The following is a 285796-nucleotide window of genomic DNA, read 5'->3' as shown; positions in this document are numbered from 1 at the left end:
CAGCTTTGAGAAAGCCCGTTGAGGGGTAGCCATATCAGTCTCGTTTTAAGTTACCACCAATAAAAACCCAACATTTCTTTTCTCCTTCAAATTAAAAGCTTTTAAATGACTAAATAAGGGGAGACTTGTGATTAATTTACTGAAAATTAAATGTGTTCCTCATCGAATTAGCGGAGTTTCATTAGCAGCACTAAAAACCAGTTGACACAACAACATATGGAGATATTTGGAGCTCTTTGTTCAATGGATCAGTTAGAAATAATGAAGGGAGTACAAGCAGAAACAGCCACAGTGATGATGGTGTTTGATGAAGAGCTGCAGACGACCAGCACAAATCCAACAGGTAAACAACTTATTTTATTTTGCCTGCTGTGTAATGGAAAAACACTCACAGCATGCCAGCTCAACTCGAGTCATGGCTCAATGTGACTGCCCCCAAAACAATAGAAAACAGCCATAATATTAGCAGAGCGGAGCAGTGAACTTGCATGCTGTGCATGGAGCAGATGATCATATAAAGAAATCTGGCGCAAACTGATGTTGGCTCAGTTTGAAAGTAGAAAAAACTGTTGGGAACTCAGCGTTCAGAGCAGTCTGAAGCCAGTGCTTTTTGCTCACAGGGACAAGCACGTTTAACATGAACATCCGGCATTGTAACCTTATATACAAAAAGAAAGTACAGTACAAAAAGAAAAAGAGAAGGGATGGCAGCATAAACAGAAAAGTCAACCTCAGGTTTCTATTGTGATTAACTGTTTCTCTATTCAGTGATGTCACAGAAATATCTTGTATTGTAAAACCCCATAAGCTGGCAGAGTTTGTGAGGTCAACTCATGTCATTAACAATTTATCAGCAGCAGTATCCAGCGCCTTGGGCTCAGCTTATCCACACCTGGAAACATGGAGCAAACAAACAAAGCCACATTTTTAAGATTAGTTGGCAGGTGTTTTGTGTGTGTGTGTGTGTGTGTGTGTGTGTGTGTGTGTGTGTGTGTGTGTGTGTGTGTGTGTGTGTGTGTGAAAGAGAGAGAGAGAGAGAGAGAGAAAAGAGGCAACTCAATGTGGCAGATGGTTTGGATTTATGAGAGTGCCATTAATTCAGTGCCAAAAGAGTTTAGACAATCTCAGAAACGGCATTTCACATTAAATGCAGCACATTTGCTTTATTTTTATCTGACACTAATAGATATGATTTGCTAAATTTCCCCCATCTAGGTGAAGCCGATGAAAAAAACACCAATAATACATATTAGTACTTCACTAAGGTTTAATCACTATAATGGTTTTGTGTTTAGAAAGTAATGAATAGGCCTATGTGTTTTTTGGAAGCTTCTGTCACACAACACTGAAGAATTAAGTAAATCAGCAGTGCCTTCTGGCTAAAAAAAAAGGAAAGACAAACAGGCACGCATGAGATAGCAAGAGAAATGCTGTCCAACAAAGTTATTAATGAGACATTTGTGCAAGAACAATCATTTGAAACATAATAATTTATATGAAGAGCATTTTTTCATAATGTTCTTAACACTAAATGCAATGCCAGGACATTTCTGGGAGCAGTGCCAGGTAGAGGTGAGCCACAAATCTTGGGAATGTGTCTGGGAAAAATGGATGTGGATCCTCTACTGTAAATGGATCACAGTGAACATGCAGTGGCTCTGGCTCACTTCACTGCTACTGCTTATTCAAGTGTGCCCTCCAATGGAGGAAAACAGGTCATGTTGACAAAATAGACTCCTTGGCTAGATGTTAAAATGATACTTGGTTCTTTTCGCCACCTCAGCTGGCAGTCTAAAAAAATATTATTTTTCACTGATACTTTTCTCTGCCCTCAGTTGCTTAAATCAGTGAGCTGAGTGCATATCCTAGAGCCACTTAAGAATTAAACCATTAAGTTTAATTTAATATCACAAAAATATACAGTGGAGGAAACCACAGTGCATAGGTCAAATATCAAAGATGTCAAGGTAAAAACTCAGCTCGCCAAGGAAATTGCAAGCCAAAACGTTTGCAAATTGAAATGAGCAACCAGTACTTCTCATTCTCTTAAAGCATTATTTTTATAATCCAAAAACAATCGGAACAAGTGCATACTTCTTCGGTAGCATATGTTCATTAGTGACGCATTAAAATGCGGTTTTTGGAAAGGTCGCTGAATGATTGCGAGGTTCTAATCCAAATGCTAATTCAGTAACTGATTAGAAAACCTCTGTAATGTGATGATAATGATATGTAGATGAGTTCTCGTCAGGGCTGTCTATCCATTAATAATATGATATTTGAGTGTACTGTATGTGTGTGTGTGTGTGCGTGGGTCTGTCATAGGCTACTTTCGGGGACAAATTTCAGACTAAAGACCAGTTGATTGGGGACTAAAGCCCTGTCCCCAATTGATAAAACACTGATTTTTTGGTCAGTGGTTAAGGTTAGGGTTAGGTTAAGGATAAGGTTAGGGTAAGGGTCAGGGTTAGGGTTAGGCAAGTAGTGGTTATGGTTAGGATTAGGGTAAGTCTCCAGGAAATGAATGTAAGTCTATGTAATGTCCCCAAAAGTGACCTAGGATGACGTATGTGCATGCATATGTACAGAATGTGTGTATGTTAGTGTGCATTCATTTCATCAGCATATTTAGCATATTAATGTTCAATCAATCTACCACTGCACTAATGCAAAGTTTGATTAAGACATGCTATATTCACTAATTAACAGACAGAAGCAACTGCACTTGATTATATCACAACCAGTTCACATGACCAGGTTCTCTCCTTTTAGGAAAGTTTTGACATTAAGATATGTAGCCAGAAAAACTTGTATGCAAGCATGTAAAAATGTGTAGGTTAAGAGTGAGTTGTAGTGCAGGTTTAACTGTACAGATAAAATTACTGGTGATGGTAATGATGTCATTTTCAAGAAATAAAGAAGACATCATTACCATAAATCGGTGCGAGTGAGTGGCAGCACTAGAATTGGTGGAATGTCTCAGCTCTGCCACCACACAGCTAGAAAGATTTGGGGTCAAGTCTCAGCTCTGGTCCTTCCTGCGTGGTGTTTGAAGTTGGGTATGGTTGCTGTAGTTTCCATTCACCCAGTGTGAATGGAAACCAAAATATTCTGGTCAGCTGGATTGTCAAAGAGCTCAGGGAGGGTACTGCTTGCTGGGATGTCAGCCAAAGCTCAACAACACAATCTTATATATTTTAATTTGTTTGCTTGCTGTACAGACCAGCACTTTGCTGAATGATATATGTGTTCATATTGTAAAGGTATTAAACTAAATGTTTGAATGTGCATTTAAGTAACAAAATGTCATGAAAGATTTGTGTGCTTTTTTCTGTTGGACAAGTGACAGGTGAGCAATACGACACAATTTGTATTCACTGGATCAATTTAGCAGACTTATATTCTTGACATTGAACTGAGCAGTAAAATGCTTCATCCACACAACCCCACTCCATCAGCATGATGCCTCAAATTGTCAGGCACACACTAAGTCATTCATGGAAATATCCAACAGAACTACAGTTTACCTCCTCCTGTGATCTACTGTAAGTCAGTTGAGTATAGATCTCAGAACATGAGTAATTATATTTCACAACTACAAACTCATTCTTCAATGCCATCAAATCCCTAAACTCCACTGACACTGAGTGGAAAGTTGCCTTGCATCATCTCAAAAGCACCAACACCACATAAAGACAGAACTTTCTTGTAGATTCTGAGTGGTTTTACTTTTCCTGTCTAGGACCCAAACGAAAAATGTTATTTCTTTCATCCTGGGATCCAAGCCCATTAAAGAGTGATGAAACAGAATGTAACTGTGCATCTCTACTCAGTGCAAAATTTCAAAAAACCTACAAATATAGGAGGAGATAGGATCCATCAGCAGTAGTTCCCAAACTTTTTAAAGTCCTGTACCCCTTCAAACATTCAACCTCCTGCTGCATACCCCCTCTGCCACCACAGATGGCCAACTCTCTCTTTACATTTAAATATTTGTTTCAAACAAATATTTTAAAAATTATTTGTTTTCGTGAAGGAAAAAAAATAAAACATGTCAAATACCAGCGCGCAGATCAGTTACATCACTATCTTAGTCTCTGTCCTCTGCTCTGCTGTTGCATCTGTCAGCAGGTGTCAATGAGGGGAGTCACATCCACCTGCTACATGACGCACATTTCCTAACTTGGACATCACTCTCAGAGTTGGGGGTGTTCCCCAGAGATGAAGCTGAGCTACTGACACACACGAAGTGTCCCAAGGGACTCTACATAACCTGTTGTTCCCCTTCTCCTTTCCACAAAGTTAGGTTGTAAAAAACAGGCAGTAAATGAAAAGTGCAAAGCAAGAATCGCCTTTGAAGTTCTTCCCTAAACGTTACACAGTGTGCTGTCTCTGTGTTATGGGTGTATAAATAGGTAGAGGTCTGTCTGCAATGAGGTGACGAGTAAAGTTTTAGCTCAGTAGTCAGCGCAGTCATCTATGATCTGGGAGACTCCAGTTAGAGACCCAGTGTGGGGACCTCCTTCATAAGGTATTTTATTCATGAACACTTATTGTAACACTTCAGTTTTCTAAAATTAAAAGCGTAATAAAAACAAAAACAAAAACAGGATTTTTAAGGCTCTTTCAACTTTTATTTGAATACAAATACAAATACAAATAATTTTGCTGCCTCAACAAATACAGACACATATACAAATACTGGGCTCCCTGCACATCCCTAATGAAGATATGACAGTGTTATTAACAATTTTGCTCTTTCAGCCACATGTAAAGCCCTCTCATATTTCAAATAAGTGACATACACGTCAGCTCAAGCATAATATGAATGACTTAACTCAGTAAGGGCTGAGAAACCATTGTCACATAGATATGTTGTTGCAAAGGGCATTAGAGTGTTGGAACATTAACTTTTTTATTAATATAAACCTTGTTTGGGCACCACCTCCTACAACTAACCTTTAATGTTCGAGGAAACATTAAAGCTTGAATTTAATTCTCAATTTGGTCAGTTAATTAGTCTCATAACCATAAGGTCTTCTCCGAGCAGTGACCTCCGTTTACTGTGCTCAAAGAAACAACAACTTCTTAGGATAAATGAAGACATTTATTAATAGCTAAACATCTTGAGGATGCATGATAAAGCATAGGATAATAAATTTAAAAAGAATAATAATGACTATAAATGATAATAAAATAAAATAATAAAGAAACTTGTTTAGAAATAGCAGCTCGAAGTGTGTGACTTGAGGCTAACGTATTACAATGGGGAATGCTAAGGAAAAGCTAATTCCACTTCTCTAAAGAAATTATCTTTTAATTTTAACGCTATTTGACCTCAACCCTGGATCACAAAGCCATGTTATGCCCCACTGTTGACAAGTTTTGTAGCTGCAGAGATGTCGTCTTACTAGGTCTTGATAGATGGAGTCAGCTGCAAGTTGCAGCTTCATGCGGTGTTGTCCAGCTTTGACCATTTTGAGTCTTTGCGGTGTAGTGGTGTTGAACCACTCTCTAGGAGAGGAGTCAAGCCGTTTCTGGCTGCTCTGAAAAGAGTCTTTTTGGTTAGACTCCTATTTGGCCAACTGCTGTAAGCAAGCAGACCGATATCCAGTTTCAAGCGTCACTTTCCTCTTCAGAGCTGCATTACGTGTCTGAGCTGAGGATTCAGGTGTTGGCTGTGCATCTTGTAATCTTAGTTGAATGCTGAATAAAGTTTAATCTGACTACACTCAAATCTTTAGTGGCGTAAACTTGGAAACACAGGACTTAATGTTACAAATAAACAAAAAAAAACTGAACTTGTTTCAATAAAAGATTAAAATATGCATATAATTGGTCAAATAACAAAGAAAATAGACATCTTAATAAGAATTGTCTTGGCTCTTGAGTTTCTGGAATTTGGATAAATGGGTGAAGTTTTGGGTGTGTTTTAAATGTTTCATGACGAATTGTTGATGAATATTCAATTTCTTTGTTTCAGGGGAACTCTTAAGGTGTGGTTGACTTCAACTTGAGATGGCAAATAACTTTTCTCACACTGGAGAATTAAGTTTTGAGTTTTAAACACAAAATTCACACTGAGTCTCTGGATCTGAATATTTCATATCACCTTGTGTTATATATTGTAAGAACTATTCTGAAAACAGTTCAGCATTATACATTCATTTTATAATAAGTCAATCCTTCTATCAACATGCCAATCATTAAAATTCATAGTAACACTTCTCATAATGTCTAGACATCCAACCTTCATTGAATCAACTTTCTCAAACCATCTACACTGAAATAAAAGTTTAATAGTATAGTGAAATGAAATAAAGTTAAAGCAACATTTATGTGATCAGATTTAACTTTCACAAACACAATTTCGAATATAAATTCAACATAACTCTTACTTCACAATATAAAACATTCAATGACCTATAATTTCATAATAAAGAAAACATTCAACCAGAAATTCTTCAGATATTATATTTCTATATTTCTATTACTTCAGAAACTTCAACACAACTACTTATCTAGAAGGAATCAGGAGAGAGGAGACAGAAATTAGGAAGAATTGCAGGATATAATGGTGTTGAAAGAAAGGAACAAACAAACAAAAGTCAAAGCACAAGATTGAAACCTGCTATAAAAGGACTTACAGATCTTTTCAAAAGTAACTAAACTAAACTGAAATAAACTAAACTAAATCTCTGTGTAAATATTTAAATACTTGAAGATGTGCTGACTAGAAGTAGAAGTAGCATAAAAGTACAGTAGATATCAGAGAAAAATCCAATGGCAAATAATCACAATTCATTTTCTTTTTTTCCTTTTTTTGTTGGGAAAAATGAATATTAAAGAGTCCTACAAAGTTGAGTCTTTATTCAGTGACATCTCCATCTTAGAACTTTAATTAAAAATCCAACATCCAACAAGATATTTCAGCCAAAACAGGTTCTGAAACACCGCAAATGGTGTCCAAGGATTAATAAATATTTTTCTACTGTTGTGCTTGGAGCCGTTAAATATAAGTCTCAGAATGTATTTTAATTTAATGTATGTACTGTATTATATAGTATGTCTTACTTTTACAGAAACAAAGATCTAAGTTAATATAAATAATGAAATGGCAGCCACAACTTGTGCGGTTTCTTTTAAGATAAGAGTTTGTAGCTGTGTAGTTTTGTCTAACTGTCTCTTGCACTACTTTTGAACTCTGCCTCTCCATTATTTTTAGCCAAATTTTATAGTCCTTAAAGATTCTCCCCTTTCCATCCCAGTTGTTGTATATCTTGTTTTTTTGTTTTTTTTTATTTCTTTGTAATTATAGAAGAGCTACATGTTATGCTCTGGATTAGAGATTGTCACCATATCAAAAGCATATTCTCGTTTAGAAACAATATATGCTAAATGTCTTTAAATGAGCAGCCTTTTCACCACTCAGGGGTTTTTGTTTTTGACAGTAAATTGATTTATATGCCATTCAGTCAAACATTATAAACTGAGTCCTTCAGACAAAAATACCTAAAGCCTTGGGCTAATCCTGCCATTCATTTACCCTTACAATAAAAAACCTCAGTCCTCACAGTTTATGATCAATTTATGATCTATACTGTGACCATTATGGTTCTCAGCTCTCAGTGCGCTTCATCCTGCCTGCAGGACATACACACACAACAGAGAGCGAATCACAGTCCCCCTGTCTGATTTCATTGGATGGGGGACAATGAGATAATATGATGCGGTTTGTTGTAATAGTCCATGTTAAATTCTGTTTGAATATGGTTATTATTCAACAGGTTATGCTATGAATTATGTTGGTGTATGGTGTTTTAAAATCTTGTTCCATGTGCCTCTTTGTAACTTTGAACACCTGCCCCTCTGAAGGTCTCTGCACAGCCCTGCATTTGTGTGTTGTCCTTGATAACACAGACAGACCAGAGCTCCAATTTTTTAGTCATAGCCTCAGTTTTGTTCTGCACATTGAATGTGGTTGTTGAGAGGCCCTGTAATCCGAGATTCAATAGACCAATTACCACTCATTGTCATGTAAGTACCCCGACAAGTGAAAAGGTTGATCGGTAAAGAAAGGGCGTCTTTCAGCTCAAAAATCTTGTCAAAACTTTACTTTGGCAGACACTGCACTTTGGTATGGATTAACAGCGTTAAGTGGTCGCTGCCCATTTAGTTGCATAGTGCAGATAATATGTGAGAGTTCAGGGTCTTTGCTTGAACAAAGTTAATCATTTTCACTGTAATGTCCAAAACATCCTTCAGTCTATCAGGTATTCTCTTGGCAGCAAGCGCCTCTCTATGGATGCTGCAGTGTACCCACCTGGTGTCGGGGGCAACTGCTTGCATCTCAGTGACCACCCCACCATGTTTCCCTATCACTCCCCTGTTGAGTTGACTCTGCAGGATAACAGCATTCTTTGACAAAAGCGTCATGTGCAGTATAACAGAGCCAAACACAAGAGGCTACACAATCCGCGTGCTGCTTCTCTTAACAGTTCCAACCTCATTTGGCAGAAGTTAGTAAGCAGCTTCTCTGCAAATGTCGTCTCATTCAGCACAGCCAATGCAGATTTACTGGCACCTAGAAAAACTCAACTTTTACACCACAGGATCACTCATGGAAGATCCTACTCTGCATGTAAAAATTATGCACCACTAGAGGGCCACAAACGCCACATCTAGTTTCTGCAGAAGTCTGCATTCTTTACTTAAAAGCGTGTTACAGTGTGTCATTGAACTACAGTGCAGATTGGCCAGAGAAACATTTCACTGCTTAGATTTCCTTATTTACTCAAGTAATGATATTAAATATTATTTATTATATATACCGATACAAAGAGCATAATATGAAGGACCCGTCATGTCTTCACAGTTCCATATAGCAATGCTGCACTGACATCTAGTGGAGATTTCTTGGAACAGTCAATTCACTCCAGCTACTGCTCTTTCTAATAATAGCTGTCTTATTCAAAGCACAGGTGTGAAAATGTATTGTTTCAAGCATGACACAGTCTACAAATCCATGAACTCATTACAGACCATCATGTTACAAATAAGCAAATGAGCACTCCTGCAGTTAATACCAATACGGTGAAGTTTACAATGTTAAATTTTGACATTTTCTGACACAACAGTTTGCAGATTTGTTCGGGACACAATCTATAATCCAAATGTTAACAAATGCTCACCCCTACTGCTGAAAATCAAAAGACAAATCGCAATCAATTCTTTGTATCACTCTCATATTGACAAGTCTTTTAATACATGGAGTAACACTGGACAACAGCTAAATCTAAATCTGCAATGGTCTGTAAGCAGTTTGTTTATATCAGTAATGGAATAAAACAGTCCTGTATTTTCAAAATATGTGAACAAACCATACATTTATATGATAAAATAATTACAGTTTGGACTTCAAGAAAATACCCTGCTCAGTTTTGTTGTTATATGTTCCCACTGTTCTTCTTTCATTGTTTTGACTGACTTTTGAGTCTCTTCACCTTGCTGCTTTAGACTGATGAACCAGCGATCCAGGTGGAGGTCCTGTGACGTCACTGTTCCTTCACACGTAGCCTTATGTTGATTTAAAAACTCACTATGATCGTCAGACTTCTATTAACTGCTAAATATGAATAACAATAGTTGTTGCCTGAACATTAGTTGCAGTTGTGCAACATGAAACGTACTACACCACACATGTGTGTACATTCCAGTTAAAAGCAAATATATCTCATAATACAATATTTAATTATCACACATTATTACTATTTTTTGTGATTTTATCCCCCTTGAGAGACAGCATGCACATGTTTCTCAATATATATTTAGCTAAAGCAGCCATCAGATCATGAAGACACAGTAGGGATCTTTGCTGGAATCACAAATTGTTTATTTCTCATGTCAACTACTCAACAAGATTGATACATTTAGGTAACACAATGCAGCACAGTTCCAGTATAATCCAGTCTGAAAGAGAGAAGAGACAGCATTATTGAATAATACGCACACATCATTAAGGAAAATCTGATCTGTTAGCTTACACCCTCTGGAGAAACAAAAATAAATGTTTCCACATCACTTCCTTGCATGATCTGCGAAGCCTTCATGTGGTCATGTCCTGCATTTAAAATGTTTACCATTTCCCTTTGTTCAAGTGTAGATTCATGCATATCTAAATCTTCTAGCAGCTCTAGATCAAGTGATCTTTGCCCCAATACAAACTGTATTGCACATCAACTACATGAAGAAATGCTGTGAAATACTGATTGCTTAATGCTTCCTATAATTGCTGGTTATATTTGTAATAACAAGTTGTGTATCTTGTAAACACCAGATCTTTCAATTGTAGTTAGGCTATGCCTTTATTTTAAATATATACAGTATACCAGTGAGGTCCAAAAGTCTGAGACCACATTGAAAATCTCACGAAAACATGGAAATAATCAGAAAGTTTGAGGATTCAGAAAGTTAAGATAGGTAAAATGAAGAAGAAATATTCTGAAAGCTTCTGCACTATTTATCAGTCAGCAATCAAATTAAGCAAATCTGTGGCACTGACCAACTTAACTCCTTTGCACAAAAGCTCAGATATCCTTGAACTGCATCTCTTCCACTGAAGCATGCGTTCAGATGACACTCAGGTGGATTTGATCTACTCATCAGAGGCTTGTTCAAGTAACTCAACTTGCAGCCAGTGTTCATATGTTATAAATATGGCTGTGCCAGCCGATCATTGCTTACTAAGAAGCATTGTTATATTGGGAAACATGGCATCAGAATTAAGTGAAAGCATCAGAAGTCAAATTGTTGGCATCAAATCATGGTTTGACTAAAGGTTTCTAAGGGGGCAGTGCATGGAACTCTAAAACACTGGATCAATTGTATCCAAAGCAGGCAGACCAGAAGTGACCACACCATCAGAAGATCAATACATCAAGCTTAGTTCCCTGTGAGATAGAAAAGCAACTTCATCACAAATACAGAATTTGCTAAATAAAAAACGCAAGACTCCAATCAGCAAAAGGACGAGTAGCAGTTTCTAAACCACTTCTCAGGAGGGGACACAAGGCCAAACGCTTGGCATAGGCTAAGAAATACCAGCATTTCACAGTGGATGACTGGAAAAAAGTCCTATTTACCGATGAATCCAAGTTTGAGATTCATGGCGGTAACAGAAAGGTGGATCGGGGTGGAGACGAACCGGAGAGAGAACGATACTGCAGTGTATCAAACCCACAGTGAAACATGGTGGTGGGAATGAAGTCTGGGGGTGTTTTGCCTACTCTGGAGTTGGACACTGAATTGACTGCACCCTGACCAAGGAAAAGTACCACTCCATTCTTCAGAGACATGCTGTACCCTCTGGTTGCATCAGAAGGATTCATACTACAGCAGGATAATGACCCCAAACTCACCTCAAAGATTTGAAAGAACTACTTGAAGACCAAAGGAGACCTTCGAAGCTCTTTGGAGCATTGTCAAATCATGCTGGGATAACATGGGTCATCAGGTTTTGCTAAAACTTGTGGAATCCATGCCAGCTTGAGTGCATGCTGTCATTAAAGCAAAAGGGGGGCATATCAAATACTGAGATATTCTGAAATTCATATATCTTTTCAAAGATTCAATTTTTCACTCACATTGTTAAGCTGATATTATCATGTGTAATGAAAAAAAATAGTATTACATTTGAAACAAATTCAAAATAGAAGTATCTTGACTAGTGTTCTCAGACTTTTGGATGTATATTATTATATATAATTTTATATATATACAGGGATCCTCATTTTTTTCAGTCCTGCACCCAAATGACAAATCTTACCCTGCCACACAGGTTTGTGAACACACTACATCCACTTTTACTTTTGTCATGCAGCTATTCAGACAGATGTGAGCTCTGATTTTTGGCTCTGACCCACACTGGGTCCCACATTTCCAGCCCACAGTTAGCCAAAGGGGGCTTGACATGTTTCCTAGCACAGGAAACCAGTTGAAGTTGACCTGGGTGTCATTTCTGCCCCTTCTCATGCAGATATCTCTGGAGGAACTACTTCCATCAGTAGCTGGAGATGCATGGTGATGGGCCCTAATGAAGGTCAAAGGTCATAGTAGCATCAGTATTATTGGAGTCAGTTCACCATGAGCACAACATGTCTATTCATTTGTTTTCTTCTTTTTGACCACATTAATTCTCAATTTATTGTCCAGTAATGATTATATGAACCAATAGATACATTTCAGTGTTTTTTTGTTATTATCTCAATTATTATTTGCACAAGTAGGTTCCTAAAGAGAATTAACTCTTAAGAGTAAACTTACTCATGAGTTTGCGTGCCCAGTTGACTTTCAGGTGGATGAAAGGGTAGTAGAGGAGGAGTCCACTGAAGATGAAGATGGTACAGTAGAGGTACTCCAGTTCTGGCTTATCAATGATGGGGGCCAGCACCAAGTAGCAGGACACCACGACCATTAGGCCTGCTATAACTATTGGCACCTTTGGGTAATCACACAGGATTCACTGTTTAGTTTTTACTCATGTTGTTGCTGCGTGGTCATGTGTCGTCTGAAAACTGTGCAAAGCCTCACCTTCACTGGTCTGTGGAGCTCCTTCCTGGTGAAACGCATCACTATAAGAGCCAGGGCAGTCAGACCGTAAAACACCCACTGAGCAAAGCTGAAGTAGTTAATGAGGGTGTTGATGTCTGCTGGGATAATGTAGCAAATAGCCAACATACCCTAAACATAAAATAATAAGAGAAACCAAACAGTAACTGGTTAAAAGGAGAAAATACTGTATCTTGTTAATGTGAAAGGAAACAACACAGTAGTTGTTTTGTCAAATGACAAAAATAAAGACCTTTTTGCCATTTTATGTTCATGCATTGTGAAAATTGAGATTTTATGGGTCACAAATCCTTCTTAACACACAGTGAATGCCCATGCAATGGTTTTTGAACATTAAATAAGTCAGATGGTCATGATGAATAACCGGATCAAACTGAAACATACATAAGTTGACTCATAAAATATGCAGGACTTACATTGAATATGAGAGCAGGAGACGGGGTGTAGCGCTTCAGACTAATATAGGATAAGATTTTCACCATGTGACCCTCTCTGCCAGATACATAGGCCAGTCTGTGAGAATAGAAAGATAAAAAAATATATAAATTTTGTGTTGGTGAGTATTACTGTTGAACTGTACTTTTGCTGTTGTGATTTTTTTCTATTTGTATGTCTTTTCTCTTTTCTCTCAAGGTCTTTCCAAGCACATCTGTGTTCTTACATTTCAAACTTTGTTTGTGTTTTCCCACTCACATGCACACAAATAGGCACACCACATTAGCTTCCAAATTTGTATAAAGTGACAGTTGTCTCTCTCTACCTGCCAGCAGTGAAGCAGCTTCCATTGGCAGAGCCAAATGTAGACAAGACAACAAAAAATGGGACAATCCAAGACACAGGGTAAAGGACTCTGTCTCCAAAAGTCTAAAAGGACACAGACACATCCTTCAGAAAAGACAAGGGAGCAGAGTAAATGAATACTGAGCTGTTTCAGGTTCAATCTAAAATTCTCTGGGATAAACAATACATTTACACATACTGTATACACATGTGAAATGATGAACTGTCTCCTGTTAGGCAGCGCTCATTATTTTATATTCACTTTTAACCACACAGAGGAAGTCATTACAAACTAACTACAAACCTCCATGACTATTAGCTCTCTATTTCTCAATAACCATGGCAACCTTCTATGCTTCCTACCACGGCAACAGCTGGAGACAACAGCAGTTCAGTGGTGCTCATAACAGTGAAGTAAGCGACGTTGACCAACACATAGCAAACAGACACCAAAGGGATCCCAATGAGAATGGCCAGTGGCAAGTTCCTGTGGCAAATTGACAGAAAAAAATCAATTATATATGTAAGAAACACACTGTGGACTGTACACATGTAAACAGGAATATGTGCTTCATATATCTGAAACAAATTGTGTGTGAGCAGCAAGCCTTCTTGTTTGTTCAGTATATCTGTATGAACTCAAGCTCACTTTATAAGCCTACATTATTTAACACACTGTTCTGACTTAATATACTATTGCATAATTGCAATAAATACAATTTTTGACAGGGCTGAATTGTATTGGAACCTCTTACCTGAATGGGTCTTTCAGCTCCTCTGTGATGAAATTCAGTTGATTCCTGAGAAAACAATAAAATGAATGTCTGCTATAAAGATAGCAGTCTGCCATAAAATAATACAAACAACTCAGATCTAATCAAAGGTGTTTGTCCTCTAAAATCACTCTCCTCCGCAGAGCAGCTCACTGAAATTTGCAAGTATTTTCTCAGCCAGCCTGCAGTGCTAACCTTATGTAAAGGAATCACTGTTACCCCCCTCAGCATCCTAAGTGTCTATGGTGGTTTATAAGGTACTTCACACTGACTTTGTCCTCTAATTGACCCTATTGATACACAGGCTTAAAGGACAAGTGTGTAAGATTTAGTGGCATCTAGTGGAACAGACTTGGCAGAAATGGAATATAATATTGTAATTGTATAAGTAATTGTATAAATAATATTGTATAAGTATGTTTTAATTATTGTATAATCTGATGAAAATAAGAATCGTTGTGTTTTTGTTACCTAAGATTGAGCCCTTTATATCTACTGAGGGAGTGGGTCCTCTTCCACAGTGGCCGCTATGTTGCACCACCATGTTTCTACAGTAGCCCAGAACAGACACTGTAGGTTCGCCTACATGCTTGGAAGGGGAGAGTGAGGGGAGGTGTATTCATTTGGTTGAAATCTGCAACCTCAATGCTAGATGCCACTAAATCTTACACACTGTTCCTTTAAAGCCTGATACCCTGCTGTGATCCCAACATGACATAAAAATGAAAGTGCATCAGTCCATGACCTTGCCTTACCCCTCCAGAGAAAGCCTGGATTTATCTTACACAATACAAAGATAGGAACCTCAGTCAGGCTTGGCCAAACACTCCTGCACCATGAGCAGATTTAGGGAGGTCAAACCAAAAATTACCAACTAGTCCCAGTCACAGAATACACAAGCATGATTGCTGAAACTCCAATTACAACAGTGAAGACATACACATAGGAAGAGGATTAATCAGAAGATAATATATCCCAGAATGGTCAGTAGCTGCTACACTCCCACAATCAAGCTCATAAGCGAAAAGGTGGTGGTAACCTTCACCTGCAAGTCTGAGAGAATTCAGCTCTTCACAGGAATATAGGAAGAGAGTTTTTCAGTTCATGGAAAACCTGGTTAACTGTTGCTATAACTACACTGTGTGGAACATGGATTTGTCATATGGAGTTGATAAAAAGTTGCATGTCTGAGGGTTGAATTCACACATTTTGAGAAAGGGTATGGGGTTAGAGAGTAGCTGAAAGGCTGAGTGCTGCTGTTGTATTGTTGTGACCCTACTGGAGAGCAAAAGTGGTGCCACCACCACATGAAAAAGCATTGGTTTTTCAGTCCCCAATAAAAATGGATGGTGAGAAGGGTCACAGTACTCCTCACATAATGTAAGTAAAGCAGGAACTCGGTTGAGAAAGCATACTTCAATGCATTGCTTTAGACAGAGCAAAGTGAAGAGAAGTACAACTGTTACCATCCATCATAAGCCCAAAGCCCGTTGTAAAACGCAAGTCCAATTGTTCCAACAGAGGATGAGGTGCCATCAAAGGCATTTGACAAAGTCTTGGATTTTCCTGGACACAAAGTTATTATTATTGTTAAATGCAATATTTGAAAAGGCAGAGTTGTGTTTCAAAGCCACTGATAGAACATGAAAGCTCACCTTGTGCCAATATAACAATGCCGGCTCCCACTATGACAAGAATGATGAAAAGTTTGGCTGCAGTGAAGAAGTTCTGCACGTAGTTGGCCAGTTTGACGCTCAAACAGTTGACGGTGACAATCAATACTGAGAAGACAAAAAAATAACAATATGCAGTATCTCGAAATTCCAATTTTGACATTTGAAATTAAAAACCTCTCAAAGTACAATATATATCTATTTATAATACTTTGACTTTGACTTTCCCCGTTGACTTAGACATGAACAATTTACGAACAATTCATCATTGTTTTTCCTTTTTCTGTTGTAATATTTTGCAGAATTAGTTAATCTAGCATAACCAACCCAAGCCACAAGTGACTTCTTTATATAATGTTTTACTCAGGAGGCCTTTTTCATCCTAACTCTTGTAATTTTCTTTTTTATATGTTTTTAATGCTGCAGCACTTTGAGATTCACTGCAAATGAAAAGTGCAGTACAAATTAAATGCATTATTATTATTATTATTATTATTATTATTATTATTATTATTATTATTATTATTATTATTATTATTATTGTTGTTGTTGTTGTTGTTGTTGTTATTATCATTATTATTATCATTATTATTATTATTAAATGCCACTTATATTAAATACTTTCAGCAATTCAACAATAAACCGGTAAGCAGGTGATTCAGAAGCAGAGTTACTGATGATTAACAGAAGTTTATTGAGTTTCTCTCCACACAGAGATAGAAAGGAAAGAACTCAGTGGTCAGTATAGTTTTAATGTCTTCTTATCAGTAACATCTACAATGACTATCACTGTATATGTAATTCACTGCTCTTAGCCATTAACTCACAAGCATTACAGTGTAACTCACATATAGCTGCTGCTGACAGACACTTGGTAACAACAAGAGGAGGAGCGCAGCCCGGGTAGAAAGGAGTGGAGGCATATTCTGCAAAGCTCAGTGTGATGATGGCGAAGGCGGAGGGCTTCAACACCATGACAGTGGTCCATGAGTAGAGGTAGGCTATGAGGGAGCCAAAAGCCTCCATTAAATACGAATACTCCCCCCCAGATTTGGTGATCATGGTGCCAAGCTCAGCATAGCACAGGGCTCCTGTACAAAAACACACACATACACAGAGAGAAAAGGAGGAGAAAAGAGGTGTAAAGCAAACTAAAAGAAGACCTTAATAATATGTGACTTTAATAATATGTGAAAAGGTCCCAGGAAAGTTCAGAGCTTTTACGTACCAACAAACTCTGCCAAACACCCTCACAGTCAAAGTCATTATTTAAATCTTAAATCCGTGTTAATAACATTATCCCCAAGCAAAATGTTACACACACAAGCTAAACCATTCAGCTATATGCTTATTCACTGAGTGTAGCCTAATTATTTTGTTTTTCTTAAAATCAGTGGGTAATGCAGCCTCAATGGTAGAGAATGGAACATAAGTATAAGGATAAGAATATAAGGAATATATATTATGACTCCTGGTGAGAATTTATGATGAAATATAAGCTATAACAAATTTCTAGTCTCTAATTATTTCTTATGGACTTTGGAAACAAAAGTGTTAATAATTAAACTGGATATTGTAGGAGAGACATTTTTTTACTTCTACAATCCAGTGTCTTCTTTGGGAATTTATTGTTCAGGACTGATCATTAGCTTGGCAAGGTGTATGAACAGTTATAGTTAGTACACTCTGTTCCTCACTAGCTTCCTCTCTTAACAATCTCTGCCCTCTAACATCCAAACCGACCTCAGTGACTATCAGGGTCTCCTAAAATCATTCTCCTCCAGTTTACAAATTATCAGAACAAAATCTATGGCACCACAGACACATGGAAAATGTTCTCTGCTTTTAACTCACTCCTCAATTCACCTCCTCCTCTGCCCTCCACTCTGCTCACTGCAGACATGTTCGCCTCCTTTTTTACTGATAAGGATTTGGCCATCAGTAACCAGTTCTCTGAGCCTGACCAAGCTGGCAGCTGCCAACTAACAGGGCCACACTCTCCTCCTTCTCCCCTCTGACCGAGGAAGAAGTAGCCAAACTTCTGCTGGACTCTAATCCCACTACCTGTCCACTGGACCGAATACCGTCCAACCTTCTACAGACCATTTAACCTCGCAGTCACACGCATCATCAACTCCTCACTTACAACATTTTTCCTTGCTACATTTAAGCAAGCTCAAATAACCCCGCTACTCAAAAAACCTACACTCAACCCAGCCCAGGTTGAAAACTACTGCCCTTTCTATCAGAAATACTTGAGTGCACAATCTTTAACCGTGTCCCTGAATTCCTTCCTGAGAACAACCTGTGTGACCTGAATCAGTCCAGCTTTAAGCAGGGGCGAGACTGTACTCCTGTCGGTTATGGAATTACTACACTCAGCTGGAGCAATCCTCAGCCCTTTTGCTGCTCAATCTGTCAGCTGCCTTTGACACGGTTAACCACCAAACCCTCCTTTCCACACTCATTGAGCTTGGTATCTCAGGATCTGCCCTCTGCTGGTTCATGTCCTATATCTTACGGAGACATTTTATCCACAGGGGTTCCTCCAGGGTCAGTGCTTGGTCCCCTTCTTTTCTCAATATACACCACCTTGCTTTGCAATCATCCACTCCCATGGTTTCTCATACCATTGCTATGCTGACGATACCCAGCTCTTCCCGTCGTTCCCGTCGGAAGACCACACAGTCTCGGCTCAGATCTCATCATGCCTTGCCGATATATCAGCATGGATGAAAGAACGCCACCTTCAGCTCAACCTCTCCAAGACCGAGCTCCTTGTCGTCCCAGCCAGTCCCTCTATACAATAAAACATCAGCATCACACTCAAATCAACCCAATTCATGCCCACAAAGTCCGCCCAAAACTTGGGCATCATGATCGATGACCAGCTAGTCTTTAAGGTTCAAGTGGCTTCAATCACTTGTCGTGTCAATTTGCCCTGTACAACATCAGCAAGATCAGACCCTACCTGTTTCAGCATGCAGCACAACTCCTGGTACAAGCTCTCGTAATATCACACAGTGACTACTGCAACGCCTTACTGGCAGGCCTCCCCGAATGTATGTTCAGCAGCCTCTCCACTGGCTCCCAGTTGCTGCCCGCATCAAATTCAAAACCCTGACATTCGCTTACAAAACAGCAACTAAAATGGCTCCCACCTACCTGCATTCCCTCATTTAGGTCTACACTCCCTCCCACTCCCTACCTACACCACAACAGGGCCCTAAGTTGCTAGCTAGACTCTTCCCCGGTGGTGGAACGAGTCATCAAACTCTATTCGATCCGCAGAGTCCCTCTCGATCTTTAAGAAAAGACTCAAGGCCCAGCTCTTTCGCAAACATCTCTGCCCTTAATGAATGGAAGGTAGAGAAAAAATAAAACAAAAAAACACCAAAAAAACAAACAAAAAAATCTGCTTCCACACAATTTATGCACTCTATGCATTGCCTCTGTTCACTGCCTGTTGACATCTACAGTATGTCAAATCGCACTCAAACTTAGCTTTATGGCACTTACTCGTGTTGCTCTCTCCTGACTTGCTTGTGTTGTATCAGCTCACAGATGTACGTCACTTTGGATAAAAGTGTCTGCTAAATGAAAAATTGTAATTGTAGTACAAGGACAAACTAGTTCATAATTTTCAATTACACAGAACTTTTTAGGGTGTTAGCAATTATTGCACCGCTGCTTGCAAACCAACCCTATAAATAAACATTTACCACCTTTAAACTAAAGGAAACATGTATCACATCCTGAGAAATTTAACACCCAGAATTTTTAACGAAGCCCCTAAAGAGCAGCTTGACTGTGTGAAAGACTGTGAGATTTTTCCATCAAAGAAAAGAACTCTTTCAGAGGTATGCCTGATACATCTGTTGTTAAAAACAAAAACACACTGACTCAAACAGCTATTGAATTTTCCAAGCATTTCATTTTGTTGTCGGTTTATTGTGTCAGTTTCTCTGTGTGTAGAGTGACATCATTTTGTTCAGTGTAGCACGTCTGGTCAAAGCATTACAAGGACGATGTATGTTCTCACAGACATTTTGAGTTGGTTTCTGATGTTCTCCCCTCAGAGCTGGTGGCCATACATATACATGAGGATTTATTGAAATAAGGTTAGAATTAGAATTGAGTTGTACTTGTTATACAGTATAGTATTTGTTATATATCTTGTGAGTATATACTTTTATAGTAATTTATCCCATGCGAAGATGCCAAGCCGCTGCAAAAATATGACAAAAACAATGCCTTACAGAGTAATATCCTATATATTCTTAGAAGATGTACAACTTTCTGTCTATGTGTGTCTGTGTTTCAGTCAATCCACAGACCTTGTTCAAGTACACTTTTATCCACCAGCAATCCGCTTAAAAAGGTGTCTGGAAGTGATGTGGTTGATGACGTGTCCCCGTCTCATGTGTTTGACCCCAGGGTGGTTCAGATATGCTGCTGCTTGTTAAGGTAGGACACAGCAGCAGAGAGGCAATCATATTTTTGTTTTTTTTGTTTTTTCGATAGAGTGTCTGCATTTAATCAGTTTCTCCAGGGTCAGTGCTTCAGTTGTGACCTTTGTATGACCATTCTGTTTGTAGCACAAAAACATGCTGGAAGTCAAGAGCTGCCAGATCCTTTCCACAGACACAGTGACAGAGAGTACTGAAGGTCCTCATTGCTCTCTTGGATTTTTTTTATAAGAGCACAAGGCGCTTGTGACAAACTTTGCCTCTCTAGACTCTCTGAAGGGCATTCTCTGATTGAATCCTGCCACCTCTGACGCAGCTGGAGACTCTTGAGGACACACTGATTTGAATCATGTTTTAAATATTTGGTCCTTTGTGTCTTGTAGTGTGTGAAAATCACTGATTGATTCTCAGGCAACACCCAAAATAGCTAATAAGAGCCAAGCGCTACAACCACAAACTGTAATAAACCTGCTATAATGACCAGCTTACTAGGTTTAATTGATTCATAATGTTACAGTGATATATGCAAAGATTTGCATGTCACTTTTTCATGAATGTTTACTACAAATCACACTCAACAGGTCCTCTTGGACAAGACTTTTTTTCTCCATCTTTTAGTTTTTCCTCTCTGCACAGTGTACACAACACAAAAAGCTGGCAGGGACACAAGCCTGAATAGCAGTTCTGTTTGCCATTGCAACCTATTCATGTGTAATGTAATGGCGGTTCTTGTAACAGATTGGCCTCAACCAGCGAAAATACTCATTATGTGTGAGCTCTACCTCAGTTTCAAATTGGAGAGTTGAGCTCCCAGCTTAATATTATCGACAGTTTGTGATGAATTGTCTCTAATATCTATTCAGGCTTACAAAAGACAAGGCAGGGATGCCAGTTATAAATCTCAAACCTGCAGCCACCCTCCTTCCTATCCAACACAAGGTGTGTTTTATGTTCATCATCCACACCTCTCAATATGATTCAACCCAATAAAACATTACCTCAAAAATGACAAAATTGCTTGTGTTATTTCACAAGACTTGGTGTTATTATTGTGTCTATCATGTTCACTATGTGTTGCATTAAAATACTCTGTGAATCCCTGAGGCAGTCTCTATGCAAAATAAAAGAGACAGACATCTCTGATGCTGATTGAGGTGACGTATTAGTTTTTGGTTGCCCTTCTCACCCAGAGTGGCTAACACGCCACAGGCGGCCCAGATGAGGAGGCAGGGTCCCACAGCTCCAGAGTACAGCAGAACAGCCTTGGGAGAAATGAAGATGCCTGAGCCAATCATAGTCCCCACAATCAGACAGACGCCGCTCAGCAGACCAACCTGTACTCACACACACACAAAAAAAACAAAAAACAAAAGGTGTTACTTCAAAGATCAAATTTCTTGAATGTTAACTTATTGAATGGAACTTATGCTGTTGGATGTCACTAAAGTTCATTGACTTTATTAGCTGAAGGCCAAACCAAAGCTAAAAGACAAATTAATATTTGACTTATGAATAACTTATAAATGTCTCAGGTTTGTTTCTTATTATTCTTAGTAGTCACAGTTTAGTCATAGTTATAATTTATCCATTGAAACACTTTCATTCCCCCCCAATTCAACTTAGGGCTTAGGAGGCTTAGGGGACCTGGACAGCACCACTGAGGGGATCATTGTGGAGTTAATATGTAGAGACAGTTGTTGTGGTACTGCCTGGTACTCAATCTCGGCCCCCAGTACTTTAAAAAAGTATGGATGGTGTGATCCTACAGTGTGAACATCTAATGAGACTCTTTCTCAGGAACCCACACACATACAAAGGAAAGGAAAAGAGATACACACAAACACACTCACATCTTTTTGAAGCACAGTGGCTTTCACAGGCTGCTTGTCTTCAGCCTGAGAGTTCACGCTGTGGCCAGTGGAGCCATTCTGCGACTCCTTCCTCCTCCTAACGCTGCCTTCATCCATTTCAGTCTGCTGGTGCACCAGAAAACACACGCATGCATTTTACACCATTTACGGTGACTTTTACAAGACATGTGGCATTGGTTTATAGGTTTATTGGTTTATTGGTTTATTGATTTATGTTTGTTAATCATTGTTGCCCTTATCAAAGGTCATGTAAAAGTATATAAAGTATAAAGTATATATAAGTTTACAAGCAAACACTGTGATCTTCTGCCAAGTCCAGCAGTACAATTTCCTCACATCTAGTTAAACATTGAGGCTCATACAAGGAAAACAACTTCTTGAAAATCCACCCAAAACATTTTTTTTTACAATGTTAATCTTGTGATTTTACTGATCATATTAAAAGATGCTAATACGGATCTACTGCACAGATTTTTGTCTTCATTTTTTCTTTAGGCTTCTAGATGATGACTGTTAGTAGTTCTGAGCCACAAACATATCAAGGGGTATCTTACAGCACTGTCAGCGGGGCCGCTCAAGAAAATGTTAACAGAACATGAGAATTTGGAGATTTGACGATCATGGTTTAGACTTTAAGAGAGATTTAATTTACAAGATAGCAAGGCTAAACTACTTAATTTTGGATTAGGTCACAGTATAATTTATATTCCAAGAAGTCATACACCTTATAAAAAACATTGTTCAATCTGTGTGTAAATTTCAAATATTTTGTATTTTGGGGAGCTATTTTGTCAATTGTAAAAAAAAAAAAAAGAAAAGAAAAAAGTTCAGTCAGTCTGATGCACTTTTTGTGCAGTAAGTGTTCAAATTAGTCAATAGTGAGTGTTCTGTTTACTAGTAGCATATTTTGAGGACAGGAGTAGTTGAAAATAGATTTGTAAGAACAGAATAATTTTTATCATACCTACAGTAAATGGAATAATCTATTCTTTCATGACATTCTGCATTCATTTTATCCAATAAATTACTTGGTTGCACTTCCAAAACATGCACATGCATCTGCAAGATGAGACCACACAGTACTGTCTAACCTTTGAATATTGTGTTAATGTGTAACAAACATAAAATCAGTCTGACTTGTTCACATTCCAACAAAACTTTCACTTACTTACAACCCGCACTGAAACCACCTCAGTAATGCTCCATGTAGTTGTTTTCAAACCCAAGTGCACTGATGTGAACCCACAAATGATACTGAGCCCAGTTAAGCGAAGGAAAGCAGGAATGTCTGATGCAAAGGAAAACCTGGGGCTCCCTGTGACTGAGCGCACTCCTGCTGTGGGAGGTTCCTAGATCTGATTGGACATGCCGGATGGCTCTGGAGGAAAAGGGAGGTCGGCAGTGAGAGTGAATGAAATCCACTCATCAAAAACATTTTCAATTGGAAATTATTGCTTCTTGTTTTTTTTCTTTTAGTTTTTTTGCCATTTTTTAAATATACATTTCAACAAAATACTGATTGTCTGAGAGGGAAACAGTAATGGAGAGTAAGAATAGATTAATAATATGATTGTGGCATTGTAGCAGGTGTAATACCAAGTTTCAATAAGAAAAACATGATAATGGCATTACAGATTTGATTAACAACAGTGTTTTGTGACAGATCGATTAATCTGTTTCTAAAGTAAGATGCTACAAGGGGTCACTGATCCATACTTCATACTGTTTTTTGCTAGTTTTTATTACATTGTCGATACTTTCAAGGCCGTTCAGTTTTCAACAGAAACTCTGAAAGACTTCCGCCTCTTTAAGCTTGCTTAGCCTGACTTCCTTCACAATGCCTCTTTGATAAGGATATAGGACACCACTGCATGTCTGTGTGTGTGTGTGTGTGTGTGTGTGTGTGTGTGTGTGTGTGTTACATTCCCTTTCTAATCTGCACCTCATTCTCCTCTCCTCTCTTCAAAATTGCCTCCGTGTTAGAGAAGTTGCATTCTTTTCTTTTTGTGTGTATATTAAAGTTCATCTTTAACTTCTGAGCAGACCTTCACGTCAACTTATGGCAAAAGCAGAGAGTCAGTATTGTTGGTTGAGTCATAATATATAATATCAGAAATTCAAATGACATTGAAATTGTAAACTACTGCTTGGAAGATGCCTGTTCAATAAAGCTATTTCATCATATATAATTACTAGATTTTATTATACACATATCTCCACTTAAACATAAGTCATCTGTCTCGAAAAGTCAAACCCCCGCTATGTTGACTCAGACTCCCCCTTACTTATCTATGTAAGCTCCAGCTTAAGTTGCAGACTAGTCTAGCCTCTAGAATAGGGGGGGTGGGCTAAATATGAGAAGAATTTGCTTATATGACTGACCAAAAAAAAAAGAAAAGTATAGACATTGATTCAAGTTAGTGGATTGTTTTCTATAGCACCTGCATGAATTTTGAGCATGAACTGTGACATATCTGCAAGGCATGTTCAATGTCAGATTGGATTTCTTAACATTTTAAACCAAAGCTGCTGCTGCTGCTGGATAAGGAATGGGATTGATACCTATTGAAAGAAACCATATGTGTATATACAGTATGTATGACAGTAAATAATACCGTAAAACATAGGTTAATTAGAGGCCAGCTCTTGCTGAAACACACAGAACATGGTCTTGTGATGTCTGTAATACTGTCAAGTTTGAACAGATGCCGCAGACACAGTTGCCGCAGACAGACAGCCTTGCTCGCTCATGGTAATCTACTAACACAAGAACACATTGGCATATGAACTCAGTAACCCTGACAAAAAGAATTTATGACTAATAACAGACTGCAAGTTTCAGACACGGTCACTGGGGCTTAGGATCTGAGGACTGAGGGCATTTCTGCACAGCAACAAATTCAGTCTTGTTAAGCCTGTGTACTTAGAGGGCTGCATATTAGATTTTTCTTGAAAAAAATGTCTTCATTCCTACATTTTTGTCATTAACTGTATAAATTCAAGTGGTCTAATATTCTGCTGTCTGGTGATAGCCATGGACATTTTACCAAATGTCTAATGTCAAATTTTACCCCACTTTATTTTGTTAACACCATGACATTTTGCCCACCATAACAGTAAACAATATATTGCCAGGCGGTCTACAATACATCACAAATATCTGTATAACTGAATAAATACACTTAAAAATGGGAGGATAAACACATAAAACCAAGTAAACTATTTATTTTCTGCATTATAAAATTCAGTTTCACAGATTTTACATAGATGAGATGTTTATACTATTATAAGCTACAGTCTGCTCCTTTTAACACACACACAGTAATGTGAGCATTTCCTAAATTTGAATTTATAATTCAAGCACAGAAGCACTGTTTGGGGTGGATTGTGCAAAGTGACCCAATTCAAATGATTCAAATGCATGATAACATAAAAGTTAAATTTTGCAGGAATATTCAGGATGGTAGAAATTGCTCAGTGATAAAGAATTTTAAAAATCAGGAACTGTGTCCTCAAATTTAGCCTATTTGTATTATCGAGACAATATAAGTCAAAGAATTTTACACCTTTGTAATTTAGGCAACAGGCAATGAATAGGAAGGTTTTTTCCACAATATTACACTCACACCAATGTACTGACACCAATGCCTCTAGACCCAGTAGGTAAACATCAAAAGTAGTGTGAAGAAAAAATAAATGATACTATGATACAAAGAAGCATAATTAGGCCGTTCTTTGATTAACCATAATAGCAAATGTAACACAGTTCAAGTTTTCACTGTGATTCAAAATTGTGCAATGTTACAATGTTGAAAAATTGGTGGGTTGTATGTTCTTTGGTATTTGATTACAATAGATTTTGCTAAAATAAAAATATATTTTTAAAACACCAGGTGATATTGACCAAGGTCAGTTGCTTATGTTTCCTCAATAGTTTTTCTGGGTTTCCTGATTAGTTTAGTATGTTGTACAAAATATAATGATTTGGATTCTGAGAAGAAATATCAAAGTGCATTGCAGTGATAGACCATGGATGTATAAGAAGAGCTCTTACTATACATCCATGTGATAGACAGGGAAGAAATACAGAAATTGTGTTAAGGGCCACTTGTTTTCTGTGTAGCTGTCAGTCATCCCGCCTGTAGGTGGCGGCAGCAGCTCAGCTCAGATGACACTCACGTCCTTCATCACTTCCACCAAAACAAATGTTGGGAAGTAGCTGTACCCCCAACTTGCAGAAGCTCTGTGACGAATTAAATGAGTGAAAGTTAAGGAAACAGGCTCGTAGTTTGAGGATGAACACCACTCTGAAGCACTGGAAGGAGGCGGCCACTCTCATCTTAGCCGCCGGCCAGAGGCTCGGTGCGGACGGTTTGTCGTCAAGGACACCGGCGGCCAGCAGCCTCGGACGGTCACACCTGCCGCACAAGTCCCGCTTTGATTACGACGTTTTACTGCTGAAACGAAGCAGTAAAAGCGGATTCATGCCCAATGCTTATGTGTTTCCCGGCGGCATGGTGGACTCTTCGGACTTTTCGAGTGAATGGCTGGACATTTTCAAATCTTTCAGGAACTCTGTTAATTTTGGTTTGAGAAGAGTCAAACAGTCTGCGGAGACCAGACCTCCGATCTTCGCCACTGATCGGCTGAAACTGGGCTCCCCGATCCCGGGAGAGGTCGCCTTCCGGATCTGCGCCCTGAGGGAGACGTTTGAGGAGTCTGGTGTGCTCCTGGTTGTGTCCAAAACAGAGGAGGAGAGTTTGTTGAAAAGCACAGAGGACAGATGTGCCTCTGATCAAACACTTCATTACAAGGTAAACGAGCTGTGCAGTAGTGAACTTACCAAGTGGAGGGCTCTGGTGAACCAAAACCCCTCCAACTTCATCAGGATGTGCAGAGAGCTGGAGGTGCTGCCCAACATCTGGGCTTTACATGAGTGGGGCAACTGGCTGACTCCCAGCGGCCGATACGGTGTGCCGAGGTTTGACACAGCTTTCTTCATCTGCTGCCTGCAGGAGATCCCCCACACACTGCAGGATCAGAAGGAAATAGTGCGCTTTCAGGTGATCCATGAAGTCACTCTATTCATAGAGCATACGTAAAACTGTTGACCAAAGTGCCTTACAGAAACTTAAATAAATAGGTTAGTGAACAGATGAATAACATGTATGCAGGCTGGTTATTTTAATAATAGTAGTAATCTTCAAACAGATGTGAAAGTGGCAGATGTTGGCTGAATTGAATGAGTCCTTGCTGATTAGAAAGACACACGTCTTTGAAATCAAAACTGATCATATCTAGGGCAGCAACTAACTAGTTAATCCGTTGATTATTTTCTTGATTGCTCGACTAGTTGTTTGCTCCATAAAATGTCCGAAAATTGTGAAATATATTTCCCAAAGCCCACGGTGACATCCTCAATCGTTTTGTCTTGTCACAACCATCAGGCCATAACTCAAAGATATTGGTTTTACTGTCATATAAGACTCAATAAACCAGAAAATATTCACATTTGAGAAGCTGGAATCAGAGAATTTGGGCATTTTTTCTTAAAAAATGACTCAAAACAATTAATCAGTTATCAGTTATAGTTGGCGATTCATTTTCTGTCGATTTATTAATCGACTAATCGTTGCAGCTCTAGCAGTTCCCAAAATACTCAATCTTGGTTCATGATTATTAAATTATGACTTATTGCTCATCGCTGCCAAACCATCCTGTTTGAATTATGAGTGGAGACAATGAACAGCTGACTAAAAGGGCAGCAGTACATAACTGTGTACTTAGAGTAAGTGTAAGAAATACATCACCAACAAGTCTCAAAGAGCGCAGTGTAAAACTCTTTCAGCTGTCAAGTGTAAAAGTATAATTCCAGCTGTAGTGGCAGTGTGAAGGTGAATTGTTACATAATCAATAAAGCAATCAAAGATTTCTTAAGCCTTGCATTAGGGTCACTTTGGCTGGCATCTTCCCCATAACAACAGCTAATGGAAAAGAAACACACCAGTACAGCTGTTAACCTCTACCTCTGTGTGTGTGTGTGTGTGTGTGTGTGTGTGTGTGTGTGTGTGTGTGTGTGTTTCAGTGGTCCACACCCTCAGAAGTCCTGCAAAGCTACCAGGCACGAGAGTTGTGGATCGCTCCTCCGCAGTTCTACGAGCTCAGCCGCATGTGCCGTTTCCCTCTGCTGAACGACCTCCACAAGTTTGCCGGCCAGCGAGCCACAGAAGGCTGCGAGCAGTTGCTGCCTGTTGTTTTCCTAAAAGATGAACACTACATATCTGTGCTGCCAGGTGCTGATTGTCTGTCTCATTCAATCCACCAGTGAAGATTGTATACTGCTCAGTGCTGTTTTATAATATGAATGTGAAGTGGTGTTCTGAATATTAACGCTACCCTCGCTATTCTCTGCAGGCGACAAACTTTACCCGTTGAACAGTTCAGGAGAGGCTGGCGTAGACACCATAACAGACCTTCAGCTGGAGGATCCTCTAGATGATTCTGCGCTGCACCGCATCTGTATCATGGATCCATATACTACAACTCTACAGATCACCATCACACCCAAGTACAACCACCTGCTGCCTGTTGTCGAGCCGGCCTCACCACTTGACTCAAAAAGTGAGCTTTGACGTGCTCCACCTGCTGCACGACACCCTCAACTTGCACACATAAAGAAAAAAAACTCTTAAAACAAGACAAGTTTATTTTATTATTATTATTATCATTAAACATGAATATTTACAGCACTGTCTAAAGCAGTTTGATTGTATCAGAGAGGCCTTTTTCATAGCAGATATTTGACCTGCCATAGTAGGAAAAGCACAGGTGTTACTAATAACATTAATGATGGCTGCATTCATTTGTGAGCCAGTTCCAGGCTTCTGGTGTTGTGCATGCTCACTTACTCAAAGACATATATACATAGATGCTGCATTGACTGCTTCAGCCCATTGCTGCTATACGTCACTGTTGCCGCCATATTGGACCGGGCAAGACTGCCTGTTAACAAGTACAACTAAACGAGGGAGCTGTGTTTTCTCTGGATAAAAAAAAGCACTATAACGTTTACATTTCTCAACCGATTTCAATAAGTTGTTCCTATATTCAAGGGTTTATGATCTATGTGGAGTACAAACAGAGGTTTTTGTCTCCAGGTACTTAGAATCCAGATAGTTAAGCTACAATTGCTGCTAGACGCTCAAGAGAGGAGTGTGTATCAACGTTAGGCAAAGTTACAGTACATGAACTGACTTACTTATGAGGTGGAAAATCATTCATTGTCATAAGGAATTGTAAAAACTCACGTGTGTCAAGCTTATTTTCCTTGGTTAATATGTGTGGAGACCTGTGTAATATAATTTAATGTACATGCAGAAAGTTTTTGACATAGTGGAAATGGCTTTTTCTGTCTATGTTCCCATCAGTTTATTTTTTCTTGTGCTCAAGGTCAGAACAGCTCGTTCACTATGAAATACTGAAAGAAGTTTGAAATAGTGGATCTTTAAGTATAATAATCGACCATCATTGGAAAAAAAACGGAACAATTCCTCAATTAATATTGAGCCATTCATGTGTCATCCCATTGAAACACTCGAGTGTCCAGGGCCATCAGATCTTAACAGTGTTCTTACCTTTTTTTATGTAATAAATCTGTTTTTTGACAAATCTGAAATTATTACTAATGGCTTTAATTTACACAGGACTTACAGTTTTTACAGACTCACCTTTTTTATCAGCAGCTGACGTATGTTAAGAGGGTCGTCAGACACGGAGTGGTTCTGTGAGAATACGTTTAAGTGTAAGATTTGGGGTTTTGTTTCATCAGTGGTGCTCATTCATTTTGACATAGTTCTGAAATTAAACAGGAGTCATCACGTCATTTCTCGACATGACATGATCTCAACAGAAACCCTGTTGATCTCAACAAATGCATCTGACTTTGTTTGTATTGTTTATTGTGTCAAAGTTTGGAAGAAAATATAAGTTCAACATGGACGTAATGAAATAGTTTCCTTCAAGAACCTCCTGCTCTTATAGTCTTTGAATTTTAGTTTGCTCGGCAATGTAAAGAAAATGATTTATGTAACCATTTTATTTTTGACCAAATTTAGTTTGTAACCATAGAAACATTCTAACTACCAAATATATCAAAGGGATTTATAGACAACACTTGCTGCTAATAGGTGGTGTGCATGCGTGCGTGCGAGTGTGTGTGTATGTGTGTGTGTGTGTGTGTGTGTGTGTGTGTGTGTGTGTGTGTGTGTGTGTGTGTGTTATGATCCTTCTCAGTAGGATTGCACATGTCAGTGTTGGAGGCACTGCGGGGCTTCAACCTTCTCTCCTTTGGGTGTCTTCCCTGCTCACAGCAGTGTCCTTCATGGCAAATTAATAACTCATAAGAAATCATCTCTGTCAAACGGGTTGTACCCTGTGTCTGCCATTTATAAATGAATTTATTATAAAATCAATCAATTAATCCATTATTAATTTGATCTTTTTACCAATGCTGCTTTTAGCTGATTTCTTCTACAATGTGATGGTTTGTGATTTGTGATGGTAAAAGCACAGTGAAATAGACAGAATAATGAGTCTAATGGGTGCTTGACAAATTTTCACATCTATCATCACAATACATGTTCTCATATAAGGCAATTTATATAAAATAACTGATTGGATTTGTTTTTAAATTTCTCCTATTAATCCAAACATGTAATGTGATCACAGTAACCACACACTGCATCACTTTATAGCATAAAGTAATCATAACCAGGTCTTTATTGTATAATATCTGGGCTTCTATACACTTCAAGTGTTAAAGCAGTTTGATATGTTCCTATAAATTTCATGTTCTTATAAAATAGCCCATCACAAGAAATAAAAAAGCTAAACTAAATGTAGAATATATATTTAAGGAACACGATTTCTGTTCATAATTCGTCATCTTTTGGCATCAGCTCTCACAGAAACAGTGCACTTCACATGTGACAGTCCAGTGGGCTTCTTAGATGCACAAAATCAGCAGGAAGAGGCTGAATCAGGAAAGAGTTTTAGAGAATTGACTAAACGGTGACAAAAAAAAACCATATAAATATATACTGTGTGTATAAAGTATATAGAGAGAGACTGTCCCTCTATCAACGGTTACGGTGCTGCCTTTTTTAAAGGTACCTTAATGTCGCTCTGACCTGATTGAAGCATTTTGTTCTAAAATGATGATGAGGCACACTATAACAGGTCAGCACCCCTTCAATCTAAAATCCATCTTTTTTGACACATTTCATCTGTCAGCATGAGGAAGGATGCTGCTTGTCCCTCTGTTCAGCGCTGCCCTCCCTCCTCTGTCCTCACACATCGTCTGCTTTAGAGTGCTCTGTGTGTGTGTGTGTGCGTGTGTGTGTGTGTGTGTGTGTGTGTAGGATGGTGGTGGCAGAAGGGGGATGAGTTGAAATAACACAGCTCAACCGTCTGTGCTGTTTGTGGTGGAGAGTCCGTTGCGGGTTTCTATGGCAACCCACAGCCTTGGAAACCCACCATCTTCGTCCAGATGAGGGGATGATGCAGTGGTCTGTGTCCGCCAAGTGTGTAGCTCGCCTCTCTGCGAACCAGTCTGCTTAGTTTATTTGTTTCCAAGCAACAGAGTGAGACAAATAAAATGTTGCCATCATAAGTTAAAAGAAAACGCATCCAAGTAGAGAAAGTCGATTTACTCACCTGTAAAAGGTCTGTGAAGGTCAATTTTTGTACCTAATGAAGCATATATTGTAAAACTTTGATGCTGTGGCTATTTTGAGGAACTGCTTGCATAACAGATTGCAACAAAATCATTTCAGCGTGCCTGAAACAGTCTCAAAGTTGCATGAAAGTAGACTTTGGCGTTCCTCTTCCTCTGGAAATAGGAGGGACAAATTTTAAAGTGCAGTGTTTTAGGAGGCTTTATCTCGTCCACTATTTAAATCCCTTCCCTCTCTTCACCATGTTTAATTAATCACCTTTGTATTTTTGGATCTCTGGATGACAATGTAAGTCTGTCAGGAATTTCAAGTCGTCCGTGATTCACTGTTAGCAGAACGTACAGTAGTGCCTTAAATGACAGTTAAGATAAACACGATGTCAGAAAATCTACTGTGAATAAAGTGTGAGCGTAGCACGCCACTGATTTTCATGCATCAAAGTCCTGCCAAAAAGAATGCTCTCGGCTCTTCAATTAATGTCTCTCTCTCTATCTATATCTATATATGTATATATCTGTCACACACACACTCTTGTCAGTTTTTTTTTATATGAGAAACATGAAATGAATGCAATCCATTACTCCTATGGGACTAACTAAGACTGAATGTCCCCTAAATGCAAGGGATCTGTTTACCCTTTACAATTATTGAAGAACCTCCTCAAGAATGGGGGAGGTGATCACTCCAGTCAATTAAAAACTCATTTAATGTGCAACTGTTTAGCTGCAAGCAATTACAGCAGACTTTTCATTAGAATTCACATCAGAGCAGTTATTCAACAAACATATTTGTATAAAAAGATGATGACAGTAAGGAATGGCTGATGTCTGCCTTCAGCTGTACTGTGGATCAAATATAAAGGGGAGCATATGGATCCTCACAGATACTGTCGAGCAAAATCTCAGCATTGATAATTAAACACCTCTCTTTATTGTTATCAGTTATTGACAACTCACTGGTTCATCATCCTTTACACCCTGTATACTGTGAACTGCAAGAGATGTGTTTAAAATAAAAACAGGTTTTGCGGAGGAAATGAAATTTGGAACTTTGTTTAACTTTGAATGACCATAATTATTTTGGGTCAGTATTTGAATATTTTGAATTTGAATTATTTCCTTAAAATTGACATTTGAAAAAAGAAATGTGGGAGTGAAACACAAAATAAAGTGAAGCTGAAACAAAATTAACTTTTCTGAATTTGCATCTTGATTTTTAATTAAACCTTTCCAAAACCTTGAATAAAGAAAGGCAAACACATGATCAGCCATAGAACAGAAGCATATCAATTATCAGCCATCAGCTCTGGAGGCTTTTTCCATCTGTCTTCACTTCACCTGTGTGCCAATCCAGGAATACCCTTAAAGACTCTTACAACTAAAACCATTAGGGAGGGAGAATCTGTGTAAGTCGCCTCGCCATTTTAAATTGAACAACAGCGTGATCACGTCTAAGATAATAATCCTCTTCTTAAAATACCTCCGTGTACGTCTGATATATGTATCTCAAGCTTTGCAGTGATTACAAACTGGGCTTGACTTTTGGCTCATTTAAAACCATTAGGCTTATCTCAAAAGCAGGGATAAATATATCCCAAAGCCTTACTCCTAATAGAACTGTGACAGTCAATTTATGCTGATTTTGCATTGTGTGTTGCTTTTAAAGCACCTGCAGGAGCAACTTCTTCAAACTACAAGCGCTCAGTGTGTGTTCAAAAAACTTTTATTATAATAAATATACTCAATTGTATGTACATTATCTGACACAGCAGTAGGCAGTTTATACAAACCCCTCTATTCACATGTTGCAACATTCAACACTGTTTGCAAGAAAAACCCTGAAAAGGAGCACGAGGAGGGTGCATTATTAAAAGACTGTGGACGTCTCTTAGGTCCCAAGGCTCTCATGAAGTACACTGTGATTTGATGCAATCAAGATGCAGGCCTATTACAATCTGGCTGTACAGATTTTATCATGTGTTAAAGCTGTGCTAACGGGAGTGTAAGAACAGTGCAGATTTAATCACATCCAAGCTGCGTGATGTGAAGAGCAAACCTTTATGGGTATATACTGGTTCTGTTGTTTTCCAACAAACATGACCCTACTTCTCTGACTACAGGGCCCCATAGTCGTTTGAACACATCTGACTTTGCTGGTTTAAATTCATAAATTTAAAGCATCAATCAGCAGAACATCAAGGGGAATACTTAACAGTAGGCTACATTTACGCTTGAGCTTTTCCACTAATCCACTTGGATTACGTGTAGTTTATATCATCCTGATGGCCAGACACTGTCACGTAATTTTATGACTTTTTTTTTTCCTCTTTCCAAAAATACACGACTCCTTGGCCCCTTAAAATAGGCCTACTTAACCTCAAATTGTACCCGGCGTCCATTCTCACCGAATGACAGCTATGTTGTTCTACATTTTTATCTAGTGCAACTCCTCAACTCCACCGAATACATTCACAAATCCGAGAAAGATTAATAACTTCGTGTGTCCACATTTATTCAGCCCCTTCAAGCCCACAAAAAGCTCTTTCTCTCTGTTGTGGAGCTGCTGGATCTTACCCACGGTGGCGCTCCCGTGGGCAGCCGGGCAGGGTGTCCGTCAGGGTGGACTGGTGGTTAGTCACTTCAGGACATATTGATTACCAAGTATCCTAGCACCACAGCGACCATAATAATGACACAGAATACAAACATAGCGCAGATGGAAGCAAGACTTGCATTCCTGTTGCCTCCACCTCCTTCTTCTTCTTTGGGCTCCTCTTCGCAGATAGAGATGACACCCACGGAGGAATTCCCCACGCTCATATTGGACTTGAGCTCCGCGCCTGCCTCCTGCTTCGCCTCGACGGCCCACGGCGCCACCTGCACCTTCATCTCCATCTCTTCCATCATCTGGCTCACTTGGGAGATCTCGGTCTGCAGGTCCCTGAGGTCCGCGGTGTCGATGTTGCTGTCCGCCTCATACTTCATGTTTTGCACGCTCATGGCCCTGGCCGCCACGGTGGTGGTGCTGCCGGTCATCCCAGTCTGGATCAGGTGCCTCGTCGGCACCTTGAGGGGGAAATCCTGCCCTATCTCCAGGGACCTTTTCATGTCCACCTCCAGGAGGTCCATGCTGCTGGAGAAAAGAACCCATAGGCGCTCGTACTCGGCCCGGTCCTCTTTACTGATGGTCTTGTCTTTGAGCAGAGAGGTCAGTTTAGTCCTGTTGGCCACAGCCAGCTCCTGGGCCTTTTTGCGGGTCCTCTTCAGCTCCTCTCGCAGGTTCTGCGAGTCCGAGGTGCTTCCAAGAGCGATCACCAGATGCCTGTAGCAGGCGGTTACTTTGTTCAGAGCATCCAGCATTGTTTTGCACTCCTCTTTCCCCATGACTGATTAAAAAAAATCTCCCCGCCAAACAAAAATATGAAATAATAAACAAAAGAGGTTTGAAGAGAAATGGCGAGCTGTTAGTGACGGCGGTTTAGCCACTGTCGTTAGTTTAGTTTCCACGGGAGCACACCCCCAGCTCTACAAATCCCCTCAGAGCACTAGTCAGAGCAAATTCCTCTCTATCCATGCTCCTTCCTGTCTACAAGCAAGCACAGAGAGCGGCTTAGAAATTAATGCGTCCATAAATGGCTTTAGGCTACCTTTGCGCGTCCTCACTCGAGATCAAACAGCGCCGGAGGACCTCTTTTGCAGGACGGATGCGAATGGATGTGAAACAATCCAATCTTCCTTTTTTATGAGATTGCAAATGTCTGTCCAGATTCAGCTACAGGTGTCACCACATCCGCCTATGACTGCTGCTTGTGTCAATCTCGTCATCAGCTTAAAATAAGTCCGTTAATGTTCACAGATGACGCGCTGCTGGGAGATGGAGATCTTCATTTACAAAGAAAAATGAGCTTCAGAGCGTCCATAACATGGGGAGGGGAAACAAGCCATCGTTTTTTAGTTTGTTTATCTGTACGGGGAGCTGTCCACTTCAGCACCCAATCGATGATGTTTAAATACCAGTAAGCGCCTTCTGTGGTCACATGTGAGCACGAAACAGAGCCATTCAGGCGGAGAGGCAGGCAGGGAAATACAACAGCTTCACTCCCATTGGTTTGGTCATGTAGTGGTCTAGTTTGAATGCAGCCCGTCATTGGCTGATCTGACCCTCCCGTGGGCAGGTCTGTGTTGCCCATCAGAGTGGATGTCAAATCACAAAGCCCGAAACTATCTGCCACTATCTGCTATTTGTCATCAGGATCCCCGCATACTGTATGTTGTCAGCAACATTTCCAAACACAAGTGAAGCCATGGCTGACCAGATCTTACTTGTTTGATGTGATCAGGAGATACAGGCTAGATTTATGAATGAAGTTATTGAGCTTTATTTATGTTAATCTTTGCATTCAACAACATTCCTGTTAACACCCATATATGTGATCATTTTATACCTGCTTATTAAAAACAAATAAATGTACAGTGCTGAAGAAAATGAGCAATCAGTGTCATGTGCATTAGTGACAACCCACATATTTGTCTCTTTCTAGTTTGCATAGTTGCATGCCTTGCAGTCCATCAGACACACACCTGCTTGCACACAGTTTAGGTTTCATGGAGGATGCCAGTTGTTGCACACAGTATTTGTTGGATAATGTGTTGTTTACCCAGTTGGCTCCTGCTGTGTTGAGAGATGAGAGGCAGATAGGGCTGTGAGGTGTTTGCCTGGTTTGCTCTTTTTGCATTATTGAAGCGGGTGGCGCCTAATGATTCAGTGACTGCAGAGCAAAGCTAATGGACTTGATGTGCATGAGGATGCCAAAGGAACCAAGGGCAAAGCTCATTGTTTGCTTTATATAAGATGACATCTGATTATTTCTCATGATTTATTTCTTCTACTCCTTTTTTCTCCCAGATTGTAATTTAAAAAAAAAAAAAAAAAAAAACTTTGTATTTGCTCATATCAGCTTTTCTGTTGATGCACATTATTGAGACTTCATGCATTGTCACTTATATACTAATATCCGTAACTCCCTATTCATTCAGTTTAATCTAATTCTATGTCCCTCTGCTCTGTTTGTACTGTAAACTGTGCTGTTAGATATGTTTTAACTTGCCGGTGATGTCTGACTAATAACAAATATCTTGGCTGAGTCAGATGTTTTGTTAAGATCTTGGCAAATGCATCTTCTTTCCTTTGAATTTGTTTCCATGGCAACATCTCACCTCTTGGCAAGCACTCTCCAGTTATTTTTTTTTACATGGTATTCAATTACTGACATCACAGAAAATTGTCAACAGTCGTTCTCTCATGATGTATTTAGAAATACATGTCAAAAGAAAGATTTATATACTTTTATTTTTTAATGATCTATTCTACATTTTTTAATTGAACGGTATATGAGTTTTGCTTTGTTTTTTTGTATAAATATTGAATATTTATAAAAGTATTTTCATTTTTACAAAGATACATTGCAGTTTTTCCAGATGCCATGTCCAATGTGCAACACACAAAATCTTTGAATTGCACTCTACACAGATAAAGCAAAAGTGGATGATTTTCCAGCTCACAAAATATCAGCATCTTATATCAAACCTAAGTTAACAAGTACAGAAACACAGTTAGAGTCAGTGAGACAAACAACACGCATGGTCTCCACGCAACTCCAAACTTGGAAAATTACATAAATCCGTTCAGTCTATTCTTTACCACATTTACACGGAACCACTGACAGAAAAAAGGGAGAATTGCAGGATTACATAGTAAAATTGGCTCTGCTGTCTCTCTGTCTGCGTTCCTATAATAAGACTTCCAATAAGCCGGTCTGTTAGATTCAAGTGTTAGGATGAGTCAGACATGCTGTGGCCTGATTGCTCTCAGAGTGAACACATCATGGAAGACTCAGTTTGATTTCCTGTGCAGAGGCTCTTGGTGGATTGCTGTTACACAGAGAAGAATAACAAGGCTGGAAAGAGTTTAAGATGTTCTTATTCTCTTAACATCGATGTATGCATTACACTGACTCACGAAAAGACAAATAAATCCTGAAAAAAGCAAGATTTCTGAATTTGCTGCGAACACTTTATTGTTAGTAAATGGCACATTTTTCACATATTTAAAGTCTTTTTGTGTTGTTTTGGTTTTTGTCTGTATATTTTTGAGCAGTATTTCCCTGATTTAGATAAAAGTGTCAAAGATGAACCATCCATTGTTTGGTTTTTGGTCAGATTTTGACCAAGAAGCAAAATACGGCAGGACCGAGAGCAACATTAATTGTATATTCAAGACAAAACCATAACGATGGTCAGATATTTGTTGTCATAATAATGCCGGTTAGTAGTACACCAGCAACAACTACTGCTTATCCTCAGTGGCTAAACATCAAACGCTTGAATATGCAAGATTTTTGTAAGACATGATTTCGACATCATGTGACTTTAATTGCAAATAAAAGCAGAAAATACAATATTTTGATGGTATTTGAACTGCAGTTTAATGTCAGTTATGAGAGAGGTATACTTAATTGAGTGTGACCATCCAGACTGTTGGGTTGACATGGCAGATTTTTGTGGCTGCTGTATGACATCAGCTTGTTGCATAAACCCATCTCTTCCTGTGCTGTGACATTTGAAAATGGGGCCAGAATTGTTTGTGTTCGCCGCAGACCCCTGAACACGTGTTGCATTTTAAAGTGATGTCTGCTAAAGAAGGAAGTGCATTTTGTGTTTACAAACAGAGCCCCAGCTCACTGAATTAAGCTGGACGTTAACCTTCAACACTACGGATGTAAACTGTATTTAGATTATTATTTTTTCATAAAAGGTGTGTATGATGCCACTCGCACGTAAAATGATGGCATCTTATAAAATCCTAAACTCCTCCTATATATGGCGGAGACATGATGTGACAATACCAAAAGCCTAGAAATAAAATAAAACATGATCAAAACACCCACAGCTTCAAGAGGTTAAGATGAAAAGGAAACAAAAGAAGAGGAGAATAACTTGGTATAGGGAGGTCAACAACTGATGCTATAAAATGATCTACAAACTGTAATCCAGATTAGCAGGTTCCTAAAGGTCCTGGGATTAGCAGTATAATGCCCACTAATGTATCTTTTAATGGAGGCTGTCGTCTCTCACTCACGCATTTTCATCATATGGAATTGATGATTTAGGCAGGAGATAGAGCCTGCTGGCACTCACTACACTTTGTGTGAGATAATGGTCAAAAACATGAAGATGTTTTGCCTCAAAGTGCAATAATGCCCTGAGCAAACACATTAGAAAACTCTCGAATAACCTCTGTCATCTGTCTTAATAATCCCAGGAAAAAGCTCATGCACTGCCCTTTCCTCTAAAATGCGAGTATGTTCTCTAGATAAGGCCTCACCCTAAGTTTAGTCTAATGCAGTCATCATGATGTGCTGTTCTTGCTACAGTAAATTCCTATGCCTGTGCTGCATATACTGTATGTTATTTAATAAAAGGTATAAGAGAAGCCTGGCAGCCACTGTTACAGCACATACTAGATACATTCAACAACTGCACAACAGTGATTCCTACATTTGTTCTGATGTTGCATTATGATATCATGCAGATCTTTTTTTAAATGTGTTTTCATCCCTTTCAGACAGCTTTGGTTTTGTATTCATTCCTGTAAAACATAAAAATCAACTTGCAGAGATTTGACACTTGCTTGAGATTGGTAATCCATCATATTAAACACCTGGCCAGGGTTTTCTTATTGTTACTCAACAACGTTACACTGATGGATTGCCCAACTTTCAAGTCATTAGTAGTATATTAATACTGTTTACTTTTTGAAAATGGTAGAAATGGCGATCTGAAGTAAACGGACTAAAACATCTAGATTTATAGCCAGAGAACAGCACTCAAGGACCAAATCCAGTACTAGGGGCAGTGCCTTGGAGAAGGCCAGTGTCAGGAGTGTTCCTAAACCAACACAACATGGATGACTCTCAGTGTGAAAAAAACTGCAGCACCTAGAGGAGACCTGCACATACTCAAAGGAAAACAAAGAAACTCCTCAACTCCTCAATCAGTGGGGTTTGAATTCAGGACCTTTTTGCTGTGAGGGAGTAGTAACTGCTTATCCACTCTGTGGTCAGTATCATCTGTTAAAATCCCCTCCTTTGACTCCTCCAAGTCTGACATCTTACTTAATAGTGCCCACATTTGAGTGAAAGTGTCCAGAACAGGATTAGCGCAGCATGTAGCACTAATCTTACATGATCACGGAAAGCTGACTTGATGTCTTGTTACTAATGTAGAAAAAAATCCCTAAAAGCCAACCATTACTTGGGTGGGCCTCAGATTTAAATTTGGAAGTGTGTTGCAGCTTGTTTTAAGTGGTTTGGGATGGTCGAGTTGGCAGAGAGGCAGGCGGGATAAAGAGCCCAGAGATGGAGGCTGTTTGTGGTAGTATGAGGAAGATTCAGTCAGTCAGAAACAGAGGCATGAAGGGGGGGTGGAGGGGCGAGTGAGTGAGAACCAGAGAAAGAGAGGAAGTCTGTCTGTTGAATTATTGATGGACCTCATCCACTATGTGGACACGGCGCAGCATGAGGCAGCAGGGTGAACCGTGAGTCACGCCTCAACTCCACGAAGGTCCGGATTGAGGAGGATCTCCACTCAACCTTGACACACACACACACACACACACACACATAAATGCTCCTCCCTATGAAAAGGAAAGCTAAGCTTACCTTAAAAGCCCTCATATAAACTTTGTATTGATCGTGGCAAATGTGATGTAGCACTTAGGAAAAGTGGGATGCATAAGTGTGTGTGTGTGTGTGTGTGTGTGTGTGTGTGTGTGTGTGTGTGTGTGTGTGTGTGTGTGTGTGTGTGTGTGTGCGTGTGTGTGTGTGTGTGTGTGAGGGTGGGGTAGACTGAACTCCTGAAAGCCAGTCTTTTGCTTCAGACCCTTGCTTACACATATTGCGTGCAACTTAAAACTGTCCAGTGCTGCAGTGATGTTTGTAATAACAGGAATTTTTTTAAAATTCTGTTAAATTTAACTTTTTCAGTCTGGGAAGTGGCAAGAACTGGCCACCATTGTAGAATATTGTTCCCATCAAAAAATTGAGCCTAAATTTCTTCAACCAGAAGTCATACTGAATGGTGTGTTTGTAAAGCATATACATCTTTTTTTTTTAAGTAGAATATCATAAGTCTCTCTAGTGTGCTAAAGAATAGTGTATGCTTTCCATGCTATACTGAGATGAGCCAAAAGAATCCATGGCATCTGCTCGGTCAAGGCTTAGTACTAATCCTATCACACTAAGGTAAACTCCGGAGAAGATGCATGACATTTGCCCTCATGCTGCAAATTTGAAACAGCCTCATAATATTTATTTTATGCCCCTTTTCTGTCATCCACCATTCCTTTTACTCTCCTCTTCATAGTGTCTAATAAAAACATGTTAAAAACAGATACATTCTGCCCAGTTTGTCATTCATTGGTGGGTATGAAGGAGGTACTTGTTTGTCCGTTGGCTCCTCTCACCAAGGCCTTAATGTAATCCATTGTACCTTACCCTCTCTGTAGAAAATAGAACAGTGCAGTGAAAGGAGGAAACAATGGATGGATTAAAAAGATGTCCTTCACCAGGCTCTCAAGAGACATTCAACTCTGCCACAATAGACTTTAGGAGCTTTCTATAGTTAATAAGAGAGATACATTAGTGACCTTTAACGTTCTTTAAGCTGTCATTGGTTACTTTTTTCTCAAGCTCACTGTACTTCAGCCGTCATTTTTTGCTGTGTGCACAGTGCATCCAAACATGCAAGAGAGCTGATGGTCTGGAGGGAAAAAAGGTCTTGGTCTTCCTCTGTTTTACTCCTGCAGTTTTAGCCAACAGATTGCCTTTCTCAGAAAATCCCCTCTAAAAGGCTTCTAGGTTGGATTTGTGTGGGGCGAGGCGAAGGTGGATGCAGCAGAGATAAGCCTGTGCAAGGTTAGAGGCCATCATAGACTGGGTTTGTGTCATTCTTCATGCCGCTGTAGACAACAATGTCCATGGTCAAGACTCTAATACTTCTGCTCTGATTTTCTATCAGTCTGCCATCTCCCAGTCTCTTGCTTGTGTGTCTGAGGGAGAGTTTGCATGCACATGTTTTTCTTGGATGTTTTCAGTGTAGACAGATGGTATTGTATGATCAGGTCAGTTGTGTGGAATATGCATTAGCAGAATTAGACCATAAAATGCACAGGGTCACATGATGTTTGAACTCAATGCCTTTGGCGATTGCATACCATACAGACTTATAAATACTATATAAATATACCTTTTTAAATAAAGAAATGAAGAAGAAAAAGAGCCATTCTCACTTTCAGTTTCTTTCAGGGTAATAATTTTGATCAAAATGACCATGTAGTCACCTAGAGAGGCACCAAATCTCATTTAGTAATTGTGATAGGGACCTGTTTAAACCAACACGTCTTCATAATTAAACAAGTTACAGTTTTTAAAAAACTGTTCCAACTCATGGTTTGAAGCGTGGCACTTTGCCATATAACTGTCTAGGCAGCCACCCAACCCACTACCTCCACACTCCACAACATAACTATAGGTCGTTTTTTGTGCCTGAATTTACAACCTATACTGTAGTTTTTCTTGGTAGGACAGGCTGGTTTAAACATAGATTAGCTAAATCAGTTTCTATCCTCCAATATGATATATAGGCCTACTGATCATCCTACAAACTGCATACCCATCATGCATTGCACCTTACTGCAACTGCTACTACTACCCTTTCCTTCCTCACCTTCCTCCTCCTTCTCTCTCTCTCTCTCTCTCACTTTTTACCACACACACTGACGCCAGGTAGCAGCGTATAATTCAAAACATCAAGGCAATTTCTCTTGAGGTTCCTCACTCTTTAAGAATTAATGAAGACGTTGCTGCTTTCTCTCGTTTACTTTTTAACAAGACATTTCCCTCAGGTTGTAAGTCTCAACGGGCCTTCACATGCTCTTACTTTTCTCATTGCAGCTCAGGTCGGGTTATATGTCTTTGTGTATAATATAATAAGGCTTTTGAGGAGGGTGATGTGCATACAAGGCAAGTATGAGGACTTTCTTAAGAAAAAACTGGTGTTTAAAGTGAAAATACTTTCCAGATTTTCCAGAGAAATGTCTTTTATTGCGCCATACTGTTCAGTTTCATAACTTTACGTTAATATTATTTTAACTGCTTGTATATCTCCAAAACACAACACAGAGTGCTATAAAATCTTTATTATTTGCAATTAAACTAAATGACTCTCTCTAAATATCCAAAATTCATCTGTTACACAATACCAACAGTAGAATATTATGCATCATACCCTAATGGTTTGCTGGGGTGTTAATATGTGAGATAATGCTAATACATTCTTTAAACACTCATAACATCTTCATTTGTCATTCTGGTTGACTGCCCAGCTGTGGCATTGTTCCTTTGCCAAATTCTAATAAGACAGGCTCCACTGACAGAAAGATTAATTTGACAGTGACGCTGATATTGGTCTGGGGTTGTGCTATCCTGTCATGTATGTTCCTTTTCACTCATCTTCTGCTTGTGTTTGCTTTCTCTCTCATTCTCTAAATGTATTTTTCTCTGTCCTCTCATCCTCTCTGGTGTAAGCTGAACTCCACATCTTCCTTTCTCCTTTTATTCCTCCAGGAACACACACACAAACATATGAACACATAGAGGGGACCAGCCACAGTCCCATCACACACTCGTTCCAAACCACTCTGCTCTCCACTCTGCTTTGCTTCACTTCATTTCACTCCACAAGCCAGCATGTCAACAAAGGGTGGGGGGGGGGGGGGGGGGGGGGGGGGGGGGGGGGTGCTGTGCCAAAATAATAATGCCCATGGGAACCCAAGGCTCCCAGCGGGAGATTTTATTTGTTACATGAGCACTTAGCATTCATTATTTAATCGGATACAAGACTCCTGATTACATTAAGAGTTAAAATTAAATACCCTGCTTGTCTCAGTTGCTATTCACGGTCTGTCTATTCTGGCGTAAGCAGGAGATGTTTTGAGGGATGTTTATCTGTGCAGGTGAGGGTGGAGGATGGAGCAGACAGCTTACATTTAGCCTGTGGCTGCTCGTTTGGCAGTCAGTCAGATGCTCATATAGCCATAATGGAAAGAGAGAGAGAGAGAGAGAGAGAGAGAGAGAGAGAGAGAGAGAGAGAGAGAGAGAGAGAGAGAGAGAGAGAAGCAGTTCTGGAAATGGAAAGGGCTTCAGTCCCCTGATTCAGCCTTTAAGCTGCTTTAGAGGATTGCTGGGTATTTTTTCTCTCCCTCTCTCTAAAACAGACAGCTGATATTGGCTCTGAACCAGAACAGGAGAGGGCAGAAGCCATGAGCTTTCACTGTGCATCTGCAGAAACAGGGCATGGAAGGGCCAAGCTGCTTTGTCTTGGCTTTATAATCCACTCTTGGGAGACACGTGACATCAGATACTGTTGCCAGGAAAGTCCTGCTGCTCCCTGCTGGGGAAGTGCTGCTACAAGTGGCCATCTGTCCCCAGTTGACCACTAGAGACCTGGGTCATGTCTAGCTAAATATTTCACTTAGTTAGAGCATCTGTTTTTCTTTAGCTGACAACCCTAAAAATACATTTTGTGACATCACTGACTGGACCAGAAGTGTAGCATGCATGAAAGCTTTAACCTAGAGCAGGACAGTAACGATTTAACGTTGTACTCATACATGGATTTAGGTGAAGTTCAAGGATATGCCATCACATTTCAAATATTTCTGTAAGCGTTGTAACTGTAGCAATGTTCAGATTAAGTGAGTCTGGGCTTCAGAGAGAGACTGAGTCAGATCAGGCGAGCAAGAGCACTGTCAATATTCATCCATTTTCTATACCTGCTTATCTTGTTCAAGGTTGTGGTGCTAGAGTGGTTCAAGTGCAGACTGATTTGAAAAGTAAAATAAGACAGAAATGCAGAACTGATATTCAGTGTGAAGGTTTACAGAATTCAGTTTTTAGGAGTTTGACCATCGATTTTCATATTATATGGAAATAAATGTTTAATGTTGAATGGTATGAAAAGCACATCCAGAAATTCGATGTGAAGTACAATTGAAAATGCTTGTATGGTTCTTTAATGCAGGCAATGAGCTACTAAGCTGAAATAAACAATAATTTTTACTTGTACCTGTAAGACTCCATAGAACAGAGTAGAACATACACATATGCATACAATACATACATACACATACATACATGCAGTAGGTGATTTGTTCATTTTTAACAGGGGTAATGGCCCAATGGGAGGGTTAGAGTTAGGACTGCAGGATTATCATATAGGCCTAGCCTAATTCTTGATATTATAATTGCGATTATAATTTTTTGAACAGCTATTAGGCTAAATGCATATTTTGTCTAGGTCTATTATTTTACTTGATGTGAATATTACGCATATTAATAATGCTTATTTTTCAAAACACACTGTAGTTTTGACAGTATAAACTTTACCTCGAATTATGTAACTGTAGCAGCTGAGCATGGTGCGGTCAGTGCAGATTAATTTCCTCAGTCACATTACCTGCTCCACCCCTAGGTTACACCAAACATCTATTGTAAAAACTATATCTGTAGTCATGTCTCCCCTAAAATATTTTGTTACAGAGGTGGCTTGGTCTGAGGGTGTATTTTCAGCAGCACAGAGGCTACTGAATGATCATAGAAATATTATAGGAATATTATAGGCAGCAGTGTGTCTCTATGATCCTCTCACTCTTCTGCAACTACACGTTGTTACTTGTTGCTTTGGTCATGAAGGTGACACTACTCTATAGAGAATATAGGCTACAATATAGTATAGAATTGAGTATTTACAGTATATAGTTTAGAGAATATTATACATCCAAGACAAAACTGACAGAAGGGTGGGACTGAGAAGAAAAGGCATAATTACAAATCTGTTTGGTACTTCAGCACCACGGACAGAGCCATGGATTTATCAATACACAACACAGTTAGGCTACTGATATTTCAGAGTCATGGTTGGGGCCATAGATTGTAACTTGCACAAACCTCAATCAGATAGAGGATCAATGGGTCAGGCAGACTATACTGACATATTAAACAACCCTCTGCCCCTGCACCATCTCTGCTACTAGGGCATGGAGAGGAGCAATGGATTTTTCCTTATTTTTTTTTTACTATTTTCTACATTGTAGAACAATATTGAAGACATCAACACTATGAAATAATACATATGGAATGATATAGTAAACAAAAAAGTGTTAAACTCACCAAAATATGTTTCATATTTTAGATTCCTCAAAGTAGCTACTGTTTGCCTTGATGACAGCTTTGCACACTATTGGCAGTATCTTAATCAGCTTCATGAGGTAGTCACTTGGTTTTCAATGAACAGGTGTGTCTTGTCAAAAGTTAATTGGTGGAATTGATTACCGTTTTAATGTGTTTGTGTGCCCAGGTAGTGTTGGTATGCAGCAAATAGCCATATTCGACTACTGTAGTAATCCATATTATGGCAAGAACGGCTCGACTAAATAAAGAGAAACGACAGTCCATCATTACTTTAAGACATGAAGAACTTTAAAAGTTCCTTCATGTGCAGTTGCAAAAACATCAAACGCTATGATGAAACTGGCTCCTAAACCGGAGTCAAATTCCTTATATGTGTAAACATACTTGGCCAATAAGGATTATTCTGATTATAAAACGGTTTTTCAAAATTTTCTGTGGGATTGTGACAGTATTTAGCCAACAGCACCCTCGAGTGGAGAACTAAATTATAGCAATTTTATCATAATCCACAGGGTGGCGCTGTTGAACCATGGGCTGTATGTGTCGAGCCTTTCTCCGGACACTCGCGAATGGGAACGGAAAAACCCGAGGCGAAGCCCGGAAGCTCCGACGCTACTGGTCTGGTCACTGCTGTCAGTCAGCCCGTTGTTGGAGCGATGTGTTGCGTTGGAGCTGGAGTAAAGCTCAAATGAAACATCAAAAAGCATTAAGAAGGAGTTCCTAACAAATGAAATAAGCAGTATTAAGGTATGTAATTGAACTGTCACTCGAGAGGCTCTGCTTTTTGCACTCGTCGCTCGCATATACAGTGTTAGCATGCTAGCGATTAGCTTCTGCTAGTGGCTAGTTAACAAAGCGAGATTTAACCAGCCAGTCCGATAGGTAGCATGAGAAGTGCACAGCTAGCACGTTTCGGTATGTGTGTGTGTTGATAGTGTTCAGTTTCAGTCACGACCTTTGCAGTTATCATTGTAGCAAGGAGGAAAACCCAGGTTAGTGCCCTTAGATTTACTGGTGCTCAGCGACGGCTTTACTAAATGGCCAGTTACGCATATGGCGGTTCATAAATGAGAAGGTGGTGATTTATAGGCTAGTCGATGTGAAGAGGAGCTGCAATCTCAGTCACACCTCGCCAACAAATCTGTCGGAGATGCTTCAGTTTGTGGTTTATCTGTCCATAACAAAGCATGAGCTGGCTGGGTTCAAGGTTGACCAAAGTTGTCTCCTCCAACTATTGAAAAATGGTGACATAGCAAGTAACAGTTGCATCTGAGGCGAACACAAACAAACACACGCGTGTTTCTGTGGGTATTAGTAGGCGCATTTAGCTTCAGAGAGGGGGACGATAATCATAATAGTATTCAAGAACAACCTGGTGGTGCTCGATAGTGTTTGTCTATATTTATTTTACTATGTTTACAAAACTACCTGCTGCTAAAAGACTTATAGTTTACATTATTGTCTTGCACTACTGTCTTGTCTTATAGGCTATATTGTTTTTGCACTACAGTCTTCGTCTCTTGCACTATGTTATGCACAGATTGCTCAGTTTATGACCTTACGTTTTATGTCGTGTATTTTATGTCTTGCACTGTCTACCTGTTTAACTGTTGCACCACAGGCTCCTGGGAAACTGTATTTCATCCCAGATGTACACTTGTATATGGATGGGTTGACAATAAAGAGAGTCTGAGTCTGAGTACATCTTACTGATTGTGGCATGTCAGTAAAGTATTACCACTTTAATTTGGTGGTTTGGACAGAGACCTTGGAAACGTTTAGGTGGTCAGACACACTACTGATTGATTTACCTTCCCAGAGTCGGTTCACTAGAGAAATATCCGTGCTTACACCACAGACTATTAGCAGATAAGACTTGCAGTGTCACCACATTTCTATGAATAGCTATCATGACGGGTGTGTTTCCTGTCAGTAAAAAAAAAGGAACAAAAATCACGCACACCACACAGTCTCATTCAACCAAGCAAGGAAGCTATGAAGGCGTGAACCGGTAGCTGAGAGTTTGTATGTTAATAAGAAGTTTTAATGGCAAGTTTTAACACATTTTTGTGCGTCTTTTTTCAGGTGTAAGCCTTCATGTCAGTCTACATATGTACTCCATCCTGAATGCTGGTCCAGGAGGTAAACACCACAGCATGTCATTGTGAAGAGGGAACATATTAGGTAGGTTGCCCTGCATTTTCCCTCAATTTGCATGTCTTTTGTTTAACAGAGTTTTCAAGAGTCAAATGTGTAACAACAGCAAACATAGCAAAGCAGCTAATCTCATGTCATCTGTTTGACTCTTGTGTAAAAGCCTGAAGAGTAGCATTCCTCACTTTGGCTTTCGCTGATGAAAATGAGGTTTTCTAGGGAGTTGCTCCAACAATCACAACCACGTGTGGTTTTATTTTTGGTTCTTAATGTTTTCGGAACAAATCACGTTAGTTTGGCCTTTGAGCTGTTTAGCAATTTGGAAATGTGACAGTGAAACATAAAATCACTCAGTAAATCGAAACCCATTTCTCAGACATTTTTGGCTTTAGCTGTTGTTGCTTCTAAATTTCTTTGATAGTAGACACAAGCCCTTGCTCTGACTTTGTGTGCGATGACTCTGCAATGGATTGACCCTGCAAAGTGATCTGAGCAGGATGACACTGAGGTGAGGGTTGGTTGTGTATGCCAGAAGAGAGATGAGGAGAAGGAGAGGGGGACAGAGAGGTATTGGTGGATCTTGTGTTGTGCCCTCTGACTGGGAAGGGCAGACAGCTGAACAAGCAGCCGGTGTGGCTTTAATGGACCTCCCTTTCATTGAACACAGGAAAAATCAATACACCCTAAACTGGCCAAGAGCGTTTTCTGTCCTCTTAAAGACTATGCTAATTGTTTAACAGCAAAATGACATGGTATTCAACACTAGTGACATGTTGTAAACAAAACTGTTGAGTGCACTAAAGTGAAGAGGCGCCCATGGGCAGGTATTCATAAAATTTCTACAAAAAACATTGCAGACCTGTGTGACTTGTATTGCTATAATTTTAGTCTTTAGTTGTCCAGTTTTTGACTGGACATGATCAGGGGAGAGGGTTGTGTACTGGGACTGAAGTTGTCCAAAAGATGTCGGCTGGTATTTCTAGCATTTTCCAGCATTTCTCCTCAGCTTGTTTGAGCTTTCATGTATGTACCATGACTTATTCCCCACACAGCACTGTTTGATTGTGACAGATTTAGCCACTTGTCTCCAATAATTTCCAGTTGTTACTGTGACATGCTGCTCAGAGTAGTAACAGTAAGTCAGTCACTCACCATCATCTTCTGAACTGACTTTTTCAAATCCTGATTCATCTCTAAATTTTCTTTTCTCGTCAATGTATTTACTGGATGATACTCTAAACAGCAGCTTCAGTCTTTTTGTTGTGCTTTCAACTCAGTTCTTTCCTCCAGTCTCAGTCTGGGTTTTTTTTTGTTGATGCAATTAATCAATTTCTTTGCAACTCGATGCCACTTTGCTGACATCATTCAGTGACGCATGCTGTCATACCATTAATTGAAACTGTGGCTGTTGTTTATTTTGTCCACATCATGGTTTACACACAGTTCACTTGCTGACAAACCTGTGTTTCTGGTGTTGTAATGGTTTTCAGTGGGACATATTTGTTGGCTGCCGTATCTAGAATAAAGAAACTAAGGATTGGGATGGAAAAAATTTGGCTTTATTTAGCCAATACCTATTCATTAAAATATGCCTGGATCAGCCCAGACCCCATTCAGCTCGGGCAATGAAGAACAACCCAGCTGCTGTTATTTTTGTTATTTAGGCCTAGAGGAAAATGTTCGTTTTACAAAATATCCATATTTATGTGGACAAAGCCTAAAGGCTCTTGTGTACCCACTCAGGTGTTTTCAATTACTCTGACTGACTAGACATCTTGTCAGGTGGAAGCTGGGTGGAGCCTGTGTGAATTAAGTCATGTCACCAAAATCTATGCACTAATAAGAATGATTGTAGTGTAGTTGTCCTGGTAGCTCAATTTTAATTTACTGGGAGTAAATTCAACTTGTCAAAATGTTTTTGAAAAAAAAATAAATCAATTTTTGACAGTGGTTTTCAATCCCTGACAAAGATCACCAAACATTTCTCTATTAAATTTAGTCTTTGCACCTGTAGACATTTTTTAGATATGCATGCTCCACACTCTGTTTGTCTAGTGTAAGTTGTCCCGCAGTAACAGGTGAGGGAGATGTCAGTCAAGAGTAGTTTGTGCACAGTCTTGAGAAGAGGGCCTAATCAGACTACATAAGTCCACCTGTGTAGGTGGACAATCTGTGTCTAGGGGGGGGTTAACGTATAATTAGGAAGTAAAAAAACAAAATTGTCTCAGTCTTTACCGAAACATTGGGTTTCCAAAATGTGAACTTCATAAACCAGCACTCCAACATAGAGACAGAGCGCAATTAACTCCCACCCACACCGGAGGGGAAAACAATTCATCGCTCTTCATTGACTTTGTATTGAGTGAAGGTGCCTCCTTGTCACTTCTGTTTGCTAGCAAACAACAGAAAAATGCCTAAAAGCTGCTGTGTGGTGGGATGCATTACCAAGAGGGTAAAGAACCCAGAACTAAGTTTTTATAAGCTGCCGAACCGAAAAACTGAGGCTTTAAGAAAAACATGGATAACGTTACAGGGCTGTGTGCTGAGCAGTGGAAGAGACAGACCCAACCTGAGCTGCACGGACAGCCTGCAGCTCAAAAACCTCCGTAAAATTGACACATATACCTGGACACGCTGCTAGTCACAGAAAACATGCATGAAAGTAAAAACAGAACAGCTGTTTAATTGAAAGTTATGCAGTGTTTATAGGTGTTTAAATCATAGAATAGATAACCTGCATTCAGCTGAAATGCTAACTGTAAAAAGAACCTGAATGGGAAATGATTGCATGGCTGTGCGTGTCATTTTCTCAACTCTGTTTACAAACTGTAGTCACTATAACAGCTGTGAAGTGTTATGCCAGCCTGTTATGTGGTGCGGTTTGCTATACAGTTGTGCTATCTCTACTGTAGACGTGATGTCAGCTTTGCATTCATGTATTGCATCTTAGCCTATACAATATAACTGGTTTCAGCATATGCTATAAACTACCTTTCCCTCTCTGGTAGACATATGGTGCTAAAATAATCCTCTGACATGCTGAAATCTCATGTTTTTAGCTAGCCACAGGCATTTTGTTAGTGTCTCAGCCCTTGGTTGCATCTTCTGGCGCCGGTTGTTTTCCCCTCTGGTGGGTGTGGTTTTCAGAGTATGACACGTTGCGCTCTGTCTCTATATCAAGTAGTCTGTCTCTAAAAGAGCATGATTTTGCAGAACAAGTAATTTATCTGCTTCCCCTCAAAAACTGTTTTAATAGGTCATGTTGGCCTTGTGGTTAAGATGGTTTGATTTTGTTGAATGTCATACCTCTAATTCTCTCCCCATGTTAACTGCTTTCTTCTGAACTGTCACCTGTCTAATGAAGGCAGAAAAAAATGCCAATAAACTGATGTTTTTAAAAACTGTTAATAGCTTTGCAGGATTAGATGTCATCTGTTTCAAAGAGTGGCTCTGTTATATCTGAATAAAGATTTAGAAATACTCCACTCATTGCACCCACATAAACTCACATCAGCCCCTGCAGGGGATAAATGTCAGTGCAGTCTGTCATACTGTCTGTACAATTATACTTGACATGCCATTGAGACAGGGCCCTTAGTTAGTTTGGCTGGAACAATGACTCAACCACGACCTTGAACATGAAATATTGGCAACAAACAATATTAAAGTAGCAGTATTTGTTTTGTGTTTTTATATTAGCTTTTAGAAAGAGGCTGTCTGTGTTATTGTAGGTATTTTGTTGAAATTATTTCTGAAATTTGCATTTCTGTGTGAAATATTTACATTTAAATGCAAAGCTTTGCACCTTTGTCTTAGAGTGTTTGGGCAGCATAGCCTCATAGAAGCCATTTTTAAGTAAGTAAAAGTTACTAAAAACGATATATTCTGGGAAAACTTACAGTGACATGCCACCTACCACAACAAGCCTATAACCGTCCAGTCATAAATGTTCAGATTAGATGTAATGTTTGATCCAAACTGGGCCTTAAAGCCAGTTGTTTGCACAGACTTGCTGCATTACCAGCCTCTTATTAGCTTGTTTGTCTTACTGATGTATTGAAAAGGGTTGTGATAGCATGGGTCCTATGTCTGTGGAGTTTATGGCTCTCGATTTTCTGACAGCCTGGAAGACATCTCTGCTGGTTTGGGGTTTCAGCTCAGCAGGGCAAAAGCCTGCCATCCTTGTGGGCATTCCCATTTTGCAAGCAATCGCAATGACACCCACTGACAGGCAAAGTTTTTGGATGCAAGCAGAAACAAACAGCAGTGTGGCGTTTGGAAGACAGCCTGGTTGGCTGGTCAGCTAAAGACTGACAGCTTTGCTTTGTGCCACTAATCTCATTCTCAGTGGAAATGTCTAATTTGATTTAAACGCTTAGCAAAAGGAAGCAATCATTTGTTTCAAAGCAGTACATCAGAGTCTTCTGAAAAACACCATATCAATAAATGCAGTAAGTGTCTAACAACTTAGTAGTTCACCAGCTTAGTAGTTTTAGTAAGGATTGAACTACATATGGCTGGTAAGCTGTAGAAGCATGTTAAACAGGATTCTTCAATAACAGGTTGTTGTTTCAGCACTGACTCCAGCTTTCATTTCAGAAATGAAGAACATGTATATTCTAGATCTGTACCCGACTCAGGACTTTGTCAGTTGAATCAGATTTGGCTTCAGGAGATTTGACTGTTTGTTCCTTTTTTTCAAATAGACTATCTGGCAATCAGAAAATCCATTGACATGAGTTTCAGTGATGATTTTGACCACATTAACATAGTCAAATGCAACAGAGTCATGACGACATATTTTTTATCATTTAAAATTCAATAAAAGACAGCTGCATATGATGCAAGATTCGAGTTGTGACTGCTCGACTCAGTCGACTGAGGGATCCCTGACAGATGATTTGACTCATTGACTTTCATGGGGCAGCCCCAGTATATTCATCATTCATTTTCAAAGAAGACAGTGTCATGACAGCCAGTCACAGCTGGGGACACACCCCTAATGTGCCTAGTAAGTTTCTAATGGGTTCTAATGTCCTCTTTTTTTATAATTATGTTTATTTCATTTCATGCTTCCCACCACCATCTAATGTCTTTCCTGTATGAGACAATGACAGACTTGAGGAGTGTGAGGGGAATCGTTCTGCTGTGTCAATGCGTGCTTTATTTAGCAAAAACCTTTTTCAGTTAAATATATATTTTTCATCTTAAATAGATTCACATCTACTAAACTTATATCATCAGTAGCCACCTGATGCAGATGCAGCTGAAATTGTTCTGGGTGGTTTGCCAGCTTATTTGGGTTGGGCAGCATGTAACCTCCACAGTGATCAGGGAAATATTGATCTGAGAAGACAATCATCTGGGTCTGTTCTAAGTGCTTAAAGAGCAAATACACATTTTCACACTAAATCCATGGTCTATCCAATAAATTAGCCTGTTTCATTGTATTAAAGTGGTATCTGACTAAAGTCGGTCATTAAAGGAAAGATCGTTTTTTGTGTAATATGGAAGCAAAGAATTTTAAAACTTTCCATTTCAGTTGTATCGTGAGCTCCATGAGTATTTCTGCATAAACGGATGTACTTTTTGGATCAGACTTCTTCTAATCTAACATTAAATTGTTCTCTGAGTTTTCTTTTTTCACCAAAGAAGCCTAAAGTGTGTTTTTGCACTGCCTTGTTTTATCGGTTTACTTTGTCTCAGTGAGTCACAGTGAACACTGTGAGCTGAAAGTAACTGGGTCTACAGATTATTATTAGCCTGTATTCCTCACACACATTTACCTCTGCTGCAGGATCAGTTTCCTAAAGGGAGCAGGGCAGTCATTGATTTATCTTGAAGCTGCCAACATAGTCTCTTGAGTTGGTCCTGAATGAGCTCTTGTGACCTTGACATAAATATAGAAGAAGAAACCGTCAATGACTCATGTCTCTTGTAATAACAGCCCTGAGCTTGAAGAGTTGAGTCCAAGGTTGAGTCACCCTTTTCTTTACAGTCACAGTAGAGCTGTAAGGATGATGGTAGTTGATCAGTCGGTCAGCTGACCACCACTTTGGTTTGAACAAGATGTCTTAACAGCCAATCCCATTCACGAGTCATGAAGTGTCAGATACTGCTTAAGTCTAGATAACTTCTCTACTCTTATTCATCAATGCAGCTCATGAACATGAAATCTTTTTAGGCATAATTTTTTTGAGGCATTATATCTGCACACATGTATGCTTTTTTAAATGCCATCTTTAAAACACGTAGCTGTCATGTGATCAACATATTCATACTGGAGGAAGTACAAACCCTCATCTACCCACCACACATACACACAACTGAACGGTTTTGAAATCTAAAGAAAATTTGAAAAATGTATTGTGGGAAGACAGAGACTGTATTAATATGTTTATTTTTTAAATTATTTCTTCTTCTCATAGGGCAGGATGCAGTCTTCAAACCACCGACTGCGAGATATGGAGCAGCACCACCCACTGCTGTCGGCAGGTGCAGATGTCGAGACGGGGAGCCTGGCAGCCGGAGTGATGGTTGGGGGTCCCCACACGGGCCACACAGCAGGGAACCGCACACTGTGGTTCATCCAGGACAGCTGTGGTATGGTGTGTGCAACCATGACCTGGTTCCTGGTCCTGTATGCTGAATTCGTAGTGAATTTTGTCATGCTGCTGCCTGCCAAGAACTTCTGGTACTCGCTGCTGAACGGGGCCACCTTCAACTCCCTGGCTGTGCTGGCATTGGCCTCACATCTGCGCACCATGTTGACTGACCCGGTAAGAATGCATAGGAAAGAAATGGAACATTGGGGACGAGGAGGAAAGCAAGGTTTTGAAGAGGAGAAGAGGATGTGAAAACATTGTGTGCATTTACAAAACAACTACCATAATTACAATTTTTAAAAAATAATGGTCATGTGGAGCACCTCAAAAAAACAGAATAAATCTTGCACTAACAGTATTAGCAGAATGTGATCATTTGTTTAAGGAGGTGTCCTATTAAAATTACTTTAAATTCATTGAACTAGTGCTCAGGATTAGGATAGGGTTGTGGTCAGGAATTATGTAGCAGGAGAGTCTGCCAGTACTTGCTACAGCACGAGCAAGAACTGCTGTCATGTCCAAACTCCTACCAGACGCTGTCACTCACTCACTGATTTGGACAGTGAGCTGGGTGACAGAGTGTGAAGAGATGCTGGTTGGTAAAGCAGTATAGAGCAGCCTATTAAATTGTATGGGGCTAGATGTCTCCTGACACAACAGTTTAATCTGCTAATATAAGAGCAGTATTTGGTGGTTTTTTTTACCAAATAATCCAAGTTAATAAACGACCCAGGAACAAACAGGGGACTTGTTGTTTTCCACCTTACCTGAAAACTGTGAAATCTCTCAGAGTATTCAAGAAACAATATGTACTGTTTTGAAAAGAAATTATTTAAAAGTTTAGTTAAACAGTTGAAATACTGTAAAATACTATTTTTCTCCTAAAAGTCCAATTATCTTGATACAGATCGTTTCATTGACAGCTGCTTTTTAATTCTCCTGTATGACATGAAGTCTTGTGATATTTACAAATGGTAAATAAATGGGATGCCTTTTCCTACTGGAATGTGTGATGGCACAGGCAAAAGGAAATGCCAAAGGTGTTATTCTTCAGTTGTTGTTTTTTTGATACTTTGTGACTAATCTTGGTGAATTCAACCAATTCGTGCTTGGGGGGGTTGTGGGTCAAATACTGTTAGTGCTGCTGCCGCATCATCGATTCATGCTTACTCAGAGGAGCTAGATGTCTGATGACAGCTCCACTGGTTCTTTCCAGACCAATAGCTTAGCCTTTACACAGAAGGTTGTGCAGTAGTGTGTCAAACTCTGGTTTCATCTAAGCTTTAAAGGTCTTAAGTTTATTTGTGCATTTGGCTTTAAGTGGCAGTTACACCTGACTGTGATTCACACAGGTAACGGCTCTGTTGTAGTTTCTCTGACCAAAGAGATTCCTTTAGTTGGTATCATGCCCTGCATCCTGTCAGAATGATAATAAAACCAGAAGGGTCAGTGTTTCCTGCATATTCAGTCAAAATCAAACATCTATCCAAGTAGAGGACCTCTTTTTCATAAGCCTAGAAATATAAAATCAACAGTTAAATTGCTGCATACACAGAGAGACACAGCTTGATTTCTCAAGGCCTGTAGCATATTGCACTCGTTTGGACCTTTTGTAACTGACAGGATTTTGTCTTTGTCTGTCTGCCCACCTCCTTAGGGTGCAGTTCCCAAGGGCAACGCAACCAAGGAGTACATGGAGAGCTTGCAGCTGAAACCTGGAGAGGTCATCTACAAGTGCCCAAAGTGCTGCAGCATCAAGCCTGAGAGAGCACACCACTGCAGGTCAGTCTAGCTTTCGTAAACAAGTTAACACAAAACTGATGTTCTTTCACCTCATCTTATAGTGTTCAAATTGGGCTTTGGAAAACAACTTTATACACACACTTTGTGTTACAGCAGCAGTAAAATTGATATTAACAGAGTCATTGTGTCATGCAATAACATAATTTCTCTCTCCTGTCTGCAGTATTTGTAAAAGATGCATCCGGAAGATGGATCACCATTGTCCCTGGGTCAATAACTGTGTGGGAGAAAAGAATCAGAGATTCTTTGTACTTTTCACTGTAAGTACACAGACGTACTCATGGAGTGGTCAGTTTTCTTTTGAATTTAATAACCGTGTTTGGCTCTGGTAGGTTTTAGGGATGCACATTTTACACACAGTAATTAATTTGATCAGTTAATGCCAATTATAATAATTAAGTATATTTTCATTATAGCACAACAATAAAAATCCAAGTGGCTAGTACATGTCTTCTCTAATGTCCGTGAACATTTTCACCAACAATCAAAACACATTACCATAGAAACTTTCAAGTGGCTCTATCCTTGACTTTAATTTTAGAAGTACTTGAAGACATACATAAATCACATTTATTTATCTGCGGAAAGTGAAATTAGACAAAACCAATCCCTTGTAGAAAATTGTTCCACTTACTCATATTTCATGGTGAAATAACCAGCTCAGCAGTGATGTTGTGCATGACAGACATAGGCCTACATGAGATGTACTCTCATAGCCAGATGTGACTCTCTTGACAACATCAGCACTTTTTTATAGCTTCGTATGCTGACTAGAACTTTGGATGACAGAAACATAAAGCTGTCATGTGGCTGAGCAGTACAAAGTCACCTATGTGATGAGATTCTTAGTTGGCTCTCCTCACAGATTACCATAAACATAGGCTATAAATGTAAAGTAAAAAAATAGAAGGTTTTAAAGTTAAACAACAGACCAGAAATTAAAGAGGCTACATGAGCACATTATTTACAAACCAACCTGGTGGACAAGAGAGGAATGACTCCTCTTTTTTGCCATTTCTTTGTCACTTTTTCTAATTATCTCTTCCCCCTGTTTTTGTTTTGTTTTTTTCTGCACAGATGTACATAGCCTTGATTTCTGCCCATGCTCTGGGCCTCAGTGGTATGCACTTCTTCACCTGTATTAAAGTCCAGTGGAACGGTAAGGCCTCTCTGTCTTACAGGATTGACTTTAATGTGTTTGAGTCAAAAAGACAAACACAGAATGTCAAAGAGATGTAGTTTATGTGTTAAAGATAAAGCTATTTATGCAAGAGATGTAAACTGCGTAGAGACATAAAGAGAGACAGACAGAGTGGGAAAAAAAGAAAGAGATTGTTACTCTGTTGTAAGAACAGCTGCTCTGTACAGGTTGTTGTAGCTGTGCAGCACAAATCATCACAGAACTGCCATTGATCTTTTCCCGCTCCCTTGTGGGTTTCTCGGTAGGACTGAACCAGGAAAGATATAAGATGAAGATAATATTTCATTCTTGGAACACCAGCTTCTATTGCCCTCTACTGGAATATAGTTTAAAATTGTTTCCCATGATCTAAGCTACTGTGACAGGTGCCTCTTTTTTTGGCCCATTTTGCAGCATTTTACCCAGAAGTCTATTGTGGTCTTTTAAGTCCTTTAAGGGAAGCTGTATAAGCCTTTGGAATCTGACATTTCTGTTGTCATGTGCAAAATAAAAACTCTACCTTTCTTTCTCTCTGCTGGCGACCAGAGTGCAGTGAATTCTCTCCAGGGGTGTCTGTGCTGCTGCTGATCTTCCTCTGTCTCGAAGCCATCCTCTTCCTCACTTTCACTGCTGTAATGTTTGGTACGCAGATCCACTCCATCTGCAACGACGAGACGGTTGGTATCCACTGTACTTTACACTCTGTTTATGTGGCAGGGCGGGTCACTGTAAGATGTGTGAGTTTAGGGGAAAAAGGTGACAAGGGAACCTTAGTCGTGATAAATGTCCTGTCTTAATATAATTGTGTGCCTTAGCACGCTTATTAGCTGAAGTTATCAGATTACTTAATAAGGAATGTTTAATTTACAGACGAGTTTGAATGTCTTGCAGGAGATTGAACGTCTTAAAAACGAGAAGCCAACATGGGAGCGTCGCATGAGATGGGATGGAATGAAAGCTGTGTTCGGAGGTCCGCCCTCTCTGCTCTGGTGCAATCCATTCACCGGCCTGCGTCTGCGGCGTCTGATGCTGTTGACCCACGGTCGTCGTGGCGGGTCTGAGTTTTCTGTCTGAGAGAAGGGCAGACAGATGCAGCTCACCAACACTTGGTCATCCCTAAAGCAAGATCTCTTATATGTCCTCCTTGGATGGGGCTAAGATGGACATCTGCTCCCTGGGGCTGTCCTTCATGTGTGGGTGACTGGGAGACAGGCTGCTTCAGTGGGACTCCAGTGCATCACAACCACCACTGAAAGTTTGTATTGTCACTCTCACATGCTGATGTAGACCCAACACCTTAGGTCTGCACAAGTATGTTAAACAGCTGGGATATGGTTTAAACATGAGCAGCTTTTCGGTTTGTTTGTGTGTTTTTAGGTAACGCATGCAGTATGTAACTCAAGTGAGTCTTTTATTCCTTGTGAGACCGTCCAAGGTGCTGTTCGAACTCAACTCATGCACCCTCAGTACACAACTTCAGCAGTTTGTTTTCTTTGCTGCGCTGATGAGATTCAAGGTTAGTATTTGATTTTTTGGGGGGGGGGGGGGGGGATGGAAGGACCAGCAGCATATCTTTGATCATCACTGGACCCAGACAAGTGGATCTAAATGGGTAAAAGCTTGAAACTGTTGTACTAAACCCAGACAAGGAAATCACAGTCAAGGACACACACTACTTATACGGCACTTGAGAAAGCCTGTATATGGAGCACAGTGGACATCAGAAATGGATCTGTGCTGCCTTGATTTGCATGTATTACAGCTCAATCAGTCAGCATCTCAGCCAGGAAATGAGGCTTTCACTATCTTTAAATGAACCAACAGGCGACTGTGAACACAAGCCTCATTCTTATTCAGCAGGACTGATTGGCTTTTCCTATCCGTTCATCTCTTTTGTCATGTTTTTCCTTCCATGGGCTGAAATCTTTGATTCTTTTGGTTACTCAGACCAGTAGAAATACATTTTTCCTTTTTATTAAATAACTGCTGAAATGTCTGGGTTAACTTTCATCACAGTGACCAATCCTCAACAGTTTGTGATAATGACTCACTGGAGATGACTACTGTTTATTCTGAATCTTTTATTTTGACAAAAACATTTTTGTATTAGCGGTACTTAAATGTCCATTTCACCACTCCTACATGCTGCTCTACAGCTCATTCTCCACAAACCTACAGTGATCCTCAGACCGCTGATATGCCTCCCAGTGTTTCCATAATGAAGCGATTGGTCGAGCAAGACTGAATGTCATTAAGTTTGGATTGTTATACCCATACATCAGCTGTTCTTTATGTGAAAAAACTGGGGGCTACTTCTGTGTGTAGTTAGAAACCATATGCAAGAACAGTTGAATACGACTTCATAGCATTTAAACCTGAAAAGCAAAACCTTACAAACGCCCCGAGACCGAGCCAAGTTTCAGACACGGTGGCTTTGCCTGCTCCTTGTCCATCGTGTGGTGCGATGTTCTTGAAAAGGAGAACTTAAAACACTAGCACAACCTCCTTTGGCAAGCTCTGAGCCTGTTCTGATCTACAGAGCCAAGCTTCATTGTGCAGTCAGCCTGTAGAATTAAAAAGGAGCTGCTTTGCTAAAAGAGGCTGTAGGACAAGGCTCATTATACAAGCTTTAATAATGAACAAAGTCTTGGGGAGCTCAGCAGATGCTTGTGGAGGCCTTTCCTGCTTCACTCCAGAAATGTCAGGCCGGTAACAGCTAGTGGCAGGACAGTAGCAAAAATGTTTCCAGTGTTACTAGATCATGTATCTATGCCTTTTGTAAAATCATTCAGTCAAATGAATTTATCGGCTTGAAAGATTTAGTCTTTATTGCCATATTTATGAAAGTGTTTTCTCAATTTGTGACAACTTGTCTCCAGTTTTTACTCTGCATAATAAACGGGCGTTTGCACTGGATGAATGTGGCTTTTTGAATCTAGAGTTCAGGATTTAAAGTCAGATTCTGACTAATCAGCTAGTGTTGTCTAATCTAGATTCTCAAAGTCTCATTTTGATCGCGTGTTGGACAATATACTGCTATTTGTTCTCATCTGTGGTTGTCAGGAGAAGGAACTTTTTCTCCACTGTTTACACTAAATGATATGATGCTATGGCTAAAATGTTTTAAAGAAACATGCTGTCATTAGAATGTAAAACGTATCTATGTTGGGACTAAGGGACACAGCACTGAAAGCTAACTGATATCAGGGGAATTTATTAATGCTGGCCTCTCATTTCTCCTTTTATTCTGCTGGACTGCATCAACTCAGCAATTGTTTTCTGATTAAATGCTGGGAGATCACTTTTATCAGTCTAACAGTGACATACTTTCTCTATTTTCATTACTGTTTATTCAGCTAGTCCCTAATCCTAATACGCTCAATGTCCTTTTTATTTTATGTGGTGCAAAATGAAAATGAATAAAGTTAAGCCAATACACATGGCATGTCTATAAATACTGTATCAATGTATAAATGAAAGACTAAAGAATATATAAGACTTTTGAGAATACAACAGGAACATCCATGCTGTTTAAATTTTGCAGATGCAAAAAATATCTTGCTAATCAAGCAACAGCTGTCATTACAAATAGTTGCGAGTGTTAACAGCAAAAATGCATTCAGAGCCCCTGAGAGGCCTGAAGTCCAATAAACACAATGTAATTAGAATAGAAGTACATATCTGAGGCAGGACTAATGCACTGCTAAACTTTTATTTCTGTCTGTAGAAAGTAGCAGAACGTCAGAGCTAATTATTGATTGACAAATTTTACTACGTTGACTGGGTATAAATACTTGATGTTGACTGGTACTGCTTGGTTGTTGTGTACCAGTATTCTGCAATAGGAGTAGTCCCGTTTCATGACCAAACTCAGATGCTGTAATCAGGAAACACAGGATATGTCGTTTCACAATCGTGTTCAGTAACAGAATCAGTGAATGATGATTTTTAAAGGATAACACTGGTAAAACATGGTATTTTGAGCCTTTCTCCACCTTCTGCTTTATCATTTCGGGAAAAGAAAAACGCCATCACTATTGGGAGTGGATTGTGTGACGATGTGCAAAATTGTGTAAACCAATACAATTTTATTCTGTCAAAGGGGATTTGCACAGAAAATCTAGTGTAAAGAACAATTTATGATGTAAAGTAACGATTATTAACAGGATGAATGTTTGATCATAGGATTACCATTGACATTGTCATGAACAGTTGAGAAATGTTTTGTTTCCTGCTCTCCTGAGAGAATGTTTATCAAGAACAAAAGTCCTCCAGCTTTATAAACAAAGTATAAAGGTTACTATTAACAAAATATAAATGGAATGTTTTATTTGAGTTTTTTTTTAATTAATGTGTCATAATCTTATAATGTCATATCTTTAATGTCATTCTTTTACATAATAAACTTGATTAAATTAAAACTATGAACTGTGATTGTTTGTCCATCATATAGTCACTGTTCTTTATTTGTGGGTTTTGTCGTTTGTTTCTGGATAACATAGAACACGTTGTGGCTTTTACATTAACATGTTGTAGATCTGCTAGAAGCAAAAAAGAAATTAGGACAGATATTAGGGACAGTTGATAAAGTATATACCATCTTTTCACTTTCCCTGAAGTTGAGATGTAACAAGATGGAGTAGAGATTAATTGCCTGTAGAGAGTAGTGTTGCTGCAGCACCAAAGAGAAGTACAAGACAAGTGTAAGATTTTGTGACACATATGTAACCCCCTGAGCAAATTAGTGATAAAATGCTGAATTATTTTAAGTGTACATTTATGGCCATTGGAATTCCCTCCAAATACCTCCACAGTTAAACAACAGACACACACAGGTCATGCTATGGACATTTTGAATACTACAAAACAGTACAATTAATGTAACCTAACTGTAGAAATGAGTAACAAACACAAGAATATAAAACTGAAAACATAAACTGGGTGTCTGACTGTATTACTGCAATCAGGTCGCGCTGAAATGAGTATGGTGAATGAAACGTTATCAAATAAACAATACATTTTAAGAAAAAGGCGAGAGTGTGTTGTTGACTCACTTCAAAACAGTAGATGGGATAATGATGTTTTCTGCTGGTGTGAAACTTGAGAGTCTGTGTGACTGTATGTGTCCTGATCTTAGTCTTGAAGGCAGCATTTACTGTCTTCAAGGCCCACATTTTATCTCTATGAGCACGATTAACGGGAATCCTAAGACTGCTATCATCACTTTGATCCTAACCTAACGTTATTCGTGTATAAACTTCGCTTTTCATCGGTTGCTAGTGTTGTGTCGTCATACAACCGGGGTGAAGCGCTGCCTGAAGGGCTACACTCGGGGAATAAAACCTGCTATGTTCCCGCCTTCGCTGAGAGAAAACAATTAACTGCCTCCTACATCCGGCTTCCGTAGACGCGCCGTGAATATGGCAGCAAAGGAAACTATAAACAGCCATCAAACTGATGTGGAATCAATAGTCAATCGGTGGCTTGTTGATTATTATGTGTTTCTGTCGACAGAGTTTTTTAAAAACGAGCAGTACTCAGACTTCTGTGGCATTAGAGATGTTCTTGAAAGTAAGTAAGAAACCACCTCGAAGTGTTCGCTTCTTGGCTGCCAAGCTAACTTTGATCAATTAACTTAGCTAACAAACTCCAGCTCATTGTGTCCGACCGACTTCGGTCTAATCGTAGTGCAGGTAGTATGAACACCTAGATTAAGTGTCAGACTGGAAAACTGAACATTAAACCACAGACGTAGCTAGATAATTAGCGGATTATCTCACTACAGTGAGGTGCTACGGTGGATGTGCTGCAGCCATTCGTGTTAATTTACTCGCGATTTTATTAATGTGTGTTGGTATGCAATACTTTTAGTGATGTAAACTCGGCATATTAAAATGTCATAGTAATGTTAACCTGTGCTGCCTCCCCGTCAAGAAACATAACTATAGTTAGTTATCAGCTGGTCATGTTGATTCCTGAAACATTAGCTAGATGTAGCGGTGAGTTTTGGCTTTTTCAAAACACGTTGTCATATAAACATTGTATAAACGGACAAACAGTGTTATTTGACTATAGATACCCAGCATACTTATCCTATACAATCATACTATAAGTTTGCTACAACAGCTGTGGAAGTTGGCTTGACAGTAAAATCCTGAACACAATCTATAGTTATGTCATAAGTACATTTTCTCCAGTTTACCTTTGGTGAACAAATGAAGACAACACAGTGTATAGTAAGCATGGCTGTGAATTATGTACTAGCTTTTGGAAGATGTGTTTTTTCAGGGGAAATAAGCAGCTAATTCATCCTCTTGTTGCAGGTGTGTTGGTCCGTCCTTTGGAGTCTACTGACAGCATGCAAACAAAGATACGAGTATTGCAGTTACTCTCCCGGATAAATGAGGGCGAAAGACTCGGTGAGATCAACGTTAATGTGTTTATTCTTGGCACATCTCAGTAACTTTATCAACAATGTTGGAGATTTAATTTATCTGCATCTATGTGTACAATTCTCTTGCTTTGCATGGTAGAATACATTAACATAAGCTCCATGACAAAGGAAATATTTACTTGTCTACCGGTAAATAAAAAACCTTACAGACTTCACTATACCAAGCATTGCTCTGCCTACAGATGTGTCATTTGAGTCCGATGAGTCGATAACTCCTCTGGAATCGGCCTTAATGTTGCTGGAAAACATGAGCCAGGAATATGTTCCCAGCTCAAATATTCCACAGCAGGATTTTGAGAATGTATGCACTTCAACGAAAGAGATGGTACGAGTTTGTAAATGTTATTTCATTTAAATTTTTGTTATTATTTTTTAACATTTATGTTTTCCACTGGTTCAACCATGACAGCTGCATACACAAAGACATGATGCCAATGTTGCACCCACTGTGTGTGTGTGTGTGTGTGTGTGTGTGTGTGTGTGTGTGTGTGTGTGTGTGTGTGTGTGTGTGTGTGTGTGTGTGTGTGTGTGTGCACGTGTGTGTCCGCACCTCTTGTCCTGCCAAGAGTGAATACAACGGCTTACTACACCTTAGAGCCTAGTAAAGAAGCTAGAGGGTTTGTTTTAAGATATTTGCTTTCTCAACCTTTAATCAGATTTAATTTTACAAATTGTTTTTTCTCTGTCTTTAGATTGTGGGGATTTTTATCAAGAACAACAGATATGACAAAGCAAAAGAGGTGCTCAACAAACATTTTCCAAAACCAATGGTTGGCAAGGTGAGTTCAGTAACTTGAACAGCATGTTCACTAAATCATTTCCTGTAATCAGCATTTTTCTTTCCTGTTTGCTGCATTCAGATTAAACCGTTTTTTTCTGTTTGTTTTTTTTTGGTTTGTTTTTTTTAAACTGAGTTTTAAATATATGCTTTTAAATATATGAGTTTTAATATAATATGTTCAATGGTCATACAGTACATTATTATAGAAAAGTTTCAGTTTTTATACATCAGGCATATTTGTCTGAATTTAAAAACATCGGCGACGTTGTCGGCAAATTGCGATTTAAAAAATCAGCTTTTTGTACAGAAACAAAACCAGCTTCCCTTTGATTTTGCAGGAAGAGGATTGTTGAATCAACCTTCCTATCAGTTTTGGATTACGGGGATGTAATTTACAGACACGTTGCTGCCTCCACACTTAGGCCCTTAGACTCTGTTTACCAGTCAGCCGGTAGGTTTATTGCCAGTGATAAAACTCAACATTGTATCATTTATGATAAAGCTAGTTGGTCTTTTCCAGCTGAGAGTCCCAATAACCATTGGTCTATGTTTATCTATTCAGCCCTTGTTGTAAAATTACCATCATACATCACATCTATGTTTCACTGGAACTCCGGTCCACCTTTTGGAAGGACTGTTTTTAGTGTTAGTGCAGCAGACTAATGGAATATCTGGCAATGTCACCTAAAACTGAATACACTTATACCTTTTGGACACTTTAGAAACGCATTTGTTTGTTGGTTTTGTGTGTCAGTATTTCCCATGGTGTAATCTCATCATCATTGTAAATGCGGGCCACCCTCAACGATTCCTCCGAGAATCTTAAATAAAGGTTGAATTAAAGGATTTTCGCTACTAATTGAAAGATTATCTTGCGTGAACGCCATATTTCTACTGTTAACCTCTCACAACAAATCAAGTGATTGACATGGTGATAACTGTCTAGAGCTGTAAAAGCCCATCTCATTGTATCCTAAAGTTCAGTGAAGTGTTTTTGGTCTCCAATAAGCCTTCAAATGTCACTCAAACTAGACTTCTAATGTTATATTTTGCCTCACCAGTACCTGAAGCAACACGTCTCCATGAACGCAACCTCCCACCCCCACCCCTTTGCATTTTTTTTAATGGAAGGATGTTTTTGGTCTGAACGCCCACAAAGGTTTAGGTTGAGCATCCTCGGCCTGATGATGGGCCTGCTGCCCTGCCTGGATGTAATCTGCAGAAATCTTTCGTCACCATGTCAGCTGTGGTGGTCAGTGTAGCTGATGTTGAGGTCTGTGGAGTGCTTCTGAAGGGAGACATTAGTGGAAGAACATGAGAGGGGAGCCGGGGGATGGGTGGGCCTCAGCCTCCTCGTTAAACCTCTTGAAGAACCAGTTTGCTCATTGGCTCTATTCTGGTCACCATCAATCACCTGATTGTTGATAACGGTTTCCATACGGTTCCATGCTGTCTGTGTGTTGTTCTGTTGGAGTTTCCTCTCCAGCTTCTCCCTGTAGTCGTCCTTCCCCCAACAATCATTTTGAATTTGAATCAACAAGAATCTGTATGACAGAAAAAATGCTCAGAGGTCTGTGTGTAGTGCAGTATGTGTTTATGTAAATGTCACTCAATACCAGGGAAGTAATGTTACACTAATTGAACCCTGAAGATGCACTAATGCTCGGTCATCCTAATCAATATCACATTAAAGGATGTTCAGGTTGTGTGTGGACAGGTTTATAAAAATATTTAGATTGTGTTCAATGTTTAATTCACAGAGCTGTGAGTTTGATGAGTTAATGTTACAAACCCCTCTACAGTATACTGCATCCTCTCTATATGGTTTAATAGCAGGTGAACTTTTTTATTTTGTATGGTGTCTTTTTGTCTTCACAGATGTAAGTGTTGGATGTAAAATACGCTTGTTAGCTTGTTTTGTTGATGTTTTGTACTAAACAAGTGTTTCCTATCCGAGAGTGAAAAAGACAGTAAAGACAGACAGCCAGTAACTAAAATAACATTAAATCCAGTCATGTTTTTATCAGATGGGGTAGATCGTCTTTAGATTGGTTTTCTCTCTCTCAGTAACATGTTTTACACTATACGATGTACAATGTCAGGCATAATTTGCTTTATTAAATCAAATCATTTTCAGTGCGACTTGTATGTGTAAACATTGTGAAGTCAAGGCTGAAAAGATGCATCTTTCAGTCCTGTTAATGCATTTAGCAGTTTTGACCTAATTTTTATGTTTTGTTGTGTGTATGCCATGTGTTTCACATTACTGATCTTCTGTGTTCTGTGCAGAAAGCGATATTCATGGGTCTCATCAGCCAGAAGAGTAAAACACATGATGTCATCGATCAAATGGACTTCAGACGTTTTAAGGAGGAGATCTATGCCTTTTGCCAAAGACTTTGCCCGTTCACTGTTCCTTTTCTCCACAAGGTATGCATGCTGTGTTCAGCACAGTACAAAATGCTCATTGTACTAAAAAATAAATGACTGAATATTTAAAGTTTGGGTGAAAATCGAAATGAACCACTGCACACTGAAATGACTTTACTGTGACTTTATTAGGAGCGAACAACACATTTGGCCTGTAGCTTCTTCAGGTTTGCTCAGCACGCATGTGTCCTAATAAAGTCACTTCGGTGTGTGATGGATAATTTTTATTTTCATCTAATATGTTCCTGTGACCGACCAGCACCTAACTGAAAATACTGGCTGTTCATGGGGAGTTCTGTTCATTAAAAGTTTGGGTTTTAATGGCACTTTGAAGCTGATGAGTCAACAGCACCAAGTTTGTGAACACAACAAAAGGTTTTTAGAAGCTCATTAAATTTTTAACCAATCATCAACCTTCCTAAGACTTTGAAAATGTTTCTATACGAGTTTAATGAGAAAGTGGTGATCTTTTTTGCATTTTTTTGTAATGAGATTGGATGAAAGTTTGACTTCAACATCTACTATCACAGTTACTGTACAATTATGCATTCAACCAAAATGTATGTAAGAACTAGAGATACGTGCAAGAGACAAAACTGAAACATGGTGAAAAAATAAACTGACATCATCAGCGATCCATCTAAAGGTCTTTTCAGACCAAACATGAATAATTTGTGTGAATAAATTAAATGAAAAAATTCAAACTCATCTATTTCGTTGAGCGTTTCCGCACCAAATCCAAAACTTTCTATTTCGCAGTGCAGATTTTTTTTTTTTTTCCCACAGCTGGCTCAGTTTCTGCAAATTTCAGATGCTGATTTTAAAAACAAGCCGACCAATAAAATAATGACTTTTGCTCACCAACATCATAATTCCCATCCAGTGATGATTCGACCTGCGTTCAGCATCTCTGTCCACAGAAGCAGCCGGACAAACTGCCTTCACCAGTCTGACTGACAGCAGAAACTTACCGAACCAAAACAGTTTGCATGTCGGCTCCACGGGAAGAAATCGACAGTGATTGCATTTATTGATTCATTGATTTTTCTTTCCCCGCCCACCGTAGTGAGTGAGGGAATATCAGCCTGCAGTGAAACAGGCAGCTCACAGACAGACTAGAAGCTCATCAATCAATACTATTGATAAGTTCAAAACACATACACAGCAGGACATTTGCGTGAAACAGCCGTCTGTCCAGATTACACTTCCCTAAATGCAAACCTTTAATTTTCGGTGGAATGCATGGAGCGCGATCATTCATGTCGCTCTGTCGTCAACGAATGCTTTCATTTCGTTTTTTTTTGTTTCATCAAGGCCTTAATAATTTAAACAGCCTGAGGGATAATAGCCTCTGACAACCAGTTAATAGATGAAATGTAGTTTATTTGTTGTTGAAGTACAAGTCTTTATATACATTTTTGTCTTTTTGGTTTATTTATGTGTACCAGGCTGCAAAACAGCTTATTGATAAAAGACGTACGGAGGAAGACAACGAGGCTCCTGAACCCGATGAGCGAGACGAACCTCGCCCGTCCTCTGGTCCACAAATAAACACAGTCCAGTTGGTAACATGGTAGGTGCTCTCTCTCCCTCCCAGTTCAGATCATTTTAAACAAGCTTAATTATCATTGCTGTTAAAATACATACTCGCCAAAGCTGTTCATTCAGATTTCTGTGTAGTCTTGTGACACATGATACATAAGATGCTCTTGCTTGAATATCCTGTTCAGTCTCTTTTTCTTGTCTCTAATGTATCTTCCAGTAAACATATAATAATCCAGAGGTCCAGGCTGGAGGCGGTCTACAAGGCTTTGGCTGCAGGTTTAGATGAGAGAACATTTGCTCAGCTGGAGGAAGAGGTTGAAAGCGAGGAGCAGGTCAAAACAAAAAAAGAGCTTCCCCATCGCATCTCACCTACTACCAGGAAGGTCGCTATCCTGGACTCGGAGCAGGATGGGTTATTTCAGAGAAACTCAGGCAGCCCCATGGAGGGGTCCCCAGCAGACCAACAACCACAAACAGATGCTGTTCCTCCAACGCGGGCGGAGTCACTCTCAAAGTCACCCGTAACGCTGAGGAACAAGAGGCCTTACACGGTGGCACGACTGGTGGTCGAGCCAGACAGTCAGGGGAGCTCGCAGTGCACAACTTCTCAGGAACTGGAGGCTGAAGTCACAACAGAAGAACCAGCACAGATACTGGACATATGCAACAAAAAAGACCTGCAGAGCCCAGTAACGGACAGTGAGGTTACTATATCCCCCCAGAAACGCCCCAGACAAGCCACCAATACTTGCAGCAGGTAAATACGTTTGGTTTTTTTTAAACATACTTTTTTGCCTTGGTCCTAGAATACCTACATGAAGTTAAGGATGCTCTGATCAATCATATGGCGATCAGAATACCTTTACAGATATAGAGATATAGGCCTGTTGCTGTTTAGCCTCACAGTCAGTCAAGATGATGGTTTTGACTCAAGATGCAGTCAGTATCTTTGAGCTGCTGTTACTGGTGAGCTGTAGGCCTGTCTGAGAGTTTCAGAAGTGTAGCAGAGTATAACTGCATGTTCTTTCTCATTAAAATAATACTGGTTCAGAAATAAATATCTAATAGGAAAGAGGAATTCATTTTTGTAGTAGCAAGTTCAATTTGTGAAAAAAGGGTCAACAGAAGCAAAAGCAGTGAGTTTTACAGAGTTTTGTGGCCGGTCTTTTAGAAATTCTACTGATATTATATTTATTTTCTGTGCTTTTCCCAAAAGGGCTAATCATAGCATCTTTTGAAAAATATTAAAGGTGCACCAAATTTTGCAAACCACTCTCGGTACCAAGTTTTTCACTGTGAAAAAGTTTCAATTCAACTGTACTCTTTTTTTTTTTTTTTTTTTTTTCTACTTCTGTGACCTTGGTGTTATTTTCACTCTGACTACAAAATCCTTTCTGTACTGTGGAGAGACGGCTGAGACACAGTCCCTCATGTTCTCTTCTCCAAGCACTTCTCTTAATAAACCTTTTACTTTAATGAATGAACAGACTAGGGGACTGCATTGGGACTGGGGTCCTGCAGGTCCCAACGCAAATCTCGCAGCAGCGGGCGGTTTTTAACTTTGCTGTGGGGGGAGCAGGCGATCAAAAAGTAAACTGCACAGGGAAGCGAAACAAAATAAAACAACCGCAGCCAACAACACGTTCTAAAACAATAAGTACAATAAATGTAATTTTGCCCTAGAATAGGTGTACTTATTGCACTAGAATAACTGTAATTATTGCATTAGTTTGAATGTAATTATGACTAGAACGTCATTTTGCTACGTTATTAATGCCAGGTATGCATCTCTTTATTAATACGTGTTTTCCTTGCGGGACGGGAGAAGACACAAAATCAGTGGAACTCTATTGCGCAGGTGTGAATGGTCAGAATGTGTGCGGGTGCGGGCAGGAGTGGACACACATTGCAGGAGCAGGCGATAATGGTCAGAGATCCAGCAGCAGAGTGGGATTTAGAAAACAGTCCTGTGCAGGGCTCTCCAACAGACCAGACCTCTATTGGACTATTTTAATATGAGTTTAAGAGCAGTATTCAAGAACTAAATTTAAGTTATGTTATATGTTGGCCCCCTTTTCTTGACCGTATTGATCAGAAAGAATCTTCAAACTACAGACAACTTTCCTCACAGCGGCAGATTATTTATTCAAAGTGTGTCATTAAACACACTGGTCATGATATCTGAAAATAGATGAATTTGTTTGCTGATTCCAAGTACAAATATCAATATTCTGCTGGTACACATAATATCGCTGCATCTCTAGGGAGAAAAAAATATACTTGCCTTATTTCACACTGAGTAGGCTGCTTGTGATCCTGTAATTCTCAGTGAGCATAAAGCAACGACACTGCTTGTTTTGTCATGCAGAGCTTCAACTAGTTTGGAAGAGTTGTCAGCAGACAGTGAGGAGGAACGCCCTAGCTCTGTGGCCAGTGGCGGAGTATGTGCACAGAAACTCTATAACCACACCAACAGTTCACAGAGTGGGTAAGTGCAAATCACATTTGCCTCTCTGTAACTGTAAGACTATCCTCAGTAACAGTTCTATGTCTATGTGTGATTGCTTCACTGAGGTTTAACAAATCACCTCACATACAATGTCGCAATGACAAGTCATGTTAGTGACACCACAGGGCTGTAAGGATGGAGGTGTCAGTCTCAAAACAACTGGCCTCAGATGGGTCTTTTTATTTTGTCTTTTAAACCACAGAAACCTTTCCAGAAACTCAGGAAGGTTCACTTTTAGTAGGGCTGTAGTCTGCTGGTCGACTGGTCGATTAGTTGGTCTCGTCCGACTAAATTCTCATTGGTCGAATAATCTCTGTGTTATTTTCATAAGGAGAAAAGTGCTACATCAACAGCCTAACCTGAAGACACAAAACAGAGAAATACAGAACAGAGAAATGTGTGGCTGCCGAGTTTACTGTGCACTCTGTCCCATTAATTGATTAGTTGAAGATTATGTAAGATTTTAGTCGACCAAGATTTTCCTTGGTTGACTACAGCCCTAACTTTTAGTTCTCTATATGCAAAAAATTATGCACACCTGTAGTAGTACTGATGGCCCAAGAACAGTAGGTTTGGTTGTAATACTGAGTGTTGCAGACTAGTCAAATACAAATCATAAGACTTCAATAGGAACAATATAAGCAAGACATTATACTTGCTGTTCTGTTTTCAAAAAATGTCATCTGAACTGAAGGTTTGTAAGGTAAACTGTTCTACATTTTATGGTAAACACAGCAGATGCAAGCTTGGATCAGGGAACATGAAGTAGACATCAGTTAGGAGGCCTGACAGACCTTAAACTACTAAATGGATACAGCACGTCTATACTGAGAGATGTAGTGCCAGATTGGTAACACCAGGGTTTCCCATACATTCATTTATTTGCGGCGGCCTGCCAGTCTCGCGCTCCCTCTCTCTGATATACTCCAAAACAGATGCAGGCACACTTGCACTGACTCATTCTCCCCCCCCCCCCCTGCACACAAACAGCCTCTACTGAACTTTTACCCTGCAGTCACATGACGCCATCTACACTTGAGAGGCGTGGTCGCACTTTCTCCTCTTAAAAACAAAGACGCTTAAAGATCAAATGTGTGTCTACGTTGCTTTGTAAAGCGCTGACCTTAGAATGTAAAAACAAGGGACTTCATGGTGCATTCGGGTGCACCTTGTAAATGGCCACGAAGATTGTTTAAAATGAGAGTGTCTTTTTTTTTCCCTTTTACTGCAGCATTTTTAATAATTAGATGCTAAAATCATAACAACAATATCCCACTAAAAGGAAGGTTTAACACGATCGCTCAATGCATCGGTATTGTTTTGATAGTAAGTTGTGGATGGCTTTTGATTCCGCATTTATGAGATCTGGGAGGAAATGTCCTTTTGTCTTTGTGTCTTATTTTGCAACTGTGACATTTAGTGACATTTCCAGACCTCAGCTACTGAATTTGACAGACAAAAAGCAGAGCATGACTTCAGTCACAACAGATCTCTTCTTTTCTGTATAATGCTTGACTTGACTGAGTTCTCCTCATGCAGAACCACTTGGTCAAAACAACTGTCATCAGACAGCGAGGAAGATGAACAGCACCGTTTCAAAACCCCACAGCGGAAACGTCGTATAAAACTGGCCAGTGATTCTCCCAGCAAGCAAGTCCAAATACTGACACATTCATTTGATGCTGGTGTGTTAATTTAAGATAGAAGGACTGATGACATCTGACTAACTTTGTTTGTTTTATGCAGGGAACCAGGCAATACAGATGAGATCTGTATCACAGATTCTTCATTGGACAGCTCGCCCAATCAGATTCCTAATCACCCCGTCCCTCGAACGAGCTCCACCCCTCAAAAGGACCCTGTTCAAGACCCAGGTCCCTCGAGTTCAAAATGGTTAGTAATTATGCCAGCAGCTTCATCTGACAGTGGATTGACTCAGCTGTTGTGAATGACTCCTGGCAAAACGTTCAATAAATTAATTCAACAAAAAAATCCACCAGTTCACTAAACTTGGGTCTAGGAGATAATTAATTTATGTTATCTATCATTTCAATTAGTGCACTTTTTCTAAGGCTTGAGGTTGATAAACGTATTTAAGTTTCCTCCCTTTCCCTTAAAAGTTTCTTTTTTATGATTTTAACTAGAAAAAAATTAACTGAGAAAAAGATTCAGTTTGTGGTATTTTAATATTAAAACGTTTCATACTGCCCTCACTACAAACCTCAGCAGTTAAATAACTCTAAAGTTATTATTCTTTTGTTTATTTCTTTGCACAGCTGTTTATCAGTTGCCATTATGGATAAGGGTGCCAAGCATTAACAAAAACTCTGCTCTTGATGACAGGAAACAGCTGTTTAAAAACGCAAAGGAGAGTAAGGATACGTGGAATGAAGAAGAGCTGCTCTTCAGAAAGAATAGCGGTAATATTCATCAAATATCTGCTTCTAATTAAGTCTGAATTAATCTTGTTGTGTAAATGTTGTTTATGCTGTATTTTGTTTTTTCTTTAAAGGATCACTCAACGAGAGCACCATGTCAAATTCAAGCCAGAGGAAGGTGAGCATTCACCTCAGTTCAGAAATCTGACTTGAGCATTTGGACAACTTCAGCATTGTGTGAAAAAACGCAGTCCCTCATTCATTTGGATGACACCATTCTGTCACTGCAGCGGGGGCGCCAACATAGATGGCAAAAAAACTGAAGGTTGTCCAGCAAAAAAGTTTAACATGGCTTAACTTTTGCCGGACCGCAAGGCAGTGTTTTTTTTTTCTTTGTCTCGGGCACCAGACATGGCGCTATGATGGCCAATCAGATATGCTGTGGAAATTCATAACTTCCTAGAGCAGTAAAATTGTCTTATGGCATTATAACAGAATAACATTTGATATGCCTTCAACCTCATGGATGTTACTCAAACTGCACCTCCTGAATCAAATAAATACCACTAACAGCCTGTTACGGCCACTTAGATGCCAAATAGCACAACATTCACATGGTTCAACAACAACTGTTGAACAAACATTGATGTAAAAAGGATGAAATAGATTTGGTCGTTTCCTACATTAAATTAAATCACCACACAAGCAGACTTCTAAGTTTAGTCAGTTGCAATACCGTAAAACATTGATTGCTCTGCAAATGAAAAAGATTTCTCTGTTTTGGACTCGTCACAGCAGCAAAAAGCTGAGTAACCTCATGTTCTTGTGTTGCAGAAGTGGACTGAAAGTGAGACACAGAGGCTGAAAGATGGAGTTAGAAAATTCGGAGAGGGAGCCTGGAGTAAAATAAGGTCGCACTACTCCTTCACAGGTCGAACAAATGTTAACCTGAAGGACAGGTGGAGAACCATGAAAAGGTTAAACATGGTCTGAGTGATCAAGTTTGAGTTTATAACTCAATGTTCAAAATGTAAATATGTTCAGTAAATAAAAATCTTCAGTCTTCAATAAATGTGCAGTTAGATTGTTTAAGTTTGTCGCTTTGTTTTGTTTTTATGGTATCTGATGCGTGATTTTCACTGCAGTATGTAACAGAAGACTAAAATAAATACAAAGACATTATGGATTTATTTGAAATAATGACATTTACAAAAGTAATAAGATTGAACACAAGACCCAGGGGAAGGGGAGTATCATGGTAGTGCCTGCCTCAGGAGGCTCTGTTACAAGGGAATCCTGTGGATAACAGATTAGCAGTATCCCAAGAAGAATGAATAAAGAGGTCCTTATTTCAGTCCCTGGACTATGCAGGGAAATGTGGGCCAGTTGTAATGTCTGCTGTCAAGGTGGCCTTCAGCCGAGTGCTTCACTGTTGAAGCAAACAGCAGCTGCACTTAAGTGAATGTTACTGGGTATGAAAAGGGCATCTTGATCTATGTTAATGTGTCTTCATTCCTAATGAACTCTCCTACATCGGCCTGGTGGAACACAACAATGGCCATGGGGTCCACTCGCCGGCACTCTTGGGTCGTCTTGGCTGCGACTCCAAAACCCTGAGAAATAAGACATAACTGGTTCATTACTCCCGTCTGTGAACAAGAACAGATATCTCAGTCCGTTTAGCACATGATCTGAAGTTAAACTGATGTCACCCAAGCAAATAGGGTGTTCTAAACATTTGACAAGACTGTAGAGTAGGTGTGGATAAATTTAATCCAGCATTTAAAAACACCTCGGAAGGAGGGATATTTTTATGAAAAGCACTTTGCCATCCAATATGCACATTACATTCTCAGCACCAGTAGCCTCAGTGGGAATAATAAACTCTTGTTATGACTGTTAATACGCTGAGCGCATGAGGAGTTCAGCATCATAGATGATGACTTACCAGAGGCACGTCAGCCATGGAGTAGACCACAACTCCCTGGTACTGCATCGTGTTCTCAGTGATTCTGCCGAGCCCAGATTTTAGCACATGGTTCCCGTAAAGGAAAGACTGCTCTGCTCCAGGTTTCACCCACACCTTGAACTGAAGACATGATGGAAAGCTTTAAGTTATTAATACATGCACAAGTACAATTAACTGTATTTCAACCTAGTCTAACTGACATATTTCAGGACAAGATCTCAGAACAGAGAATGCTAAAGTAGTGATTTTGGTGTATGTTCAGTGTTTAATACATTCATGACTCAGACAGATGATGTAAAAAAGTATCTTCATGCAGCTCTTGGTGGCTTTTAAAATATAATGGACCTAATTGTTCAAACATCTTTTTTTTAATGGAATACAATTTACTCCCATAAAACTAAGTGAACTTTTGAGAGCGGATCAAGTCTTTCCCTCTTAAAATAATTCACCAGTCAGACATCATGTTGGCAAAGAGCCAGAGTCATTGTAAACTGTGAACTCCTGCCCCTACTCATCGCTGGTGTGTGTGTGTGTCACTTTGTCTATGACTTAGAAAATTAAAGTGTGAATAAAAATAGTGAGACGGAAAAATAAGCGGTAGATGCATTCCCATTTCTGTGCTGTTTTCCTATTATCATAAACACAAAATATGATTATCAGAAAAAAACATGTTCCATATGTGACATAACAGCCATTGGTATCTAGTTGGCATTAATGGTCAAGTCAATGGCATGTTGCACATTTAACACAGTAATGACAACTGCGTACATGGACCGGTAAACTTCTAGTATAATGTTGTTGTAAGATACCATAGGATTTACACAGTGCCTGTAGATAAAAAAGTATGTATGTGCCAGTAAGTACCAGTGGGCAGTGGGATCTGCTAGTGGACTGACATACCGTTTTTAAGCAGGATATGCCACTAAGCATCGGCATGTGCCACTGAACCATAAAATTATAGAATCTTTATTAGCCAAGACTGCAGTATACAAAGAATGTGTCTTGGCGTTTGCTCCCACAAACACAACATAGAAGAATAAAAATATAACAAGAGTAAAGTAATAATACTAATGAAATAATAAGATAAACAACGTAGTGCTAAAATTAAGTCAAACATTTTAAATTTAAAATCTATTTACCAAATGGAATAACAACAATTCGAAATGGGATATAAAACTTGAAATATTGACTGTACAAAGGAAATATGGACTACATGACAGACCAAAAAATGGTGACAAGTGCAATAAATAATTAAATTATGTAACAGTGGAGGTTGAATGCAATGTACAATGTTAAGTCCAGTTTGATTAAATATATAAAAGTGACCAGTGCAGGGATTAAAAGAGGGATGTGAGATGTAAAGTCCAGTTTGATAACAAAAAGGCCAGAATGGATATCTCACTTCACTAGATGTTTTTATTGCCTATAACCTTTATCTCATGGTTGCATCTCTGTCCATCGGTTGGAGCAAGTGAGAGAGGCAGACATGCAAATGATGCAAGCAAATACACAAATAACAGAAATTAGATGCAGCCACAGTCACCTTTGCATATGGAGCCAGGAAATCCAGAGCTGTGATGTGCAGGCGAAACTTCTTGGTCTTTGTAAACTTCCCAAAACAAGTTCCCACTGACACGAGTTTGTCCCGAGAAATGTTTGTGGCCAGCTTGAGAATTTTCTCACTGCGGACAGAAAACGATGATACATGAATTACTCCTTTTTAAAAGTACTGATAGATACCAAAACATCTTTATGTCTACTTGTGCTGGGTTACCTCATGTAGTACACACGGTCATCGTGAAGCCTGAAGCAGTAGGTGCCATCGGGTCGGTCCACTAGAAGTTTTATGTTTTCTCCGATGCTGTAGTGGGAGAAAATACGGTGAATTAGTGTAATGTGGGTCACCTAACCTCAAATGCAATCTCTTTTTCTATTAAATGCTAATGATTAGGACTGCTGTCACATTAAACCTAGAGTGTCATGTAATTGAAATCACATGACTTCACATGTGATGCCATAGATTCGAGCAGGGCAGTCTTCCAACATGAAGTACTTGCTATGAAGTCCAGTCAAAAGACAGTGAAAAGGATTTTGAGTAATTTGATGTTAAAGGACCAGCGTGTAGAATTTAGTGGCATCTAGCAGTGAGGTTGCAGATTGCAACCAACTGAATACCCTCCCCCTCCCCCTCCCCTTCTAAGCATGTAGGAGAACCTATGGTGGCCATGAAACTCGCAAAAAACATGAAAGGTCTTCTCTAGTGTTTGGTTTGTCCGTTCTGGGCTACTGTAGAAACATGGTGGAACAATATGGTAGGCTCCGTAGAAGAGGACTTGCTCCCTATGTAGATATAGGACTCATTCTAAAGTAATGAAAACACAACAATTCTTATTTTTAGGTGATTATACACTAATTAAACATACTTATGAATATTATATTCTGTTTCTACCAACTGATCCCCCTAAATCTTACACACTGGTCCTTTAAGGATATAACTTTGTCATAAATGAAGCAATGTTGCCAAGTTTTATCTATTATAAGTGAATTATGTTCCACTTCTTTATCATAGGTTTTGTGCAATAACTTATCCTTAGTAGTGCCTCAAGCACAGTGAAGGTGGTGCTATAAGGTAGGAGACACTGTAGTTTTTAGTTTTTAGTTTAGGTAGTATGTCCTATGATTGTTAAGATTTTCTCCATTTGTTCATGATGTGCTCTATGTTTCAACTAAGTTACCTTGGGCGTGTACCTTGTGCAATATCTTATCTCTTTTAGCTGAATGTAATCAGCTGGTGTCAGAGTGCACCACTGCATTGTTTGGTTGGTTTTGAATTACATCATGCTGGTCATATTTCTTATTATGTGATTGCAGCTGTGTGCAGCACTTTTTGCTTTGTGCACTACTGCATTGCCTTGTTGTGTTATACTGTATATGTCCTGTTGTGTATTATGTGATTGCAGCGGTGTGCAGCACTTTGTTTTGCACTAGTGCACCACTGCATTGTCTCATCAATGAGATATGATATTGTCTTTGTATTGTATTGTACTGTCATGTATTGCTTGATTGCAGTTCTGCGTAACACTTTTTGCCCAAGATAAATTTCCTTCCTTCGGGACATTAAAGTTTATCTCATCTCATCTCAAGTGTGATCATATTGTGCTAAAGATATAGTCATGCCTCAAAATATACTATAATATGGTGAAACATGATTCTTTTTTTTTTTTTTATTTCAGTCAATTTTTCATTGTCCCACTTTAGAAAATGCGGTTTGAAATGTAGGACAATCATTTGTTGTTAAATTGGTGGAATATGCAATTAAGTACATTAAATGTGCAATACCAGTAGTAATTCAGGGCTCTTAGTCTTGTAATGCTTAATTTAAACTTTTTTAGGTAGGTTCCAAAATATATTATTACTGAAACATATTATAATACATTACTATAATATCTGTTACAGCAAAAAATGTAATTACTGAAATAACCAAATGTGGGCATACACTTTGGCTTCGAGTGTTACTGAACAGAGAAGTTTTTATTGTATGAATTAAGGTGATTTAAACCCTTCAGCCTGATCTGTCCCACGTTGGGAAATGCACATAATCTGAGACACTTTGGCACAGGGAACACTTTTATACTTGCCATTTCTTGTCCGAGAATGATATTTGCTTTCTCTTTTCTGTTATGGTTAGAGAGCACATGGGGATCTCAGAATGGTATTGGGTGCGGATATAATGTATTGGCTTCAAAATATATACCTGAAGTGCCAATTGCAAAAATTATCCCACACTACTCTACTTACATGCATCACACACACAGGCTAACAAGCATGCTAACCATTTCTGCTACATTTTAAACAACAATATGCTGAACGGTTCACTTACTACTTCGACAGCTTCTCAAACATCGTTGTCGTCTCTTCGTCTGTTAGTGGCCTCATCTTGATAATGTTTTTATTTTAACTATTTTAAATTAATGGACAAATGTGTGTCCTGTGAGAAACGTGGGTCAACACGGAAGCCGTCACACTTCTTAACGGAAGTTGTTTGACGTCATCGACGAGCGTAGTTCCTGGGCTACTTTTTTTTTTTTTGGCATTCTTCAGCTTTCAGTCGATCTCCGGCAAAACCGGCCGACATCTGGTAAGTTAATGCTCTTAAAATTAACATTAATCCCCAACAGACCCACTCTGTGGTTGACAAGTAGTACTGCGAACATTATTTTATCTCACATCTCGTTTTTTGTTGAACATTGAGGTCACACTTTCGAAAACGGGCTAAGTTAGCCTGGTTAGCTCATATTGGTTAGCTAGCTGTCAGCGGAAAAAACAAGTAGGTCTCTAACCGAGGCTAACTCGGTTAGCAGCCGATGATGCTAACGACCCCGCTCTGCTCAAGCAACTCAATTTAAATCAATCCTTAAACACAGTATGTCATCAGTCGTTAGATGGGTTTATTCCCGCAGTTGTGAGTTTAGGTCGGACTCTCCGTGTGAAGAGACGGTCTTTGCCGCAGCGCTGCGAAGTTACATAACGTACATTTGTTTGTAAATACCGATTACGTTCGTGTAATCCGAGACCAGAGTCAGAGTAACTAAACCTTTAAGGATTTCAACAGTCAATAAGATCAACATCAAGCACCTCTGCCACCTGAGTGTGTGATTCACCTGTAGTGAACAGTTCAATGTCAGCTGCAGTGTCAGAGCTGCACACTAGGAAATCTACTCTGTCAGCGACCTCTTTGCGTTTGGCAGATCACTCGATCCTCCTGTCACCTCCTGTCTGACAGCCATAATTGGCATGAAAATGCCTGATACTGTCTTTTTGATACTGCCAAGCAAATGTGCACACAGCAAAACCATTATATTCATTATATTCAGACGTGACACAGCTCGAAAATAGCTGATCCTGCTGCTCTTTGATTAAAAAATGGAATTAATCATATAAATTTAACTTCACCACCTTTGTAGCACTACTGGACTGAGGTTTGGAGTGGCCCTTCACATTTCTCCTGTTGTACTTATTGTCTGTCTGTGTCCTTCTGCCTCCTAATACACTGATACATCATCTTTAACATGAGACATAATGGGCTACAATGACCCTGTGCTCCTAAAAATAGTTGTTGCTCATCTATAATATAGGATATGGAGCAGCCATGTAACATATCATGTTAAATGGTTACAGCGTAGGCAATTTGTAAAATACTGCTCCAAATTTTCTGTTCTGCTTTCTTGGATGTCCTGATTGTGAAATAAGCCTCTAGATTATTTCAGTTCCAGCAGGGATTTTATGGATATCTTATCAAGGCTGCGGCACCTATTAACAGCGTGTTAAAAACTAACTTTTTATTGACTGCGGAAGTCAAAGGTTATAATCATAAACGCAAGAGATTACACACAAAAGTAAAAGTGAAACATATTGATTACTTAGACAATCAGTGTTGTTTATAGTGGCTGACTTGCTCAGAAACCCACACGGAAGCATACGCTACAAAGAACACACAGGTGTTTGCGTTAGTACAGCATATCTCTTAAGATTTCAGTCGCTCACCTTTTATAACTTTAAACTTTGTATGAGGAAGTCAGAGTTCTTGAAACTTACATACTGTAAACCTATTTTTAACAGCACTTTAAAGTAACATGACCAGACCTAGAAAACTTTCCCAAATCAGTCACATGATGATATAGGCATTTACGCTAATACGAAAATGGAAATAGGAAAGAGCAGTAAGTTTCACTAGTAGAGCACTATGCCTGCCTCGTGAGGTGTCCGTTTGACCACAAATATTTGTGAGTTTTGTCAGAAGACGAGCCTGCTTAAGTGAAGGCGGTGGCGCTTTAGGCACAAAACTGGCGACTAAATCAACAGGATACTGCTGTTCACCTCAAAAATATTTCTGCTTGGTGGTATTCAACTTTTATTCAGGAAACAAGTCGTTAATCCAAATCTATGATTGCTTTGACAGGAAAAACAAAGTGTAGACATGAGTTTTATTCATGACGGTAATAGCTGATTTGACAGAACACGTCAGGGTTTAATTGAAAATTTGTCTTTCACGTGTTGACAGGAGTGCGCTGCCCTGTGTTGGGAAAGCAGTTCGTGTGCCAACGGTTTACCCTCCCAGAGAAACCAGCGGTGTGTGTCTGTCATCAGCTTCCGCTGTGTGTTTGTGGCTCTGGTAACACTGAACAGGAAGACAGACGGAGAGAGACGTCTGAACTGAGAGAGGAAACTGCTGCGGCTTCTTCGTTGGCCTCAGAATGACTGAGTTCTGGGTTTGTTTCAGCTGCTGCATTGCAGAGCAGCCTCAGCCTGTGAGTATCAAATTAACCTCCAAAGACTAATTGATTTACTCAGTCTGTAACGTAGCTGCCATGTTTAAAGTGGAAAATGGTACGAAAGGTGTTTTTTTTTCTGTTTTTTTGTTTTTTTTAAGTTGGTGTAAAGGTTTATGAACAACAAATACTTTAGTGTTACACAGTGTCCTGACCCAGTTATCTCGCATTTTACTTAAACTGTGAAAATCATAAGCAGCCATTATTCTGAAAGTTTGTTTAAAAACATTGTGGTTATGTTATGTCTGATGATTACTTCCTGTTTTAATTAAAATATTAAAGAAGACAGCGGCAGGGACTCCACCAAACCACATCCCACTGTCTGACACAACACATACACTCAATACGGATCATTTTTGTGATGAAGAACAACCAGTTGTGGCTGTTAGCAGTGGCCACATCTGTATCCCAACAGATAAGATAAATAATTGTCATGATTGTCGACCGCTGTCTCAGATTTAGCTCCACAGCACAGGTCCACTGCTTATGACACAAAGTTTCAGAGGTTAAACAGGAGTGGGATGAGGTGGCTTTGTTGACTCAGTCCTTACTGACTAGTCATATTACTTTCAAATATTTAAGGACGATAAAAGCCACAATCTTATTTCTATATTATTTTTTGAAATACAAGCTTATGTTTGACGCTTTCATTCTCAGAAACGGCGGCGACGGATCGATCGCTCCATGATCGGGGAGCCAACAAACTTTGTTCACACCACACATGTAGGCTCAGGGGACATGGGTCTGGGACTGGCATCAGTAGGTTTTGGTTTTCTTTTTCAGAATATTAACAATATAGTGGTTATAAGCCATCAGTCAGTTAACACGTACTACTTCACCTTCACAGGTGGACCTCGTTCAGGCCCAGATGAAATCCAAAGGGGGCTACGCGCACGGAGGGTCTGAAGGCTCTCAGTTGTAACAAGGTGAGAGATGCTTTTTTTTTTATCCCTTTGTGGAACTGATATCCAGCCGCAGAGTTTTCACTACCCCCACAGCCCAGCACCAGCTCAGCTCAGACATGTTTTATGAAAATAGTCATTTTGTTTATGAGGGCCTCGATATTTAAGGAAAACTTGATTTTTACATGTAAAACCGGGACCTAATAATGCAAAAATATTCTGGATCAATTAACAGAGCAGTGCAGCATTGTTGGTAAACACTGATAAGCAGCCTGCCGTATATGAAAGCTTCATTTCCCCCCCAAAAAAGTTGTTCGTCTGTGTCACATGCTGACATCACACACTTAATCACTGAGAAATAACACATATATTGAAATGTGCCCTTTCCGGTTAACACCTATGACTAAACGTCGACTCCACCCATACTGTGTCGTAACAGATGATGGCGTGTCACGCTCACACACCGCAGCAAGCTTGTCTGGTGTGGCTTTAAAAGGAACTGGTGAAACGCTGCACAGCACGTATTTGTTTACAGTGATGTTTTTACGTAGTGGGAAATCATCCCTCCGTGAAGGGATGACTGCCCCATTTTTCCACTTGATTAGCCTTGTTACGCTGATAACGGCTTCTGTTTTCCTCGTGACAGTGACTCAGCTATCAGTTTGCTTGTTTTTTTTTCATATGTAAGTTTGTTTGTCAGCTGCAGCCTGAACGAGGCAGTGAGTTAAACCATCCTGACATGTCTTTCTACTGGCTTCAGGCGACTGGTTAACTGTTAATGTTGCACCTTGGTTTGTTTATAAACTCCCGCTGGATGTTGCCACTTTCACAGTATTTTTCTTTTTGTGCCTGAACAGATTCAGTCCATCAATTTCAGATATGATTGGAAAAAGTGACAGAAAAATTAGCCAGAGTCAAAACTCTAAAGGCTTTTCAGTCAGTCTTTCAAAAAGTGAATTCCTCCTTAAACTTTGCTCAGTTAGACGTGGATTTGATGTGAAATTTGTGCGACTCTGGTTTTGCTCATGTGACCAAAACCAGCAGAATTTCAGATCCTAACATGTGTTCCACTTTTTTTTTTCCCCTCACAGCCCTTCAGTCTTGTGGAAACTACTGTTGTTGATATGAGGAAGCATTTTCAAAAAAGCAGTTCTGTCCAAAATGGACACAGGACCAAAAGATGAAAACTACTGCTTTTCCATAATGTTGTATATATTTTTATTTTCCATTCCCTTTTTTTTTATGAAAGCACTGCTATCCATTTGCTGCCATACTGTTGCACTGTAAAGAGTAACTGTTAAGAGTAGAGAAAGAGGGTTTAGGAAGCTCATAATCTCAGTCAGACGTATGCTTGTGTGTATGCATGAGGAAAATATTTTCAGAAATATTTGCTGTCGTAGCCCATTTGGATGCCTGTATTTATTATCTGATTTGTAAACGGACCTCACGGTGGCTGGGCCACGCTGGAGATTTGGAACATTATGTTTCCTTCTTTTATTCTCAGAGGTTTATCAAAGGACAGGTAGAAGAAGCAAGGCAAAAAAAAGCAAAATGTTCATTGTTTTATTCTGAGAAATACTCATAGTTCTCTGAGTTGCTTTCAGGGTTGAAGATTGCTGTTGTAATAAACTTGAAATGAGTAGAGTACACTGGACCATACATTGTACACTCACACTTGCTTAGGAATTTCGCATTGATTTCGACTGTTTGTTTTGGTTTTTTTTATATTCATTTAGATTGAACCATATAGAATTTTAATAAACTATGAACCTCCTAATCTGCCTTTCGACGTCATGTTCGTTATTTTTCTTCATAGTGTGATTTTTAGCAGGTGCCACTGCAAATGCTAAGCTTGGTAGTTTCAAGAAGATTCATATTTTTATATGATTTTTTTTTTCTCTCTTTTTTTAAATCCAGTAAACCAGCTAGAGACCAAGAAATAAAATTGGAAGCAACCAAATCAACACTGCAAATAAATGTGGGTCAGGTTGAGTTGGGGGGGGGGGTTATCTTCACAGTTAGATCCAACTTAACACTGTAGTATGTTTTTTGTGTTACATAATGAGTCATGAGTTTTTATGGCTATTTCTCAACATAAAATCATTTGCAGGGTTCGTTTTTTTTGGGGGGGGGGGGGTAATACACTTACAGTTTAAGCAGAGATGATTTGGTTCTTGTCCCTGTCGGGCCTCTTAAAGCTGAAAAAATGCTACTAAATAGAATTCAAACTAATCTGACCCACCTTTTTTTGTAGCAGTGTTAATATGATCAATATATATATTATCAAAAACAAACACAATGGACATTAAACCCAGCTATTCCTCATTTTCCTGTTTTTGTTTAAAAGTTTATCCACCTCACAGCAGATTTTATATTTTATATCCATGTTTCCTCTCTTAGGGAAAAAGCAAATAAATGCAGTTCTTTCTTATTGCCTGTTTATGTTGTTATCAGTCTCGTCAGACTCGAGCTCATGTTATCCTTGTTATTGACTGGTGCTGAAATTACAACAGAAACCTTGACTGGCTGGGTCATTTTCGTCCCTCAGTATTGTCATACGTTGTCCAAATTTCTCAACCAGGCTCCATGGAAGAAGGCCTTAAACAAATCTTTGCAGGCAGCGACAGAGCAGCAGCAGTATGAATGTTACATATACTGTATGACCTCACTTACTTGAGGGGTAATCTGTGTTGACCATGTACACGCTGCTCATCACCACTAACAGTGATTACTGATGAAGCAGGCCTGGTTCTGTTAATGCATGTGATTGTGTGTCCTCCATGTACATCCCGTGGTTGAGTACATCTACAACAGAATGTGTTTGTATAACAAAGTCAACAAAAAAAAAAAAGTATGTAGATTGGTGTTAAGAGCTATTTACGTAACCTACCTGATAGAGAATACCTAATGGATATGTGATATCTGACCATTTGTAAACAGGTAACAGAGGAGAGAGATTTAATCAGATCTTTTAAAACTGAAAAACGTACCCATTGGGACAAATGTGCAGGCGTTAAGGTTTGATTCAGCAGACGGGAGATTTACACCCTCTTTGTGGTGACAGGTACTTCCTGTAATGCTGTATAAGAGGAAAATTGACCAGCATTGCATTGATTGTGTTGTCACTCCTCCAGCATCACACAAGGTGACCCTCGAAACTTTCAAACCTTCACTGACAGATTTGATCATTCATCAGGCTACATTCTTGTAACTCATTTATTCCTGTTCAAAATGTTTTTTGTAGTAATTTCTGTGTGAAAAGTGATCCTCCATATGATTGTTTTTTCTCCCTCTGGGGCTAAATGCTGTAATGTCAAGACCTACTGGGGTTGCAGTATATTATGTGACCAGCAGGCCGTGCTAGTGGAGTGATTGAATGTGATAAAAAAAAAAAAAATGTTTCCTTATCACTAGATTCTGTGATAGGACTTACTGTATGATGGTGTAAATACATAACAAAAAAAAGTAATGGATCCATGGTTTATATGTCTTCAGGTTCATACATATTTTTGGTTATTTTTTGTATAACATTGTTTGAAAAGGCAGAGTTGGAGCAGTGGTTGTTGTTGTTGTTTTTTGTTTTTTGTCATTTTGTTTCTGAGAATCTGCCTGACATGTAGTTCCCACTTTTGGGGAAATTCATCTGTCTTTTATCTGCATTTTTTCAGAATAAGCAATGAAAAATAAATGTCATCTGTTGATGTTTGACCGACTGTGTCTTCTGTATTTTCACTGCCTAAACCCCACATTTATAACACTAAAAGTGCATAAAACACTTCTTTTAAACAACAATACTGGTCTTCATACAAGTTAATCAAAATCTCAGGTTTTTAAACAGGTTACCGTGTTAACAGATGTTTAGTCATAGTTTAGCCAGAAAAGCACAGGTGTGACTAAGGCTGCATTGCATTTAGGTGTGCCAGTATCAAAGTCTTGATACAATGCATGCCGATATACTGGAATAGGACTGTGACGCTTCAAAGGAAAATAATTATGTGCACCTGTACTTCTGTTGCTGAGGCGTATCGAAATGTGTGCCAAAATAACCAGAGTAAAAACGTATTTCTAGGTTTAGAACTCCTTAAGTCTTACTTGCTTGTAAAAACATGTTCCATACACTGACACACACATAAACTGAGCAATGATGGTTCTGCGCTGCTGAAAATTGCTTTCTGAAAATTGTTAAAGCAGAATAAAAGCATAAGCTTTTAAAAGTCAATACAGGTTGAAGGCAAACAGCACATGTGGTTCTTTTTATTCATATCATAAAAAACAGCAGCCTGGAGGGGAGGATTGACAGTCGGTGTGTCGATAACATCAGATGACTCTCAGATGTGTTGGTTGTTATTGAAATGATACACACAGCAACCATTCAAAGCCTTGAACTGAGCTCTGAACTGAGAGTCTTCAGCGCTCCATGTTCCTGCTCTATAAGCTTTGTACAGATTGTAGATATTAGTGAAATTAATCTGAGAGCAAACAGTCCGAAAATGAAGACAAAACTGGCAGCTTCTAAAACACAGTAATTATTGTTTGGGGCTGTAATACTTGCAAAATGGAGACAAACAGAAAACAAGATGCATATACACACAGGGTGTGAAGATTTAAGCAACTTTTACACATTATAAATGCAGGATGATTTTAAAAATACAAAAAAAACATTGAAAAGTATTGTCACACAACAAACTGCCTCACAAAAAGAAAATATACACATTTGGTAAAACCAAAAAAAAAGAAAAAACAAAGGTATAAGAATCAAACACATACAGAGAAAAACATATATTGTAACTTAAGTTTACTGTATAATATGATGGCAAAGCAAACATGACAAACACAAACTTACAAAGTGTAAAAGCTACATGAGCTGCTCTTCATTTACAGTGTGCTGGTTAAACTTGAAGAAACAGCAGAGCAATAACTCATCCCACACTGAAGCGAAATGAGATCTGTTTACTCTGTCAGCTGTGGTGTGAGCTTGGTGTCGTTTCAGTGAGTGTGAAGCGCTGAACCATAACGAACTGAAGTGATGATGGCGGAGCTACAGCTTGGCTTGGAACAAGATCTTCATCTCAGCCGGCTCAGCAAAGAGGATGACCGACAGACTGACTGACTGACTGACTGAGTAATATTCTCTGTCCTCTCCCGCTCTCTTCGATATATCTGTCTTTCAGAGGTCAGCTCAGCAGATAGACGCCAAGAGACAACAACAGATGAAACTTAGCAAGAAAAAACAGCTTTTAATCAAGTATGTGCTCTATGCAAACAGGAGGATGAGATGTTATTTTCTAGTAGGTTTGCACATTTGGGTGCTGTTGGCTGCACAACTAGACTACGGCATCAGTGTTTGCTGATGTGTGGACCAATCAGAGAGTTCCTTGATGTAGTTTGGGCCAAAAAGATCAGTGTAGTTGTCTGCATGGAGGGAGTAAAGGTTATCATCACCAGGACCTGAGGAACACAAAACAACATGAAAACACACACAGAGACAAAAACACTCAATCATGTGATTATTCACTCACATGCACATGAATATTAGAGCTCCCCTTCAGCTACACAGTCATTAACGACTTATTATTCTTTTTTTTAAGTCTTTTCACAATAGGAATCCTAAATCTGTAGAGGATCATTCTGCACAACTGCTTTCACCTGCCGTCAGACAATAATACCTTACTGCTGAGTCAGTCAACAACAAATTCTAGGACTAAAAAGATTTTTAAAAAATGTGTCAACAGTCCTCATACACACAATCACATAAACATATATAGTGTCCTACAGTGCCAGTGGTCCCACAGTGTGTGTGTTCTCCATCCTCTCTGCTCCCCAGTCTGATTCCACAGGTCAGCATTGCTTAAGTGATCCATCAGCTACAAGAAGACAAAATACAGTCAGACACCTAGAGCTCCACCTTGTTGTTTCGCCTTCATATTTTCAATTTGAGTGGAAAATATGTCTAAAATACTTTAGCTGTAGGCACCTCATATGTTATGAAAGTTGAAAAGAATCTGCCCAGTGTCGCTGTTGGTTGAAATGCAGTGAGTTTTGGATTATTGAGCCCTCAAACCACGCCAATATTCTGTGTGACTCACCCAAAAAAGATTTCCACTAAAACAATTAGTCAGAGATAGCCAGAATGACTGTTAGACTGTCCCACCCAATGAAAAGAAAACCATGATTCATTACATTTAATAATAACACAATAAGTTGTAATACCTTAAAAACAGCCTCGTTCTGTTCCTGGTCCTCTGGTTTGGCTTCCCACATCCCTACACAAAGACAACAACTATCATCCTCACCAGGTTTTTTTTTCATTATCAACACCCTGAACGACAACAAACTGCTTCTTCTTACCATGTGTTTGAGTGCTGCGTAACACGTCTTCCGCAGGGGTCTCCACCTTCGGCGGTGTGTCTGAAACGGGTCTCGTTGTGGGTTGCCATGTGTGCACAGTGCAGGGATCATCAGGTATGCAGGCTCCTAAACTGACCTGTCTCTCTCGGGGCCTGCTGAACAACCTAAGCCCTGATGAGAGAGAAGGTGAGTCAGAATATGTTTGATCTTTGAAGTGAAAAGTACACTTTATATGCGGGTCATACCTCTCCTGCGCCTGTGTGTTTGTGTGCTGGGCAGCATCCTGTAGACTCTGTAGGCATTGCTGCCTCGCTTCCTGCTGTGCTCCCGCAGCTCACAGATGTCAGGCAGAGAATTCAAGGCACAGCGGAAATTTGCCTTCCACGTTTTGGGATCTGGCTTGTCTTTGCCTGGTTGGTATCGTCCTGAAGTGAACAAGCACAGAGACAATTATAGTAAACTGATTATCTTTGGGTTGTGGACTGTAATCTGGGACAAAACAAGACATTTTGAGGTTGCATCTTGGGTTTTGGGAAACAATGATCAACATTTTCACCATTTTCTGACATTTTTAAGACCAAATGACTAATCGATTAACCACTGTTAGCCTGGGGTGTTTGGGCAGTTACTCACTTTGCCTGATCGGTAATCTACCTACCTGAAAAAGCAAAAGAGCCAGAACCAGAAATGAGTGTGATGACAATGTGATTTGGATAATTGCCAGCCTCACTCATAAAATCACTGGAGCTTAAAAAAGATCCACTATGGATCATTTACAGCAGACAAGGGCTAACAAGAAGTAAAGGTGCACAAATAGCAGCAGTTATATTACATAAACTTCAACCTGTTCTACATACAGGCAGGTTATTAATGACTTAGAGCCTCTGTAAGTCACAGAGCATCTAAATATTTCAGTCATTTATTTTTGAATGGCTCAATTATATATTACATGTATTGTATATTATTATTACTTATGTAATGTTTAGTTTAATGAAAACTCTTGAATGTTTAGTTGAATTTTTCAACCTGTTGATTCTACACAGTGTCCTTTTATTTTTTTACACACACAGCTGATGTTCTTTCTGCGGGTCTTGTGAAGAGAAGTCCTGTTGTACTTTGACAGCAACACGATCACCCTGCACTTTGACAGCAACTGAAGCTTTCCCATGATGTGATGCAGCTATTATACAATCACAAAGCATGACTTTCCCAAGACTGGAGGGTGATGGGTTTCAAGATGCAGAACATGCAGAAATTTGATTACAGATACCAAAACATCTGGTTATGAGGTGATTAACTCAGAGAAATGAACACATTTATTTATTAAATTCTGTAAATTACATTTCATATTTTGTGGATTTTATGCAAAAGACGCCCAGGTGTGAAATGTTTTACTAAAACCAAACTGACCAGAATAGATTTTTTTGTCATGTTTTCCTAATTTTATTCCTTTGACTTTCAGTTTGCATTGCAGGAAGTTGCATTGATTAGATTGAGATTCTTAAATTTTTACAGATAACTGTCTCGGGTAACTACTCATTCCAAGATTATTTATATGTTTAATTGCTTCACACTGGTGTTATTTAAGGTTTTGCAGAAATTCTTATTACTTAACTGGAAACTGGGTTTTATTTTAGCTTTATTTTCCCATTGAGATCTGGTTCATAAGAGAGACCTTGCTGATGTAGCAGCCATACAAAATCACAACATATTAAAATGCAACATATAGAACATGATATACAAAAAGTTCACATTAAAACAGAAGAACAGCTACTGTATTCAAACTCAGTGGCCTCTCAAGAAGAACAACTACATGTCTCCATCATATTCTTTATGATGGCCTTCAATTCATCGATGGACATAACTGTTTCTAATTTTATATCATGGCAGGAATGTGGTAGATCTCGAAAGACATGGACTGAACAATGCAACTGCACTGGAAAGAGGAAACAGGTCTGCAGGTGAAGCTCATTAGGAAGGTTGAAATAATTTGCTGATAATGATCAAATGCTATCTGCCACTAAATGCTGTACAACTGCAGTACAGACCAAATTTCAATGTAACATATCATTCTGTGCTTATTTTCCTTCCTTTTCCTTTTACACTTTGATGAAGTCACAAATTTTTAGAGATGACAGAGATGGGACTTTGCGATTAAGCAAGAAGTCTTGTACATATAACTCTTCACAATTAATTTGTTCATTTATTTTAATGACATGAAGCTTACATGTAGGGCTGTGCGATAACTCAGTCTTATCATTAACAATAGTGTTGTGATGATATGATCATATCATTTCAGTCAAATTAATGATTCCATGGAAATTGCAATTTCATAGTGAAAAAACTGAAGTTTCTGTTCACACTTACATGAACTTTTCACAGTGCAGTTTGATGAATTGAACATTAATTAATACATTTGTTATGTTGTGATATATATCTACATTGTAAAAAATGTTCTCATTAATATTATGGTATTGATTCCAACCATATTGACCCTGGCAGTGTATTCTGTTAGTTTTCTTCTGTGGTTTCACTCATAAAACCATCCACAGGCAAGTGTAAAAGCAATGAGGTAGCACATGATATCAGGCTGAATGCCTCAGATAAACAGATAAAGAGCAGTCTATAGATAGACATAAAAATATATATAAAATATAGTCTGGATGGATCAGAGGACCAGTGTGAGGCTCCTACCAGTGTGCATGGCCCAACTCCTGAACAGTGTAGCATCTCGGTCAATACTCCAGCCATGACGAGCTGCGTGTTTCCACGGGATTTGGAAAATTCTTGCTGACTGTAGAATAATAAAACACAAGAGAACAGGTTACAATGTTGCCCAGAGTGTTTTGTGATTCTTCTTTATTGTGTTTATACTGCACACGGCAGTTTAGTCTACCATAAAACCATTTTTGCTCTCAGGCGTGCATGCGTGTGTATCTTTGCGTGTAGAGATGTGTTTGAGGTGGAAGGGGGTCTACCTGGTCCAGCCAGCTGACTCCTGGATACTTCCCAGAGTGAATCTGCTCCTCCAGCCACGGCCTCAGCCTCAGCCGGCCTGGTTGTTGCATGCTGCGGTCCAAGCCTCAGGTATGCAGAAAGATGTTCTTTATGGATGTGTCACCAGGTACACAAGAGTTTCAGCAATAACAGAACATTTCTCAGGAGCTCAGATTAAATCAAAGGTTACTCAGGGACACCCGTCCTCCTCCATGGCATTCTTCCAATCAAAAACCTCACAGTTATGACAATCCCTTTCCTCCTCCAATTACATTCCTCACTGCTTAAGTGGCTCCTCCAATTACAGGAAATAGCCGGCTGTACTGTATGTTGTGTGTAGTATGATGGAGTGAAGAGTTGTGAAGAACCATGTACAGATTTTTATGCTTTTCTTGTAATTCTACATGCAGAGTTATGGACAAAATTGCAGATTCTTCAAATATACAGTATACTGTATATATTATTATTAGAGTGTTTTTGGTTATAAAATATTTTGGTTATCATGTGGATTATTTTAAGACCACTAGGTGGAAGCAGAGTCAATATCTGTCAGATGAGCTGTTTCATATGTTGCAATGGTGACTTTAACTTTTGAAGTTTATACAAACAAACAAAAAAATTACTAGTGACTTTAATCAAGCAGGAACAGCATTTTAGTTAATTAGTTTACTAGTATACAGTGCACACTTACATTGTTAGATTAACATTTGTACAGTATATTTGTGCACAACTCACTACATGTTATGACTTGTCAGTGCTACGACCGTTGTATAATACTGATGTCAGTGTCAGCAGCACAAATATTTTTCATCTTTATTGAGGTCATTCTCATGTAAAAACTACACGTATTATTTATATATCAAAGTGAAACATTTCTTACCGTTTTATATTATTATAGATTATATTTAATTGTTATATTCATTATAAATTAAATAACTATAAAATGTATATATACATTTTATTAATATCAAAGTGATATAACCACAATATTATCATATATTGTAATATTAATATAGTTTTAAAAGTTAATGGAATGTCTTGAATTGATCCATTTAAACAGAAAATATGTCAAATTAAGGAGCCAAGACATTTTGGCAGTCTTTATCATGCATCGCTCACAAGTTACTTCCTCGGAGGCTATACAGTGTGGGCATGACTTAAAGGGTCAATTTATCCAAATCACCAAAGAAGCATTTTGTCAAAAAACATAGATAAATTGTATATCTAATCATGCAAATAGTTTTGTTTTTACAGTATCTGCAGATAGATATCTCAGTGTTTGAAACAATTCTCTTTCCAGCAAACACAACTCACTCCAGTGTTCTCAATGTGAACAACTTTTATTGGAACAGAAGAAATATCCCTTAATAGTACTTTTTTCTTTCTCTCATTCCCTTAATATTTATACTCTTACAGTAAAACAAGTTCCTCTTTAATAACAGGTATTAGCTGTGATGAACTGTTTGAACTTGACATCTGTGTCTGTGGAAATAGCTCAGCAGTTCCAGAGAAGAGCAATGAGGAAGTAATTTCATAACCCTGAACAGTGTCGGCTCTGCCTCACAGCTTATTGTTGTGGCTTGTTTCAGGAACAGTATTCAGTCAATCGATGGCTAAATAATGTACCAGAAATTGTCGTTTGGTTCACTTAAATATCACTGAAATCATAAAAACCATGTTCTTCACAGCATTCATACATTTAAGGAATGCATTTCCATGAGCTATGTTACTTTAAATTTGAAAAACAAATTACCTTAGTTGAATATCACATGTGAGATACATACAGATACATGAGCTGACAGCAGTTGTTTTGTTTAGGTGTGTGTTGCAAGCAAACATTCAAAACATGATTAAAATAGTGCATTCAGGTTCTTACATTTTTTTTTGTTACATGTTTTTATGTACAAACTTCATGGATGTTTTACTTCCTACATTTACATGCAGCCATGTCGTCTAACAACTGTACACAACATTTTCACAAAACAGACATGTTAAGTGCTCTCAAGATGCAAAGTGCAAAATGTGTTCGCTTTGGTGCAACAACAAAAATATCTACAACAGACTTTTAAAACATATCATGTTACATTTGACACCTCAAGGTCTATTTAGTGGCTGTTGTGGAGCTTTCCATCATGTCACATGATCTTCAGATGACGCCCAGTTGTCATAGAAATGTAGAATGTATGAAATTTTAGAATTTTCCTACATTTCCATGACAACTGGGCAAACTCCATCTACTGATGAAGGTCATGTGAAATGATCAAAAAGATACAGAAAAGCTACTAAATGGCCCCTGAGGTGAGACGGTGTTGTTGCTGTTTCCAAGTTCAAGAATAAACTCTGAAACTCGCAACACGTTCAACATTTGAATGCTTATCATATCATGTCATCCTCCTCCTCTCTCTCTCAAATTTTAAATTTCTCAACCACGTTCATACAAAAAAGTATAAATGCATAAAAAACAGCACTACACACTTTGATAGCCACTGTCTGTGATTATTGGTCTTGACTGGACAGCAGAGATCAAAGAGATAAAAGGTTTTTGGAGCTCAGAGAGACACTGACCATCCTGGACATCATTGGTGACATCTGGAAACACCGAGCTTAAGAAGCTTTTCGAGATCTCTGTGGGTGATTTCTCTGGATATTTATCCAAATCTTCCTCTTCCTCACCACTTCTCTGCTCTGAAAACAAAATATCAGGCTGCTTCACAAGAGTTTCAAATGCCTGATAGTCGTCATCCACTGGAGGAAAGCTTGCAGGCACACATTTGTAGCAGGGATTTTCGTCACATACAGTGACCCCATCGGGCTTCGTCGCACCAATGAGCACCTCGTCAAAGTTCTCGACTCTGGACGCGCGATCACAAGACATGGTTGTGTTGGTGCCGCTAGAGACGGAGGACAAACTGGAGTCTTCTGCATAGGAAAATCTCCCAGAATCGACATTGCACTGATACGACATGTCTGTTGGCATAAGAGATGAAACCACTGCTGGTAAAATGATATTTTGTTGTGCAGGAACAAGACAAGCTGGTGCTTGCTTGTCAAGACAGGTCATCATGTCACCCTCACTGGGATGGTATGTAGAGTCACAAAACATTTCAGCCTGCGTTTGATTCTCAGAATTGTCCATCACTGTCTGACATGCACAGCCGGGAATGAGGATGGAATAGGTTTTATTGTCAAATCCAGATGATCCAGAACTCAAGTCATCAGCTTTAACACCGCAAGTATGGTAGGGAGTGGAGAACAAACCACTGCCTTTGTTTGATTCTGTAAGTGGATTGGTGGTGACAGATGATATCGGGCTGATGTTAGCGAAGGCTTTACAGAGAGCATCCTGAACACCGGCTATAATGTCAGCAGGTTCTGTGTTAGCATAACTGAGCGAAGAGGAGCCGGTACTGATCCCACTGCTTGGCTGAGGGCTCCCACTGCTGTCCGTCAGCGACCCCTTCGACCTGAGTACAGAGAAATGGGTTACTTAAAATGCAAATGCAATCACGTAGAAGCTAATCCTTGGGGAAATGTGTTGTGTTGTTGATGTACTCTTGTAGCCATGCTAACCATGGTTTGCTGTCATCTGGAACATAAGGCTCGACAGAGATAGAAGAGATGATGGATGGCATGGGCTTCAACACCTGCAACAAGGAGGACAGAAATGATCTGTTGTTATATGTTATTTCCCAAAAGATTTTCCATAAACTATTTAACAGTGAGGTTTAAAGGACAGGTTCAAAATGTTTCAAGTCTGTCTTAAAACAACAGTCAGGGGCCCAAATGAAAAGTGAAAGGAGTTTTCCTCGCTGTAATAATTCCTCCTGTTCATACTGACTATTGAAAGATCCCTTTCAAATGTGCTTTCAATGTAAGTGATGGAGGCCAAAATCCACAGTGTGTAAAAATGCATTTAAAAGTTTATCTGAAGCTTGTATGAGGAGTCAGCAGTCTGAGTGAGTCATATTAAGTGGATCAAATTCCTTCTTTGTGTTTCCTCAGACAGTGTTTCCCTGTTGAGCTGCGGAGGAAGTATAGTAACAAAAAGAGGAACTAAAAAGACTGTATCGTTGAAAGATGTCTGCTTGATTTGACTCATTTGGACGGAAGCTTCGTATTAGCTTCAGATAAACTTTTAAATACATTTTTGCACAGAAGGAGGCTTGTGGATTTTGTCCCCCATCACTTACGTTTTAAGTGCATTATGAAGGGATCTTCTAATGTCCAGCATGAGGAAATGATTACAACAAGAAAAACCTATTTCAATGTTCATTTGGGTATCTGACTATTGTTTTAAGATAGACTTGAAAAATCATGAACCCGTCCTTACATGTTTATTTGGAAGGGAGTTCAATAAATTGTGTGCACTTTTATAGTAGCAAGTTTTTAAAATTTTGACTCACCTCTTGCTCGCTTGGATGCACAAGAAGAACTTTGATTTGACGATCAGAAACTGGGTCCCACCACTTAGCTTTAAGCCTAAAACCAAATGCACAAATAAATCGTCAAGATGACACACGACATGTAAACACAACACAGCAGCAGTTACAGCTTGTCTTTTTACAAAGAAACCAGACAAAGACAAAGATCTATTTTTATGACTTACTTTACATAACAGCGATATATAGCACTGCTGATGATGACTGCAACAATACTGAGGCTTATGATGACAGCAAGTAGCAGGACTTTGTGGGAGGCAGCTGTGAAGTAACATGTATGAAATACATTTAAAAAAAAAAATCACTTCTTTTGTACAGTTAACATACAGTAGAGAGAGAAATTAGAGATAAGTGCACGGTGTTTAAATCTGGAGCCTGTTGACATGTTGTATCAACAGCTGTTGGCATTATAATGTCTTTAAAAAATGCCTGGAGATTAAACATTTCCTTTTAATTGAATAAACACGCCTCATTACAGAAGTTCAGTAAATGAATAATGTGTAACCAGTGACACATTTCTCGGATGAATTATATGCAAATAAGGGTCAGATCTCTACATTTCAATGTCATGCTAAACAAGGAAAACTAGAATTACAAAGTTAACATCAGGGGACATTTTTAAAAACATCATTTGTCACAATGTGTGAACTGTGTGAATGCCCACGTCAGTGACTCAGGGACGTGACAGTGTGAAGTGACATTAATACCACAGCAGATAACAGATGTAGTTACTGAGTAACAGTCTGGTGAAACTTCCTCATTCTGGAGTAAAAGCTGTCATGGTTCACCAAATAGCATCAAAATGACACATGTTTTGTTATTTTGGAGAAGATTTTAAAAATTGGCTACAACATGACAACAGAGTTTACAGGAGTAGAAAAATACAAAAAAAAAAACGTTGAGATTTGGTAACATATATAATGATAAAGCCGAATGTGGATTATATATTTAATGTACTTCTGTACAAAAGCTGAAGGATGAAAATATGATTAAACTCTGTCTTTTATATGTTTGTGAAGAACAGCAGCTTGATGTACAGTATGTTGAGCACGACTACAGTCAAGGAATATAAATATACAGTGTACTGCTTGAAAAGTCACAAAAAGACTGTAAAGAAAACACTCACGAGTTCTGAATTCATGCTCTTCACTACTGTCACTGAACAGGCCACTTATGCTTGTGTAGCTTTTCACGCTGACCAGGTATGTTGTACTTGGCTCCAAGTGTTTACCAAGTATTTCATAGTAATTTGGTCCATTAACTACGGCTGTTGTGATATTTTCAGATACCTGGTGAAGAGAAACGAAATAAAATGAGAATTTTTCAAAACGTAGTTTCTTTTACTTTTTTCCACAACCAACCCATTGTTAAATAATAATCACTGAGTGGCAAAGTAGAAGTCTACATTTTAAACTGGTAAACAGCAACCTGACAGTAGTTGGATGCAAATAAGTTTTAAAACCTTCAACACACACAGTACATCAATATAAATGCATCAATGCATCTAAATTCACATTACTACAGCACATGCATTTTAGCTGCATGGCCACTCATTTTTATTTGAAGTGTTTGAAAAGCAGACTGAAACACTAAAACATCTGTAAAGTCACCGTTTTATGACACTTCTCCTACCTCTTTTGTGTCTCCCTTCTTATGGTAAGTCACTTGAGCACTCAAATCTCTTCTGAGACTGTTACTGTTAGTGTTTGCCATCCACTTAACTTCAAAATTCCCGTTGGATTCCTTCACTGAGATGAGTGTTGGTGCTTTGGGCTTTACTGTAGAACAGAAACAGGAAAAGTTCATGCAGTCTGTTTCTGGCAGCTGCAGATTTATGGACTTAAACAGTAACTCAATGCAGAGAATGAAATTCCCTGCAAGGAAAATGTAACTTAAAGTACTCTTGCTTCTGTCATTTCCCTGTTTTGAGAGAAATATTACATTTTACAAATGTTTATATGAAGAATGGCTTTTGTGGGTTGGACAGTTTTAAAATAGTCAACTCACCACTAGCTGTGATGCTGATTAATTTGGACTCCACACTTTGGCCCCCTTTGAAAACTGTTGCTGTATGAGTCTCCCCTGGTATAAGTATCATTTTGACAGAGCAACAACACCGTCCAGTGTCACACTGCTTGATAATGCAGCGCTGCTCCCTGTTGAATACAACATCGTATACAACATGGTGTGACTATAGGCTACGTCTCAGGCTGATTCAGTTGTTTGAAATACATTTCAAATCGATAGTGACACGGATCATTACTGTATCTGATCTGGGGAAAGGAAAAAGGAAAAAGGAGAAACCAGTAACTCACCCTCGTCCATTGAGAGTCAGATTGTATTCAGTGCAGTTTTGTGCGTCAAAGTGGCAAGACATCAAATCCTCGAAGTCGTTGGTACAATCAAGATTCAGGCCTGTTTCATTATCAAGCCCTGTACGAAACAGATATGATGCGACAAGACTGATCGTGAGAATGAGTTGTTGTATAAAAAGACTATTTAAAACTGTCTACGTGTCCATGTTATACGTACCAGAGAGAGCTACAGAGGCAATGTTTCCTAAAAGAAACAGGATCAAAGACATCCTATCGCGAACTCGCCTGAAACCAAACAGAAAATCAATTATTTTCTTTTCTTTAATCCAGAAAATTCCATAATTTAAGTAACACAACTAGTTCCAACAACATGATCACCTGTTAAACTCCATGCTGAAATGATTCCTCGAAAACAGCACTCCAACTCAATTGTGACCCATTTGTTGAGGCGGTGCGTGCAGTTTGCTTCGTGAGTCTTCCTGATATGGAAAGCTGTTACTGGAAGCGTCATATTTTTTTCCTAGGATGGCGAAGTCATGACCCGCCCTTCTATAACTCTAAATCTACTCCTAATCTAACCAATCCAACCAACGAAGGCAACTAATAGTAACCAATCAGAGACAGACTAGGGCGGGTCATGACTTCGCCACCCTAAAAAAATATTTAGTTTACTGGAAATGTTGCGCCACAAATTCAAGGGAAGTGCGTCCTACTCCTGTTTCATCAATCAACAGAGAGATGATTTTTACAGATTCTCTCAACGTCATTTCCATTGAGACGAACAGGCTGTGATAGACTAGTTCTTGTTATCTAAACAGCATTTGTTGTGTTTCTGTGCTGCTCCAGGGATTCATACTTTCATACATTAGTGGGACATGTTTGTCTCTGCTGGTTTACAACACAGACATTATCTGTACCGGAAGCTACCGGGTGTAGCTAATGAAACGTGTCTCCATGGATACAAATATTTGGGGTGGTTAGAAAATAAAGAGAGAAAGTTTGGTTTTAGGTTGGGTTCATCATGATTGCTATTGTCTATCTATTAGTTTTGATTGATTATCTATTTATTTATTTGTCTTTTTGATATATTATATGTATTTTAACAACCGTCACCTCTGTACTTATGTCAATATGTGTTGGTGTCTCACATGTCACATACTCAGGTGCATTATATGGGACGTGCTGTGAAAAAATAGAAATAGAAATAGAAAGCCTTTAATGTCATTGTATTGTAGATTCTGTACACCAAAATTACTGCTTAAAATTGCTACTCCTGGTTGGTGAATTAAATAAATATGTATAAAAAAAAGTGTATCAGTGAAAATAGGTGTAGGCCTAGTATACACCGGAGTAATATGAAATATTGCACATAAATAGATATGATTATTGCACAGTGAGAAGTCACGAGAATGATATTTAACCACGCCTAAATATTTGTTAGGTATTCATGGGCAGTAAATAGTAACATTTTCGTAACATTAAATATAAATTTATCTGAACATATATAATTGATAAATATATCAGTGAACAGAACTCTCTATGCACAGCCAGGTCGGTCACAGGAACATCTTAGGCGAAGATGAAAACGAACCACCGCACTCTGAAATGACTTTACTGTGACTTTACAACGACTTTTAACAACGCGTTTCGCCTGCAGCTCTTTCAAGTTCACTCTGTTCGCTCCTAATAAAGTCACAGTAAAGTCATTTCAGTGTGCGCTGATAAATATAGCAGTCATGTCATGATATCAAGTTAACAGCTGAGTTCATTTGTGTAATGTGTATTGTATGATTTATACTGGCTTTAAAACTTTAAATTATTTTTTAGCAATTTACACAAAACATAGATGATTCATTAATAATTTATGAATTCTATGCATTATATTTAAAAGTCCATGTTTAATATTCTGTGTATAATAAGTAGACTGACTACATGAAGTGACTGTGGCAGCAGTATCCATTTCAGACCATGAGGTGGAGGCAGAGTTACAGTAAAATGTGACAGATTAACTGCTCCACACGTTGTCATGTTGCCATTATTACTTTTGGAGTTTAAGTATTATATTTATTATCATTATATTGTTTGCAAACTTGTGTTCCTCCATTTAATAGTGTTCACAGTAACAAATGCAGAAGAGGTGCATTTCACAAAACAGCTCAGTGTTGCAAGAGCTCCTCTGCTTACATGCGGAAGATGTATGTGTCACGTACATATTTTGCACTTTGACTTTTAATATGCAGGCCTGTCTGATAAAGTCACTGTGCACTCTGTACACTGCTGAATTTAACTGCATGTTCAAGAAAAGACAGTTGATATACTGGTGTGATCTCACTGTAAAATCTTTGTTTGTCACAGTAAACATTTTACATCTGATGTTTATTTCATATGTGAAAACATGTTTTTATGCTTTATTTCAGTTGCAAGTTTTCCCAAATATGTAAATTGACCAGCTGGTCAAATCCTCACACATCAAACACTCTCCTGGCCCTCAAATTACTTTAAACTTTTCTGTTAGTAATTTTCCTTTTGCTTACACTTTTGAATGATCTACCCTCCCCGCCCGGATACCCAGTTTCAACATAAACTATGTCAAATTAAAGAGCAGTACTTTTTTAAAAATGCAGTCTTTCACAACTTGCTACCTCTGAGGCTGTGGGTTGTAAACATGTTGTGTTGGTGGGAAACAAAAGCTGCATTGTTGGTGGAACAGTACTGAGGACAAAATCCAATAATGTTTTAACTTGTTACAGTTTTTCTCAAATTTCTTGAAATTATGCTCCATTTCTAAAACCTCTAAACATGCATAAATGCAACAAATGCATAACTGCAAACTTGACAAACTTCAAACTTCCATGTCAAAACCAAACTCTCCACTTGAAACCGTGTAATCTTACATCTAAACCAAACTTTGCCTTCAGACATCATGCAAACACCATCAAATACACAAACACTACAAAACAACCATAATACACTGGTGAGATCCCAATTATAGTGTGTAAGCAATCGAGAAAAATTGTAAAAACAAAATGTATGATAGTTTTTGGTTTAAGGGTTGACTCACTCAAATAAAAACTAAATTCACTTACTACTTGTGCCAGGCAGATAGTTTAGCTTTTATCTGCTGAGATGCCCTCAGCTGCCACAATCAAATGAACATCTTTTGTTTGACTTTTTTCCAGAATATCACAGTTTCATCATATTCACAGTAAAATCAGGAAGTCATTTTCATAACAACACCAACTTTGTAGCTTGTCTCAGACACACTGAGTCAATTCTGATTTCAGTTCCTCCAAAAAGCTCTTCCTTCATAATACACTTTCAATGGAAGTGATGGGGGACAAAATCCACAGCCCTCCCTCTGTACAAACATATTTAAAAGTTTACTTGAAGCTAACATGAGGCTTCAGCCATCCAAATAAGTCAAATTAAGTCAATATATTTCAAAATTACTGTCTTTTTAGTGCCAAATTACTTCTTTTTTGTTATGATCCTTCCACTGCAGTTGAACAGGAAAACACTGTTCATTGAGACACAAAGAGGGAATTCTTTTACTAAAAAGACTAACTGTGGCAGATATCCACTTAATTTCAATTGTAATTTTACATTATAAGCACATCTGGAGAGGATCTTCTATTGATCAGTAGGAACAGGAGGAATGATTACAGTGAACAAAATCTGTTTGGGAACCTGACTATTGTTTTAAGACAGACTTAAAAAACTGTGAACATATCCTTTTACAGTTTTTCACAATTGCTAAGATACATTTCTTGAAACCTTCCACCCTTTTCATAAACACTGTAAACACAAAACCCAATTTTCAAACTACGTTCACTAAACCTCTGACTCATCTTGCAAAAATCAAACAATCACCTCAAAACATTTTATCTGTGCTCAAAATCAACAATGTTTTCAGATCATACACACAGCCAGTCAACATAAAAATACTACTGAGCATTCATGACACACTACATCAAAAATGGAAAACACAGTGTTCAGAGCACGTAGCTCCAGAAAAAATGTCATTTTGCATTTTCCAAAAGAAATATTCACAACTCAGTAACACAGTTTAGATATTGAACACTGTAAGTACTGCAAAAATACAGTATTGGATGTCTGTGGATTCAGCACTTGCATACGGTAAAAATACAGTACTGCAAAAGGACAAAGACAAAATGTAAATGAAAAGCACATTATGGTACACTGCAAATGTCACTGCACAATAAAATTTTTAATTTATCATACTCTGGGGGCACCTATTGAGGGCACTTTATCATACTGTGGGGGCACCTATTGAGGGCACTTTATCATACTGTGGGGGAATGTTAGAGGGCACTTTATCATACTGTGGGGGCACCTATTGAGGGCACTTTATCATACTGTGGGGGAATGTTAGAGGGCACTTTATCGTAGTGTGGGGGCACCTTAGAGGGCACCTTATCATACTGTGGGGGAATGTTAGAGGGCACTTTATCATACTGTGGGGGCACCTATTGAGGGCACTTTATCATACTGTGGGGGCACCTTATCATACTGTGGGGGCACCTTAGAGGGCACTTTATCATACAGTGGGGGAATGTTAGAGGGCACTTTATCATACTGTGGGGGCACCTATTGAGGGCACTTCGTCATACTGTGGGGGCACCTTAGAGGGCACTTTACCATACTGTGGGGGCACTTTAGAGGGCACTTCATCATACTGTGGGGGCACCTTTGAGGGCACCTTATCATACTGTGGGGGCACCTTAGAGGGCACTTTACAATACTGTGGGTGCACTTTAGAGGGCACCTTATCATACTGTGGGGGCACCTTAGAGGGCACCTTATCATACTGTGGGGGCACCTTAGAGGGCACTTTACCATACTGTGGGGGCACTTTAGAGGGCACTTCGTCATACTGTGGGGGCACCTTAGAGGGCACCTTATCATACTGTGGGGGCACCTTAGAGGGCACTTTACCATACTGTGGGGGCACTTTAGAGGGCACTTCGTCATACTGTGGGGGCACCTTAGAGGGCACCTTATCATACTGTGGGGGCACCTTAGAGGGCACTTTACCATACTGTGGGGGCACTTTAGAGGGCACTTCGTCATACTGTGGGGGCACCTTAGAGGGCATCTTATCATACTGTGGGGGCACCTTAGAGGGCACTTTACCATACTGTGGGGGCACTTTAGAGGGCACTTCGTCATACTGTGGGGGCACCTATTGAGGGCACTTTATCATACTGTGGGGGAACGTTAGAGGGCACTTTATCATACTGTGGGGGCACCTTAGAGGGCACCTTATCATACTGTGGGGGAATGTTAGAGGGCACTTTATCATACTGTGGGGGCACCTATTGAGGGCACTTTATCATACTGTGGGGGCACTTTAGAGGGCACTCTATCATACTGTGGGGGCACCTTAGAGGGCAATTTATTATACTGGGGGTACCTTAGAGGGCAGGAGTAATAAACAGGAGGCTCTCCCTGCTCATGATCCTGCTGCTCACACTCAAACAAGACATCCCAATGACCACCCAGAAATATAAGAAAATGTTGGATGTTAAATGGCCCCAAGGTGGCAAGATGGTGGAGAACCCCACAATGACTTATGGCAGCACAAAGTGTCATCTTGCCACCACGCTGGTGAGGGACTTTGACAATGGCCCGTTGGCCAATGCTGTAGTGATGTATTGAAAAATCTGTATGCACTAAATTTTCAGGGACTAAAAATAAAAAATTTCCTGCTCTCTTCTCTGAATCTCCTGATGGTGGCCGCAAACAATCTGCTGAGATTGGGTCGTGCGTTTCGACCTGCTTCCCTTATTGTCCTTCCATGAACAAGAACATGGTCTATCACAGCTGCTCGAATTTGATCTGCAATTACTGTTTTCAGTCTTCCTCCTCCTCTTCCACCTAGTCACCTTCCACCTCTTACATGCACTCTTCCTCCTCTGCCTCTCAGATTATTTCCATCCATTGTTGGTATCAATTCTCAACTCACCCATGCCACCTGTGCACATGAACTGGCTTATATTGGTTTCATGACATGTGTTGTGGCCATTTGTTCAAAAGGCAAAAAAGGACAAATCAAGAGTTTCTTCAAAAATATCAAAAATTCAAGAAAAATCAAAAAAGGTTAGTTAGGCTTACTCAGACAGTCAAAGAATTCATTTTCCAGGCCAAAAGCTGCGTTCAGAGGGTGTATTTTCAGCTTTCAACAGCAAACAAACATGTTAAAAAATCATGCTACCTCTCTGCTTTGTCCTGCTGGTAAAAAAAAACATTTCCCCTTCCCAGTGCATTTCCTGCCTCTGACACCTGGCTACCTATATCACCTACTGTCTGATGCCCCTCGTGTTTACCCACAAAACAAAATAAATAAAAATAAACAACATAAACAAAAATAATAATAATCTAATCAACTAATGAAATAGCTCCTTCAACAAGACAGCAACAAGTGTGAACAATTTAGAATCATTGTGTGTGCTATGGCAATTGTGCTGTAATTTTGTTTAACTTCTTCTACCTGTGGTCACCATTATGCATCAGAAGTGTATCACTGTGCAAAATGTGTTTTAGTGAGTGAGAATGTGTTTAGAGTTTTGCAAAAAAGAGTAAATGGGATCTGCAAATTGTGTCTTACAGGTGAAAATTATTCAAGGTTTTGCCAAAAGAGTGATTGATTCAATAAATGGGTTCGGGCCACTGAACGGTTGGTTCAGAGAATGGACTTAAGTGTTTTAGCAGGTCAGGAAAACTGTAACTCATAGATCACTGAAATGATTTTGTTCTAATGCTACAGGCCTAATGGTCTAATGTTAGAAGCCTGATATGTTTAAAGGATTATAATGTTTCATGACCTTGAATAAAAATAATGTGACAAAAAAGGTGAATTCAGTTTCTATCAAAGGACATTTTGATGATTTTCTATTTCATACAGAAATATTATGCACTTTTCACATCAAAGGTAGCCTTGAAAACCCCTGCTTTAAAGGATTTTTTATTTTATTTTATTTTAGCCATTTATACAAGATAATCATGTCAATGATTCATTAATCATTTAAGAATTCATTTTCAGATCAACAGATGGAAGCAGAGTTACAGTAAAATGTGACAGATTAACTGCTCCACATGTTGTCATGTGAAGCAGTTAATTTTAAAAAAGGAAGAAAATTAAATATAATAAATAATAATAAAAAAAAAACATTATGTACTTTTCACATCAAAAGTAGCCAAGAAGTCAAAACATTGTACACAGTTATACAAATAACCGTTCATAAGGTGCAAAGCAGATTACTGAGAGTAGAAAAATGTATAAAACAGCCTTGAAAACAGTCATGTTACAGATTTGCGTGTTAAAGCAGAAATCCCTGATCAAAAAGATACAGAAAAGCTACTAAATGGCCCCTGAGGTGAGACGGTGTTGTTGCTGTTTCCAAGTTCAAGAGTAAACTCTGAAACTCGCAACACGTTCAACATTTGAATGCTTATCATATCATGTCATCCTCCTCCTCTCTCTCTCAAATTTTAAATTTCTCAACCACGTTCTTACAAAAAAGTATAAATGCATAAAAAACAGCACTACACACTTTGATAGCCTCTGTCTGTGATTATTGGTCTTGACTGGACAGCAGAGATCAAAGAGATAAAAGGTTTTTGGAGCTCAGAGAGACACTGACCATCCTGGACATCATTGGTGACATCTGGAAACACCGAGCTTAAGAAGCTTTTCGAGATCTCTGTGGGTGATTTCTCTGGACATTTATCCAAATCTTCCTCTTCCTCACCACTTCTCTGCTCTGAAAACAAAATATCAGGCTGCTTCACAAGAGTTTCAAATGCCTGATAGTCGTCATCCACTGGAGGAAAGCTTGCAGGCACACATTTGTAGCAGGGATTTTCGTCACATACAGTGACCCCATCGGGCTTCATCGCACCAATGAGCACCTCGTCAAAGTTCTCGACTCTGGACGCGCGATCACAAGACATGGTTGTGTTGGTGCCTCTAGAGATGGAGGACAAACTGGAGTCTTCTGCATAGGAAAATCTCCCAGAATCATCAGAGAGACATTGACCATCCTGGACTGGTACTTGCTTGTCAGGACTGCACTGATACGACATGTCTGTTGGCATAAGAGATGAAACCACTGCTGGTAAAATGATATTTTGTTGTACAGGATCCGGACAAACTGGTGCTTGCTTGTCAGGACAGGTCATCATGTCACCTTCACTGGGATGGTACACAGAGTCACAAAACATCTCAGAATTATTCATCATTATCTGACAGCTGGGAATGCGTATCGAATAGGTCATGTTGTCAAAGTCAGTGGATTGAGGAGAATTCTTTAAGTCATCAGCTGTGACACAAGGATTGTAGGTAGCGGAGAGCAAACCACTGTCTTTGTTTGATTCTGTGAGCAGAGAGGCAGTCACTGACGATCTTGGACCAATGTGGGTGAAGGCTTTACTGAGGGCACCCTGAACGCCGGCCTTGATGTCAGCAGGTTCTATAATGGCAGAAGAGAAGCCGGTACTCATCCCACTGCTGCTTTCTGTCAGTGATGCCATCAACCTGAATAAAGAGAATCAAAAACATCATTTAAAATCACAACACCTTGAAGAAAAAATCCTTCTAGACATGTCTTGAGTTGATGATGCACCAGTGCAGCTGTACTAACCGTGGTTCACTGTTATTTACAACAGCAGTGTCAATGGAGACAGAAGAGAAGTTGGTTTGTAATTGCTTTAAAACCTGCAACAAGAAGGATCTAAAGAATTAAAATCTTCAGATCTTAAACATTTTAGTTAAATAGACCAATTTAAAAGTATTGCATTAAGAGTTTAAGTGGAGAATTTTATATCTAAGTAATCATTGTTGGGAAAAAAGACAACTTTGGTTTTAAATTGACATCTACAAGTTTCAAGGATTTTCTGAATGTTAATGTGGAAAGATGTTAAATAAACAGATAAACAATAATAGAAGCTGTGTGTTTTTCATGTTACAACATCTTTGCTTTTCTTTGACCAACATCAAAAGGTGTCTTACCTTTTGTTCGCCTGGATGTATGTCTAAAAGTTCTGGATTTGGACATTTGGAAAGTGTATCCCGCCACTTTGCTTTTAATCTAAAACCAAATGCACAAATAAATCAACAAAACGGCAAACAGACAGGACATATACAAACATTACAGAGGAATTACAGCTTTATAATATTGTACTTACATGGAAACAAGGAACAGACAAAATTACTTACATTTCAAAACAGCCTAGTGCAACACTGGTGATGATGACTGCAGCAAAACTGAGGCAGATGATGACAGCCGAGAGCAGGGCGTGACGGGACGCAGCTGTGAAGTGACAAGATTGGTGTGCAGCTTCAAATCTTGAACCAGATTTGGGTTATTTTAACAGCATCCACAATGTCAGTTTATGTTACTTTCCAAACTCTGTAAGTATGTTGCAGCTGTAGACATTATCACTTCTGTCAAGGTCAAATCCATGATTGTGTATATAGTATATGTTGTAATACTATACAGGATTTCCAGCATCTTATTCTACTAAAATTAAATTTAGTAGAATAAAATGGATTAAATTATACACTTCTTGTCATGTGTAACAGCGGTACTGAAAACATTTCTGTTTTGGAGATGTATCTAAAAGCCCCAAAATGTTTCATTTTTTTCTATCTTCAGTTCTGAGTATTAATGGACGAAGGCTGAAGGATAAATACAGTGTTAAAGTGTGTATTTTACATTTCTTTTATAACAGTATAAGAAAAAATGTACAGTCAAATGCTTGAAAAGTCACAAAAAGACTGTAAAGAAAACACTCACGAGTTCTGAATTCATGCTCTTCACTACTGTCACTGAACAGGCCACTTATGCTTGTGTAGCTTTTCACGCTGACCAGGTATGTTGTATTTGGCTCCAAGTCTTTACCAGGTATATCATAGTAATTTGATCCATTAACTACGGCTTTTGTGATATTTTTAGATACCTGGTGAAGAGAAACGAAATAAAATGAGAATTTTGAAAATGTAGTTTCTTTAACTTTTTTCTACAACCAAACCATTGTTAAATAATAATCACTGAGTGGCAAAGTAGAAGTCTACATTTTAAACTGGTAGACAGCAACCTGACAGTAGTTGGATGCAAATAAGTTTTAAAACCTTCAACACACACAGTACATCAATATAAATGCATCAATGCATCTAAATTCACATTACTACAGCACATGCATTTTAGCTGCATGGCCACTCATTTTTATTTGAAGTGTTTGAAAAGCAGACTGAAACACTAAAAGATCTGTAAAGTCACCGTTTTATGACACTTCTCCTACCTCTTTTGTGTCTCCCTTCTTATGGTAAGTCACTTGAGCACTCAATCTGCTTCTGAGACTGTTACTGTTAGTGTTTGCTGTCCACTCAACTCTAAAATTCCCGTTGGATTCCTTCACTGAGAAGATTGTTGGTGCTTTGGGCTTTACTGTAGAACAGAAACAGGAAAAGTTCATGCAGTCTGTTTCTGGCAGCTGCAGATTTATGGACTTAAACAGTAACTCAATGCAGAGAATGAAATTCCCTGCAAAGAAAATGTAACTTAAAGTACTCTTGCTTCTGTCATTTCCCTGTTTTGAGAGAAATATTACATTTTACAAATGTTTATATGAAGAATGGCTTTTGTGGGTTGGACAGTTTTAAAATAGTCAACTCACCACTATCTGTGATGCTGATGAATTTGGACTCCACACTTTGGCCCCCTTTGAAAACTGTTGCGTTATGAGTCTCCTCTGGTACAAGTATCATTATGACAGAGCAACAACACCGTCCAGTGTCACACTGCTTGATAATGCAGCGCTGCTCCCTGTTGAATACAACATCGTATACAACATGTTGTGACTATAGGCTACGTCTCAGGCTGATTCAGTTGTTTGAAATACATTTCAAATCGATAGTGACACGGATCATTACTGTATCTGATCTGGGGAAAGGAAAAAGGAAAAAGGAGAAACCAGTAACTCACCCTCGTCCATCGTTGCTCCGCACAGTCAGATTGTATTCAGTGCAGTTTTGTGCGTCAAAGTCGCAAGACATCAAATCCTCTAAGTCGTTGGTACAAACAAGATTCAGGCCTGTTTCATTATCAAGATCTAAACGAAACAGATATGATGCGACAAGATTGATCGTGAGAATGAGTTATTGTATAAAAAGACTATTTAAAACTGTCTACGTGTCCATGTTATACGTACCAGAGAGAGCTACAGAGGCAATGTTTCCTAAAAGAAACAGGATCAAAGACATCCTATCGCGAACTCGCCTGAAACCAAACAGAAAATCACTTATTTTCTTTTCTTTAATCCAGAAAATTCCATGATTTAAGTAACACAACTAGCTCCAACAACATGATCACCTGTTAAACTTCATGCTGAAACGATGCTTTGAAAACAGCACTCCAACTCAAGTCTGATCATACTACAGGAGTCGTGCAGTTTGCTGCGTCTTCCTTCTTTGGAAAGCTGTTAGCTGGAAATGTTGCGCCACAGATTCAAGGGAAGTGCGTCCTACTTCTGTTTCCTCAGAAAAAGATGTACTGTACACACTTGAGCCGACACTACATTTTAGTAAAACACTGTAAATGGAGCAACCCAAATAAAACTTTTAAAAAATAGTGAATTTGTGGATAAATGTGTATTTTTGATAGCTAAATAGTGCCTAAATGTGTGTGATTTGATTAAAGCAATAGTTCAGAGATACAGTAGTTTTGGGGAATTTTATTTATTTCACTTTCCCAGAGTCAGAAACTAATAAATGCCTTCAGACAGAACTTTTATATGTATTGGCTGTAGTCTGAAGTAAGTCGAACAGCAATATCAATCTATCTTGGCTCAATTGGTGATTGTCTATGAGATTAAATATCAATCATGAATTGACCCCCTGAAAACCTTGAAAACCCCTGCTTTAAAGGATTTTTTTTTATTTTATTTTAGTCATTTATACAAGATAATCATGTCAATGATTCATTAATCATTTAAGAATTCATTTTCAGATCAACAGATGGAAGCAGAGTTACAGTAAAATGTGACAGATTAACTGCTCCACATGTTGTCATGTGAAGCAGTTAATTTTAAAAAAGGAAGAAAATTAAATATAATAAATAATTTAAAAAAAAACATGATGTACTTTTCACATCAAAAGTAGCCAAGAAGTCAAAACATTGCACACAGTTATAAAATTAACTGTTCATAAGGTGCAAAGCAGATTACTGAGAGTAGAAAAATGTATAAAACAGTCTTGAAAACAGTCATGTTACAGATTTGTGTATTAAAGCAGAATTTCCCTAAAAATGACTCAATACTACACACTGTGATAGTCACTGTCTGTGATCATTGGTATAGACAGGTTAGCAGAGATGAAAGAGAGAAAAGGTCTTTGGTCATCAGAGAGACATTGACCATCCTGGACTGGTACTTGCTTGTCAGGACTGCACTGATACGACATGTCTGTTGGCATAAGAGATGAAACCACTGCTGGTAAAATGATATTTTGTTGTACAGGATCCGGACAAACTGGTGCTTGCTTGACAGGACAGGTCATCATGTCACCTTCACTGGGATGGTACACAAAGTCACAAAACATCTCAGAATTATTCATCATTATCTGACAGCTGGGAATGCGTATCAAATAGGTCATGTTGTCAAAGTCAGTGGATTGAGGAGAATTCTTTAAGTCATCAGCTGTGACACAAGGATTGTAGGTAGCGGAGAGCAAACCACTGTCTTTGTTTGATTCTGTGAGCAGAGGGGCAGTCACTGATGATCTTGGACCAATGTGGGTGAAGGCTTTACTGAGGGCATCCCGAACGCCGGCCTTGATGTCAGCAGGTTCTATAATGGCAGAAGAGAAGCCGGTACTCATCCCACTGCTGAAAACATTACAAAACAGAGGAATTACAGCTTTATAATATTGTACTTACATGGAAACAAGGAACAGACAAAATTACTTACATTTCAAAACAGCCCAGTGTAACATTGGCGATGATGACTGCAGCAATACTGAGGCAGATGATGACAGCCAAGAGCAGGGCGCGACGGGATGCAGCTGTGAAGTGACAAGATTGGTGTGCAGCTTCAAATCTTGAACCAGATTTGGGTTATTTTAACAGCACCCACAATGTCAGTTTATGTTACTTTCCAAACTCTGTAAGTATGTTGCAGCTGTAGACATTATCACTTCTGTCAAGGTCGAATCCATGATTGTGTAATTAGTATATGTTGTAATACTATACAGGATGTCCAGCATCTTATCCTAGTAAAATTAAATTTAGTAGAATAAGATGGATTAAATTATACACTTCTTGTCATGTGTAACAGCAGTACTGAAAACAGATTTTTGTTTTGGAGATGCATCTAAAAGCCTCAAATTGTTTCATTTTTTTCTATCTTCAGTTCTGAGTATTAATGGACGAAGGCTGAAGGATAAATACAGTGTTAAAGTGTGTATTTTACATTTCTTTTACAACAGTATAAGAAAAAAAAAGTACAGTACAGTCTGTAGCGACTACTACTCGTGGGACATGTTTGTCCCTTCTGGTTTACAACACATAGACAAGAACTGTTTAGGAAGTCTTGACCAGATGTAGCAGGTCTCCTTGTGTCTGACCTTTGACCCCTGTGAGGATGATTACTGGAACATGTCTCCATGGATACAAATATTTGGGATGATTATTATTTATAGATTTTTAAAAAAGTATTAATAGCCTAATAGTATGAATAGCCTAAATGTGTGTGATTTGGTTAAAGAGACAGTTCAGGGATGTAGTAATTTTGGAAAATTTTACCATTTTTCCCACTTTCCCAGAGTTAGAAACTAATAAATGCCTTCAGAATTCTATGAATTATATTTAAAAGTTCATGTTTAATATTCTGTGTATAATAAGTAGACTGACTACATGAAGTGACTGTGGCAGCAGTATCCATTTCAGACCATCAGGTGGAGGCAGAGTTACAGTAAAATGTGACAGGTTGTCATGTTGCCATTATACTTTTGAAGTTTAACTATTATATTAAATTATTATCATTATATTCTTTGTGTTCCTCCTATTAATAGTTTTCACAGTAACAAATGCAGAAGAGGTGCATTTCACAAAACAGCTCAGTGTTGCAAGAGCTCCTTGGCCAACATTCGTAAGATGTATGTGTCACGTACACATTTTGCACACAATGACTTTCAATATCCAGGCCTGTCTGATAAAGTCACTGTGCACTGTGTTCACTGCTGAATTTAACTGCATGTTCAACAAAAGACAATTGATATACTGGTGTGATCTCACTGAAAAATCTTTGTCACAGTAAACATTTTACATCTGATGTTTATTTCATGTGTGAATAAATGTTTTTATGCTTTATTTCAGTTGCACGTATTCTCAAAATATGTAAATTGACACATTTCTTATATTTTTTTTCAGTATCTAAACTTGAAAATCTTTAGTGGTTACTGTGTATCAGTCAGTACCAGCTGGTCAATTCATCACACACCAAACAATCCCAACCTCCTGCCTCTCAAATTACTTAAAACTTTTCTGTCAGTAATTTTCCTTTTGTTTATACTTTTGAGTGATCTATGAGTTATCTTATTTAATGCAAAATAGAAATGAACTCCATTAAAGGACAGGTTCACAATTTTTCAGGTCCACATAAAACAATAGTCAGGTGCCCAAATGAACATTGACACATGTTTTGTCTTTTGTTGTTGTTGTTGTTGTTGTTGTTGTTGTTGTTGTTGTTGTTGTTGTTTTTGTTTTTTGCTGTGATCATTCCTCCTGTTCATACTGGCCATTAAGAGATCCCTTCATAATGCACTGTCAGTGGAAGTGATGGGGGACAAAATCCACAGTCCTCCGTACAAACATGCATTTAAAAGTTTACTTGAAGCTAACATGAGGCCTCAGCCATCCAAATTAGTCAAATCAAATCAATATATTTCATATATTTACTGTCTTTTTAGTGCCAAATTCCCTCTTTTTGTTACAATCCTTCCAGTGCAGCTGAACAGGAAAACACTGTCCATTGAGACACAAAGGGGGAATTTTTCACTAAAAAGACTAACTGTGGCAGATATCCACTTCATTTGAACAACTGAAGCATCATATTATCTTCAAATAAACTTTTAAATAAGGTTTTAAGGATTTTGTCCCTTATCACTTTTGAGCACATTTGGAGAGGATCTTCTATTGATCAGTATGAACAGGAGGAATGATTACAGTGAGCAAAATCTGTTTGGGAACTTGACTATTGTTTGAAGACAGACTTGACAAATTGTGAACATATCCTTTTAACTCATAGATCACTGAAATGATTTTGTTCTAATGCTACAGGCCTAATGGTCTAATGTTAGAGGCCTGATATGTTTAAAGGATTATAATATTTCATGACCTTGAATAAAAATAATGTGCCAAAAAAGGTGAATTCAGTTTCTATCAAAGGACATTTTGATGATTTTATATTTCATACAGAAACATTATGCACTTTTCACATCAAAAGTAGCCAAGAAGTCAAAACATTGCACACAGTTATAAAATTAACCGTTCATAAGGTGCAAAGCAGATTACCGAGAGTAGAAAAATGTATAAAACAGTCTTGAAAACAGTCATGTTGCAGATTTGTGTATTAAAGCAGAAATCCCCTAAAAATGACTCAATACTACACACTGTGATAGTCACTGTCTGTGATTATTGGTATAGACAGGTTAGCAGAGATGAAAGAGAGAAAAGGTCTTTGGTCATCAGAGAGACATTGACCATCCTGGACTGGTACTTGCTTGTCAGGACTGCACTGATACGACATGTCTGTTGGCATAAGAGATGAAACCACTGCTGGTAAAATGATATTTTGTTGTACAGGATCTGGACAAACTGGTGCTTGCTTGTCAGGACAGGTCATCATGTCACCTTCACTGGGATGGTACGCAGAGTCACAAAACATCTCAGAATTATTCATCATTATCTGACAGCTGGGAATGCGTATCAAATAGGTCATGTTGTCAAAGTCAGTGGATTGAGGAGAATTCTTTAAGTCATCAGCTGTGACACAAGGATTGTAGGTAGCGGAGAGCAAATCACTGTCTTTGTTTGATTCTGTGAGCAGAGGGGCAGTCACTGATGATCTTGGACCAATGTGGGCGAAGGCTTTACTGAGGGCATCTTGAACGCCGGCCTTGATGTCAGCAGGTTCTATAATGGCAGAAGAGAAGCCGGTACTCATCCCACTGCTGCTTTCTGTCAGTGATGCCATCAACCTGAATAAAGAGAATCAAAAACATCATTTAAAATCACAACACCTTGAAGAAAAAATCCTTCTAGACATGTCTTGAGTTGATGATGCACCAGTGCAGCTGTACTAACCGTGGTTCACTGTTATTTACAACAGCAGTGTCAATGGAGACAGAAGAGAAGTTGGTTTGTAATTGCTTTAAAACCTGCAACAAGAAGGATCTAAAGAATTAAAATCTTCAGATCTTAAACATTTTAGTTAAATAGACCAATTTAAAAGTATTGCATTAAGAGTTTAAGTGGAGAATTTTATATCTAAGTAATCATTGTTGGGAAAAAAGACAACTTTGGTTTTAAATTGACATCTACAAGTTTCAAGGATTTTCTGAATGTTAATGTGGAAAGATGTTAAATAAACAGATAAACAATAATAGAAGCTGTGTGTTTTTCATGTTACAACATCTTTGCTTTTCTTTGACCAACATCAAAAGGTGTCTTACCTTTTGTTCGCCTGGATGTATGTCTAAAAGTTCTGGATTTGGACATTTGGAAAGTGTATCCCGCCACTTTGCTTTTAATCTAAAACCAAATGCACAAATAAATCAACAAAACGGCAAACAGACAGGACATATACAAACATTACAGAGGAATTACAGCTTTATAATATTGTACTTACATGGAAACAAGGAACAGACAAAATTACTTACATTTCAAAACAGCCTAGTGCAACACTGGTGATGATGACTGCAGCAAAACTGAGGCAGATGATGACAGCCGAGAGCAGGGCGTGACGGGACGCAGCTGTGAAGTGACAAGATTGGTGTGCAGCTTCAAATCTTGAACCAGATTTGGGTTATTTTAACAGCACCCACAATGTCAGTTTATGTTACTTTCCAAACTCTGTAAGTATGTTGCAGCTGTAGACATTATCACTTCTGTCATGGTCAAATCCATGATTGTGTATATAGTATATGTTGTAATACTATACAGGATTTCCAGCATCTTATTCTACTAAAATTAAATTTAGTAGAATAAAATGGATTAAATTATACACTTCTTGTCATGTGTAACAGCGGTACTGAAAACATTTCTGTTTTGGAGATGCATCTAAAAGCCCCAAAATGTTTCATTTTTTTCTATCTTCAGTTCTGAGTATTAATGGACAAAGGCTGAAGGATAAATACAGTGTTAAAGTGTGTATTTTACATTTCTTTTATAACAGTATAAGAAAAAATGTACAGTCAAATGCTTGAAAAGTGACAAAAAGACTGTAAAGAAAACACTCACGAGTTCTGAATTCATAGGTTGTAAATTCTCTTTCCTGGCTACTGTCACTGAACAGGCGACTTATGCTTGTGTAGCTTTTCACGCTGACCAGGTATGTTGTACTTGGCTCCAAGTCTTTACCAGGTATATCATAGTAATTTGGTCCATCAACTATGGCTGTTGCGATATTTTCAGATACCTGGTGAAGAGAAATGAAATAAAATGAGAATTTTGAAAATGTAGTTTCTTTAACTTTTTTCCACAACCAAACCATTGTTAAATAATAATCACTGAGTGGCAAAATAGAAGTCTACATTTTAAACTGGTAAACAGCAACCTGACAGTAGTTGGATGCAAATAAGTTTTAAAACCTTCAACACACACAGTCCATCAATATAAATGCATCAATGCATCTAAATTCACATTACTACAGCACATGCACTTTAGCTGCATGGCCACTCATTTTTATTTGAAGTGTTTGAAAAGCAGACTGAAACACTAAAAGATCTGTAAAGTCACCGTTTTATGACACTTCTCCTACCTCTTTTGTGTCTCCCTTCTTATGGTAAGTCACTTGAGCACTCAAGCTGCGTCTGAGACTGTTACTGTTAGTGTTTGCCGTCCACTTAACTCTAAAATTCCCGTTGGATCGCTTCACTGAGATGATTGTTGGTGCTTTGGGCTTTACTGTAGAACAGAAACAGGAAAAGTTCATGCAGTCTGTTTCTGGCAGCTGCAGATTTATGGACTTAAACAGTAACTCAATGCAGAGAATGAAATTCCCTGCAGGGAAAATGTAACTTAAAGTACTCTTGCTTCTGTCATTTCCCTGTTTTGAGAGAAATATTACATTTTACAAATGTTTATATGAAGAATGGCTTTTGTGGGTTGGACAGTTTTAAAATAGTCAACTCACCACTATCTGTGATGCTGATGACTTTGGACTCCACACTTTGGCCCCCTTTGAAAACTGTTGCTGTATGAGTCTCCACTAGTACAAGCATCATTTTGACAGAGCAACAACACCGTCCAGTGTCACACTGCTTGATAATGCAGCGCTGCTCCCTGTTGAATACAACATCGTATACAACATGTTGTGACTATAGGCTACGTCTCAGGCTGATTCAGTTGTTTGAAATACATTTCAAATCGATAGTGACATGAATCATTACTGTATCTGATCTGGGGAAAGGAAAAAGGAAAAAGGAGAAACCAGTAACTCACCCTCGTCCATCGTTGCTCCGCAGAGTCAGATTGTATTCAGTGCAGTTTTGTGCGTCAAAGTCGCAAGACATCAAATCCTCTAAGTCGTTGGTACAAACAAGATTCAGGCCTGTTTCATTATCAAGATCTAAACGAAACAAATATGATGCGACAAGATTGATCGTGAGAATGAGTTATTGTATAAAAAGACTATTTAAAACTGTCTACGTGTCCATGTTATACGTACCAGAGAGAGCTACAGAGGCAATGTTTCCTAAAAGAAACAGGATCAAAGACATCCTATCGCGAACTCGCCTGAAACCAAACAGAAAATCACTTATTTTCTTTTCTTTAATCCAGAAAATTCCATGATTTAAGTAACACAACTAGTTCCACCAACATGATCACCTGTTAAACTCCATGCTGAAATGATTCCTCGAAAACAGCACTCCAACTCAAGTCTGATCATACTACAGGAGTCGTGCAGTTTGATGCGTCTTCCTTCTTTGGAAAGCTGTTAGCTGGAAATGTTGCGCCACAGATTCAAGGGAAGTGCGTCCTACTTCTGTTTCCTCAGAAAAAGATGTACTGTACACACTTGAGCCGACACTACATTTTAGTAAAACACTGTAAATGGAGCAACCCAAATAAAACTTTTAAAAAATAGTGAATTTGTGGATAAATGTGTATTTTTGATAGCTAAATAGTGCCTAAATGTGCGTGATTTGATTAAAGCAATAGTTCAGAGATACAGTAGTTTTGGGGAATTTTATTTATTTCACTTTCCCAGAGTCAGAAACTAATAAATGCCTTCAGACAGAACTTTTATATGTATTGGCTGTAGTCTGAAGTATGTCGAACAGCAATATCAATCTATCTTGGCTCAATTGGTGATTGTCTATGAGATTAAATATCAATCATGAATTGACCACCTGAAAACCTTGAAAACCCTTGCTTTAAAGGATTTTTTATTTTACTTTATTTTAGCCATTTATACAAGATAATCATGTCAATGATTCATTAATCATTTAAGAATTCATTTTCAGATCAATAGATGGAAGCAGAGTTACAGTAAAATGTGACAGATTAACTGCTCCACATGTTGTCATGTGAAGCAGTTAATTTAAAAAAAAGGAAGAAAATTAAATATAATAAATAATAATAAAAAAAAACATTATGTACTTTTCACATCAAAAGTAGCCAAGAAGTCAAAACATTGCACACAGTTACAAAAAATTAACCCTTCATAAGGTGCAAAGCAGATTACTGAGAGTAGAAAAATGTATAAAACAGTCTTGAAAACAGTCATGTTACAGATTTGTGTATTAAAGCAGAATTTCCCTAAAAATGACTCAATACTACACACTGTGATAGTCACTGTCTGTGATTATTGGTATAGACAGGTTAGCAGAGATGAAAGAGAGAAAAGGTCTTTGGTCATCAGAGAGACATTGACCATCCTGGACTGGTACTTGCTTGTCAGGACTGCACTGATACGACATGTCTGTTGGCATAAGAGATGAAACCACTGCTGGTAAAATGATATTTTGTTGTACAGGATCCGGACAAACTGGTGCTTGCTTGTCAGGACAGGTCATCATGTCACCTTCACTGGGATGGTACGCAGAGTCACAAAACATCTCAGAATTATTCATCATTATCTGACAGCTGGGAATGCGTATCGAATAGGTCATGTTGTCAAAGTCAGTGGATTGAGGAGAATTCTTTAAGTCATCAGCTGTGACACAAGGATTGTAGGTAGCGGAGAGCAAACCACTGTCTTTGTTTGATTCTGTGAGCAGAGAGGCAGTCACTGATGATCTTGGACCAATGTGGACGAAAGCTTTACTGAGGGCATCTTGAACGCCGGCCTTGATGTCAGCAGGTTCTATAATGGCAGAAGAGAAGCCGGTACTCATCCCACTGCTGAAAACATTACAAAACAGAGGAATTACAGCTTTATAATATTGTACTTACATGGAAACAAGGAACAGACAAAATTACTTACATTTCAAAACAGCCCAGTGTAACATTGGCGATGATGACTGCAGCAATACTGAGGCAGATGATGACAGCCAAGAGCAGGGTGCGACGGGATGCAGCTGTGAAGTGACAAGATTGGTGTGCAGCTTCAAATCTTGAACCAGATTTGGGTTATTTTAACAGCACCCACAATGTCAGTTTATGTTACTTTCCAAACTCTGTAAGTATGTTGCAGCTGTAGACATTATCACTTCTGTCAAGGTCGAATCCATGATTGTGTAATTAGTATATGTTGTAATACTATACAGGATGTCCAGCATCTTATCCTAGTAAAATTAAATTTAGTAGAATAAGATGGATTAAATTATACACTTCTTGTCATGTGTAACAGCAGTACTGAAAACAGATTTTTGTTTTGGAGATGTATCTAAAAGCCCCAAATTGTTTCATTTTTTTCTATCTTCAGTTCTCAGTATTAATGGACGAAGGCTGAAGGATAAATACAGTGTTAAAGTGTGTATTTTACATTTCTTTTACAACAGTATAAGAAAAAAAAAGTACAGTACAGTCTGTAGCGACTACTGGAAACAAAGTAAAAAGTCACTGAGAGACAGAGGTAGGGCCTTGTTTGCTGATTGTCTAAGACACTACCAAAAAGATTCACTGAGATCAAAAAATATGTTTAATAGCTTTTATTAATGGAAAAGATCAACTTATTATAACGTGCACAAAATATACTGAAAATAATCACAGCGATCAGATGCAAAACAGCGGTCAACAAAAAAAAACGGCAACCCACTCACCCTCTCTCTCTTTCTTACCAGCTGCCATGCAGGTGAACAGGTGCTTATATTAACTATAGGATATCACCGCCCATATCCAAGTGACCTGATTATCAATCACCGTGATCGTACAATAATAAAACCAAAATAACCCAAAATATAAACCATCACAAAATTACTACTTTGCAATTCATTCTAATTTCACAATTAATCCATTCATGGCTCCTACTAAGTCAAATGCTTGAAAAGTGACAAAAAGACTGCAAAGAAAACACTCACGAGTTCTGAATTCATGCTCTTCACTACTGTCACTGAACAGGCCACTTATGCTTGTGTAGCTTTTCACGCTGACCAGGTATGTTGTACTTGGCTCCAAGTGTTTACCAAGTATTTCATAGTAATTTGGTCCATTAACTACGGCTGTTGTGATATTTTCAGATACCTGGTGAAGAGAAACGAAATAAAATGAGAATTTTGAAAATGTAGTTTCTTTAACTTTTTTCTACAACCAACCCATTGTTAAATAATAATCACTGAGTGGCAAAGTAGAAGTCTACATTTAAACTGGTAAACAGCAACCTGACAGTAGTTGGATGTAAATAAGTTTAAAAACCTTCAACACACACAGTACATCAATATAAATGCATCAATGCATCTAAATTCACGTTACTACAGCACATGCATTTTAGCTGCATGGCCACTCATTGTTATTTGAAGTGTTTGAAAAGCAGACTGAAACACTAAAAGATCTGTAAAGTCACCGTTTTATGACACTTCTCCTACCTCTTTTGTGTCTCCCTTCTTATGGTAAGTCACTCGAGCACTCAAGCTGCTTCTGAGACTGTTACTGTTAGTGTTTGCCGTCCACTCAACTCTAAAATTCCCGTTGGATCGCTTCACTGAGATGATTGTTGGTGCTTTGGGCTTTACTGTAGAACAGAAACAGGAAAAGTTCATGCAGTCTGTTTCTGGCAGCTGCAGATTTATGGACTTAAACAGTAACTCAATGCAGAGAATGAAATTCCCTGCAGGGAAAATGTAACTTAAAGTACTCTTGCTTCTGTCATTTCCCTGTTTTGAGAGAAATATTACATTTTACAAATGTTTATATGAAGAATGGCTTTTGTGGGTTGGACAGTTTTAAAATAGTCAACTCACCACTAGCTGTGATGCTGATGAATTTGGACTCCACACTTTGGCCCCCTTTGAAAACTGTTGCGTTATGAGTCTCCTCTGGTACAAGTATCATTTTGACAGAGCAACAACATCGTCCAGTGTCACACTGCTTGATAATGCAGCGCTGCTCCCTGTTGAATACAACATCGTATACAACATGCTGTGACTATAGGCTACGTCTCAGACTGATTCAGTTGTTTGAAATACATTTCAAATCGATCGTGACACGGATCATTACTGTATCTGATCTGGGGAAAGGAAAAAGGAAAAAGGAGAAACCAGTAACTCACCCTTGTCCATTGTTGCTCCGCAGAGTCAGATTGTATTCAGTGCAGTTTTGTGCATCAAAGTCACAAGACATCAAATCCTCTAAGTCGTTGGTACAATCAAGATTCAGGCCTGTTTCATTATCAAGCCCTGTACGAAACAGATATGATGCGACAAGATTGATCGTGAGAATGAGTAATTGTATAAAAAGACTATTTAAAACTGTCAACGTGTCCATGTTATACGTACCAGAGAGAGCTACAGAGGCAATGTTTCCTAAAAGAAACAGGATCAAAGACATCCTATCGCGAACTCGCCTGAAACCAAACAGAAAATCACTTATTTTCTTTTCTTTAATCCAGAAAATTCCATGATTTAAGTAACACAACTAGTTCCAACAACATGATCACCTGTTAAACTTCATGCTGAAACGATGCTTTGAAAACAGCACTCCAACTCAAGTCTGATCATACTGTAGGAGTCGTGCAGTTTGATGCGTCTTTTTTCTTTGGAAAGCTGTTAGCTGGAAATGTTGCGCCACAGATTCAAGGGAAGTGCGTCCTACTTCTGTTTCCTCAGAAAAAGATGTACTGTACACACTTCAGCCGACACTACATTTTAGTAAAACACTGTAAATGGAGCAACCCAAATAAAACTTTTAAAAAATAGTGAATTTGTGGATAAATGTGTATTTTTGATAGCTAAATAGTGCCTAAATGTGCGTGATTTGATTAAAGCAATAGTTCAGAGATACAGTAGTTTTGGGGAATTTTATTTATTTCACTTTCCCAGAGTCAGAAACTAATAAATGCCTTCAGACAGAACTTTTATATGTATTGGCTGTAGTCTGAAGTATGTCGAACAGCAATATCAATCTATCTTGGCTCAATTGGTGATTGTCTATGAGATTAAATATCAATCATGAATTGACCACCTGAAAACCTTGAAAACCCCTGCTTTAAAGGATTTTTTATTTTATTTTATTTTAGCCATTTATACAAGATAATCATGTCAATGATTCATTAATCATTTAAGAATTCATTTTCAGATCAACAGATGGAAGCAGAGTTACAGTAAAACGTGACAGATTAACTGCTCCACATGTTGTCATGTGAAGCAGTTAATTTTAAAGAAGGAAGAAAATTAAATATAATAAATAATAATAAAAAAAAACATGATGTACTTTTCACATCAAAAGTAGCCAAGAAGTCAAAACATTGTACACAGTTATAAAATTAACCCTTCATAAGGTGCAAAGCAGATTACTGAGAGTAGAAAAATGTATAAAACAGTCTTGAAAACAGTCATGTTACAGATTTGTGTATTAAAGCAGAATTTCCCTAAAAATGACTCAATACTACACACTGTGATAGTCACTGTCTGTGATTATTGGTATAGACAGGTTAGCAGAGATGAAAGAGAGAAAAGGTCTTTGGTCATCAGAGAGACATTGACCATCCTGGACTGGTACTTGCTTGTCAGGACTGCACTGATACGACATGTCTGTTGGCATAAGAGATGAAACCACTGCTGGTAAAATGATATTTTGTTGTACAGGATCTGGACAAACTGGTGCTTGCTTGTCAGGACAGGTCATCATGTCACCTTCACTGGGATGGTACACAGAGTCACAAAACATCTCAGAATTATTCATCATTATCTGACAGCTGGGAATGCGTATCAAATAGGTCATGTTGTCAAAGTCAGTGGATTGAGGAGAATTCTTTAAGTCATCAGCTGTGACACAAGGATTGTAGGTAGCGGAGAGCAAATCACTGTCTTTGTTTGATTCTGTGAGCAGAGGGGCTGTCACTGATGATCTTGGACCAATGTGGGTGAAGGCTTTACTGAGGGCATCCCGAACGCCGGCCTTGATGTCAGCAGGTTCTATAATGGCAGAAGAGAAGCCGGTACTCATCCCACTGCTGAAAACATTACAAAACAGAGGAATTACAGCTTTATAATATTGTACTTACATGGAAACAAGGAACAGACAAAATTACTTACATTTCAAAACAGCCCAGTGTAACATTGGCGATGATGACTGCAGCAATACTGAGGCAGATGATGACAGCCAAGAGCAGGGTGCGACGGGATGCAGCTGTGAAGTGACAAGATTGGTGTGCAGCTTCAAATCTTGAACCAGATTTGGGTTATTTTAACAGCACCCACAATATCAGTTTATGTTACTTTCAAAACTCTGTAAGTATGTTGCAGCTGTAGACATTATCACTTCTGTCGAGGTCGAATCCATGATTGTGTAATTAGTATATGTTGTAATACTATACAGGATGTCCAGCATCTTATTCTACAAAAAAATAAATTTAGTAGGATAAATGGATTAAATTATACACTTCTTGTCATGTGTAAACGCAGTACTGAAAACAGATTTCTGTTTTGGAGATGCATCTAAAAGCCCCAAAATGTTATGTTTAGTATTTAAAAAAAGTACAGTACAGTCTGTAGCGACTACTGGAAACAAAGTAAAAAGTCACTGAGAGACAGAGGTTGGGCCTTGTTTGCTGATTGTCTAAGACACTACCAAAAAGATTCACTGAGATCAAAAAATATGTTTAATAGCTTTTATTAATGGAAAAGATCAACTTATTATAACGTGCACAAAATATACTGAAAATAATCACAGCGATCAGATGCAAAACAGCGGTCAACAAAAAATACGGCACCCCACTCACCCTCTCTCTCTTTCTTACCAGCTGCCATGCAGGTGAACAGGTGCTTATATTAACTATAGGAATATCACCGCCCATATCCAAGTGACCTGATTATCAATCACCGTGATCGTACAATAATAAAACCAAAATAACCCAAAATATAAACCATCACAAAATTACTACTTTGCAATTCATTCTAATTTCACAATTAATCCATTCATGGCTCCTACACAGTCAAATGCTTGAAAAGTGACAAAAAGACTGTAAAGAAAACACTCACGAGTTCTGAATTCATGCTCTTCACTACTGTCACTGAACAGGCCACTTATGCTTGTGTAGCTTTTCATGCTGACCAGGTATGTTGTACTTGGCTCCAAGTGTTTACCAAGTATTTCATAGTAATTTGGTCCATCAACTACGGCTGTTGTGATATTTTCAGATACCTGGTGAAGAGAAACGAAATAAAATGAGAATTTTGAAAACGTAGTTTCTTTAACTTTTTTCTACAACCAACCCATTGTTAAATAATAATCACTGAGTGGCAAAGTAGAAGTCTACATTTAAACTGGTAAACAGCAACCTGACAGTAGTTGGATGCAAATAAGTTTTAAAACCTTCAACACACACAGTACATCAATATAAATGCATCAATGCATCTAAATTCACATTACTACAGCACATGCATTTTAGCTGCATGGCCACTCATTGTTATTTGAAGTGTTTGAAAAGCAGACTGAAACACTAAAAGATCTGTAAAGTCACCGTTTTATGACACTTCTCCTACCTCTTTTGTGTCTCCCTTCTTATGGTAAGTCACTTGAGCACTCAATCTGCTTCTGAGACTGTTACTGTTAGTGTTTGCTGTCCACTCAACTCTAAAATTCCCGTTGGATCGCTTCACTGAGATGATTGTTGGTGCTTTGGGCTTTACTGTAGAACAGAAACAGGAAAAGTTCATGCAGTCTGTCTCTGGCAGCTGCAGATTTATGGACTTAAACAGTAACTCAATGCAGAGAATGAAATTCCCTGCAGGGAAAATGTAACTTAAAGTACTCTTGCTTCTGTCATTTCCCTGTTTTGAGAGAAATATTACATTTTACAAATGTTTATATGAAGAATGGCTTTTGTGGGTTGGACAGTTTTAAAATAGTCAACTCACCACTAGCTGTGATGCTGATGACTTTGGACTCCACACTTTGGCCCCCTTTGAAAACTGTTGCTGTATGAGTCTCCCCTGGTATAAGTATCATTTTGACAGAGCAACAACACCGTCCAGTGTCACACTGCTTGATAATGCAGCGCCGCTCCCTGTTGAATACAACATCATATACAACATGCTATGACTATAGGCTACGTCTCAGGCTGATTCAGTTGTTTGAAATACATTTCAAATCGATAGTGACACGGATCATTACTGTATCCGATTGATCTGATTTGAACAAAGGAAAAAGGAGAAACCAGTGACTCACCCATATCCATCGTTGCTCCGCAGAGTCAGATTGTATTCAGTGCAGTTTTGTGCGTCAAAGTGGCAAGACATCAAATCCTCTAAGTCGTTGGTACAATCAAGATTCAGGCCTGTTTCATTATCAAGATCTAAACGAAACACATATGATGCGACACGATTGATCGTGAGAATGAGTTATTGTATAAAAAGACTATTTAAAACTGTCTACGTGTCCATGTTATACGTACCAGAGAGAGCTACAGAGGCAATGTTTCCTAAAAGAAACAGGATCAAAGACATCCTATCGCGAACTCGCCTGAAACCAAACAGAAAATCACTTATTTTCTTTTCTTTAATCCAGAAAATTCCATGATTTAAGTAACACAACTAGTTCCACCAACATGATCACCTGTTAAACTTCATGCTGAAACGATGCTTTGAAAACAGCACTCCAACTCAAGTCTGATCATACTACAGGAGTCGTGCAGTTTGATGCGTCTTCCTTCTTTGGAAAGCTGTTAGCTGGAAATGTTGCGCCACAGATTCAAGGGAAGTGCGTCCTACATCCGTTTCCTCAGAAAAAGATGTACTGTACACACTTCAGCCGACACTACATTTTAGTAAAACACTGTAAACTTTCTCTCAACTTTAATTCCATTGAGGCGAACAGGCTGTGATGGACCAGTTCTTGTTATTTGAACAGCATTTGTTGTGTTTCTGTGCTGCTGCAGGGTTACATACTTTCATACATTAGTGGGACATGCAGGGGTGAAACAGTGATTTTTAAGTCTGGAGGTAGAGACCCCCCCATCCCCCACCCCCACCGTCGCCCGTTCAGTACCACAAAATGAATTCTATGCATTTCTACATTTTCTTCACCACTATATGCAAATAATCTTGAGTTCAAAATGTACATTGTAGCACTGAGCCCTTCACCCCAAATACTATATTCACCAGCATTCACATATCAAAGTATTAAGCAACGAATTTAGACTTTTTAGTGTCAAAAATATAAAGAATAAGACTTTAATTCTCTTTTTTCATTCATGATACACAACAAGATGAAAACTGAGCTACATTGCCCTACTTGACCATACCCATTACTCAAAACCAGTGTCAGTGGGTGAAACTGGCAAGAACACAGCAGCTTTCACATTACAAAAACAGTACTCTGCTCAAAACCAGTGTCAGAAATAACAAATTGTAATATTGCCTGGTATTAAATAGATGTTTCATACCTCTGATCTGTCTTTACACTTCCTTTAGGCAAGGTTAAGTATTTGTTAGGTATTCAAAGATTTAAAAAGAAGTATTAGTCCCCAGTAAATAGTAACATTTTTGTGACATTACACATGAATTTATCCAAACATATTTGATGAATATAAAATAAGTGTATTTGTCATGATATCATGTTAACAGCTGAATTCATACTGTAGGATTTCTACAGTCTCAAAGATTTAAATCAGAGGTTTTCATAGCAGGAGGTGGGCCGCCCCAGGGGGGCTAAAAAACCATTTCAGGGGAGGCTCAGTGAACGGAAATGAAAAAATATGACATTAGTTATTACATGAGTTATCAGAAGGTGATCACATAGAATAGCCTAAATGTGTGTGATTTGATTAAAGCAATAGTTCAGAGATACAGTAGTTTTGGGGAATTTTATTTATTTCACTTTCCCAGAGTCAGAAACTAATAAATGCCTTCAGACAGAACTTTTATATGTATTTGCTGTAGTCTGAAGTATGTCGAACAGCAATATCAATCTATCTTGGCTCAATTGGTGATTGTCTATGGGATTAAATATCAATCATGAATTGACCACCTGAAAACCTTGAAAACCCCTGCTTTAAATAATTTTTTATTTTATTTTATTTTAGCAATTTATACAAGATAATCATGTCAATGATTCATTAATCATTTAAGAATTCATTTTCAGATCAACAGATGGAAGCAGAGTTACAGTAAAACATGACAGATTAACTGCTCCACATGTTGTCATGTGAAGCAGTTATAATAAATAATTTAAAAAAAAACATTATGTACTTTTCACATCAAAAGTAGCCAAGAAGTCAAAACATTGCACACAGTTATAAAATTAACTGTTCATAAGGTGCAAAGCAGATTACTGAGAGTAGAAGAATTTATAAAACAGTCTTGAAAACAGTCATGTTACAGATTTGTGTATTAAAGCAGAATTTCCCTAAAAATGACTCAATACTACACACTGTGATAGTCACTGTCTGTGATTATTGGTATAGACAGGTTAGCAGATATGAAAGAGAGAAAAGGTCTTTGGTCATCAGAGAGACATTGACCATCCTGGACTGGTACTTGCTTGTCAGGACTGCACTGATACGACATGTCTGTTGGCATAAGAGATGAAACCACTGCTGGTAAAATGATATTTTGTTGTACAGGATCCGGACAAACTGGTGCTTGCTTGACAGGACAGGTCATCATGTCACCTTCACTGGGATGGTACGCAGAGTCACAAAACATCTCAGAATTATTAATCATTATCTGACAGCTGGGAATGCGTATCGAATAGGTCATGTTGTCAAAGTCAGTGGATTGAAGAGAATTCTTTAAGTCATCAGCTGTGACACAAGGATTGTAGGTAGCGGAGAGCAAACCACTGTCTTTGTTTGATTCTGTGAGCAGAGAGGCAGTCACTGACGATCTTGGACCAATGTGGGCGAAGGCTTTACTGAGGGCATCTTGAACGCCGGCCTTGATGTCAGCAGGTTCTATAATGGCAGAAGAGAAGTCGGTACTCATCCCACTGCTGCTTTCTGTCAGTGATGCCATCAACCTGAATAAAGAGAATCAAAAACATCATTTAAAATCACAACACCTTGAAGAAAAAATCCTTCTAGACATGTCTTGAGTTGATGATGCACCAGTGCAGCTGTACTAACCGTGGTTCACTGTTATTTACAACAGCAGTGTCAATGGAGACAGAAGAGAAGTTGGTTTGTAACAGCTTTAAAACCTGCAACAAGAAGGATATATGCATTAACACACACAACATATGAAGGTAAAATAAGAGTGGGAAATACATTTCATGTCTCATGTCTATTGCTGCTTTACTTCCAAAGAAAAGCTTGAAGATCGCCCATTTGAGTATTTGTAGTTTAAGAAACAAAGTATGAAATTACTGATCTGTTATTTTCAAACACAATTAATATTTTTGCAATATCTGAGACAAATTTGGATGAAACATTTAATGATGAAGCTGTGTGCATACAAGGGTATAATTTGTACAGAAAGGACAGGACCATGTAGCTTTTTATGTTCAAAATCATATTCCTGTGAAAGTTAAGGAAGATATCATGTGTAATGAAATTGAGGTATTATGGCTTCAAGTAAACTTACCTCATTAAATCTATTTTAGTGGGCTGCTGCTATAGGCCACCAAGCTCAAACCGTAATTATTTAGAAGCTATGGGTGAGATGCTGGATGAAATATGTGAATTGAATATGGAAGTTGTTTTTACAGGAGACTTAAATATTGACTGGCTTTCATATAATTGTCCCTTAAAACATCAACTGGTTACCATAACTGACGCATGCCATTTGAGTATCAATTTTGAGTATCAATCACAGTTACTTGAGTGAAGATGATTTATATAGCAAGGCTGCGTCAGTTCCAATAGGTTGTTGTGATCATATGTAGTAGCGATTGCAAGAAAAAGTGAAGTGCCCAAAGCTAAGCCAAGAGTTGTATACAAAAGGTCCTATAAAAGGTTCTCTCAGGAAGCTTTCTTGGAGGATGTCAGTAATATATGTTGGTCAAACATCTATAATGAAAAAGAACCAGATGGAGCACTACAACTATTCCTCAAAAAGTTTTGACAAACATGCCCCTGTTAGGAAACTGACTGTTAGGTCTTGTAGACTGCCATGGGTTGATGACGTATTAAAGGGCTATATCTCTCGGAGGAACGAGGCAAAGAAAACAGCGCAGAAAAGTGGTTGTATAATTGACAGACAAAAATACTGTAAACTGAGGAATTATGTCACAAAACTTAATAAGAAAAAGAAACAATATTATGCTCTACGGTTAAGCAGGACAAAGAATGATGGGAAAAAGCTTTGGAGTACACTAAATAATAAGAAACACCTCTCAACAACCCACATTTATTGAGTGTGGGGGTACCTTTATTACAAAACCCAAAGAAACTGTAAATTACTTGAATAATTACTTCAGAAGCAAGGTATATAAATTAAGGAGAGAATTATCACATGGGACAGACAATAGCTTATCCATTTTCAACATAAAAAATCATTCACAGCTTTAGAGCAAATGGCAGATGACTGGTACAGAGATCTGGACAACAAAATGATATGTTGAGCAGTCCTATTAGATTTTACGGCAGCATTTGATGTTATTGACCACAAGCTTCTTCTTGAAAAGCTTGAGTGTTAGAGATTTAGACCATCTGCAGTTGCCTTGATAGGAAGCTATCTGGTAAATAGATCGCAGAGAGTCTTCTTTAATGGAAGTTATTCAGATAGTGTGTCTGTGGAATGTGGAGTTCCACAAGGGAGCTGCCTAGGCCCACTTATGTATTCCATTTTTACCAACGATTTACCTCTCATACTAAAACATACTAAATTAACTACGTATGCAGATGACACTACTGTACATGCATCAGCAACAACACCTGCTGATTTGACTGCCATCTTGAACAGGGAGCTAGATATTATCTGAAAGTGGATCTTTGAAAAGAAAGAAAGGAGAGCCAGAGCTTAAACTCTTTATATATAAAACACCCATCCAGCAAGTAAAGGAAAACAAGTTATTGGGCATCACCCTTGACAACAAAATGTTCTGGTCAAAACACATCAACACTATTGTCAATAGAATGGGCAAGGCATTAGCTGTAGTAAGGTGATGCAGAAAATACCTTACACCTGATTTAACTAAACTTGTGTTAAGTACTCTTATTCTTTTGCAGCTTGATAACTGCCAGATAATATGGGTGAATGCTACAAAAAAAGATAAGCACACTTTAGCTAGTACAGAACAAGCTGCTCTCCAGTGTCTGTAAAATACTAATATCATTAGCATGCTGATTAGCAGGCTGATCGCTGCAGTTCTTCTCTCAACATGGAAAGTTTTACAATCCAAAATTCCATCATATCAGTACAGTTAATTAAAACACAGTTTAGAGTCATATACATATTCCTCTAGACAGGCAACAGAAGGCCAGTTTTTACTTCCCAAGGCAAACACTAATTTCTTCAAACGCACAGTAGTATATAGCACTAAAAACATGGAATTCTTTACTATTGTTACTGACTGAATTAACACAGAAATCAATGTTTAAAAAGCAAATAAGGACACACCTATGAACAACATATTTGTATGATGCTATGTATATGCCGATTTGTAATTTTTGCTGTGTAACTTCTTCTCATATTTATTATCCAATCCAATCCAATCCATTTTATTCATATAGCACGATTTTAACAAACATAAGGTTTCCAAAGTGCTGCACAGCAAGATAAAAAAAAACACAATAAATAGCACAACAGAACACACTAAAACGATGAAGGACACAATGGGATAAAAGTAATAAAATAAGATAAAATAAAATAAAATAAGATAAAAACAAATAAAATAAGATAAAATCAAATAAAATAAGATAAAATCAAATAAAATCAAATAAGATAAAATCAAATAAAATAGGATAATAAATAAAATAAAGTGCACTGCTCACACAAGGTGCAACACGCTACATGGTGTCAAAAGCCAGAGAGAAGAGGTGGGTTTTAAGAAGAGATTTAAAATGAGACAGTGAGGAGGCCTGTCTAATGTGCAGCGGCAATCCATTCCACAGTTTTGGGGCTGCAACAGCAAATGCTCGTTCGCCTCTGAGCTTAAGCCTAGCTTTAGGCACTGTCAGGAGCAGCTGGTCAGCTGACCTGAGAGAGCGCCTGGGAGTATAGGGGTGCAGCAGCTCAGAGAGATAAGGTGGGGCTAGGCCATTCAAGGCTTTAAAAGCAAATAAAATAATTTTAAAATGAATCCTAAAATGGATGGGCAGCCAGTGGAGTGAAGCTAAAATAGGTGAAATGTGCTCATACTTGCTTGTGCCAGTTAAAAGATGTGCAGCAGCATTTTGCACCAGTTGAAGACGAGCAATGGAGGACGCACTAACCCCCATATAAAGTGCATTGCAGTAATCCAGCCGAGTGGTCACAAAGGCGTGGATTACTGTCTCAAAGTGCTGTCTCCGAAGGACTGGTTTAATTTTTGCCAGCTGCCTCAACTGGAAAAAGCTCGACTTCACCACAGCTTTAATCTGGCTGTCAAATTTAAGGTCTGTGTCCACTTTTACCCCCAGATTGTGCACAGTTGGCTTGTGGTACTGTGCCAAAGAACCCAGATCAACCAGGGGGGTCATAGAAGTGCCACCAAAGACCATGGCTTCTGTCTCTTTTGCATTAAAAGTTAGGAAGTTTAGAGACATCCAGGCTTTAATGTCATGTAAACACTCATGCAATGGCTTAACACTGTAGGAGTCTGACTTTTTTTAGGGGGACATAGATCTGACTGTCATCTGCATAGCAATGAAAAGAAATGCCATGTTTCCTGAGAATTGAATCAAGTGGGAGTAGATAGAGGGAAAATAAAAGAGGGCCAAGCACAGAGCCCTGTGGTACCCCACGTGAGAGGGGAGCAGTGGAGGACACAGAGTCATCAAGGCTGACACAGAAGGTTTGATGTGACAGGTAGGACCTGAATCATTCAAGTGCTGTGCCACTGATGCCCACCCACTGCTCCAAACAAGCAATCAGGATTTCATGGTCCACTGTATCAAAAGCTGCACTCAAATCTAAAAGTACAAGGACAACACAGTGACCAGAGTCAGTAGCTAAAAAGATGTCATTAAAAACTCTTAAAAGCGCTGATTTGGTGCTGGGCAATGTTTTAAAACCGGATTGGAAAATCTCAAGAATATTTAGTTCATTTAAAAAGTCCTTGAGCTGAGAATAGACAACCTTTTCTAAGATTTTAGAAAGGAAAGGCAATTTAGAGATAGGCCTGAAATTTGCCAAAACAGTAGGATCCAGCCCAGGTTTTTTTAACAAAGGTTGCACAACGGCATGTTTAAAATGAACAGGAACCACTCCAGAGGACAGACTGCTATTAATAACTGTGAAAAAAGATGGTCCAACAGTCTGGAAAGCCTCCTTAAAAAGTCGGGGTGGGACAGTTTCATTTGGAGAACCTGAGGGCTTCAAATGACCAACAATCTCCTGAACAAAGGGCAGGGTCACAGGCTCAAATGTGTCCAACCCAGCAGAGCAGGGGACAGACACTGAAGGGTCAATGGCAGGAGGTGAAATAAGTGCTCTGGTAGAAGTGACTTTATCAGTGAAGAAGTGAAGAAATTTTTCACACACAGCCAGGGAGGCTTCAATTCTGTGGTGCATTCAGAGCAGAGTTGATCACTTTAAACAACACACGAGGCTTGTGGCAGTTTAACAGGACAATATCAGAAAAATATTTTCTTTTAGCCTCTTTCACAGTGGATTGGTAATGACGCCAGTAATCCCTCAACATTTGACAAGACACTTGCAACTTGTCCTTTTTCCACTTTCGCTCAGCTCTTCGACAATCCTGCAGCAGCACGGGTTGTTTCATTCAGCCAGGGCTCCGCCTCCGATTTCGTTTTATGCTGTCTGGTCATTAATGGAGCCGCAATGTCTATGGCAGTTTGACAGGTGTCGAGAAACCATGAGTTAAGAGCCTCCGTATCCTCATACACAGATTCAGGCAGGACGCAGTTTTGACTGAAGGCATCTGAGAAGTGAGCAGCAGTGGAAGGGTTAATATCTCGACATGTGCGAGCAGCAGTTCAACTGTTTGACAGCAAACAGCAGCTTCAAACAGTAGAGGCATATGATCAGAGGAAAAAGCATCACAGATCTCCAGATTAGAACAGGCAAACCATGTGATAAAACAAGATCAAGTGTGTGACCATGTTCATGTGTAGGCCCAAGTACAGACTTCACAAGATTAAAAGAATCAATGATGTTTAAAAAGTCCCGCACCAAAGGATTTTCTGAAGCAGGCAGCACACGATTGGTCCATTTTGTGCGGAAAAAGAGTCAAATGACGCGCCAAATGCCCCCTTTCATGGGGTTGCGCACAGAGCCCAAAGCAGAAAGCCTGAGTTAACAAAGAAAGTTCGTAACCACTGTCGTGATATCACTTATCACAGAGTGCGAGTTTAGGGTTTGTCGAGTCAGCTCACACAAAGAAAGCCTGAGTATGTTGAACTTGCTTCGTAGTACACCCCTCAGGAAGACTAGCTGTGCTTTAGGGCAAAGCTAATGGGGATCCTAACAAATAAACGAATATAAACAATTAAAATCTCAGATCTGAAACATTCTAGTTGAATAGACCAATTTAAAAATATTGCCTTAAAAGTTTAAATGTAAAATTTTGGTAACACTTTATAATACAGCCCGTGTTTTATGGTGTAACTTCCCATCACTTACCATGTAATTTCCCGGAACTTATGGTGTAACTTCCTCGTATGCATCCATACATATAAAATACTTTCCGGTTCTTACTGGTACTTAAATGTAGGTACAGCGGAAGAAAAAACAACGAGAAACAAGGGAGTAACAATTGGGGTTTTAAAGTGTAACTTCCCAACATTTACCATGTAACTTCCCGGAACTTATGGTGTAACTTTCTCGCATGAATCAGTATGTTACATGTGTATATAAAATCAAATGTTTTTGCTCATGGCAGTTATGACAATCATTTTTCATCCACACTCAAGAGATTTATTATGCTTACGTATTCCACTTCATTGTATGAATTTGAATAGAACAAGTCGAGAAATGGGTCTATGCTTTTGAAAATTGGCTCCTAGCAGCCATGTTGGTCCAGCACTGCAGCAGCTCATAACAGGCAATCTTACCTCTCTCCAGTGCACAGCTATGAAAGGCTTGTATTGTCATCCGAGGATGAAAAAATAACAATACAGTAATGTAATAATATACATAGTATATCTTTAATTACACAATAATATGGTAGTTATGAAAAATGATTTTATTCTTTAATTACACATAAACCACAACATATGTGCCGTTCTCCCAGTCTTACTCTGTAAATACAGGCTAGTTACCCTATAAGGACATGGTAACAACAGGGAGCGGGCTGGATTATTAAATTCACACTGTTCCCCAGTCCTTACTCTGTAGGTACAGGCTAGTTACCCTATAAGTACATGGTAACGACAGGGAGTGGGCTGGATTATGTTCTCCCATCCTTACTTAGCTGTTTGGTTCTGTTACCTTTCATGTCACAATCTAACAACATACAACGTGTCATGACTTAACAAAAACTATATATAAAACTATATATAAACAAGAGCCAGTTGCTCACTCTGCATTCACTGGCTTCAAATCACCTGCTTCTGTCATATTCTCCTGTTAGGTGAGCAGTCATATTTATGATGTGCAACATAGTGTGTCTTATCATAATGTGTTGGCTGCCTTATGGCAAAGTCTTAACAACCAAATTCATGTGTATTAGCATGCTAATCACGAGTTATGCTAATCGCTAATTAGCCACCATGCTAGGCGGACTTTGGCAAGGTTACAAGTTACTTCTGTGTCCAGAATGTAAACTCACATGGTCCATGCTGTTTTAAATTAAATGCTGAAGGAATATGTTACCTTAGATGGCATATTTTACTCTACTTTAGGGAGTAAGGTTAATGTCTGTATTTTATTTAATATATAGTGAGTTATAGTTTGTACTGTATATTAAACCAAGAGCACGGTACTGTTTATTACCTAACACCTAACAAGTACGTGTTGGGAAGTTACATTTTAAAACCCCAATTGTTACTCCCTTGTTTCTCGTTTTGTTTTCTTCCACTGTACCTACATTTAAGTACCGGTAAGAACCGAAAAGTATTTTATATGTATGGATTCATACCAGGAAGTTACACCATAAGTTCCGGGAAATTACATGGTAAATGATGGGAAGTTACACCATAAAACGTGGGCTGTATTATAAAGTGTTACCAAAATTTTGTATCCAAGTAAATGTTGTTCAAATTGACATCTACAAGTTTCAAGGAGTTTCTGAATGTTAATGTGGAAAGATGTTAAACAGATATACAACAATAGAAGCTGTGTGTTTTTCGTGTAACAACATCTTTGCTTTTTCTTTGACCAACATCACAATTTATCTTACCTTTTCCTCACCTGGACACATGTCTAAAAGTTCTGGATTTGGACATTTGGCAACTGAGTCCCACCACTTAGCTTTTAATCTAAAACCAAATGCACAAATAAATCATCAAGATGACACACAACATGTAAACACAACACAGCAGCAGTTACAGCTTGTCTTTTTACAAACAAAGAAACCAGACAAAGACAATCTATTTTTATGACTTACTTTACATAACAGCAAAATATAGCACTGCTGATGATGACTGCAACAATACTGAGGCTTATGATGACAGCCAGTAGCAGGACTTTGTGGGAGGCAGCTGTGAAGTAACATGTTTGAAATACATTTTTTTTTTTAAATCACTTCTTTTGTATAGTTAACATACAGTAGAGAGAGAAATTAGAGATAAGTGCACGGTGTTTAAATCTGGAGCCTGTTGACATGTTGCATCAACAGCTGTTGGCATTATAATGTCTTTAAAAAATGCCTGGAGATTAAACATTTCCTTTTAATTGAATAAACACGACTCATTACAGAAGTTCAGTAAGTGAATAATGTGTAACCAGTGACACACAATGTGTAACCAGTGACATATAATTCAACCAGTGAATTATATGGAAATAAATGTTGGATCTCTACATTTCAATGTCATGCTGAACAAGGAAAACTAGAATTACAAAGTTAACATCAGGGGACATTTTTAAAAATATCATTTGTCACAATGTGTGAACTGTGTGAATGCCCACGTCAGTGACTCAGGGACGTGACAGTGTGAATTGACATTAATACCACAGCAGATAACAGATGTAGTTACTGAGTAACAGTCTGGTGAAACTTCCTCATTCTGGAGTAAAAGCTGTCATGGTTCACCAAATAGCATCAAAACGACACGTTTTGTTATTTTGGAGAAGATTTTAAAAATTGGCTACAACATGACAACAGAGTTTACAGGAGTAGAAAAATACAAAAGAAAAACTCCCAAAAAATGATTTTAGAGTTTTCAGGGGTCCCAGGTGTCACATAATGGGCACTTGATTAAATTGTGGTTTGTTATATAAATAAAAAATGCCATGATTTCTTGTTCTATAAAAAAAAAACGTTGAGATTTGGTAACATATATAATGATAAAGCCGAATGTGGATTATATATTTAATGTACTTCTGTACAAAAGCTGAAGGATGAAAATATGATTAAACTCTGTCTTTTATATGTTTGTGAAGAACAGCAGCTTGATGTACAGTATGTTGAGCACGACTACAGTCAAGGAATATAAATATACAGTGTACTGCTTGAAAAGTCACAAAAAGACTGTAAAGAAAACACTAACGAGTTCTGAATTCATGCTCTTCACTACTGTCACTGAACAGGCCACTTATGCTTGTGTAGCTTTTCATGCTGACCAGGTATGTTGTACTTGGCTCCAAGTGTTTACCAAGTATATCAAAGTCATTTGGTCCATTAACTACGGCTGTTGTGATATTTTCAGATACCTGGTGAAGAGAAACGAAATAAAATGAGAATTTTGAAAACGTAGTTTCTTTTACTTTTTTCCACAACCAACCCATTGTTAAATAATAATCACTGAGTGGCAAAGTAGAAGTCTACATTTTAAACTGGTAAACAGCAACCTGACAGTAGTTGGATGCAAATAAGTTTTAAAACCTTCAACACACACAGTACATCAATATAAATGCATCAATGCATCTAAATTCACATTACTACAGCACATGCATTTTAGCTGCATGGCCACTCATTTTTATTTGAAGTGTTTGAAAAGCAGACTGAAACACTAAAAGATCTGTAAAGTCGCCGTTTTATGACACTTCTCCTACCTCTTTTGTGTCTCCCTACTTATGGTAAGTCACTCGAGCACTCAAGCTGCTTCTGAGACTGTTGTCGTCAGTGTTTGCTGTCCACTCAACTTTAAAATTCCCTTTGGATTCATTCACTGAGATGATTGTTGGTGCTTTGGGCTTTACTGTAGAACAGAAACAGGAAAAGTTCATGCAGTCTGTTTCTGGCAGCTGCAGATTTATGGACTTAAACAGTAACTCAATGCAGAGAATGAAATTCCCTGCAAGGAAAATGTAACTTAAAGTACTCTTGCTTCTGTCATTTCCCTGTTTTGAGAGAAATATTACATTTTACAAATGTTTATATGAAGAATGGCTTTTGTGGGTTGGACAGTTTTAAAATAGTCAACTCACCACTATCTGTGATGCTGATGTATTTGGACTCCACACTTTGGCCCCCTTTGAAAACTGTTGCGTTATGAGTCTCCCCTGGTATAAGTATGATTTTGACAGAGCAACAACACCGTCCAGTGTCACACTGCTTGGTATTGCAGTGCTGCTCCCTGTTGAATACATCATATACAACATGCTTTGACTATAGGCTATGTCTCAGGCTGATTCAGTTGTTTGAAATTAATAATATATAAAAAATACAAACTGATCTGAAAACGTTTAATGAAAAGGTGAAACACTGGCTGAAACAAAACCAAACCTGCAATCACTGATCAATGATCATACACTTGTGCATGCACACATGGACATGTACACAGATAGATGAACAGATACATACAGATAAACATACATGCACACTGATACAGACTATGCAAGTATGTACACGGACACACGCAACTATAAATATTATGCATACATTACACCATACGCAACACATGTAAATTATTGTTATGTGATGTAAGTACTGTTGTTATAGAGAATGTCACTATTTATTATGAGCTCTATTTAACTCATGTATTTCTGGTAATGATATGTTATGACTATTATTTTAAGTAGAAAAGCCTAACCAGGGTCAGGGGTCGCAAATTAACCTTGGCTAGAAATTCTATATGCATCTCTTTCATGTTACTTTAACCTGTTACAATGTTTTTTTGCATCGTCTTTGACAAATAAACTAATAATAATAATAAAGAAATACGTTTCAAATCGATAGTGACATGAATTATTAGTGTATCTGATTGATCTGATCTGAAAAAAGGAAAAAGGAGAAACCAGTAACTCACCCTTGTTCATCGTTGCTCCAGAGAGTCAGATTGTATTCAGTGCAGTTTTGTGCGTCAAAGTCACAAGACATCAAACCCTCTAAGTCGTTGGTACAATCAAGATTCAGGCCTGTTTCATTATCAAGATCTACACGAAACACATATGATGCGACACGACTGATCGTGAGAATGAGTTATTGTATAAAAAGACTATTTAAAACTGTCTACGTGTCCATGTTATACGTACCAGAGAGAGCTACAGAGGCAATGTTTCCTAAAAGAAACAGGATCAAAGACATCCTATCGCGAACTCGCCTGAAACCAAACAGAAAATCAATTATTTTCTTTTCTTTAATCCAGAAAATTCCATGATTTAAGTAACACAACTAGTTCCAACAACATGATCACCTGTTAAACTTCATGCTGAAACGATCCTTCGAAAACAGCACTCCAACTCAAGTCTGATCATACTGTAGGAGTCGTGCAGTTTGATGCGTCTTCTTTCTTTGGAAAGCTGTTAGCTGGAAATGTTGAGATTTCAAGAGAGGAACAGATTCAAGGGAAGTGCGTCCCACTCCCGTTTCCTCAGAGCATATGTAGCCCAGTTAAAAATATGTTTATAAATAGTTGTCTGTGATAGATACACTGCTTTATTTGTTTCATGCTCTAAACTTGAGTGAAGCGACCACTAAGTTTTTGGTCCATACGATCACAAGCACCGCATCAGGCCTGCAACGCTTTTATTTTATTTTGTTATATCCTTGTTGCCGGCTTAGCATAGAGTGATAATGTGTGTGTGTGTTTGGTCACTAAAATAATTCAGTGGACAAGTAAAAGCATATAATTTAAAGTTGGAAAGGTAAAAAGGGAACACTACTGTGTGACTTGTGAAACAAAAGCAGTGAACACTCCTGATATTTAATTTAATATTATTTTCATTTAATTTTGTTTAGAATTAAAGGAGGAAATTATTACTTCTAATTTTAAATGGTTTCTGAGTGTGTTTATTATTTCAGAGGTTAAAAGCTATATAGCCTTCATACTCTATACCAACTTATATTAGAGTGTGGTATTGTACTGTGTTAAAGGGTTAGTACACTCAATTGTTTGTTACACTGTGGTCTCACAATAAGTTATATTCAAGAGGTATAGGATTTCCAAAGTGACCCAAGCAAAAAACATTAAATTAATCAGAGATAATATAACAAAGGAAATTAGGATAAAGAACTCAGGGCCCCATCTACATAATATAGAGGGTAGATGGGCTATACATAGAACAAGATGTACTGTACACACTTCAGCCGACACTACATTTTAGTAAAATACTGTAAATGGAGCAATCCAAACAAAATTTAAAAAATACTGAATTTGTGGATAAACATGTATTTTTGATAGCTAAGGTCAGATTTAAGTGCACACTAAGGTGGTGTTTGATGTGTTTCTGCGCTGCTGAACCAAATCACACACATTTAGGCTATTCATACTATTAGGCTATTAATACTTTTTTAAAAATCTATAAATAATAATCATCCCAAATATTTGTATCCATGGAGACATGTTCCAGTAATCATCCTCACAGGGGTCAAAGGTCAGACACAAGGAGACCTGCTACATCTGGTCAAGACTTCCTAAACAGTTCTTGTCTACTCGTGGGACATGTTTGTCCCTTCTGGTTTACAACACATAGACAAGAACTGTTTAGGAAGTCTTGACCAGATGTAGCAGGTCTCCTTGTGTCTGACCTTTGACCCCTGTGAGGATGATTACTGGAACATGTCTCCATGGATACAAATATTTGGGATGATTATTATTTATAGATTTTTAAAAAAGTATTAATAGCCTAATAGTATGAATAGCCTAAATGTGTGTGATTTGGTTAAAGAGACAGTTCAGGGATGTAGTAATTTTGGAAAATTTTACCATTTTTCCCACTTTCCCAGAGTTAGAAACTAATAAATGCCTTCAGAATTCTATGAATTATATTTAAAAGTTCATGTTTAATATTCTGTGTATAATAAGTAGACTGACTACATGAAGTGACTGTGGCAGCAGTATCCATTTCAGACCATCAGGTGGAGGCAGAGTTACAGTAAAATGTGACAGGTTTTCATGTTGCCATTATACTTTTGAAGTTTAACTATTATATTAAATTATTATCATTATATTCTTTGTGTTCCTCCTATTAATAGTTTTCACAGTAACAAATGCAGAAGAGGTGCATTTCACAAAACAGCTCAGTGTTGCAAGAGCTCCTTGGCCAACATTCGTAAGATGTATGTGTCACGTACACATTTTGCACACAATGACTTTCAATATCCAGGCCTGTCTGATAAAGTCACTGTGCACTGTGTTCACTGCTGAATTTAACTGCATGTTCAAGAAAAGACAATTGATATACTGGTGTGATCTCACTGAAAAATCTTTGTTTGTCACAGTAAACATTTTACATCTGATGTTTATTTCATGTGTGAATAAATGTTTTTATGCTTTATTTCAGTTGCACGTATTCTCAAAATATGTAAATTGACACATTTTTTATATTTTTTTTCAGTATCTAAACTTGAAAATCTTTAGTGGTTACTGTGTATCAGTCAGTACCAGCTGGTCAATTCATCACACACCAAACAATCCCAACCTCCTGCCTCTCAAATTACTTAAAACTTTTCTGTTAGTAATTTTCCTTTTGTTTATACTTTTGAGTGATCTATGAGTTATCTTATTTAATGCAAAATAGAAATGAACTCCATTAAAGGACAGGTTCACAATTTTTCAGGTCCACATAAAACAATAGTCAGGTGCCCAAATGAACATTGACACATGTTTTGTCTTTTTGTTGTTGTTGTTGTTGTTGTTGTTGTTGTTGTTTTTGTTTTTTGCTGTGATCATTCCTCCTGTTCATACTGGCCATTAAGAGATCCCTTCATAATGCACTGTCAGTGGAAGTGATGGGGGACAAAATCCACAGTCCTCCGTACAAACATGCATTTAAAAGTTTACTTGAAGCTAACATGAGGCCTCAGCCATCCAAATTAGTCAAATCAAATCAATATATTTCATATATTTACTGTCTTTTTAGTGCCAAATTCCCTCTTTTTGTTACAATCCTTCCAGTGCAGCTGAACAGGAAAACACTGTCCATTGAGACACAAAGGGGGAATTTTTCACTAAAAAGACTAACTGTGGCAGATATCCACTTCATTTGAACAACTGAAGCATCATATTATCTTCAAATAAACTTTTAAATAAGGTTTTAAGGATTTTGTCCCTTATCACTTTTGAGCACATTTGGAGAGGATCTTCTATTGATCAGTATGAACAGGAGGAATGATTACAGTGAGCAAAATCTGTTTGGGAACTTGACTATTGTTTTAAGACAGACTTGACAAATTGTGAACATATCCTTTTAACTCATAGATCACTGAAATGATTTTGTTCTAATGCTACAGGCCTAATGGTCTAATGTTAGAGGCCTGATATGTTTAAAGGATTATAATATTTCATGACCTTGAATAAAAATAATGTGCCAAAAAAGGTGAGTTTCTATCAAAGAACATTTTGATGATTTTATATTTCATACAGAAACATTATGCATTTTTCACATCAAAAGTAGCCAAGAAGTCAAAACATTGCACACAGTTATAAAATTAACCGTTCATAAGGTGCAAAGCAGATTACTGAGAGTAGAAAAATGTATAAAACAGTCTTGAAAACAGTCATGTTACAGATTTGTGTATTAAAGCAGAATTTCCCTAAAAATGACTCAATACTACACACTGTGATAGTCACTGTCTGTGATTATTGGTGTAGACGGGTTAGCAGATATGAAAGAGAGAAAAGGTCTTTGGTCATCAGAGAGATATTGACCATCCTGGACTGGTACTTGCTTGTCAGGACTGCACTGATACGACATGTCTGTTGGCATAAGAGATGAAACCACTGCTGGTAAAATGACATTTTGTTGTACAGGATCTGGACAAACTGGTGCTTGCTTGTCAGGACAGGTCATCATGTCACCTTCACTGGGATGGTACACAGAGTCACAAAACATCTCAGAATTATTCATCATTATCTGACAGCTGGGAATGCGTATCAAATAGGTCATGTTGTCAAAGTCAGTGGATTGAGGAGAATTCTTTAAGTCATCAGCTGTGACACAAGGATTGTAGGTAGCAGAGAGCAAATCACTGTCTTTGTTTGATTCTGTGAGCAGAGGGGCAGTCACTGATGATCTTGGACTAATGTGGGTGAAGGCTTTACTGAGGGCATCCTGAACGCCGGCCTTGATGTCAGCAGGTTCTATGTTTGCAAAAGAGGAGCCGGTACTCATCCCGCTGCTGCTTTCTGTCAGTGATGCCATCAACCTGAATAAAGAGAATCAAAAACATCATTTTAAATCACAACACCTTGAAGAAAAAATCCTTCTAGACATGTCTTGAGTTGATGATGCACCAGTGCAGCTGTACTAACCGTGGTTCACTGTTATTTACAACAGCAGTGTCAATGGAGACAGAAGAGAAGTTGGTTTGTAACAGCTTTAAAACCTGCAACAAGAAGGATCTAAAGAATTAAAATCTTCAGATCTTAAACATTTTAGTTAAATAGACCAATTTAAAAGTATTGCATTAAGAGTTTAAGTGTAAAATTTTGTATTCAAGTAATCATTGTTGGGAAAAAAGACAACTTTGGTTTTAAATTGACATCTACAAGTTTCAAGGATTTGCTGAATGTTAATGTGGAAAGATGTTAAATAAACAGATAAACAATAATAGAAGCTGTGTGTTTTTCATGTTACAACATCTTTGCTTTTTCTTTGACCAACATCAAAAGGTGTCTTACCTTTTGTTCGCCTGGATGTATGTCTAAAAGTTCTGGATTTGGACATTTGGAAAGTGTATCCCGCCACTTTGCTTTTAATCTAAAACCAAATGCACAAATAAATCAACAAAACGGCAAACAGACAGGACATATACACACATTACAAAACAGAGGAATTACAGCTTTATAATATTGTACTTACATGGAAACAAGGAACAGACAAAATTACTTACATTTCAAAACAGCCTAGTGCAACACTGGTGATGATGACTGCAGCAATACTGAGGCAGATGATGACAGCCGAGAGCAGGGCGTGACGGGACGCAGCTGTGAAGTGACAAGATTGGTGTGCAGCTTCAAATCTTGAACCAGATTTGGGTTATTTTAACAGCACCCACAATGTCAGTTTATGTTACTTTCCAACCTCTGTAAGTATGTTGCAACTGTAGACATTATCACTTCTGTCAAGGTCGAATCCATGATTGTGTATATAGTATATGTTGTAATACTATGCAGGATTTTTGCAGGATCTTATTCTACTAAAATTAAATTTAGTAGAATAAAATGGATTAAATTATATACTTCTTGTCATGTGTAACAGCGGTACTGAAAACATTTCTGTTTTGGAAAGGATAAATACAGTGTTAAAGTGTGTATTTTACATTTCTTTTATAACAGTGTGAGAAAAAATATACAGTCAAATGCTTAAAAAGTGATGAAAAGACTGCAAAGATGACACTTACAGGTTGTAAATTCCAACTCCTTGCTACTGTCACTGAACAGGCCACTCAAATTTATGTTGCTTTTCACACTGACCACATATGTTGTACTTGGCTCCAAGTCTTGACCTCGTATTTCATAGGAACTCAGGGCTTTAACTGTACGAGATACCTGCTGAGGAGAAACGAGAATTATAAAAAGAGAGTTGTGCCATCAAAACTTTCCACAAAAGAGGAGAGTGGAAGAGAATACCACTCTAATTCCACACTTCTCTGACATTTCTACCTCTTTTGAGTCTCCTTTTTTATGGTAAGTCACGATAATATTCATGTAGTCTCTGAAACTTTTTGACATGTTTGTATCCCATGTAACTTGAAAATTTCCATTGATTTCCTCTACTGAGATTGTTGGGACCCTGGGCTTTACTGTAGAAAAACAGAGATGAGAAAAATAAGGGTAAATGTCTCATATCCTCTGAGTCTGGATTAATTCACAAATACATTTACAGGCATTATAGAGGTTTAAGAAACACTGTCATTGTGTGACAGAGATATTATCTTTTACTAAAAAATACAAAAAAAAAAAATCTTATGTGAATATCTGTAAAGATTGAAGCTGTCCTAGGATGAACTGTCAGTTAAAAGAGGTCAACTCACTGCTTTTTATGATGTCGATGTTTTTGGACACCACAGTTGTTCCCCCTTTCGAAACATTTGCTGTATGAATCTCCCCCAAAACAAACAGCAATTCGAGAGAGCAACAACATCCAATGTCACACTGCTGGAAGATGCAACTCTTCTCCCTGTGGATAAAAAACCTGCTTTGAATAAAATATGATTATGTGCATTTCTGGCTCCTAAGACTTATTCAGAAACCCTTTCGAAAGCCACATGTATGATATTTTAAAAAAGAAACATCATAAACAACATAGGCTTATAATGAATATGTATGTAAATATGTAAATATGTAAATTTGGTAACCACAGCTGATAAGCTCACAGAGTATACGCTTTGAATACTGCAGGCTAACTTCACTGAAGCCAGTGAGACACAATAAAGGAAGAAGTCTAACTCACTGCAGTTTGTAACTGATAGTCAAGTTATATTCAGTGCAGCTCTGCTTCTCAAATAGTGACTGGAAGTGGCAAAACATCAAATTCTTGCCGTCATTGGAACAGTCAAGATTTAAACTGGTTTCATTCTCAACACCTGCACGAACAGAAATGAACCCAATGAGATTAATCGTCTCAATAGATTATGTAGCCTATTCAGAATAAATATCCATACATACCAGAGAGATGTGCTGCAGTCGAAATGTTTCCCCAAACAAAAAGCAGGATGAAATACACCCGATAGTAAAGTCGCCTGAAATCAAAGTGATTACATATTTACTTGTCTTTAATGCTGCGATACCTCAAACAGAGAAGTTTTAACTATTAAAAATTACCTCTTTAAATCCATTTTCTTCGAAAACGATTCAGCCCTGCAACTTCTCACATGGGAATATGCAGTATAATGACATCCGCTAAACATATTACACCAGAGTCCCTCAGTCGTCTTGGTGTGTGTGTGTGTCAAGGTTATATGAGAGAGGAGAACATGAAAGAGGAAAAGGGGGTATTACCTCTCTCTCTCTCTCTCTCTCTCTCTCTCTCTCTCTCTCTCTCTCTCTCTCTCTCTCTCTCTCTCTCTCTCTCTGCAGACCCAGTGGTACTGGAATACCTGGAGTACTCTTAAAGTAGTTGTAGGAGCCATGAATGGATTAATTTTCAAGTTTAAATGAATTTCAAAGTAGTAATTTTTTGTTTTATATTTTGGGTTATTTTGGTTTATTTATTATTGCACGATCACGGTGATTGATAATCAGGTCACTTGGATATGGGCGGTGATATTCCTATAGTTAATATAAGCACCTGTTCACCTGCATGCCGGCTGGTAAGAAAGAGAGAGAGGGGGAGTGGGTCGCCGTATTTTTTGTTGACCGCTGTTTTGCACCTGATCGCTGTGATTATTTTGAGTGTATTTTGTGCACGTTATAATAAGTTGATCCTTTTCATTAATAAAAGTTATGAAACTTATTTTTTGATCTCAGCGAATCTTTTTGGTAGCGTGTGAGACAAACAGCAAACAAGGCCCAACCTCAGCCTCTCAGTGACTTTTACTTTGTTTCCAGTAGTCGCTACAGTAGTAATATCATAAGGCAAAAATACTCCATTACAAGTAACATCCTGCATGCAAGTGGAGTACAAATGTATTCATAACAACAGATTAACAACAGAGAATAGATACTAAAAGTATCATAAGTAAAAGTTCTCATCATACACAAAAGGCTCTTTCAGAGTTACACAACATTATACACTGTATATTATATGTTTTATATGTAAACCAAAACATGAGTCAGTACATCTTCAAAATCTCTTCTTAAAACATACTTTTATTGTAGAGCTTATTCTGATTTTATTTTGAGCTTTTTTTCTTGAATTGTCTTTTTATTTCTCGATTTCTCTTATCTCACATTACTCACATTTGTTTAATAGGTATTATAAATTCTAATGATTTCAAATTTTGAGAATGGATTTAAATTTTCTGTAAAGAAGATTTTTTGTAAAGAGATCTATAAATTATGGTGATTATCATTATTATTATCATTGAAATATGAAACAAAAGTTAAAAGTACAGTATTTCCCCAAATGTGGTAGTATTAAGTTGCACAGAATGGAAATACTCAAGTAAAGCAAGTAGCAGGAAGTGTCAGGTTTGTTCTGCTGCTGTACACCTCTCACACACAGACACCTGATATGAGGCACATTGGCGTGAAGCTGCAGACGTAAAAAGACTTCTTCTGAAAGTCCCTGACCGGATGCAGCGTGTATTCCCGTGTCTGGCCGCTGCATGGATGCATGAGGAGGACCGCTACTGCGGAGGAGGAGAAGGAGGATTAAAATGTCTAACGTCAGTTTAGACAAATTACCACGTTTATCAAAGACCTGGATCGCTCTAAGACGGCTTGACGAAAACGGTTCGTAGGTTTCTGCAAGTTTTTCGACTTTCCAATGACTGATAAATTAATTTTCATCCACTGATGTAGTCTGTGCGTGCGTCTGTGTCCATGGCAACCAGCCTCTTTAACCCACTGAAGACTGATTACGTTCTCATCTTTTTCTCGGACTATGGTGTAAATTCAAACTACACGTTATTAAAACATGATTTTTTTTTCTTTTTACCCAGAAAATGGTCAGGTGTTGTCTGTAAAGATTATATCCAAACACGCTCCAAGGACAGCAGCAGCTGCATTTGACTGTTGAGTGTTATTAGGTGCAGCAGCCGCCCACGTCTCAGATTTTGTACAGTGAGTGAAACAGGAAATGAAAAGGCTGATTAGTCTGAATGTTGGACTGCTGCTTACAGTAACACAAAATGATTCCTGGCTGCTCCTTGACTGCTGTGTGTGTTTGCATTTGCAACTTTCTGATTCATGACACTGACATTTAACACACCACTTAAGACATCCCATAAAGAGTTTATACATGATAACTAATGGCTTTTTACTGGTTAATACATAATTAATGCTTTATAGATCAGATATAACCCATAATTAAGAATAACTCAAGTGAGGTCATTAATAAATGCTCTAATCTTCAGATATAAATGATGACATTAATAAATGGCAATAAACTATCAATTTGTAGCTATGCGTGTTAATAAAGTCATCAATAAAGGGTCATAATCCTTCTGCAAAAGTTACTAAATCATGCAAATGTTAAAAGGGGATTGATAAGGGTTTTTATTATGATCCACCAAGCCAGCAGTTGTTAATGTTAATTGATGGGCTGTTGTCCAGATGCCCTGCAGTTCTTTTCCAGAAGGTCAGAGGTCAAACTGTCCATTGGAGCAGTCTATCTGATCGACTAAAGGGTTAAAAAGGCAAATCAAGTGTCCAGCTACAGGGATTTTTCACAACATGGCTACCTAATATTTGGTCAGCATAAAGGCTTATAACTGATCCATAAAGCATATTGAAAATGATTAATTAACAATTAATACAGACATTAATTAATAGTTATAAACGCTGTGACTTATTAGCAGGTGCGACCACCTCATGTTGTATCTGTTGCAGATGACAGAGTGGTGGCTCTTCGAGAAGTGTCCCTTCCTCCTGCAGCTGAGATCCCCATGATCATACAGGTGTGCAAGTGTTTTTGTTATTGTACCTGCGCAGTATATTGGGGGAGAGTATTGAGTGTTAGTCGTACCAGAAGCCTGTTTGGCTTTTGATGGATTTCACATTTAAAAGTTAGAGGGGGGTTAGTGTGTTGAGAATGGGTTGGACTATAACCATTTGTTGTCATTCTTACTACTTCTTTGCCAGTATTTGAAACCCTTACAAAACATATTTTGTTAAGATCCTGTTTTCAGTTGGATTTATTGTTATCATCATTATTATTGTTAGTTATTATGATTATTTTGCCAACTTATTTGCAACAGAAAATCTCTGGCTGTTTTTTCTGTCATATATTTTGATACTACATCTTTTTATATTATCTATTTTCAGATCATCACCACTACCTTCGGCCTGAACTCTTCAGATGTTATATTCAAGGTAGTCCTTTGCCCTCATGTTTAAGTTGTAGGTGTGTATCGGAATGCTTGAAGGAAACACATACTGCATGTCTACAGTCCTGAAACTATCGATATGAGGTGAGAATCCTTAAAAACACAGTGAGCTGGATCACTGGCTGCTTTTGTCTGTTTGTAGATAAGAAACCACCGTGGCTGTCTGATTCCTCTGAACAGCTCGATCCCAGCTAACAGCAAACACATGTAAGTCACGTCAGACTCACAGCAGCTTCCTCCAATAGTGAACTCAGAACACTCGTAAATGTGACATCTGTGTTTGATTTTAGTTGTTGTAAATACTGTATTTACTGATGTATTTAAGGTCTTTCATTCTTCAAATTCATATTAAGACAATTAGAAGATTCTATTTTTTCTTGGTGGTACATAATCTGCTGTATGTCTATTCAGTGCATTTATTTAGCATTTGTGTCAACTGGTAACGTGTGTTTTTCATCACAGGCCTTATGTGCTTGAGGTAGCCAAGACCTTTCAGCATGGTAAGAGTGGACTCAACTTGATCAACACTGGATCACTAAAATACAGTTTTATATGCTATATGATATCTACAGGAACGTCCCATTTCTCCTATTTATATATATATATATATATATATATATATATATATATATATATATATATATATATATATATATATATATATATATATATATATGAGAAGATTGCATATTTTCCCCAATACCTGTGCAGGATTTTTATATGCAAATAAGAATAATAACTTCTAGTTTAGTTACAACCCAAAATGGATTGCAATAGACTTTGAGGTGACACCAGAAGAGAAAAAGCAACACAGTATCACAAATCATAGTACCTGGCAAACTACTATAAATCTGTCCTAAGCTAAAAATGTTCATAAGCACCTATTATTGTTGACACTTGAATATTTTACTCTTCTTTGTATTAAGTATTGCTAAAGTACACAGTGTAGTTGCAACACAAATGTGGTACTTTTTCACAGTTATGTTGAAGCGATGTGTGTTTGTCATTCACGTTTCCCTTCATTAGTAAAACTCATTTCTAAGGCCTTACTTTAGTGAAACACTAGTGTTTTTTTCTTTGATGGTTGTGACTTTTCTATTCCTAGTGCGTCCCAAACCCAGGACCATTCCCATGACTGTGATCAACAAGACCATGAAGACCAGGCTACAAACTATTGACAGGAGGGTATGACACAGCACATAGCAATGAGACAACAACAACATTAGTGGTTTGGTAATAGTTCAGAAATTCAACTGTGCAGTAAAATTCCTATCTTTGGCAAAGCGAATGATTCTTTCAAATTCTCCTACAACATCATCTGTGCACCTCTTAGAAATAGCAGTTTGGTTTGTTTTAAAGTGTCCAAGAGGAGATGATCTACTTCAGAAAATCTCCATGACAACAATATAAGTAGATCCCCTTTTGCAAGGTGGAAGTCTGTTTGGGCTGATGAAAGAAAGAAATGACTGACAGAAATGAAAATGTAACTTTGTAATTTGATTTTAAAAAAAAAAACAAAAACAAAAAACAATTAAAATCATTCAGGTTCCATGTTTAATTTCAGATTCAGAGACTGGAAGACCTTCTGCCTCAGATTAAACTCAGGCACAATGAAAAACTAAACCAGGTATTTGAACTTTCCTCCAGGCTTTCGACATAACAGTGAACAAAGTCTTAACCGTAACACATACTATGGAGTTTTACTATTTGTGCCTCATTCCTGAGCGAGTAATGGAACATTTTGAGCACAGAAAAAGATTGTTTTGCAAGAAAATAAAGCAGATTTCATACAGAAATTATTATCACACAAAGAATAATTTAATTTGAGTAAATAAATCTATTCTGTGCTCAATACATTTGTTTACGTGTTTACTATTATCCACATATTGTAACCTTTTTCACTCACTTTTACTCACTTCCCCCCTCAACATATCTGCTCTGTGTGCTCACAAAGTCTTACTGAGTTTTTGTTTACTCACATTATATTTTTCTTTGCGTGATAATTGTTTCTCTACAAATATGCTTGCAAAAGTCTTTTTCTGTGCTCAAAGTGTCCCAACACACACTCAGGAATGAATGAGGTACAAATATAACTCCTTATAACACAGCCGTGCTCATGAGTGTAATTATAGTCACTTAGATATAGTTTGTAGTTTGTGTTACAATTAAATTACTATAGAATCATATGCGCCTCTACATCCATCTGACCATGACTGTCCTGTTTCAGGAGATTGAATGTCTTAACCAGAAGTTGAGGTTTCTTCATAAGAGAATGCAGGTGAGTCGTTCTGCTCAGACATAATAAACAGACAGATATCTTATATCAATAGACAGTAGACAAAGTAACAGTAACTTAATCACAATTACTGACACTTCTATATGACAAGGCAAATAAAGTTTAAACACAATTAAAAGCATTAGTTAGCCCCAAATGTAAAAGCAACAGAAACAGAGCAAGAGAGCTAAAAGTGCTCCAGCGAGATCAAATCACACACACCTAACCTGCAGGTGCACGAATATACTGTATATCTGATATCAGACTGAAAGTGAAAAACACAATTTAGGGTAAGCAACAGCTGAATCAACAAAGTGACTGGAAGATATGAAGGATTAGGCAGAAATAACCACATTTTGCTTGAATTTAAAAAAAACAACAATTATTACAATATGGGGAAATAAGTTTATTTCCCAATTCTGAGTGAGAATGGTATCAACCTTCTCTCTGCCAGAAAGCGAATATGACTTGTTTTCCAAAATGTTGAACTACTGCTTTAAGTTTCATTTGTTATGAAAGTCAGATAAGCCAGAGGTTAAATGTAAAATAAGTGCCTTCATGAATAATGCTCTACCCATATGCTCCCTTTATTCCTGCTGGGTTTCATTGTTTTGTTGCTATCGTATTTGCTGCTTGTACAATGGTTACATGAGCTTGAGTGAATAAAATCTGTAGGTGAAAATCTAACATGGCAAACATTCAGCGCAGCTAAACAACACATTTATGAGGTATTGTTAATTACAAGTATTATTTACATCAAAGTCCTTCTGTTATGATGTTGTGGTTTAATGCATCTATTATGTGTTTGACTAATAAGCACCTTCCTACCACACGGCTACAACCTTGTCTAGGAGTTTACGTATCTAAGCTGACGTCCTCACAACACTTTTAATTTTAGTAATAATCTTATTAACAAGCCTAATTAATGAACTTATAGCCACCATTTAACTGCAGTCTAACAGTCACAAAAACACTTTCAAGGGATGTTTCAATGTATTCTTCTAGTCTTTGTGTTTCATGCTGTATGCCGTTACTTTTCAGTTTCATGTTTAAACACACTGTCCTGCTCTGCTGCAGGTGGCAGAGTCTCACAGCTGGAAGGGTGTGCTGACCAGAGCACCTCTGTGGTAAACCAATTCCAACATTTCACAAGAATTTCATAAGACACACAGTTTCTGTAAGGATGTGGTTACACTTGTCATTCGCCGCGGATTTTGTCATGTCATCAAGGGATCATGTGTTCTCATCATTATGTTGATGTTGATGTTCATGATTATGTTTCAAACAAGTCATCAGTCTAGGAAGAATCTTAACACAGTGGCTTTGAACTGGGAACATATTGATCACAAACTCACCTCTCTAACCTTTTGACTGGACATGAACCTAAATATAGATTAAACACAGATATACTTTTAAGTGTCACACCTATGTAGCTAAATGTTTTTCATGCAATCACAGGTTGCAAAATGATAATTGTAACAGTTGTATTCTGCTTTTCTGCAAAAAATAATTTTACAGTTTGTTTTCAAAGATCCGTGTTTGCACGAAATTGTCATTTTGGTTTTATTTTATCAATACCATACATATCGATGGCAAAACTCAGAGATAAATGACAAATCTTCTCATAGATGATGTACAGTAGTTTATGGTCCATAAAAAACAGAGACTTTGTATATTTTTCCACCTAGAGAGAAAGTAAGAAAATTAGTGTAAGGAACAACGTATTTTAACATGTTTGTGTTGGGACCCAGCAGAATTACTGTAACTATGGCAACCAGCCAGTGGTTTGACTTGCAGATGAAGTCTGACAAATGACTAAATGTAACTTGTGATGTAAACTTAGGTTGTGTGTACCATTAAATCAATGAAATAAAGGAAAGAAATGGAGATGTTTTTTTATTTTAATGTCTGGCTGCAACATCCAGAAGTGAACCACACAGCCTCAGGTGCCAATAACTTAAACTTATCATTTTTGGACACTAAATTAAACCCATGGGAACAGGTTGTATGATCATTTTCTTTCAGTCATCAGGTAAGAGAGATGAGTCATCTGTTTGAGGCTAACTGTTGCAAATGTTGAACAACTTCCTCATACTGTAGCAAATGATATAAAAGCAATAAATACTCTATTGTTTCAATTTCAGCTTGATAGGCTGTCTACACTTTTAACCACAACTTTGAATTTCAGACAAAAACAAAAAAATCACTCTAAACCATTTTAGGTCAGCTTTTTTAGGCAAATGTTAAGATTTTTAGTCTCAAATGAACAAATAGGTAAACAGAGTGTACATCTGTATCCCAGTTACATACAACATACTGATTATAAGCAAGTTTCGAGTTTGAATCTTTCAGTAAAAGTGACAACAATATAAAAATACTCTGCTTTCAATATGTTTATATGAGTTTGAGTTCAATCAAGCACATCTACTCCTCCCTCACTGAAAAATGAGTGGATCTACGGATATGCAAATATTTCTCATTCTAAAAGTTTAACTGCTGGATGTCAGATGTCTTCTACTTCACTGAAAAGTTCATATTTAGTGTACAGTTTGTGCACTGGAGGCTGCATACTGGGCCAGGATTGGCTCCAAACTAGTTGCGATTTTACGATGTTCATAGATACACATCTTAGTATCAGGTTTAAGGTGAGCACAGAGAATTTCTCCCCCTTCAGCAGATGAATGTGAAAACAGCCATCTAGTGTCAAACGCTGCACAGTGAAAGTCAAACATCCAAATTAAGTAACAATAAGTAAAACACATTTTTGACTGGAGGGGAAATTTAAGTAAGTGGATCTCAGTCCTTTGCTCCAGAATTTAAGTATTTATCTGTTCAAAATATTTGAATTGAAAAGAAATCAGAATATATTTATTAAAAGAACTGGTTTTCTGTTTTTCTGCATAACATCACACATTTTCTGTACACCACATATCTGCTGTTTTTTGGAGGTGTTTGAAAACCTTCTTTTTCCAATTTTCACAACAAATATGTGGCAATTAACAAAACTGTAACATTGTGTTAAGTAACACCTACTGTATGGTGTAACACAGTTCATTTGATGAACTAGCATGATGGCATTTAGAAATAGATTATCTCATTTACACAGTTTATGTTAATACTGAAACAACAAGAAAATAAACAAGAAAATAAGGATTTAAAAATTAACTTTCTCAAAAGGATTCTTTTACAATAAAAACAACATGTTGCATTAAAACTAATTCACAGGTTTAGAGAATATAATTTAAAAATCTGCTTGTTTTTTCAGACTCAGTTTATATCTCTGCTCCTTTGTTTGGCTTGACTCTGACGGAAAGGACCTAAGGGTTATTTGGCAGGGCCTGCTTCACATCCTGCACTCCTTCCTCCTCCAGGGGGACACAGATGTTAGTAGGGTTGTCCGGCTGCAGCATCATCTGCTGGAAGAACGCAAGAAGTACAAATACAAATCTGTACTCAACTAATTATAATGGAAACTTATATTTAAAACAACGTCCCACTAATTATATGCATTAATATATTTTAAATATACCTTTTATACCACATGTGCACTGTGGTACTACTATTCATATACACTATAATTATCTATAATGTAGTTATAAAGTAGATATAGTGATTGTCCTTATGGAAATTTGTCACCTCCCATAATTGTAACAGACTGGACATCAGATTCCCCCAGAAGCTGAAAGAAAGCTGATTTGTTCTCCTCAATATTCAGAGTTAAACTTACTCCAAAACGTATGTGATTCCAGCTTCTCAAATGTGAATATTTTCTCATTTTTTAGTCCTCTATGACAGTAAATTAAATATCTTTGAGTTTTGGAAAAAACAAGACATTTGAAGACGTCATTTTGGGTTTTCTCAAACATTAATCAATTCTTCTCATTTTGCATCACTGATATGTGTCACATAACTGTAATTTTCACATCAGTGAAAGGTGAAGAAATGCATCACAGGATGCAAAAAGTAGTCTATATGCTATTAACGCAACAATTTTTTGTCGAATGTGGAAAAAGAAAGAAAACAAAAAGATATAAATACCCTTTCCAGATTTTCATCCCATGTCCACTTGATAATTATTCCTCTACCTCTATATGTACGTGAAATACGTGTCAATAGAAGCGTTTTTTTAAAAATCTTATTTAGTTTGATCCTTATTTTCACATTGGTATAATATTTTTATTAGAGACCCGGTGTTGCGCCTCACATCCTCCAGACCAGTAGTAGGCGATACTGCGCCTACAAGCTGGCTGCCAACCGCCAACAAATCAAAACAACACGGAGAAGAGCACTTTTGGTGGCAAGTTAGAAATTCGTTGTGAGTTCAGAAATAATCGTTGGTAAGGAAGTTACTGTCGTTACTTTACAGTTAAGTTAATTTAAACGTGAGCTAGCTGCAGCCGAGTGTCTGCTCCTCAGATTCAACTCCTGGCAGACTAAATGTCTGTTAGACGGGCTCTGGTGGATTGTGCTGTGCTGTCTCTGCAAGATACCTGTGTGTTTTATCCGTGTTGTAAAGGCTGCTTCTCAAGGATTGATGTTCAGCAGCAGCAGGACACGACGAGGTAAAAAAAAAATTACAAGTTAATGTTACTTGTTTATGTCTCACTGCCGAATTCATAAAGGCTGTATCAGCTTAAAACCCAAAATTAATTGATGTAACTGTCAGCTAACTTAGATAAATTACTCTCACCTTCCGCTACAATGCTAATTAAAGCTAACTGTATAATTCCCTCCCACTCACCAATACATGGACTCACCTTCACCTGCCTTTTCTGTCTACCCGCCACAGATGCAGATGCTCCAGGTGTGGTTACAGCTGTCTGAGGGAACAGGTTGATTACAGATACCGTCTGTCACTGAGGGTAACCCGGGACAAGAGTATATTTGGAGTAACAGTATTTGGCAATAGCTTGAACCCATTCTTTGGCATTCATGCAAGTGGTTTACAGAGGTGAGCACAAAAAATGATCTGTCAAACAACTCCCATCAACATGTCTGTATGTAATGTATTGCATGCATGAATTGTTTTATGTATATTTTATGTTTGTTTTTTTGTTTGGATTGAATTTGACACTTTAGTTCGTAATGTAATCTCTTAATTCAGCAGTGAAGTCATGTTGCTCTGTATCTGAAGCATCACATTATTCTCTGAGTTAAACATTTAGACTTTATGTTCAACACAAGTTTGGTTTTGATGCATTTTAACATTACTTTGGTACAAGTCTCTGTGTAAACTCCTTTCACCAGAAAAAAGGTTAAGCACAACAGTGACACTAATTAAATATGTTTTTCTCGGGAGGTTAATGTTTCGAGTCAGAAAAATGTATATTTTTGTACGTTTTTCTGATGTTTGTGAGTGTTTGTTTCTGGCGAGGTGGCCTGCACTGCAGGAAACCATGTGTTTGTCAGAGGGAATAAAGTTTACCCATGTTTAATGTGGTACATTTAAAAAGATCAACTTGTGATCAGTTTGGTGACAAGCAGTTTGGATTTTTGTTGTGTCTGTAATTTTGCAGGTTGGTGGAGAATTTGGAAGGACCAACTGAACCATCAACCAGATCCACTTTGTTAGTGAAGGCTGTCACGGACTGTTTCATTGGCAGACATTTTATCTTTGGAATAAAGGTACAACTTCATTGGGTATTGGATTATCCTAATTGGTTATGCTAGGTATATACCAAGCATGATATCATTGAATATCAGCTTGATACAAGGCTTAAATTGGAGAGAGACATTTTTTATTTTCTAAATGTTAGTTTGTATTATTCCCACAAGTTTTGTATGACATGTCGACAAACATCAAGAAATGTTGTTGATTTTACCTCATTTTTTATGATCTTTAATTGCTAAGATTTCAAAATTCCCTTTTAATAACTTTTAGTCTCCAAGAAACTGGAATTGACCCTCACCTTTAAATGCAATTTTATATTTGATGAAATCTCAAACTTGTAGTTTAAAAACAGCTCTTAGTTGTGACAATATTACAATTACACCTTGAAGTAACCCTGATTTATGTCATCAGGGTAGTTGTACCGTACATTAATGCTGTGTCAAGAACAGTGTAGTAGCCATCTGAGACTGAACAACATGTTCAAAATGTGTATTCTATTAAATTTCATTTGTATTTTAGGCTGCTTGATGTCAACCTTCCCTGGTCTTGTCTTTGCCCCACAGGTAGCAGAAACAGAAAGTGGGCCTTGGTTAGGAGGGCGTGCTCCGAATGGCTCCAACAGTACAGACATGGTCCAGTTCATTGCCAGTCAGATGATTCTCCCAAAAGCTACCGGCCTGGGAGGCTGCTCAGTGGTTAGTTATTATCGGATCCTTCTTCAGAAAGCAGAATATGAGCAAGAATCCACTGATCACAGCAAAACCTACAGACCCCCAGCAACAGTCCCGCTGATGGCTCCTCATCATTCTTCAGCCAGCAGCTTCAATAATACCACACTTTCTGCCTCAGGTCTTCTTTCCCAGTCACTGCAAAGGTAATGAATTTAAGAACATATTGAGAGCTATTGCTTTTATCTGATAATGCTCAATATTTTATTTCAAGAGCAGACTCTGTAGGGGGCCAGAACAAATTACAAATAAATGGGAATTAGTGAGACTCACTCAGGTAGAAGGAAAAAGTAAACATAACATAAAATTCTTACAAGCTCACTGGAATGACTAGTTAATTTACAACTGTGCCTCAAAAAGTTTTCCTCATTTGAAAATGCTCTTTGGATTGTGAGAAAATACAAATTAAATGTAACAAGGCTGTCTCACCATAGACAGTTCTAGGGCTGTAGTCTGCTGGTCGACTGGTCGATTAGTTGGTCGATATGCTCTCGTCCGACTAAATTCTCATTGGTCGAATAATCTCCGTGTTATTTTCACAAGGAGAAAAGTGCTACATCAATAGCTTTCCAGGAGTAATCCATTATTTCCTGCAGCGGGAGATGTATGATTTTAGTCGACCAAGACTTTCTTTGGTTGACTACAGCCCTAGACAGTTCAAAGTGCCGGTCCTGTTTATATTTAATAACTCTCTGTAAGTCTTCTGTTGCTACTCCCTATATGCTGTAAAAACAAGAATAGTTTTACATGCTTTTTGTCTTTATATTTCACATGTGCTTTTCAATTCTTTACCACATTTTTAGCCAACAAGTTGCAGTATTTGATTTGTTTTATGGATATTGAAGGAAAAGCAGAGATTCTCCATGTAAATCTCCAGTGTCAGGTGGTGTCACTGGATGAATCGTTCACTGTTGTTACATTTCGTAACAGTTGCTTTTGTTTTCACTCTAGATCTCAGCATCAAGACTGCACCCTTACTCCCACCCCACCATGGGATCAATCACTAGGACTAGTTACTTCATCGGCAGAGCAGGAGGAAGGCTGCAGTACCCAGGACAGCGGAGATGAGAACAGCAAACAGACAGACAACAAAACACCACGTCATGCACAGAGAGGCTGTCTGGAGAATCATAGTGTCAAAGAGGAGAAAGTGCCGTCATCCCTTCTTTCCTTAAACAGCAGTTCTTACAACAGTCCATCATTTGCCAAATACCCATACTCATCCATTGAAAAAGCTGTCGGAAACACCCCCATCCTGAACACTTGGTTCAGTCCCTCCCCAGTTAGCCATAAAAAGGATCTATCAATCAGCTCCAAGGCAAAGGGATGCTCTACTAGAACACTCACCAAAACATTTTTGTCAAGCTCCATGGCTTGGGAGGATTTACCTTTTTCTGAGAGTCTCTCAGAGTTTTTGTGTGAGAAAGATTTTGACAGAGTTAGTGAAACAGATTTGCATCTAAATGTGAAATATCAAAGAGAAACAGCAAGAAACAACATTAGAATCAGATCGCAAGACAAGAACTTATCGAGTGAATCCATTTCTGTTTGTCAGAGTAACACACATATGACAGACATTCACTCACAAAAAGTACTGGACATCACTAATACAACTGCACAGAACATTGGAGGTGACAGACATGATTTATCTGACGAGACATATCAGGACCGAGCCAGCAACATTTGTTCTGATGAGTGTAAGCAGGAGGACGAGAAAGCAGTTTCTCTTCTTTCTGAAAACAATGAAGAAGAGCAGCTTGAAGGGGATGTCTACAATTGTTCAGCAGACCTATTCAGTAGCTCACCAATAGATATGAACAAAAAGATGCTTAACATGCATGCAGAAACTGTCAGGACGACCTCAGAAGCTTGCCCACTTGTTAACAGGTCCCTTAGAAGTGAAAGGTGGGCTAAAGGCCCACCTTTAACACCAGACAGACGGGAACCAAAGAGCAATAAATGCATCAGCAGAGATAGTTGTGACAGTTTAATTCCACAAGACAGTCAAGATCAGTCTCTTGACTTCATTCCTTCCTCTCAGTCCACCCCCGTTGTAAAAGTAGCTGATGCTTCAGGATCACCTGCCTCCTCATACAGCACCTTGACATTGAGTGAATTCAGTTCACGATCCAACTGGCAAGATTCTTGTGCGTTTTACAGAAATCTGCCTGAACTGGTCAGTAAAAAGCCAGCCAAAACCACATCTTTTCCTCGTAAATTAAACAGCGTCAGTGCTGACCAGCTGCCCCAGTGTGGCAGAGAGTCTACAAAAGAAAACTTGGTGTGGGGTACGACACCCATCAGACGCAGCCACAGATTCACCCAAAAAAGGAGGTTCTGGAAACCTGACAAGCATAAACACCATCTGCTGGCCTCACAGCACCTGACAATCCAGAGAGGGGTTCTAACCTTGGCGTCAAGAGGAAAGACAAACCACAAATGTGACTCAAGTGTTTGTGATGTGACTCAGTGTGATTATGAGGACAATGAAGTAATTGTTCCTCCTACTCCTGCTGCTAAAACACAACCGTGCGTGAAACCCAGAGGAAGGCAGACTGATAATAGCAGCAGTTGCACGTGGGAGGAGCAGCAGGCAGATGGAGTTAATTGTAAAAGAATTGTGTTGGATCAAACTCTCATGTCATCATCAAGAGGTCTGACACAAACAGGATATCGTGTCTTTAGTCAGCCATGTGACAGTGAGGCAGCAGGGTGTGATAAAATCACAACAGTTGAGGAGAATTTGGATGGATCTAATGGTTACCTGCTTGATGATGAGAGCAAGGTATGTGATTGGTCTAGAGATCTGTTCTCTGACTCTCTCACATCATGATTATGATGTGAGAGTACTGCTACTGCTGCTACTACCACTACTACCAACCCTGTGTGGAAGGATCTAGGAATAGAGCACATATATGAAACACTAAAGATAGGAAAAGTCTCACTTTTCCTGTTTTCAGCCACACAGTCTCCCTTAATAAACATTTACAGTATCCTCAGTGTTGGACCTCACTAATGCTCTTGTAGGTAAATGGGAACAAATCCCTGCAGCCAGGTTCTAAAATATTGTTTAAAGCCTTCTCAAAAATGAGAAGGCTGTCACAGTGGTGGATAAGATGTTCCACAATCATTTATGGGTTTAATTTCTGGGTGTCCACATACTTTTAGAGATATATTTTGAAAATAAGAAACTCCTGCACACTGTCCACTTTTAAATATTTAAAGCTTTTATTGGGAATGTGTCAGAGTAAAAGCTTAATCAGATGAACTTTCAAACATTTGGTCTGTCTTATGTGTGTGTGTGTGTGTGGGTGGGGGTGTGTGTGTTTTCTGTGTGTGTGTGTGTGTGTTTTGGGGGGGGGGGGGGGGGTATCAATGTAGCAATGAGCGTGTACATTGTGATGCCAAAGAGCTAAGAATAGCAGCCTCTAAACATCACGATTACAATGTTCTGGATGTGTGAGTAAAAGAGAGAGCGAGATGTGATAATATGGTCCAATATTCAACTTATACAAGTGTGATGTGGAAACTTGAAGCCTCCAGAGCACAACCCTTTTTTGGGTTGTGCTCTTTTTACTTTTTGAGATTGAAAAGATTGAAATGTAACAGAAGAATATTTAAATATTTCAGAATAACCTTACTAACTTCTGTCTCCCTCTGGAGGACGTTCAGACACATAAATGATATGATATGATATGAATGATGATATAAACTGTGTAAATAAGACATATAAACCTGTACATTTGTTTTAATGCCACATGTTCCTTTCGGTGGTTGTTTTTGTTGTAAAAATGCTTTCAAGAAAATTCATTTTTTTAATCCTTATTTTCTTGATTAATTTCTTGTAGTTCCAGTAGTTTATAAATGGTGTAAATGAGATTGTATATTTTTTAAATGCCACATGTTCCTTTCGGTGGTTGTTAGTATCTTGATTTACAGATTGTGAATGAATGTTTTATTGATGGTTTTCTAGTTTTAAGTACTGAACATATTAGTGTGTAAAAATGGTGATTTGTATATTGTAAATGTGTATGATGATTTTGATTTAATGAACTGAGCAAACCTGAGTGACAAATAGGGAACTGTTTTGGCTCATTTTTTTTCATTAACTCAAAATAACTTTGTTTTAAGAAGTTATATTTATTTTATTTATATTTCTGTCTTTTTCCTGACTAACTACTCACTTAATATCGGAGCAAAAGCGTTTATGAGGAAATCCATCTCTGTCTCTTTCTGTATGTTCGTTTGGACGCTGCAGATAAACTGCTGTGCTGTCAGTGGGGCCTACATTAGATTACCAAATCTGTGTGAGAGATTAATTCACCTGACTAAATTAAATTTACATTATTAACAGAAGCAAAATTGTTATATCATGTACTGTATCAGTTGCTATGACAACCGAGGATAAAACCCTGCTGGCGTACACCACGCCCCTACTTCCGCTCATGAACAATCGTCATCACGAAATAGAAGAAGGCGAAACATTTCTTTCCCCACTAGATTAGATGACCCAAATATATCTTTCACTTTTACATAGCGGTCATACATCCATGATGGCGGTAGGAAGTGGAGACGCGTCGTCCATATTTATATACAGTCACTGTTCACAACCGGTCCTGGTGAATTACTTCACATGAAATAATATGTGTCACTATTAAGCAATCAGGAAGTTTGAATCAAATCAACACAAATGTTAACATTTCATTATTATTTTTATTTTATATCGTATTTATATAGTGTATTTATATAATGTTATAGATTAGTTTTAGAGAGCCATGCATGATGATGTTTGACGTTTGGTAACACTTGGCTAATTTTTATCCAAAAAAAAAAAAAAAAAGTACCCCGGAAGCTCTTCGTGCTCGCGCCACGTCAGAGCTACAACACTGTTATCATCATTGCAACCAAAGCTGAGGAAGACTTGCTTCAGCCTTCAGCATGCTGTACCTGGGACTGAGCTGTTTGCTGCTCCATGTGTTTGTGGTGTTTGGGACTGAGCTCACATTTGAGCTCCCCGACAATGACAAACAGTGTTTCTACGAGGAACTAGAGAAAGACGTGAAGTTCGACATTGACTTCCAAGTAAGTTACTCTGCAGGCTTCATCACTTCAGTCTGTGTGTTTGCAGGACGCTGCCCTCTGTCATTTGATATTTAAGTAGTGTCTGTCTCCTTTTTAACAAAAGGAAGAACATGCAAAGTTAAAGTTAATACATCTTTTACATTTTTAGTTCGGTGGTCATTTGGTAAGTCAGCTGACATCCTCATTAATTAATTTAACTGCAGTAAACATTAGAAACTCAGATTCAGTTTGAGGAGTCAATGGTTTGGTAAATGTTATCTCAGCCAGTGTTACCTGGTTTGCTGCATAACCAGTTTCAGTCAGTTCAGCACCACACAGCCCAAACATGTTACAAACTGATGGTTACAACTAAACATATGTTACAACTGCACTCTACTATCTTGGTGTGTCATTGTTCACGTCATTCACACACGTCATTTTTTTTAATCTGTGTTTTGTATTTTCTTTTCTTTTAGGTGATTTCAGGAGGGAACTATGATGTGGACTGTTTTGTCACAGATCCTCAAAACAATGTGTTGTATAACGAGAAAAAGAAGCAGTACGACAGCTTCTCTCACACCACAGCTATGAAGGGAGTCTACAAGGTCTGCTTTAGCAATGAATTCTCCACGTTTACACACAAAATTGTGTATCTGGAGTTCCGCCATGGTGATGAGGAACCTCTCCTCCCGAGCATGACTGGAACCACGGCACTGACTCAGGTACGTCTGAGGAACTTATACATGAGGAACAAGGCGTTCAAAACTCTGTGGCCTTGCTGCTCATTCTGTTTTGTCTGAAAAGGCATCTTGTAGTCAGGCAAACAGAAAATAAACAAAACCATTATACATATTTTCACATGCAAGATAAAACTGGTTAAAGAGACATTGGATTTTCATACAGTATCTGCTCAGAATAGATTATTTATCATGTCATTTGTGATTATTACAAAATAGTAAACAACTATAAAAATTATCTGATGATAATGTGTCTACTTGACTGTACTAACTAATCAGGAGATGAGACGAGCAAGTCCAGAAACACTGTTGATGTTCCATCATTATTTCAGAAGAGGGACAGTTTTTTATTAAGTCCACAAGGTGGAACCAGACTTGTTTTGACTCAGAGTCTCAACATGATAAAGAGTCTCAACATGATGTATAGGGCTGGGCATCATTTAAAAAATTACAATACCAGTACCCCGAAAGTGATACCAATACTAATACCGGTACCCTTAAAATGACACATACAGATACATACAACCAGTCCATTTCAATTTGCACAAAACATAAGTTAGAAATAGTTACCATTTGAATAGTGAATAGTATGATGTGTACTTCCTGGGAAAAGTTTTGGAATTTGAAGTGAATTCAGAAGCAGTTTTGTGGGCACAAGTCAGTCTGGTGTGTGTGCGTGTGTGTTTGTGTGTGTGTGAGAGAGAGAAAGAGAGACACCCACCTTCCACCGTAACTTTTGCCCCAAGCCATTACTTTGCTCTCGATTAACTTGCGTTGATCTTTCTTCTTTCAGCTGGAGTCGACTTGCGTCTCCATTCATGAGATCCTGAAGGTGGTGGCTGAATCCCAGACGTGGTACAGACTACGAGAGGCACAAGACCGCACAAAGGCAGAGCACCTCTTAGAGCGGGTTACCTACTGGTCAGTCGGAGAAACCGTTCTGCTGTTTGTCATCGGCATCGGTCAAGTCATGTTGCTTAGGAGCTTCTTCAGTGACAAGAAAGGCTCTGTAGCAGCGATGACTTAACCATGTAGTCTTGAAGACGGGTGGAAACCTGATGTTAACGTAGCAGTGCATCTGGAGATTAACACACAACTTGTAGTATCAGCAAACCCTTTTTTAAAGTGATACTTTGAGTAATTGTCTTATTTCTGCTGGCTTATTCAGTGTGAAATCCTTTTTGTGTCTGTTGTTTTGTTCTTGACGTGCTATATTAACGTGTTTTGAGAGCAAGTTTCAGCACCTGAATACATCTCAAACTTGCACCTAAAAAGTGGGACATTTTGCAAAATAATCTTCAAATAATCTTCAGAAAAGGCCCTAAAAAAGAGGTAACAGCATTAATCAGCAAGAACAGAAGAGGAGATATCATCTTTGGATATATTTTTTTAATCAAAACAACTAGCTAGCTGTTAACTGCTAACTGCTACCTGCCATTGTTACCAACCTTCCAAAGGAGAAACTGCACTGAGGAAGCTAACAGAAGAGTTATTTTGTGAAGACAAGAGGTGAAATGAAGGGTCCTTGTTGGTGGTATTCTCTCTCTCTCCATGAACTGGTGTGATGGCGGCGCGACATTTGCAGTGGCCTCTCCTAGTTCCTACTATGCAGTGTCTTTGTCCATGTCAACGTCTACGTCTGTGTCATTGTGTGGAGTGCAGGGAAATATGTCTATGATCATCAGTTTCTTTTGGACATTTGTAACAAAGACTTTTGGGTGCTAAATCAGATGAGCGCGCTTGGTCTGTTACACCCAGTGGACCCAAAGAAGACCACAGCCTTGCCTCAAGTTGCACCGGAGAGGAAACATCGAAAGCAGTGTGGCAGGACGTGGAGGCAGGGCAGGCGTGGAATAGTGCAAGCTAGGCTAACTGCTAACCCATACAAACGGGCAGTTCCAACAATCATGCTGGCTAATGTTGTCTGGACAGCAAAATGGATTTTATAACTCCCCCATCAGTCACTCGTTGACACACAAGAGCTGTTTACATCCAACTGAGACATGTACTTCTCTCTAAATGCACTTTAACTCACTGTGCTGCTAACTGCTCGTTCTTTTTTTGTTTCTTTTTCTCTTGGGATTTATGTTTTTATCATTTTTAGGGAATTTTTTAGGTATACAGTATATCTTAATCCTTTCTGTTGTTGTTGCACTGCTGTGGGCTGGGAGGAAGAGCATTTCATTTTTTTCTGTATGCAAATACAGAAAAAAATGACAATAAACTGAATCTTGAATATTGAAAAGAAACATTTTGTTGATCATATTGAAATTGTTCAATCTTGCAGAGATTATTTATTATATTTTTATAGAGGTATGATAAAGCAGTTTCAGTTAGATCTACAGTATCTGTTCATGACCCAGATTGCCTTCAGACTGGATTTTCATCTTGATGTCCAGCAGTTACAGTGAAAGTTGTGGCACACAAGTAGAAACCAAAGAACTGTTGTTTGTGATTGTTAGTTTTAGTTGTTTTATGGTGTTTAGTTTGATGTTATCATCTTAATTTATGTGCAAAAGTTGTTCCGGTCCATGCCTTTTTTTTCTTTTCCATAAAAAGTGCCTTAAGCAAGTTTTTTTTCTTAATTTCCTACAAAAGTGAATGTATACTGTTTTTGTTTGTTTGTTAACATCCCATCCTGTTGTTACTGATTGATTGGATTCTTAGTTTTCATTCATGCACATTTGGAGATATGCTTGTTGTGTCTGTGTTATTCCACAAGGAGACATGTTTAACGGACATTAGAAAGTGACTTACGGAAGAGGATTAGGGCCACATGGGAAAAATGTATTTAAACCCAGAATTCTGACTTTAAAAAGAACTCAAATTAATTTTTCACATGGTCCTAATCCTCTTCTATAGTAACCTCATATGTTTTCAGTCCTATTTGTTTACTTGTCTGTTTGTTGTCAACAGATTTAAATAAAATTTAAGGGAAAGTCATTAATTTATGTGAATTATTTTAACACATACCCTGGAAGCTAACTAGCTAACAGTTTGCTAGTTTAAGATTAGTTCAAGAGGCAGGTGGTGGGTGATTGGCTGAAACGTGAGAGGGTGACCACTGTCATGAAATGTTAAATAGAAATAAATACATTATTAATAATAATAATAATAATAATATTGTTATTATTATTACTACATTTATTTATCTTAATCAGTTATTTTTTGAAAACATTAAAAATTGGGAAGTATTATATTCACACCTGCAAATTCTCAAACCAAAAGACAAACTGAAGTGTATTCAAAGCCACTTGTTGTGTGTATTTATTTAACACTGAATACGATGGGACTCACACAGTCAGGCATCAGAAATCATCAGAAATAGTAAGGAGAGTTTTTTTACTTTGAGTACAATAAAGAACGACATATATTGTGAACAAAATGCCAGGGGGATCACAAACAATACATAAGAAATAGAAAGAAAAAAAGAAAAATAACAATGAATAAAATATGAATACGTAAAATAAATTAAACAACAGACTAGTTAAATAAAGACATAAAAAATACACTCTTCCATTGACAAAGGAAGGACAGTTGAAGTGAACTTGAACCGACTTGAACCCACACTGAACCCATTGGAAGCTATTCAACAAGAACGCTTCGCTCTGATTGGCCCGGCGCTTCTCCCGCGGACCAATCAGCGTGAAACGTGCTCTATCCACGGTGACGTGGGTGGAATTTATTAGCGCCTACGTCTGGGCTCCATGGCGACCTGTAATTCATTGATAAGAAAAGACGGTACAGTCTGAACGGCCTCGTACGTGTCAGTAATCAATCCCCTGTAAACATGGCGGGTTACCTGAAGGCTCTGACCACGGGGTCGAGAAGTGTAGCTGCTGTACTGTCACCGGCCGCCGGCTGCCATCATCACAGACTGCAACAGAGGAACTGTAAGTCAGCCGTCGATCAAAACATCCATTCATTTTCAGCGAGGTTCGTAACATTAAAGTGATGATCATTTAGTTGTGTGTTGTTTTAGATAACAAACAGTATGTGACAGTTTATCTGTGTCTAGTCATTGTGACCCTCAGGTTGTGGCATGTTGATAGATATTGGGCAGCAAGATATGTCCTGTCTCCTTCTCCTAGGATTATTTTTAATGTTGAGAGATCATTAAGCTCTTTGAAATCTGAAAAACTTGTTTAAGTAAGTGTTTCTTATTTCATTGAATGTTGTGTAGGAAGTATATACATACCAGATCCTGAAAAAGGAATGATAATCCACTCTGTAGCAAGAATGATAATAAAAATTATTATTTGAGTAGCCTGTCTTGACATGTGAGTCCACGTGCTGTCAGGACCAAAAAAAGGCTGGACAGGTAATAACTGCTATCAAATCAGTCCTATAATCCTAAGGTCAGAAAACCTGGCAGCTGCCTGAGTTTCATTGTCTCATTAAGAATAAACTCTGCTTATCTGAGTGGTAAAAGAAATATTTATTGTGCTTCATCAGACAGGTGTTACAGGTGAGATGTGTGTACTATGTAGTAATTTTAGCATTTTGCTTGATTTGTATAGGTGTATTCAGTCTAAACCAAGGTCAACATGCAAATTATGACCGTTTGAAATTTCAGCTAAATGAATTTTAATTAGACGACAAACTGACAAACACATTAAGGCATGAAAATCAATTTAAACATTTCACAGATGCCACGAAGCGAATCAAGGTGGCCCAGCCGGTGGTGGAGATGGACGGAGATGAGATGACTCGCATCATATGGGAGTTCATCAAAGAGAAGGTAAAAGCCTGCAAGACTGACTTTTCACTAATAAAAAAACGATAGATAGCCTTTAATTATTAGAAATTTGAAGGATGTTTCTTGTATTCACAATCAAAATTGATTCATTCAAAGTGGATTCATGGTATATTTTTTCTTGAGCCTGTGATCCCGGATGACAAACTCAAAAGGAAATTAGGTTCTCATGAGGAGATTGTGCAGGACAAAACAGATCAGAATAGAATATATTTTTATATATAGAATATATAGTTTAACTGGCACATTAAATCACAGAAACTGTGTGTGATTTTGTGGTCGTTGTGCAGCACTGTGCTCAGACAAATAACGCATAAACGTTTTGTACATGTTCAGCTCATCCTTTCCAACGTGGATGTTGAGCTGAAGTACTTTGACCTCGGTCTGCCGTACCGCGACCAGACGGATGACCAGGTCACCATTGACTCTGCACTTGCGACTCTGAAGTACAACGTGGCTGTCAAGTGTGCCACAATCACCCCTGATGAGGCCAGAGTTGAGGGTAAGTTTGATGTATTGAATTTAAGCAGCTTTTTTCAAATGTTTGGGATTATGTAATATTTCCTTTTTAACCAGTATAAACAGTAAGAGTTGTATATGTGAGCGTGTAAATAACAGCACATGTAATGATAATCATTTTGTTTCTTTATGAGTTGGTTATCTTAGCTATGGTTAAAGACTGAAACTGTGCTGGGTCTTCAGCTGCAAATGCTTTTGTTGTTTTTCTCAGAGTTTAAGCTAAAGAAGATGTGGAAGAGTCCAAATGGAACCATCAGGAACATCTTGGGCGGCACAGTTTTCCGTGAGCCAATCCTTTGTAAAAACATTCCCCGTCTTGTTCCTGGTTGGACACAACCAATAACAATCGGCAGACATGCTTTTGGCGATCAGGTAAAAAATGCAAATGTGGTGTTCACTTTTTTCAAAGCCAAACGGATCAAAGAACAATCTGGTTTACCAGGTTTGATGTTTAATCTCACAGTACAGGGCCACAGACTTTGTTGTTGACCAGCCTGGCAAGTTCAAGATTGTGTTTTCTCCAAACGATGGAAGCAAGCAGAAGGAGTGGGAGGTGTTTGACTTTCCTGCTGGGGGCTGTGCGATGGGAATGTACAACACTGATGAGGTAAGAATAAGTTTGTTTATAGATTTATTTAAATGGGATAATACAAGCATAGATAGAAGATAATTTTGGTTTCTGTGATGTGATTTCTTCTGTTTAAATTCTGGACCTTCATATTTACTTCATACAGTCCATCAGTGGGTTTGCTCACAGCTGCTTCCAGTATGCCATTCAAAAGAGGTGGCCTCTATACATGAGCACTAAGAACACCATCCTCAAGGCCTACGACGGGCGCTTCAAAGACATCTTCCAGGAAATCTTTGAGAAGTAAGATACTAAACAAGGACAACTGAGCCTTTGTGAAGTTAATTGTTTTATTAGAAAAAAAACAACAAAACTTTTCAGCAGGCTAAAATTTCAAAATTCAAAATTTCACGTGATAAAACCAGATGAGCAAACAATGCACCGTCTCCAGTTATAGTGTATGAAAATAATGTTATGGTGACAGTTTCATTATTCTGTCTCCCTCAGGACGTACAAACCAGAGTTTGACAAGCTGAAGATCTGGTACGAGCACCGTCTCATTGACGACATGGTGGCCCAGGTCCTGAAGTCTTCAGGAGGATTTGTTTGGGCCTGCAAGAATTATGATGGAGATGTGCAGTCAGACATTCTGGCTCAAGGTAAGAGTACTTTTACCCCATGTTCTGACCATGAAGATAATGTCAGGAGGTGATACAATATATAAAGTCCATTGCTATTGTTTGGGCTTATTCTTATCATGGGATTACCCTTTAATGGCTTGTTTGTCTGTGTTGTGTCCAGGTTTTGGCTCTCTGGGTCTCATGACATCAGTACTGGTGTGTCCTGATGGTAAGACTATTGAGGCTGAGGCTGCCCATGGCACCGTCACCAGGCACTACCGTGAACACCAGAGGGTAAGGGTCACCAGGTCACACTGCTGCAAGTGTTTTTACTTTATGAGGAAAGAAAACTGTTTGTGTGTGTGTGTGTGTTCCTGTTCTATAGTTTATAGAGTTTTATACCTCAAAAATGTGGAAATGTTTGCGAAATGAGGGACATTTTAGTCAGACCCTACTTTTTCAAGGGACTGTTTCAGGGATAGTTGTTGGGGTAGTGTAGAGTCGCAATTTAAGTTGTGAGGGTTAAGAGCTGTAAATTGCAATGAATATGCCAAATACCAACTGTCACTCAAATTTGCTTATTCAGCCATTTTCTCTTTACTCAGTTTTGTGGGATTCTCTACTTTTTGTTTTGCAAGCAGTCTCTTAATGTTTGAAGTCAGTGCAAACCCATCCAACATGGAAACTGTTCAAACTGAGTTCATCAAACGATAGAAGTGCATTGAAATATAAAGTTCACTGAAAAAATTATACAGTTTAATCTGTATTCAGCTGCAAGTATTAACAGAGTAATTAAGTGAGCAACTTCAAAACATCAGAAAAATCAAACCACACCCAGTTTGAATTTCTCTTTGACTTACACACAGTTTTGAAAAGTGCAAGAAAATTAAAGAGCGGGCAGAAGAATTGGTGTGAATTTTATTTTATTTTGTTTAATTTTTTGTTTGTATCTTGTTTTTCAACTGATCCAAATTACTGGAAGAAAAATTGAGTCATATTTTATGCATCAATATTTTTTTGTGATATCTTCAGCACAGTTTAAATGGAGTTTAAAAACTGGAAATTTTCGGTGATCGACACAGTAAAAGGCAGGTTTTGGTGCTAGTCAAATCAAACAATAAGAGACTCTTTTTAGACTCATCATTTTACACCAATGTTGAACAGTCACACAAAGAAATCCGTGGTAGATGAGTAAGAGATATGATTGTCTCCCTGCACAATAACAAAATAGACCAGAATGCAAAAAGTCATGTTAAATTTTCAGTAACTGTGTTCTTGCATTGTAGGGAAGACCAACCAGTACAAACCCAATTGCCAGCATCTTTGCTTGGACCAGAGGACTGGAGCACAGAGGCACACTGGATGGAAATCCTGATCTGATGAAGTATGTTTTCTGATTAGCAAGTGTCATTCACTCATGTGACATATATGTTTGTGAAATATTGCATCATATTGAGTTGTCACCCTGCATTGTCGCTCTCCAGGTTCTCCCAGACATTAGAAAAAGTCTGTGTGGAAACTGTGGAAAATGGTGTGATGACCAAAGACCTCGCAGGCTGCATCCACGGTTTGGCCAAGTGAGTTTACATATTCAGATCCCCGAGTCATGCCAAGTGTATGTTGTATGTGTATAGTTGATTTCAGGAAACTATATAAAGGACAGATTGTATATTTTATCACATGTCTCACCTCTGCTCCGTGATCTTGCAGCTGCAAGCTGAATGAACATTATGTCAACACATCAGACTTCCTAGATGCCATCAAGACCAACCTGGACAAAGCTCTGGGCAAATGAAGAACGATCAGAAGACACATGTGCCAATGTACAGACAAACCCTGTCTGTAGATTTTTCACTCGTTTTTACCTGTTGTTTGTATCAACCTTTGTATCCAGTTTTGAAGGAAACAAGTTTACTATTTATGTGCCATTTTCCTATTTGTATAGATCACTTATAGAGTATCTTGTGTACAGTAGCTTGTGTTCCTCCACCTTTGCTTTTGCCAATGGTCCTTTTTGATATTAATAAATTGAGTGATTGTACTGTATAAATAACAGTAATATTATTGCTAATAGTAACTTATAATGGCCATTTCAAGGAAGTTTCTATTTTTGCATTCAATTAAAAGGTATCTTCAGGAATCTATATGTGCAAAAAATGACAGTAATGCCATGTATTGCTCTATAAGCATGAATATAAAAAAGCAAAAGCTAATCACTTAATGACAAGCAGTGTGGAGTTGTCTTTTTCTGCAGAAACATTGTTTTCAGTGCAACACTCAGTAACACACATATCAACACAGGCTGTACAGAAACATTTTGGGTGTGGTTAAAAACCACTCTATGATAATCAAGTTCTTCGGGTTTTAATGATAAGTAAAGGAGTGGAGAAACATTTTTGGTTTCAGTTTATCAAACTCTGGCTGACAAGAAGGACGCATTTATTACAACAATCTGAACTTGAACCCTTTCCTGTTGAACCAGTGTTACATACACAACTCCTCCAGGGGGTGCTATAAGAGGTAACCTTACATTGGCCAATCCAGATGTGGCAGTCAGAATCACTAATAGTAAATGCCATCCACATACAAATTCATTTCACATTTTAATTTCATACACTTGCTCATATAAGCTTCTGCCCAGTAGTGCAATCATGCAGTGCTGTCTGCTCATTTAGGAGGCGTCATATGCACCAGCCAGTGCATGACAGTGAGCAGCATTTGCACCAGCAGGGGGCCAGACCTGATGGGAGGTCTGGTGAAGCTCTTTGCTGTGGAGGCACCTACAGTGTATCACCAGCAGATGTCGACATGATCACAGTCGACAAGCCATGTCCTCTATGGAATATTAAAGTTCATTCTGCAACAATGCCCCAGTTTAAACTTTACACCATTCTTGTCTGAAATTGATCATGGGCTAAATTGTGTCAGCAGATTATTATTGATCCAGTCTGTGTGTAATGAAGAATAACTGAGGCTCACGGTATACGATTCAGATCATGTCAGGTAAGCTGCCATCACAGATTACCTGAATTGACTTTCCAGCAGTGTTCATCTAAATTACCTGATTTTCATTATGTTGTCTCATATAACAACCTATAGCTTATCAATGTAGATTAAAAGAAAACACATTTTTAGTAAGTATATGTGAATACAATCTGCACAGATCTGGCTATCTAACACTGATGGAACAATGCTTAGTTTGATATCTTGTTATTTTATTGTTCACTCTCAGTCTAAAGCATATGGGACTCAAAGTCTTGACAGATCGATTAACTTTATTACAGAGGACCAAGGAATATGTCTCTCCCTCCCAATCACTGAAAAGTCTAAGAAGATGAACAAGGTGCTTCCATCAAAAATGACCAGAAATTAGCATTTAGATTACCTTTTTTTTTTTTTTTTTTCCTAAATTTTATCCTGGGTGAACGTTCTGCTGGAACTTCTAAATGCTAAAGAACCCCCCACTTAATATGATCTGCAGCCATAAAAAGAGTTATATCTCTGTGCAAAATGATCAGGTCCTGAGAAGTGATTTCCTATGGAAGTATAAGCCCCAGTTTTCTTCCCACAACAGGCAATGTGTCCTGACTCAAGACACTGTCAGCTGACTGCATAAAACCATTTAAAACAAGACTAAGAGAAATGCTAATGTTAGCATGCCAACATGCTTACATGCTGATGTTTATCTGCTATAATATTTACCATGTTCATCATCTTAGTTTATCATGATAGCATGCCAACATTTGAAAATAAGGCTGATGGATAATGTCATTAGTTCTGCAGGTGTTTGGTCATAATACATTTTTGACTTGATGATGGTGCTAGATGTTTAGTTAAGGGATCACCAAAGCTATTAATATTCACTCAGAGGGGAACATGAATTTCTGAACCACAGAGACATTTCATTGAAACCCACATATGTGAACCTCATGGTGGCGCTAGAGGAAATGTCTGCGGATCACCAAAGTCAGGAGGCTTCATCCTCGGATGACCATCCTCATCCTCATGCCAATCCATTCAATAATCTGGACCAAAGTTGTGTATGGAGGGACATTGCCATATGCCTCTAGTGTGGCTAAAGAAAAGAACCAAAAAAAAATAAAAAAAAATAAAATATATATATATATATATATATATATATATATATATATCCCCATTCAACTCAGAATTACCCCCCACACAGTGACAGATTAAAACACCAGTCTCCATCATTTAAACTAGAGAACCTTTATTAAATAATTCATGGTCAATTTCCATGAGGTCTCAGTTTGATATTCCTCATCTCAAAAAAGAACTAGTAGACCATTCCTCTGGTTTAGTGTGCATATCAAGGCTGACCTGCATGGCAGGACAGGGGGAGCTGACTGTCTTCCCCAAAACAGAATTATGAACACCAGGACCACCGTCAGTCCATTTTCAATTCAATCATTTCAAAATGTAACTACAACCTCCAAATAATTTGCTAGTGACACAGCACTCATCTTTTTAATCTCCAGAATGGATTTTATATCCACTTTTAATGTTTTTTCCCTTGAGGGAGGAATATATCTTTCTGAATTATTTGAATTGAAAGTGAAGTGAAAACAGCCCTGGATTTAAGAGTGCTGAAACTACAAACAACAAACAACCCAAACTGCTGATTCTCTGCACAAACTGCTCATTCTTCAATTCGCATTTGAACTGACAACTGTCAAATATCCATATCAAGAAAACTGCAGTTTACAAAAAACCTACTGAGAAAGCATATCTTGTTTGTGTTTAATAATATTGCCATTTTGGGGGGTCTGGAAGATTCTACCATCTCATTTCCCCCAGTTCTTCTGCTTGAGGCGAATTGAGTTCACTCTTACTGAAGACAGCCTTCACAGAAAAATGACAGGTCTCAATGAAAAAGTGCTTTGTATTGTTCACTCAGTAATTCAAAAACTAGAGCAGTATATTCACTACACGGGATAGATTATTCATGTAAAGCTAAACCATGTGAAACAAAACGGTGGGTAAACATACTGCATGTTGCAGAATCATTTGTACAGTGAGAGGGCTTTACATGTCGGATGCATTGTTTTCTGGTATCAGCTGACATGGGACAGTAGCAACTTTGGTAGTAAATGCCCTGGCATGAAAGAGGCTACAATGTCCTGTGCAAAAGCACACACACGCATTGACAGACCGGCCTGTTTAAACTGAGGGCTGGGCAGGAAAGGGTAAATACAATTAGGAATTGTTAAGTAAGAGCATTCAAACCTATGAATATGTTGTGACTATGTATCAAAAGTTCAATATACAGTGAGTAAATAGCTGACACGGTGGAAGCTTAGTTGCAAATGTATCTAGCTGGCACTTTCAGTCAAAAATATAAGGGCATACATTGGTCGTGAATGAAAAAAAATGGCATAATGGTAAACAAATTTCTATCACATCAAATGTAACTGATGGCTCTGCAACTGCAACGTTTTTCTTTTTTTTCCCCCAAATAGCTGATACATACACACAACATACAGATTTGACTGTCCGCCAGAGAGAGTCTTTGAGTCGGTGGCATAGTAATCCCAGAAAAGGAGCTCCAGACCATGTCAACAGTTTCAGTGTCTCTGCTATCAGCCACAGAGCTGAAACGTCTACTTTGAAGTGCGTCTCCTACCTGGCCTCCCATCAGAGTCGGACAGTTCTGGCTCTTCTGGAAGTAGGCCAAAACTTAAAGAAAACCCCCTTCCCTAGTGTCTTCCAAAGCCTTGACAACAACTCTGTTACTTCCTTCTGCCTTCAAAAAAAACAAAACATGTTCTCCGGTCCATCACCACTCAAGGTGTAGTGTAGCTGCTTGTATCCTTCCCAAAATTGTAATACTCCTCCATGTCCTCCATATTTGCTGTAGTGAGTTTAGTGAGGTTCTGGGAGCCACCATTGTCCATATTGTCTGGTGATGTAAAGCTGAAGTTCTGTCCTTCATATTCCCCCTGGCTTTCCATTTCTGGAAGAACTTCTGGAAAATAAAATAAAAAAGGGGTTATAAAGCACATTTCCAAAGTTACCATTAGTGTAAGGAAATTCCGCCCATCATAGGAGATCTTGCCAACTTAAAAAAATTAAACATTTCATAGGACTGTGCTACAAAACCCTTAAGACATTTCTGCTATATAGCAGTAAATGTAAAAATAATAAATCAGTAAATAAAACTTAATGAGGCAAAATGAAAGAAAGGATTCAACAAGTCAAAGAGTTAATATATCTGGTTTGTCTGTTGTTTTGATGCCTGCGGGCTCTTGTATTATACTACTCATATTGTATTTCAATAAGTTCCAATAACACTGAGTGAAAATAATAAGTAAGAATAAGAGAAATAACAATAAGTGAAAAAGCACAAATCAGCAAGAGAAAATGGAGAAACCAACACAAAAATGCGGCAAACAACAAGCCTTTGGCAGGACTGTAGCTTACATAAAAAGCAACAACAAAAATAAAATCACATGCTGATTGTATCTTCCAACCTTTTGTGAAATTTCCAATAAATATTCTTTTCATAAAAACGAGTTTGCTCTGCTGTCATCATGTCTGGGAAATATAATAGCACATATTATAAAACAGGGTTTGGTTTAGGTCAGCAACTTGGGCTGAGCATGACTCGCCTCAGGATATTGACATATTCAGGCCCATTTTTGTGTCCGTACTGAGGATCTTGGACCGTATTCACAAACATTAACGTTAGCGTTAAATATAACTTTCAGAATTAACATTACAATTGGAATTTGATTACAAACAGGGAAAATGTTGGTGGTAAAAATAAGTGAGGAAGCTACTTTCCTGGAAAAATAAAGGTTAAATAGAGAGAAAAAAAAGTGATGATATGTGCAGCGAGCCTCACCTTGTCCTTCTGGTGATACGTCCATTCCATGTTTGACCTTCATGTGCCTGCTGAGGTTCCCCTTCAGGTTGAACTTACTGGTGCAGTAAGGACACTTGAAGGGCTTACTGCCAGCATGGAGATGCATGTGGCCCAGCAGGTTGTACATTCTGTTGAAAGACTTTCCACATACCTGGATAACAACAAAAATAACCAAAAATGTTGACATTGATGAACACAGACATATACAGCAAAGTCAAGTATAGACTTTGAAGTAGTCTACTACTTTTTAAAATGAATCGGGTTCAATTACCTTGCATTTGAATGGCTTCACAGGCAGGTGGACAATCATGTGGGTCTTGAGGGTCTGTTTCTGGATGAAGCTCTTGAAGCAGACGTGACACTGGAACGGCCGCACGCTGTTGTGGATGAGCATGTGCCTCTTCAGGTTGGCAGACAGGGTGAACTCTCGGGAACACACGTCACACTTGTGGCCTTTCATCCCCTGCAGAGTCCAAACAGAAAGAAGGGGTCAACCAAACAAACGTATCACTCATTTCCTTGCCATGTTTTCTACTCAAAATGAGAAACTAGTGGACTGTTTTAGCATGTCATGTACTGAAATGTATGTACAATGTGTTATATTTGCAAAGCGACCGATTCTCTGGGATGCTGGTGGCAGATTTGTTTTGATTTGTTAAATTTTAGCTGACCCAAGAGTAAAAGCCCTGTCCAGCCATCCTTACTTTGCTCCTGTAATATTCTCAGCCACATGCCACAGGAAATGTATAAACATTGAGAATTAGGTCACAAGAGTAAACAAGTCACAACATCCACAGCCTTGAGGCTTGTCTAAATGAATGAGCTGCAGCGCTCTCAGTACACAAAGTGGGACTGAATGACTGGATTCTGGGTTATTGGGAAGAACAAATATGTATTACAGGTCACGAGTAGGTCGAGAGACAGTGTTTGTATAACCAGACAAATCTGGCAGGCTGTCAGTCCACCCACCGTCTGCACAACAGACAGGGTTTGATGTTGTTGGCCACCAGGGGGAGCAGTCAACAGGCTCAATGACAGTGAAAACAAGCCACAAAGGAGAACATTCTCACTCCTCTTTGAATACAGACTGCTGTTTGTACATGTTATCTCTCCCATTTCCGGAATTTTTGTTCCCCTAAAAGTAATAAAATTTAAGTAAACCCTTTGTAATGAAGCATTTTTTATTTGTCACTGTGTGTTTTCTATTAGAAAGTAGCCAAAATGAGCAAGGGTCGTATTCACAAACATTCTGAGGAGACTCTCAGAGAGCTCTTAATTGGGCCTAAAAAATTCTAGCAAGGAGTCCCAGCTTAGAAGTGATTTAGGAAACGTCTCAGTGCAACTCTAAGCAAGGAAGGGACAAAAACTGTTACTTTGGTGAGGAGGTGTGGCTGACCCCGTTGCTAGATATGACTCATTCTTTTAAAATATGTGATTGGTTGATCCAAAAAAAAAAAAAAAAAAAAGAGAAAAAGAAAAAGAAAGAAAAATGCACTCTTAGTGATAATGGGCATATAATGACAGTGAAATCGATAGGCCTAATCATAGAATTTAGTCTCTATTAAGACATTGTGTAATTATAAATACTCTTTTTATGTAATGAAAATCTGTTGAATAAATTGTGAGCCATTCTTTAAAAGTAGCCTATGAAATGTTTGAAAACACAGGTCTACTTGTGCAGCAGCCCATTCACATGCTGATAGTTGTTACATTTATTTTCTTACATTTATTTACCATGCTGGTCATTTTAGTACTTAATCTATTTGATATTAAAGAGGAAAAAATGGCTCAGCTTTCATTAATTTCTGTGATTGCTGGCCAGTCTATATGAGTAGTGGCGTTGGTTGGCATATAAATCTTTTTTTTTCAGCTGTCTGCAAATTCCATATTATTTCAGTTGCCAAATATCTTAAGTGTTGTGATCACTTTAATTTCTGGTGTTATAGTGTTATTGTCTTGGATGGGAGATATGAGCGTATGTCTAATGAGATCAACCTCGAACATTATCCGTGCATGATCTATTCTGTAGCATTTCATTAAGTCACTGTCATTCAGCGCTTGGAGAATATTTATCCTTCCTCTTTGTCTTTCCGCCATTTTCTCCTCTGCTTAAGAAACTCTTAAGCCTCTTAAAAGTCCTCCTGCTTACTCCTAACAATTTTTTACCTTAGGAGCTCTCTTAAGGGTTAAGATGCTTTGTGAATAAGTTTTATCTTCACCAGGATCTCAGACCAGGATTTAGTCTTTCTTAGAAAATGTCATAATTCTGAGATTTTTCTTAGATTTTCATCACTCGGGGGAACTTTTTGTACTAGGAAACTTTATAAATACTGCCCCAGATCTTTCTATCCCTGCATCTATCTGTATGAAGTTAGACTCTGGCAATTTCCAAACATGGCCTCATTCAAAAGGCGAAATGATTGGGGGGTCGATTCAGAGAAAGGCCAAGATGTCATATGTTGCATATTTTAGAATCATCAAGAATCAATAACATAGAAAAAGATGGTGCTGTGCTTATATGAAATGAACTGTGATATCTGGGCCTCCTCATCCCGCTGTTCCTCACCTGTATGTCTGTGTATATGTGTGTGTGTGTGTGTGTGTGTGTGTGTGTGTGTGTGTGTGTGTGTGTGTGTGTGTGTGTGTGTGTGTGTGTGTGCGTGTGTGTGTGTGAGAGAGAGAGAGAGTAATTAGCATGTACATGTGTAGAACAGGCAGGGGGCACTGAGCAATTACAGACATCTCATTTACACGAGGATGGCCATGAGGAAGACGCCTTATATTGTGGATGCACAGCATCAAATCCTTGCAACATGCAAGACTGAATGCAACATTGAATTGACATATCTATTCTACAGTTTCTCTGCTTTATCTAATGCAAACATCTGAAGGGAAGATGATTCACTCAAAAATGCAGCCTGAAGACATATGGATGAACTTAATGACTGTAACCATACTCAGGGGAACTGCATGTAAAATATAATGTTCTTAACCTGTTAGCATGTTGATAAAAACCTTATACAGATGAAAAAACTTGCAAAGAATTCCTTAGTATTGTTGATGAGGTAGCGTCAGCTTTTGCCTTTTAGTGATATCAAAGACTGAAACCTGTGTTCTGAAGTTTAAAGTGTAGGGATATCATTTTTAAATGCTTAGGTGTTTGTCAAAAAAAGGCTTAACTTTCCTATCTTTGTTTCTTATTTGACTTTATCAAACATTCAGGCTGGCTGCTGTTTAGTCTTGCTATAATATTATATTGAAATCGTACATTTTACTGTTTCTAGATGCTTCTAGTCTTAAAATCCAATGAAATTTTTCATCACAACAAAAGTCTGAAATAAAGACCCTAGAGCTGCCTGCAACTAACGATTATTTTCATTATCGTTTGTTCTATATAACATCTGAAAACAGTATAATTGCCTGGTTTATCAGACCTATAGTCCAAAACCCAAAGATATTCAATTTACTTTCACATATGACTAAAAAAAGCAGCATATCTTCACAATGACTGGCTGAAACTGGAAAATGTTTGACACTTTTACTTTAAAATTATTTCAATGATTAATCAATTATCAAAATAGCTGCTGATTAGTTGCTTGTTGATTATTTTTCTGTCGACCATCTAATTGATTTAATCGAATAATTGACGAATCAGCTAATCGTTGCAGCTCTAAAAAGACACAGAGGCATGAGGCACAGAGCATGGATGCCTGCCAAGCTAAGTGCTCTTACCTGTCTACTTCACCCAGATTTTAGTGGGTAAAGGACAGAAGATGAACTGAGGTGAGGCCTTTGGACAACAGAGGTGTGGTAGCCTCCTTTTGGTGATCCGTTTCTGTCTCCTTTATCATTCTCTCTTACATGATAAAAGAAAACCCTGAACAGTCTAATGAACTATTCAGGTAATATTTACAGTGTGTCTGTAACTAGAACGGTCAGTAAACTTGGGTGGGATCGGAAGTGTCCGGCGGCGGTGTCAGTACCTTATGAGTGAGCGAGTGCTGACGTAGGTGGTGAAGCTGAACAAACTCCAGGCCGCACTGGGAGCAGGTGTAAGGTCTTGGGCTCTGGTGCTTCAGGAGGTGATTCTGGAGCTGGCTACGGTAGGCGAACGACTTGTTGCACTCTGTGCACTGGAAGGTATGGGGGCCCTGGTGGCTGGTCTGGTGACGTTTGAGGTGAGCATAGGTGGGGAACTCCATGCCACACTGTGAGCAGACATGGCAGCGGCCGCGCTCGTGTTTCACTTCGTGTGCTCGCAGCTCGCTAGGATAGGCAAAGCCGCGGCGACAGAAGCGGCAGCTGTAGGGCTTGACGTCCGTGTGTTGGAGCATGTGCCGCTTCAGGTGGCTGGTCTGGGTAAACCCCTTCTTGCAGACGGTGCACTTGTGGGGCCGTGTACCTTGGTGGGTTAACAGATGGGTTTGAAGATGACTGGGCTGTTTGAAGAGCTTCCCACAATGGGGACAGGCATGTGGTTTGATGCCGTTGTGGCCCAGGATGTGTGTGACCAGGTTGTACTTAGAGGTGTACGATTTATCACACATGCGGCATTTCCAGCGCTTCAGACCATCTCCCACATCTACGCAGTAAGATTCGTCAATCTGGATGTTGATATCTAGTCGGTCGACTCTGCGGCCGCCATGCCGACGAGGAGGTTGGGGTTGCTGAGGCTGCTGGTGCTGCCCTCCACAGCTCCCATCTGTCCACATCATACTCTGGCTGCCGTCTTCGTACTCGCCTCCCATGCCCATTTCCGCCGAATCATAGCTGCCTACTTCACTGGTTTGGAAGTAGCTGCTGATGGCTTCGTCCTGCTGTGAGGGCTTCATCATGTTGTTCCCCTGGTGTTCCACGTCTTCTTCATCTTCCCGGACGCCTCGGCCGTGGCCACCCATAGGGCGCTGGCCCTGCAGTCCTCTGTGGGCCTGCTCCCCTGCTCTGTGCCCCACCTGGGTGGGAGGAGGGTGTCCGTGTGTGTTGGGCTGCTGTTGGTTAGTTGCCTCCCGCTCACATTCTGCACAGTTCTTGTTGGTGCCTCTGAGGGTGGCTGGATCCACCTGAACTAAACCCCCTCTGGGAGCCATGTTGTTCAGCATGTGGACACAGGAGGACATTGCAGAGGTCACCCCTTCCCCTTTCACATGAGACGAGGTCCCATCACCGGCTTGGAGGCTGTGGCGTTCGGGGACGACCATTTTCCCGTCTGGATGTTGTTGAGGGGGCCCCTGCTGCCACCTCCTCTGACTGCAGCTGGGTTGCATCTGTCCGTCTTCTCCCAAGTTGTCTCCTAGGTAATCTCCGTTGGCTCCGATAAGCTGGTCTGCGTACTCGTAGTCGACTCCGTCTACTGGGGGTGCGGGGGATTCTTTGGGTTCACCGGTGTAGAAGCCGTTAGGTGCTATGGTAGCTCCAAACACTTCATTCTGGGAGATGAGACCTAGCACGGCGGCCTGGGCCAAGGACAGCACAACAACTGGATCTGTTTGTGTGCCTATGTCCACCAGCCTGGCCATTACCTTGGGCTCACATCTACCCAGGCGCCGGCTCGCCTCCTCCTGGAACAGAAAGAGACACACACACATGGTCAAGACCACAGCACTGCAAGGAAGCAATGAACAATATATATATCTGAGTATACTATCTCTATAGTCAGCAAATCAAGTTTATGACTCATTCTTCCACACGGCATAGCAGAGGGAAGTAAATTAAAATATGGATTGCTTCTCTGTCATCATCTTGAATTCAGGTAAATGTCTGTTTTGTTGTTTCAGCCAATTTCTAAGGTCTAACTTACTGGCTAGGACAGTGATTCCCAACGTTTTTGGCTTGTGGCCCCTTAAAATAATGTAAAGTCTACCTGGGACCCCTCGTCACATGTTGCATTGTCTACCAGTTAAACAAAAGAGGACTTATTTTGTTTCATCTGAATAACTTTTAGAGGCTGAGGAGATAATACACAGCAATTCACAATAAATAAAAGCAAAAAATAGTGGAAAGCTTGCAAAAAACCAATTTTGTGTGTCAGAAATATGTTTTGTTGCCCTATCCTGTCCATTCATCTCGCAGCCCCTTGCATTAATCCAGTGGCCTGGTCCTGACCCCCATTCTGGGAACCAATGGGCTAGGAAAAGCTACTACGAAAACAATCACTGTTGAAAAAACTAAATAGAGTTCAAACTAAATTGATATGAAAGGAAGAAAAACTGAGCTACAGCACACTGTGCTCCAATAAGAACGTGTCCTTCATCAATAGTGATCCAGTACCGACAAAAAGGTGATGAGGCTCATCATCCAATCAGAGTGTCTCTTTGAGATGGTTGTCGAGAGAGAAATAAGGAAAAAGAGAGAGACAGAAACGGAGACTTTGATTTTAAAGAGCGTGTTATTGCATCACTGTGAAGGATACACAAAACCAGAGAAGATTCCCTCCTACAGGGACTAACCTATTCCCCAGTCAATGGTTCTGGTACATGTAGCGAGCCGTCATTAAGACTGTCCAAAAGCAAACCTTTTTAGATCTGGTGACTGAGACACCATCCTAATCCAGCATGCTAACCATGTATGGCTTGGCTTGTGTGTGTGTGTGTGTGTGTGTGTTGTGAGGGATTAGATGGCCTACTGATCTACACACACACACTCACACACACACACATATACAAGTGCAAAGGGGAGAGGAAAAAAGAAGAAAAACTGAGAAAGATTAAGACACAAAAAAAGAATGGAAAAGCAAGAGAGTAGACAAAAACAGAGAGAGAACAGAGGGGGGAAAGCAGAGACAGAGGAAGGGAGGGAGGGAGGAGAGAGCTTAGAGCAGGCAAGAGTCTAGTGGAGGGGAGGGTGGAGAGGAAAAAAGAAAAAAAGAGAAATGAAAGGTAAAGGGAGAGTGAAGGAGAGATAAGGAGAAAGGGGGGTGTGGGAGAGGAGGGGAGGGGAGACAGGAGGGAAGGAAGAAGGCTGAGAGAGAGAGAGAGAGAGAGAGAGAGAGAGAGAGAGAGACACTGGAGAGGGAGGGAGGGGAGAGCTGAGTGAAAGAGTGAGAGGGTGAGTGTGAGGCAGCAGGCAAAAGAGAGCAAGAGGAAGAAAGAGAAAGAAAGATATGTAGAGACAAGAGGGAGGGAGAGGAGAGGAGAGGAGAGGCAGCTAGCACACCAAGAGACAGAGGGAGAAAGAAAAATGACAAAATGAAAGCCAGGCAGCATGAAAGATAAAAAAAAAATTGCGAAGTGAAACAGGAGCAGAGAAGAGTTTGGGGAAAAAAAGCTCCAAGAGGACATTTCTGGAAGCTACAGGCGAGTAACGAGTTAATGACAATTAAAGACTATTCTTAATTTATGACGAAGGGGGGAAAAAAAAAGAAATCTACTGGTGGCAACTTTAAAAACAAAGAAAAAAAAATCCAAGACATCACCGGTAGCAGTTTTCCTACCTGTCTTTCAGCTGATCAACCCATGTTGCCCACCACCTCAGTACACTACCACTCAACATGCTACGAGCGAGAGCCAATACACTCACCACGCTCCTCCTGCTGTGAGGCTTCAGGTGCTTTAAGGATCTCATTCTTCTGTGCGAGTGTTGAGTGAGAATAGGTTATGTTCGGCTCCTATTTATATGTGAGGGATGAGGGGGGGGGGGGGGGGGGGCGGAGCTAACATTGCCCCCATCCTCCCCTCCCTCCTCCTTCAACACAGTATCAGTAGTGACTCTGGTCACACCAGCGCAAACACAGAGCAGACGCAAACAAACAAACAAACAATCTTCCAACGAATGAGCATGTGGATAGTAGGTTTAAAAGCAACAAAAAAAAAGAAAAGAAAAAAAAAAAAGCACAGCTCATACATCACTAAACGCACAAGGCTCCTTGATAGTCTGGTGATAAATGGGCTAAGTCACCTCAAAGTCACAAGACACACACACACCAACAAGAAAAATAAAATCAACATCATATCAGTCTGAAATTATGGATCCACCAGGCTGCCTCGCTTCCTCGCTCACCCTGCTTTCTTCTATCTCCGTCTGTCATTCTTTGTCTTTGTTTCTGCCTATCCCTGTCTGTCTCTCTTCCTTTATCTGTTTATTCCTGTGTCTCCATCTATTGTTGAGTCCTTTTTCTGTCTCTCTTCTCTCTCTCTCTCCTCTCTCTACATCTTTGTATCTTTCACTCTCATCTATCAAGTAAGGTTTATGAGTACGGAAAAGTGTTGGAAGATTGTTTTGTGCGCAGACTTGGTTGCAAATACGTGATACAAGAGGGGAAGAAGAGAGGAAAGAGAGAGAGAGGAGAGGGAGAGAAAGGAGAGGAAAGAGATGGAAGGTGACTGACAAGGAGATGAGCGAATTGAGGGAGAGAGAGGATGGAGAGAGAAAGAGGAGGAGGAGGAGAGAATACTGAAGGAAAAGAGAGGAGAGGGGAGGGGAGGGGTAGGGAGAGGCAGAAAGAGAGAGAGAGAGAGAGGAAGAGACAGAGGGGGATGGGAAGAGTGGAGCAGAATGCGGTAAAAGAATAAGAAGAAATGGAAGATGGATGAAGAAGAAGAAACAGACTGAGTGAGGGAGAATGAAGGGATAACGCTACTGCTAACGATGCATCAAACAGGCCTGCAAATCCCTCCGTCCTCTGCCTCAATCACACACACAAATCTGGGTGCTGATTGACGCCTCAGGAAACATCGAGGTTCGAGTGTGAAGAACTTTTTTTTTTTTTTTTTAAATCTCTTTTCACCGCCAGCGAAATTAGGCATGTATGCGTGGAGAGATGAGATAGCCGTGGAGCGGTGCGACAGTGCCAACAGTGGCCTGAGAGCCCACAAAGGTCAGGCATATCCTGCCAACGATGATACTGAGACAACACCAAAGCTGCAAATCACCACGCCATAAATTGTGGAGGGAAATGAGAAAATGTGAATCAACCTTTCAAGTAGTAATATGTTAGTATAAAAAAATACTACACATACAAAACCTAGATTCACTCAACATGTTGTAAGCATTTTGCAGAAAACACGTGTGGATTGATGCAAACAAACCAAAGCTTCATTTCTTTTGATGGAATTTCCATCACCAAGCCACTAAGAGTGAATGGACAGTTGATTGTAACTGTAGATGCTGATGTGCATTATTAATGAGTGTGTGAGTCAATGCATGGTATGTTTGAAGGTGTTTTCTCTGGCATGTCACATAGCCACAACATCAATTTCCACAAACTGACTGTCTTCCCTTTAGATCAAACATCCTCCTGTATCACAGAACACAAGAACAGTAATATCATAGTTCTCCACGGCCAGCATGAGAGGGGTGTTGAAGAAGAACCGACTGATGCTCAACAAGCGAAAAGACCGATCACTTGGGAGACCAAGGATCTGATAAAGACATCAAAATGTTGAAAAGATGAAGAGGAAAATATATTTCACAGAGACTTCAGTCAGAGGTTAACTGTCATAAACAGTATAAATATCTTGAGAATGTCATAATCATGAATATTGCAGAACTGATAAAGAAAAATGTAAAAAACAAACAAAAAGAAAAGCCTGCAAACATTAATTCAATTTGCCCAATTAGTATGATTTAAGTAGAGCTGCAGTGATTAGTTAATTATTCAATCAACAGAAAAACAATCAGCAATGATTTTCATAATCAAATAATCTTTTTTTTTTAGCAAAAAAAATCACTGGTTCTAGCTTCCCAGATGTGAACATGTTCTGGTTTTCATACTCCTCTCCTCTATGATAATAAACCAATTATCTTTGGATTTTGGATTCGACAACTTGAGGAAATAATCTGTAGATTAATCAATAATGACAACAATCATTAGTTACAGCCCTAGGTCAAACCATCCAGCATTACCAGTCATGTTTTTGGGTAATTGGTGGATTTTGTTTCCAGGTGTGTGTTAGAATAGTAAAATCACTCGTTTCCAACTATGGATCGATGCTTATTTCAAGTATCTCTATTATTAATCATGTCCTAACAGCTGTTTTTCCTAATTTTCTCATTTAGTGTAGATAACAACCTGATCCTGATACCACTGGTAAACATTTTCAACTAGATACTATTCACTGTTGCCCATTATACAAGCTGGGCACATTCAGACACACTGCAAAAGCTGAGACGTGACAGGTGAGGGTGTCTTTCCTCTACTTTAGGCCTCACTGATTTCCATGTTTTCATCTACAGAATAAAACTTTCCACAAATAGTTACCGTTCTCTGTGGTTATGCTACAACCCACCTCCTGTCAATCACAACCCAGTCAGACAAGCACAATGCAAAACAAGCTTCCACACTGTCTGTAAAATAAAATCAGAAAATATACAGTAGCTTGATTTACAACATAATGGGCAAGACAAGACACATCTCATATAATGATAAAGCGTACAATCTTACTGGTCTTTTCATTAGTTTATCTCACATCACCTTTAAATTCTTACATAAAACTGTCAGAATTATTTTATATAAAACTACTTAAACTTTTGCTTTACAGTTGCAAAAAGCTCCATTAACAGGAAGTTAAATAAATGATTCTCCAGTGCAGCCACACAACAAGCCAAGATGTGTGACTTACATTTGTCAACTAGAATAACATGTGCTTTCTCAGGTCTTGTTCATAATCTCAGTATTACAGATGTATCTCAGGTGATCTGATCAGAATTCAAAACTAAATATCCAGTTACATACAGTATAACACTGATGCATGTCTCAATGCACTGCTCTAGCTATACGCTTGAGAACAAATGTGATCTTTTTTGTTTCACTCAAGTCACAGTTTCCTACAAATAACATCACATGGGACCAAGGAAGTGAAATCTGACCAAAAGTGGCCGCTCGAGATACATTCTGATGCCAGGTGTAAAGTACAGTCCCTTTCAACTGGATCCAGACACAAAGGATATATCCTGATAAAAGACACTGCAGCAGGCCAGGGCTTGACATGGCCCAGACAGAGCTGGATCCTTGTGGAGTTCAGCACTAAGTCTCCGACAGTGACAGATTGACCACATTAGCTCCATATTCATGCTCTGTAAGTGTGGCTCCATTATTTCTGATATCAAGCCAGCATCTCACCATTGTAATATTTGGGTATATATTTGTAATAGTGCTAAAACGATTAGTCAATTAATCAATTGAGAGAAAATTAAAATCCAGATGAAACAGCATTTCGAGAGTATCTAACCTCCATATCGTGACGTATTTCCAAGTGAAACAGGACAGGTGGGACGTAACGTTGGGAGGAATTTGATTTGAATGTTGAAAAGTGGGCGTGTCATAATGAATCTTAGCTCAGTGCCGCTAAAAGTTCAAGATTGATTGATGGGTGGATGTCATGACATTATTGGTTGAAATTGGTTGTTCAAGCCTGTGTAAGCACACGTCATATTTTGTTTTACAGGAAGTAGACATGATTGAATTTTGATATGAAAATACAAAGAAATAGATTTTTTGCAATTTTTTGGGCATATATTGTTAAATATGTGCACAATATGACTAGGGATGGATCTAAAACGGTTTAAAAGGCATTTTCATCTCATCTCGACTTAATCGTCAACAACTTTGATGATTGCACCCTTAATGTAACATAATTTTTGGCTGCACCGGCCACAGACCAGCCCTATAACCCCAAATGTCTGTCCATCACTGACTCACTGACTGAGTGATGAAGTCACACCATTGGTCAGCCAGCCCAGTGTTGGCGTTTCCCCATTGGCTGTTACTCTTTCAAAATGAATTGGCCCTAGTGCTGATCCCACTCCTGAAATAAGCTTTAAAAACACACATTTACCGACTGAAAGACAAAGAGACGCAACAAATCCATTTTACCAGCCTGCACAGCGGCTAGAAACTACTTAGCGTGGCTGGCATTGTTAGCATAGCCATGCTGTGTGTAGCCCATAGACTGCATAAAAATAAGGTATAGCCGTGATGTCTCCGGTTTAACAGCACCGTGTTGGGCAGGTGACAGGTGTGTTTACAGTGTTTGTGGGCTCTGAAAGATGTCAAGGCGCAGATATAAAGTCACACAGCTGACGGATTGTTAGCGTAGCATGCTAATCCTACGTAAACATTTGGATGAGACTATATGTTTACAGACATCTGCTGATACAGATGAAAGAGCAGGGGGAGTTAACAGATAATTAGAATCGTTATAATTAAAATTAAAATAAGCTGTCTTTCAAATCAACATTCCTAGTTATGAGTGGAAAGTACTGTTCTTGGAACTGCATTTATAACCTTTTTTTTTACTCAAACATAACTTAACCATGTTATGCAATATGCTACTTCAGTACACTTTAACAACAAATATTACTGGCACCACTACAGAACACTGCAGATGAACATTTCATATCCAGGAATTCACATTATAGACACTACCACTGACTATCCCGATGACACATTGGCCACAATTTCAAACAATGACCATACACCGTCCAGACATAAACTAGGTTTTGACCTGGTCTTGTTAAGCTACAACGGGAAGCTACTTTTGTTTTTTCTTCTTTTGAGATCCCGGTTTTTAAGCTGCTGCTTGTGTTTCCAAATGGGACACAGAGTGATTTACTTTACTCTTTGTCTGTTTTTTTGTTTTTTTTTGTTAAAGATCCCCTTCAGTCATCTTTTAAGATAAATAAAATACTCAATAATGTGTGTGATATGTTTTTTCCACAAAAAAAGTTCAATTGTCTTATTAACACTGTATCTACCCCTTCTCATTAAAAAAATCAGAATCTATAAATAACCTATGCCAATACATTTAATTTCAAACATTTATCTGCTGGACACAAGATGTCTCCTACTTCAGTGTAAAGTCAGTGTTTGTGCACTGGAGGCTTCAAGTTTCTACATCACACTTGTGTGACTTGAATATTGGACCAGGACTGGCTTCTAAACTAGTTGTGATGTCACAAATCCTGCTCGTAAGCCCACCCCTTAAAACTGGATCTTTAATGAGCACAGAGAAACTTTCCACTTTCAGCAGATAAATGTGTAAACAGTCGTCTAGTGTCAAACTCTGTACATACATCATTCTGCACAGTGAAGCTCAAACATCAAACTGTAGGAACAAGAAGAAAAACATATTTTTGAGTGGAGGGAGACTTTAAGTTTGATATATACAGCTGGTCATATTGGGGTTTTTTTAATGCTTATGTATGTTTTGTTATTTTGTTTCGTATTTTAGGCTATGTGATGTTATTTTATGTACATGTTTGTACATGTACATGTCTCATCTTTGTGCCCATATGTTCAATTTTTTTTTTAATTCACTGGTTCCAGATTCTCAAATGTGAGGACTTGCTGTTTTATTTCATTTAAAACATTTAAATCTGTGACATTTAGACTGATTGGTTAGACAAAACAAGAAATTAGAAGAAGCGTGGTAGGCATTTTTCATTATTTGCTGACATTTTATAGACAAAATGATGATCAATTTGTTTAAAAAACAAACACTGAATTAATTATTAAAACAATCGTTAGCTGCAGCCCTAATTGGTAGGGGCTGCACTTTTTTGGTACCAAGTGAAATGTGTTTGTAGCACCAAGTATCAGAAAACTAGCATCCAACGCTTGCTCAGACCTTCTCCGCCTGTTCATTAATCAGTCAGTTTCTCATTTAAATCCTAATTATGACAATTTCAGACCCAATTTATTGAGGCAGAGTTCCCCTGAAGCTGCTTACCTTTTAACAACATTTACCATTTGAGAGCTTTGGCTTCTTTTGTAATAAGTGTTTTTGTAGGAAGCCATGTTTATATTTTTCACAGTGGCATATGCTAGTGGGAAAAGTATAGTTCTGGTATTGCTGCAGAAGCGAAAAGCAGTAAAACCTGGTAGCAGCCTCCAGCTGTGCAGGAGTGGCTCAGCGAGGCCATCATCCTGTCTGTCTGTAAAACCGAGAGGCGAGGCAGTCACCTGGTTCATCTAGTTTACATTCCCGTGAGGATGATGACTGTCATTTGTGTTTGTTTTGTAGCCGAGGAAGTTAGCCACTTGTTGAATATGAGCAACCGCCGAGCATTAGGGCCGATCGTTATAGGAGACAAAAGATTATATTTGGGTTAATGTGAACAACAGAGGCCAGTGAATGGCACCGTAGAAGGGTTAAATGAGAAACAAATATGCAGTGACAGCTTTTATTCACAATACAGCTTTATTCTAGATATATAAATGTTGTTTTTATCAACATGTTTGTTTTTTCTGTGATTAAAAAAAAACTGTTTTTTCAATAAAGTTTGTATCATAAATGTCATGGGGGAGTGTGGTAAACAACAGGATAGAGAGAACATGGAGGAAAGAGAGAGAGAGAGAGAGAGGGAAATGGCAGAGGACAAAATGGGGGCGTAATAGAGGAAGCAGAGAGAGAGAGAGAGAGAGAGAGAGAACAGATGATTGCATGGAATGAAAGAGGGATTGAAGGGGGAGGGAGGGGAGGAGATAAAGAGAACAGGGACGGGAGGGGGAGTGAGTGAGCGAGTGAGTGAGGGAGGGAGGGAGTGAGTGAGTGAAATGGTGGAGTGAGAGAGGGAGAAAGAGAGAAAATGAGAGGCAGCAGTGGGGGAGGGGACGATGTAGAGGGAGAGCAAGAGAGTGAACAAGCAAGAGAAAGAGAGAGAGAGAGAGCTAGACAGAAAAAAGAGAGAGAGAGAGAGAGAGAGAGAGAGAGAGAGATGGGGCAGGGATCAACGTGAGAGCAAGACAGAGAGAGGGAGGGAGGGGCAGTGTGCAACGTGAGAGAGGAAGAGAGAAAGAAAAAGAGAGAGAGGGAGAGAGAAAGAGAGAGAGAGAAAGAAAAAGAGAGGAGAGGGAGGGGTAAAGCGTGATGGAAACCGAGAGCAAGAGAGGAAAAAAAAGAGAAAGAGAGAGAGAGAGAGAGAGGGAGAGAGAGAGGGAAGGAGGGAGGGAGGTAGGAGAATAAAAGAGGGAGAGAGGAGGAAAGAGGAACAGAAAGAGGGGGAGGGGAAGAGAGCCAGAGAGAGAAAAACAGAAAGAGGTAGAGAAAAAAAAAGGGGAGCGAGTATGGGAGAAAGAGAGCACAAAACCGTATCTCGCTCTATTTTGTGGTTTCACAAACATGGCTGCAGCAAAAAAGAGAAGAAAAAAAGAATGGCATTGTTGGTTTTCACAAGTCCTCTTCCTCCAACACACACACACACACACACACACACACAACCAATAACATCATTATAAACCAACATCATCTGTAATCACTGTATGATAAAAACAGCTGCATTCAAGTATATGGTGATGGGTTCAAAGCTCCAGTTTATAGTTCAACTAAACTACTTAGAGGCTTAACAGCATACAAATATATTCAATCTGATTTTATCTTATCACAGAAATATTGGTATTGGTGTGTACAGAAATGCCAAAAAATACAGTATGTTTGAGGTCATTTACAAACAGTGCTGCAATGACATAGTTGGTCCACCAGAGAGCACTGACAGGTTTATTTTTTGAATGCAAAAATATCTTGGTCATAATTTTTAATAAGCAAATTTAAAAGGATCCTGATCAAAAATGTTTGTGTTTTTACCAATAATGTGATCATCTGCTGACATATCATTAGAGCTCTGTAATATCAATAAAGGTATCAGCCTCAGAAATCCTGTATCGGTCAAGCTTTTTCCTCATGCTGCACACACACACACACACACACACACACACACACACACACACACACACACACACACACACACACACACACACACACACACACACACCAATGTCCAATGGCAATTTCAAGCTCCATCTATGATCCCCCTACATACAAGTGGAAAAGATGTACACTGGAAACAATGAATGATAATGTGCTATTTTGTCCATATTTTAATTTCTGCTGATATATGTATATGTATATATCAGCAGAAATTAAAAAAAAAAAAAAATATATATATATATATATATATATATACACACATGTACTTGGAAGGCAGACAGAAAACATAAGAGGGAATATTTTGCACATTTTGTCATGTAAAGCCTATATAGGACACAGGAAGTGCTGGAGAATACAGAAGAAAAGCTGACTTCTCAGGACCAGTAATATTTTAGGAATAGGAAGAGTCTGGATTATTCATTTCTCCCAACATAACCACATTTTTTTCAACCGGTATGATACTGTACTTTGTAATATTTCAAGGAGCAACCCTGACAGTGTGGATCTAATGTGTCGAGAAACTTTTTACTTTTGTCTTTTCTTCTAATGAGCCGATCAACTCAACAGCAACATAATTTGCAAAACTGCTGCTTCCCCAGCACCAAAGATGACGGCTCAAGGTGAGAGGGTCCCGACACAGCTGACCTTAAAGAACCAGCGCCAACAAAGTCAGACTGACTTATGTCTTGAACACAGCCGGTACTGTGACTGGTATCCATAAAAAGTTGCAACTGGCACTGTGAAATCACTAATTCAGTGGGCTGAGCAGCCAGTCCGAGCAGCTGCTGATTGGACATTCTCAATCGACTGACAGTGAAGGCTGACAGGTGCTTACAGTTCTGGATACATCACAAAAACTGTCTATGAACGCTCAACAATATCTGTCTGCCTGCAGGGCCAAAAATCTTGGACAGCTAATGTTTGCTTACTCATTGTAGTGACTAAATAGACGGTTATTCATGCTGAGGTGGAAATCTGCAACTTAGTCAAGCTGGAATTGGAATTGTGATCAAAACTTAGTATTGATACAGAGAATACAGAGAAAGTGTGTTCTCAACAAAGTGCAATTCAGCATATCCAAGAGTGTCCGAAAGCATTCCAATGGCAGGATTTTTAACAGCCCTGTGCACTTTCCACAGCAATGATTCAGGTGTGCTTAAGTGTGAAAATGGGCAAATTCTCTTCTCTTTATGCCTTATTTATTATTTACAGGTGTTGGCAGCAATGGACAGGCACTCTGCCTTCAGAAATGACATATGGATAGAACGACCATCAGCAGGATCAGGTCCTGAATAGTCTCGCACAGCCAGACGTATCTCCGCAGTGCTGTGCCAGTACTGGAGAAATGTCTGTCTGTATTCTACCATCATTCTGCTATAGTGGGAAAAAATGCTCTGGATTGTTTGTATTTCTTTAAGCCAATCACAATCGTCTTGGGCTGTGCTAAGCCCAGGATGTAGCAAACGTGTCCTTGCAAAATAGTGTCAGGGGGAACTTGTTTGAGCCCTGGCATTAAAATGGCTAATTCCCCGCAAAAGAAAACGCCACATAAAACACTAAAAGATGTCAGCTATGTGATGTGAGTTTTACTGATAAAAAAGACAAACATATCTTGTCATTTTCAGCGTGTGAGTTGCTAGCTCAGAGGTTTTTGTTGTTGTTGTTGTTGTTTCCCGTAGCGACAAGAATTTTGAAAACAGTAATACACAGATAGCGGAGGGGGAGGAGAATGTTGCTTGAACTAGGCAGTCAACGGCAGGCTGATACCCAAAGTCTGCATCCAGTGAGTCAGACTAAGCTCTGAACACAGATTTTCTACGACAAAGTTCAAGTTTACAAAGTTCTACTCACATTATTCTGGTTCAAACTGAGAATCCATAAATAACTGATAATAAACAGACAGACAGGGGACCATACAGGGAACCAGCAGTCACTGAACTATCTAATGAGTTTCAGTCACCAGACTGAACCCAGTTGAACCCGTAAAGAAAATTTTGGTCCGATGTAGGGTAGGGCAATAAATTGATATTATATTGATATTGTGATATGAGACTAGATATCATCTTAGATTTTGGATATCATAATATCATGATACGGCATAAGTGTTGTCTTTTCCTGGTTTTAAAGGCTGCGTTACAGTAAAGTGATGTAATCTTCTGAACTTACCAGAATGTTCTAGCTGTTCTATTATTTGCCTTTACCCACCTAGTCATTACATCCACATTACTGATGAATATTCATCAAAAATCTCATTGTATAAATATTTCATGAAAATCCTACAATACTGTCGCGATATCGATAGAGATATTTGGCCAAAAATATTGTGATATTTGATTATGTAGCTTACATATTGCCCAGCCCTAGTCCGACGTGTAATACAACACTCTCCACCAGCCTCATCAAAACACCAAATGAGGGAATATATTTGGGAAAATGGTGTTCATTCCTCCAGCAGAGTTCAGACACTTGCCAATAGAGCACTGACGCTGTTCTGGAGGTTTGTGGTGGGCCAACACTTTATCAAGATGCTTTATGTTGGCTTTTTTCAACCATCTTTAAATGTCTCCCAAACGTTGCTCCTCTCTCCGAGCGCTCGCTTGAAATGAACGTATGCTGCTCCCCCAACGTTGCATGTAAATTTCTGTTAATTATTTGATACATCCTAAAACGACTAAACACTAAAAGTACCGTGCTTGAAACTCAAACACAGTACTACAGATGAACAGAAAAAAATTTCAATGCAAACCCATACAAACAATAAAAATGGATATCACATTAATCAATGCTGTGAAGGGAGGAAGCCCTCTCCCTAAACACACACACGCAGCCAACATCAACAGCAGCTCCGACGGCACAGAAATAGCCAATTTGCGTCCATTTCAAAACAGTGAAATCGAAGCAGCGAACAACAAGGTCAAGCACTGCCAGCCATGGGTCGAACTGTATTGACCTGTAGTTCAGTGACCCATAAACCTCTCGCTGTTTTCTTCAATTTCCACTGCATTAAAGAAAAAAATTAAGTATCACGGCAGTAAGCTGGAAGTGCTCTCTTACTTGTGCCATTTTTCACATAGTTTATTTTTGATATGGGGGGTCAATAAAGGAAAAAGGAAAAAAAAAAATCAAATTAAGTTTGGATCTCAAACTCACATTAAACTACTTACTGCGAATATGCCGTCGCAGCTTTCAGCAGGTGTAAATGGCAGATGTAAAGCAGCAGTGCTTGAGGCAAGTATACAGTATAATATATTTATGAAGAGCCGTCCTTTGAGGATAAAGTCCCAGAATCCCAAAGACGTGGTGTCTTAGCTGTTCCTGGTAACATCTTATCTTTCCTCTCCTTAAACGTTCGAAATGAAAACAGTTACATGACTTATCATATACATATATCATATTCACGCACTGTTCCAGTTTTATTTCAAAATTTGTCAGATAAATATGAACAACCAGGCGGACGAGTCTGGTTTTGCTTAATGTTTATGAGGTCATCAATCCAAACCGACCAAACAGCGTTAAAACATCAGTCCAGGATTTCATTTTATTCCTACCATGTTTCATCCTTATGTTATCAATTCACTTACAATAGCACAATAAAATATCAAGGCATGAAGCTATCAAACCGAATCTAGTTGAGTAGAATTATGAGAAGACACAATTTAAAGTTTCAATGAACATCGGAGCTCTGAGGCTCTGCTAAACGCTGCTGTGGGCCTACCATTTTGTTCCAGTGCTTCCTAACTAACAGTTTCAAACTACATTACTCCTTTCTACTCCTCTCTCCCATCACTCTTTCCTCATGTTTCCATGGATACGCCCACCCTCCCCCTTTTTCTCTCTCCTTTTTCCCCACTTCTTCCATCACTTCCTTCTTGTCTTTCCTCCTCCAGTATCATCCCTACCACTCCTTCATTGCTGCTTTTTCCCAAACCAGTTTCTCTCTTACAGATTTATTTTGATGCATATGTGGTGTGATGATCAGGACCTTCCTTCCCTTGAGACAGATGAGAATACAAAATAAGACATAAAAAAGGAAAATTTATAGAGGAAATTGTGGTGTTTCTCAAAAACTAAACCAAGTACACAACAATAGGGTTAATAATCTGATACTTTATTGATCCCTGAAGGGAAAGTTTCTTCTTCCCCAGCTGGAGATCAGCCACACAACAGCGCCCCCAGAGATGCTTGAGATTTAGTGTCTTGCTCAAGGACACTTCAGCATGCCTGATGTTTGCTGAAATGGAGTTTTGAACTTCCTGGTTGAATTTCGATCTTCCTGTCCACCACTTAACCTTTTTAAATGAACAGCGGATCCTTGGATACGGATATTGAGTGGTACTCATGGATATCTTTTCCCCCTATAGCTAGTTGAATACGGGGGGGAAAATGATAGTCTTCAAGTCAATCAAGTCTGTCTGTTTGAGGCTCTCAGTTAAGGGCCAGCGATTCCTGGCAACGGGACAAGCAGCTGTCACAAGGTCTCAAAATATTTAGCGTGTGCACACAGCAGACGAGCAAATAGAAAGAGCATAAATATGTCCATTAATATGCAAAGACAAAATAAGGCACTTCAGCATCAAAGACTGTATTCACATGAAGCCAAATAATCCATTAGAGCAACACAGAAGATATCAGAAAATAAGCTCAATGATCAAATTAACCATTTGATCTGAAATGACACTGCTGACAGTATTTAGTGCATTATGATGTTTTTCTTTTAGAGGATGCGTGTAGTCAACTATAATACACAATCCACCTAAAACATATGCACTGGACACTCTTAAAAGGGCTGTATCATGCATATTCCCATATTCTATATTTATATTCTGGACTGTACTGGGATGCTTGCACTTGCATGATTTTCAGTTCAAAAACTCCTTGTTTATCTTACACTGACCCTTTACGCAGCCCCTCAGTTCAGCCTGAAACAGGCTGTTTTAGCTCCTGTCTCTTTAAGGGACCCCTCCCAATGAGCCCACTCTGGTCTGATTGGCCAGCTCCCAGCTCCAAAGGCCACATAAACAAACAGTAGTAATAAGATTTCACTTCTTTTTCTCGTGATTTACTCACCATGGAAATTTCTCAAAGACATTCAGACATGTTGGAGCCCAGAATCCGATTTGAAATATGCGAGTGGACAACGTGAACAAGACATGGAAAAACCTTAGCAACAAACACATGTGCATTGTACAAACAATCTGACATCATCACAAGGATGAAGTAGAGGTAACATTAGAAATGAAGCATCCAGAGCCGGATGATGTCTGGGCTTCTGACTTGTAGGAAGCTTTGGAATTTTGACCATGTTTAACACGGACGTCGGACATCATAACAGTAAAAAAAGAACAAAAAAATCACAAAAAGCATGATATGTCCCCTTTAAGAAAAGCTGCTGACAATATTCTCATTGCACAACGGTAACTTAATTAAAAGCTCATTTGCCAAATGGAGCAATTCATTCTAAATGTACTGACCTTATACAAACACCTCAGTTGGAAATTTGATCCTATTCTCATAAAATGTTCGCCTACAATAGTGAGATTTACTTTACTGCCATCAGCTTAGATTTGAGGCAATTCTCGCTCTTGACGTATGTTTGATTAAATGTTTAATATGACTATAATTTGAATTGCATTATGCTCATGTACAGCTGATTCTGACCATCTTGCACTCATACAGTGTGACTAAGCCAACCCCAAAGCAGGCAAGTTGTGTGAAAAGACTTTTAACTAGCAGATACTTGATCCAATTCTCCAGTCCAACTACTTTCCACCCATTTGCAGCCTCAGTGTAAACCAGATATCAGCAGTAATGGCTGAGCAATGCGACGTGTCAATCAAACCGACACTGTAAAATGGCTGTACTGTCTCCGACGTCTCCCTGGAGGATAACGCCATCCGTCCACAGAGGTGGAAGCATGGCTAAACATACATCGGTAACTGAGAAACTGAGGTAACTAGCCCTGCATCATTGGCCTGAGTACTGCACAGTGCCCATAACAAAAGCCTCTATCACTGACCAGAGAGAGACACACAGGGACAGTGTGAAAGGAAAGAGGAGGGAATGAGAGAATGGGAAACAGAGACAGTGAGAGAAAGAGACAAAACAGATAAGCGTGCACATACACACACGGCTAAAATTACATTCAAGGGGGCATGAACTAGGCCACTGCTCTGCACTGTGCTGGAAAGTGGTAGTAAGCTAAGTGAACAGAGGCTTGCACAGAGCGGAAGGCTAATGTCTAACACTAGATGGTTACCTATATGACTGAACTGTTGGCTGAATACTCTGCACGATGCCACATCAGCCCACATGATTACAGTCCAACTGCAACTCCATACAGAGGCTAATAATCAGAACCGAAGAGGGGAAAAAAAGGAGGAAACAACGAGAAGAAAAGAGTCGCCTTTACACATAAGGACCAAATATTCAAAAAATAATTAACAACATTGCACTGCAGCAAAATAAGTTCAACATTGCTAATCTTTTGAGAGTTTGGCAGGATTTGAGAGGATTGACGGGCCCAAACCCACTCACCAGACAACTAGTAACAACTTCACACAGCCAAAGCTGGCAAGGACAGCGTTTATCCAGACCAGCAGTGAGACTGAAACTGACAGGCATGACTCGCACCTAATAAGCATTACATACTGGAGTTGTCTATTAAAAACACTCCTTCTGCATACACAGCATGAAGCAGATCAGCGGGCTTAAGATTTCATTTTTTAAAAATGTGCTTTGAAATTGTACATTTGTATTATTCAAGTCTTAAAGTCCGTGTAAAGGAAAATACGAGATTTCTTTTCAAACTATGTAGTATTGAATTGTGGCGTTAGACCGTTAAACTGTTTTTCACTATTTCTGTGTTCAAGATTTTTTGGGCGGGTCTGAAATGGTGGCTCTATGACGTAGATGGGTTACTAGCATGACCCTCCACCCCCACTCCACTACAAAAACACTAGAGCACACATACTCATAGTTTCTATTTTACATCGGCAAATGTTACAAACTTTCATCTGAGACAACTGGGATTCACTTCTGATAATCCGCCGTTACTGGTGAATGGGACCATTTTCAGTCAACGTTAGCACTCGAGTTATTTTAAACCCAGCTGAAGCTTCCGTTGATGGGTGGGGCCGCCGGCAGCTTCAGCTTCAGCACCGGCTGTTTGGCTAGGAGTACGGGTAGAGTCGACCAACACGGCTATGGCAGCGGCCGACACCGGCTGTCGCCCACTGCTTCAGCTTCAGCCCCGGCTGTGCAGCCGGGAGGTCAAGGCAACACTTCACCAAAAAGCACAGCATGAGAGGCTTTTGCTCCAAAGGTGGCGGCCGCAATGACGCCGCCAAGGACTTTCCAGCAGAGAAGCTGGTAATGTTAAGTGCACCAAACTCCATTGAAAAAAAAAAATTTAACATTACGATGATTGATGATGGATCAATTGTTAACTAGTCATTTAAGTTACACTTTTACTGAAGAAAATCCACATTTACCTACAAAATATGTGCTGAAGTAAACAGTGTCTCCTAAAGTTACTTTATTTTTTAAAATATCATCCATATTGCTCACCTTACACCTACAAACAACGCCTATTTTAAATTATGTATTTTTATATGGGTGTTTGGTATGAGCATTGTTAACTCAGAGGCTGCTCAGTTGGGCCGTGTTGTCAGCGTCTTTAGCAGACATGCCCCCAGTGAATACTGCTTATTTATCCACGATTTTGAAACCTTATTTTATATACTTGGCAATTTTTTTGATCAGTCAAATCTGGCTGGGTGGTTAATTACCCAATTTTTCTATGGTGTGAAAAAACACATTTATCATTGCTTTACATGGACTTTAAATGATTTAACAGCTATTTTTGCCACTTGCAGGTATTCAAATAGAAACATTTATACAGTTTCACTTTAATCCTGAAAATAAAAAGTATCCCTGACATAAGCGACAGATATTTGGCAACAATACTGTATTCTAACTAGTGGTCAAAGTGTGTGGTGAAGCTGCCATTAGTGATTTTACATTTGACAAATCTGCTTGTTCTGGATCTTTGTTACTCACATGGTGGTCTACAGTCAGATCATATCCTGACAGTCGTGTTGTTAGTGAAACATTCACACCAAAACTGCAACCAAACCAGGCTGCTTTTATTATTAATGAAGCCGTTCAGACTAAACTGTTAGCTTGCTCCAATGACACAGAAAAAAAAAGGTAAATCTGGTGTTATTATGAACAATTCAATGCCGCAGGCTTTGTGGCATTTAATTAGGCCTACACATTACGCTCATACAGCACATAAAAACTGGCACAACACACTGGAGGTCGTTCAGCGTGGCTGTAACCAACAGGCCCTACACATTAGGCCTTTGTGCTTCGAGAAACATCAGCCTCTTTTTTTTTTTTTTTTTTTTTTTTTTTTTAAACCCTGCCTGCAGCACAGCAGAGCGCTGCAATGTGCTGACACCATCATCAGCTATTCTAAACCTTTTACCACAGCTATATTCCCACATCCTGATAAAAAGAGGATGGAGGGAAAAAAAAAAGAAAAAGCTTAATTTTCACTTATCTTCCTTCACAAGAGATGTCTAATTTTCAGCGTCTGGTAAGATTGGTTCAGTTTTGTTTTTTCACCAACATTCAAACATCCTGTGCTGTGGATGTCCTGATGTGCTTTCTGCTTGGACCTCATTCAACAGCGTCACCCTGCTGCTGATGATCCATGGAGGAATGGCTCATGATCCCCTGAGTAGCATACAGATTGTGTAGTAGCAGCAGCAGTGTAATGACATATTATCGATCCAAACTTGTGGAAAATCATTCATCACTATACAACTCAAGCTGGCCAAGAATTAAAAAAAAAAAAAAAATCACTGTTAAACTTGGGAGGCATAATTTCTGCAAAGCCTGAATGGTTGAGAGCTTGCCAATGCTTTTTGTATATCTCGACAATTCTTCAGCACACTATTATTAAATCAAAAGTTGGGGGATCATCATACATAACGTCCAACACCATTCTGTCACCATCGAGCGATCTTTTAACACTACAAATAAAGTAGTCTTGTCCAAATGCCAACACACAATGCCTGTATTATTCATCATCACGGAGCACAATACATAAAAATCACAAGGTAGGGTGCATAGGACAGATCATTAGCACAAGGTTGACACAGAAGACTGTAAATATAGCAGCCTGCTGACAGACAAGAAGTTTGCAAAGCAAATGAATATTTGGCAAGAAGCCTACAAGCAGAAACAGACCAGAGACATTATCATCAAACAGTGTACGGCCAAGAGACTCAAAACTGCAAATACAATCAACGATGGGGCTATAGCTGGTCACTCAAATCAGAAAACACCAAGAGACACATTTATCAGAGGTGGAGGTGGACTCCACAGTCAGAAAACACCAGGCAGGCCACTTGACGAGCTCTGGTCAACAACCCATAAGGCCAGATATGACTTAAGATGCTCACTCTAAGAGCTGCAATGAAATTGGAGCTCCTGGCAGTGAGGCTAGAAAAGGGTGAGCTGGACAGCAATGGTTGACTTCCTCGGGCATTGAGATGATTGAGTCGGTTAAGTGTCATTTCAGGATGACATCAGAAATGGGTCATTTTCCAAAAAAAAAAAAAAACAGTTAAGTTCTGCAGCATGAAGCAGGATCCGCATGGCTGTGATACCTGACTGACGCTGAGTCATTTGAATATTTCCAGCTAAATGACCACCAATCAGATAACCCACAGACCACAAGGGGAGGCAGTCTTTTTTTAATTACTGGCAGCCACTGAAGTGCACAGACACTGAGCTGCATCAGAGCACATCTACATGCCCTGGGCTGCCAAATGGTATGCACAGTATGCAGCTTCCCTGCTGCATGCACCATCCACATCACATGATTAGACGCTGCATGGAAGGGGTCAGCGGTGTTATTACGCATCCCAACGCGTTAAATGGCACCCAAAAAAATAATTGTGAGCACAAGCAGACAACCATACAGGACGTTCACCCCTCTCTCTCTCTCTCCTGACAGCCTATGTGAGACTCACTGCCCTCATTAGTGCGTTGGAGGATACCTGTGGCCTCTCAATGATCTCTGACAGCCAAGTGACGAGTCAGCCAACTGGTGGTAGTCTGTCTTCCACACAGGAGCAAGGAAGCAGCCCGGGCTACAGGTTATCTGCTGCAGTGCATCTCCCCGGTGTTGTGATGTCCCCCCCTCATAGCTCTCTGCGAGGGTTAGGACCAAAATGTGGCTTCCGACTGTACGCTAAAGCTGACCGAGGCGAGTGTTATCTGAAGGTTGGGGTTGTGCTCAAAATAAACCATTATCCCATCCCCCAAAACTTGCGCTGTATCTTTAAAAAAGAAAAGGCCCGACAACTTAACAGCAAAAACTTTGTTGAAGACGGGCCTAGGCAAGACATATTGGCCTCCCGTGTCTCGGCATGAAGAGGTGTGTGTGTGTATCTGTGTGTATGTGTGTGTGTGTGTGTATGGGGTATAGATCAGTGATGGGCAGACCCGGGCTAATGTGGCCTGGTGTAGCCCCATATTCCTTTATGCGTCTCTTTGCCCCATTCTCTCCATCCTCCCCCCTCTCTCGACGCCATCTGTTTGTGGCATGAGAGAATGTGGAAGTAAAAAAAGAAAAGACGACATTTTGACTGTAGTTGCTGACCTACATCGACCGTTTGTTTTCGGTGTAGCGCCAAAGAAAAAAAAAAAAAAAAAAAAAGAGCCGAGAGCCGCACCGAAAGACATCCGTCCAAAACGAACAGGCGGTCAAATCGCCATCCATGACGCGCGTACATTTTCTGGTCTGAGGAGGAATTTAATAAGTTATGGTTGAAACAGTCCGCCTCGCCGGGGCCGGACAAGTCAACGCTCCGCCAGCAGCAGCAGCAGCAGCAGCAGCATATCACCCCCTCTAAAGAAAACATATCATCATAAAATCATAACTCACCTGATTCCAAAATCGGTTTATGGTGGCGACGTGACTGTGGTTAATTTTAATATGGGAAAAAACAGTTACAACGGTGGGTCCCCGTTGTGTGTAGCAGGAAGGAGGGAAGGGAAGGGAAGAGGGGCTGACGTGAATGAATAAACAACTGAGCTCCTCCTCAACGCCACAAGTAAAGGCGCAATGTGGCTGACTTCATAAAAATCCACCAGCAGCCGGTAAACATCATCTTTATGGAGGCTTTATCATTTAATACAGATGTGTTTAAACAAGCTTCACAACCTTTGATACCGGTTGTTATATTTAAATCTGACAGTAATCAATTTACAAATCTGAAAGCGCACAGTCTGTTTGGATACTAACCCATCATGACAATTTGATTATTGTATTATTTTTATTTTAATAGGCTATGGAAATAACAATATGTTACTAATTTTACTGTTGAATACAAAATGTGTTTCACATTAAGTAAATCCACCAGGTGGCACTATGTCTGCGCCCAACAACTGGACTCAATTTACCAGGATGGATAAAAACACGGAATTATAATCAGATTTATTGTCCAGTAGGTTTACACATACAAGGAATTTGCCTTGGTGTTGTGGTGCATAATTATCAAAATATTGAAGGAACGATAACACAAGTAGCACAGAAGTCATCATTAATAATATTTATAGTAATAAGTAAAAATATATCCTATAAGTGATTGAAGAGAGCTGTTGGAATTTAAAAAATATATTATTAAATATATTTAATAAATATATTGACTGAGCTCAAGTCTTAACCCTAAAACGTAATGGTTTACCTTGTGTGTGTGTGTGTGTGTGTGTGTGTGTGTGTGTGTGTGTGTGTGTGTGTGTGTGTGTGTGTGTGTGTGTGTGTGTGTGTGTGTGTGTGGCAGCTGTTTGTCCCCAAATGAGAAGTTAGTGCCCAAAATTATGAGTGTGTGAAAAAATGTGTGTATTACAGTTACACACTCTCACATGCACACAGATTGTGACAAGAATCAGTTTGCTCTGGTTCAGTGTCAGACCTTTTTTTAGAGAAAAGCTTTCACCTTTATATATTTAGACTATTTAGAGTGACAAGATTACACATTGAATACCAAATCTCTACTGAAACATTATACTGTTTTTGTTTGTTTAGATTTTTAATTTTAAAAGTGTGTTAAAATAATCAGAATAGACGAAGACATTGCGGAAGGTGGAAAAAGGACATTTTCAAAGCAACAACATTTTTTGTAATTTTAAACTTGTATCCACAAGGGAGCCGATGATAACGTTTTGTCTCAGAGACAACAAAAATCGAGCTGCAGTTATTCATTTCCTTACAGAAATGCACAAATCTGGCACTAGAGGGCACAAACACTCCACTAACCTCTTGTGCTGGAGCTTTTTAAACATGTCTTCCAGTGTCCAGATGATTCATGTCTCATATGATTAAGATTGCTCAATTTATTCATCGCTGTTAATGTGGGAATAAATACATTCTCTATTGAAACCAATATACTGGGCTTCTGACTGGTGTCCTCCTTTAAAGACAAAAATGTTTCATCATAAAGAAATAACATTCAGTTGTTATTGAATTGTTGTGTAATTGTGAAGCACGCAGATGTTCTCTTTGTATTTATCTCTCATGTCTTCCAGTGCTGCTGTACTGTTTTATCAGTCCACACAGACGGCTGTGATTATCCAGCGTTATTAACAGAACATGGTCTTTTACATAAAGGTGCCCTTGTGCCCTTCAGTATTCAGGAGCCCGTCAATACGAATGCGCTGTGAATCTAAATGTTTGTGGGTCGGTGGTCTCAAACTTAGACTGTGTCAGCAAAGTGAGATGAGTTTTTATTGATTGTTATGTAAAAGAGTCGAGAGCAGGAACACACACGCTGTCAGAGAGCGCGCAGGGAGAGGAGCATATAGCACTATACTATATTATAATTCATACATATTAGACACTGACAACATGAGGCTTTCTCATATCCTTTGTCATACATCATGTGCATCTGTCTCTCTTTCATATGTGTGAAAAAGTGGTGTTCAAATAACGGTAGTTATGCAGCAAACACATTGACTTGTATGAAAACAAGCTCCTTTTTTTTTTCCAATGCCAATGTATTAATATTCTGGTCTGGTACTGTTGGTTCATCATGATGCACTACCATGATAATTTGACTGCCTGCTTTTCACGTTGCAGAAATCTGTGCAATGAGGTCTTTGAAAACAGCTTTAAAATGTTCCTGTGGGTGGTTGATTTAACAGCGAGGCCCATCTCCTCCTCGCCTACCTCCTCTCTGCCCTGCTTGTCTAGACTGTGATTACCATCTGCTTCATCACTTTGGACTGTCCACTATTCACTGTCTCTCTCTCTCTCTCACAGCTACAAACACAATAAAATAAGATACTAGATTTGCCTGATCTGCCAATAAATCCAGTTTTCTTTATTTAGAGAACATTTATCAGTAAATCCTAACATCACGAAGCTGGTGCCCATATGTCCAGTATTTCCAGACCAATGTAAGAATAGTGCAGTGGGTGTAGAGTTAATGTCTACATTTGTTTCTTAAGATGAGAAACATGTTGCACAATGATTAATCTGAAACAGGCATTCTCCTAAAGGGAGAATACATCAGAGAGAAAATTTGCCATGTGCTACTTGTTACAGTCTCAGCTAGCTGAGGCCTGATTTGTGATCAACTATAATTTTCTTCTAAAACTACACATAATAGAGCCAGTGATGATGTCATGTGCAAACCAGTTGTGTAACGAGTTATTGACAGTTAATGCAAGACACAGAATAACAGGAATCTGGGGAGTTTTCATGCATACTTTCCTAAAATGAAGGCTTTTTTGATGACTGAATGCTGAAAGCTGAATGCTCAAACTACAGTTTTGAGCCCATAAATACATTGAAAGTAATTAATAACAGAAGTCTTCTGTCTCTTAATCACATAATAAATCAAAGCCTTGATTAAGCTCACTAATATTGATTGGAATATCAAAGAAAACAGCAGATGAATTCTGGTTTAGGTTTTTCTAAACTGATTGATGAAGAAGTTATTCTTAAATTCTTGTCCATTACTTTGGGTTATACGGTCAATTTGTATCCCCCCGTAATAAATCATCTTGACCCAGCTCACCTAGAAGACAATACTTATCAAACACTCTGTCATCTTTAATTAATTACACAAATTAGAGAGGATGTAAAAGTGAAAGAGCCCAGCGTGCTCAATTTGTTACAGCACTGGATTTTAACTTTAGTGCTGCCATGTGTTTGCTATTCATTCCACGCAGTGTAGTACTCTGTTTTGCCATTCACTTGACAGCGTGTTTTTATTAGGGTGTAACAGTATTACCTCATTCGTCCTCTGACAGCTTGCTTCGAGCCTTCACTGCTTTCCAGAGTTGTACAGGCAGGGCGTGTTGGGGCAACTGAAGTTCACATGTTCAAATTCAAACCAAATCCCTGGAGAATGCGCAAGCTATTGCATAAGACCCTCTTTCAAAGAAATATCCTGTGTTGTCATGAAGCATTTGAAGCAGAGAGCATTCTTTCAGTTTTCTGAACAGCTGCGTGTGGAGGCTCAGATGAGGGTTGTAGTTCAGTTTCAAATGTTAAAATCAGTCTGTGCGTATTTACATGTTGCCTTTATGTATTCCACTGTACAAAAAATGCTAAGATACTGTGCAGCATACTGACTAGAAGGTATTGCACACAGGATTGTAGGAGAAGTATGTGAACTATGACAGCAGTGTGGATGCCAGAGTGGGGTCAAGGATCCCACTCCGGTGAGGGTTTTAATATAGCCAAGGTTGTTCTCACCCCCTGTTGAGAGACCAATAATTAACACTGGGGCATCCCTCTCCTAGTACATGACATACTGCCCCTGCGGCCCACTGGAACAGGCTCTCATGCCTATTTCAGGATGTAGTATGTCTTCAGTGAGGTTTATTCAGGAGTTTACAGTGTTTCATGTACATGAGCAGGCAGACAGACAGACTGTCCACACACAGACGAGAAAGAGAAGAGACGACTTCATCGGCAGCTGGGTAATAATCTCAACACATGCAGACTGGATGCTTTCATGGAGGTCTAGTGTCATGGAGCTTTCCTGTGTGTCTTCAAAGTTAGTGGCATTCATTGTAGGGCTGCAAATAAGGATTATTTTCATTATCAATTAATCTGTTGATTATTTTCTTGATTCATTGATTAGTCACTTGGTCTATAAAATGTCAGAAAATGATGAAAAATGTTGATGACTGTTTCCCAAAGCCCAAAATGGAACCTGAAATGTCTTGTTTTGTTCTGACCAACAGTCCACAACCCAAAGATATTCAGTTACTATCATAAAGAAACCAAGAAATATTCACATTTGAGCACCTGGAACAAGATCATTTGGGCATTTTTCTTAAAAAATGACTCAAAACAATCAATTATCAAAATAGTTGCAAATCAATTTTCTTTTGATTGACTCATCAATTAATTGACTAATTGTTGCAGCTCTAATTCACTCTGCTGAAACAGTGATTGCAACATCAGCTTTTTGTAACATTTCAAAGAAGAAAAACAGATGATAACACATGAGGACAGTCTTAGAGTGCTGCATGCATCTACACTATGTAGTTAAAAGTCAGTCTTCAGTGATACAGAACATCTCTACTCAGTCACAAGATGAATAACACTTGAGGAAAATCATATCTGAACACTCTGAATACTGTACTTGATTTGATTACTTGAGTGCATGAGGTACTTGATCTATTATTCTCCAGCCAATCTAAAAATGTGGTAACATCATTCACCAGGTAAGATAAATCAAATGATTCTCATCTATTGCCAAACATGTTTGAGCTTTTGAGTCCACATTCTCCATATTTTAGCATTCCTAAATCCAGATTCATACATTTGCATTACCACCAGAAATACCACATACTACCATAAACCCAGAAAGTTGGCTAATTAGTGTTTGTGGGGAAAGTACAGAAGCAGCATAATGTCAGACAACATACGCATGACAGACAAGATGGTGGGACTGACTGCTTCACCACACACAGTCTGCCAAATACTGAGTTAATGCAGAGTGGCTGATTTTAACCTCGTCGGTTAAATCCTTCATAAGAAATCTAGGTGTCACTATGGACCAGGCTCTGACTCTGACCAACATGTCAGCATCTGATTCGCTCTTGTTTTTTCCAGCTGAGAAACATCGCAAAGCTCAGGCCCATTGCGTCTCAAGCAGAGATAGAAATGTTAATTCATGCTTTTATATCGTCTCATCTAGACTATTGTAACTTCCTTTTCACCTGCCTCAGCAAAACATCCCAGGATCATTTACAAGTGGTCCAAAATGCTGCTACTAAACTCTTGATCAGGTCCTCCAAAAGGTCTCATGTGACACTGACTCTGATTGCTCTTCACTGGCTCCCCATCAAATTCAGAATCCAATTCAAAGTTCTTGTGATCACATAGAACTCTGCACGGTCAGGCACCTGCCAACATTAGAGATCTACTGCTGTGTGTCACCAGCAGGTCTCTAAGGTCCTCTGATCAGGGTTTGCTGGTTGTTTCTCAATCTAAGCTTAAAACTAAAGGAGACTGTGCTTTTGAGGTTGTGGCTCCTAAACTTTGGAATTCTCTCCCTTTGGATTTAAGATCTGTGGACACTGTGGACACCTTTAAAAATCAGCTCAAGACCCATTTGTTCAGACTTGCCTTTGTGTCATTTTTCTATTTTCTATTTATTCTGTTTTTATTGTGTTTTATGTGTTTTATGTCTGTATTTATGTTTTTTCTGTATCTCCTCTATGAAGCACTTTGTGACATCTCTGCTCTTGAAAGGTGCTATATAAATAAAATTACTTACTAACTTATTTCAATATATGGCTGCTGCCTTTAATATTCACTTGAATATAAATTGGCCTTTGCACACAAGGTTTCATGACACGAGTCTCCCAGCATGCATCAGGGTACGCTGTTAAAGAGCACTGCTGATGTAAAACCGGCTACCTTCTAATCACCAGAGCACTTTGCTCAGTGCACTCAGGTACTGAACAAATTGAATAAGCAACAATCCAGTCACTAATTGGTCGCACTGTCCTCAAGACTATTTCTGTTCTGTTCTCCATGAATATGAAAAATTCAGTGTGATCAGCTCTGTCTGATTTTCTCTCTTTTTATATAGCTCTAAAAAGAAATAATAACTTAATCAATATACTTAATTAAACTGAGCATGTACTAGTTGTGGATAAGATTATTCAGTTGTAATGATATTTAGGAGCACATGAAATTGCTGAGGGGCTACAGTACATAATTGAGCAATAATTCTCATTACATATGAAGTACTGTAGTAGAGCATCTATTGTACCCTAGAGTTAACTAGAACCTCTACAGACTCACAGTGAGCTGCATTCCAGCTACTGTAGTTTGTTTTTATTTTTGCGTGTTGGAAATGTGTCCATGTCTGTGAAGGATATCCTCATTACATGGTGCTGGAAATGGCACTTACTCATTGAGTTTCCTTGAAAACAGCACTTTTAATCAGCATGGAAGCAAGACTGTTGAACACTTAATAGCTCTTGTGCCACTTTTTTCCTTTCAGAGCTTCCTGGCCATTTTCACTCATTTTACAACAGTAAGACAGCCAAATCTGTTTTTCATAGTCAGGCATTATTGCTTAAAAACAATAATCTAATCTAATATTTTACAACCAGGTCATTATATACAATATATATGGTATCTGAGTGTTAATACTTTCTCCTTCTCTTTCTGAAATACCTTCACAAAGGGATTTTCTAACCAGAACAATCATTTGGACTAACCAGCTTTTAATAATGGCAAAGAAGATTACAGAATTACATATTTATTACAATACTTTTTTTTTCCAGTGAGGTAACACACAAAGGCAGAATTGTATTGAATCAGGTTGTGACTAAATGGCTGTATGGCAGTGAAAAAAAAATTATCAGAGCACATTTATAAACCTGGTGTTTTTTTCCCCGCTTGCTCTCAAACTTGTAGACGTTTTCTAATGTTCCCTTTGTCTCAGAACAGAAAACACATGAACTAAGGCTACTACAACCCACTGAACAACAGAACAATAGACTAAGCATGCTTTATCCTCTCTGTCTCTCTCTCTTACACACACACATACTCACAAACAAGCACAACCAACACAGCAAAGAGTTAAAGCAACATATCAAAGCTGCATCAGTAAAATGGTCAAAAACATTCTTCATATCCTTTTATGAACTGAATATCAGAGGTTATCTGTCAATCATCATTTCAGCATAAAATAGTGAATATATTGTAAATATTCATTACAGTGCCCAGCCCCATCTCCTAGATGTGTGGATTAAAGTAAAAGTAGTTTAATAAACTAAAATGCAACATTTGTGTGTAATAGAATCACAGTCAAAAAGAACCACAATTAAAATATTGAGTAAAAAGCTACCTTAGGTTCACTACAGTGAGGTTTCAGCATTCTCACACACCATCAGCTCAGCATCGCTGAACGAGTGAGCGAGTGAACGTCTGTTACAGCAACAGTTCCTGTTCATGTGCAATGGCAGAAAGTGGAGATGAAATGGGTAGAATTTTGCTTTCTGGTTGTCCGTTTAAGAGGCGTTCTTAATGTTCAAAACCTTTCTACTAATGAGAAGTGGTTTTTCTCAATTCTGAGCATGATTAAAGACTAAGTGATGTGTGTGTGCATGTGTGTTGGTAGAGTCGAAAGCAATCCACTCACACAGAAAACTGCAAGTGTTAATTGGGCTGCATGAGGGGTTTGCAAATGAAGACGTGGATATGAGCTTTGTTTTTGTTGGGACATATGAACACCCAGGTGTTGTACAGAATCTCTTGAGGACTCTTGTGAGGAAAACACCTGGAATTACAATAAAAGTGTCAATATGACGCATTATGTGCAGTATCAGATTTCTCTGAATGAAGCTAAAACTGAAATATTTCATAGGCCTGCTGCTCCTTGTCCATCTGAAGTCTTGGAGGGCGCAAGCACCTCCCTGAAAGCCAAGGTCAGCTTGTTTGTGAGCAAGCAATCTTGTTCATCTGGGAGAAAAGAGAATCCACTAAGGCTGGTAAGGTACAAAGCTTTGATACAAACCTGTGCACCTGTTAGGGGGTTTCTCCCTCCTGACTTGAAAAAGAGAGCGTTTTATAGCCCGAGGTGAGTGGCTAGCACAGGTGCTGCCTCCGTTTGATGTAGACACTTTGACTGGGGGAAATCCACCCACCTGTATCCATCTAAGTTAATGAAAACTTTCTCTCTTCTGAATTCACGGTGGGTTTTACAGTATCTTCTGACATAAAGGACGAGTCTTTGGCACGTAGCACGAGATGGAGATTGTTCAGAAACATAATGTTGCTATTTGAAGCTGAGATGAGATGTTAACTAGAGGGTTTCTTTTCTACAGGTGGCCTGCACTAAGGCTTAGATATAGAGCATGGGCTATATACTGTATATTATTAATGGTATTGGATTTCATTTTACCCACTTATTCTTAGGTACATGAGATACCAAACCGATCAAAACAGCCATCTGATAGGTGAGCCGTTATTACAGATTAATTCAAGCATAAACAAAACATAATAAATACCTTACTTCTATGTTGTGAAAGGGACTTCTTGAGTGACGGGGTGAGGCTTACTGTATTCAGCAAACAAAATCAGTGATGATTAGCTCTCTGACTGCTGGGAAAAGTGGTGCTGCAGCAAACACCTGTATACTCTTTGTGACTCCAGGTTTGTTTAGTGGGAAGCATGCCACGGTCATAATGGGATAAGACGAGACTTCCAAGCTCCTCAAAACATGAAGGGAACGTAGATTTAGGGCTTGAACTGGAATCAAAAAGCAATTCAATTTGAAGTCAAGTCAATTTTATTTATAAAGCGCCAAACCACAACAGTTATCTGCAGGGCATTCTTCACACGGAGCAGGTCTAGACCATACTTTTTAATTTACAGAGACCCAACGTTCCCCCCGTGAGCAGCACTTGGCGACAGCAGCAAGGAAAAACTCCCCTTTAACGGGAAGAAACTTCAAGCAGAACCGGCTCTAGGTGGGCGGCCATCTGCCTTGACCAGTTGGGTTGAGAGAGAAAGAGGGAGGGAGAGAGAGGAGCACAGCAACAACAATAGTAACAATAACAACAGCAACAATAATTATAGAAATATGACTCATAATAATAGCGGTAGCAGTGGGTGTCACGCTGGACATCCGTCGGTCCGCAGCCGAAAGTCTCCTGCGAGATGAGAAAACACAAAACTACGGGTAAGATACTAAGTTTGTAACATGTATTAATGGGATATGAATGTGTACAGATGGAGGGAGGGTGGAGGAGAGAGGAGCTCAGTGCATCATGGGAAGTCCCCCGGCAGTCTAGGCCTATAGCTGGTCCAAGGCAAGCCTTGGCTGGCCCGAACTATAAGCTTTATCAGATGAAGAGAGGGTGTCTGACTCCTGGACCCAAACTGGAAGATGGTTCCATAGGAGAGGAGCTATTTTTCTATAAATTAGATAAATGACCAGTTGCCATATGTTTATATATTATCTGAACATTTGCAGAAATAAAAAAATCAAACATTAAATTTATGTTTAATAAGATTTTTCAGTGGCTATGGATAGTTTGTTTTGTTTTGTTTTTTACCTTTGGTGGAAAACGTTGCAATAACAGCTTTTGACAGCTCAGGAAATTATTTCTTGAAAGGTATGTTTCTGTTGAGTTTTTCTGTTGTCATTTTTAATGCTCTAACCAACACAAATTAAATTCTGTTCACCCCCATTATACTGCAGCACAAGTGTCAGCACCTCAAAATCTCAGAAAATAAAACCAAAAACATCTGCATGGCTAGTGTTAAGTTGGAAAAATACATACAATATATTTTTGTGATTTCAGTGAACCTTTAATCAAGAAGTATTTTTAAGTTAAGTTTCCAGTTATTTATTGTTTTAAGTAGAAGGAAGGGAAAGGTTGGTAAGAACTTGCAACAGGCCAGTGAAGTGTCACAGAGGCTACATTTACCACAGAGCTAAAAATATGAATACAGCTGTACTTCACACTCAGGAGATCTCAAGTGTCTTCCACAACCTGACGCTGTTATCATTTAGCTGTTAATAGATTATTTTTATCTTGCACATTCTGTAATTGCCTTTTGAGCTTTTTCATTTTGTAGTCTATTTATTTCTTTTAATTTGTGTTGTTTTAGTTTTTGGACAATTAACATGACTATAAAATGATTTCTGAAACATGGTTGAGTGAAAGGAAATCACTTTACTAGACCTAAAGTGAAAACATGCACACAGATAACACTTGAAACAGGACGGAACAGGAAAGACTTTAACCTTACCGTTCACATCAGCAAAATGCACATCCATTATAAGTCATTAAAGCGTGACACTGGCCACTGATTCATATGTCACAGAGACACATTCCTGTGTGATTGTTTCACACATGCTTTTATGTATCCATTAAATCCCATCAGTCGGAGGTTATCCAATATCTAGTGGGTCAAAGGATGAGCACAGCACATCCTGTTACCACTGAGTCACTTTAACACTGAAAGACCAATTGTATTCATTAAAGAGAAGCGAAATGTCCCCGTCCCTTTGTTGACTTTATTGTGGGCAGCGATGAGTTATTACTCTACTTCTCCTTCAAAGCCATTTTAAGTCTCTCACTTCACTGTGATATTGAGTTTTTGACCACATCATCACCGTGCCTGTCATCATACATTAAGATTAGTGAACCGTCTTATAATCACTAATTAAAATACATTTTAACAAGTACATTTCTTTCAAGGTTTGTCAGCAAAAACAATGCATTTTGCTGGACTTTTGATGTAACAGGTGCTGTCAGGAAAACCACTAAATTGAGAGTTTTCACCTGCTCTCAGCAGGACACCTGAACTGCTTCATTCATGTGACACTGTGCGTTCTGCCAGTTATGTTCTGTTGTTTCATAATGTGGTTTTGACCTATGAATGTATGTAAACCAAATGCCTTTTAAGCTGCACTGCCAAGTTTTTTCCCATCTATCCTATCAGTCTACATCATAAAGTGGGGCTATAATACAGAAAACTAACACATCCCCCTTTGAGACACTGTGGATTATGGTGTTGTATATCATGGAATCCATACTTAAAGGTAACCTTTAAAAGTTTTCATGGTTACATGACGTTTGGTTACATTTCATGTTTCTTTCATGTTTTTCATGTTTCTCAGCCTCTAACAAACATGTTTGATACATAATAAAACATTTGCAAAACCTTTTTTTATGTTTTGAAAATTGGATTTTTAGCTACGCCAGTAGCTATGCTAGTGCAAGGGATGGCGATATCGGTCTGACAGTCAGTCGGTCGAACATAGACTGAAATATCTTAACAACTATTCAGTTGATTGACATTCCTGGTCCACAGAGGACAAATCCTAGTGACCTTGGTGATCTCCTTACTTTTCATCTAGTACCACCAATAGGTCAAGTTTTTACTTCCAGTGAACTATTTTAACATCTACTTGATGGCACATTTGGTACAGACATTTGTGGTTCCCAGCTGATGAATCTGACTATGTCATCAGGATTGCCCTGACATATAGTACAAACATTCATGTCCCCTTCGTGATGAATTGTAATAAAGTTTTGTGATCCCCTGACTTTTTCCACTAGCATCTTTCATCGGGTCAAATTGATTTGATTTGCCTAATACTTTGGTTTATGACTTAATCCTTGCAAAACTAATAACATTCCTATCATACTCATCTTTATTTTAGTTCTTATTAGCAAATGTTAGCATGTTAACATACTAAACTAAGGTGGTAAACATGTAAACATTCTACCTGCAAAACATCAGCATGCCAGTGTTGTCATTGTGACTATGTCAGCAAGCTAACATTAGCATTTAGCTGTCTGCAGCCAGTAGAAATGTGCATCATCACCTAGGCTATATGCTTGTAAGGTTTATGTCTGTTTTCATGTATATGATGTAAGAAAATGAAATACATATACTTTAATACACTATAAAACAGGGTGCCTTTAAGAATGAAGTTCAAACTGTCTCCTTAAAAACGGCATGTGAACACTCACCAAAATCCTTCAGTGTAGTCATCATCGAAGAACCAAGCTGGCAAGGATAAATGTGGTGTGTGTGTGACACTGTCATAATGCAATTAAAATCTTAGTTGAGACAACAAACATGTAAACTGGAGTGCCTTTATCATGACACATCATAACTAAGGGATCAACAAAAATCAAAATTTTGGCAAAAAGTAGAAAATGATTGGTAAATTACGTACACGATTGCATGAGATTTCCTGGGAAATGACTGTGTTTATTGTCAGAGACCCTGTCATATATTGCATCATATCCTTTTGTTCCCCTCCGGGCTGACTGAATTCATATGTGCTGGGATGGGCTCGGCTGGACTGGACAACGTTGACTCTCCTACTTCTCAACAGGGTCACAACACGACAGAGTAAGAGTGTGTTTGTTGTCTGCTCTCTCCTGGCTTGCCTTCTGTCTCTCTCTCTGTCTTTCTTCTCAGATGTGTCAGTCCATCAATGATTGATGTCTCCCTCTAGGACTTGACTCATCTTTCACCTGCAGCCTGCCTCACAGCTGCTCGGTGAGCTCAGCAAAAGCTCACATGCATGCATTACAACTCACAGCTCTGTACACCGTAATATAAGCTTCTCAGAGGCTGTGTGGTTTTTGGAAAGTCCAAAGACTGATGTATCACATGCATCTGTCTCTACATGAATCACCTCGCATCCAGTATTTCTCTCCCCACTGAGTTTCTTCCTCTGTGTGTTTGTTTCTTCTTTATAGATTGGGAGGAGATTCGGGAGTGACAGATCAGTCCAGATGCTATAGCTTTGCCTCTTTTTTGCCATTGCATCTTTGTATGAGAATCAATGCTTTTATTCAATATATGTCCTACCCTTTATTGCTATTCCCTGGAGCAAAGAAATAAAAAGCCACTTTTCAGCTGCACAGGCTGTAATTCCATGTTGTCAGAGCCCATTGTATTGCAGAGGCTGCATCTGTTCTTGTCTTGTATTGTCTATTGATGGTGTGGGAGCGGCAGAAGCCTCAACGGGCACAATTATGCTGCTTCACAAACCAGCGAAACTGCATTTCCCTACACATGGATCAGCGTTTTCTTGAAGCGAAAGGTGAGGAAAGGCTGAATAAATATGTTTATCCTCTTCGGCAGTGGACCTCAAAGCCTTATGCTAACGCTCAGCTCCTCAGCGCCTACAGTAACATATTCAGTGTCATGCAAATGTGATGAGCAGGTCATATACCCGCAGCACTGGTTTATCCCCGGTATCTTCTCCTGTTTGTTTGGCCTTGGTTTTTGGTTTAGGGCAGAGATTATACTTGCAGAAAGTTTTAAACTGAAATCCTTGCTTTAAACAGACAGACCCACTTGTGTTTGGAAAGACGTCTACAGAGCTTTTTCCTTCAAAGATGTGAATGTTATTGACAAGCAAGTATTTGTACTTAATATAACGTGCAGAGCCCAGTGATAATTTCTCAAAACAAGCACTATAAACATATTTTGGTTGTTAGTGACTTTAACAAAGCTCCAGGATTGCTGGGTTGGAGAGCCATAAGATAATAAGACAGTGGGTTGTTTCATGTTTCACATGCTGTGATACTCTTTGACTGGATATGTATGGCAGTATTCATTCTGTATTCACACTTGAAGCAAAATAACACACACCAAACTGTAACAGAGAAACCCAGAAAAGAAGAATATGCAAGTATACTGCTTCAACTCAAGCTTCTCAAAAACACAGGGCCGATCCTGTTACTTCAACTTAACAACAATATTCCAAAACCACGAAACACATGCCCAGCAATTGACAATGGATATGCATAATAACATTGTTTGATGATTCATGTCTCCACAACAGTTAATATAAAACAGGACACTGATATCCTGTTTCTTTTTAGAAAGGTTCATAGAAGGGAAAGTCAAGACAATTATGACAGAATCAAGTTTCCTCGAAATAACACGAAACCTACAATTGAATCAGAATTGCTTTACTGGAACAAGACAAACAAACATCAACAATGCATGTGAATTGAATTACGGTTCTAGATGACTAGTCTTGAATCAATTGCTTCCTAGAAAACTGACACAACCCTCCAATCCAGCTGGGAAGAAAAGTGCTCTGACTGTTGTGCTCAGTCCCTGGTCTGAGAGCCAAATGAAAAACAGCTTCACATTCCCACAATCCGTCTCATTTTAAACAGTTTATCCATGTTCATGTTCATCCTTTGTCCCCACAGTTTGCTGTATGTAAGGGTGTAAGCACCTCGTGTGCTTGAAGTAAGGATGGAGGTCTTGATTGTTTGGACTTGATAAACAGTGTTGTGGAAGGTGTTCAGAAGAAGTAATCCATTAGCAAGTACTTACAGTATTACTTTTTGCAATATAATACACTTTCTAAATGTCATATCAATCCTAAACTATCATTAGATTCTTGTTCAAAATTTGTGTGACAGATGGTGATTCTTGTAGTCCCTATGTTACTGGTCGAAAATGGATCACAGTCTAATAGCAGGCATTTGGGCATTCTCACCGTTATACATAATGAAACGTCATTTGCAAAATTATATATTATATATTTTGCTTGTTTAAGTGGCTGCCGTAGACAAATCTTCAGTTTTACAGTGATATTCTTATTTACACATGGAGTAAATTCTAAATAATGAGGGTATTTCTGCTCATCAAAGCATCCAGCCTCCTCTGCCAAATACTGCATAACTTTATTACATTCTTCTCTCATGCTCACACATGTTGTGACAGTTGAAGGAGAAATGAGCCAAACCAAAATACTTTTCCTTGATCAATGTTGACACAGCTGTTAATTTACTGGATCATACTCAACTCAAGTAATGTAAAGGAATGTAAACAAAGGACAGTATACTTTCATGTAACTGAGAAAAATAATGTGATTGCATGAATGCATTTACAAGCAATTATTGATAAAGTCAAGTATTAAGTAATCCATTCATTGGTCATATAGCCCATGTTACCTCTGTGAACAAGAAAAAGGTATCCATGATAAAGTCATCAAAATAAACTCCAAACAATCTTATTACATTAGATGACTAGATTTGACCTTATTGTTATTGCAGTACCAGTGCACCAAAAGGCAGTTTAGCATCTACCCTGTGCATGCGTGCACAAGAGAGGTTGTGGTTTTCTTATGTATACATGTCCATGTGAAATGAAGATAGCTGTGTGTGTGTGTGTTCTGAGCATCATCACCTTTTGCAGCGCTTTCTGGTCAGAGGCAGAGAGGTTCACTCATCAGACAATATATATATATATGTTGACCTTATACTGATGACTTTAAATTGAGCATATTTAAAAGATAAATTTTAAAAATCCAACTGCTAGAAAACTATACTCAGTCAACATCAGGGTACTCTTCTATTGGTACAAAGTCAACAGTTTATTTGAAAAGGCATATGCAGCCAAGATCAGCCAGGATCTGTTCCCATTTAGGGAGGAAGTTGACCTCATCAACATGAGAATCATCAGAAAGCTGACATCATGGGGAACCGATCCACCGCACTTATTATACCCCTGTCACATCTCCAAGAGTTTCCTCTCCTCTTAGTTGGTGTGTATACCTCCTGTTTTTAGTGTGCCAGATGCAGAATATGTGTTTGTATTCATTCCTGGGCTGGCCCTTGCACAATACACTAGGCATCCGCCTCAGGCTACCCTTGACGTCACACTAGTTACAAGAAGACAATCAATTGCCAGGCCTTCCCCTACGGTGCTGTGAATGGATGTCTGCCACTGCTTGACAGGTCTTATTGGTTCTTGGGAGTTTAATGCCTTTAACATTTAACTCGGCCCAATGTGGCCGAGCTGACATTTGCACATGACCCTGACAGATTATATACAACCAATCACAGAAGGGGAACAATGAGGTTTTCATGGTACATTTCCAATTGACTCTACAGTGTGTGATCTCTCATGTTATTGGTGATAAGAGGGAGAGCTGTTTTCGACACATACCAATAGCATATGACTTCACAGGTTGTCCAGTGAACATTCACAAGTCTAAACAAAAAGCAAATCTTCACCATTATCTTGGTGAAAAATATGCAATGTATTAACATTTGCAGCTGCAAAGAGCTCATTTAAAAACTCATCCATTCAGTCAGTCATTTATAGTCAGCCTATTGCCTCATCTCCGCAATTCTGCTGAAGTGTGTAAAGTGCTCTACATCTATGACAATATTTATTCTCATTGAAAGAAACTCTTTCGCCAGCTTTTCCCCATTTCCCTTATGTTCCCGCTATATCCTCAGTCTTGTGGATGACTGGCTGCTGAGCTGATTAATAGGCTGGCTGGCTGCTTTTCAATCTGAGCAGCACTATGATTGTGACTGACTAACTGGCAGACTTACAGAATGAATGATTGACTGACTGACTGTCTGATTAGTTGCCTCCGTTGCTGACGGAACACCAAGGTGACTGACTGGCTGGTTTGCTGACTGATTTGCTAATCAGTTGCTTTCACTCTTGACTTGTACATCTCCAACAGAGTTAAAGGATAAGGCTGGCGTTATCCTACTTTTTTCTTTTTGTCATATGAAAAGACCAAAGCCAACAATGTGTCAGTCCGTCACTCAACTTGGATTTCCCTACGCTGTCTGTGACACTCAGCCTCAAGCCCATTGGTTACCACTGAAGATGTAATCTTTAAAAATGGGTCATGAATATTTAATCTGATGTTTAAAAAGGGGTAAATAATTTCCTAAAACAGCTGGGCACTGTAGGCTTTAACAGACGTTACTCAAACAGGACTAAATAAAGGATTATCTGGTGACTATTTTCAGCAGCGAATTAATACACATCTGAGTCTAGTGAGTATTTCCAGCAGCAGTACATTGGAATTGACTCAAAATAAACTACAGCACCCATGTTCATCGTTATGAAGGACTATGTCACCCAGTGCAACAATATGGCTCATTGATGTGTTTCTAATAGTTTTGGACAGCAACGGAGCCCTATGCCACACAAGATTAAACTGTATATCAGACTTTGTCTTCATAAACAATGAGTAGACTTGTGAGTGGGATCAGTTCATTGTTGGTCTTTACATCAAATTTGTTGACAGTAAAAAAATATAGAATATCGCCAGCCTTATCATTTAAAATGAGGGATGTATAATAACTAAAATATCTTTAAATGTAAACTATGACATCACATTTTCTGTTGTACCACATACAGGACGGAGTGATTAGGAGCCAACAGCATCTCTGGGCTAAAGACAACCAGCTAGGTGATATTATGCAAGGATCAACCATGGATCCCAGAATCCCATATAAGGTTTGGGTTATATGTTGCTTTTGGACCTGTCGCTCAGTAAAGCTTGGGAGTTCTCAGTTGTTGTGAAAGATCTGCCAAGCTGATGGAAGTAGATGAAAGAGGTCATGGGGGGACAGATTATCTTGTTCTCATAAAGCTTTTACTCTAGTCGCTGTTTTCCTTTATGATTGAGTAATTATCTCATTAGGTTACTCAAATGATTTATGTCTTTCATTGCCAGTGTCAACAAAACAAGTCGTTCCAGAAGATCTATCTGTCTGTCACCCTGGGCGGTCACAGGCAGGGATCTCTCCAAGAAAACTCCATATTTGTCCCTTTTCTCCTTAGCTGCCTCGTGAGAGAGGGTTAAGTGATGTCTTAAAGTTAAGACATACTGTTTCTCTCTTCCTTCCTTTCTATCTCTTTTACTCTCTCACACACACACCATCATTAAAAGAAGCATCTGTTTCGACTCTCGCTGTATCTGCAATCTAATAAAAGCCAACTATTTGTACAAAGTGTTTTGCGCAAGTTTAATACCAGTAACATGCTGGGATAAATCCTTCAGTGTTTGGATGTTGTCTCCTGAAATGTAGTATACAGGATGAACTTAAGGCTGCACCTGCCTCTCTCATTAATTGTTCCCCTAAGCTCTGAGAGACCCTTGACCAAAGAGGCCACAAAACTGGAAGATCTAGTCAAGAACAGAACAATTTGTTATGCCAAAGGGGAGACCAAACGTACACACACTAACCACTAAAAGTTCCTTCAAAACAAAACCAGGCAATTAAAGCTGATGAGTTACAGCTGAGGAGACAAGTGATAACCATACTCTTGACACTTCATTAAATCAGTCCTAACACAACATGGGAAAGGGCCCCTCGATCTGTACATATTGCATTGTATGGTACTGATGTGTTGAAATGGGATGTGAGATTCGAAACATCAACAACTGCCCCGCAGTCATCAACCTTACATCTCTTTTGCACTAGTTAAAGTGAGTTAGACTCTAGTGAAAAAGAACATGTTTTGGCATTATAGTACTCAAGAAAGCTGTGTTGTAAATCCACAAACACAGAGTCAGACAAAGCAGTCTGTGCTGGTATTTTGTAATGTCACTTTTGAAAGAGGAAACAATTTTGCCAACTGGACAGCCGGGCATTTCCCAGAATCCAATGTCCATGTCTGTTAGAAGATCTGTTCTATCTGATCATGGCTACAAAAGGTTACTTAAGGTCACTGAAATCTAAGGGCATTTTCACACCTGAAAGTCTGAACCAAGGTTCATGTTTTTGTTACATTGTATACATTTGATCCGGTTTGGGTTTCACATTGCAATTATGCGAGTGTACTAAAGAACATACATACGTCCTGTCATCATCACCTACGTGGGCTGTGTCTCCCTATACTTGACATTGATTGGCTTGTAGACGGGCATGCGTCTGACGTTGGAATGTTGCCAATTTGTCGGTCTTCTATCGCCGTTTGAATTAATGGAGAAAAATGAATGAACAGATTAATTTCATAGCCACTATAATAATATTATTATATTATTATTTATGTCATAAAAAGGAAATTTGTCCTTCTCAATGGTTGACGCACTGCTTTTTCTAATGGCATCACGTACCTTTGTATACTGCTACTGCAGTTTCTTTATTTTCAGGTGGCATTGTTCTCCCATCCTCTCATATCCTCTCTCATCCGCTACAAAAATACCTGGAAAATGTCGGCATTTTTCATGAGTGTTTTCTAGTTGACTTTTTATAACATTGTTAGGCCATATTTCAATTAAAAACTTTGTCTCTTCCTCTCCCCATGATAGCCTGCCGGAACTTCCTGTGATTGGTCCGAAAGTCCGAACCATCCAAAAAATGTTTTCACACTAGAAACATACCGACCCATGGTTCAGTTTGATCCAGACCCAGACTGCCTCTTTTTGTCAGGCCAAGGTTCGACTGTTTGGTCCGGGGGAGGTTTTACACCTGTCATTTTGGTTTGGATCAAATTGAAAAGTCTGAAAGTTCAAACCAAATAAGGTAGGTGTGAAAGGGCCCTAAATTATTATTTGTATATTTTATCCTAAAGAAGAAGTTCAACATTTTGAGAAATATGCTTGTTCGAGACACACTCTACACACACAGAGTTAGTGCGTATGCTGCTAGCTAGCTTACAGCCACTGTCTGTACAGTCGATATGTTGGCTGTTTGGTGCAACAAACACAGACAACACAATTAGTCCAGCGGTCAAATTGGACTTAACACACATCACCCATGCTTTGTTTTAAGCAAGGCTTAGCAACGTCTAGTTCTAGCTCTTACGTCACAGACATGAGAGTGATATCAATCTTCTCATCTTTCTCAAAGAAAGCAGGTAAGCTTATTTCCCAGAATGTTAAACTATTTAAAGCTGGACCTTTCTACTCCATACAGCAAGCTCCAGCTAAACAGATGAAACACTGGATAAAAGCAACACTGACACACTGTCTATGCTCATGCTTTATCATAACAGACACTAATCTGTTCTTAAAATGACACAGAACATCGTTGTTTTCCTGTATGGCGCTCTCATCCGTTTGGAACAGATTGCACCTTTCTCACCTGAAAGTCAGTGGTGATGAGCTTTAACAGCAGTTGACCTTTATGTTCTGGTTTTCATATTATATATGCAGTACAGTTTTCAGCATCACAAAAAGCTTCATTCAGTTTGAGTGGAGCTATTTTTTCTGTTTGTGGTCATGCAAGTGTCTCATTGGGGAGAGAAGAAAAGGATAAGCATGTACCTTTTTCTTTGCACAACCTTAGTGAATCCTTCTTCAGCTGCTTGGGGGCAAGAACAGAAGTCCCTGTGTATCCAGAGAGAGAGAGAGAGAGAGAGAGAGAGAGAGAGAGAGAGAGAGAGAGAGAGAGAGAGAGAGAGAGAGAGAGAGGCCTGGCTGGCCGTAGGGTTGCCAAGGAAACAGGGAACAGTGCAGGCATGGTGGTGAAAGGAGAGGGGGTCTGGGCTGATAGGGATAACTGGAGACGCCAGGGGACACCTTTGTGCATTAAGATACTCCACACTCCCTTTTGAGGGGGAAAAAAGAGACTTAAAAAAAACCCAAACTAAATTAAACTATAAATAGTGCTGGTTAGGCAGTGTTTGAAATTGAAGAGCCCAGTATCAAGAAATGTACCTCACGGGCAGGCACAGAGCATTTTACGGTATCCAGACCAGAGTGAATGAATAGTTAGATCTATTTCCTACTTGTGCTTTATTAGATACATAGTCTGCAGGACACTGAAAATGGACACACTTGAAATTATGTGCAGTTATTCCCAACATTATAGTAAAATACATCCTATACCCTAAGAATTTACACTGATGTTTACACTACAGCATGAATGTTAACAATGGATTATCATCACTAAAATATATCTGCTCAAAGACTCTTGTTTCTGTGTGTTTCCTGCAACCATCATCTGAGAAACAAGATACACAAACACACACAAATATTGTGATTTGTCCTTGAAATCTCACTGTCAGAAGGCTAAACTGTTTCTGAAAATTTAGTTTATAATTTGCTAACAGAAGGTACTGTCCAAGCTGTTCTGCTCTAAACTGGTCCATTGAAGTAAAGTGCATATACATTACATACTTTATTCTGGAAGTGCTTGTGCTTGTGTCTGAGGACCTTCTAAACATTTACAGAACAAGGCAACACTGTGCACAATAACAGTTTCCAAAAGGCATTATTCCCTGGTTTATTGCTATGACTCATTAAATGATGTGTTTCCACCCTGACTGAGAGACATGTTTACAAATCTCTCAGTCTAGGGTTACATCCCAGTTCCCTTCAGTTGCATCCACATTTCCCTCACTTGTGTCCTTTCCTTGTATCTTAGTCCCTCCCACTGAGGATTCATGGAGAAACTCAAGGAAACCATGGGAGGAGAGAGGAAACGAGGAAATGTGTTTTTAGAGAAATGAGACGTCCTTTCCTCAACATCGGCTTCAACAGCTGTAAAGACTTTTGATGGAGTTTGTGTCTGCACACATGTGCGCTGTGCTAATACTAATAAAGGTGAACAGTTATCACTGCCAGAGCAGAGTAGCCTGTTACCTGTTTGACAAACACCTGAACACATGAATAAAAACCTGTATCTGTTTTTATACTGTGTACTGTGTCCTGCTCAGAGGCACATGAACCATTTCTACTAGCAGAATGTGTTTGTATTATTTATTCATTATTTGCATCTGTATTTATTGATATTCTGATCATGAATTAATAATTTAATAACACAGAATATGGTCAGAGTGTCACAACAAAATTATTTATTAGGCTAAATGTTTCAGGGAAATTTGAAATCATGTAACTCATATCAAACCAGCTCAGGAATTTTCAGCCTCACATTAGACTGAAAGGAAATTATAATAAATTATGTAAAATATAATTGTGTTTAAACTGTGTTTCTTGCTGACAGACAGACTCTCTTCCTCTCCCTGACATTCATTATATTCATAATAAAAGTTAATGGGGGAAATAACAGATCATGAGAGGAAAAATCTTTCGAATAAATTAAGAAAATTGTTTATGGTTCTTTTGTTGTTCAGACCAACAATTAACACAGATTTTTAAATAGATTGTGAATCAGAAAACAAATAAAATTTAAAATTTAGGAGTTTAATCTGTAATCTGTCTCGACTCATGTTGTGATGTATCAGAGCAGTGATCAACTGCAGCGTCAATAACTGACATCCAATAAAGGGGCATGTCGGCCGGTAAGAGACTTTGATAAAGGCTGCTCTAGTGTATCCTCGCTCATTGCTCCTCAGAGGTCCCTCCTCACTCCTCAATCCTCGCTCCTCAGAGCAGAAATAAGAGCTTTGAGACAGCCTTCATGATGGCGGACCAGAATGACTTCCGGTTCAAGCGAGGAGGGAGGAATTATCAAATAAGGGACTTGGGATGTACCCTAGGCCTTTCACACAGAAGACATTTTTAACCCGTCACAGTAGTAAAAGTACAGGTGTAAATACAATACAATTAATGATGGCTGATTTCCATTCAGCTGCTTCAGGTTCAGGGTCTTGGTATGTGTATGCTGACTCACTGTCACACTGTCATGATTTACTACACTTGAACACAACGGAGCCATCATTAATTTTATTAGTAACACCTTTGCTTTTCCTACTGTGACAAGTCAAAACGTCTGCTGTGAATAAAAGGCCTATCAACAGAGTGCACATACTATAGTTTCATAGATGTAGGTGCAGGGTATGAACTCCTCTTACAGTACATTAATCGTTTTGTTGTTTAACAGAATTGCTATTGTAAACTTTTAATACAAATTAAACCACAAGTTAGGCAGTATGGCACTAAACAAATATATGATATGCATTAAAGCCAAAGGAACACTCATATTGATAAAGCATCCACTGCAGTTTGGCCTATCATTCTCATGTCAGCAGTCTTAATTACTGCTTATTTTCCAGAGCCTGGGAACCCTGCCACCATGTTGACTTTAAGATGTGGCCCCTTCCCAACAGGGCATGGTTTTGTTTTTGTAAGGCGAGGAAGATACAGCGCTCATTGGAGCTTACACATAACAAGCGGGCCAGAATCAACGAGATAATGCCCTGCTGTGAAGAAATATAAAACAGCTTCGGGGTGCTATTTATCTTTCAATTAAAGTATTTTGATTGGAACCATACATACTTTTTGGAGACAGTGACAATCACTGAATAGTCATGAATCTGAATATTCTGACTAACATAATCCTCACACTCTGATAAAAAAAAAAAAAGATTTTCCATCACATTGCGTCATGTACTCCTAATTTTATCTGGATTGCAGCAACGGATGTATTAAGGCATTTATGATATTTTAATTATATATTTTTCTCAAGGTTTCCTACAATAAATGGGCACCAGTGATACGTTAGAATGAGCAACATGTAGTCTAAATGATTCTCATCCACTTACATATGGGCTCAGGTTCATTAGTCTCATTGTATTTGGTGAGTCAAGAAGATCAATAATGACTCATGACAAATAAAACTCAAACCATGTACAGAAGATGTGGAACCAATGTAAAAAAAATTAAGGTGCTGTTGAGAATCTGTAGGGACGTATATACGTATGACAGAGAACTTTGAACATGACCACTACTGCAAACTTCTGTATCAGTCCAACCACACTGCCCGACAAATGCCCTGAAATGAGTTGAAAAGCTGCTATGATCTTTGACAGTCCAGCTCACAGAAGATAGATGGAGCATGCCCAGTCAGCAATTCCTATGTGAGAGATGAGAGGACAAAGACATAAAAGGAGGCCATTCTTTAGCCAGTTACTGATTGAGGCCAACATCTCCTTTAACTTGAAACAGCAGCAAGAATCATTAGGTGTATGTGTGTTTGTGTGTGTGAAAATATCCAATATCTCATAAAATGATATTGGCAGGAGAGGCACGGGTGGCAGCACTTCTGAAAGCCGACATTAACAGCGAACGTGCCAGAAATATTGTAAATAGAGAACAATCATCAATCACTTCCACTCAATACCACCTTTCTGTCTGTTTCCCCACTGAGATTTCCCCCTGTACTTTGAGGTGTGATAACTGCATTAGTATTGCATTAACCCAAGTCACAGCTGAATCTTTGTGTTTGTTATCGTTCAAATAAAGCCCTGCTGTATTGTCTATGATGAACTTGTCTTTGGTCATGAATTTCTAAGAGAAGAAACATGAGGTGGATATAGTGTAGCTGCATCCTGAATGAGAGTACAAGATGACAACATGCTTTGAGTCCTGTGGGGCCTGCAGGGCTAAACACATACACAACTTAACTTATGAAAATTAATGAAGAGAGCTGGGAGAAGAGACTTCCTTATCTAAGTGTTTCTGCCATCTGCACCCCTCCTATCTCATTTTCTGCCTGTCTTGTGCTAGATCGGTGCAGACAGAGCAGAGGTGCTAGGGTGACCCTGAGCTGTCATTGTTTTCCTACTAACGCCCTTCCTTTTTTTTCTGTCTGTCCTCCCTTCCTCATCTCTGCTCCTTTTTAGGGACGGCAGGCTGCACAAAGACAGGTGATTGCTGCTGCTGCTGCTGCTGCTGCTGCTATGGGGTAAAAAAAATGTGTGTGTGTGTGTGTGTGTATGTGTTTTCTCCTCCATTTAGAGATGTGCTATGTCAAAACCAGCAGAAAGTGTTTGGAATCACTCACCTGAAATGTCAGTGACTTCCTAACAGGATGTCCATCAGTGCTTTTTCAAACTGACAAGGGAGCCATTAGCTAGTAGCTCAGAGTGCGTGTCCTGTGGCAAAAGAGGCAGGATTGAGATTTTTTTTTAATGTCCATATGCAGCAAACTGTTAGCTTGTATGACATAAAAAAGAGAAAGAAAATCAGCATCTGGAATGCATTTGTACATGAAAGCTGTGAGAATACTTATTTATAGTTTCCAAGCGACTTGGGTACATGATCTATGCAATGTGGTGCAGCCAGTTGTGATTATTATACCTTCTTGATTTTAGCTGTTGTTTATGTTCTGCTCATATGCACAGACGCACAACACCCAGGTGCAGGCATCATGACGACACTGTATGCAGCACGGACACAATCTTTAATCATCCTGTGGTCTGCTGCAGAGAGAGAATATACTGTGATGGTGACGCAGACACAAACACAAACATAAGGACACACACACACACACACACACACACACACAAACACACACACCTTCCCCCACCCGTAGCCCACCCCCTGCAAACCTACCATTCCCTAGTCCATGATGTAATGCTATCAGACCCCTCCTCTGCTGTCTCTCCCTCCCTCCTTTTCTCACACACTCCTCTCTCTCTCCCTCTCATTCTATTGGTGGCTCCCGCCTGCATCTGCTGGATCAGCTCTGACTCCCTGCAAACACACACACACACACACACACATGCACACACACATGCACTCACACACATTTACACGCTCCCTCTCACACACTCTTACACATACACTACCAGGGGGATTCCTCCGCCACTGCAGCCTCTGCTCACTCCACCTGGCTCCTGTCTCCGCCGCCGGGGGGAAAAGCACGGTGAGTCCCTCCTTTTCTGTTATGACAGCAAGCGATGTGGCTCACAATAAGACAAAAGGATGATGGGTTTTTTTTCTGCAGAGAGTGGCGGACAAACACCAGGAGGCATTGCTGCCACTGCAGCCTGGGAGGAGAGGCTTGCTGCTGAGTTTGTGCTTGGAGTAATGAAGTGGTGTGAGGTTGCTCAGTTACTACAGATACCGGTCATCTAGGCGCTGGGTGCCATGGCAATAGATTGCATTCATGTCAGGTTCTTGGCCCATTGTGTGTCTGTGTCCTAGGAAGGTGCAGCTGAGGTGCACATGTGTGTGTGTATGTGTGTGTGTGCATTCAGTGAAATGAGAAATCTGTCTGTTATTCATATGCATGCATGTGTGTGTGTGTGTGTGTGTAGCTTTCCAGACTGAATGAAGAAGTCTGAATATAGTTCAGGGTGTTATCTTGTGTCCTTTTTGACAAATGTCAGTCACCTTGTTTTGAGATAACCCCGGTAGGGGGAAAGGATGCTGGGAGCAAAATCATACTGAAAGCTGCTACTGCATTAAGTTCCTGATCAGGCTTTGAGTGTGAGGGTTTAGTTTGCTTTGACTCCTGCCAGCTGGACAGGAAGAATATATTGGTTACAATGAAGCCCTGACAGTCTCATTATGGACATATAGATTGTTCCTGTTGTGTCACCGACAAAACAGGGTGTGTGCATGTGGTGTGAACTCGTGTGCCAGTGACATTTGGACACTTGCAATGCTCTCTCTGTCTTCTCCCTCCCCATTATGTGCACTGAGCTCTTTCACTGTGAGGCTCAGTGACGCTGAGTCTAATAGGAAAAGTAATTCTATTATTGCCACGGCTTTTGACTGCTAAATGACACATTAATGATAATGGAACCGAGGAGTGAAATCACTGATGCATTTTTTCTTCCTGGGCCGAGGTTGACCAAATTGCATTTTGTGTAGCAACGCATTGCAACCTAACCTTTTACATCCAGTGTGTTGAAATGTTAATATTTTATATGGTTGGTCTACTTCACATGTGGACACTCTCATAACTAATTCATCCAGATGTTATTCCATTTTTATATCACATAGAGTCGACAAATAGAAAGCCAGACATGATTCACTGCTTCTCTATTTCAATATTAATGGCTAAAATTAGTTCATATCACGTCTCTCCATCCTGTTTAGTTAATTTCCATTAGTGGGATCCATAACTCAAATAAATATCTAGTAAATCTGGAAGGAAGTGTAATCCATCAAATGTCACCAGCTCACTGGCAGCAAACCAAACAATACATTTTCAATGTGAGATAATCTGCATGTTTCTCTTCAATTAACCAACAAACAAATTAGCTTTGCTGTGCCTTTCAACTTGCTCATTATTATTAGCGACTGCAGCTAAACCACACAGAAAGGAAGAAACCCACAAAGATATTTTAGAAGTCAGCTGGTCTTATTCAAATTCTCCGCAGTCCCTCATGGAACAGTGTGAAAATATGTTGGTGGATTTTTAAATCGATGATTAGCACATGAAACAGCTCTTCCTCGGGGCTGTTTAACTCTGACATACTCTCTGTAGGCATAAATGGAAAGTAATTAGGGTGGTGGCCAATAACAAACCAACGGGCAATGAGGAAGTGCAGCACGTAGTCAGCTCCCATTGGCTGTTGAAGCATTATTTGGGTCCTTAAAAGGTTAATGTCTGGTCATACTGAGATACTTTATTGATTTCTTGCTGTTTGAATTCCATTACAGCTGACAACAGACACTGTGTCTCCACGCTGGCTCAAAGACCTTTAAAAGTAAGACCAGGAGCTAATATTGCAGTCATACACTGCGCTTTTGTGAATTTGTCAGAGTCTAAATGTTAAACAGTTCTTCTGTTATTATTGCCCCCTGATTGTGAGGATTCTCTTGCCTCATTTGTTTTGTCACATATTCTGACTTTGGAAGTTTAGGTTTGCAGAATTCCTGACGTCAAACTTACCAACTACAATAACTATGAATATTTGAACTCACTCAACTTAGAAAAGTGCAGTGCACAAAGATCTGTCCAATCAATATTTCATTGACTCTGCCAACTGTGTGACCAAATTTGATCCTGATAACAGAATCCTTTCTCTTCACCTTGTTGAGGACTTTGGGTTGGTCACTGTTTCATTGCATTGACTCTGTGTGAGTGTTTGGTCCATGTATACAGGCTTCCACATGAGCGCAGTCAGCTGTTGTTTTCTTTCTTTTTTAATCAAAGGTTGTGAATGTTTGATGGCTTTCTCCCATTCGCTCTAAACAGAGACACCACAAGTATTCCCAAGAATAAAAAATGTGACAATGTGGGGCCTACTTATGGAAAAACCACACAGAGGACAGCTGCTCTGATCCTTCCATCCCATAAACAATGAACACTGAGCTGTACTTTGACCCAAGTTGTCCTGCAAATATCACGTATGTAGGTGCACACTACCTTATAACTAAAAGATTTTCAATGTCTGTCTTCCAACATCTGAATATATTCAGTCTAACTTGTAACTGCATTAAAAAAACAATGAATACACCAAAAGTAGAGGGCTGTGTCTGCAAGTGGACAAAACTAGCTTAGAGCACCAGGATACCTGCTATTATACAGTGGTTTGACAGAGACTAAACACTGAACAGAAGGGTGAAAGTAAAGCAAAATATGGAGGATGATCCTTGCTCAATCATCGCTTCTAAAACCCCAAAACCCTCTGGTAAACCAGCAAGGTTTAATATGCAGGATCACTCATTTCTTGTGTAGCTGTCCAAGCAGCTGATGGAAAGTTCACTCTGTTTTTCAATGAACTGTTTTTCTTAACATTCCACAAACCTCTACAGAGCTTCAAGGAATGGGGAGCAACTCCAACTTTTGATTTTCTGGTCTTTAATTTCAGGAAGAGATCACAAAAAACGTATTGGATAAGCCTGCCATTAGACCTATGAAATATAAAGGCAATTTCTTAAATTTAATGGTATTCCCCTTTAACGCTGTACCATATTTAATGTCAAGATTAATAAAGCTTTTGGCGCTGAAAAATTCATAAAAAAGAAAAAATCAGAAACTCATTAATTCACTCTCAGCGCCTGGAGGCTTTCTTCCTTCCACAGCCCTCCCCCTTCCCACTGTGCAGCTGTGCAGGACCTTCACCTATGCCCTCCTACTGCGGCATCTACAGCTTCAAAACCACGAAGGAAGAGCCAGACAAAGAAAATCTATGTATTGAGCAAACACACACACACACAAACACATAGCGACATCTTCATTTCAACTGCACTGACCGTCACTGATGTCATTTCCCTTAAGCTCTCAGGGGAAAACCAAACCACATTAAAGTGCATTAACCTCATAACATCCTATAGAATTCATATTTATGCCACATGTGTGCGCAGAAGCTGTCAGTGAGCAGATATAGATTCTGTTTTTATTATGGAAAATAAATAAAGAGGCATCCAAACAATTCAGCTGTTTCCAGTATGTGCTCATGGCGTCAAAGGTTCAAGTCCGTTTCACAATCTGTCTTTGTCTGGCTTTTTATTTTTCATTCTTTGTGTGCATTTTTCTTGTAACTTTACTGCTTACTGATGCAGAAATGCCACAAAGCTAATCCAAAAGATAGCCTGCCTGTATCCTTCTGTCACTTTCCCTTCCACATCTTCACATCAAGTTTTTTCTTTTGTGAATTTTTACAAAGACCAATAACCCAAAAGAAAAATCAAAGAAATAAAAAAAAATATTGGCAAAACATGAAATCCGCAGAAAAGACCCCTTTAACGTTCGTACCAAGACTATCTGTTGGTAGTTACAGTCATCCAGTCTTCAGCTCTTGCAATCTGGTTTCTGCGATAAGTTGTGTTGATCAGTTAGCGGGTAAACCTCTAAGCTTTAATCATGTCGGGGGACAAATAAAAGAGCTTCAAAAAGTCACTCTGAGATGATTGAACATGTCAGGAATGAAAGGAAGAGCCAATTAAAGTAGATGACATGATTTGCATCTCCTGTTTAATTATTTTCCCTGTCACTATAAACGCAGGCCTACTTCTGACATGTGAGAGAGAGAGAGAGAGAGAGAGAGGTGTCTGTGAGGCAGCGGGGAGGATGGCAGTGGTAAAAACGGGAAGCCACCTCTCTTGTCTTTGATATGGACATGAGCTCCCATCTGCAGTGACAGTGATACTGTGTGGTCACACTGGCTGCTCCCAACAGCCTACAGGGACGTGTGTGCGCTCCCTGGTTTCTTAAAGGGTCAGTTCATCCAAATTACAAAAAAGAAAACACATTTTCTTACTTGTCTTTAGTGGTATTTAGCTATGCAGATGCTGCCTCCACCCTAATGAAATTTTGTTTGCGTTGCTCACAGCCTTAACAGCAAATTCCATTTCCATGAACAATATCTCCGCTGGATAATCAACAGATGACAACAGTGATGTCAGATGTTTTCATGAGGACTATGTCTTGGGTAGAAAATAGTTTCAGTCTGTGGATTATCCAGAGTAACCATGTTATTGTTTTTGTTGTGAATGTTATCTTTTGTTGCTGTGAGTACAACAAACCAAATATCATTGACTTGCAACTACTATCTGCATAGCTAGACTTTGTAATTTGGATGAACCAAGCCTTCAAACTGTAGATTATATGACACAGGTCGAGTTATGGTGAGTTGCCATTAGACTAGAGGAGTAGCTACGTGCATGTAAGCTAAAAATAGTGCCCTGCTTTATCTGGCAAACTAAATATATCTTGATGTAGAAGTTTAGTTTTTTGACAACATCAGACAGCAAAAATCTAATAAATGATGGTTTCACATGTGCATAAAAGTAACTGACAAACACATCATCTGCTACAAGAAACATTAGTTTGCATCGGTTATCCAAATGTGCAGAAAACATGGCGAGTAGTCACAGCTAACAGCACTTGCAGTCTGATTTAAAGGTATCAAAACAGCAAGTCATTCCCATCCTTGATATATGACCAACTTGTCAAAACAACCTGACCCAGGATCATTTGTAGAGGAAGCAAATGGGAAACTTTCCGAGTGGAGTGCTGCATCTGTCCAACAGTCATGAATCATCAGTGTGAAGGGAGAGAGACGGCCTCCTGTGTAGAGAGAGGGATGAGTGAGACGTGGGGACATTTCTGCGGCTGTCGGAGCGGGACAAGGTGAGGACACGGGATGAGTCATAGTGCTGTTAGCTGTGCAGGAGGCGCCTGTGCTGGGCTGCTCTGCCCTCATCACAGCCTGCAGGGGGGAGAGCTTACTGGTCGAGAGGAGCACACCTCACAGGGTCATGAGTTCGACCTTGTTGCATGTCAGCAACTCTTGTCTTCGTCCTGTCTAGCAGAAACTATTCAAATATGATTAAACATATATATATATGTGAAGCATTTTTGCATAATAGCCTGCACGCTTTTAGGGATAAAAGCATAGTAATGAAGATTTTTGAAACATTTTTGTCTCTTTTAACTTTGGCAAGTTCAGATTTGTTGTTGCCTATATGCAGGTAACGCTGATTGCAGAATAATCAGGTGACAAACATCTAAATTTAAAGTGAATTTTGAGCCTGTTTATCAAAGAAAAGACTTTGTTGATCCCACTGACGTAAGCTTTTAGCTGCCACTACTTAGAGCTTTTGTTGAGAGGGTAGATCCACAAAATATTTAGGCATCACCAAATCTGGTGTTGGGTATTACCCAAAGAGTCTGTCATATACTTAACCCCAATAAAAGCCCGACGGGTGGCAGTGACCTTAATATGAATGGCTGCTGAATGCTCCCCGGTGCGTTCGCGTGTCACGACCAGGGGGGGATATTATTTGAGTGCGGCGGTAGATTAAGGGTTGATGTGGTCCAACAACTGTGCTTTTGTGAAACGCAACCTTCAGGAACTTAATCTGCCTTGACTTGATGAATAGTTTTATTATTTTTTTCTTGCTGCTTTATCTCTCACGTCGGAAATAATTTCTTCAAAGTGTGAAATAGTCCAAACACACCCTGTCGTGCTCATTACCAGGAGGCCACTTAATTCTTATCAAAGTGCTTCACCCAAAGCTGCAGAGCTACTCAGCATCTTGTTATTGCATCTTCAGTCGAAGAGTGCCAACATCTACGGACTGCCTGGCACTTTAATGTTTCTTCTTTTTTACAGTGTGAGGTAAAGACATTGCACTTATATTTTTCATAAGGTTAATGAGTTCATGTATCACTGTGCTCCACAGTCTATGATTGCAGAGTGAATAGAAAAGTGGTAGAGAGGAATTCATACTGCTGAGTGGGCCATCCACCCTCTGTTGCTGCAAACCTGACTTTTGCATAGGTTGAATGATTTTAATCTTCCCAGGAGTAATCCTTGATTCAATTTGTTGGATTACTTTGGGTTGGGCAGATAAAGGAGAGAAATTTTGATTAGGTGTCTGTCTATCAGAGAGAGAAACATGCGTGCAGTTGAGGCAAAAGAAAAACAGAAAGTCAGAGACTCTGTCACGACTTTAAACCCCACCTGTCACAATTTTTTTTTCCAGTGGGTGGGAACGTTGGCCTTTGCTTTATTTGTGGCGCACTCTCACAAAACCAGTCAGAGTGTGACAACATTTCCAGAAAAAAAAGCGGCAGGATTGTGTCAGACCGTGCCATCAGGATGCAGCCTCGAGCGTTCAGCGCCTGCCTCGGTTACTGCCGTCACATTTCTTAGTGTTAACTGTCAAAATATCTGACAAATTCTCACATTGTCGCATGCCACTAAAAACAAGGAGCCGGAGACTAATTATTAATGTTATCTTCTCCCCTCTGGGTGTGAAGAGTGGGTTTGTGTTATGCGTGAGAGCTTGATTTGTGTCCCTTCTTGTCAAGGAAAGATGATAATTTTGGTGAGTGGTGAAACTCTCTGACATGGATCAGACTGGATGTCCTGAGCAGAGCAGAAGTGGGAGGACCATGCTGTCTGTTGTTTTGACACAACCTCTTAAAAAGTAAAACTAAATGTCTGGAGTCCAGAGTTCTTTGACTCTTTTCCAGGGGCAAAAAGAGATTACATGAATGGTTGAGTTTGGTTGTGTTCGAGTCTTTGCCTTTGTACATAATCCGCTGTAATTCTCTTTGTGGTGGACGCTCTCAGTTGTCATTTGTTGTTTGATGGCTGCAGGGTATCGCCCTCACAAGAGAGAAACAGGCTCACTGATACCCGAGACAACAGAGCAAGAAAACTTTTCCCTCAGCAAAGAAATCTGTCACTGTCAGAATGTGAGAGACGAGACTGCAAGATTTGAGTCTCTTCTCTTCTTTTAGAGACTACAAAACGCATTTCATTTGCAAAGAGATGAAATTTGAACAGCTATTTGTATACAGTGTTGACAAATTGTGCACAGATTAGGTGTATACATTTTTATTTGTCAATAAAAATAATTTTCTGCATTTCTGATCATCTTTTTCATTGTTTATGAACACTTGTAAGCATTTTCCTCTGACAGAGAGGACAGAACTGATCATACCAACTGTAACCTGAATGATAATTGTCAGTTTTGGACTAACAATAGATGATTTTTTTGTGGAGGTGTGTGTTGCAGGCTCTTTAAAGTCAGTCTGTAGCTGCAGGCAGGCAGGCAGCGTGTGCAGTGGGAGGAGCTAAAGTTTTTGAGGTTTTGAAAGCAACCAGCCTCAGTCTGTAGTAGAGGAGGCTCGTCTTCAAACGCACGAAGGATGGACCTCATTTCACGGACACGCCAATAGACTCTATAAGCGCATTTAGTGGATTTAAATGTTACTTCGGTTCGTTTTCCACATCTTTTCTTTTTGTTTCAAGAACTGTGAAGACTTCAGCTGTGACCGAGTGTTTCTTTTTTTTTTTTTTCTTTTTGCGCTGCAGTTTTTATTCACCAGCTCATGGATGGTAAGGTCTTTTTGTGCCTCCTCGGTGTCCTTTGGTTTTAAAGGTAAAACACATTGACAGCAAGGAGAAACAAGTAAAGCGTCATCTAATCTAAATGCACTAATTTTTTTTCTTAACAAAAGGAAGAATGTTTTAACCGAATAGATGTTATTTTTTACGCCTTCAGCTGAAGCAATGGATGAATTTGGGAGTGTATATATGCTTGTTAGTAAACAAAACCCACAAATTATCATTTAAAAATACGAAACAATGATGGATTGGCCCCTCTGCTTTCTGTCTGTTTACTCCCATGTGCGTAAACAGCTGCTATTTGCATCCAACCCATAGACGCAACAACTAATTGTGCTGTACTAGTGCTCTAGTTAATTTGGCTTTATATTCACCAGACTTAAAGAAACATTGGCAAATCCGTAGCTGCTAAACATTGATGAATCATGCAGGTCTGTTTGCATCATGTAGTGAAGTGATTCTGTCCAACTTTACACTTGCTTAATGACACCTCGCATGTTTCCTGTTATTCCTCCTTAACAGCCGCCTCCTCTTATCCCTGCTGGCATGTTGTACTATGTGTTGACATACCTCCCATATCACTCTGCATTTTTAAGAAACAAACACAGATTGACCTCGGATTAGACATCTTTTTTTTCTGTTTTGGTTGCTCATAAAATGTGTACTTTATCCTGAACTGATGCATGAAATCTAGTGTGAGAGGCGAAGCCCAGTTCAGTGTTTTGATGGTGCTGATATGCTTTGTTGGAATCAGACTGTAAATGACCGGTGGAGCCGTCTCTCCCCTTTGGGCCTCTGCTGTTCTTCTCCTCCCCTTGCCAGTGTGTGATACTGTATCAGTAACACTAAAACCACTGATGGTCTCTGGCTGTTCTCCTGTAAACAAAGCTGCTGCAACCTTTTTTCACTTCAAGCACTTGCAAAAGCATCTTGCCTCCCTCTCTTTCTCTCTTTCTCTCTCTCTCTAGCTCACACATATGCACAGGCGGACCCCCACCCACACAATCACACACATATTCAAACACTCAAAACAAACACACAGACTCCACCCAACACTCCACCCACTGTAACAACTTCAGAGGAATGGTCAGCATGTGGAGAGGTTGTGGTAAAGAGCTGGAAGGGAAGTGGAGACACTCTGCTGCTTTTTAACCCTCAAAAGGTTAGTGATATCCCGGAGTGTCCAGAGAGACTGGACGTGCTCAGGACAAACTGATGGGAACTTGTGTGTTCAGTGTCCCTGTGCAGCCTGAGATGTGGGAAAACCGTCATTTCAATGGGCTGAAGCCAGATTGCACCCGGGACAGGACATTGCAGGCGTGAAGCCAGCCACGCTGCCTTTTCATCAGCTGAGTCGAGTTTGTGCAGATGAATTCGAAACAGTTTATCGCTGAGCAGTACCAGTTGAGAAATGAATAGATTTTATGTGTAAAAATCCCATGAAATTTTTGTTTTCTCTGAGGTTTTCCTGCAGCTTGAACATTTGGCAGAGAATTTGCCTCAGTTTCAGGAATCTGAATGAATTCTTGCAGCGCTAACGCAGCCTAAACTGTGAAAAGTCACACTCCGCCTTTACACATGGGCGATAAGGTTTAATGGTTCGCATTTGCATTCACTGAAGACGTGGCTGCAGCCCCGTCTGCTGTCTTGCTGTCTCTGCTGTGTCTACGCATAGCTTTGTCTGCCAGTTGCAAGGCTATTCATATTCAGCATGACCCGCAGGTCTTGTAGAGAGGCTGGCCGGACCCTGCAGGGGTTGAGATGTTGGGCTAAAAAGGAGAGCTGGTGAGCCAGCCTTTGACTTCTCTACCTTCTACTGTTGCTTGTTCTTTTTGCACCCTGACTTCACTTTTTTACAAATGAATCTGCTTCTGATAGTGAAAACATGTCTTCTAAATGCATTTGAGCCATTTCTGTTTAATCCCTGGTTATTACTGTTCATACAGGAGCTGAGTCTCTAGCTGCTCAAGCACAGATTTACAACAGACCCATAGACCCATATACTGCATATTTGCTTAACAGTGACTGCTAAATGCTGCTTATCAAATTAACAGAGTGTATCTATAGAGAGACGTTCATGTGGTTGGAGAGGTATTTACACAGGAGATTCAACATGTCAGACAGTTTGTCTGTTTATATTAAGTCTATATTTGATCACTTAATGAAAAGTTCTCATTATATTATTGTTTGAAGTATATCTGAGATTCATTCAAGTCATATAATATTTCTATAGTAATCCCATAGTTGCTGTAGAAAAGTGTGTGTGTCCATCCTTTTATAATAAAGCTGAGCTGTGGAAGATTGCACTTAGCTCTGGTTAACAGCAGAGCTTTAAAACCATGTTGACCCCATTCAGATTTATTATAAAGTTCAGGTTTATATCACTTCACTTTGGTCTTAGGTGTTTGTCAGAAGTGTCCTCTGCATCAGCTTGGATGAGGCCTTAACTGAGGCAGCTGTCTTAAGATGGAAATCTATTATGTAACATGTTCCTCTCCTGAGAGGAATTAACGTCCTCTCCATTTTCCTTCTCTTGTTTTGAAAGAAATGTAGAGAAAAAAAGTGAAACTGTTACTTTGTAATGGAAAACACACTTTCTGTCTGCCTGGAATGTGTTTCCTTGTGAATCTGCTGATAACCGCATCTTATATTTCGGTTAGGGTAATATGTATTGTAGATCAGAGTGAGACTCAGTGTTATTTCCATTGTAAAAGACAAACATATTATTTTGCTTTAAAAACTAAGAACTTGTCGGGCTGTTCTTTGGCAGAAGGTGAAACTTATCAGACAGATAGCCAGAGATGCAATTTACTGGAGTGAAACTGCAGTTTCTATTTACTTAAAGCTTGCATTTGGATACATTAACAAACTACATCAGTAAATTCTGCACTGCTTCCATCCATGTGCCCAGTTTCCCCTTTGATGTACCACTTGTTGGGTATCAGAATCAATACAGAATCAGTTAAAAGAGGATAACAGATGCTGCGTCTGCTGTCAATACTATTTTAATTCAGTTCATGTGATATGATATTAAGCTACATGCATGTATTTGTTTATGCACTATTACCACTTTATATTAACTATAACAAACTATAAGAGATTTTTTCTTCTATTGCAGTTTTATTGGAAATCAATTCATCATAATGGCATCAGTTATTTTAATAATTTCCAATTATTTCTCAGATTATTTTTCCCTGATTAACTGTTATAGATGAATAAATTTCATTATGGTACTGATTCCTATCTGTCGCATGTATGAGCTATTATCAGCGGGACTGTTGCCAGGGGGGACCACACTGTTGACTTATTACTTCCTTTATTGGCGGCGACTGCTCGCAAAGACAAAGACAGAGCCCCTACCTGACAGTAAACAAAGCAGAAGTGCTTCAGCTGTTCCTTTTGAAGTCGACATGTTTGCCGAGAGTAAACAGCCAACTGCCTTGAAGCAGCGAACCTGACAAACGACTCCGACAGACTGTGTCATGTTTCCACTTGGGATGAGTAATGTGAACAGTTTTGCTGGTCAAGGCTTGTGGTTTCCGATCATCGACGTTCGTACCTGAACACGCTGAAGATATTGCACATGTCGGTCTGACAAGGTGAAGCAGCGGCCAGAAAGAGAATATCGTCATCTGATACGCTTTTAAATCCTATTGCCCTGCTTGTCAAATCTTGTAAAGAAATGAGTCCTCACATCGGTTTAACTACAGGGATTAATCGTGCCCCCCCAGCTTGATGTTTAAGTCATGAGATGAATAGCCCACTACGGATAGCCAAGTCTTTGGATTTGATGGTGTAATTAGCAGATGAACTGTGATGCTAACACAGCGTGGTCCAGACCTCACAAAGGCCTCTATTGTGTGATTACATGACTGTAAATCTTCAACTCTCCTTTGTCACGCTACAGAGTTTGCTCACAGACTTGACTGACATCATCATCATCAACCCAGCAGATGAATGGGATGTTGTCCTGTGTTGCAGCCATTTGCAGTTTCGATAGCAACAGTGTTCCATATATCTGTAAGGAGACCAAAGTGGCAGGAAAATAAATGAAACGCCAGTTTGTTTGTTTTTTTTCTGTCATTGCTGACGTCTTTGGACAATCATTTAATTGCACTCTGTCATACTGTAGAGCCCTAAGCAAATGGAAATTTAAATTCCTCTCTCTTCTTTTTTCTTTTTTTTTTGCGATGTTCCCACCAGAAGCAAAATGTTAGGCTCTAATCATGAGGATTTCCTGATTGGTCAGCTTCATTAGTCTAAATGGGTCATTGGGTAGTGTAGTGTAGAGAGGTTTTCATCCCAGAAGCACATAATAAACAAAAGGAGATTAGTGTAATCTATTTTCCAGTGAGTTTGCAGTCTCATAGCAATCATTTTTAAATGCATTAAAATTACTTCCTCGCAAGTGGTGTTTGCATCTCCAAAGGTTCCAGTAGTTTCTGTAACAGGACTGTGATCAAGTGGGAAATTATGCCTCCTATCACACTGCGTTCTGACTGACACACACAGCTCATTATTGACGCTTTGCAAGTTTTTCAAGAACCGATCTCCCACTGTTCCCCGTCAGGCTTGAATAATTTGAGGTAAGGGCAACTCTGTATCAGAGAGAATAAGGTGACCCCAACTCTCCTTTAAGCACTTATCTCCTCCGCCAGTTCTGCTTCACTCACTCGTTTGAAATGATAATTGCTCTTTCCTGCATGGCAAAGCTGAGCAGTATGTACACTAATGTAAAAGGCAGTTTGAATATTCCTCAGAGCCTGTTCGAGCTCAGGATCACACTTAAAGTGGTGTCACATCGCGCTCTTTGCTCATTTCAGCGCTGTGTGTTTAGTATGTTGGGATAGATGTTACAGACAGACAAGTTGCATTGCTCACCTAAAGAGACCACAGAAGGATGTAAAATCGGAGTTCTTCACTGCATCTTTAATGAATACCTTTGACTGTGAGACATGGACATGACAGGATCGTGGTAACAGTGCACATCTTGCAGTTAAACAATTAGCACAGATCTGTCTGGTAGCTTAGGGTCATGCAAAGCCAATTAGGACATATTCAATGCCTAGTCAGGCACCTGATTAACATGTGAAAAGGGATCTTGGTGCAAAGTGGTTGAGTCAGTCTCAATGTGTGTATATCCACTCTAAGAACCTGATTTAAGAAATACTGATCATTGTCACGTCACACATAAAGCATCTTATTCACATAATGTATATCTAACCATAACCTGATTAACACATCATTCTGTCAAACCAGTAATAGTAACAGTCTTATTTATCCTATGTAGCTTAGAGAGCACGAGTCTTTATTAACTCAATAAAACAAACAAATCATGTTAAATTTATAGTATTACTGGAAAGTTATGTTCCTGCAAACCATTTAAACGCCTTAATATTGATCTTCATTTTGTCTACAGTGTCATGGTTAGTATTTAAGTGTATCTTACACTCTAGAGTAAAAGGTGAACTGTGTTGCAGTGTAACTGTATTCTGATGCAGATCTGGATACAAAAGCAGATTAACAAATTCTACATTTTCTGTTGGTAAAATAGCAGATTGTGCAGCCTTGACATCACTAAGTGCCTTCTAGTTTGTGTCTGTTGTGCTAAAAGGTGAACTTGATTCACATTGTCTGACTGAATTGTCAGGGCGTGTTATTTTTCCTGTTATTTAGCTGTGTGACTTAGTCATCATTATGAAGCAATTGAAAGCATCAGGGACATACCGCAGCAGGATGCATTTCAGCCAGTGATCAATAGAAAGATGATTATATGAATAATTGATAAGACATGGAGGAAAAGTCAGTACCCTCATGTTTCCACTGTGGGATATCACATGTGTGCTTTTGGTTTCAATTGTCAGAGACATTCATATTACTGTCTAACAAAATCAGGATTGCCATTCTGTATGTATAGTAACATTTTTACCCATTTTGTCTTACCTTTTGGGCCATTATACTGCAAGGGGGTGATAGTTAATAAAGCTTTTTTTTAAAAATTTCTCATCCATCTTCATCTTCTTTGTAACACACTCATTGTAGTGCATAGTGTCTAATATATTTACGGTGTCGCACCAACATCATCAGCCAATTGCTATCATTAAGAAAAACACATTTGCATAGAGGAAATGAAGAGGGATATATTAAATCAGTGGCTCCTGATTAGCAGTCAGACCAGTTTTTGTGGCATTTTGTACAAATTTGTCTCTTTTGTCTCTTAGAGGAAGTTTGCCTGCAGCCATCATCAGGATCCCGAATCCTCACTGTGCAGCTGTTCCATATTATAGACCTAAAAGTTGGAGCGTGCATAAAGGTTTTTATTTTATCCTGGGTTAAAATATCCTCTGTCATGTACTGACACAGGAGCTTGGTTTGGTTCAGAGCCAAGAGAAAATAATGTTACCTGCAGGGTAGAAATGATATTGGAGATACGCTATGAACGTTTTTCTCTCTGTGGTTGTATTATCTGTATGTGTGTGTGTGTGAGTTCAAATTGTAACTTTGGGGGGAAAAGTGAAAGTAGAAAGCAGCTCTCTTTTGTTCTGACTGTCTTTCACTTAGATAGTTGACGTCCTATTGATTTTCTTTAGTTCTCTTGACATATTTTTTTTTTAAAGTCTATTTAAAATATTTACATTTAATTAGCATTTAATTTCCTGCTCAATAGGAATTTCCTCTAAGAAGCAAAATCAAAACAATATCTGGATGGAAAAATGTTTTTCCAGGACCTGCATTGTGTTCAACTTGTTATGACTTATGATGAGGCTGTCCATATTAAAACCCACTCAAAGGCTTCTTTGAGAGGATATCCTGGAGATTTGTTTCTGATAGACGCATTACCCATAAGCTGCTGTACATTCCTAAGAAAGCAATGAGGCACTTTAGCACCACTGTAGATGTACTCAAGATTTTAGCCATATCTTAATGTTGACTTCCTGTTTTCAAAATTCCACAGACCTATTACCTTCTTGTTCAGTGCCAGTCAAAGTTAGGTTGGATGTTTTATAGTTTGTGACGACGACATTAGACTGATGCAGTGACATGGTTTTAAAGCAACCTGGCTTCATGACCCCTCATCTGACCTGGGTTGAATGCAGGTCAGACGTTGCTTGGCTTTGCTCAGGTGAAAGTCTGTGGATAGACTCTGTTTACGGTGACAACTGAGGATTAACAGTTCAATATAAATGGGTCAAAACTAGTTAAACATGTTCAGTAGACCAACCCCTATGAAAGGTGTGTAAAGTCTATGTTGTAGTATGTTCAGTATTAGTATTAGTATATAGTCATATACCTCTCATCTTCGTCTAATATCTTTACCACCAAGCTCCCTCTTCCAGACATGCTGAATCATGCATCGACGCTGTGTAAACTCACCGAGTCACTGTGATGATGAATTTACTATGAGCTCTGCCAGCTTAGGAAACAATTGCTGCTGTGAGGAGGGGTTAGAGTTTATTTTTAACCCAGTCGTGATTTATTTAGGAGTCTGCTTTCTTGGTGCTGGGAGCAGTCTGCTCAGCTGAAACCCCTCTGTGTACTTCCCCTGTCCCATTCCCATGTGGGTTAGAGAAGACAAAATGTTGTATCCCATGTTCATGTTCACAAAGTGCTGTACATAATGCTGCACCTCCACAGATATTAACAAAGAAAGCAGTACTTTATCTTCCACCCCGACTGTGGAATCCATTTAAAAGGTTTATTATTGAAAAAGGTCACTTTTCAAATAGAGAGTTGCTGTTCTTGCTCTACATCTTCAAAAAATCAGGAAGAATTGTCTGATTTATCAGATGTACTAGGTTGTCTTTAACATTGGTAATCAAAAAGCTCCTAGCTAGCTTATTTAATTTTTCTATCAAGCAAGAAAATTGCTTATATAGTTTTCCACGGTTGGCCTATTTGACTTATTACATTGCATCCTTTGCAGTGCGACTTGCAACCACACACATTACATTTTATATTTTCTGTTCTAACAAACCAGAATTACAGTCAAGTAAATAGTGTAATAGTGTATTTGCAGAAGCACCAACACAATAAATTCTTGCACGCCTATGTACATGGTAGCCATGGCAACGCCCTAACATCGAACCGTGATTAAACCTTTACCATCAGCTTCCTCCTTTCTCCTGCTGAGGTGTGAAAATTAAGATGGTAGACGGTTTGTGAACATGTGTCACACATGACAGATTGGTATATACAATTACTTTGGTGAACTGTCTTGACAAACTTTCACATAAATTGTGGTAACCATAGATTTCATGCTGCATAGCCTTTATGAGTTCATTTCTGAGCTCATTTGCATTTCATTATTTCTCCTCCCCCTTGCTTTTGATAGATTATGTACCAGTGAAGCAGGAAATTCAATACAAGAACTCTTCATTTCGAACAAGTGAAAAGACAGGGAGATCAGCAAGTTAATGCTATTGAAATCATCTTATGTTATTGAAATTATACTTATCTTATCTAATGTTTTTTTGCTTATCAGTAAATTAACAAACGTCTAATCGTCATCGAATGGCTAACCATTGTTTTTTTTGTTTTTTCATCCCATCCACTGGGTTGAATTTGAACCAATCATGCGCCGCCCTCTCAGCTAAGCAGGCTGCTATAAGTGTGAGTTATAATGACAGACACAGCAAGGAGCCTCTGCCTTGTCAGTCACCCACTGAGGTCTTTTCTGTCCAACATAATGGCACCATAAATCTTGCTGAATAGTAATCTGAACCCAAGGGGCCATATTGTTTTGAAGGGTCAGACATGGAAAAAAAAATAAACATCGGCGGTATTGAAAGACGAGGACTGTCATTTGACCCTATGAAAACAATTACACTTTTTTAAATCTCTTTTTTTATTCTTGTTGTTGGGAGCAGTTACTGATATATTATCTCAAAGTCACCCTCAAACCTGGCAAAAACTGAAAGATTAACTCCTCTGAATTTGATTGCAGCCATGCAATTAAGTGCAAATGCTTTTATAGTTCTCTTTCACTTTGGACTTAGATGTACTCGTGATACTGTTAATGGATTGGACAGCGGCCTAATCTAGCCTCATGTTGTTCTCTGTGATAGCGCTCTCATCACAGGGTCCTGCCCGGCAGCTGATTATCTCCATAAGTGCCTCCGTCCATGCCAAAAGACTAAATGGGAGACAAGTCACTTTGCAGAGATGAGTTATTGGGGAGCTGGTCGTGGAGCACAAAGCCCAGTCATGTATACAATGCTAGCCAAATGGTTAGCATTCACACTGCTCGCTATCCAGTGAACTCGCCATGACCTGGCCAAGTATATCTTCCAATGTGTCTGTCACATCCTTTCTCCCTCTCAACAGATGCAGGTATTAATAGGGAGCCTCAAGGGAGGTTCGAAAGGTTAATGAATCTGTAGCCTTAAGCAATATGGCACCAGATTCACCCTTCATAGATACAAGGAGCAGCAGACCCTCCTCTAGATGAGCAGATGGGTTCTGTGGCACTGAGCACAGTGGGTCATCCGTACTGTAACAGCTCCAGTTGAATAGAGCTCTAATCCTATAAGTCCTATAATTGTTGCTGCTAATAAGATCACTTTCTTTGGTCTATCAGTTGCTGTCAAATATGATTTAATGCTTATTAATATTTAATACTTTTTCTTCAGATCCACGCTTCATTGTTCTTCAGGATAGAATTGGGCTCTACATGATTAATTACACTAAAGTACATGCAGTACATGGACTTTTTGTAGTCAACCAAAAGAAATGTAAAAATGAAAACAAGACACATGCCGTAGAACATCAGTTTTCTTGCCCTTCATGCCCTTGCTAAGACTGAACAGATCTACATCTGGCGTGTGGAGCATCCATCTTGTCTTCCTCAGGTGCTGGCATCAGTTACATGAACATTACTTGCATCACATCCATGAGTCATCCTGTATTTTGGATTCCCCAGACACCTCATGTTTTCCAGTCTGTTGCAGGGGCCTCTTCATAACTTCATAACTCATTTATGACTAAGCATACAAACTTTTTTTTTCCAAAGTTGAAAAAGTGTTCAAATACATCAGTAACTAAAGAATGTTTGTAAGACATTAAGAGTCCCGTCAGTTCTGTTGGTATGATTTGGTTTAGCTAATTCCAGTTTCTATCCTATTATTTAGCTCTTGAACACTCTCTGTTAAGAGGGAATTAGTGGTGTGTAACTTATCTGGAAAATGTGACTGGACATAGTCATTTTTGTTGGACGCTAACTGCTTCTTTGGATATTGAAAGGTCAATGCAAGAGTGTTGAGATATTTCTTTACACTCTGCAGAATAACACTAAAAGTTTCCTAATTCACCAGAGTGCCAGGAAACCCTCCAAACAGCACCCCTCTCTTTTCATTAAAATTTAAAAGACCTCTGGAGTTGTGTAAGGATATGCCCTGGGAACATGGAGACCTGTGGTGTGCGACACACGCGGGGCTGCCATGCTCGTTGTTGCAGTCTCAGCAGGCATGAAAGGGACCAGCAGAGGAGACGGAGGGAAATGTTACAGAATCATGGGTGGATGTTTCAGCCTCCAGTGACTCGGCTAGCTTCAGTGAAGCAGCAGGCTGGTAGTGAAGTCGAGAGAGACACAGACATATTGGGTCACTGTTCAAGACCCAGGGGATGGACAGAGACAAGGGTGTGACCGTGAGAAACAGATGCAGAGATGAAGGAAAGAAGCAGAGTCCAATGTTTTATTCAGTAAACTATTGCGAGCTGTGTTGCCATAGCAAAGGTGAGACAGACGACCTTAAAAAAAAAATCCTCCACCTACCTACGACAATGGCTGTTACCCTGTCATTATGCAAGGCGGACAGCTTGTCATCCAGCTACAGTCTGTCTGCTACCAACCAGTCAATCAACAAGCTAATTATTCTGCCTGGTGCCAGTCTGTGAGTCTGTTACCCAACTACCAGCTCTTCAGGTCTACCTGGCAGTTTGAGAGACAATGTACCAGCAGCAGGGAGACGAGGTTGTAAATCTTTTTTTTTTATTCTTCATTTTGTTGTGGTTTGTCCAGGTTGATCAGAAGTTTAAAATGGTATTGGCCCAATTGCACCAGACGACCAGGGGCCACTCTCTGACCCTCGGTCGTCTCGCGCTGTTGTTTGTTTTATTAGCTACCGTAAATATTTGAATGAGCTCTTGAGGGAGCTGTAGCAGTGATGCAAGCTCTCATCCAGAGACTGCATGTGCTCTCCAATGTTTACTCTCTAAACGTCACCACGTATGTGGGAGCTCGGAGGAGACTTTCAGCGTTGTTGGGCAGTAAAGAGTAGTGAGCTATGGTATATAACACAACAGGCTTGTGTTCATTGACTTGAGAGTCTGAACTCATTGTTGTATTCTGGTAAAATCATGAGAATCAAGTAACAGTTTGCATTTGTCTTCTTCTTTAGCCTTGCCAAATATTTCACTTGCAGCCATTTTGTGTGCATAATGTTTGTTTTTTTTAAATTTTATTTCATTTTTTATCCACGCTAGCGGAGTAGCTCTATGAATGGCCATTAACACTTCGGTCCACATTGAAAATGTCACGCTAACTTTGGTGATCTGCTGACTTTTTCATCAAGCAACATCATTTGGCCAAAATTTGTCCAATTCGGTTTATGACTAATTAACTGCAGAACTAATGACATCCACATCAACCATGGCTATACTTTGTTTTTCTTGCCATCAGACTAGCTAAACATTAGCATGTTAGCATTGTTGTTGTGAGCATGGTAGCATGCTGATGTCAGCATTTAGCATAAAGCACTGTTGTGCCCAAGTACATCCTACACATTTAAAGCAGTTAACATTGGATCAAATGACACCATGTAATGTGAAAGGGGTCGCTCTTAGGAACAAACCCACAGATAACTTTATAGCATCTTTCAGCTTATTTCCGTTTTCTGGCCCACAACTATATTTTTCTTGGTAAAAGTTTTAAGAACCTAACGTAACAGGCACCAAACAACAGATAGACAAAATTAATTAGTTGGTGAACATAAGCTGAATAGTCTGATATTTCCCTCAGGATTTGGTGGAGACCAAAAATTGAATATCAAACATACGTTGAATACATTTGTAAGGTAGCCAGAAACGCAACTCCAAATGAATGCTAATGTTGCTTCATATATATCGAATGTGTAAATTATCAACTGTTTGCTGACAAGTTTATTTTAAAGGTTAAAATGTCAATGTTATGGTCACAACTTGGTTCCGCTGGCTCCAATCGAACAAAAAAATCTGTTTCTGCAGGTTTAAGAACTACTTTACTGCAATTTTCCAGTTCATTTTAATTATGGTATTTTGGAAAAAGTTGCTTATATCCCATGTTGAGCCAAGAGGAATGAAACAGACAGGAGTTGTACCTATTTTAAGTTGAAGTTTTCCAAGAAAGCTGACCCTCAACTTGATAAAAAATCTCAGCATATATCTACATAACAGGCACTTCATCTGCACACTCACACTGAAGCCAATAAAAGTCAGAGAGCAGATGTGTTCATTGCGCTTCTTTGAGACAAATTACAGAGTTGTCTTGGGAGTCACTGTTCTTTCATTTATTTCCCCACACAGCCGCAGAATTAGAGCCAAGCTCCCATATTATCTTCTCAGGGATCTCTCACCGATTCTTGATGACAGCATAATTAAATACAGGGGTTAAAAAAAATTCAACAGGCGTTTTACCTCACAGAGGTTTGCTAGTGCAAACAGCAACTTGGACATTCACTTAAACATAAAGTTTGTGAAACCCTTCAAGCTGCCACACAATATGTGTTTTCATGTCAGCTGGTTGGTGGTTTGAATGATCTGTTAAGTTGAGTTTTTCTTTGGCAGTGTGGTGAAAGAGCAAACAGTAGAAACATAAACATTTGTTTTTATCACTATGGCTTTGGCTCAAGCCATCAGTGCCACAAATAAATGTTATTGTCTCAAGATAGATAGACCTCTTGAAATCTGGACGTAGTGTTTGCAGTAAAGTCTACACCATCCTACAGAATGTACTTCAGCCAAATGTATCAGTCCCTTTGCTTTTGTAGCCATTGGTTATAACATCAGAAGTTGGATATGGATCTGTTGTTCTAGCTTCTGTTTCATCTTTTTTATTTTATTTTTTATTTTTTTTTACATGTTCTTGGATCAGACATAAAGAACCCATTTCTTTCTTTTCTCTCCACAGATCCAAAAAAACGACTCACTAAAAGACCACTGGTTGGAGCTCAGTGCTGATCCATCTTCGAGCGCTATGAGTAAATGAAAACAAGCTGCCTTTAATCCAGAAAGGATTCCTCTTCTCTGTGCTAAGAGTCTACTAACCGTATGTAAGGACCACTGGGAGTACAAGAATCAAGTCAAGGACACGTTCACTCCCCCTCAGCCTGCAGGAAGATGGGAGTGAGAAAATAAAGCTCTGCGGAGTCAAGAGGAGCTTAATTAATTCCAAGGAATCTTAAAACAAACAGTGTTAATTTGTGTATGTGTGTGTGTGAGAGGATCTGACAACCATGTGGACATTCGCTGCAATTGTCCATGGTCTTCTGGCTGCTGCTCTGCTATTAGCCAGCTGCCTCCAATCAGTGATGGCCACTGAGGATGATGTCACGCCGCGCATCAGTTTCCCATACAGTAAGTTGAAGTAATTACCTGACAGACTTTTGTTTGGTAAATTATTGTAAGCATTGCAAGAAACATGCCATTCCATTATTATTTCGTTTTTTCCAAAAATGATTCACTATTCATTAAATCCCGAATAGCGATTGTCCAATCGTAATTTAGCAACTGTAATGGCTGGCCTGTCAAACTTTGGGTTTGTCCACATGTGTAAAGCAGTAAGCTTGTGGCTGTGGTTAAAGCGATACTGTGGATATAAAGAGTTTGGATGGTGGTTTCTTTTTTTTTTTTTAAACCCAAAAAGCACAAGAGCTAAGGAAAAGATTAAATGGCGTGTTGATCAACTCTGTCCATCACTAAACCAGAGTTACCTCCAAGGCCAGTGGCATTTCATTCTACATTATTATGTGGGGTTACAGGTTATGTTAAAAAAAAAGAACAGCCTGTGTTCAGTGTCAGAAAAATGTAGTAATTTACATATTACTCATCAAAGTTAGTAAAGTAAGACATATTAGTAAAGCAATTACATAACTTAACTTATTACTCAACCACAAAAGTAATTAGGTACATTACTTGTTACAAACCTCAGTTCTGTCAAAGATGCCTTCAAACAACTTCTTCCTCACCCACATGTTACATCTTCTATATTCAACGTGTGTAGAAAAAGACAACAAGATGTTATGGTTTAACAAGCAGCCAGCCTACAGTTTGGAGGTATTTACCAGTGTCCACTTGGCCGGTAGATCATAGTTTTACTGGCCCCTCGTATATTTTCACTGGCTGGCAGCCAAAAAATGAAAATAACTTTTTTTCCACAGTTCTGGAGATTTATTCATTGTGTATATAATATGTAGAACAGTGAAGTCCCCTTTAGATTTGATTGTTTTCCTTTAGTTATGGATATGTAATGTTGATATATTACACAAATATGCAAAATATAAAGTTACACACATGTTGGATCAGTGAAAGTAATAAACTCTTGTGTCAAGAACTGAGACAGTGCTGGGAGATCTGCAGAAATGTACTTGTGAAGATAGAGCAGTGACTACATTTACATGCACAAAATATTCCGGTTTTCGCCCTTATTCCAAAAAAAAAATATTCCTACTAAGCTGTTTACATGGCTAATGAAAATGAATATTCTACTAATAATCCTGTTTACATGCAGCCATGCATACTCAATTTATCACGACAAAATATGGAAAAGTGGAGTCGCTGGTACTGCTTGTGCCATTTTGCTTCTTTGTGTCAAAATAGGGAAAGTTTTCCACTTGTGGAGGACTTCTGACCAGAAGGTGTGTTTCTCCTTCTGACCAGAAATGTGGGCTTTTCTTTTTGGCATGCATCTCCACCCCAGCCTTGCAAACTGTTGGCTGGTTGGTTTGTTTACAACACACAGAGCTGACCGTAAACATGCAATAAAAACCCCAATTGAGACGCATATTCTGAATGAGCTGTATACATGTCCAAAGAATGCTCCTAAAACTAGAATAATATCGACATATCCCACGTGCCTTAATCGGAAAATCCTACATTTGGAATAAGGCCTTATTCAGAATATTGTCATATTTGGAATAATAGTGTAATAGTGGGCATGTAAACAGTCAGTGAGAGAAAGAACATAGTGGCATTTGTTTGTGTGTGTGTGTGTTCACTCCAAGCTCCTTCTGTCTGCTTCCGTGAGCCACCTGTCCACTACAGACATAGAGTTAAACTGTAATGAATGAATGAAAAGGAGAAATGAGGAGGAGGAGGAAAATGAAAGAGAAACTAAGAGCGTCTGTCTCAACAGTAAATCATCTGTTTAGTGTTTGATGGTTGTTTTATTTCTGCTTTAGAACGTAACCACCGTGAAACAATCAGAAAATAAAGTTTTATTTCTCTCATTCACGGGTTTTGTTCTCGCCACGGCCGCACTCGCTCTACTTGCTTGACCACCACCACTCTCTAGCTCGCTCGCTCGCACTCTCTCTCTGTTTCTCTCGGCTTTTTTAAAATGAGTCGGGAAGCTGACAGCAAAGCCTAACTTTACTTTTACAGTTATCAAACGAAGAGAAATGTCCTCCCCTCGTCCTAAACTGTATACCCATGACTCTGATTGGCAGTTGATTGGCCAATCAGCTTGCCCTGCATAAACTTTTACTGGCCCTGGGCCATTGGTTTTGTCAGACCCTGTATTTTATGACCATCAGCTAGCTTAACGTTAGCTTCAGTGACCGCTGGTAAGATGGCAATATCGACCCCAAATTGTCAGAGTAACAGAGCGTTATTGGGATTAGGAACTGTAATGTAATTACTGAATTTCAAATTGTAATCCCTTACACTACTTGTTACTGAAAAAAGTAATCACATTACTGTAACAAGTTATAAAGTAATAATGTGTGTGTTTACTGTTTTAATGTTAGCGACAGCTCAGTTGGATTAGGGGAAGTTTACGCTCTAGCAACCGAGATAGTGTTACGTTTATCAAACGCGTTGGTTATTTCTCATACTAAAAGCCTTTTCTCTTGTAACCATGAAGTAAGATATGAACAGTAGAATAAATCCTATTTGCTTGTCTAAGTTTGTAAAATAAGCAGCTAAACAGTGTTGCGTTACACAAGAATTACACAAACATCTTACATTTTTACTTATCATACAACTATACATTTTGCAAATTCCAAACTAAATAACATAATTAAGGGCGATGTTGAGCAAACTCAACAAACACAGCTGTATTAAGTGTGAAGCTGCCTACAGTGTATCCACAGAGACAAGTTGCCTGCAGGTCCACATGCACACATGCCAACTTGCTAGCACTCGCACTTCTAACCTCTCATAAATACATGCAATTATAATTATGTTCCCTGAGGATGTTTTTTAAAGATTAGATGCCACTTCGCACACTTTGTGTGTTGATGGGGCAGAAATAAAAGTCAGAACATGTTACTCCTCACAGTGATGAGCAAATAAAGTTTTTGGGAATAGTAACTTTTGCAGAACATAGTCTTGACTGGACCCTCTAAAGAAGTTCCTTTTTGCTACTAGTTGACCTCTTGGTAATATTCAGCTGAGTGTAACCGTTTATCTCACATATATAAACTTAATGTCTCTCCTGGTGAATCCACTGATTGAATGGAAGACCTTCCTGCACCTGACTTAATCATTGCATGTAATTACTCCTCGCACACTGCAGCTCTCCTCTTATTATGATAACTGTGGACTAAGCTTTCATAATTTAAGGGCATGGCTCTTTTTTTTTCTTGTTGTTTTTTTTACTAATTGTTCAGCTGACAGCTTTTTGGAAATTGATTGATGCATTATGGGAGCTTGTGACAAATAAGGTATCTGTTTGGATGCGGCTCACAGGGGAAATTGACTGCTTATCAGGGATGTCTCAATAAACACTTATTTTTTAATATCTTGCATTGTAGCTGTTAAAAAATTCTACATAGCTAACAAATTGCTTCTTAAAATGATCTCTCTGGTTCCTACAATTTGTTTGTCCCCTGTCCTTATGTCTGTTTTGCAAAACCACTCATACAGGTAAGCATACTGATCCAGCCACAACCAAAGTGTAGGCTTCTGGGGATGAAAGAGTGTGTTGGCTCCTGTTTACATTACCTGTCTGAATTTGAAGTTCCTCGCTCTGAAAACAACAACCTGATGCTTGTTTTCCTCACTTCTCAGCCGACACGGTGAGGCGTCACGCTGTAATTCACGTGCACCATCTCAAATTAGCATCGCTCATACCCAAGGACAACCTTTCACATACTTGAGCCATTTAACTTGTTTCTCAAAGCACTAAATGGATTAAATTGGCCCAAGGCTGGTTCCCAGGAACCGGTTTTTTTTTTTGCAAACCACTGATTTCTTTTTTTTCTTTCTTTCTTCTTTTTGCTTTACTGCACATAACATTCATACTATAAATTTCATTTATTTTGACATCAGTGGTTAGCAATTGAGATGTTCTCAAGTGGTGATGATACGGTGTAGAAAATCTTATTTAAATGTCACTGACACTGATTGTAAACTATTCATTAACACTGCAGCTTTGAGTAAACAGGATCTGCTGCATCACTGACATGCTAAATGTTTCGTATATAAAGTAGACTATATTCAACCCGCGCCATTGATGCAAAACATGTAAAGCAGGTCACCCTTTTAAAAACTTCATTGTGGTTTGAGTAGTCTGTAAGAAAAGGGGGTCCCGGGCTGTTTTCTAGAGAGAAGACCCTTGCCTCAACATGGCCCTTTTCCTGGACAGGCACCCCTTTTTCTTTTTGTCCTTCTTCCCTCTCCCCTCACTCCTTTCTTCTCTCCTAATGAGCAGGCTAATCTCTCATGTGTAGTGAGTGGAGGTTTTTTGTGGTTGCTGCAGTGGGAGAGCTTGTCTGTTTTTCATTACGGCTCTTGTGCAGAGAGGCAGCACAAAGGATCACGGGACTTGAAGCTGTAAGCATTGGTTATGTGGCATGTATCCCTGTTAGTTATCAGGAACTTCTCAGGCAGGATGTTACCGTCTTTCTCATTTTTCTTGTTCTTTCACTTGGAACAAGAAGTAGTAATTCAGGTTTTGCACTTAATAAGAACAGTTTACATTAATGAGCAGGTTAGACCGGCAAGCTCACTTGATCTTTGTTGTTTTGGGTTTTTTTTTTCAGATTTTACTGTAGTTCATGAACTGTATACTGAATTGTATTTCACTCTGTTATTGCTGTGTGTTCCTGGCCAAGTCTGGTGAGATAACAAGATATAAAAAGATATCTTCAGACAAAGCCAGGCTAGCTGTTTGCCCTGTTTCCAGCCTTTATGCTAACGTAAGCTAACAGGCTGCTGGCTGGCTGTAGCCTTAATGGAAAAACATGAGAGAGGTATCAATTTTCTCATCTAACTCTCAGCAAGTAACCCAATAAGCGTACCCACCAAAGCGTTGAACTATTCTCCTAACTATCAATTACATTAATGCCAGTGTAGTTAAGTTTTATATTTAATCCCATTTAGTTGTAATCAGTATTGTTTATTTTAATCTGGTGTTTATGTGTAAATGTTCTTGAACTTTTAGTGGTTAGAGGCAGGTTATGCCTATTTTTCTTCCACCATGAAAGGGAGATTTAAAGCCGTATGTGTTGGTAATTGTATAAAATCAGTCAGTCCTGTGTTATATTGCAGGTAGCTTTGATTTGAATCTTATATTTAATTAATTTCTGCTCTTATATAATGATTGACATAATGACAGGTGACCTGGAAGAGAGAAGATGCCAGATTTCAAACCCACAACAACACATGTAAGCATTCAGAGACTCAGATATGAAAAAGTATCTATCACTGTATGTGTAACAAGTTAACTTTGGAAATCAAGAAGGAACATTTATTATCTTAACTTCTCATAGGCTGCTAGTATCAGAGAGAGCAAATCAAAATGCCCCTTTAAGCCAAGCATGCTGCGTACGCTCGGTGTACTCTGTGTCCTTTCCCGTTTACGTTTGGTTTATGTTCGGCGAATATTGTGCGCTTTCTCTCATGCATGCTAATCCAATGACCTTGGCAGTGTGTGGATCGCAGTGCAGAAACGGAGGAGGGGCAGCGAGAGGGGGGTCAGACCAAATACTCATGAGGTTTTAGACATGCTCCGATGCCCACCTAAAACCCAGCAAGGACACGCCCACTGAGCCTGAAAGAAAAGCGGCCTGTGGCTTCCAGCAGAAGTGGCACTCACAAGTGCCTGCATATAACCATAACAGCCACAACAATGGGGCATAATTACAGCACATCAACTCCGTCTGTTTCAGATGCTTTAATGGCTTCATCACTTGCACGCTCCAGGGAATGTACAGAAAAGTTCAGTCCTTACAGATTTCGATCAGGATCATTTGATTTGAAGAAAATGGCAAGCAGAGAGAAATAACAGTGTAGCTGTTAATTAAGATGGACAGAGAGGAATGTGAGGTTAGAGTGTTTTTAAGTGTTTTTTGGATTGCTGTGATGCAGTTTAGATGTGGGAAAAACAAAAATGTTTGTTTCATTGCTATTAGCATTTTGCAGCATTGATTTTTCATAGTTTTAAAGTTGCGGTGACAGAAAAACACACAACATAACGTTATACTACGACACACAAACAAATGCTTTTTGTCACACGTCAGCAACCATAAGGTGTTCCTTTAACACCTTATTTTCATGCTCTGTTCTCTCATGCACTAAAAACCAGGAAGCAAGTTGCAGTATTTTTCTGCGTAACAAACTGCATTTCAAACTCTGAAAAGGTTTATTTTCTTTGTAATCAAGAAGCGGTAACGCTAGAATAAGTAGCATTAAACGCTGATTAATTTAATGTTTTGATAAGCTGATTTAATACACTACAAAAACTAGCATGTGCTCACACATTTCTTTTAGGGAACACTGCAGGTTTCACATTTGAGTTCAGGCAGAAGTGAAATAGTTAAAAGCAGCCATCTCATGTATCTTTCATTAAGAGTCAGAACTTTCCGGATTCAGTTCCAGCATGTTAATACACTCCACATGCCTCTTATTACTACTTGTGGGTGTGTGAGAAAAGAGAGACTGAGGTGTGTGTCCTTGTGAGGCCGGCAGGATTTATATGGTAGATAGATGGAGCTCAGGGATTCAGTTAGTCACAGATTTAGTAAAAATCCTGGGTTTTTTTGTTGTTGTTTTTTTTATAAAAAGTGGCTCTATTTTTTTATTTGATGAAATGACAACTGACCATGTAGGTGTGGCGCTCATGGATTCATGAGTAAACTGTCATCCTGATCAGTGTGAATGACACCTGTTAACAGAGATAAAGTTGGATCATCTTCTTAAAGCATGAGAGCAGAATTACCTTTATGAGCCCAAATATAGAGGCTAACGCAGCAGGTGTGGGGAACCTGAGCTCACCAGGCTCCAGATGACAATATGACTGCAGGAAATAAATTTGACAATGGAATGGCGAGAGTGAATGCTTACAGCCGCTGGACTGAAGAGGAGTGTGTAAGAAAATCCATTAGCAAGGAGCGTAAACCAATGTGCTTGACCACTTCTCGTCCTCAGTTACGACAGATGACTAGAGCAGGAGACTCAGCGCGACTCCAGCCTGCTCTTCTCATCAAGGGCCTCTCCAGAGACACACACACACACACACACACAGAGGGTAGAGGGTTGTGTCTGTATGCTGAGGTAACACTTAAAACACTTCAACACATGCCCGTCCAAAGTGAGTGCACTTAGTAAACGGCAAAGCAGCTCCACCGGTGCCCTAAAAATTGTCAAGTGTGCGAACTAAAAAAAAATGGCTGTAGAGATGTATCGAGGTGTACTTTAATTGGATTCTAGCTGTAGCATAAACATTCTGCCAACATATGCAAGCCAGCTGGATTTAGATGTTTGCATTGCTAACACATGACATTTTTTTCTCTTTAAGTCCACTTGGCTGAGGCATATATATATTGTCCATAGAGCCAATCTATCTTGGTGTGTGTGTGTGTGTGTGTGTGTGTGCGTGTACAAGAACATCACCACCAAAATGAAGAAAAACATTTTGTTAGCTCAAACTTGAGCACAGCACGATCAGCGAGGGGGCTGAATTTGTTTATATCAAACTCCTATGACGTCTTCTGTCTTTCGTCAGTAGAGAGAGAGAGCGGGTAGGAGTAAGATAGGGAGAAGTTGAAGAGACATGTATGACACGCACAGGCACGTCTGTTTTGAATTGTCAGTGAGGAAATTATACCAACTATCCGTCTCTCTCTGTATGTTTGAATAACTCACTCAGATACCACACAGTGTCTCCCTCTCTCTGTCTCACTGAGCTAATAGCCAGGATTTTGTAAGCTTTCAGCTGTGATAGACCACTGCACTCCATAGCTCTGCTGCTTTGAACGTCGGGTGGGTGCGTGCCAATCCAGAGTGCACCAAGATGACACCTAAGAGCCAATAATTACAGAGCAGCGCATCATGTCTGTGTCAGCCTCTTGTTCTCTGCTTTTAGAGCTATGCAGGGTTTTATGCATTGACCTCATCCTTGGTATATGTGTGCTGGGGAGATGTTTTTTGTTTTTTTTGTTTTTTTCATACAGTATTTCAGGGCTTATACACTACAGTACACAGCTATTTGGCATTATGCACAGTTTCCTTCAAACCTCAGTTATTTCATGGTTTTCTGTTGTTGCCCTGATGTGTTTCTGCACATGTAACCGTGTGGAACCATGACACCTTTTTGCTGCATAATCCACACACACACACATAGCAAGAACTGGACTTACACACCGTCAGGCTCTGCTTATTATCTGCAAGGTGCAGCCGTCTCTCTGTATGATGTGTGCACACTCAAATAAGAACAGACACACACACACACACACACACAAAGTTGCAGCAAAGCCGCCATCATTCCCAGTGATTACAAACGACGCAACACATCTGTGAGCTGGATGTCTGGCCTTACAGATATTGTAGATGTCACTCTTTCTGAAATAGATTCAGTGCTGTCAGCTCAGTAAAGTCTGATTTTCTCTGCCCTGCTTTTGTCTTTGTTTGGATCTGTTTATTTTTGTCTGTTATCAGTGGCCAGTTCAGTAAACACAGAGTGAACTGGTTAAAATGGAAATGTAATATGTGAAATCTTCTTCCCCGATGCTCCCCATCTGACACCCCCTACTCCTCTAACCCCGTCTGCCTCCTCATTAGAGCTCTGTGTCCTCTAATTGTGCAGACAAACAGTGTTTCTGTGCTGACTTGGGCTGCTATCGGTTGCCAGTAGCCAGTAGCGACAATAAAATAACCATCACTTTGCCCAAATATCAGGAGGAGCAGTGCTGTGATGACCTTGACGTGACTTCTGTCGGCGTCTGTCAGGAGCTCCAGTGCCGCTATCAAGTCCATTGTCAAATCACGTCAAACAGAGAGCCTTGAAGCTGTGCACTGTTGTGTAGCTTCGGCGGGGCAGAGATAGTTAGTTTTTGGATAAATTTGCGTCTTGCATGTAAGAAATGCAGATCCTGGTGTGAGATTAATATGAACTGCGCTGCACTCGCCTTTTCCTTTGAGTTTCCTCAGCCTGGCTGCAAGCAAACCCCTTTGTCCCCGTTGCCCCCTCGCCTTGTGACTTGGCTCATGCTGCTTTAGTAAATCTGGGGCATGTTTACAGTCGGGCCTTTTTTAGGAGTGTCTTGGCAGGCGTGCACCTACCAACCAGCCAATCAATCGCCCCACCCTGCCTTGCTGCCAAAGCACTGGCATGTATTTTATTTCCCAGCGACAATGTGTGCAAGCTGGCACCCTCTGATGATATCTTAGTTACCTCACTGGTGAGTAAGCACACACCAAACACACTCAGCTGTGATGTGAACGAAGGGATTAAGAGGCATGTAAATCTGAATTGGTGTCACTGTGCTACTCTGGAGGTCTGGTCTCTCAACACTGTTAGACTCCAACATTTATTTTAATCTTAAAGTCAATAATATGTAAAGATTTGTTTTTGAAAAATGATTTTATTCATGTGTGTGTGACATTAATTTTATTGACCCTCCAGAACATTAATTTTATATCTGCATGCTACATCACAGCCATTTTTCTGTTCGTCTCAGGGTCTTTGTGTTTCCGTTAAAGGAGTAGTTTCACATATCAGGAAATAAACATTCGCTTTCTCATAGAAAGGAAGATAACATTGACGCCACCCTCATATCTATTCATTCAATATGAAACTGCAGCCTTTCTTATTATGTGCTTGACTATTTTTTGCTTTCTTCAGCCTGTCTTGCAAAAACATTCTGTCTCCCAGCAAACAATAAGTTGCATTATCAGTAAGGCGGCTCATACTGACACTAGCATCTGTAGGCAGGAAATGTTATGTACCAAACATATGGATGGCAGTTCCGACAATCAATGTATTCAGTACAGCCAGAATTGGAGATTTTAGGTCCCTTTTTTAAAGGCACAGACACAAGACTTCTCCTCATGTATCTCCGTTTTAAATTCGGTGAGTTTGTAGATGCTTATTGTGTGTGCACAGAATTAGTCTGACTTCTCTCACCATACAGCAAACAGCGCTGTGATCACAGAGACAGCTGCTCTCTGAAATCCTCAGTAATCTGATTGGTTCCTGCCATCTTTACCTCAAGTGACTTAAAAGAAAAAACATCTTGACGAAGATTTAATACGTCAAAATTGAATTTTGCCTAATTAATTGCTGAGAGGATATTCTGCTCCAGTGGAGAACACTTTCATTCAGCACTTGAATGTTAGTATTTTGTGCAGACCCTGTTCTTACAACTGTAAACTGTCCTCAAATTATGCCACTGGACTCAAATTTGGGCCATTGTCTAATCTCTTGTGCAGCCTGCCACGGTGATGTAGCGTTCATAAGCATGGAGAGTTTAAGCAAATGTACTCAGTTTGACTTCCAGGCCTTAGAAACCTGTAGTAATGACTAATTCAGCATGTTAGCACTGGCAATAAAGCAGCCATATTGATGCTAGGTGTGATGTGATGAGCATTAGCAGAGGTTGAGGGCCCGGCTCGGTGACAGCCAGCTGATTAAACAGGCAGGTGATGAATGGACCTGGAGCCTGGCTGTGAAATGACCTGCAGTTGCTGCCGCTCTCGGTGGATGCCCGGCATTCTGCTGCAAGCATGTCAAAACACACAAATGATCTGCTGCATCAAAAAGTGCAAGAAATCTCCCAAAGAAACCAGCTTCTGTGGATGATTCAAAAAAGAAAGGAAGAGCCTTGGTTTTCTCTTTGAAATCACTGCGGCTTGACAGAGCACTGACGTTTGTTACTGCTTGACCTTCTGCTCTTATCAAAAAGCCATCTCGGAGTGCTTTGAAAAATAACATTTTTTCCTCGGTCTGCATGTTTCTTCATAGGTCAACATCTCGATCCAATCTTCCCGGTTACCACTACTCCCACTCAGTACCCCGACCTCAACATCCCCCCTCCTCCTCCCGCTAAGTAGCCTCTTCCTGCTCTCTGAGTAAAAGTTTCATGAGTTTGCTCTCCTCCGCTCGTTATTCCATTGTCTGTCTAAGAGGATGTCACTGTGATTTATGTCAGAGAGTTTTAATATGCTGAGGGAAGGCTGTTTTCGGTTCCAGTGAATGGCCAAAACCCAGGGGAGCTGTGACAGTCAAGCTATAATATGTCCCCCTGTTGAGAGCAGGGATGGCTCTCCTTTGTCTGCCAACTGCAGGGTCCACTGGGACTCGGTATAGCTCTCTTTATGAGCATTTAGGGAAAAAAAAATTTAACAGACTTAATATACCTCGAAATAAAACCTGTTTTTCCCCTCTTGACATAGAAAAACTTATTTTGTTCCTCGTCCGGAATAAACTAAGGATGACAATAGGAAGTCTTTTTATTTTGTATCCCCTCCCCTGATTTTAATGACAGGCCCTTTTCTTCATTGACTCCAGATGTCACAACGTTTTAAACAGAACGAGGGTTGTTGATCTGGAGAGGGCCAACGATTTGATTTTGGACAAGATGTGGCTTGTGCAGCTGGGTTTCACTCCCATAAGGGGAGAGACGATCATCTGCCAAAGTGCCTTGAGTGTTAGATGAACCATTTGTTTGCGAGCATCTTGGAAAGTTTAAGTCGAGGGTTGTAAACATTTATTGCAGTTTACTGGCTCCATTTGCATTATGGTCCAATGCATCACCTGGAGTGTTGGAGATAAACGTGCTGCTGATGTCTCCTCTTATTGTCAGAAGTCTCTACATTTGAATTCAGTTTGCTGGTTGTACATGCGGAAAAGCTGTAAAGGTTTAACTACAGCAAATAATAGTGTTTACGACCCCAGATACGAGCCAGTAATCTTATTTGGGCAAGCAAGCAAATGGAGTCCGTGACCCCCAGCATTTTGGCACAGAGAGCACATCAAGTGTATTTAATATGTTTGGAGTGGGAGGCAATAGATAAACATTTACAAAGATGGTCAAAAACTGCAAGTATATATATAAGCAATGGATGCACAAATATTTGATTGCATGTATCCCGTGTCTTTAGTGAACTCACTGTTACATTCCTGCAAAGATAGAAAATTGTTAGTCTTGTTAAAAGATATCATAACATTAATAACATCGACCCAACCAAACACAGGCGGAGCCCGAACACGGCTGTTGTCTCTCCAGGGGTCAAAATCTTGAAGGCTCTGAATAAACTATTTTCCAGGACTTCTTGGATCGTGTGTTAGCTTTTATATTGGATGTTTTTGAGTATCACACAACTGAAAAGTGAGCTATTGTCAGAATTCTGGTCTGTTAGAAAAACTGCCTGAAAAAATCAATCCAAACCTCTGGAAACTCCACTTTGACGGTTAAAAAAAAAAAAGCTGCTGCTGATGCCACTGTAGAGGATCGTGTGATGCTAAGGGAAATGCTATAAAAGGAGCAATGTGTGCATTAAATCTGTACTTCATCACAAGAACTATATTGGGCTGCAAGGAGGGGGCAATGTGAGGAAAAAAAAGTAACTCCTTTGACTTATGGCCCACTGGTAAAGCCATCCATCTGAAGAGGGCTGGCAAGCAGCAGAATTAGAGATTTAGATTGGTGTAGAAGAGGCGTTTACCCCGCTGCCAGTACAGAGCAGGGTAGAGAGAGAGCTGGCCAGCGCAGGAAAGTGTGGACGTGGCTCATTGCTGTACGTATGACATGTCCTCATGGAGCTACAGTAGCTGCTGGCTGCCGCTGTGCAAGAGGAATAAACTGAGAGGACAGTCGCCTCCAGGAGTGACAGTTACAGAAATAATATGCCCAATGAGAGTTTCCCGCTGTGTATCATGAATTGATTTGGCTAAAAATCACCACCGTGTGTTGTGCTATAGTTGGATGTAATCTGATGTCTGTCCACTTGTTCTCGTTTCCGTGATGTGTGGCTCTTTGTGAAACCTCAACAGAGTTTCCCAGATTTTCTTGGAGTCCTGAAAATAGTGAAACAAGAGTTCTGGTGTTGTTGGAATTACTCTGCTGATTTTTACATTGGTGTTTGAATTCAAAAATGCAAAGCAAATGAGCGGTGGTCATTTTGTGATGAATTGTGGCGGCCTTGATGTTAAAGAAGGTTAATGGTAGGGGTAGCCATCTTGGAGTAATCCATGAATGCTCCCATGAAATGTAATGTAGTAGAATTTTCATCATATTATGATCTGAGGGCACATCCACACGCCTGACTTGTCTTAATACCTGTGAATCTCAGTTTTTTACATTTTATTTTTCTGATTGGTTGATTAGCCTGACAAATCAAACCCACAGAATGCTACATAAGCTAATGTTTTCAGTTCATATCTGTGTATTGGTCAAAGAAACAATAAATTTCTTGGCATTTAAGTTTGTTGAAGGAGTTACTTTGATGTGGGGCTGCAACTAATCATTATTTTTATCATAAATTAATCTGATAAGTATTTTCTCAATTAAATGTTTGGTCTAACATTAGAAAACTGAGAAATGTCCATCCCAGCTCCAGTTGTCTTGTTTTGTCCTACTAACAGTCCAAACCCCAAAGAGATTCAGTTTACTGCTTCTTCTTGATTTTACATTGAAGTAAAGTCTTGCATTTGAGAACTTGGAACCAGTGATTTTTTTGGCATTTTTGCTTAAAAAATTGCTGAGACGATTTATTGATTTTCTCTCGATTGACTGATATTTGCAGATCCACTATGATGTTGTGTTTGAGTGCTGAATTTCAGGCATGTTGGGCCCTCCTGAAGGTAGCAGAAACACTGAATAGTTGCACTCCTGTGTGGATGTTTGAATGAGAAGTCAAGAGACCAATGACTCTGCTGTTATCCATGAAAAAAAGTTCCTTGTTTCAGGCTTTTAAACCAGAGGAAGTTTGGAAATGAGGTTATGTCAGCAACTAGATTACATTAGTTTTTAGCGTCAATAAAGGGCTAAATCAGAATGCAACAAGGTGTTTTTTCTGGTGTTGTAAATTGTCACCATTGTGAGTAAATATGAAAAGCTTGTATACTGTAGTTTGCAGTACATATTTTCAACACCACAGACTAATCATCTTGTCAGTTACAGTATTTCATATCTAATAACAGTAGTGGCAATGTTTTAATTTCCAATAATACAATGAAAGTTTGAAGCCATTGAACTCTTGGGCTATGTTAACCAAAATGACTCCTTGACATGCAGTTAAATTCCTGAGACTGGAAACTATGTCTTTCTTTCCAGCATTCATTCAAACAAGTGAATGCAAACTCCCTCAAGAAGGCAAGAAACTTGGCAGGATTGTAACATAGTAATTTATCAACTTGTTAAGTGAGCACATTTGTGTTCTTGTGCTTCCAGCATCAGGACATGTTCTTTACCAATCTGTTTCTCCTGTCTGTGCTGTCCTGCTATGTGATAATGATCTCCTGTGTGTGTGTGTGTGTGTGTGTGTGTGTGTGTGTTTTCTTGCTGTTTCCAGATGCAAAGGAGAGATCAGCCAAGAGATTCTCTGTGGACGGCGTCTTCAATTACACCTCTCTGCTGCTCAGCCAGGAGGACGACATGCTGTACGTTGGAGCCAGGGAGGCACTGTTTGCCCTCAGCCTCTCCGACATCAGCAAGACCAAGCTGCAGAAGAACGTGAGTATGTCGAAAAATGTGGAAAAACGGATGATGAGAGTCAGAAATTGCAATGCAGGTCTTGAGCCTGATTTGCTGGTTCACCTGGCTGCTTGGAAATGTGGAAAAGTGGGCAGGCAGATAATTCAGAGCTCTGGATCCCATCAAAAAGTCTGTAATATTGTGGTTTATATTCAGTTAAATGCAAAATGTAGCAGTTAACTTGACTCTACATGTTGTTTGTTGCATGTAAGAGGTACTCCCTACACATTTTTATATTAAAGAAACAGTCCTCCTCCAGAGATGTAGTAGAATCAGCATGGTTCCTGGTATTTCACATGACTTATTCAGGGTTTCTTTTTCATCTTCAGCTGACGTGGGGCACTCCTGCTGGAAAGAGAGAGGAGTGCAGCTTCAAAGGAAAGAACCTAGAGGTGAGAGGCACCTTAACTGCTCCAGAGAAACAGGAAATAATAAAAAATACCTCAGAAAAATACTTCACAATATCAAAAGCATGATTTTATTTTTGTTCTTTTAGGATTGAAGAGGCAAAGATAGATTTATTTATATGTTAATGTGGCAGATGAAGTTAATTAGGTTTGAAGAAGGAACACCTTAAGCTACCAAGTATCACCTTCATCCTCTGGTGAAGCATCGCTGTCTTCCCTCAATCGTTTCACCAGCGTTGTGAGAAGATATAAAGAGCATCGAGTTCTGTGTCGACAAACCTTTCCACCAGTTACAAATAGATTCATCAAGTGTGAGGGCTCTCTGGGAAATTGCCCTATTTTTTTTTTTTTTTTTTTTTTTTATGCGCTGCCTCTTTCTGTCTCTCTGTTACCTTGTTGTCATGCCAGCTGTTGTATCCCTAGGCGACAAGCCCCGCTAATCTGTGTACTGCACAACTCAGGTCTGTGTATTACAGAAAGCTCCACCAGGCAACCGCTGTGTGAAGTCGGAGGTTTTCCCAACAGTGTCTCAGAAAAGAGATCACCTTTTTGTTTTGCACAGTTTCTATCGGACAGTATTTGTGTTTCTGAAAGATTTAGGCATGATTGCGAGTATTTCAGGCACAAATTTTAAAGAAACAGAACAGAGCTCTCAAGAAAAATACCACTTCTTATACTGCATATTGAGTTGTTAAGATTTTCTAGTGGATTCCTATACCTTACACTCTCTCCATTTATTTCTTATCCAGACTGATTGCTTCAATTACATCAAAATTCTTCTGCGGCTGAATAGCACTCATCTCTACGTGTGCGGCACCTACGCCTTCAGTCCAATCTGCGCCTACATAGTAAGTAATGACTTCTCAATTTATGTATTGTTCACCTCCAACAGTTGATTTTTCTCCTGTAAGTCTTGATTTTTATGTCTCTCCTCTTCCCTCACTTGCGTGGCTTTGAATTTTTATATATTTTTTTTGGTGTTCTTGTAGAATCAAGCTCTTTTATCCACCATGTCAGTATTGGATCTGTTGTTATCCAAGCGTAACCAAATCCTGCTGAGGCACTTTAGCCAGACAAGTCAACAGGGGGTACAAGAGCTGTGTGGTTTCCAGCAGTAGATCTGTTTATCTAGCTGAGGAGGACATCAGGAGTGATGGTAACCGGTAGCAGGATGACATTGATTTCAGTGATAGGGGGCAATCGAGCTTGGCCTCAGCTCGGCTCTTAAAGTGGGGCATTAAACTCTCCCCTTTGACGTCAGAGTGAAGGAATAACACTGAAGATGACTTGGCAGGACTTTTGGGCCTGAACTGGGATTCCATGCAGCTCTGAGGCCAGTTGGTTTGAGTGAACACTCGTCATGTTGACGGTCTCCAGAGCTGTGTGTGTGTGTGTGTGTGTGTGTGTGTGTGTGTGTGTGTGTGTGTGTGGGAGACTCACTGATATGCATAATGTTAACATTAATAAATGTTTTATTTTTATAGCTCTTCTCAAAACAGTCTCAAAGATTTTTACGGCCAGCTTATCAGGACACTGAAGCCAAGAAGATACTCTAAACAATCAAATGACAGACATGAATTAAAACGAGTCCCAAGTAGAACAACAACCTATAATAATGATGAAGTTTGTGAATATTTTCCAGGCAATGTAGACACTCTATACTGTCCTGCTGTTCGATTTGAATGTTAGTAAATGGATGTAAGTAATTACGGTTTCTACCAATTGCATACATAAATTAAGGGACAGGTTCCCGTTTTTTCAAGTTTATCCTAATGCAATACTCACTATGGGTCAAGCTCCCCTGATATTGGATCCTATACTAAAATGATTAGTCAATTAGTCAAATGAAACAGAAAAGTAATCAGCAACAGTATTAAGCAAAGTGTTTAAAAATTGCTGCTTTTCTTTGTTTTATATCATTGTAAATTGAATATCTTGAAATTTTGACTGTCGATCGGACAAAACAAGTCATTCGAAGACGTCACCTACACTTCCTATAATGCAACACTGGACAGAAGTGCCTTTTGTGAGACCCTCCCTTCCTGGTAACATCTGTCGAACTCCCTGTCCACCGTTTGTGACCCAGACTTTCTGTTAAAAAGCCCAACCCTAAGATCACTCAAGTGATGTCATTTTGAGGTATTTTCTCAGACTTGACGAAGCTCCTCCAGAGCCAAAAAAGACATTATACAACTGTTTTCACAGGCTCTGTATTGACCTACATACTGTAGCTCTGCCAATGTGCTTTAGCAAACATCTAAAGAATGGTCTATGGGTCTGTTGCCCTTTGATTGACAGTGTCTGAAAATCCAGTTTTCATTATCAGTGAAATTCTGTTATGAAGTAGATCCAACAGCCTGCCAGAAGACAGACTTACTGTTAATGAAAGTAGTTTGAAAGAAGCAAATTCAACTTCTATTAAACCAGATCAATAAGCCTGGCAGGTTTAGATTTTTCATTACAATGCACCAGCCTTAGATCTGCTATAAGTTTTAATTATGTCTCTATTAAAATAATACCTTCAGTATACCATGTACTAGAGCCTAGAGACTAAATAGAACTACTGCATGTGTAAAGTGACCAAACTCTCAAAAAGTCAGCTCTATCTGTGTATTGTAAGGAAAAAGTGGAGAGAATGAACTTTAGCTCACTCTTACTTTAAGTAGAATTTAATTGGCCTGTGCCTGAGGGACATTTGCTGTTTGTGTCTGTCTCCAGAACACGTCAACATTCACGCTGGAGAGAGATGAAGTGGGCGAGGTTGTGATGGAAGATGGGCGCAGTCGGTGCCCCTTTAATCCAGAGTACAAATCCACTGCCATCATTGTTGGTATGTAGTAACAGAAAGATTTTTTTTTTTTTTTTTGCTTCTTCCTTCCTTCGTGCCATTTTAAACATCTGGCTTGCAAAGAACAAAGTATTATTATTGGCCTCCATCTGGGAAGAGACTCTGAAAACAAGCTCAGCTGTTTCCGAAACTACTTTTGATGTTTGTTGCAACTTTGATTCAGTAATGAATCATGATGTGCCTGCTAATGTTGTTTGCCTGCATAAATAGCCGGACACCAACAGACACTGCTTGTGTTCAACTTCTTTAACAAGCAATTAGTAAATAATTGAGCGGGATATGAGTGGGAGAAATGATTTGTCTAATCCCTCACTCAGACTGTCTTGTTATGATGCTGACAGCACAATTTAAACCACTACTGGCAATCTATTGCAGTTAATAAAAGGCCAAAGCAAAAAAAAAATCTTTGTAGCATTATGATGTAGTATTATGTTAAGTTTAACTTGAAATATCTTGTTTTCTTTCAGATGGTGAGTTGTACACTGGTACTGTGAGCAACTTCCAGGGGAATGAACCGGTCATCTACAAGAGTTTGGGTCAGGGAACTGCACTGAAGACAGAAAACTCTTTAAAATGGCTGCAAGGTAAAATCCATTTACCCCATCAGACTGTTTTTTTTTCCTCTACACATCCTCCATTATGTACCCAACAGAGCAGATAAGCTCCAAAAAGTAGCAATCATTAGAGAGGCACAGTCGCTAATGCAGACCGAGAGCAAAGACAAGTTCTCTTAGATTGCGGGCGCCCAGTCCTATCAGTCGCTGCACATGCACATCAAAACAGCCTCAGCTGGCTGCCACTGGTTTTGCCAGAGTAAAGCCGCACTTTGTGCACAATTAAGACCTCTCTTGTCTTTTGATCTCTAGGTAATACATGCAGAGTGCTCCTGATGAGACATCTGAGTACAATTATACAGGGGATGCTGTTTCCTCTACTCTTCCAGGGTTGTATGACACAGCTCTACTGTGTAGACTCTGACTTCTTTCCAGATTTACAGTATGATGATGAGTTTTTAGACTGAACAAAACTGAAAAAAATAGTTCCTTTGAAAAATGATAAATGCGTTACATGCTGGATACAGCAGTCGAGTTGCGTCTCACCACATGTGTTTTGATTTTTGACAGATCCAGTCTTTGTCGGCTCCGCTTACATCGAGGAGAGTCAGCCAATAGGCAACCCCGTGGGAGACGACGACAAGATTTACTTCTTCTTTAGTGAGGCGGGAAAAGAATTCGACTTCTTTGACAACACCATAGTGTCGAGGATCGCTCGCGTGTGTAAGGTAAGACACCTGGGGCTGGGGTGAGGTCATTTCATGAGACGGCCACGCAAAAAGCAAGAGGCAAAGCAGGGCTGGAGCTTCCTCTCCTTAATCCTGATACAATTACCTCAAAACAAGGCGGGACGCTCCCATGTCAAAGCATGTTTGGTAACATTGAACTCTGTCATGCCCATGTAGACACAATGGAAATATGTCAATAGTGCGTTAAAGCTTCTTGTATTTGACAACATGTTTTCAACAGATTTGGTTTCCTCTTGCCTGAATCATCCTCTCCTCCCTCCCTCCTCTTTTCTGTGCAATGTCATCTCCCCCTCTCCTTCCATCTCCCTCACAATGTCAGCTGCACTCGTCCATCCCTCCAGCTCTTTGCCTTTCTCCACCAGCGCTTTGAGCTTTGCAGGCATTATTAGTATTCAAGGGTGTTTCGCAGCAATATGAAATGCTTTTTCCACTCAACTGTATGGCCTGTTTTTGCTGGAGGCAAAGCGTGCAATCTGTAGCAACCGCAGAATTCACTTTTATCATTTAATTTGTCGACGTCATTCATCTCCCCTCCCCCTCCTGGAGAGTTTAGTTCGGTCGATCACCCTGAATAATCAGCACCAGACTTTATCCCTTTTCACCTGTCATCAGATCAATTAAATGGCTATGAAGCCGCTTGATATACATGGACTCAGCATCCCTCCCTAACTGATGCCTCTTGTTCATGGAGGCATTAATGTGAGTAATCGTGGGGACAGCATGTAATCTTAAGTGACAGCTTAATGACTTAGTCCTGCTAGGCTTTGGCACTCTGTGTTGCGACACCTCTCGCAGCCAGCGGAGCACCTCCTGGATTCTATATATGGAAATCATTGACAGAAAGGCCCCCAGACTGTGGCAACTTGCTGCAGATGAACTGTGCAATAGAGACAGAAGAATGGCTTTCTCTGCTCTATAAAGCGCCTTTATTTCACTGGAATGCAGCAGCCCCCTTTTTCCTGACTGACATCTTTTCAGATGCTGCTCTGTGGCAGTACAGTAAGTGTTGCAGGTGGTTTATTCTCCACTTTACTGGGTAAATGCTTAAGGACATTAACGAATCAATGCGTAGGATGGTGCATAACATTTCTACTTTCTATTTTTCTGTCAAGTGTCTGCAGAAGAAATGCATTTGTAGTTTGCTGAGGGCTTCTGTCTCAATCTTGTGCAAATTATTGTGTTGCAAATTTCATTTATTCTCCTTAAAACTCCTCAAACATCAGTTTGTTGCAAGTGAGCAACTGATGCCTTGAAGATCTGAATTGCTGCAGGCTAACATGCAAAGCTATTACCATTTTCACTTTTTTTTTTAATTTCTCAGAATAGTGCATCACATTCAAGCACACACCCTGTGTACTCCTTCAGTGAGCAGAAAGTGCTGAACTCAGATCTGAGTTAAGTAACACCGAGGTATGAAGGCCCCTCCCTGTTAGCGGGCTCAGTATCTGTAACTGACAGAAAACACACACTCCATTTTCCCCTCTATGTACCAGGCAAGACCAGATATGTTTAAATGTGGTTTCATTTTAATATTTGAAACATCTCGTAGTAGCGTGTAGTTTAATCTTGCTACCTTTTATAAAGAGGGCAAGCTTCTTGCAAGATGAGATAAATCAAAGTCTCTTCACTTTTTTCATGATGTTCTAACTACTGTTTTACTTGGGTTTGCCAAGTAATTCTGCTTCCGAGTTGTTTTCTCTCCCCCTTCCCCAGCTGTCCCCCTCCCTTCTTCCACTCCCTCTTTCTTTTGTTTATTCAGGTGTGTGCACACTGAAGGCTGTGGAAAGCAGGCAGATCACAATGTGTGGCACCACTTTTCTTTGCCTCTTGTTCATCTACTTCTCTACTTAAAAAGCGAGGAATCCGAAACGTGAAGTTTGCATAAAACAAAAGAGTGGTGTAATACAGCACGAAGGAGCGAGCGTATTTTTGCACGGCAGCTCTTGGGTCAGGGGAGTGGTCGATGCAACTGAAAGTACAAACTGCGCAGCGGAGCACAGCAACAATGACAGCGGACAGCTGAGAGAGCAGGAATTTGTTCATTTGTTTGTTTTATATTTATTATGTCATTATGCGGACAGGCTACCACCACCACCACCTCAGCCTTGTAATTGGCTCCCAGGCTCCACATCAGTCCCAACAGGTTTCACCTCAACATGGAGCGAGATGATTGTTTATGTGTAACACAGAGGAGGGAATGGAAGTAGTTATAGTTTTTACATTTTATCATCTCTTCAAGGATGATTCACTCCTCGTGCTGATATGTGGGAGTTGTTCAGGGTTTTTGAGGCTGTGTTGCAGGGATAGTTTGGATCTGAGGCAGCAAACTGTCTTGAGATTGGGTGAGACCAGTTGTTTTGGTCATGTTCTTCCTCCTCCTCCTCCTCCCTCTCTCCCTTCTCCTCTTTCTCCTCTGTTTTCTAACTTGCTTGCTGTATTTGGGAGGAGTTTCTTTTGGTGTGTGTGTTCATGAGCTCTTTGATAATTACTAGTCCTAGCAAAGCTGTCTGATAACTGTTTATGTGAATATTTTTGGACAGCTTAAAAGGAGAGTGAATGCCTCCGCTATATCTTAGAGAAGTGAGACATGAACCGCTGATCCATCTCCTCTCCTTCAAAGAGCAACTGATATACAGTACTGCACCAATGCATCTCTTTTGTCTTTGTCCTTTTGTATTTCAGTATAAATACACCACACATACTATGCTGCACAAGGATTTTAACACTTTGAATTTCACCACAACATTGAATTCCTTGTTTATTGTGATTATTTGTCCATCCTGTTTCCTCAAATAGAGTCCGGGGCTGTCCAAGCCACTTTCACAATCATCTATTTGACCTCAACAGCACCCTCTAAAGCACAGGAAGGGGATTGCAGCTATGATACAACACTAGGACTACTGATGGTCTCTCTAACTTATAGTAACAGCTTGCTAAGTGCATTATATTAAAGTCATTCTGTTACCAAGATCTAAATCAGTTTCTGTCTGATAAGCTTGCTTCTGGAAATCAAGTAATGTTCCTACTTACTGATAACCACAGCAATAAGTCATCTATTCTTACTCAAATGAGATGTGGTCTTCATTTTGTTTTTTTTATTTTTTTGCATGCTCATTTGTTTGTTTTTGTTTTTGGACACCACTTTTTTATCCCAAATTTTAAAAAAGAAAACAATTCTCAGTATCTTTTCTTCTTGTTGTATATCCAGACCATCCCTCCCCAGGAGCTGATGCCTGGCATAGGTCGGGTGTGGCCCACAGAGGCCTTGCCTACACAACTTTCTTTTTTTTATGGGACTCCTAGTCTGTTGTCCAGAGCTGACTCAGAGGCCACAGACTCTGCCTAACATTTATTTTTCAGCTGGAAAGCTTCTCCTGTCACTCTTCCCCCTTATCACAGACTCCCTCTGACCTCGCCGTTTGCTCTCTCCGCACCGTCTTTCCATCCTCTCTTATCACTGGATCATCAATGGTCATGTGCGTCAGCCTCTGCTCAGCCGATGAGACTTAGTTTGCACTGTAGAAGCACTTGTCATGACTCAAACCCAGTGATTCCTCCCCTTCCAGAGAAACCAGAGACTGACTTTAAAATCCTCATTGAGTCATGTCCGGCTCCTTCACTCTGTTTTGGGTTTAGAGTAATTGAAAATAGTGCATGTATGCTCTGCCAACAAAAAACTGTCTAAATGGTTGGACAGTAAAAATAACTTCCATGACATACTGTGTTTTCAGGGTGATAAGGGAGGTGAGCGTGTACTGCAGAAGAAGTGGACCACCTTCCTGAAGGCCCAGCTCCTGTGTTCCCTCCCTGACGACGGCTTCCCCTTCAACATCATCCAAGACATGTTCGTCCTGAAGCCCATGGGAGACAGCTGGGAGAGCACTGTCTTTTACGGCGTCTTCACATCCCAGTGGTGAGAGACGAACGGAGGGATTTGTTCAGATCACTTAGCTGAGACCACGCTGACATACAGGCACTTTATTGAGTTTGGGTTATGTTACAGTTTATGTTCATGAACACACACAAACACACAAAAAAAGACACACACACACACACAGCTCACACGCACCACCTAGAGCCGGTTTTTCTTTAATATCTGCACTCCAACTTGGCAAGTTGCCTTTTCTTACTTGGCTCCTCTGAATTTAGAGCAGCTGTAATGAGCTTAAACACTAACACACGCTCATGCAACCCCAATGTCTAATTAATGTATCAACAAAATAAAGGTTTTAATATGGAAATCATTCAAGCGCTCACTCTACAACTGTTCTCCAGCGAGAAGTTGCTCCCTTTTTATAAAATGACAACTGCAGAAAGGATGGATTGGGCAAAAATGACATCATGCTGTAATAAAATAGGCACAAGTGTGTGGCTACTTATTTAAATGCTTTTATTTTTATATGTCAAACAAATGTGGAGTATTAGACACTAGACACACAGCATCTACGGGGACAAATAAATCTATTTTTCTTGTTTATAGGTATAAAGGAGCATCAGGCAGCTCAGCGGTGTGCGCCTTCACCATGGCAAAGGTGGAGAGAGCCTTCAGCGGACGCTACAGAGAGGTCAACAGAGAGACACAGCAGTGGTACACGTACAATCACCCTGTACCAGAGCCGCGGCCCGGGGCGGTGAGTGCTGCAGACAATATCCTGTGACAAAAAAAACAAAACAAATACAGCTCAACTTGTTTTGTCTGTGCAACTGTTCATTCAACCTGTATCAATCTAAAGTCAAAAGAAGGTTGTTCTCTTGCTTAACATAACAGATATAAATATCAATTTCCACCCCAGATATCTATTTTTTCATCACATGTATGAACCCTATATATTCATATTATTATCAATTCTAGGTTAAAAACCTGCAGCAAAACATACATAGTTGTATCTGTAGACAGATGTTAAATTAGTGCTCAACTAGAGCTTGATGTGAGATGATGCCCTGTCTTTATTTATTTTGTTTGTTTGTCTTGTTGATGATCTGCTTAACGTTTCATCGGTCCTCCCCAAACACAGTAGTATGGGAGGTTATGAAATATCTCTTTAGTTCAGTATTTGTTTGCCATTATTGCGCACCGTTACACACTTTTAAGTGTTATTTACACAATAATCATGCCTACCTTTGCTCACGGTGTCTATGTATTTCCAGGACTATTCGAATAAGCAGCAACTCATTTTTTACTTCTAATTTACTCCCCACACAGTGCGTGACCAACCACGCCAGGCAAATGGGAATCCAGTCATCTTTGCACATGCCTGATAAAGTGCTCAATTTTGTCAAGGACCATTTCCTGATGGACAGTGTGATCCGCAGCACTCCCCTGCTGCTGAAACGCAGTGTGCGCTACACACAGATCGCCGTGCACAAGATCCAGGGCATGGAGAGGGCCTACGATGTGCTCTTCATTGGAACAGGTATAGTTCATTAAACAACAGCTCAATTTTTGAGGGGAAAATCTTTAAAAGGAAAAACATACCACGTACATTCCCACCCAACATTCATTTGTGTGTAAGACCAAGTCAAACAACCTGCAGTTATGATTTGTGATTTAATAACAGTAGATGTTGGTTCTTTTGCTTCCACAAACTCTACCCTGCCTTCAATAAAACTCACTTAAACTGTCACATCCTCTGTGTCTTCCTCTATGTGCTCCAGATGATGGAAAGCTTCACAAGGCCATCAATGCCAATGACAAGATGCACATCATAGAGGAGATGATTCTATTTCCTGACCCTCAGCCTGTGCAACACATCGAACTTGATCCTCAGAGGGTAAATCATAACTTTCTCATCACATTTTATGCATAACCAAGAAAATAATATAAAAAATACAATTTTACAGCTTAAAGCTGGAGTGCAGGACTTTTGTCTCCCCCCTCTGGCAGTGAGAGTAAAGGGGGGGCTCGGCACACAGAGAGGGTAAAAACAGATATGTTTTGACGGTCCACCAGCCCAAAAACATATTTTTTGACGGCCCACTGGAACACCGGGATTTGACCCAAAACAATGTGCCCGATAGCCAGTACACCACTGGCCATAACCTACTGTTGTGGCTGTAAAACAGAGGATAAATTGTTCTGAGTGTCACACAACCCCCACGAAATGACTCATTTCACCATCAGAATTTGATCTATTCGTTCCGATAACATTTGGAAAGTCTAGAAGAGCCACATGATTAATGGCCAAGCACGGGAATGTCGACCCAACATGAGATTTAAAAACTCTGTATACAGTGAAATACAGAGAGATTTATCTGGCAGTGATAGGCTTAATCAGCATTGTGTGAACTCATTTGGCATGAATGTAACGGACGTTCATTTATATATAAAAGTTACACACTGCAGGTTCAATAACCATCCATAATGATTATTGTCATATTGGTTTGTGTCAGTTTTTACTTATGTTACATCATGTTTACTTATTTTATATAAATGTAATAAAAATGTGTAGGAGCTAGATTTACCAGAGCTCAATCTGGCTACAGACATTTTCTTTCCACGGGGACCATTCCATTGAGTTTTCATGTGAGTTATAGCACCATCTGGAAGAGAGTTTATGATCCTCTCTGGCATTTTACCCGGAGCTAAATTTCATTACCTTTCTCTGTTTTATTACATAATGGCCTCTCCCAGGACCAAAGCAGCCAAACTGCAATCTTATCTAAGATTATGTAACTCTAATAAAGTCCAATATACTTTTTTGAGTATATTCTTGGCTCCAAATAGGGATATGAAAGACTAAGACGTTATCCACATGATGTCTGTCTAATATACTGCGAGATACGGTGGCCTAAATATAGACTGCTCTTTTTCAAACACAGGGTGCATGGTGCATTAGCATCAATGTCACATTAATGGTAAAAGTGGATTTGTAGACTTGCTGTTACTTGCTACACAATGATTAGCAATAGACATGTACTGTCTGAAAAGTGTTGATTATGCAAAAAAAAGAAAAAAATTTAAGACAATACCATGTAGCAGCCACTGCCTTTGTGTATGTGGTTACCATGTGTGTTTGACCACAGTCAAATGACTCGGCTGGCATCAAGTAAGAGAACATCTGGCCAGTTAGATCTTTGTTTAGGTTATATTGTTCTGTTTATCTGAAGTAATTGTCTTAGCGTGGTTTCCCTTTTTGAAATCAAAAATCCTTAACCTAAAGCAGAAGGAAGCTGTTCTGCCTTGCGCTCAGGTACTTTTTGATGAGAAATGTGTATCGCACAGACTCACACATGTTTTCTCCCTTGCAGGGTTTGCTGTTCGTGTCCTCCTACTCTGGGCTGGTGGAAGTTCCTGTGGCCAACTGCTCTAACTACCTGAGCTGTGGGGAGTGTGTGTTGTCCAGAGACCCCTACTGTGCCTGGACCGGGCGGCTATGTCAGGATGTCAGGATGGCTCCACCTGACAGGTGAGAGCTCACATACATATACAGTACATGGCCATGAATAACCTCAGTGGTATAGTTTACACATACATCGCAACCCTGGAGCAAAGTTTGAAACTCTCATTTCTTAAAGCTCACTTTTAATTTGTTCATCTACCTTTTATAGCACACAGTCAATACGGCTGTATTTAATTGTTTTCATACACAATTTCTTATGTTTTATGTTCCTTTTTTTTTAACAAAAGCTCATTCTATAACCACTGAGAAATAAGTAAATGAACAGAAACATGCTTTACACGGCCATAATCATTAACACAAAACATGACTCCAAAATCTGAGCAAATACAAATAATGCAGACAAAAAAGTTAAAACCATGAATTCAAAAATGATATGCTTCCTCACTTTTTTAGATTTTAGATGAACATGTTTTCACTGTGTTTAAAGTGAACATGCACCCACATAAGCAACCTAAATATATACAATATATATAGTTATGTGCTTGCACAAGAAGCTTTTAAAAGCAATATGGTCCCTTAGTCTGATGAATATAGGTTTTTAAATAAAACTTGGAGGGAAAAATTAGTGCATCCACACAAGGTGCCTTATATTACAGCTGCTAAACTGACCCTGTTGTTTTGTTTGTAATGTTTCATCTCAGCCGCTGGCAGCAGGACGTAGAGGAGGCTGATACTTCGGCGATTTGTAGGTTTCCCACCACAAGATCTGCCAGACCATCAGCTTCCCGTGAGTGTGTGTGTTTTCTGTGCAGTGGTAAAGTGTTGTTAGTCACCTTGTCGACACCATGCAACATAGTGTTGTCAGGAAGAGAAGCTGTCACATGTTGTTGTATTTGTATATTCTGAAAAGGATGCCAGCTGACACAAAACTCTTAGTCATTTATGTAAATTATGTCACACAAAGTCTAGTTTTGAACTCAGAATTGTACAACGTGCAGCGATGTGGTTAACAACAAATGACTTTAAATCTTGAAAGGAATAATTTGACATTTTGGGAGACTCACTTATTTGCTTTCTTGCTGATAGTTAGAGGATCTATTAGATATTAAACAGATCTGTCTGTTTAAATATGAAGGTGGAGACAGTTAGCTTAGCTTAACATAAAGACTGGAAGCAAGGGGGAAACAGCTAGCCTTGCTCTGTCCAAAGGTTAAAAAACATCTACCTACTTGTACCTCAACCCCTGTAAAACCACAACTTGTCCTTATGCTTTTGTGCGTATTGATCAAACAGGACATAATATTTTAATTAAAGAACTTTAAGAGGTGCTGGTAGGTGGGATTTTGTAAGCTTTGCATCGAGCTATGCTAGCTGTTTCCCCTGCTAAGCTAACTAGCTGCAGCGTCTTATTTAACGGACATAGCAAGAAAGCAGATATCCCAAAATGTTGAACTAATCCTCAAAGTTAGGCTTATTCCATAGGCTATGCAATTACTAACACATTCCTTTAAAAGGATCTTTAAGTGTTTTCAAGCAATATTGTGCTTTTTTCATAGGTGGCTCCAATTGCCAGCTCATTACAATCCCAGCCAACACCTTCAGAGTCCTGCCTTGCAAACTGCGCTCCAACCTGGCACAGAGGAGGTGGCGATACAGCGACAGCGCCAGCCAGTTCCTCTACGCTACTCCTGAAGGCAACTTAGTCGTGGTGGCACAGGCCGACAAGATGGAGACCTACGAGTGCTGGTCCGAGGAGGAGAGCTTCCGCCAGTTGTTGGCCAACTACTGCGTGAGAGCGGAGCCCCGCCAGGAAAGCACCACTATGATCAGTCACTCACGCACGCCACACATTGAGCGAGAGGAGACCATCATCCTGCCTGGCCAGTCGCGTTCTGAGCAGGTCCACACAAAGACGTACTGGAACGAGCTGATCGTGGTGTGCGCCCTATTGGCATTCTCCCTCGTGGTGTTCTCCTTGTTTGTCATCTACAGGAACCGCGATCATATGAAGTCCATGCTGAAGCAGGGCGAGTGCCCCAACATGCAGCAGAAGAAGCCGAGGATAGTGGGGAAGCCCACTGAGAGCTTACCCCTGAACGGTAACACCATCCCTGTTTCCACTTCTGATCACAAGGGCTACCAGACATTAAATGACAACTATATCTGCAGCACGCCCACCCACGAGTCCTCACCAGACAACAGTAAGAGCTTCTCCGAGTCCTCCGACAGGCGGCCGCTTAACCTGAAGGAGAGCCACGTGGAATACTCCCCGACCTGCCCTCGGCCCAGAGTGCGGTTAGGCTCGGAGATCAAAGACTCTATCGTATGAGAGCACAATATTCGCTAAATGATGCCACCCTGTATCTCCAAGAAAGATACAGGCCAAACCCACCGAGCAAAGGAGAGGAGACCCTGACATCCTCCTACATCACAGCACATCTTTTATTTTGGTCATCTTTGTTCTGTGATCAGTGCGGAGGTCATTTTGTTTAACCATTTCCACTCCGGAGCCAGAGGTTAGTCCGGTCTGCTGCGTGGGGCAGGACGAGGAAGCAGCGCGACACTCCGGTTTCAACCAGCTGCTAAAGAATAGTTCTAACAGTCTTTTTTTTTTTGAGTCATTCTCATGGCCACTAACAGCGTATGTGAGTGAGTGTTGGGCTGGGAAGAAAATAACACAATAAGCAGAAGACCTTCTTCCGATATCAGTATTTATCCCAGTATCTCTTTAGATATGCAAGCTACTCCATTAAATTATCTAGTTGATCACCATCACATGGTACAATTACAACAGTTGACAATAAATTATAAATACTGATATACTGCCCAGCCCTATTAGTTATGTGTGTCCTTGCACATGTTCACATGCAGAAGATTACTGCTACAGTATCAACTCTTCTGATGTTTTGCAGACGCCATACTAGAATCAAGCTACAATACACACCACAGACATGATGACCTAGAGTTCAGGTTTAGGAGAATATAATACATGTTATGCGTATTCACTATGATCCACACATAATGGAAGCAAGTCAGAAGCACATTTGTTCCATTTTGCTCAATAAATGTCATGACTGTGTGAAGATAAAGATGATGACAGATGAGGAAGACCAGGAGAGAACACCACACCTTGACAAGGACTGCAACTTTGAGACAGATGAGGGTGGCTACTGATCAAAAAATGTGATCCACAAATGATGCTCCAGGGTCTAAGTATTGACATTTACCTCCTGAATGTACGCTGTTGTTCAAAGGTCTTGTTCATTGACACGTAACCGCACCATGGACAATTTAGGGAAACCCATTCCTCTACATCTCTGCTCATCTGAGACAGCCCTGCTCTTCAGAACTGACACGCAGGTTCAATGATGGGTTAATAAATTCACTGAGACACAGATACCCTGTTTTTGAGGCGATTACGGCAAAAAGACCTGGCATTTTTACAGCCGTCAAAGAGGACATTACAAACACGGAGAGCCAAGAAAAAAAGGGGGACATCCACACCTCTACCATGTTCAGGGCAGCAACAAAATCATCATGTGCACTGTGCCAAAAAAAACGAAAAAAAAAAACAAACAAAACTCAATTGTCTTATCTAACTGCAATAGTGCCATTCTCTTCTGACCACTCCCATCTCATGCTTTATGTTAGCATTGATCATTGTCGAAGAGCACATGGTGATGGTTCTCACAAAGGCACTAATAATAAACAAATGTGAAGTGCAAAGTTGGAGATTTCTCTAAGACTGTTAGCTCATAAACTTTTCAGACTGTGTTGGGCAGAGTCATTGATGTTGTTGTAAAATCTGACATGGGGCAAAGGACATGGTATGGAGATTAACTGTGGTTAAAACTTCCCATGTGGTTATCTGCCTTCTTAGTATTCTCACTGTAATGCAGAGGTACATCTAGTTCGAGATTATCGAGCTTGACGAGCGCTAACAATACACACGCAGCGTATTTTTTTTAGGTTAATTTAACCGCTAACAAGCCCACTCAAAATGAAAAGGTCACAGAACAACTAATAATTGTCACTGTATTTAATAGTCTTCTTGTCCAGACTGCAGCTGCACTATGTAGTGAGGTAGATGCACACAAGCTCTGTATTAGCTCAATATAACTCCCCTCCCCCTCCTCCAGGTTACATTTCTTACACACATGGCATTCACCACACTGTCAAGGCGATGTTAATGTGAAAGCACAAGTAATCAGGGTGTTGAATACTTGCAGGTTTGCACATTTCAGTAAAATCGGAGCGAATTTTAAGAAATGCAACTACTGAGAGACGGATGGTGTGGCTGCTAAGGAAAATGATTTTTAGAAATCAGTTATTACAGGGACCAGTGCAGCCATTATGAACACTCTTGCACCTACATTGCTTAGACTTTTGAGACTTAATAAGCAGAATTTTCCAAAGATGTAGGAAGCCGATAGATGTGTATGTCAGAATGAAAAACATCCACGCGGCCATAGGGGCAATATGGCACCACATGTCTTAGAATACATCACCAGTTCACTGTATTGATCAAGTAAGCCTACAGTATATATTTCACTATCAAGCAGACTCAGCATTTTGCTATTTCGAACACTGAGCAGATGACGACATGCTATGTAACTTCAAGTTGACAAAGTTATTGCACAGCATACTGCGCAACAGTGGTCAGTGTTTCCTTTTTTATTTGGTTTTCGTTTTGTATATACAGTATTTGTGCTTAATATTGTGTGTTTTTAAGGGACCTTGTGCAAGATGTGTTGTAGCGATAGTCTTGAAACTAGAGAGTGAACACTGCTGATATATTTTCTTTTTTCATAATCGTGCTTTACTGCCTACTTCAGCATACATTTCTCCTCTTGCACAAAATACTGCACATTTCTCACCACGCTGTTAGTTCAACACCTGGGCTGGTTTTTACCAAGCATGTCAAAGCAGGAGATGTATCTGGTTTTATTTTCAAGGAATAGTTTGACAGGGAAATAATTTTATTTAGAGAGAAAGATGAACGGATAAATATGACTCTCAGTCTTTACAGTAAAAATTAAATAAAAGTATTTCCCAAAATGTCAACCTATTCCTTAAATCTTGTTTGCTTACTTTCAAGCCGAGACTGACCAAATAAACCAGTGTTACATTTGCTAACAATGTATTTCAAACAAAGATCATTGCTTATTACAGTAACAAGGATATATCAGATCCTGATGTCCTTGGTGCAGAGTTAAGACAAAATTTCTAAATTCTAAAATGCCTCTCTGGAGCGTATTAATACCCTGCTTTGATATGCTCGATGGATAACCTCACAACATGTTTTCAAAATGCCTTTTAGATATCAAGTTGTTCTGCCTTCTAGCCATGTGCCACATTGTACACACACCCAGCAGTGACCTCACCTACAGAAATATGGTGACTGGCGTGATTGTAGCCCTCTGTGGGCGCACTTAACTCCATAACACGGGTCAACAGTAGATCTATAAGTTCACCCAAGCCACCATTAACTTTGCCTGCAAACAACAAGACTGGGAGCTGCTCAAAATCTCTTTGCTTGTGTCGGAAGTGGTCATGTGCACGTAGGAAACACCTTTCTGAAGAGTTCAATATTTAACAATAATATTACTTCCTAATTTCACGTACAATACCACTTGACCTTAATATTCAAAAATGCCAAAAGGTAAATACTGTGTTATACAGTTGCGCGTATTTATTAATGATGAGCTTTTCATTAAAAAGCACACAATAATACCACGGTGACTTCATTTTGAGTGGCTCCTCAGTAATGCAACATACTGTACTGGACATGAATGTAGCCGACTATATCACATTTTGAAGAATATCTTCAAGGATATTACAGCAGTCTGTAATGCTAGAATGGCTCAAGTAGGCCATTGCAACATCTTCTCAGCATTTAGTTCAAATGGTCATACTACAAAAAAACAGCACAATAGAACTAATTAATCATTTGTGCTGCATGATGTAGTGCTGCAGTAAGATGCAAGCGCAGCTCCAAATCCTCCATAACAGCTCAGCCATGAGACTCAGCAACAGCTTTGCCTCAGCATACCGAACACCATAAGCTTAGTTGACTGAATAACTATTAGACAAATGTGGTCTTGCCTGCATGATTTCTTGATTTGTTGTGTACAAATAACATTGTGAACTGTATTTTTTGTATCATTGAGATTGTGACTGTTGTTTTTATTATATTGTACATAAAAAGCACTTTATTTTAATTTTTTAAGATAAATGAATAAAATACATGTTTTGACAGATGCATGTGCGAGTCCTTTTTATGCTGTAAATGGCTGTTTATTCTTTGCCTGAAAGAGAAGGCGAAGGTGAAAATGGTTCACTTAAATTCACTTTAATACCAAATTTGCATATAATTTTAGGTGTGAAAACAAAGCTGGAGTATAACAAACCTTTTTTCCAGTTATATATGGACTAAACCATCAATTTGGGTAGAAAACATAATTTTTAAAGCAAACATTGGTTAGTATTTCCTGAAAATATTGAATCATATAGGCTACATACATTCTCTTGGAGTGTCGTCATCAAACTTTTAAACAGTGGGACACTGGACCTTTTATACCTTTTATATGCAAGGCCTGCATCAGCTTGAGGACTGAAGGAAAAGTTTCTGTCAGTCACTATAATGCAAATGTTACAAAGTCCAGCATGTGCCAACTGAATAATCATACACATTTTTAGTGGTTTATTTAATCTGTTAATTACATGGGAACACTTTAACTCCTTTAACTAAGGACAGTTTACTGATGCACAGTATGTCAACGATTACAACTTCTCCTGGTGCCACTTATAGGTGCTCACATAATGAGTTATAGTTGTTGACACATGCATTAATGAATCTGCTTACTACTACATATTAGTGTTTTATAAACCATTAAATGTTTATATACAGCCAATAAATTGTAAACAAAGGGCAGTTAAAGTTAAGCATTACCAAAAAAAAGCTATTAAAAATCAATAAATCATTTAATTTGGCAATTAATTCCATTTCCTTTTTTTTTTAGCCTTGAATGATTGGCATCAACTGCTTCATTCATGCTTCTCCCTCACTGGCTCATGTCAGCCGCTGGGCCACTGGCTGATTTATATTTTTCAGTCACATTTGTGCAGGTGTACAGCATGGCCATTACAATCGGACATTTTCAAATGACTCTGCAGATAGGCTCATGACAACGCCGTGTGCTGCCACAGCTCCCTCCAACATCCCAACCTCCTACTAATGTGCTATTTTTTTTATTGTATTGTTAATTTAACTCAGGTTTAAAGTCATTGCTGTGTTTATAAGGGGGGTTGTGAGTGTCATTGACTGAAATGTAGTGTGATAAGAGAGGCTCTTCCTCTCAAAAATTAAACTGTTATACACACAGTTATATTCATTTTGCTACACACTCATCATGGATACAGTTTCAGAGGTCAGCCTTGTTGTAAACGTCAGCTTTGTGAATGAACACACATAGTTATTTTTGGAAAGTGCGTGTAGCTGCCATCCAGTACTGAATGATGTTTAAACAGTAGGGACAGAGAGATGATAACAAGGGGACTCTGTATGTCACTGCTGCTCTGTTTGATTGTAGTACAGCACAGGTAGAAACTGGATGTGGTTTTCTACCAATTTGTCTGCTGTGGACTTTGAACACTGCACTGGCACATTGTTAAGTACAAACTGATGAGATGGCAATGTGGACTGTTAAAACACATGTATGCGATCAATTCTTTTGTGAGATGTTGTCCAGTCTTGACCACATCTGTTGCAAACATTAAGCAACTCCTTACACTGCAAATCTGTGACCATCATTTGCACAAGACATCTGCAAAGATCAAGCCTGTTTGGATGATTCACAGTTGACTGTATTGTAATAAGGCCACATTGCAGATGGTTTCCACTGAGAACAGGGAAAATGTATTATCTGTCATTTGTTGTGCAATGATGTGTTATCTGACCATTTGATGATCTGCAGGCAATGGTTAGAAGTTGTTCAAAGTCAGGGCAGTTTTTTAATGTAAATTGTGACCATTTGGCCTCATAAACAAATACCAGACTCATTGGAGTTCCTGAGAATATTAAAATCAGGTTTAATACCGATCATTCACAGATATTCACAATGCAACACATTAGGTTCTCACGCTGCTTCCTGGAGCAACAACATGTGAGGATGCCTTGTCTTCTAGCATTATATTGAAGTGCTACATGTATAACTTTAGTACTCAAGGAAAATTAGGAATTATTGTCATTTAGTGTTTGTTTTGATA

At 39.2% G+C, this 285796-nt stretch overlaps 18 protein-coding genes and 1 long non-coding RNA gene across 37 annotated transcripts; 9 read left to right on the top strand and 10 right to left on the bottom strand.

Moving 5' to 3' along the window:
* Positions 1-9870: 9870 nt before the first annotated feature.
* Positions 9871-23503, bottom strand: slc7a9 (solute carrier family 7 member 9). Of its 3 annotated transcripts, XR_006096852.1 has the most exons (14): positions 23362-23503; positions 22173-22298; positions 21509-21656; positions 16702-16944; positions 15836-15961; positions 15647-15746; positions 14163-14207; positions 13771-13894; positions 13388-13491; positions 13044-13140; positions 12589-12738; positions 12322-12496; positions 11825-12088; positions 9871-11555 (listed from the first exon to the last, which is right to left on the bottom strand). XR_006096852.1 is itself a non-coding variant. In XM_042415216.1 (13 exons), the coding sequence occupies exons 2-13, from the start codon at positions 22287-22289 to the stop codon at positions 12027-12029; spliced, it is 1491 nt and encodes a 496-aa protein (XP_042271150.1). In that variant the 5' UTR covers positions 22290-22298; positions 23362-23503; the 3' UTR covers positions 9871-12026. The 3 variants fall into 3 exon arrangements, 2 of the variants coding, with proteins under 2 accessions (XP_042271150.1, XP_042272162.1); XM_042415216.1 differs by having other exon boundaries at positions 9871-12088; XM_042416228.1 differs by having other exon boundaries at positions 9871-12088; positions 22173-22295.
* Positions 23504-25492: 1989 nt separating this feature from the next.
* nudt19 (nudix (nucleoside diphosphate linked moiety X)-type motif 19) lies at positions 25493-29868 on the top strand. The gene is made up of 3 exons (XM_042409629.1): positions 25493-27256; positions 28279-28486; positions 28608-29868. The coding sequence occupies exons 1-3, from the start codon at positions 26489-26491 to the stop codon at positions 28823-28825; spliced, it is 1194 nt and encodes a 397-aa protein (XP_042265563.1). The 5' UTR covers positions 25493-26488; the 3' UTR covers positions 28826-29868.
* A 3730-nt stretch (positions 29869-33598) lies between these two features.
* On the bottom strand, positions 33599-35907 carry LOC121899913 (regulator of G-protein signaling 9-binding protein). Its single transcript, XM_042415691.1, has one exon. The coding sequence runs from the start codon at positions 35308-35310 to the stop codon at positions 34567-34569; it is 744 nt and encodes a 247-aa protein (XP_042271625.1). The 5' UTR covers positions 35311-35907; the 3' UTR covers positions 33599-34566.
* Positions 35908-46825: 10918 nt separating this feature from the next.
* On the top strand, positions 46826-62401 carry zdhhc7 (zinc finger DHHC-type palmitoyltransferase 7). Of its 2 annotated transcripts, XR_006099763.1 has the most exons (9): positions 46826-46982; positions 48321-48419; positions 54818-55168; positions 56652-56776; positions 56961-57057; positions 57875-57956; positions 58524-58654; positions 58869-59232; positions 59355-62401. XR_006099763.1 is itself a non-coding variant. In XM_042432267.1 (8 exons), exons 3-8 carry the CDS (start codon positions 54824-54826, stop codon positions 59049-59051), a joined length of 963 nt encoding a protein of 320 aa, XP_042288201.1. In that variant the 5' UTR covers positions 46826-46982; positions 48321-48419; positions 54818-54823; the 3' UTR covers positions 59052-62401. The 2 variants fall into 2 exon arrangements, 1 of the variants encoding a protein (XP_042288201.1); XM_042432267.1 differs by having other exon boundaries at positions 58869-62401.
* A 951-nt stretch (positions 62402-63352) lies between these two features.
* terfa (telomeric repeat binding factor a) lies at positions 63353-75166 on the top strand. Of its 2 annotated transcripts, XM_042432076.1 has the most exons (13): positions 63353-63548; positions 64301-64396; positions 64614-64756; positions 65124-65210; positions 67502-67642; positions 69091-69215; positions 69405-69944; positions 71556-71675; positions 73236-73346; positions 73443-73589; positions 74040-74116; positions 74209-74252; positions 74909-75166. In XM_042432076.1, the coding sequence occupies exons 1-13, from the start codon at positions 63398-63400 to the stop codon at positions 75065-75067; spliced, it is 1941 nt and encodes a 646-aa protein (XP_042288010.1). In that variant the 5' UTR covers positions 63353-63397; the 3' UTR covers positions 75068-75166. The 2 variants fall into 2 exon arrangements, with proteins under 2 accessions (XP_042288010.1, XP_042288088.1); XM_042432154.1 differs by lacking the exon at positions 71556-71675 and having other exon boundaries at positions 63354-63548.
* A 77-nt stretch (positions 75167-75243) lies between these two features.
* Positions 75244-80070, bottom strand: nip7 (NIP7 nucleolar pre-rRNA processing protein). Its single transcript, XM_042432386.1, has 5 exons — positions 79924-80070; positions 77818-77904; positions 77587-77725; positions 76023-76163; positions 75244-75687 (listed from the first exon to the last, which is right to left on the bottom strand). Exons 1-5 carry the CDS (start codon positions 79977-79979, stop codon positions 75568-75570), a joined length of 543 nt encoding a protein of 180 aa, XP_042288320.1. The 5' UTR covers positions 79980-80070; the 3' UTR covers positions 75244-75567.
* A 25-nt stretch (positions 80071-80095) lies between these two features.
* Positions 80096-86982, top strand: cdc42se2 (CDC42 small effector 2). Its single transcript, XM_042432402.1, has 5 exons — positions 80096-80181; positions 82105-82351; positions 83030-83131; positions 83220-83298; positions 84366-86982. Exons 2-4 carry the CDS (start codon positions 82298-82300, stop codon positions 83292-83294), a joined length of 231 nt encoding a protein of 76 aa, XP_042288336.1. The 5' UTR covers positions 80096-80181; positions 82105-82297; the 3' UTR covers positions 83295-83298; positions 84366-86982.
* Positions 86983-88092: 1110 nt separating this feature from the next.
* Positions 88093-92737, bottom strand: LOC121900139 (interferon regulatory factor 2-like). Its single transcript, XM_042416167.1, has 7 exons — positions 92601-92737; positions 92317-92416; positions 89868-90047; positions 89623-89793; positions 89485-89537; positions 89048-89138; positions 88093-88722 (listed from the first exon to the last, which is right to left on the bottom strand). Exons 1-7 carry the CDS (start codon positions 92688-92690, stop codon positions 88604-88606), a joined length of 804 nt encoding a protein of 267 aa, XP_042272101.1. The 5' UTR covers positions 92691-92737; the 3' UTR covers positions 88093-88603.
* A 1203-nt stretch (positions 92738-93940) lies between these two features.
* Positions 93941-118715, bottom strand: LOC121911209. Of its 2 annotated transcripts, none has more exons than XM_042432534.1 (10): positions 118501-118715; positions 118340-118407; positions 118114-118240; positions 117806-117954; positions 117431-117576; positions 98185-98347; positions 97226-97319; positions 97023-97098; positions 96190-96263; positions 93941-96083 (listed from the first exon to the last, which is right to left on the bottom strand). In XM_042432534.1, exons 1-10 carry the CDS (start codon positions 118512-118514, stop codon positions 95087-95089), a joined length of 1908 nt encoding a protein of 635 aa, XP_042288468.1. In that variant the 5' UTR covers positions 118515-118715; the 3' UTR covers positions 93941-95086. The 2 variants fall into 2 exon arrangements, with proteins under 2 accessions (XP_042288468.1, XP_042288535.1); XM_042432601.1 differs by lacking the exons at positions 117431-117576; positions 117806-117954; positions 118114-118240; positions 118340-118407; positions 118501-118715 and adding exons at positions 98691-98836; positions 99066-99214; positions 99374-99491; positions 99591-99658; positions 99752-99885.
* On the bottom strand, positions 106346-126984 carry LOC121911317. Of its 2 annotated transcripts, none has more exons than XM_042432710.1 (10): positions 126829-126984; positions 126668-126735; positions 126442-126568; positions 122016-122164; positions 121641-121786; positions 121137-121299; positions 112361-112454; positions 108405-108483; positions 108037-108110; positions 106346-107930 (listed from the first exon to the last, which is right to left on the bottom strand). In XM_042432710.1, the coding sequence occupies exons 1-10, from the start codon at positions 126840-126842 to the stop codon at positions 106940-106942; spliced, it is 1905 nt and encodes a 634-aa protein (XP_042288644.1). In that variant the 5' UTR covers positions 126843-126984; the 3' UTR covers positions 106346-106939. The 2 variants fall into 2 exon arrangements, with proteins under 2 accessions (XP_042288644.1, XP_042288729.1); XM_042432795.1 differs by lacking the exons at positions 112361-112454; positions 121137-121299; positions 121641-121786; ... (2 more) ...; positions 126668-126735; positions 126829-126984 and adding exons at positions 108612-108705; positions 109192-109354; positions 109697-109842; ... (2 more) ...; positions 110606-110673; positions 110767-110975.
* LOC121911612 lies at positions 123258-140238 on the bottom strand. Of its 3 annotated transcripts, XR_006099921.1 has the most exons (7): positions 140051-140238; positions 139890-139957; positions 139664-139790; positions 138843-138991; positions 138468-138613; positions 137963-138125; positions 136820-136954 (listed from the first exon to the last, which is right to left on the bottom strand). XR_006099921.1 is itself a non-coding variant. In XM_042433425.1 (6 exons), the coding sequence occupies exons 1-5, from the start codon at positions 140062-140064 to the stop codon at positions 138483-138485; spliced, it is 489 nt and encodes a 162-aa protein (XP_042289359.1). In that variant the 5' UTR covers positions 140065-140238; the 3' UTR covers positions 125336-125415; positions 138468-138482. The 3 variants fall into 3 exon arrangements, 2 of the variants coding, with proteins under 2 accessions (XP_042289227.1, XP_042289359.1); XM_042433425.1 differs by lacking the exons at positions 136820-136954; positions 137963-138125 and adding an exon at positions 125336-125415; XM_042433293.1 differs by lacking the exons at positions 136820-136954; positions 137963-138125; positions 139664-139790; positions 139890-139957; positions 140051-140238 and adding exons at positions 123258-124225; positions 124308-124401; positions 125253-125415 and having other exon boundaries at positions 138843-138934.
* Positions 127507-146742, bottom strand: LOC121911426. Of its 4 annotated transcripts, none has more exons than XM_042432925.1 (10): positions 146624-146742; positions 146468-146541; positions 146253-146385; positions 145834-145979; positions 145463-145602; positions 145201-145351; positions 144691-144784; positions 144479-144557; positions 144110-144183; positions 143192-144003 (listed from the first exon to the last, which is right to left on the bottom strand). In XM_042432925.1, exons 1-10 carry the CDS (start codon positions 146707-146709, stop codon positions 143409-143411), a joined length of 1572 nt encoding a protein of 523 aa, XP_042288859.1. In that variant the 5' UTR covers positions 146710-146742; the 3' UTR covers positions 143192-143408. The 4 variants fall into 4 exon arrangements, with proteins under 4 accessions (XP_042289022.1, XP_042288859.1, XP_042288943.1 ...); XM_042433009.1 differs by having other exon boundaries at positions 145201-145348; XM_042433088.1 differs by lacking the exons at positions 143192-144003; positions 144110-144183 and adding an exon at positions 127507-129231.
* A 1217-nt stretch (positions 146743-147959) lies between these two features.
* On the top strand, positions 147960-153949 carry si:zfos-1056e6.1 (uncharacterized protein LOC107988029 homolog). 2 transcript variants are annotated; one of them, XM_042419249.1, is made up of 10 exons: positions 148107-148195; positions 148405-148525; positions 149294-149361; positions 149729-149776; positions 149933-149997; positions 150253-150290; positions 150896-150975; positions 151355-151417; positions 152018-152068; positions 153143-153949. In XM_042419249.1, exons 3-10 carry the CDS (start codon positions 149350-149352, stop codon positions 153194-153196), a joined length of 411 nt encoding a protein of 136 aa, XP_042275183.1. In that variant the 5' UTR covers positions 148107-148195; positions 148405-148525; positions 149294-149349; the 3' UTR covers positions 153197-153949. The 2 variants fall into 2 exon arrangements, with proteins under 2 accessions (XP_042275176.1, XP_042275183.1); XM_042419242.1 differs by lacking the exon at positions 148405-148525 and having other exon boundaries at positions 147960-148195.
* A 969-nt stretch (positions 153950-154918) lies between these two features.
* LOC121902074 lies at positions 154919-156908 on the bottom strand. The gene is made up of 3 exons (XR_006097454.1): positions 156823-156908; positions 156556-156585; positions 154919-155481 (listed from the first exon to the last, which is right to left on the bottom strand). It is a non-coding gene; the product is annotated as an uncharacterized LOC121902074 (long non-coding RNA).
* On the top strand, positions 156331-161680 carry ddias (DNA damage-induced apoptosis suppressor). The gene is made up of 5 exons (XM_042419233.1): positions 156331-156627; positions 156855-157016; positions 157582-157690; positions 158240-158550; positions 159356-161680. The coding sequence occupies exons 1-5, from the start codon at positions 156503-156505 to the stop codon at positions 161235-161237; spliced, it is 2589 nt and encodes an 862-aa protein (XP_042275167.1). The 5' UTR covers positions 156331-156502; the 3' UTR covers positions 161238-161680.
* A 1569-nt stretch (positions 161681-163249) lies between these two features.
* On the top strand, positions 163250-165520 carry LOC121900484 (transmembrane emp24 domain-containing protein 3-like). Its single transcript, XM_042416873.1, has 3 exons — positions 163250-163486; positions 163942-164187; positions 164996-165520. The coding sequence occupies exons 1-3, from the start codon at positions 163343-163345 to the stop codon at positions 165227-165229; spliced, it is 624 nt and encodes a 207-aa protein (XP_042272807.1). The 5' UTR covers positions 163250-163342; the 3' UTR covers positions 165230-165520.
* A 2210-nt stretch (positions 165521-167730) lies between these two features.
* On the top strand, positions 167731-172892 carry LOC121900476 (isocitrate dehydrogenase [NADP], mitochondrial). 2 transcript variants are annotated; one of them, XM_042416850.1, is made up of 11 exons: positions 167731-168095; positions 168852-168943; positions 169295-169460; positions 169689-169849; positions 169941-170084; positions 170212-170348; positions 170553-170704; positions 170847-170959; positions 171952-172049; positions 172150-172242; positions 172376-172892. In XM_042416850.1, exons 1-11 carry the CDS (start codon positions 167993-167995, stop codon positions 172458-172460), a joined length of 1344 nt encoding a protein of 447 aa, XP_042272784.1. In that variant the 5' UTR covers positions 167731-167992; the 3' UTR covers positions 172461-172892. The 2 variants fall into 2 exon arrangements, with proteins under 2 accessions (XP_042272784.1, XP_042272793.1); XM_042416859.1 differs by having other exon boundaries at positions 168003-168138.
* Positions 172893-174873: 1981 nt separating this feature from the next.
* Positions 174874-203606, bottom strand: LOC121901719 (zinc finger protein 710-like). 2 transcript variants are annotated; one of them, XM_042418638.1, is made up of 5 exons: positions 203260-203606; positions 181532-183106; positions 177820-178011; positions 177528-177699; positions 174874-176648 (listed from the first exon to the last, which is right to left on the bottom strand). In XM_042418638.1, the coding sequence occupies exons 2-5, from the start codon at positions 183062-183064 to the stop codon at positions 176467-176469; spliced, it is 2079 nt and encodes a 692-aa protein (XP_042274572.1). In that variant the 5' UTR covers positions 183065-183106; positions 203260-203606; the 3' UTR covers positions 174874-176466. The 2 variants fall into 2 exon arrangements, with proteins under 2 accessions (XP_042274572.1, XP_042274564.1); XM_042418630.1 differs by lacking the exon at positions 203260-203606 and adding an exon at positions 185064-185146.
* A 25811-nt stretch (positions 203607-229417) lies between these two features.
* Positions 229418-281302, top strand: LOC121895277 (semaphorin-4B-like). 5 transcript variants are annotated; one of them, XM_042408301.1, is made up of 15 exons: positions 229418-229564; positions 250624-251069; positions 265449-265609; positions 265960-266022; positions 266787-266885; positions 268756-268867; positions 269353-269469; positions 270010-270167; positions 273920-274101; positions 274669-274819; positions 275392-275602; positions 275844-275959; positions 277437-277594; positions 278230-278315; positions 279085-281302. In XM_042408301.1, the coding sequence occupies exons 2-15, from the start codon at positions 250949-250951 to the stop codon at positions 279855-279857; spliced, it is 2508 nt and encodes an 835-aa protein (XP_042264235.1). In that variant the 5' UTR covers positions 229418-229564; positions 250624-250948; the 3' UTR covers positions 279858-281302. The 5 variants fall into 5 exon arrangements, with proteins under 5 accessions (XP_042264235.1, XP_042264224.1, XP_042264225.1 ...); XM_042408290.1 differs by lacking the exon at positions 229418-229564 and adding an exon at positions 237242-237452; XM_042408291.1 differs by lacking the exon at positions 229418-229564 and adding an exon at positions 237242-237495.
* Positions 281303-285796: the final 4494 nt, after the last annotated feature.

The sequence above is a fragment of the Thunnus maccoyii genome, chromosome 1, assembly GCF_910596095.1.
Source record: "Thunnus maccoyii chromosome 1, fThuMac1.1, whole genome shotgun sequence".
In the NCBI taxonomy this organism is placed as follows: Eukaryota; Metazoa; Chordata; class Actinopteri; order Scombriformes; family Scombridae; genus Thunnus; species Thunnus maccoyii.
The sequence above is the reverse complement of the archived record's forward strand: the minus strand, read 5'-3'. Positions and strand labels throughout refer to the sequence as shown.

What these genes read in the sequence shown, in the direction of transcription:
- LOC121911317 (XM_042432710.1), bottom strand. An exon ending in TGCCTCTGTAGCTCTCTCTG is followed by an intron (nt 126,569 to 126,667) that starts GTACGTATAACA and finishes TGTTTCGTTTAG; the next exon opens with ATCTTGATAATGAAACAGGC. An exon ending in AGAGCATGAATTCAGAACTC is followed by an intron (nt 112,455 to 121,136) that starts GTGAGTGTTTTC and finishes GTCACTTCACAG; the next exon opens with CTGCATCCCGTCGCGCCCTG.
- nip7 (XM_042432386.1), bottom strand. Translation starts at nt 79,979, where the DNA reads ATGAGGCCACTAACAGACGAAGAGACGACAACGATGTTTGAGAAGCTG. An exon ending in TTTGAGAAGCTGTCGAAGTA is followed by an intron (nt 77,905 to 79,923) that starts GTAAGTGAACCG and finishes CTCCCACTACAG; the next exon opens with CATCGGAGAAAACATAAAAC. An exon ending in CCATGGCTGACGTGCCTCTG is followed by an intron (nt 75,688 to 76,022) that starts GTAAGTCATCAT and finishes CTTATTTCTCAG; the next exon opens with GGTTTTGGAGTCGCAGCCAA.
- LOC121900139 (XM_042416167.1), bottom strand. Translation starts at nt 92,690, where the DNA reads ATGCAACAACCAGGCCGGCTGAGGCTGAGGCCGTGGCTGGAGGAGCAG. An exon ending in GAGTTGGGCCATGCACACTG is followed by an intron (nt 90,048 to 92,316) that starts GTAGGAGCCTCA and finishes TGTTCACTTCAG; the next exon opens with GACGATACCAACCAGGCAAA. An exon ending in ACTGTGGGACCACTGGCACT is followed by an intron (nt 88,723 to 89,047) that starts GTAGGACACTAT and finishes TGTGTTCCTCAG; the next exon opens with GTCCTGGTGATGATAACCTT.
- LOC121911209 (XM_042432534.1), bottom strand. An exon ending in CGGAGCAACGATGGACGAGG is followed by an intron (nt 117,955 to 118,113) that starts GTGAGTTACTGG and finishes TGTATTCAACAG; the next exon opens with GGAGCAGCGCTGCATTATCA. An exon ending in CCAGATGACAGCAAACCATG is followed by an intron (nt 96,084 to 96,189) that starts GTTAGCATGGCT and finishes CTCTGTACTCAG; the next exon opens with GTCGAAGGGGTCGCTGACGG.
- LOC121899913 (XM_042415691.1), bottom strand. Translation starts at nt 35,310, where the DNA reads ATGGGGAAAGAGGAGTGCAAAACAATGCTGGATGCTCTGAACAAAGTA.
- cdc42se2 (XM_042432402.1), top strand. Translation starts at nt 82,298, where the DNA reads ATGACTGAGTTCTGGGTTTGTTTCAGCTGCTGCATTGCAGAGCAGCCT. An exon ending in TTGCAGAGCAGCCTCAGCCT is followed by an intron (nt 82,352 to 83,029) that starts GTGAGTATCAAA and finishes TTTCATTCTCAG; the next exon opens with AAACGGCGGCGACGGATCGA. An exon ending in TGGGTCTGGGACTGGCATCA is followed by an intron (nt 83,132 to 83,219) that starts GTAGGTTTTGGT and finishes TCACCTTCACAG; the next exon opens with GTGGACCTCGTTCAGGCCCA.
- si:zfos-1056e6.1 (XM_042419242.1), top strand. Translation starts at nt 148,120, where the DNA reads ATGTCTAACGTCAGTTTAGACAAATTACCACGTTTATCAAAGACCTGG. An exon ending in ACAATGAAAAACTAAACCAG is followed by an intron (nt 151,418 to 152,017) that starts GTATTTGAACTT and finishes GTCCTGTTTCAG; the next exon opens with GAGATTGAATGTCTTAACCA. An exon ending in TTCTTCATAAGAGAATGCAG is followed by an intron (nt 152,069 to 153,142) that starts GTGAGTCGTTCT and finishes GCTCTGCTGCAG; the next exon opens with GTGGCAGAGTCTCACAGCTG.
- nudt19 (XM_042409629.1), top strand. Translation starts at nt 26,489, where the DNA reads ATGAACACCACTCTGAAGCACTGGAAGGAGGCGGCCACTCTCATCTTA. An exon ending in AGGAAATAGTGCGCTTTCAG is followed by an intron (nt 27,257 to 28,278) that starts GTGATCCATGAA and finishes TGTGTGTTTCAG; the next exon opens with TGGTCCACACCCTCAGAAGT. An exon ending in CTACATATCTGTGCTGCCAG is followed by an intron (nt 28,487 to 28,607) that starts GTGCTGATTGTC and finishes TATTCTCTGCAG; the next exon opens with GCGACAAACTTTACCCGTTG.
- LOC121900476 (XM_042416850.1), top strand. Translation starts at nt 167,993, where the DNA reads ATGGCGGGTTACCTGAAGGCTCTGACCACGGGGTCGAGAAGTGTAGCT. An exon ending in GTCAGACATTCTGGCTCAAG is followed by an intron (nt 170,705 to 170,846) that starts GTAAGAGTACTT and finishes TGTTGTGTCCAG; the next exon opens with GTTTTGGCTCTCTGGGTCTC. An exon ending in ACTACCGTGAACACCAGAGG is followed by an intron (nt 170,960 to 171,951) that starts GTAAGGGTCACC and finishes CTTGCATTGTAG; the next exon opens with GGAAGACCAACCAGTACAAA.
- LOC121900484 (XM_042416873.1), top strand. Translation starts at nt 163,343, where the DNA reads ATGCTGTACCTGGGACTGAGCTGTTTGCTGCTCCATGTGTTTGTGGTG. An exon ending in AGTTCGACATTGACTTCCAA is followed by an intron (nt 163,487 to 163,941) that starts GTAAGTTACTCT and finishes CTTTTCTTTTAG; the next exon opens with GTGATTTCAGGAGGGAACTA. An exon ending in GAACCACGGCACTGACTCAG is followed by an intron (nt 164,188 to 164,995) that starts GTACGTCTGAGG and finishes TTCTTCTTTCAG; the next exon opens with CTGGAGTCGACTTGCGTCTC.
- LOC121901719 (XM_042418630.1), bottom strand. Translation starts at nt 185,108, where the DNA reads ATGAGATCCTTAAAGCACCTGAAGCCTCACAGCAGGAGGAGCGTG. An exon ending in AGCACTCGCTCACTCATAAG is followed by an intron (nt 178,012 to 181,531) that starts GTACTGACACCG and finishes TGGACTCTGCAG; the next exon opens with GGGATGAAAGGCCACAAGTG. An exon ending in TGAAGCCATTCAAATGCAAG is followed by an intron (nt 177,700 to 177,819) that starts GTAATTGAACCC and finishes GTTGTTATCCAG; the next exon opens with GTATGTGGAAAGTCTTTCAA.
- ddias (XM_042419233.1), top strand. Translation starts at nt 156,503, where the DNA reads ATGTCTGTTAGACGGGCTCTGGTGGATTGTGCTGTGCTGTCTCTGCAA. An exon ending in CAGCAGCAGGACACGACGAG is followed by an intron (nt 156,628 to 156,854) that starts GTAAAAAAAAAA and finishes TACCCGCCACAG; the next exon opens with ATGCAGATGCTCCAGGTGTG. An exon ending in CTTTCCCAGTCACTGCAAAG is followed by an intron (nt 158,551 to 159,355) that starts GTAATGAATTTA and finishes TTTTCACTCTAG; the next exon opens with ATCTCAGCATCAAGACTGCA.
- slc7a9 (XM_042415216.1), bottom strand. Translation starts at nt 22,289, where the DNA reads ATGGATGAAGGCAGCGTTAGGAGGAGGAAGGAGTCGCAGAATGGCTCC. An exon ending in CTTTGGGCTTATGATGGATG is followed by an intron (nt 14,208 to 15,646) that starts GTAACAGTTGTA and finishes TTGTTTTCTCAG; the next exon opens with GAATCAACTGAATTTCATCA. An exon ending in AGCTGCTTCACTGCTGGCAG is followed by an intron (nt 13,141 to 13,387) that starts GTAGAGAGAGAC and finishes CTATTCTCACAG; the next exon opens with ACTGGCCTATGTATCTGGCA.
- zdhhc7 (XM_042432267.1), top strand. Translation starts at nt 54,824, where the DNA reads ATGCAGTCTTCAAACCACCGACTGCGAGATATGGAGCAGCACCACCCA. An exon ending in GCACCATGTTGACTGACCCG is followed by an intron (nt 55,169 to 56,651) that starts GTAAGAATGCAT and finishes CCACCTCCTTAG; the next exon opens with GGTGCAGTTCCCAAGGGCAA. An exon ending in TATTAAAGTCCAGTGGAACG is followed by an intron (nt 57,957 to 58,523) that starts GTAAGGCCTCTC and finishes GCTGGCGACCAG; the next exon opens with AGTGCAGTGAATTCTCTCCA.
- terfa (XM_042432076.1), top strand. Translation starts at nt 63,398, where the DNA reads ATGGCAGCAAAGGAAACTATAAACAGCCATCAAACTGATGTGGAATCA. An exon ending in CTGTTCCTTTTCTCCACAAG is followed by an intron (nt 67,643 to 69,090) that starts GTATGCATGCTG and finishes TATGTGTACCAG; the next exon opens with GCTGCAAAACAGCTTATTGA. An exon ending in GCCACCAATACTTGCAGCAG is followed by an intron (nt 69,945 to 71,555) that starts GTAAATACGTTT and finishes TTTGTCATGCAG; the next exon opens with AGCTTCAACTAGTTTGGAAG.
- LOC121911426 (XM_042432925.1), bottom strand. Translation starts at nt 146,709, where the DNA reads ATGTTTAGCGGATGTCATTATACTGCATATTCCCATGTGAGAAGTTGC. An exon ending in ACTATCAGTTACAAACTGCA is followed by an intron (nt 145,980 to 146,252) that starts GTGAGTTAGACT and finishes TTTTATCCACAG; the next exon opens with GGAGAAGAGTTGCATCTTCC. An exon ending in GGAGTTGGAATTTACAACCT is followed by an intron (nt 144,785 to 145,200) that starts GTAAGTGTCATC and finishes GTCACTTCACAG; the next exon opens with CTGCGTCCCGTCACGCCCTG.
- LOC121911612 (XM_042433293.1), bottom strand. Translation starts at nt 125,319, where the DNA reads ATGAAAAGCTACACAAGCATAAGTGGCCTGTTCAGTGACAGTAGTGAA. An exon ending in AGAGCATGAATTCAGAACTC is followed by an intron (nt 124,402 to 125,252) that starts GTGAGTGTTTTC and finishes GTCACTTCACAG; the next exon opens with CTGCATCCCGTCGCACCCTG. An exon ending in ACACTGGGCTGTTTTGAAAT is followed by an intron (nt 124,226 to 124,307) that starts GTAAGTAATTTT and finishes TAATGTTTTCAG; the next exon opens with CAGTGGGATGAGTACCGGCT.
- LOC121895277 (XM_042408301.1), top strand. Translation starts at nt 250,949, where the DNA reads ATGTGGACATTCGCTGCAATTGTCCATGGTCTTCTGGCTGCTGCTCTG. An exon ending in GTCCAATCTGCGCCTACATA is followed by an intron (nt 266,886 to 268,755) that starts GTAAGTAATGAC and finishes GTCTGTCTCCAG; the next exon opens with AACACGTCAACATTCACGCT. An exon ending in ATCCACTGCCATCATTGTTG is followed by an intron (nt 268,868 to 269,352) that starts GTATGTAGTAAC and finishes GTTTTCTTTCAG; the next exon opens with ATGGTGAGTTGTACACTGGT.